The sequence below is a fragment of the Rana temporaria genome, chromosome 13, assembly GCF_905171775.1.
Source record: "Rana temporaria chromosome 13, aRanTem1.1, whole genome shotgun sequence".
Classification (NCBI taxonomy): domain Eukaryota; kingdom Metazoa; phylum Chordata; class Amphibia; order Anura; family Ranidae; genus Rana; species Rana temporaria.
Genome location: NC_053501.1, coordinates 21,391,816 through 21,680,173, shown reverse-complemented (window position 1 = coordinate 21,680,173; position 288,358 = coordinate 21,391,816).

The following is a 288,358-nucleotide window of genomic DNA, read 5'->3' as shown; positions in this document are numbered from 1 at the left end:
CGGACTCCTGTGATGATCATGTGAGTAACTGACTGCGACTCACATTTTGCAAGCTGTGATGGCCGCACGGCGCCCCTGTTGCCCATGGCGCCCTGTGCAGCCGCACAGCCCGCACACCCCAAAGGCCGGCCCTGATTGCAGATATCATAACAATGGTGGATCCTGATATGACATTTTTTTTCTTAGTTTTTCAGGCAAACCCTGCTCTCTAAAAAAACTAATGGGCCTGAAAAGGTCTTCAAGATATCAGCAGTAGGCATAGCAGAAAGACAAGGTTGCCGGAAGGTTGATTTATAAGACTTAGTCAATATAACTGTAGCGCCCCCTTACTTTCAGTATGGGCACTACGCTAAAGTTAGTAGGGAATGGGAGAGTTACTTTGCTCCCATTCACAATTGTATTTAAATTGTGACTTCTGTCATTCCAGAAAGGTCCACCGGGTCAGTCTGTGCTCCAGGGATGCGATAGCATCCCTGGCCAGCAGTTGGCACCAGTGGGGTTCTGGCAGAGTGAGTTATATATATTATGACTATTAAAGGGCCCATAGGTCCCCAGGGCCCCGGATGGCAACCCCCCTTTTTTTATAATTTTTTTTTTATTCTTTTTTTATTTTTTTTTATTCTTTTTATATATATATCTTTTTATTATTATTATTGAAGGGCTCAGAGGTCCCCAGGGCCCCATGTGGCAAACCCCCACCTTTTTTTTTAAAGGGCCCAGAGGTCCCCTTTTTTTTTATATAAATGTTTTTTATTTTTTTATATATATATATTTTTTATTAAAGGGCCCAGAGGTTTCTTTTTTTTTTTTTTTTTTTTTTATTAAAGGGCCCAGAGGTCCCGGATGGAAACCCCCTTTTTTTTTGTAATTTCTTTTTATAAAAAAATAATAATAATTTGTGTATATATATATATATATATATATATATATATATATATATATATATATATATATATATATATATATATATATATATATTTTTTTTATTATATTTTTTTTTATTATTATTAAAGGCCCCAGAGGTCCCCAGGGCCCCAGATGGCAACCCCCCTTTTTAAAAAAATATATATATATTTTTTTTTTATTTTTTATTAAAGAGGGCCCAGAGGTCCCCAGGGCCCTGGATGGATACCCCCTTTTATTATATTTGTCTTTATTTCTTCTTTTTTTTGTAAAGGGCCCCCCCGCCTCTCAATTCGCGGCAGCCCCCCCCCCCCCCGCTTCTCAATTTCAGGGGGGGGGGCCCTGCCTGTATACATACAGTACACCGAGCGTTTTCAAAACTTTGGAATTTACAGGGTTTTCAGGTATGTTTTATGTTATTTTGTGGCTTACAGAGCTGTAATACAAATGAATCTTTTATTATACCAAGTGGCTAGTGCCTTTTTTGCATTTACCTTATGTTTGTACAAGGTCTAACAAATATTCACATATACAAGAAAACTCCACTGATCACACTCTGGTAGCTCGCTGCAGCTGTACCTAGTCATTTAAATGACTACGGTGGAATAGAATTCTTGTGGGATGCAATAAATTAGCATTTTGTGTCAAACCAGCATTGGAATTTGGAATCCTTTCTATTCCTCAGTGATTTTAGAAAAATATAAATCCTTAACCCGGAGAGAAACATTGATAAGTCAGTTCCAGAAAGAGAATAAAATGTTGTGTTGAGTTTTTTTTTGGTTGAACTAGGAAAGCTGGCATTGGAATGTATATTTCCTCGTTGTAATGCTCACAGTGATTGTAAAGTTTAAGGTTTTTATTTTTAAATAACAGACATGTTGTACTTACCTGCTCTGTGCAATGGTATTCCACAAAGAACCCCTGATCCTCTTCTTCTCGGTGCTCCCCCATAGTAAGCTGCTTCACCATATGCATAACTACCCATGCAATCCATACATACAAAGAAACCAAAAATATAAGTTCAGAAATGAAGTTATGTGTAATAAAATGAAATGACTCAGGAAAAAAGTATTGAACACACAAATAATGGCAAAAAGGGCATGAAAAGCCAAGACACCAGCTGAAATCTATCAGTAATTACAACGCAATCCTGCCCCTTGTCAATGCAAATTACAATCAGCTGGTTCAGTCTCGACTGATGGCCTATAAAAAGGTGTCTCATTACCAAGGTGTCACACAAGAAACATTTTATGATAGGTAAAAGCAAAGAGCTCTCTCAAGACCTTCACAATCTTATTGTTGCAAAACATACTGATGGCATTGGTTGCAGAAGGGTCTAAACTTCTGAATTTTCCAGTGAGCACTGTTGGGGTCATAATACAGAAGTGGAAAGAACATAATTTCACCATAAACCGGCCATGACCAGCTGCTCCTCGCAAAATTTCTGACAGGGGAGTGAAAAGAATTACCAGAAAAGTTATCCAAAAGCCAAGGACCACTTGTGGAGAGCTTCAGAAACACCTGCATGTAGGCAGGAACACTGGAGGGTGAGCTGAGCAGAAGCCGGGGAGAATGGTCAAGTAACAGGCAGGGTTGGCAACGATCAGACAACGTGGTACAGAGGAGCAGGCAGATTCGGGGTCAAGGCAAGCCGTGGTCGGGTGCAGGCGTAAAGCAGGAGAGGTCCAAGTCACAAACCAGGTGGTCAGAAAGTCCAGATTCAGGCAGATGCAGGATAAACAGGAAGCTGCAGATCAGACAGCTCCGGTCTGCAGTAATCCAAGGGTTCAAATAGTCTGCCCGGCACCAAGCGGTGCACGCACAGGCACACCATCGCGCACTGGCGCACGCCCGCAGTCCGGGACATGAACCAGCGTGCATCAGAGCACACACGTCAGCGCACGCGAGCGCGCACCAAGGCGACCACGAGAATGTCTGTCAAGGTGAGTTCTCTGACACAAACATTACTGCGGATCCATGACAATTATGATATAGTTAATAAAAATAATTATTTATGTTGTTGCTGTTGTTATTATTATTATTAGTAGTAGTAGCAGTAGTAGTAGTAGTAGTATTTATAGAATTACTATTGTTGTTTTTATTATTAATATTATTATATAATTCATAATAACTTTTTTTTTTTATCAGATGAAAATTGCTATGGTAATGCACAAATATGGCTCCTCCCCACCTTGCTCCCTACTTGCACCCTAAACAAATAGTAACCATGACAACACACACTCCCCCTCTTTAGAGAGGGGAAAACAAAGCAGCAGAGGCTCAGTTACATATGCATGCGAAATAATCTTCGGCGAGTCTTCTGGATATTTAAATATAATATTCTCTGTTTTCAGCCTGTTCATTCTGCTGGATTATTTTTATTACACACACAAAGTGTTGAAACAAGACAGGAAGGAAACGAGCACATCAGCGACATTAATGAAAAATTCACTCGGAGTGTAAGTGCCAAACTCCGTGAGTGTTACATGCTGAGATAATGAGGAGATAAAACATTATGATAAGGAATGTTTTCATCTAATACACAGAACAAGTCACTTGTCAGGAGCGCAGATTGCTATCGTGAATGTTCTCTCTCTGCTGAACTATTGCATAATAACTTTCTAGTAGCAATGCAAAATAGCACCGAATAATATCACAATCTGACTACCACTGTCATTAGCGTTATATACAAAGGCAGAGGAGTTGGTAAAAGCTGGTATTTAAGTTTCAAATCAACATATTCAGATTTAAAGGGAATCCAAGGCCATAAAAAGGCAAAGCCGCCGCATGAAGAGTCATGTAGAAAGCACGCAAAGGCATACGCATGTAAATGAAAGGGAAACCAGAGTGTGTTTTCTGCAAGTACACATTTTACGTTATTGTTGTAACGCCTCTGTAAAAGTCATATTCAATGAGATGTATTTTGTTTTTACGCGCCGTTCCATTTTTTTGATCATTGCGCATCATATGCGCATTTGTGACTACTCCCTCTAGTGGTCAAAATGATATCATGGATTGTGATACGCATTCTGGTTTAGGGCTAAACTACATGAGTGATTATAAATTGGCAGTAACCACTTAAGCCCCGGACCATATTGCTGCCTAAAGACCCAAGGGGTTTTTACAGTTCGGGACTGCGTCGCTTTAACCGACAATTGCGCGGTCGTGCGACGTGGCTCCCAAACAAAATTGGCGTCCTTTTTTCCCCACAAATAGAGCTTTCTTTTGGTGGTATTTGATCACCTCTGCGGTTTTAATTTTTTGCGCTATAAACAAAAATAGAGCGACAATTTTGAAAAAAATTCAATATTTTTTACTTTTTGCTGTAATAAATATCCCCCAAAAACATATATAATTTTTTTTTTCCTCAGTTTAGGCCGATACGTATTCTTCTACCTATTTTTGGTAAAAAAAAACGCAATAATCGTTTATCGGTTGGTTTGCGCAAAATTTATAGCGTTTACAAAATAGGGGATAGTTTTTTTGCATTTTTATTTTTTTTTTTTTTTTTTTACTACTAATGGCGGCGATCAGCGATTTTTTTTGTGACTGCGACATTATGGCGGACACTTCGGACAATTTTGACACATTTTTGGGACCATTGGCATTTTCACAGCAAAAAATGCATTTAAATTGCATTCTTTATTGTGAAAATGACAGTTGCAGTTTGCGAGTTAAACACAGGGGGCGCTGTAACATTTAGGGATCACTGTGTGTGTGTGTTTACTAGTGTAGGAGGGTGTGGCTGTAGGATTGACAACATCGATCGAGTCTCCCCTATAAAAGGGATCACTCGATCGATGCGCCGCCACAGTGAAGCACGGGGAAGCCGTAAAAACAAATAGCCGCGCCGTCGTCCCGGATCGCTCCCCGAGCGGACCCGACCTCCGCATGTACCGGGGGGGGTCCCGATCGGACCCCCCACCCACGTCTAGCAGAGGACGTACAGGTACGTACATGTGCCTGGAACTGGTTAAAGGAGTTGTAAAGGAAACATTTTTTTTACAGGGTATAGAGACATAATAGTTAAAGTGGTTGTAAGCCCCACTTTTTGACTTTTACCTACAGGTAAGCCTATAATAAGGCTTACCTGTAGGTATAAAGAATATCTCCTAAACCTGTACGGTTTAGGAGATATTCCCCTCGCAATGCGCCGCTGATTCTCCTCGCAATGCGCCGCTGATTGCAGCCGCGCATGCGCAGGGGGGATCCTCGGCTAAAGGGCCGGCCGCCTCCGCGAATAGGGCTTTGCGTAGAATGACGTTCACGTCGTAAGCATTGGCTTGTTGCGGGTTAATTTCGAGCATGCGCACTGGGATACCCCCACGGACGGCGCATGCGCCATACAGAAAAAACGTCATTTACGTTGGGTCAAGTAAAATTAACATAAAACACGCCCACATCTTTAACATTTGAATTCCGCGCCCTTACGCCGGCAGATTTACGCTACGCCGCCGTAACTTTAGAGGCAAGTGCTTTGTGAATACAGCACTTGCCTCTCAAAGTTGCTGCGGCGTAGTGTTAATACGATACGCTACGCCGGACTAAAATTACGATCCGCTACGTAGATCTGGCCCTTTGTTTGCAACATTTTTGCATATTATAAACAATTGCAATTTTTTTAATTAAATATTTTTCCACTTTTTTATGTTTTTTGTTGCATTTCAGTGCTTCTTATCTCCAATTCAGAAAATAGGAAGTTGGTTCAGTGGAGTAAATCAAAACCATGACTACAAAATATTCACATACACATGGAATGTCCCTGAAAAAGGATTACTGGGATCTGCACATTCAATATCAACCTGAAAACAATTCTCCATAATATACCTAAAATAGAACCCACTTCCTGCGACCCCCCCGAACAATGTGACTCTGGAACTTGTATGCACAGTGATATCTCATAGTTAAGTGTAGACGCATTTTTGGATTCTCCAAAAGAACTTTTTTTTGTGTGCCAAACTCTCTTGCCCAGAAATTGTTCACGAATAAAAGCATAATGTCAGGCATATTGCTACCACCCATTGGCAGAAATCATCGAACACAATCTTTCATTTCATCCAGCAAGAGTCGTTAACCCATTGGGAACCAGCTGCTCCTTGATCGAGCTAGAAAATATTATACATTTTTTCTTCAATTTTAAGGGTTTTTCCACTTGAAAATATTTACGTTTTCTGAAGATCCTGGAGATTTATAGCCAGATTCAGAAAGAGTTAAGCCGGCGTATCAGTAGATACGCCCGTCGTAACTCCGAGTCAAGCCGTCGTACATTTAAGTGTATTCTCAAATTGAGATACACTTAAACCTAGCTAAGATACGATGGCCTGCGCCGTCGTATCTTAGCTTTCTATTTAGGCCGGCCGCTAGGGGCGTGAATGCTGATTTACGCCTAGAATGTGTACATCAGCGAGATATGCCTATTCACGAACGTACACTTGCCCGTCGCAGTAAAGATACGCCGTTTACGTAAGGCGTTTTCAGGCCTAAAGTTATTCCACCAAACAGATGGCGCAGCCAATGTTACGTATGGACGTCGGAACCGCGTCGAATTTTGAAAATTTTGCGGAAGTCGTCCGTGAATGGGGCTGGACGTAATTTACGTTCACGTCGAAACCAATAAGTCTTTGCGGCGTAATTTGGAGCATGCGCACTGGAATATGTCCACGGATGGCGCATGCGCCTTTCCCAAAAAAAAAACGTCAATCACGTCGGGTCACGATTCATTAGCATAAAACACACCCACCTCTTCACAATTTGGCACGCTTAGGCCGGCACATTTACGTTATGCCGCCGTAACTTAGGATGCAAGTGCTTTGTGAATACAGCACTTGCCTCTCTAACTTACGGCGGCATAGCGTATATGCAATACGCTACGCCTGCCTAACGTTAGGCTCTCCTACCTAAATCTAGCTATAAAAGGACAACCGTTCAACTAATACAGTTTTGGGCCAACACCCTGCCCCAGCACCTTTTTCAGGTCTCATACTTACCTATTAACATTTTACCAGTTAGTTGTGCAGCCAGGTCAGCACCACACAATGTGGTTGGTTTACTAAAGGCAAATAGACACTGTGCAAGAGCAGTTGATCCAGAGCTTAGTTAAAGTGGAACTAAACCCATCAATTTGACCTTTTCAAAAAATAGTCAGGTACATTCCCAGCATGCCGTGAATGCTAACGGTCATATTGGTTGTGCTCTCAACCAAATGGTCAAACCATTACAGTTGTATCTGCGATAACGTTTTGTAACCTTCCCCTAAACCATAATGTAGAACAATCTTTGTTTTAAAGTCATTTGAGAGTTGTTTTGAGACCCCCATGTTGCCACTCTTCAGAGGAGAGTCAAAAAGAAAAACAACTTGCAATTGGCCACCTTAAACACTTAACCCCCGGACCATATTGCTGGTCAAAGACCAGAGAACTTTTTGCGATTCGGCACTGTCGCTTTAACTGACAATTGCGCGGTCATGCGAGGTGGCTCCCAAACAAAATTGGCGTCCTTTTTTCCCCACAAATAGAGCTTTATTTTGGTAGTATTTGATCACCATGCGGTTTTTAGTTTTTGCGCTATAAACAAAAATAGAGCGACAATTTTGAAAAAAATGAATATTTTTTACCTTTTGCTATAATAAATATCCCCCAAAAATATATATAACAAAAAAAAATCCTCAGTTTAGGCCGATACATATTCTTCTACATATTTTTAGTAAAAAAAAATCGCAATAAGCGTTTATTGATTGGTTTGCGCAAAAGTTATAGCGTTTACAAAATAGGGGATAGTTTTATGGCATTTTTATTAATATTTTTTTTTACTAGTAATGGCGGCGATCAGCGATTTTTTTCGGCACTGCGACATTATGGCGGACACTTCAGACACCTTTGACACATTTTTGGGACCATTGCCATTTTTATAGCGATCAGTGCTATAAAAATGCATTGGATTACTATAAAAATGCCACTGGCAGTGAATAGGTTAACACTAGGGGGCGGGGAAGGGGTTAAGTAGGTTCCCTGGGTGTGTTCTAACTGTAGGAGGGGATGGACTGACATGGGGAAATTACTGATCTTCTGTTCATACATTGTATGAACAGAAGATCAGCATTTCTCTCCCTGACAGGACCGGGAGCTGTGTGTTTACACTCACAGCTCCCGGTCCTTGCTCTGTAACGAGCGATCACGTGTGCCTGGCGGTGATCGCGCCCGCCGGGCATGCGCACGGGAGTCGGGGGCGAGCGGGCCCCTGACAGTGACTCGAGCTGGGCATCGCCGCTTAGTGAAGGATTGGCTCGGCTGCTCTTGGCTACTCTAGTCCTGCAAAGGGAACTGCGTTCCCTCTTGTGAAAAAAGTGCAGGGACTCCGTTCCCACGCGTTCCTGCAGGACTTGAGTCCTGCTCTTACTTCTGGATAGACCCTCACACAGCCTGGCAGCCAGATGCCCCCGGGATAGGCCCAATCTCCGGCCTAGCAGCCGGGGGGCACGACACACGTCCACCCAGACAGCTGTTCAGTTGGCACAGATCACCTGACTCCACCCGAATATATAGGTGCTCCAAGCAGGCCAAGGGTTTCAAGAAAACCAGTGCCCATTGGCTGAGATACCCCATATACCCATAACCTGACCTTGGGTTTGGATTGGCCATAGTAAGTGTATGTATGAATGGGAGTTAGGGACCTTAGATTGTAAGCTCCTTGAGGGCAGGGACAGATATGAATGTACAATATATATCTAAAGCACTGCATATATTGACAGCGCTATATACAGTAAGTACCCGTAATAAATAAATACAATAACAAACCTTTACTTTTTGATTTCAGCTCCACCTTAAAATATGTTTCTTTGTCGATACCACTGGCATGGCTAGTTTACAAACTGCTTAGCTTAGGAGTTCCTCTTTAAAGCAGCCTTCCATTTTGTTCCATGACTAAACGATCTGTCCCTCAGCATCTAAGGCGAATCCTTCCACTAAGTAGATTTCATTTTCCTGCAATCTCTCAGCCTTCTGCCAGCAGGGAGATATGGAACTGGCCGGGGCCCAGCTCATTTCAGCATGTGAAGATTATATCACTGATATTTTTATTTGATTACCATTCCCCATTCACACTGCCGCAGACTCTTCATAAAACCAAATACTCTTGTTAATGAAAAAAAAATTAAAGCACTTCAGTGCATAATAAAAGATGGGAAAAAATCCAATATTTAGCTGACCTTTCTGGTCTGTTCATTGATCTCTCGGACCTGGTTTCATGGAGAATCCGAGCGATGCAAATAGCAGCTCCTGGGTTTACCGCTACTGCAAAGAAAAGATCATTTCATTTAGCAGCCTGACAAAAAGATGGGCTCAAAACATTGGCATTTTTTGCCTTTGAGTAGCTGAATAGACTGAATGATAAAAATAAGTCAAGATTGGCTTTGGAAAAAAAAAAATGGTGAAAAATAAATAAATGGAGTATATATACACTATATAACCAAAAGTATTGGGACGTCTGCCTTCACACACACATGAACTTTAATAGCATCCTAGTCTTAGTCCGTAAGGTTCAATATTGGGTTGGCCCTCCTTTCCATCTCTAACAACTTCAGCTCTTCTGGGAAGGCTGTCCACAAGGTTTAGGAGTGTGTCTATGGGAATGTTTGACCATTCTTACAGAAGTGCATTTGTGAGGTCAGGCACTGATGTTGGATATGAAGGCCTGGCTCACAGTCTCCATTCTTATTCATCCTATCGGGTTCAGGTCAGGACTCTGCAGGACAGTCAAGTTCCTTCACCAAAAACTCCCTCATCCATGTCTTTATGGACCTTGCTTTGTGTACTAGTGCGCAGTCATGTTGGAACAGGAAGGGACCATCCCCAAACGGTTCCAAAGTTGGGAGCATGAAATTGTCCAAAATGTCTTGGTTTGCTGACGCCTTAAGAGTTCCCTTCACTGGAACTAAGGGGGCCAAGCCCAACCCCTGAAAACAACCCCACACCATAACCCCCTCTCCACCAAATGATTTGGACCAGTGCAAAAAGGCATATGGTTGAACTAGATGGACTTGTGTCTTTTTTCAACCTGACTAACTATGTAACTATGTAACCAAGCAAAGTCCATAAAGACATGGATGAGGGGCAGAGGAAGAACGGTCAAACATTCCCATAGACACATTCCTAAACCTTGTGGACAGCCTTCCCAGAAGAGTTCATTATACGTATCTGTCTGAGACTCAGCCCATCATTTGCATGACTCACGCCCACTTCCACATATGCCGGCTTACGCCTAGGAAACCCAGCGCAGATTTGGCAGCACTGGCTTTGTGAATCCAGTGCTTGCCTCTCTGTGCTCCATCGGCGTAGCGTAAAGAAGATACGCTACGGCGGCATAAATATGCGCCGCTGTTTGTGAATCCGGGCCTTAGTCTGCAGTTTTTTAGTTTATTGACCCAACTATTCTCATGCTGCACTCTCCTGTCGGTACCAATTTGAGCACTGATTATCCTGAAATGACCCTCTCCCCACATTGGGGCTATAGTATAAGTTAAGTTAGGATGTTTAAGATGTGGCTGTGTTTGATGGCATGGCACAGTGACTGCGTTTGATGGCATGGCACAGTGGTAACAATTGATGGCACAGTGGCTGTGTTTGATGGCTTGGCACAGTGGTGACAATTGATGGCACAGTGGCTGTGTTTGATGGCATAGCGCAGTGGCCGCGTTTGATGGCATGGCACAGTGGTGACAATTGATGGCACAGTGGCTGCATTTGATGGTCCCAGTGGCTGCATTTGATGGGCACAGTGGCTGCATTTGATGGGCATAGTGGCTGCATTTGATGGGCACAGTGAGGTGGCAATTGTTTTTTTTTTTTTCGTTTGCGCCCTCCCAAAATTTTTGAGCACCAGCCGCCACTGGACACCAACCTCTGCCCTACTGACACATCCACTGCTATACTGACACCATTTTCTGCTTTACTGGCACTGTCCACTTCCCTACTGACACCGTCCACATTTAAGTACATTTAGAAATGTTTGTTCATATTTATTTATAAGAGTGTGTGTGTGTCTATATATATATATATATATATATATAGACACACACGCATGAGTGTTTGACCCTGATGCAGTAGTCTGTGCACACCTATGATTGCAGCAGTAATAGCTTCCACATTCCAAGCTATGATATTCTGTCCCTCTGTGTTATGATCAGCTCAGAAGTGTGAGATGAGTGTAAGAAGGGCACCCTCTTGTGTAACCTGACCCAGACTTCTCTCCGTGCCTGCTAGTATGCATTGCAGCAAATGTCTGAATGTTCTTGGGCTTTGTCTTACATTGCTATTTTACACTACAAAATATGAAAAAAAAAAGAGAGGGGTAGGGTAAGCAAAAGGGAGGAGAGAGAAAGACAACACCTGGGAAGGTGCAAATCAGGGTCAAACCAATGCGTAATTGTAATTTTTACTCTTAAATGTCACCCTAATGGGCACATTTTACAAACTCTGCAATGAAGTCTCTGAAGTTGCCGCACAACTTTTATAATGGTTGTGGCATGCACTGAAGTAGTTCCAATGGTTGAAGCTACGGCAAAAAATTTAAGAGCTTTATAGTGGTGCACATAATACCAAACTGTGAGGCTCGTAGTGGCAAAAGGAGGAAATAACCCGGCATTGGTGTAATGAAAAAGGCCCCATGTTGGTGCTGTCACTGGATGGAAAAAAATGGTGTTAGTGGTGTCGCTTAAAGGAAAAAAATGCCTCTTCGTCAGCAGTGCTACTGGAACAAAAAAATTGACCCCTGTGTCAATGCCAATGCCAGTTGCTGCTGTGTCAGTGGTGTCAGCCCAAAGAGGACTGCCATAGCACCTATGTCGGGGGGATAATAGAGAGGAGCTGAGGCTGGGGGGCTCTGTGGGTTTCATTTAACTAAGGGGGTCTGTATAGCTCTAAGAGAGAGAGGGAGGATGAAGGGCTCTGAAGGAGGTAGGGTGGCTAAGGGTTCTTAAGAAGCTTTAAGGGGGATCTCTGGGATTGAGTTGCCACCACCCTCCATGTACCAACAGTTCAGCAGTACGGAAGGCTGACATTGTTGATCTCCTTCTAAAAATGCTTTATGACTGGCCTCTCTACTAGTCTAATATCTTGCAATCTGAGCTACTGACATAGAACAAGTGCACACATGTCTGTGTCTTTGGTCTAGCTTCACTTGCTGTATACTTAATATGGAGACTGGCCCAGAATGTATTGAAGCCTGAGAACCTTTCAGAAGAAGGTCTGCAATGGTATTCCCAGTATTTCTTCTAGGCGTTCTATTTAATGCAAGTTGTGTTAAGGTAAGCAGATGCTGAAAGGTGAGATAAGGCAAATTCTAGCTTTTCTTGGAAATATGATTTAGATGGAGTCTGTCAGTCCGGCCACATTCATACCTCCAGGCTGAAAGAGAAGGCAGACGGTAGACCTGTAATTTTGCATTCCATCGGCCTAAAGAGAAGTCCGAAGAATTAGAGCACTGATGTCTCTGAGTTATTGACCCTTTCACTGCAGAAAAAAATTAGATAATATTGTTTTCTTGTCAAGTCAGAGATATGGGAACAGGCATTGCTGATTTGATTTTGAAGATTCACAGTCCAGAGGCATCAACCTTATCCTTGCTTCATTAATTGGATCCTAAGACTTGATAAAGTGCCATTATACCATATTGATTCATAACCAACTTTATAAAGTGCATTTAAATCCTAGTAGGAACAAGAAATTGCGCAACCCATCGGAAGGCACCGGTCAGCAAAGAATTGGCCCTCACAGTGACAACCTAGCAACCGAACACTGTCCGGATGCACCGGCAAGAGACGAAACGCCGACTCAATATCGGTCTTCACCAAACTGGGAAGTGACCCCTTCCCAAACTTCTGAACCCACCGCACCGCCTCATCGAAAGAAGCATACGAAACAGTGCAGAGGGCCGGATAAATCGCGTCCTTCACCGGGAAATGTGTCATACAGTTTCGCTGCTCCGTCGAAATAAAATAACCAGTTTGCGCAGCTCTGACAAAATCTTAATTACGTACGGTGACCTGAAGAAGGAGGCCGCGCCTCTGAAACATGTTTTCATAGCAACCCTGGGAGATCACATGGTCACACTGCTCCATTCTTCCCTGTCTTCCATTGAGGCTTGCACTGAGGTCACCCGGTGCTGGCTGGCCAATGCTGGGATCTTTTCAGTTCCAACACAGCCCGGACCACCATCGCATTGATTACAGTCCACTTGCTGTTCACCTCTTTCCTGAACACCATCCTGGACCACAAGCAACTCAAGAGCTCAGACATCTATAAACCCTTGTCTTCTCAATTCACCAAAACTTCACATCATGGGCCTGCCTCTCCATGGAACAAGGAACTTCTTTCCCTAGAAACAAGAGACCGCATACTAGCGGGCTATAACACTACCTGTGCCTTCATCTCTAATGAGTTCTGGCGAGAACAGCAATTGGACTGTAACCAGTTGAGAGTGAACTACACTGATAAAGAGTTAAGAATGATCTGGACCACATCATGACCTGATTAGAGTATTGGCAGGGCCGGATTTGCTCTCCCTGCCGCCCCAAGGCCAGGTTCCACAATGCACCCCCTCCCCGCCAACCGAACCCCCACCTTCAAATTAACGGAGAATGTGCGGCACGGTTAGTTCAAATATGTTTTGTTTGTTTTTTTACTTTTTTATCACTTTTTCTATTTTTATTTATTTGTAGCTTGTCGCTTACTTTTTAAATTTTTGTATCATTTTCTTATTATTTTTCTTATTCTTTACTTTTTTATTTTATTAATTTTATTATTATTTCTTATTATTTATTTATTTTTTATCAAATTTTTTTCACTTAACTTTTTTGCTATCACACAGGAGAAAACAATTTCCTGTGTGATAGCAATTGAAGGTAACATGTTCTCTTTATTGACCCTGTCACCTCCAAAACAGGAGTCCTAGCACTGTGCTAGAACTCCTGTCACAGCTGAGATGGGAAGAGCTCAGCTCTCCCCTCACTGTGTACGTCGGCAGCAGGGACAGGAGACAGACTCGGTGGCCGGGGGGAGGACAGAGTCCCGAAGACAGAGCCAGCAGAGAGAGATATGTGGGGGGGAGAGGGGAGGACGGACGGATCACATATTTTACAAGTGATTTTGGCAACATCGCCGCAATCACTTGTTAACGAGCGAGCGAATTCCCCCATAACTTACCGCCCTTAACTGTATGTTCTGGGCGTCCGGGGACTCCATGCCACTGCCGCCCCTTGGAGCCCTGCCGCCCCAAGGCCTGGCCTCAGTGGCCTTGTGGGAAATCCGGGCCTGAGTATTGGAAGAATCTTGTATAATTGAATTTATAGAAAAATTGTGATACTGTATGTTTTAAATATATTGCAAATCTTTAAATGTGTTGTGTGAATGGAAGGAATGGAATGGAAGTAATATGTGTAATCTTGCCTTTGGGGATAAAATCCCTTCCAACTATCTATAAGGTGTTGAGTAAGAATATTTGCACAAGGATTGGAAAATGTATCTTGTGTTCAAAAGGAAAAGGGGATAGATAAAAACTTCAAGAAAAACAGAAATGGAAGGCGTGCACACCTAGTGCATTACAAGAGATAATTTAATAATAATTTTTTTTTATTTTTTTTATAAAAAAAATTTAGTATAAAAGTGTGTACTCACAAAATGCAACTGGCAAAAGGCCATAAACACAGTGCATGGACATGCACAGAACACGGGGTGTAGCTAACGCGTTTCGGGGGCACACCCTTTTCCTCAGAGCTTGGCTTATTAATAGATTGTTTGTTTTTATTTAATTGTGGGTCAATAGATATAGATTAATCACAAAACAACAGAGAGCATGTGAGGTATGTTTGTATCGGGTTGAGCAACTCCTAGAAAAGATATATATATATCTACATATCTATGTATATAAACCTGTGTAATTGATACATATATATTAGGGTTGTCCAGATACCGATACCAGTATCGGTATCGGGACCGATACCGAGTATTTGCGGGAGTACTCGTACTCGCGCAAATACCCCCGATACCTAAATAGAATACTTCCCCCCCCTTTCCCCCCCGCCGCTGCCGACGCATCGCGCCGCCGCATCGAGGGACATGGCTAGAGGGACATTGCTGCATATGTGAGGGACATGGCTAGAGGGACATGGCTGCATATGTGAGGGACATGGCTGCATATGTGAGGGACATGGCTAGAGGGACATGGCTGCATATGTGAGGGACATGGCTAGAGGGACATTGCTGCATATGTGAGGGACATGGCTAGAGGGACATTGCTGCATATGTGAGGGACATGGCTAGAGGGACATGGCTGCATATGTGAGGGACATGGCTAGAGGGACATGGCTGCATATGTGAGGGACATGGCTAGAGGGACATGGCTGCATATGTGAGGGACATGGCTAGAGGGACATGGCTGCATATGTGAGGGACATGGCTAGAGGGACATGGCTGCATATGTGAGGGGCATGGCTGCATATGTGAGGGACATGGCTAGAGGGACATGGCTGCATATGTGAGGGACATGGCTAGAGGGACATGGCTGCATATGTGAGGGACATGGCTAGAGGGACATGGCTGCATATGTGGGGGACATGGCTGCATATGGGGGGGACATGGCTGCATTTGGGGACACATTTAAAAAAAGTATCGGTATTCGGTATCGGCGACTACTTGAAAAAAAGTATCGGTACTTGTACTCGGTCCTAAAAAAGTGGTATCGGGACAACCCTAATATATATATATATATATATATATATATACCGTATTTATCGGCATATAACGCGCACTTTTTTCCCCTTAAAATCAGGGGAAAATCGTGGGTGCGCGTTATACGCCGATCAAAGACAAAGACCGAGCCAAGCCGAGTGTACTGCGCACTCGGCTAGGCTCGGCCACGCTCGACTCCGCCCGCAGCCACGCGAGTGGAGCCGAGAGAAGCCGAACACACCGGAAATCCGGCTCTGCACAGCTCGACCGAGGCGCAAAACTCAAACTGCAACCCCCGGCAGACGGACGCGACGGACACCGACAAGGCTGGACGGACCGGCAGACGGATGCGACGGAAACCGACAAGGCTGGACGGACTGGCAGACGGACACGGCGGACAATGACAAGGCTGGACGGACCGGCAGACGGACGCGACGGACACCGACAAGGCTGGACGGACCCCGCGCAAGGCCGCAGACGGACGCCGGACAAGGCCGCCGATGGACGCCGGGCAAGACAGCAGACGGACATCGACAAGGCTGGACGGACCCTGCGTAAGGCCACAGATGGACGCCAGATAAGGCTGCCGATGGACGCCGACAGCAGACGGACACCGACAAGGCTGAGCATCCAAAATGTACGTTTTTTCCTAAACTTCCCTTCTAAGCTTGGGGTGCGCGTTATACGCCGGCGCGCGGTATACCCCGATAAATACGGTATACATATGTATGTATATATACCTGTGTAATTTATATATATTTATATATATACATATCTATGTATATTTACCTGTGTAATTGTGGTCCCCAGGCCTAGTGACAGAACCCCTTCTATGTATATATACCTGTGTAATTATATTATGTATACAGCCCTGCCTTCTTTGTAATTGATATGGTAGTTGAACTTACTTCCCTTTTAATTGTATAGAGAGCTTTTTCTCGATTTTTAATGGATGTGATGTTTTGGTTGACATCGTCGAAGATCCCTACCTTTTTTTCTGTGTGTATTCATACATATATATCCGTTTACTGGGAATACAGTAAAGCTGTCTGTAGGAAAATTCATCTTTAAGTCTCAACCCCAGGGAAATAGCTAAACACAGAGATTAAATACACATATAAGAACTGTTTAATCTACCAACACATTTGTATTCATGTGTATCCATTCCTGAGAGTTGCACAGCTCTGCCACAGAACAAAGCCTTATAGATCTGCAGTTCAGTAACGTTTACAGATCTTCTCCCTTACCCAGCCTATGACTGGACAGTGAAAGGAGAAGTAGCAGACTAATAAGCTCATATCTGTATCACTATATCACTCAGCTCTTACTTCCTATCAACCTACCCCTTGGTAGCACATGAGTACTGCAGCGCACTTGATTGGCTCCTCATGCTGCTTCTCCTACATGCTATTATTATGGCATATTCTGGTACTTACATTGCTTACTAAAAAAAGTAGTTTAAGTGGAACTTCAGTAATTTTTTCAACTTTTCATCTATTAAATCTTCTGCACTTGTTGTTTTAACTTTGGATAGTGAAACTTTTTTTTTCTGCCAGTAAACACCTTATACAGCTAGGGTTGTCACCCATCTGGGATTCACCCGGACAGTCCGGGTTTTGAATTACCGTATTTATTGGGGTACAGCGTGCTCCCGCGTATAGCGCGCACCCCTAAAGTTGCCCCGAAACTCCTGTGGAAAAAAGATTTTTGTACTTACAGTTTTGGTGTCTTGCGCGGCGTCCATCGGCGGCCTCGTCGGGTTCGGCGTCCGTCTGCGGATTCGGGTGTCCTCTTCGTCGGGTCTGGCGTCCTTCTGCGGCGTCCTCCCCACTCGTTTCCCGCTTTCCAGCGCCGAGTTTGAATACTGCGCTGACATATACCGAGCACAGTACACTCGTGTATAGTTGGGCAGGCTCGGCTACTCTCGTGCTCACGTCCTGTACGTCCAGGACGTGAGCGCGAGAGGAGCCGAGACTGCCCGACTATACACGAGTGTACTGCGCTCGGTATATGCCGGCGCAGTATTCAAACTCGGCGCGGGAAAGCGGGTATCGGCGTATATCGCGCACCCACGATTTTGCCCAAACCACTTGAAACCCGGAAACAATATTCATATGCCGAGTGCATAGGTGTGCACACGGGCCCCACCCCTATACAGTAGAGGAGAGATAGCTTGATCTGCTCCTCCTCCTCCCACCACTACCCCTCTGTCTGCTCACCCACACACCAATCCCAGGTGTTCTGTGCCTCAGGAAAGGGATGTGTGGGCTGGAAATTTGAAGCTCAGAAACCGACAGATACATTGTGGGTAACAGGGGTCTATGACTGAGCCTCCATCCTCGGGTGAGAGAGCTCACCATCCAATGTCTGTGACTAAAGTCTTACCCCTCCCTTCTCTTTTCTGCCTCTAAGTGAGTGAGTATGTGTAGCACTACCCCCATGGGAGCTGCTGGTCCAGATTTTGGGTTTTGCACGTTACCTCTAAGTTCGTTGTCAGGGGAAAAAAGTCTATAGAAATTGCAATGTCCACACAAGATGTAAAACCTTCAACTGTTAGGTTTTGTCTTTGCTGCATAAAACTTGTGAAGAAAGTGGAGAGTATAGAGAGAAGGGGAAGGTTCAGGTAAACGCTTCCCTCACTTGGATGGACAGCTTGGGATCCCCTTTAGAACCATAGGCCCCAGCCAGCATAGCTGGGCCTACTCAATAGAGATGCAGCCTCGGACTTACAAAGAAACGGCACTTAGTTTTGTTTCTTCCCCCGCGTATGCGCAGTGAAGAATTTTGGCGGAATACAAGTGAAATATCACGTAAACGGCGCACGTTTAGGAAATATTTCCACTACCTATAGGTAAGCCTTATACTAGGCTTACCTATAGGTAGAAGTAGTCCATCAGGGTTTACAACCACTTTAAAGCCTCGTACACACGATAGGTTAACCAGAGGACAACGGTCTGAAGGACAGTTGTCATAGGTTAACCGATGAAGCTGACTGATGGTCCGTCACGCCTACACACCATCGGTTAAATAACCGATCGTGTCAGAACGCGGTGACATAAAACACAACGACGTGCTGGAAAAAATTAAGTTCAATGCTTCCAAGCATGCGTCGACTTGATTCTGAGCACGCGTGTTTTTTTAACCGATGGTCGTGCCTACTAACGATCGGTTTTGACCTATCGGTTAGGAATCCATCGGTTAATTTTAAAGCAAGTTGGCTTTTTTTTAACCTATGGTTAAATAACCTATGGGGCCACACACGATCGGTTTTGACCGATGAAAACATTCCTTCAGACCGTTGTCCTCTGGTCAACCTATCGTGTGCATTCACACCTGAGCGTTTCAAAGTAGCGCATTTTTACCAAATTTTTACTGCGATTTAACAGCGATTTTGCAGCATTTTTTACCGCGACTTTGCCACGTTTTGCCTCGATTTAGTTCAGGTCACCAATGTAAAAGCCAGAAAAACGCCTGTAATCTGCCTAAAGAAGCGTGCGTTCTTTTTTGAGCTTAGGGTGTTTTTCAGGCGTTTTGCTTCAGGTGACAAAACGCTCAGAAATGAATGAGATTTTGCTTGTTGGGCATATTTCAGGTGTTTTTTATGGCGTTTTACAAGTGTTTTATGAGCTGAAAACGCTCGGGTATGAATGCAGCCTTTTAAAAAATTATAAAATATTTGCAAAAATAAAACAAAAATATAAAAAATATATAGGGCCAGATCCACGTAGCGGATCGTAATTTTATTCCGGCGTAGCGTATCGTAGTAATGCTACGCCGCCGCAACTTTGAGAGGCAAGTGCTGTATTCACAAAGCACTTGCCTCTAAAGTTACGGCGGCGTAGCGTAAATCTTCCAGCGTATGGGCGCGGAATTCAAATGTTAAAGGTGTGGGCGTGTTTTATGTTAATTTTACTTGACCCAACGTAAATTAAGTTTTTTCTGAACGGAGCATGAGCCATCCGTGGGGGTATCCCAGTGCGCATGCTCGAAATTAACCCGCAACAAGCCAATGCTTACGACGTGAACGTCATTCTACGCAAAGCCCTATTCGCGAACGACTTACGCAAACGACGTAAAACTTTTAAAATTCGGCACGGGAACGACGTCCATACTTAACATTGGCTACACCTCATATAGCAGGGGTAACTATACGCCGGAAAAAAGCCTTACGGAAACGACGTAAAAAAATGCGCCAGCTGTACGTACGTTCGTGGATCGCCGTATCTAGCTAATTTGCATACTCGACGCGGAAATCGACGGAAATCGACGGAAATCGACGGAAACGCCACCTAGCGGCCAGCGGAAATATGCACCTTAGATCCAACGGCGTACGCCAGTCGGATCAAGCCCAGCTTCAGGCGTATCTTGTTTTGTGGATACAAAACAAAGATACGCCGGAGCAAACTAGAAGTTACGCGGCGTATCAATAGATACGCCAGCATAAACATTTTGTGGATCTGGCCCATATTTTTTAAATATTATATAAAATATAATATGAGTTTGTTAATTCTTCCTAAGTATGGAGACTTTTGGAACACCGTGTACTTTTTTTTTTATAGACGCGTCCGAATCACATCTTCAAGAGAGCCATCAACAACAGCATGTGTATGTAACCCAAACAAGCTATGAATGAATAATTTAACAATCATCACAATGAAATAAAGAAAAGTAGAAAAAAGAAATCAGCGATGATTCATTTTGCTTCTGCACTTCAGATAAAAGCACTATGTATGGATCTGTAGGCATACGGCGCGTGACCGAATTTTAATAAGAGTCACCAACCTTGACATGAGACCGGAATGAGTTCGCTCTCTATTGATTTCTGTACCATTTGCCTCTCTTGCGTAAATGGTAGGTGGGGGGGAAGGGGGGGGGCTGCTAGCGAGCTACCGCCGCTGCATAAAACAAAGAAATTATAATATTAATCAAAATCAGATAAATCAGAGAAATAGAGCTGAGACTTGCCCTGGTGCCTAACTAATTATTACCAACAACTTTGGCCCGTTCACCTCTGCACCAAGCTCAAACGTACCCCCATGCGCTTCATCCAAGATCTCCGGCAATACCTAAGGGAGGGTCTTTAATTAATCCTCAGTTACTCCTATAATTGCGCTATCCTAAGGGAAGGAGCGACTAGTCAGGAATATTATTTTAAACATACACTGTAAACAACACTCGTTCTCCAAGGAGAGCCAGGTTCATACCACCTTTTTAACCCCTACCGCGCCGCACACCGCGCTATTCATTGCAGCCGAGCCTTTAGCAGCAGCGTGAGTCTTTTCATCTGCTCCTATTTAGTCTATGTGCTAAAATAAGCAGAGGGAGTTTTTCGACGCGCACACACACACCCACCCAGGAAAATAATTGCTAACAGGCCTCTTGCACGCTGCAAAACGTGCTAAACAGTTACATATCGGAAAGGCTAATAAAATAGAACGAGCGCAGTGGCTTAATTATACCAGGGACGGCAGTCTTTAGAAGTTTAATAAGCCGCGCACATGTTGTCAGCATCGGCTTTTTTATCTTTCCCCCAACTTATTTAACCCCTTTAGGACTGATATGAGTGAGTGAAAAGAAAATGCATGAGTCCTATGTACTGTATATACATATAGCCGGATTCTCGAAGACTTACGACGGCGTATCATTAGATACGCCGTCGTAAGTCCGAATCCGCGCTGTCGTATCTTTAAGCGTATTCTCAGTCTGAGATACGCTTCTCTGTTGCTAAGATACGACCGGCGTAAGTCTCCTACGCTGTCGTATCTTAGCTGCATATTTACGCTGGCCGCTAGGGGCGTGTACGTTGATTTATGCCTATAATATGCAAATTACCTAGATACGCCGATTCACGAACGTACTTGCGCCCGATATGCTGTTTACGTAAGGCGTTTTTCCGGCATTAAAGATAAATCACCAAAAAGATGCCACAGCCCATGCAAGGTATAGACGACGGAACAGCCGTTGTATTTTACGTTGTTTGCATAAGCGTACGTGAATGGGGCTGGGCGTAGGTGACGTTCACGTCGAAAGCATTTAGTATTTCCGACGTGATTCTGAGCATGCGCGCGCAATTTTTTAGGTGTAGCTCCAGCCAAAATTTTTTTTCAATTTTCAAGCTTTTTGGATAACATAGGGAAGCGTTATCACCCCTGTAATATCTATAAACAGGTGATAAGCGCTTCTAATAGGTGATCGTGACCATAACAGAGGATAATTCCAATAATACGTGTACACATATAATCAATAACTGCAATGTGATAAGTGAAAAATTATCAACTGGGAAACAAACAAACCCAGAATTAACACAAGGATGTGGACATGAAATGATATAAATAAATGAATAAATAAATCTCTGTGTGTTCAAAAGTGTCCAGAGATGGTAAAGTGCAAGTGCTGAAGCTTCAAGAAATATATTAAAATAAATAGAAATAAATAAATTAAATAAATGAATAAATAAAGGAGATCCAAAATGATAGACAGTCTCTATGCCAGGTGAGTCTGAAAAGGTGAACTTCTGAAACTCTATTTTCTTCCCTCAGCCAATTAGTGGACTATCCTGATAAGTAATGTAGTACCCTTACCTGCAGGGTGCTATATATAAGCATATAGTAAGGACTCCACAATGGATAATCTTGCGTCCCCGACTGTGGATCACTCCTACTGCTCCGGCTGTTAAATAGCTCCAGGCTCCATGGTCCTCAGTATGGGTGGAATGGGGACAGAGAGGGAAGAAAAAATGCCTCCGATAGTGTAGTGTATTAAAGCTTGCGCGCATTTATTGTAGCAAAAAATATTGAAATCAAGTAAAGCAAACAGAGCAAGGATGGGCGCATGCAATGTTATGTTTTTAAAATTCCCGGGGACGCGGCGTTCTATATACCGCCTGACGTCCAGTGGCCTCCGGCTTGTGCGGATGTAAATCTCGGTCTGACTCCCTACGGCGTTACGTCACGCACCTCGTGACCTCGTGAAGTCACGAGGTGCGTGACGTAACGCCGTAGGGAGTCAGACCGAGATTTACATCCGCACAAGCCGGAGGCCACTGGACGTCAGGCGGTATATAGAACGCCGCGTCCCCGGGAATTTTAAAAACATAACATTGCATGCGCCCATCCTTGCTCTGTTTGCTTTACTTGATTTCAATATTTTTTGCTACAATAAATGCGCGCAAGCTTTAATACACTACACTATCGGAGGCATTTTTTCTTCCCTCTCTGTCCCCATTCCACCCATACTGAGGACCATGGAGCCTGGAGCTATTTAACAGCCGGAGCAGTAGGAGTGATCCACAGTCGGGGACGCAAGATTATCCATTGTGGAGTCCTTACTATATGCTTATATATAGCACCCTGCAGGTAAGGGTACTACATTACTTATCAGGATAGTCCACTAATTGGCTGAGGGAAGAAAATAGAGTTTCAGAAGTTCACCTTTTCAGACTCACCTGGCATAGAGACTGTCTATCATTTTGGATCTCCTTTATTTATTCATTTATTTAATTTATTTATTTCTATTTATTTTAATATATTTCTTGAAGCTTCAGCACTTGCACTTTACCATCTCTGGACACTTTTGAACACACAGAGATTTATTTATTCATTTATTTATATCATTTCATGTCCACATCCTTGTGTTAATTCTGGGTTTGTTTGTTTCCCAGTTGATAATTTTTCACTTATCACATTGCAGTTATTGATTATATGTGTACACGTATTATTGGAATTATCCTCTGTTATGGTCACGATCACCTATTAGAAGCGCTTATCACCTGTTTATAGATATTTGATTTTTGTGTTATGTGAACACTCCTAGATATAGCTGCATCAGATATATATGTATGATCACTGCTTTATTATCATCACTGTATACTCACAGTAGCGCATTGAATTTTTTCACTTTTTCATCACCCCTGTAATGTTTGTTTTGCTGTCTGTGCCCCTGTTCAGAAGATTTCCCTTCACTTCCTGTCCCAATGACAATTGGATTTAGAACATTTTGGGTTGTTGTAGAAACAAGCTTTGGTGATAAAGCATCAGTGGAGACACCTTTTTCCCATTAAAACTCTCAAGCCATGTACACACGGCCGGTTTTTCCCTCTGAAAAAAAACGTTGGTTTTCCCGACGGGATTCTTGCCAAGCTTGTCTTACGTACAGACTGTCATACAAAATCCCACCGGTCCAAAGCGCGATGACGTACAACACATACGACGGCACTATAAAGGGGAAATTCCATTACAATGGCGCCACCCTTTGGGCTGCTTTTGCTGATCTCGTGTTATAGTGGGTTAGTAAAAGTTTGATGAGAGACGATTCACGCTTAATAATAATTTGTAGCGTGAGGAATGTGCTATCTCTATTACGAACGCTAGTTTTACCAGAAGGAGCGTTCCCATCTCATACTTGATTCTGAGCATGTACGTTTTTTACCCTCGGAAAAGCATACACAGGACCGTTCTTCTCGCCAGGAAAAAGTCAGACGGGAATACCGACGGGAAAATAGAGAGCAGGTTCTCTATTTGTTTCAGCAGTTTTCCTGTTGGGAAAACTGCCATGAAGCATACACAAGACCGGTTTTACTGGCCAAACGCTCTCATGGCAGCTTTCCTGCCGGGAAAACCGGTCGTGTGTACGAGGCTTTACCGGAGTGAATTTCCCTTCCCAGGGGTAGATTTCCTCTAACTTCCTGTTGTCTCCCTCCGTTTGTAAGTAGGAGTCGTTTGTAAGTCAGATGTTTGTAACTAGGGGACCACCTGTATATATATATATTTTTATCAACTTTAAAGAAAATCAAAGCTAAAATATTTATGTTTTACTCCTAAACACAATGCATGAGAAAATGTATAATAAAAAACATTATACTCCTTACATGGCAGCTTTTCTCCCCAATTTTGATTTTGATTTTGTGTGTACTGGCCATAAAATAATACAATTTCTCATCTAATCGATTTCTAATCAGCAATGGAGGTACACGAGGACCAATTCACAGCAAGAGCACAATATTATTTTTCTGTCACTCAGCCTGCTGGCTATCTAAGGATAAGTAACTTAAAACACTTTCAACATTTTAATAAAAACTGAAATCTCAGCAAACGTTTGTAAATATAACTTTAAGTTACCCCAAGGCATTCCTATGTCATGTAGTTCTACTCTTATCCACAGAAAGGTCGGCACTGGAAGATACAGTCCCTGGAATTCACAAAGGCAGATTTTGCAAAAGTATCTCGAATGCTAGTGGTGAAGAATGTGCCAAATGTGTGTATCTGTCTAAAACTTGAATTTGAATTTAGAAGTACTTTTGCAAAATCTGTCTGAGACAACTTTTCATCTCTTTACTCCAAAAAAAAGTTGGTCTCAATTAGCTCAACTTTTTCCATTTGGCGCATTTAATGCGACTCAATGTAAAAGTGGCATATTTTAGAACTATCTGAATTTGGTGCACTAGTTGCTTTCAGAACCAAAAGTGTTGCAAATGTTACTTGAATTTGACGCAATAGGGATCAACACCAGAAAAGCTGAGCAACAGCTTTTTTTGCATTCCCCCTGGTATATTGTTACAAATAAATGAGATTACTTGGATATTTATGGAAGAGCCCTGGGGCCATCCTAACCTTTATTAAACACAATTGTAAAGTTTCAAAATTAGAATTCTGAGTTTCAAAGTAAGAATTTTGAGATTCAAAGTTAGAATTCTGATTTTGAAAGACAGAAATCTGACTTTGAAGATCAGAATTGTGTTAAAAAAATGTCAGGATGTCCCGGGGCTTTTACATAATTTTGATTTTCAGCTGGCCCATTCTTGTAATCGCTGAATTCTGACCTTAATATTCTGAATTGTGTTTAAAAAATTTAGAATAGCCCCAGGGGCTCTTCCATACAAAATCAGAATTCTGAGTTTCAGAATCAGAATTCAGTTTTAAAGTCATAATTCTTAGGCGGCGTACACACGGTCGAACATGTCCGCTGAAACTGGTCCGCGGACCATTTTCCGCGGACATGTCCGACCGTGTGTAGGGCCTAGCGGACAGGTTTCCTGGCCTAGGGGACAGGTTTCCAGCGTACAAAAGTTTCTTAGCATGCTTAGAAACTTGTCCGCTGGAAACCTGTCCGTCGGACATGTCCGCTGGTTAGTACGTCTAACCAGCGGACCGAAATCCCGCGCATGCGTCGAATTGATTCGACGAATGCGTGGAAGCATTGAACTTCCTGGTTTGAGAACGTCGGTGTCTTCTACGTCACCGCGTTCTCTGTCCGCGGGGATTTTGATCTGATGGTGTGTACACACATCAGACCAAAAGCTCCCAGGAGACATGTCCGATGAAAACGGTCCGGTCTCCTCGTGTGTACAGGGCCTAAGATTAAAAGTCAGAATTCTGTTATTCAAAGTCAGAAGTATGAGCCATCCTAACATTTATTAAACACAATTCTGAGGTTCAAAATCAGAATTCTGAGTTTCAAAGTCAGAATTCTGAGGTTCAGGACTGGTTTACATATATGCTAATTGGATGCAGGCTTCTCCACATCCAATTTGCACGACAGGAGTCTCAATGGAGCTGGTTCACACAGCTCTAGGTTGGCCACAGTCCGCATTTGGAAAGGGTCATGTGTGTCTTCTGGTCCGATTCAGGTTTAAATTCAGGCAAAAATTTGGACCTGATTCACACATGCAATGGTGAATAGGGACCCACCGGACCCCCTGCTTTAAACCACGGCTGCAGCATGTGTGAACGGAGCCTGAAAGTCAGAATTCAGAGTTTCAATTGCGCAGAGAAGGTACGTTTATAGATTTTTTTTTTTTTTTATTTACCTTTACGATCTCTTTAAGACTATCCAGAAATTCTTAGAATTAATCCCTTCTCATTGCAACATTTTAAAAGATAGGACATATAGGGCCAGATTCACGAAAGAGATACGACAGCGTATCTCCTGATACGCCGTCGTATCTCTGTGTTAGGGCCGTCCTAACTATGCGACTGATTCATAGAATCAGTTACGCATAGCTAGCCCTAAGATCCGACAGGTGTAATTGAATTACACTGTCGGATCTTAAGGATGCAATTCTAGGCCGGCCGCTAGGTGGCGAGGCCATTGTGGCCGGCGTAGAATATGCAAATGAATACTTACGGCGATCCCGAACGTCCGAACGGCCCGTCGATCTAACTGTACGTCGTTTCCGTCGAGTTACGCCACGTAAAATTAGGGCTGAGCCCTAGTTGTCCTAAGCCATGTTAAGTATGGCCGTCGTTCCCGCATCGAAATTTAAAAATCAACGTCGTTTGCGTAAGACGTCCGTGAATGGCGCTGGACGCCATTTACATTAACGTCTAAGCAAATGACGTCGGTGCGACGTCATTTAGTGCAATGCACGTCGGGTAATTTACCCGACGGAGCATGCGCAGTCCGCTCGGCATGGGAACGAGCCTAATTTAAATGGTGCCCGCCCCATTTGAATTGGGCGGGCTTGCGCCGAGCGCATTTACGATACACCGCCGCAAGTTTACAGGTAAGTGTTCTGAGAATCAGGCACTTACGCTGTAAACCTGCGGCGGTGTAACGTAAATCAGGAGCAACGTAATTATATGTGAATCTGGCCCATAGTATATATATTTATTTTTAAGTATGCTGTGTCAATGGGAACAAATAACATATAGTGGGGTTTGAACTGTAAAAGTAGAAATACCCTTTAACACTAAAGTCCATGAACTTCATTTTCTGTTGACACGCTACCTATCTCTGTAAAGTGTTTGGAGGAGTTGTGTTCCATCTGGTGTTCCCGTTGTTGACTAAGTCACCAAGTCTGCCACTCAGGGTCCGTCCGCTCCATGTATTAGCAGGCATTATGCATAATGGAAAAGGCAAATACAGAACCGCAATATTATGTTTAAGCACACAAAAGCAAAAGTGATTTTAAAGTGGGAAGAGTCGCGTCAATCTCTCGCCGGGGCAGCTCTGAATGGTATTTTAAGAACTCATCACCTATCTGCTATCTGGATCAAAGTAGTCGCTTCATTTTATTTGTCCTGCAAAACAGATAAACGCCTTCCTTCAATCTATTTAACATGTAGGAATTTCTACTGGAGCTTATACACACACACAAAAAAAACACTCCCTATAGCTATCGAGGTAAAAATAAGATACTTATAAAATGCCAGGGTTTCATTTTCCGTCAAATATGTCTATCTAAATGCAGATTCCTTTTTCTGGAGATATTCTGTAATATGTACACCCGGTATGAATACAATATGCAGAGTCAAGGTTTTTTTTTTCTTAAGTTCCTGAACAGCACGGGACAATTGTATTAATTTTACCATAAGACCATTTTTTTTTTTTTTACTTTTCTTTATTGTAACTTTGAGACCCGTAAAGGACCATTAATATAAATGACATTGGTTATAAAAACTTGTTTATGTAGAATAGAATTTTAATATCATTCTTGGCTGAATAGAAGAAGTATTGGGACATTTTTTTGGAGAGTTTAATATAAAGGTAGGATAGTGAGTATGGAAATACAAGTCAATGGAAGTAGAATGAAAGGGCACAGGAAAGGGTTAAAATGCAAAGTATTTATTCTTTATCTGTTGCTAATAAAAGCCAAGCTTCAGCCAAAATTACTATAATTTTTTTAAGTTTAGCATACAGTGGGGTAGAGTTAGAATGATTGCCAGCTTTTTGTCCCAATACTCCCAATACTTCTTCTATTCAGCCAAGAATGATATTAAAATACTATTCTACATAAACAAGTTTTTATAACCGATGTCATTTATATTAATGGTCCTTTACTGTTCTCAAAGTTACAATAAAGAAAAGTAAAAAAAAAACAAAAAAAAAACGGTGTGTTAGGTAGATTCAGTAAGTTAGGCCGACTTATCAGTAGATAAGCCGACCTAACTCAGAATCTACGCCGACCTATGTTTAAGCGTATGCTCAAACAGAGATACGCTTAAACATATCTAAGATACGACGTCCAATCTTAGGTTGCAATATTTTGGATGGCCGCTAGGTGGCGCTTCCATTGCGGTCGGTGTAGAATATGTGAATGAGTTGATACGCCGATTCACGAACGTACGCCCCGGCCGCCGCAGTCCATTTACGCCGTTTCCGTAAGGCATTAGCAGGCCTAAAGTTATTCCACCTATTAGGTGGAATAACAATGTTAAAGTATGGCTGCCGTTCCCGCCGCGAGATTCAAATTTTTTACGTCGCTTGCGTAAGTCGTCTGCGAATCAGGATTTATGTCGTTTACGTCCACGTCAAAATCAATAGGCCCGTGCGGCGTACGTAGCCGCAATGCACACTGGGAAATGTAGGCGCCCGGCGCATGCGCAGTTAAAAAAAAAAGGAAAAAACGTGAGGTCAAGCCTCCTTACCATCAAACACGCCCCCCTCCAACACATTTGAATTCAGCGCCCTTACGCCCGCCCGCTTTAGGCTACGCCGCCATATATTAGAAGGCAAGTATATTGAGAATCATTACTAGCCTAGCTAATTTACAGCGGCGTAGCCTAAACAGGCTAAGCTACGCCGCCGTAACTTTAATCCAATGTACCTGAATCTACCTATGTGTGTCCAGGTTTGGAAGATTTCCCATAATTTCCTGTCGAAGTGCCAGGCAGAACAGAAAACAGAAAGTGAAGGCCAAAAAGTTCAATTTTGGTCTTATTTGAAGAGAGCACCTTTTTAGACATGTTTGCTGTGTCCCCCACATGGCTTCTCACAAACTGCAAACAGGACTTCTTATGGCTTTCTTTCAACAATGGCTTTCTTCTTTCCACTCTTCCATAAAGGCCAGATTTGTGGAGAGCACGATTAATAGTTGTCCTGTGGACAGATTCTCCCACCTGAGTTGTGCATCTCTGCAGCTCCTCCAGAGTTACCATGGGCCTCTTTGCTGCTTCTCTGATTAATGCTCTCCTTGCCCGGCCTGTCAGTTTAGGTGTACGGCCATATCTTGGTAGGTTTGCAGTTGTGCCATACTCTTTCCATTTTCGAATGATGGATTAAACAGTGCTCCGTGAGATGTTCAAAGCTTGGGATATTTGTTTATAACCTAACCCTGCTTTAAACTTCTCCAGAACTTTATCCCTGACCTGTCTGGTGTGTTCCTTGGCCTTCATGATTTTGTTTGTTCGCCGAGGTTCTTTAACAAACCTTTGAGGGCTTCACAGAACAGCTGTATTTACACTAAGATTACATTACACACAGGTGGACTCAATTACTAATTTGTGAACTTCTGAAGGCAATTGGTTCCACTAGATTTTAGTTAAGGGTACCAGAGAAAAGCGGGCTAAATACAAATGCACGCCACACTTTTCACATATTTATTTGTAAAACATTTAGAAAACCATTCATCATTTTCCTTCCACTTCACAATTATGTGCCACTTTGTGTTGGTCTATCACATAAAAGCCCAATAAAATACATTTATGTTTTTGGTTGTAACGTGACAAAATGTGTACAATTTTAAGGGGTATGAATACTTTTTCAAGGCACTGTACATGGTAAAGCTTATATATGTATAATTTTGTATAGTGTTTCCATAATATTTTATAATTCACATAATATTTTAGTGATTAGGTTTTCATATTCTGTAATGATTTCATCAATCGTTCATGCTAAAACAACATGCTGTGTTTGAATTGAGCCAGAGCTCTTCTTTAAGACCTGAAACTCTGGAGACTGCATATTAAAATATATATAAAAAAAAACACAAAAAAAAAACTTAAAGGCAGTTTAACATGTTTATCTTTGTTAAGGTTTGGTAACTGCCGGTAATTATATACTCCGATCCGGCACTTTCGTTGATTTTTCACATACAATCTCCGTCAATAAAACAGAGGCTGGTGGTATTTTTCAGCGCACGTAGGGGGCTAGTTATCAGGTTGCAGAGAAAGCCGCTGGCAGAGAGAGTCTTATAATTGGCATAAAATTTCACTAATGGTATTCTCGTCATTGTTCACACACAATTGGCGTCACAGCAAGAGCCTGCGCCTGAATGTCTTCTAATATATGCAAATGAATGTTAAGCAAAAGGGTGGGGCCATGGCAGATTGGAAGAGCCTCTCAGAGCTGAAACAGAGTCAGCTATCCTGTCCGGGCAAAAGCTCACCGGCAGCAATATGTTAACACACACCTCTTCCTAAAGTAGATCTAAAACCAATCATTTTAGGTTCAGGTAACATTTTCATTACATTTCAAAGTTGATAGCAATATTTTGAAATCTGCAGCTTTCATTAAGTAGTACCTGCGGATCCTGGCATGGGGGTGCACTTACAGTTATGGAGTGACTACTCTTTTCTTATTGCGCTCCTGCGTTGTCAGCCATCCACACACGCCCCCGGTGGAGGCTTAAAGCATCACACGCATTTTACAGGCGTGATATGCCAACGTCACTATCAAGAAGCTGGTCCAGAAAAATAATGTGCAGCAAATACTGCAGTGATGTCCATGTAGACCGAATATGGCTGAAAAAATCTGCAGGAGGTCAAAGTGATGCAAAAAAAGGATGTAAAAAAAAATTTTTTTTGTAACTGTAATCTTTTTCGTGATTTGGAGCCTAGAAGTTATTTTTCATTGTAAACCTTGATATAATAACAGTAAAAGATAAACAGTAAAAGATGATTGGACAAAGGCAGGGTGCCTTTGGCTAATCATGGCTCAGGGGGCTGAGCTGAGTCCACGCCCCACACTATGTTAGGTTGCCTACATAGCGGCCGTACATAGTCCCCCCTTTTCCAGACTGCTTATATAGCAGCCGTACATAGTCCCCCCCCTTTTCGAGGCTGCTTACATAGTGGCCATACATTCGGATAAGGGTCTGGTATGGATTTTGGGGGGACCCCCACGCTATTTATTTTTTAATTTTGTCTGGGGGTTCCCCTCAAAATCCAAAAGTCTGGTATGGATTTTGGGGGGACCCCCACGCCATTTCTTTTTTAATTTTGGCTGGGGGTTCCCCTCAAAATCCATACCAGACCTGAAGGGCCTGGAATGAATTTTGGGGGGACCCCCATGCCATTTAACAAAAAAAAAAATTGGCGCAGGGTATCCCTTAATATACATACCAGACCTGAAGGGCCTGGTATAGATTTTGGGGGGACCCCAAACAATTTTTTTCACATTTGGGTGTGGGGTTTCCCTTAATATTCATACCAGACCCAAAGAGCCTGGTAATGAACTGGGGGGAGGGAACCCATGCTGTTTTTTTTTATGTTTTTTATCTATATTGCTGGGATCCAACAATACATTAAAGCCACAAACAGTTCTAAATGACATTTTTTCCTTTAGAAATTTTATTTTTCTGTGGTACTGTTATAAACATGGGAAGCATACATGTCCCCTGGGGCAGGACCCGGGTCCCCAAACACTTTTTAGGACAATACCTTGCATTTAAGCCTTTAAAATTAGCACTTTTTTTTTTGCCTGTTCGCAAGTTCTCTATGAACCAAATGGGAATGTTTGGCTCATCCATAACTACTCATAAGATTAAGGTCCTGTTCGCCCCAGTGTGCTTTTGCAGCACTAAATGCACCCTCCCTGCATTGGAAAACGCACCACTGTTGCTTTTCTGGGGACAACCCAAAGTTTTGAAGTTTTCTTTTAACGCATTTCAACGGAACAAAGAAGTGGCCACACACTGGAACCCCAAAATAGCTTGATGAATCTTTATTGTCACGAGTGGTCAGACAAACACTGGAACAACAATTGATGACGGATTTCACAAGCGATAGCTTGCTTGTTCACAAACACAACAGATTTAAACAAAATTTGTTACTATTCATTACTATTAGATTCGGAGATTGGGATATATCCGAATCTTTGAATAACCCAAAAGTTTGTCAGACCGAATCGAATTGTACGTGTCTAATTGATGTACTCTCACTGGCCACTTTATTAGTTACACCTTGCTAGTATCGGGTTGGACTCACTTTCGCCTTCAGAACTTCCTTCATTCTTCATAGAATAGATACTACAAGGTGTTGGAAACATTCTCAGAGATTTTGGTCCATAGTGACATGATAGCATCACGCAGTTGCTGCAGATTTGTTGGCTACACATCCATGATGTGAATTGTCCGTTCCACCACATCCCAAAAATGCTCTATTGGATGAGATGTGGTGACTGTGGAGACCATTGGAGTACAGTGATCCCATTGTCATGTTCAAGAAACCAGTGGTGAGATGATTGGAGCTTTGTGACATGGTGCATTATCCTGCTGGAAGGAACCATCAGAAGATAGGGACACTGTAGTCATAAAGGGATGGACGTGGTGTTGTGGCAAAATTGGCTGTATGCAGGGCACACCGCCATTTTGCCCTGTGCTAATCGCACACACTTCGTCCTAGTGAAATAATCCATCTTTAAACTACATAATCACACTCACCATTCATTCCCTGCCATTCATTCAGTAACAGACCATCACACCAGCTTGTTTTCATCTCGACATCCTCACCAGCCTGCCGCCGACCATCCAGGCGTCCTTTTATTACCAAATAAGGCTTCACAGACCACATCTGATTGGAGGAGATCACAGCATGTGACCTCCTCCATGGGAAGTAATGTCACAGCAGGTGGGCTCAACGCAGCAAATGTCCATATATGGATTTGGCAGCAAAAGATAAACCCTTCCGACAGGGATTCAATACAGTAATAATTCAATAACAATACAGTAATATAACAATAACAATACAGCAATAATACAATAACAATAGGATACAGTTCCTGATGAGGGGAGCCTATCTGTAGGTGTATGCGCACATCACAAAACAGTGTTGATCAGGTACTGAGAGATGACAGGAGCACACACCAGCTAAACTGACAATGTGCTTGCAGAGTGGACGCACCCAGAACGCGAATATCTGTGCACACAGGGGCCCTTTCGCCGGCCGACACCCCCACTCCACAAACACCCTTCTCCAAATCAGGATGTATCTCAACCAATCTGTCTGCCCCAGTCAGCTTTCTAGAGCGGGCTGAGGGAGAACCAACAATGGGTGACACTATGACAATACATATTAAATACATCTTTAAATTTCCACAACAATGGTCAGCAACAATAAATGCTCAATCGGTACTAAGGGCCCAAAGTGTGCCAAGAAAATATCCCCCACACCATTACACCACCACCACCAGCCTGAACCGTTGATACAAGACAGGATGGATCCATGCTTTCATGTTGTTTACGCCAAAATTCTGACCCTACCATCTAAATGCCGCAGCTGAAATCAAGACTTGTCAGACCAGGCGACATATTTCCGATCTTATATTATCCCGTTTTGGTGATCCTGTGCAAATTGTAGCCTCAGTTTCCTGTTCTTAGCTGACAGGAGTGGCACCCGGTGTGGCCTTCTGCTGCTGTAGCCCATTTGCTTAAAGGTTGGATGTGTTGTGTGTTCAGAGATGGTATTCTGTATACCTTGGTTGTAACAAGTGCTTATTTGAGTTACTGTTAGGCCTCGTACACACGATAGGTTAACCAGAGGACAACGGTCTGAAGGACCGTTTTCATCGGTCAAAACCGATCATGTGTGGGCCCCATAGGTTATTTAACCATAGGTTAAAAAAAAGCCAACTTGCTTTAAAATTAACCTATGGATTTCTAACGGATAGGTCAAAACCGATCGTTAGTATGCAAAATCATTGGTTAAAAATCCACACATGCTCAGAATCAAGTCGACGCATGCTTGGAAGCATTGAACTTCGTTTTTTTCAGCACGTCGTTGTGTTTTACGTCACCGCGTTCTGACACGATCGGTTATTTAACTGATGGTGTGTAGGCGTGACGGACCATCAGTCAGCTTCATCGGTTAACCGATGACAATGGTCCTTCAGATCATTGTCCTCTGGTTAACCTACCGTGTGTACAGGGGTTTACCGTTCTATCATCTCAAACCACTCTGGCCATTCTCCTCTGACATCAACAAGGCATTTTCCTCCACACAACTGCAGCTCACTGGATATTTTCTCTTTTTCGGACTGTTCTCTGTAAACCCGAGAGTTGGTTGTGTGTAAAAATCCCAGTAGATCAGCAGTTATTGAAAAACTCAGACCAGCCCGTCTGACTGACACCAACAACCATGCCACGTTTAAAGTCACTTAAATTCCCTTTCTTCCCCATCCTGATGCTCAGTTTGAACTTCAGCAAGTCGTCTTCACCATGTCTAGATGCCTAAATGCATTGAGTTGCTGCCATGTGATTGGCTGATCAGCAATTTGTGTTAGCAAGCAATTGAACAGGTGCACCTAATAAAGTAGCCGGCGAGTGTATATTGTTCCTCTGCAACATGAGTCTTCAAACTACGGCCCTCCAGTTGTTCAGGAACTACAATTCCCATCATGCCCAGTCATGTCTGTGAATGTCAGAGGTTTACAATGCCTCATGGGATGTGTAATTCCGCAACAACTGGAGGGCCGTAGTTTGAGGTTCCCTGCTCTACAATCACTAGGTAACTCTGTACAGTATTCTCAAGATCTCAGGCTAATAGGACATGCTGATATTTGTAGTTCTTCCACAACGTGAGCCTGTAGATCATGCGATTCGGAGCTAGCTGCTGCAAGACGGAATGGATACATACTCACATACCCGGCCTTCATTATTAACTGAAGTCATCACAGCATGAAAAACAATGTGCAAATTAATTCTATTGCACTTTTTTTCCGGAGTGTAATGGTGAGAAAAAGGTGTCAGAGGAATCACCTGCGATTCTGCAGACAGGTTGCACACGGCTCAAAACGCCAAACACCAAATGCCAGCTAGCCGATCCCACATAACATGACGGATGAATAAGTTATACGTTTAGAAGCAGGTTTTACTTTTTTTTTCCTGTGGCATGACATGATTGGGATGAGCAGAATGATTTTTTCAAAACTGATTTTTATTGATTAATCATAGATTTCACAAACAAAAAAAAGCCTGATGCCGCGTACACACAACCGTTTTTCAGGTTCTAAAAAAAATTACGGGTTTTTTTATGTCATTAAAAACGACCGTGTGTGGGCTCCTCGTTTTTTATGATGTAAAAAAATGGGCATTAAAAATTTCGAACATGCTCTAATTTTTCACGTCGTTTTTAACGTTGTCGTTTTTTACGTCGTAACAAAATGGTCGTGTGTGGGCCTTAACGATGTGAAAAAAAACGAGCATGCTCAGAAGCAAGTTATGAGACGGGAGCGCTCGTTCTGGAAAAACTAGCGTTCGTAATGGAGTAAGCACATTCATCACGCTGTAACAGACTGAAAAGCGAGAATCGTCTTTTCCTAAACCGCGCATGATCAGAAGCAAGTTATGAGACGGGGAAATTAGCAAAAGCAGCCCAAAGGGTGGCGCCATCCGCATTGAACTTCCCCTTTATAGTGCCGTCGTACGTGTTGTACGTCACCGCGCTTTGCTAGAGCATTTTTTTCCCCACGATTGTGTGTAGGCAAGGCCGTTTTAATGATCAAGATGAAAAAAACTTCGTTTTTTTAGAGCCTGAAAAACTTCATTTTTTAGAACCCGAAAAATTATCGTGTGTATGCGGCATTAGTTTCGTTTATCAAGGTGATTATGTGAGATTTGTTAAGTTTTGTTAATTTGATTTGGTGTTCTTTTTATTTTTGAGGTTTTTTTCCTTTTTTTTGTGAACATATTCTTGATCATTATTTATGTACTGTCCCTTTTAAAAATGTTTTTTTTTATTTATTGTTGGCTGGCCATGTATTTCTTTGTGTGGATCAATAAATACAATGGCCCAGATTCACGTAGGGCGGCGTAACTATGTGTGGGCGTAGCGTATCTTATTTACGCTACGCCGCCGCAACTTAGAGAGGCAAGTGCTGTATTCACAAAGCACATGCGTCCTAAGTTACGGCGGCGTATCGTAAATGGGCCGGCGTAAGCGCGTATTTCAAAGTAGGCAGGTCGTGGGCGTGTTGTATTTAAATTAAGCTTGACCCCATGTAGGTGCATGGCCGAACGAACGGCGCATGCTCACGCATACTCAGTATCACGTCGAATTTTTAAAGTAAATTACGCCCGCTCAATGATTAGTCGCCGTGAATATAATCTACGCCCCAGCCCCATTCACGGACGACTTACGCAAACAACGTAAAATACGACGCTGTTCGTACGTTTCCGACGTCCATACCTAACATGACTTACCCCTGCTTTATGAGGGGTAACTTTACACCGGTCCGACGCCTTACGTAAACGACGTATCTTGATACGCCGGGCGCACGTACGTTCGTGAATCAGCGTATCTAGCTCATTTGCATATTCAACGCGGAAATATACGGAAGCGCCCCTAGCGGCCAGCGTAAAAATGCACCCTAAGATACGACGGCGTAAGAGACTTACGCCGCTCGTATCTAGGCAACAGTGAGGCGTATCTGATTCTATGAATCAGGCGCAGAGATGCGACACCTTACACTCAGAGTTCTGACGGCGTATCTGGAGATCGTAACTCCTGCATAGTTATCAAAGGCATAGGCAAAGAATAGTTAAAGTTCAGGCAGAGGTTTGGCATCAGGAGATCAAGCAGATGTAGCAGAATCAGAGTAAGGACAAGCCGGGGGCAGGTTTGGAGATAATCAGGATGGTCAGAAAAGCTGGGTCACCAAGGTCAAGTATAGGCACAGGATACAGGGGAAGACTGAAGATCAGACAGCAAAGGCCCTAGTGAAATTGTCATCCTTATATATGCCATTTGGAGCCAATGTTAAAGGGGCGCGTGTACGTGCATGCATGCGCATAGGCGTTTGCATTGCACAAATCCTAGTGCGCATGTGCTGGCCAGCATTTCCCTGACACCAGACATTAGGCCCGTGTGTACAGCAGCTGGTCCGTCAGAAGCCAGTCAATGGCTGAGAGCGCTGACCGGCATGTCACAAAGGTCGCACTTGCGACCGGGCCTTGGTGTTCCACCACCACGGGGGGAGCCCCAAGACGGCAGGAAGGGGGCCCACTGCAAAAAATGTGAAAGGGTCCTATAGTATGACCAAAATAAAGGACCCCACGCGATGAGAGTAAAGGGCCCTGGGTTCAGTGGGAAGGACCCCGGGCTCAGTGGGAGGGGCCTGGGACTGATGGAAAGGGCCCAGGGATCAGTGTGTCAGCGACGTCCTTCATGGTTTCATGTACGGGGCTCTGAATGCTCTAGTTATGCCTCTGTATGGAGGTTGCCATTCATAATCGTTGTGAAAATATGAATACCGTAAAATTACCATTACCATAAAATAGTAAATGTACTAACTGACTTATCTGTACTACATCATCAAAGCTGCACCCCTATTCCTTTTATACATTTGAATGTTTCCTTAAACAACGTAGCTTGTTAATTATTTAAGGCAATTATCAGTGCGCCCTTGATGATTAGATGAAAATAAATAATTTTCAATTATCCTGCTATCGCAAAAAAAAAAAAAAAAACATTGGGGAAATGTGCAGATTATTTTCTGTTATGTAAATTATAAAATATATGTGCTAAATGGCCACCGTGTACAAAACATACATTATTAGAAGAATCTTTCAATATTCCAGTAAAAAGGGAATCATTTACTGATGGGCCACAGGAAAAAAAAAAACGTTATTAAACGTTATAGATAGGAGTATAGCTTATTGGTCACTTTTTAATTTGCCTGATTTGTAATAATTCTCAGATCTTCGATATCCAAACAATGATTTTATTGAATGTTATAATTCTCTAAAGTAATAAAACATCTTTGTACATATTTTAAGCTGAACTGTAGACAGATATAAATAACATAAAGATTTTTTACCTTTGATGCCGCCGCGTACACACGACCGTTTTTCATGACGAGAAAAATGCAATTTTTTAAATTGGCCGTGAAAAACGGTCGTGTGTAGGCTCCAGAGCATTTTTCGCAAACAAGAAAAATGGGCATTAAAAATGTAGCACCTGCTCTATTTTTTCTTGACGTTTTTCACGTCGTCGTTTTTCTCGGCGAGAAAAACGGTCGTGTGTAGGCTTTAATGACGGGGGAAAAATGCGCATGCTCAGAAGCAAGTTATGAGAAGGGAAATTTGCATAATCAGCCCAAAGGGTGGCGCCATTCGAATGGAACTTCCCCTTTATAGTGCCGTTGTACGTGTTGTACGTCAGCGCGCTTTGCTCAAGCTTTTTTTTTTTCACGATCGTGTGTATGCAAGGCAGGCTTGAGAGGAATCACATCGATAAAAACATAGGCCCGGATTCAGAAAGACTTACGACGGGCGTATCAGTAGATACGCCGTCGTAAATCTGAATACGCGCCGTCGCAACTTTAAGCGTATGCTCAAACTGAGATACGCTTAAATGTTGCTAAGATACGACCGGCGTAAGTCTCCTACGCCGTCGTATCTTAACTGCATATTTACGCTGGCCGCTAGGGGCGTGTACGCTGATTTACGCCTAGAATATGTAAATCAGCTAGATACGCCTATTCACGAACGTACGCCCGGCCGTCGCAGTACAGATACGCCGTTTACGTAAGGCTTTTTCCGGCGTAAAGTTACCCCTGCTATATGAGGCGCAGCCAATGTTAAGTATGGACGTCGGGCCAACGTCGAATTTTCCGTCGATTACGTCGTCTGCGTAAGTCGTTCACGAATAGGGATGGGCATAATTTACGTTCACGTCGAAAGCATTGGCTTTTTGCGGGTTAATTTGGAGCATGCGCACTGGGATACTTTCATGGACGGCGCATGCGCCGTTCGTAAAAAGCGTTATTTAAGTGGGGTCACGATGATTTTGCATAAAACACGCCCTCATCTTACAAATTTGAATTAGGCGGGCTTACGCTGGCCAACTTACGGAGCAAGTGCTTTGTGAATAATGCACTTGCCTGTCAAAGTTGCGGAGGCGTAGCGTAAATAGGATACGCTACACCCGCACAGAGTTACACGCTCCCTACTGGAATCTGGCCCATAGTTTTTTCCATGACATGAATAACGGTCGTGTGTACGCGGCATAAGTGTCATTTAACTCATATCTTAAAAAACTCTCAATAAATGGTGTATTATATGCTGTTCATACTCACTCAGTCACTATGAGATTGTTTTTTTTATTCTCCAAAAAAAACTGTTTTTCTCTGTCTCCCCCCTTCTGTCCTTGTCCCCACTCCACAGCCGTGTTGGCAGCTCTGCACATGCTCAGTTTTTAGTGAGTTTCTATGCTGAACATTTTCTTCCATATCACATCTGAGCAGCCCAGGTGACTAGACTCACACATGTTGGAGTATACACAGTGCTAAATGACAGCCCACACCCTCCTCCGCCTCCACTAACCAGCAAAACACAATGGGGGTGGGATATTACATGTAGATTTATGTAGGCTTCACCTCCCTCCTAGTCGAAGACATAGGCTGGAAGGGTGTGACACAGCCTGTGTTTGGCAGAAATCCTTTTACACCATGTTATTGCCAAAAATAATAAAGATTTGATTTAAAATATATACAGTATTTGTGTGACAATTTAAAACAGTTTACTGATATGCATTATTTATTTTTACTCTGTATTGCAAAAGGCTGTTTTTTTTTTAACATGTGGACTGGAAGCTCTTCCTGCTTATGTTCCCCTACAGACAGGCTGGGAAAGATCTGGGAAATGTTACAGCTGTATATTGATTAGAAAAAAAAAAGGTCCTTAGACTTTTTTTTATTAAATTAATTACATTGCCATCATCCATATGCAGAGGAGGATGTCGGCTGTGAAGCCAACACCTTTCTTAACAACCAATGACAGGGAGGGGTAGCAGCAGCGAATGTGCCGATCTGCTACTCTGCAGATGGGGACAGGCACTCTGTCTGTCTCTGTACTCCAATTTAGAGTAGTTATTAATCATTTTTTAGTTTGGTGCATCAATAGCGCCACTCTGTAAAAGTGGAACTATTAAGAACTACCTGAATCTGCCCCAAGTGTTGGGTAAGTGGATGGTAGAGATTTCTGAATTTGGCGAGGCCAATTTAAAAGGCCATAGTGCCAAAAAACTGCCTTCTTTATTGAATTTCCCCCACAGTTTTTTGAGAAAACGAAATAGTGGTTGTAAAGCCTTAAAGTGGATGTAAACCTAAAATTTGAGCTGGGCACATATATCTGCAGTATTTTGTTATCTCTCTTCAATGAGCAAAGTCCCGTAGCTCTCTCCTGAACTGTTCCTCTGTTATCAGCCTGATAACTCCTGATAAATTCTCAGACTTTTTAGAAAAAAGCAGCCTGAATCTTCTGTCTGGGGAGGTTGCTAAAATAAATTAGCAGGGAGCAGGTCCTATTGTAAAACACCTCTGAGAAGTCTCTGCCTATGATGAGAGGGAGTGTGTGTCTTTCCTCCAATGGGCAATGTTAGCTATCTTGGCTGTATGCCCAGACATCACACTCTGTGTTAAACAGGAAAAGAAGATTTCCTAACACGATCTGAACTTTCTAAACAGAATATAAATGCGCAGACAGCATGTATACATATAAAACCTATGTAGGGAGATTTGGTGCATCCCTGTGTATCATCTGAGGCTGTTGATCACTTCACTGGGTGTATGGAGGGTTTACATCCACTTTAAAGTTTTTCATCATCATGCATTCCATGCATGAAGGTGAACAACCTTCTGTGCTGTAGCTCCCCCCCAGACCCCTCCTTTTTCATATCTGAGAACGATCTGATCCAGCGAGGTGCACGAGCACAGCAGCTCCAGCCGCTGTTGCTCTCCTCATTGGACAGATTGATAGCAGGAGCCATTGGCTCCTGCTGCTGTCAATCAAATCCTGTGATACAGGAATGGGGGGTGGGGCCAAGTCCCGCTGTCTGTGTCAGTGGACTCAGGAGCGAGTCCGCATGTGTGCCCCATGGTAAGCGGCTTTCCATGGGGTCACCCAATGAAGAGGAGGAGCTTGCAGCGCAGTGGGGGACCCCAGAAAAGGATAATCAGGGCTGCTCTGTGCAAAACCACTGCACAGAGCAGGTTAGTATGATATGTTTGTTATTTTTGTACAAAAAAAATCAAAGGTGTACAAACACTTTAAGGATACATTTACATAAATTTAAAGCTTCAGGAGATAAGGGAAGATATTTTAAATAAAAGTGACACAGTGGGGACATTGGGGGGGGGGGGGTTCTACTTTTGCACAGGTATTTTATTTTATGGCAGATCCCCTTTACACTGTACCAAGCCCCTGGTGACTTCCCTTATTGTCCGTAGAACCTGCCTTGTTAGGAAATAGCCCTGGGGCTTCTTTAATCCCTCCAAGACGGCCAATTAGCACGCAGCCTTTTGTCAAGCATGTGGCATTTTCACATTTGCGGTCACCTGGGCCTGTTGGACATCTGTACGTAATAGATGTCTGCCGAGTATTTTCCCACAGTAGAGAGGACCCAAATAGACCGGTCACAACTGAAATCTTTGGTTCAGGCTGCTTGATTCCTTTAAATTGATTGTGCCATGTCCCTGATCTGTTTGAAGTCCTGGGAAAGGGAAGAGTCTATTGCTTTGTCCTCTGGCCTCACATAGTCATTTCAGATGGGCTTACTTACGCAGAATTGTTAGGTAGCCTTAACCTTTAAAGACCTGTATTATCTGGCCAAGGAGAGCAATTAAGATGATGAACTAAATAAGTTATAATTAGGATAGCATTTAGATACTCAGGAAATAAAGGGCAAGCCGTCTGGCGCGGGTCTTCTCCATGTGAAGAAAAGCTCTACGAGGCCCATGCATATTCATAGAGGAGAAGAGAACAAAAGGGAGGTTATGACTCAAGATAAGTGGATAATGAAATATCCAGCAAGGCGTCCCATCTACTGCGGTAATACCATTCTCTGAGTCCCAGCTTGCTGATCTGCTATTATTGAAAGTTTATGTAAATGCTAACAAAAAAAACGTCTCTTATTTGCTCCTTTTTTGGTCTGTTAAAAAGGAAGTATGGCCAAAGCTTTTGAGTCTTTTGGGTCACAAGACTTCACTTACTTGTGCTCTCCTATGACCCAGAGTCAGCGAATAGCGTTGTATTGCCCGCTATCATATGATGTCTTAGAGCAGCTTTAGGCTCTAGAAGGGTCCTGACAATATTGTTGAGATCCACCCAGCTGCCTAAATAACAGCTGACCCCAGCTCTCAGTGCACAGCTGCGACTGCCCCTTCTCCTGCCTGCTGCTCCAGTGAGCACTGGAGGGGCAAAGCGGAGAGCTGGAACTGACAGTCACTGTTCTCTGCTCCGAGCTGTGTGATCAGTGGTCATGTTCTGGGGATTAAAGCTGATGGTGGACAGCAGCATCATCAAAGTGAGGTGAGTATGTACAGTATGTTTGTTTGTTCACAAACCCATTCTTCTTTATCCGGTACCATTAAAAGTGTTTTGTTCAAAAAGTACAAAAAACACCTGTTAATCCTGCCAGAAATTCGGTGACTTGAAAACATTCTATGCTTTCCATTAGGGATGAGCCGAACACCAAGCCCCCCCCCCCCCCCCCCCCCCCCCCCCCCCGTTCGGTTCGCACCAGAACCTTTGAACAGACCGAACGTTCGCGCGAACATTTAGAACCCCATTGACGTCTATGGGACTCGAATGTTCGAATTCAAAAGTGCTCATTTTAAAGCCTAATATGCAAGTTATTGTCGTAAAACGTCTTTGAGAACCCGGGTCTTGCCCCAGGGAACATGTATCAATGGAAAAAAAGTTTTAAAAACTGAAGTTTTTTTCAGGACTCCTGAAAAAACGACCGTTTTTAAAACTTTTTTTCCATTGATACATGTTCCCTGGGGCAAGACTCGGGTTCTCAAAGACGTTTTCACAGGCATACTATAGACACCCAACAGGTACAATATTTAAAGGAATTTTTCATATTTTTTTTGTTAATTTAAGCATCATTAAAATCACTGCTCCTGCATCAGTTCCTTTAACCACTTCCCGCCCGGCCTATGGCCGATTTACGTCCGGGAAGTGGTTATGAAATCCTGACAGGACATTCTAGAACGTCCTGCAGGATTTCATGCCGCGCGCGCCCGTGGGGGCGCGCATCGCGGCGATCGGTGATGCGGGGTGTCAGTCTGACACCCTGCATCTCCGATCTCGGTAAAGAGCCTCCGGCGGAGACTCTTTACCACGTGATCAGCCGTGTCCAACCACGGCTGATCACGATGTAAACAGGAAGAGCCGTCGATGGCTCTTCCTCACTCGCGTCTGACAGACGCGAGTAGAGGATAGCCGATCGGCGGCTCTCCTGACAGGGGGGGTTAGCGCTGATTGTTTATCAGCGCAGCCCCCCCTCGGATCGCCACACAAATGGGCACTGACTGGCAACCTGGCAAAAATCAGTGCTGCCACCCCAGTGTCCATCAGCGCCACCCCAGTGTCCATCAGCGCCACCCCAGTGTCCATCAGTGCCACCCCAGTGTCCATCAGTGCCACCCCACAGTGCCCATCCATGCCCAGTGCCCACCTATCAGTGCCCATCTGTGCCACCCATAAGTATCCATCAGTGCCGCCCATGAGTGCCCATCTGTGCCGCCTATGAGTGCCCAGTGCCGCCCATGAGTGCCCATCAGTGCCGCCTATGTGTGCCCATCAGTGCCGCCTATGTGTGCCCATCAGTGCCGCCTATGTGTGCCCATCAGTGCCGCCTATGTGTGCCCATCAGTGTCGCATACCAGCGCCGCCAATCAGTGCCACCTCATCTGTGCCCGTCAGTACTACCTCATCGATGTCCATCAGTGCCATCTCATCGGTGCCCATTAGTGCCGCCATATCAGTGCCCGTAATTGAAAGAGAAAACGTATTTACAAAAAAATTAACAGAAAAAAATAAAAACGTAATTTTTTTTCCAAATTTTCAGCCTTTTTTTAGTTGTTGCGCAAAAAAAAAAAATCGCAGAGGTGATCGAATACCACCAAAAGAAAGCTCTATTTGTGGGGAAAAAAGGACGCCAATTTTGTTTGGGTACAGTGTAGCATGACCGCGCAATTGCCATTCAAAATGCGACAGTGCTGAAAGCTGAAAATTGGCTTGGGCGGGAAGCTGCGTAAGTACCTGGTATGGAAGTGGTTAAATATTGTACCTGCTGGGTGTCTATAGTATGCCTGTGATAACGTCTTTAAATAGCACAATCACCTCCCTGCCAGTAAATTAGGAAGAACTGATCTAGCTAAACTATACAGTGTATAAATATATGTACAACACCTGGGATGTATATATATCCTCTACACACTGTAACATTAACTGACTAGCCTGCCTGCCTGCTCTATCTACCTGCAAATAATGACACTCTCTCTGTCTCTCTCTGTTCTCTGTTAACTGCCGCAACACACTACACAAGGCCGCCCTGCAGGTGGCCTTCTATAGTGTGGGGCGTGTACTAAACCCCCTGAGCCATAATTGGCCAAAGTCACCCTAGCTTTGGCCAATTATGGCTCTCCGTTTTTTGCGCGCTGTGATTGGCCAAGCATGCGGTTAATAGTGCATGCTTGGCCAATCATCAGCCAGCGATGCTGCAGTGAATTATGGTCTGTGAAACTTAACTCGAATTTGGCGCGAACGACCCGTTTTGTTTGTATTTCGACGAACGATCGAACATACGTCTCGATCGAACAACATCTGTGCTGTATTTTAACCCCTTCCCACCCAGCTCCAGCATCCCTTTAACTAGGGGGGGGGGGTGAAGGTCTGCCTGATCAGATGACCACTGTTACCAGTCGAGAGGTGGTTCAGTTATCCTGACTGGGAGTCATATGATGTCCTGTCAGGATGCGCTGATCACACAGCCACGGGGCCACACAGCAGCGTGATCCACAGGACGCGCCCGGTGACTGATCCAAGTACCAGCTCGCTGCTGGTACCATGTGATCGCTGTGACGTATCACAGCAGGTCACATATAGACATGTGCAGAAGGAAAATTGTTTTGTTTCATTTCAATTTGTTATTTACATAAATATGTTTAGTTAAATTTGTTTCATTCAAAAACAATTGTCTTTGCCAGCTCACTCACTGTGCTGGGAGAAAATGGTGGGTGCACACCCAGCACAGAAATCTTTATCACCCACCACCCATGGATGTATAGCTGCGGCTAGTGAGCATTACATCTCACCTTCTATGCTGCTGCACATGTGGGTTTTGTGGGTGGCAAGAGGCAGGGCTGCTGTTAGAAATCATGTGGCCCCATACAGCCTATCCGACAGGACCACTCTCCAAAAAAATATTAGAATATTTTCAATAAAAAAGTACTAAAATCATTCTTAGGGGGAATTAAATCCTGGGCAGGGAAAGGGATCAGTGAGGCATGGGGGCATTCAATTACAGGAACTGATCCCATCTGTGTCACTCCCTGCAGCAGCTAAAAGCAGATTTTAGCTGCTGCAGGGAGAGACACCCAGGGGATTAGTTCCTCGAATTGCCCCCTCCTGCTTTTCCGAGCACCCCCTCTACTGCCCTTATGCCATTTCCCTGTTGCCCGGGCCCCTCCTGGTGGCCTGGGCCTTGTACAGGAGGACTGGTGCTACCCCCTTTTAAGTGGCCCTGGTAGGAGGTTAAGCAGTTACTTTGATCCTAGTTGGCCTCTGTGGACAGTAGAGATGAGCTGGGGTTCTGTCCAAACTCATGTCCAGACAAAACAAAGTAGGAAGCTGCCAACTCTGGCCCAATCAACTGCGGACTGGGCAATTCTCATCCTGCAGCTGCAGGTAGAAAGGGGTAGGGATACTGATGACATCATAGACCTAATATGACCACATAGCTATAGTAGGTCAGTGATCGACCAAACCCAAGCTCACCCTAAAATCACAGCATTGAGATAACAAATAATCAAAAAAAGTATAAACAGTGTTTTGTTTTTAAATGGCAAATGTTTATGATGTACAGTGCTTTAAAGAACTAAATGTCATTCTGTTAGGGTTTCTATTTATTTTAATATATTTACTCTACTTTTTATTATCTTGATCTAAAATACTTTTTATACTAGCCACATTCAGTAATAATATTAAAGTATAATAAAAAAAAAAAATACACTGAACTTTGCTAAGTGTAACAGCGCTGATCTGACATTAGAATTAATGATAAATTAACAGTAAAGTGCGATTTTTATTTCCGGTAATACAATCACATAAGTTTAAACACAATTGCTACATCTCAATTGCTTCTTTCCTTAATTCTTCTGCGCACATATTTCATCATTTTGCCCGTAATGGACTTTTAGGAGTCTCTAGAGAAGACTTAAAGCCTTGATAAAATCTGCTTAGTTTAGAGAAGAATGCATTGCATATATATATTCGTTCTCTGCTCAGATTCAAGTTGGAAACCGGGTGAAGACGCAGTGACAGCTAGTCATAATTTAAAGTCCAACTCTGGGCTACTTTTTTTTAGAGAAAAAGCAGCTCTGGCTGTAGAACTCGACCTGAATCAAACCAGAGCTGTCCGCCCACAATGGTTCTTCTTCACATAAGATGTTCCTCTGAAGACCTCCTGCTCTCTAGCTCCCTTATCACCTCCTCCCATGCTCACCTCCAGGACTTTTCTCGAGCCTCTCCAATCCTATGGAACACCTTACCCCAACCTTTCCGATTATCTCCTACTCTATTAGCTTTTAGACGATCCCTGAAAACCCTCCACTTTAAAGAAGCCTATCCTACCCACACCTACCAACTGTATCACTCCCAGGATACACATTTAACCCCTTCCTCGCCCCCTAGTGTTAACCCCTTCCCCGCCAGTCACATTTATACAGTAATCAATGCATTTTTATAGCACTGTTCGCTTTATTAATGTGAATGGTCCCAAAAATGTGTCAAAAGTGTCCGATGTGTCCACCGCAATATCGCAGTCCTGACAAAATTCGCAGATCGCCGTATTACTAGTTAAAAAAAAATAATAAAAAAAATGTCAGAATACGTATCGGCCTAAACTGAGAAAAAAAATAGTTTTTTTTTTAAAAAAATGGGATATTTATTATAGCAAAAAGTTAAACATATTGTGTTTTTTTTTTTCAAAATTGTCCGCTGGGATCATTTGGTCTGATGGCTGTACACACCATCAGACCAAATTTCCCGCGGACAGACGACGCGGTGACGACGCGGTTACGACGCGGTGACGTGGCGGCGACGATGACGCAGCGACGTGCGCGAACCCGGAAGTTCAATGCTTCCACGCATGCGTCGAATCACTTCGATGTCATGCGCGGGTTCTCGGGCCAGCGGACTTGTCCGATGAGTCATACTGACCATAGACATGTCCGGTGGACATGGTTCCAGCGGACATGTTTCTTAGCATGCTAAGAAACATTTGTCCGCTGGAAACCTGTCCGGTCGGCCCTACACACGACCGAACATGTCCACGGAAACTGGTCCGCCGGACCAGTTTCAGCAGACATGTTCGGTCGTGTGTACGAGGCCTTAATGAATAAACATTTAAAAAGATATAAGCTGTTGTATTAGGCGCTCCTTAATACCCACCCCAGGGTTTATTGCTCTTTTCAGAGAGATCAGAAAGGTCGCAACCTAGGATCAGAATAAGGTCCACCTACTTTAAACCTTCATTGTGGATCAGCTGCTTTGAAGGAAATCGCATTCCACTGTATATCCCTGAGAGCCATGCATGTCTTCTATTGGTCCAGCACTATCCACAGACAGTGGCGTAGCGCGGGGGTGCCAGGGGAGCCACCGCCCCAGGCGCAAAATTTAGAGGGGCGCTGTCACAAGTGTGGAGAGGAGGGAGCACCAACAACAGATGTAACATAGGAACATATGCATAATGTCACCACTCCAGGCTTTACCAGTCATTATCAAGCACACTCTCCTCTTCCCTAGAGCCACCGCTGTCTTAGGCCGAGTACTCACGAGCAAACATGTCCGATGAAACCGGTCCGCGGACCGTTTTCATCGGACATGTCTGCCCGGGGACTGCCCGGGGACTTCTGTTCGATGGCTATACACACCATCAAACAGAAGTCCGCGCGTAAACAATACGCGGGGCGTGTCCGCGGTGTCGCCGCGACGATGACGCGGTGTCGCCGCGACAATGACGCGGCGATGTGGGCGGCCTGCCTTTAAAATGCTTCCACGCATGCGTCAAAGTCATTCGACGCATGCGAGGGATGGCGGGCGGCAGGACATGTACGGTAGGTCTGTACAGACGACCGTACATGTCCAGGCGGACAGGTTTCCAGCGGACTGTTTTAAAGCAAGTCCAGGAAACAGTTGTCCACTGGAAACCTGTCCGATCCGCACGAAAATGGTCCGCTCGGGCCAACACACGGCCAAACATGTCTGCTGAAACTGGTCTGCGGACCAGTTTCAGCAGACATGTTTGGTCGTGAGTACGGGGCCTTACACAGTGGATCATGTGACCAGATTGGAGCTAGCTGAAAATACGTAAGTCCATGGGTCAGGGAGGTGCAAACTACTTGCCTCGCCCCAGGCACGGACAACCCACGCTACGCCACTGCACACAGATATCAGATAATTCGATAATAAAAGTAAGCAAATCTTCATCGTATTCACTAAGCTCTGGGTAAAAGTCCCTTGAACAGTGAACAGCCTATTTTCCCTTGATTAAATCAACCACAGGGTGTATTGATGCAGAGAGCGGCGTTCTGCATCATCCATGATCACCTAATACCAGAAGAAGACGTAAGCAGACCCAACACATTGAGTAACCAGCCAGAAGACATTAAGAAATGAAGTAGAAAAAGAACCATAATGTACTACTGCTGGCTATGGTCTCAAGGGGGTCCTTTGTGAAGGTGGGGATGCATGGAGCCTGGAGTTGGGTTTTAAAATATTTTGTAGGGTTACCTCACTTTGCACATTGCCCCTTGCCATAATAAACAAGGCTGGATTCGTAAGATGCACAACTGTTGTCCTGACAACACAAAAAATATTGGGTTGGTTAACGCGGCAGCCCTGAATGGAGTTTTTAAACTGGTGATTAAATTAATTGATGACAGAATGAGAACAGGGACCTAATAATACACATGTATCATGCTTCGAATGTTGTTACCTATTTGTACAAAAGTCACCACTACAATCAAGTCCCACGGGAAGTTCTTCTGGTTGCTTTAAGAAAGCTCATATATAACGCCTCGCCTGTATGTCTGCTTGTTTGTAGTTAACACGTCTAGCACAAAGATGCTTAATGTTGTTGTTGAAAAATTATTGGCATTAGTGTGGTGACCTCTCAGGTTTGATGTAAAGATCTTTTAATAAGCAATAGATTTTGATGTTGCTAATTGGAAAGTGAAAAACCTGTTTGCTTTTGTAGGCACAATTCGATCAGTCACACAGTAGCATCCTTCAAGGATTAATAATGCTGCATGCAACAACGGAACTTCATTAAATAATAAGTTGCGTGCGGTGGTCACGGTTAGCGTGAAATCAATCGGCTTGCTTGTTATATATTAATTGGTTCCAATGTTACACTAAATATGGCATAAAATGGACCATTTGGTCTCTTCATTACCACACTTGGTGTGTTCTGTTTTCAGAGGTGGCTGGAGAAAAAACCCTAAACAGATGGGGCCAGATCCACATACATTTAGTTAGGCGCAGCGTATCAGAGATACACTACGCCGCCGTACCTTACCTGGCGTATATTCGAATCCTCAGCGAGTTCGCGCCATAAGTTACGGTGGCGTAGTGTATTCTGGCGGCGGATTTCAAATTGGGCGGGTTGGGGGGCGGGTTTCATTTAAATGAAGCGCGTCCCCGTGCCGAATGAACTGCGCATGCGTCGTCGCGAAATTTCCCGCCGTGCATTGCGCTAAATGACGTAACTTAGACGTGAGTTATGTCCATCCCTATTCACCGACGACTTACGCAAAAAAAAAAATTCAAATTTTGACGCGGGAACGACGGCCATACTTAACATGGCAATTCTATCTATACGCCGAAAAATACCAGCTTTAACTATACGCCGGAAAAAGCCGACTACAGACGACGTTAGAAAATGCGACGGCCGCGCGTACCTTCATGGATCGTCGTAAATCGCTAATTTGCATACCCAACGCGGAAAACGACGCAAACTCCACCCAGCGGGCGCCGAAGTATTGCACCTACGATCCGAAGGCGTACGAAGCCGTACGCCTGTCGGATCGAACACAGAAGCCGTCGTATCTTGGTTTGAGGATTCAAACTAAAGATACGACGCAGGAAATTTGAAAGTACGCCGGCGTATCAGTAGTGGACCCTCACTGTGGATCTGACCCACGATTTTTATGGAATACCGATAGAGTGGAACTAAGGTAGTTGCAGGAGGTGCAACAGCTCTGGTCCATAATGTCGGGTCATGACTGCTACCTTCACTTACCTTTTTGATGTTATATTCTCATAAATGAGCAAATACTAATGTTCTGTGCTGGCAATCCACCCCGTCCCCATCTTTGCCAGCAAGTGCGGCCCCATTATTTTTATATAACAAGGAGGGGAGAAGAGACACGAGGAGGGAGAAGGATTATTTGTTGTGTGAATGATTTGTTTTTGAGGGTCAAATAGTCAAGGGTTACAAAGTTTTATTTTTAATTTTTGAGTATAGCAAAAAATTCTCACATCCCCTTGGAGCACCTTACCAAATAGTACCTAATGTTGCTGTGACCGAATACATAAGGGATACATAACCCAGAAGGAAAAAGGATAATGGTGATCGTCTAATGGACCTGACTTAGATATTTGGGTAACCTAGAATCTATTCTGTTGAAGAGTAATCTTGGCGGTTTAGCGGTAAGAATAGCGCCTAAATACCACCTGAAAAACTCCTGCCCTGCAGTCTCAGTGTAAAAAGCCTGAGGGCTTTCACACTGAGGCGGTGCGCTAGCAGGACCGCTTCAAAAGTCCCGCTAGCCGCATCTTTGGAGCGGTGAAGGAGTGGTTAGGGGTTAGGGTTTTCCATTGAAGAATATGGCTAGGACTCAGGAATTGGAATAGGGACCTCCCCTGAGGTCAAAGGTCTGAAGGCGGGTTCCCAGAGGTCAAATGTCACAGGGCATGGCTGACCCACCCCCACCAAAGTGTACTGCCTACCCCAACTAAGTCGGGAAATGAACAAGTTGGGGAATGAACAAGTCGGGGTAAGCGCTCCTCCACCGCTCCTTCCCATTGAAAACAATTGGACACCGCGGCTATACTGGCGGCAATGCGCCTCTGCAGAGGCGCATTGCGGGCGGTTTTAACCCTTTTTCGTCTGCTAGCGGGGGTTAAAACCACACCGCTAGTGGCTAGATACCGCTGCAATCCCGCGGCAATTCCGACAGCATAGAGCTGCTAAAAATTGCACCGCTACACCTCCCACCCCAGTGTAAAAAGGGGCCTGATTTTCCCTAATTTTTTGTGTTATCCTAGAACATATGTGTCATTGTCTGCTATTATTTTGGACCTCAAGCTGCAATGTTTTTTTCTGTCATATCTTTTTTTTAGCTTTATTTGCTATTTGAGCATCACTCTCTAGCTTGATTGTCAGAGGTACCCTGAAGACAATTGGCTGAGCCCACACAGTGGGACTGATTTACTAGAAAAGTTGTGGCACACTCCCAAAGGAGCTGCTGTAATTCGATTGGTTCATCCCCCAATTTTAGTGCAGAGGCAGCCAGGCACACTTCATTTTCTCTCTCTCTGGCTCTATTAAACAGACTAGGGAGTGCCTTTTCTGCTTTTTTTTGTGCAGATTAAACTTAAATGCAGTGGTGGGGGCATGGGATACCCCAGGAACACTGAATAATTTTAGGACACCTCTTCTACTAATTACTCTGTGCCACAACAGAGTGGGATAATTAGCTAAAACGAAGTTCTCCTAAGGGACACTGCTGACTGAACAGTTACAAGAGCCCTCTGCAGAATAGAGAACCAGCACATGATATCCACTGGGCACTCTTCTGTGAGGCAGAAACAAAGCTCAGAATACCACAGAACAGCTGGTAGTCCTCCTCCAACTCCACCGGGCACTCTTCAGCAAGCTTTCTAGACCAAAAACTAGAACCTTTGAAGTAGGCTTCCTAGCTATACCAGAGCTGGGACCTTGATGAACAGACCCAGGACCAACTTAACTCCAGCTATTTATGAGCTCTCCAGCAACTGACTGGACGCGCCTCCTCAGGGATTGTCTAGATCCCTATTAATGATCAGACTACCCTTCTGTCTTTTCTCTCACTTCTAGATTACAATGGGGCCTGTGAAACCCTGAGCAAACTAAAGTAATCGACCACTGCTCTACTGGCTACAGAGTCAAGATAAATTTGCCTGACACCCTACACCCTAACTAGGAGGGGATTACGAAGTAAAGAATGTTCACTTAGCTTAGTGAATAAAGTGAAGCTATGTTAACTGAAAATTAATTTTGCTAAGTAAACCTTAGTAAATCAACCTCATAGTGACCCTGGGCCAGATTCTGAAAGAATTACGTTGCTCCACGGCAGCGTAACGTATGCGATTTACGTTACACCGCCGCAGGTTTACAGCGTAAGTGCCTGGTTCACAAAGCTCTTACCTGTAAACTTGCGGCGGTGTAACATAAATCCACTCGGCGCAAGCCCGCCTAATTCAAATGGGGCGGGCACCATTTAAATTAAACGTGTTCCCGCGCCGAACGTACTGCGCATGCTCCGTCGGGAAAATTACCCGACGTGCATTGCGCTAAATGACGTCGCACGTAAATGGCGTCCAGCGCCATTCACGGACGACTTACGCAAATGACGTGGTTTTTTAAATTTCGACGCAGGAACGATGGCCATACTTAACATGGCTTAGAACAACTAGGGCTCAGCCCTAATTTTACGCGGCGTAACTCGACGGAAACAACGTAAAGTTAGATCGACGGGCAGCGCGGACGTTCGGGAATCGCCGTAACTAGTCATTTGCATATTCTACGCCGACCGCAATGGCCTCGCCACCTAGCGGCCGGCCTAGAATTGCATCCTTAAGATCCGACAGTGTAAGTCAATTACACCTGTCGGATCTTAGGGCTAGCTATGCGTAACTGATTCTATGAATCAGTCGCATTGTTAGAACGGGCCGTCGTATCTCTTTTGTGAATCTGGCCCCCTATTCCTAACAGTGCATAATGGCATCAAACAACAGAGCCCCATAGTTTTTAGAGGCATATAACCAACTACACAGTGTTGTTATTTAAAAAAGAAGTATGGCCAAACATTTTTGGCCATTTCTTCTAGTGGGTCACAGGAGTGCACTTCCTTGTGACTCTGAAAGGATCCTGATCATATTTTTAGGATCCATCTAGATGCCTGATCATCAGCTGGCTCAGCCTATAAGTGTGCTGTTGAGAGCCTGAGCCATCCGCTCCCACTTCCACCCCCTCCTCAGCCCGGAGGGGGAGAGCTGAGAGTGGTGACTGACAGTATAATCGTGACATGTAAGCGCTCAGATCACGGACATAGAGCCGGCGAGGGACAGCCACAGCATCAGAGGGAGAGAGGGTAGTTGCCAGGGAGACTGCTGTCAGAATTCAGGTGACCTCTAATCTCTGACACCCAAGCTGAAGAATCAAACTACCGTATTTATTGGCATATAACACGCACAGGCGTATAACACGCACCTTCATTTTAAGAGGGAAGTTTCTGGAAAAAAAATTCAATTTTAAATAAAGAACTTTGAAGCAAAATAAGGGTCAATTCCCATTAATCCAGCCTGATCAATGCCCACCTGCAGCCTCAAAATTGCCCATCAATGCAGCTTGATCAATGCCCATCTGCAGCTTCACAATTGCCCATTAATGCAGCTTGATCAATGCCCATCCGCAGCCTCACAATTGCCCACCAATGCAGTTTGATTAACATTGGCTCCCCATTGCCATGAATGCAGCCTGATCAATGTCCATCTCAGGGAGGGGGCGGGATGAGCGCCATTAGATTATATACAGCGAGAATCTCCTGTTTACCCAGTGGCCTCTTTAAGACAAAGTCCCACCTCTTGGACCGGCTTCTATGATAGACAGAACATTGGTCCAATGCCGGCCCAGGAGACGGGACTTCCTATTACAGAGGTCGCTGAGAAAACAGGAGATTCTCGCTGTATATAATCTAAAGGTGCTCGTCCCACCTCCTCCCCGTTCTCTACGAGGCAGCCCAAATTGCAGTATCTGCGTATAACACGCACACACTATTTTCAACTTATTTGCAAGGTAAAAAATTGAGTGTTTTACACCAATAAATAAGGTAAGTAAGTTAGTAAGTTGTAAGTATTTAGTAAGTAGTAAGAAGAGTTAAACAGAGGAAGAATATAAATTCTTCATAACTCATAAAAATATGAACACAAGTTACTCACTAGGGGGGAGAACCCCTGGGGGATTCCAGGATGGAGAAAGATCTGGAGATCCTAGTAGAAGACAGACTGAGCAATAGCATGCAATGCCAAGCTGTAGCAAGCAAAGGCAGCAGAATATTAGCATGCATTAAAAAGGGAATTTACTCCAGAGATAAAACGATAATCCTGTAACTTTATAAAACTCTGGTTCGGCAACATCCGCAGTATTCCGTCTAGTTCTGGTCATCGATCCTCAGAAAGCATGTGCTGGAGCTGGAGTTAGTCCAGAGAAGGGCAACTTAATTAATATGGGGACTGGAGGACCTCAATTACGAGGAATGACTACCTGGAGAAGAGACGCTTGAGAGGAGATATGATAGTGATATACAAATACCTCAGTGGTGATCCCAGCGTAAGTATGAAACGTTTTAGTCGGAGGGGTGTTATATCGCGTACACACGATCGGAAATTCCGACACGAAAATCGTGGATTTTTTCTGACCGAATTTTGGCTCAAACTTGTGTTGTATACACACGGTCACACAATTCCGACCGTCAAGAACGCGGTGACATACAAGAGGTATTACGAGCCGAGATCAATGAAGTTCAATAGGCAGTTCGGCTCTTCTGCTTGATTCTGAGCATGTATGTTTTTTGGCGCATCGGAATTGCATACAGATGAGCGGATTTCCCGATGGGAACTTTTTCCCGTCGGAAAAATAGAGAACCTGCTCTCAATCTTTTGTTTGCGGAAATTCCGACAGCAAAAGTCCGATGAAACCTACACACGGTCGGAATTTCTGACTTTTCTTGTCGGAATTTCCGATCGTGTGGCATAAGAAGGCACAGGGTTACACAATGAGACTGGAAGAGATGCTCTTTAACCTTAATCTGCATAGAAGATTTTTCACTGTCAGGGCGGTAAGGATGTGGAAGTCTCCTCCATAATCTGTGGTGTCAGCAGCAGGGCTCAAGTCCTGCGGGAACGCGTGGAAACGGAGTTCCTGCACTTTTTTCACAGCAGGAACTCAGTTCCCTTTGCAGGACTAGAGCAGCCAAGAGCAGCCGAGCCGCCTGAGCCAATCCTTCACTAACCGGCGATGCCCAGCTCGAGTCACTGTCAGGGGCAGGCGAACCTTAGTAATCCTTTGTTACTGGCCGCTTCCTGTATATGGATTTATCTTCCTCAATGCTGCAATGTCTCCTGGGAGCTTTTGTCATTGTTCCCAGGAGACATTGCGGAGGTCTGCCGTGAGTTATCGCGGGATTTAGAAAGAACTTGCTTCTTTTTTCGGAAAAAAAACATGCGGTTTAGTAATTATGCATATGAGCGTATCATTTTTTTTTTTTTGTGGGGGAGTGGATCTTGGGTGGGAGTTCCCACACTTTTCCCCCCAGGACTTGACCCCTGGTCAGCAGGAAGTATTGATCATTATAAAAGACTCTTGGACGTGCATCTTAGCGAACACAATATACAGGGATATGGGAAATGATTATCTACACACACACACACCAACACAGGTTGAACTGGATGGACTGTTGTCTTTATTCAACCTTACCTAACTATAAATAAACGTACACAATTATAATAACTGAAAGACTAAATATCTGGTTTCTTATACAAATCTAGTCTTGACTGTTTCGTCTTAAAACATTATTGTGTCTTCTAATTGGAAGTAGTTCTCTCTAACTGCTGCTATGTTTACCTTTAAAGACTTCAACTTGTCTTTGTTGTGAAGCCTATTGATGGACCATTCCGGTTCCACCCTAAATACTCGAGAATAGCCATTATTTTAAAGACCCACATTATGCAGCAAAGTTCTACAAATTTCCCATCCTAGACATCAAGGTCGCAGTCTGACCAGACGCCCCAAATCAGTCAGATTATCGAAGAATCCAACAAAGGCTTTTTTTTCCAAGCAGCTTGTTTGAACTCTGGCCTCTCGGAAGGTCAAAGTTCTGGTTCAAGTTTCTTCAAAGTTGTCTGTCTCCGGGGAAACACTGTAGACACGCATAATGAATATGTATTTTGTCTGCTCAGCCTCTTCAACTTGTCTTTATTGTTTGGAGAAGCACAAATGTACCATTACATGATCACTTGTGTGATTCTAGTAAACATATTATTCTTTGGTGTTTTTATTTCCTTAAGAATTTTTTTTTCACACTTTTTTTTTTAATTGCTTATAGTTAATCACAATGGTGATTAAAAAATTATTTATTTTTAACTTCTTCCCATATAAATATTCTCCTTTTTATCATTACCAAAATTAATATACAGATCTACCCTAATTGTAAACTCAATATAATGTATTTTCAATTAAATGTGTGTTTTGTTTACTTTAGTTGCAATGGCAGAGCTGAACCTGACCTGCTTCCCACCTATGCAGAATGGTAATGAGCATTTGCCGTATGTTACCACAACAGGAATAACCGCACAGCATGCATTGCAGTGTATTACAGCAATGGTGTTTGTTGTGGTTGTTATTTAAAATAAATGAGCTGCCTCAACACAATGACATTAACACACTGGAATCAATCGATAAAAAAACGATGAGGCCTGAAAAGATTTTTATGCATGCACACCTTGTTTCAACCACCTGTCCTGGTACATAATGCTAATTGCACAGAGTAGGAGCCCAGGTTCACACTGGGTACGATTTGAGATGCGATTTCACATGTCAAACCGCATCTCAAATCGGCGGCATTTGCCGGCAATTGTCGGCAATAGCACTGTCCTAATCGGTGCGACGCCGCATCTGCGGCGCTGCACCGATTTCAAAAAGTAGTTCCTGTACTATTTTTTGCGATTTCGGGCCGCGATTTACATTAAACCCTGCACAGATGTCTCTTAAATCGCGGCCGAAATCGCGGCAAAATCGCAGCCGCGAAATCGCGGTAAAATCGCGCTTAAACCGCGATTTTGAATTCGCAGCAGTGTGAACCTAGCCGGGAGGCCAACTTTAAAGGCTTGCATTGCATCATGGGAACTGGGATTTCCTATTTCAAACCTGCATTGCTGTTACGTGTTAAGGAAAAATGACCTTACATGGAAATCTTGGGTCAGATCCTCAAAAGGGATACGCCGGCGTAACTGCTGTTACGCCGTCGTATCCCTGTTTCTAACTATGGAACTGATCCACAGAATCAGTTTTCCATAGTTAGGCAGAAGATCCGACATGTGTAAGGGACTTACACTGCCGGATCTTAGGATGCAGTACCGCATCCGCCGCTGGGGGCATTTTGTGCCGAAATGCCGCCTCGGGTATGCAAATTAGCACTTACGAAGATCCACGAAGCTTTTCAGCTTCGTTTTTTCTCCGTAAGTTTTAGTTTGCAAACGCAAAATTAGGGCTGCTTTTACAAAGTGTAAACTGTTTACACCTTGTAAAAACAGACCCTTCTGTCCAGCGACGCGATTTTTTTTTTTTTTTTAATTTTTTTTTCCCCCGCCGTATCTTTTTTTTTTTCCCGACGCAACTTTATTGACCCGTCGCGATCCACAAAGCTTGGCGTAACGTAATTTCGCGCTATGCACGTCAGGAAAATTACGTCACGAGCATGCGCAGTATGGCCGGCGCGGGAGCGCGCCTAATTTAAATGGGAATCGCCCCCATGAAAAGAGGAACGCCTTGCGCCGGCGGAATTTAAGTTACACAGCCAAAAATTTCTAGGTAAGTGCTTTGTGGATCGGGCACTTAGGTAGAAATTTTAAGGCAGTGTAACTTAAATGGGAAAATTTACGTTACGCCGGCTCTTTGTGGATTACCCCCATTTATCTTTCTAACAGTGCTGTACATGAACTTTATTATTGTTTTCCTTTTTTTAATCATTATTTTATCATACTGAACTGAACCCTACTGACAGTATTGTACATTAACTTTATTTTGATGGGTTTCTCTTACAGAAGAGGTTATTGTTTTTTCAAGTTTTTTTTTTCTTAATTAATAATTTTTATCAACAATAATTTTATTATAGGGAACTGGTCCTATGTGCAGTATGAACATTTTAAAAACATTTTTATCATGCAAGTGCCATTTTATGTAGTGATTACTAATTGTTTTGAAAAATATAGACATGAATGTTATTGTTTTTTCAAGTGTTTTTTTTTTATTTAAATTAATACTTTTTATCAACAATAATTTTGTCCTAAGGTACTGGATACCTATTTGCAATTTGAAAGTTTTATTTCATCATGCAAGTGCCATTTTATGTAGTGCTCACTTATTGTTGTTATTACAAAGATAGAAAACAAGGGAGTCACAGACAGATAGAAAAAAAAAAGCTATCTTATACTTACCTACCCTGTTCAAAACTAAATAAATTTATGGTGCATTTTTATAATATATATTTTCTATGTGTGCAGTCTAAATGCTTCCATTAAATTTGTAGATGTATATAATGTCAGACAAAATCATTTAGAAGGGAAATCAAAGGAAAAGGTAAGTGAGCCAAAAATGCACTAGCTTAACCACTTAAGGACCGGGCCAATATGATGCCTAAAGACCCAAGGTGTTTTTACAGTTCGGGACTGCGTCGCTTTAACAGACAATTGCACGGTCGTGCGACGTGGCTCCCAAACAAAATTGGCGTCCTTTTTTCCCCACAAATAGAGCTTTCTTTTGGTGGTATTTGATCACCTCTGCGGTTTTTATTTTTTGCGCTATAAACAAAAATAGAGCGACAATTTTGAAAAAAATGCAATATTTTTTACTTTTTGCTATAATAAATATCCCCCAAAAACATATATAATTTATTTTTTTCCTCAGTTTAGGCTGATACGTATTCTTCTACCTATTTTTGGTAAAAAAAATCGCAATAAGCGTTTATCGATTGGTTTGCGCAAAATTTATAGCGTTTACAAAATAGGGGATAGTTGTATTGCATTTTTATTAATTTTTTTTTTTTACTACTAATGGCGACGATCAGCGATTTTTTTCGTGACTGCGACATTATGGCGGACACTTCGGACAATTTTGACACATTTTTGGGACCATTGTCATTTTCACAGCAAAAAATGCATTTAAATTGCATTCTTTATTGTGAAAATGACAGTTGCAGTTTGGGAGTTAACCACAGGTGGCGCTGTAGGATTTAGTGTACACTTAGTGTGTGTTTACAACTTTAGGGGGGTGTGGCTGTAGGAATGACGTCATCGATCGAGTCTCCACTATAAAGGGGATCACTCGATCGATGCAGCGCCATAGTGAAGCACGGGGAAGCTGTGTTTACATACGGCTCTCCCCGTTCTTCAGCTCCGGGGAGCGATCGCGGCGGAGCGGCTATAAACAAATAGCCGCGCCGTCGTCCCGGATCGCTCCCCGAGGGAACCCGACCGCCGCGTGTAGCGGGGGGGGGGGGGTCCCGATCGGACCCCCGACCCACGTCTAGGCAGGCACGTACAGGTACGTTGATGTGCCTGTCCGTGCCATTCTGCCGACGTATATCTACATGCGGCGGTCGGGAAGTGGTTAAAGGAACCTATTTAGAAAATAAAAAACAAACCTTTACAACCCATTTAAGAATTGTTATCAACAATAATTTAATCATAATGAACTGACCCTACTGGTCCTATTTGCAATGTGAATTTTTTTTTATCAAGCAAGTGCTGCTCACTTATTGTTGTGACAGTTAAGCCTCGTACACACGATCGGTCCATCCAATGATATATAATAAAATTCCATAATTATAGGTAAGACCGATGTTCGGCTTATTCCCCTCATCCCTGTTGAACTCCTCGGGGGTATCTTCTCCACTTTGTATCTTCATAGAAAGGGTCAACCCTTGAAATATTTACAACCTTGATTACAAAAAAAAAAAAAAAATAACTCCATTACGTTACCAGTTCTCAGAACTCAGACCGGAAGGCATACAAAGTTCCTTCAAATTTCCAATCCACTTTACTAGGGCCTAATAGCAAAAGTGCATTCTGAGCACCTTTAAATAGGATCTGCAGGCTTGGTGGGTACAAGTGGAAGTCTATTACGAGAAACATAACTCCCTACAGTAAACCTTACACTGTACGTGTTTTTATGTTTTTAAAGTTTAAAAGAATTGACCTCCGGAAGCAGACGCGCTTCTGAGATGAGGCAGGACTGAAGTCAGGGAGAAAAGGTTGGATAAAAGGCTTTTGTGATACGAATCTCTGTCTCTACTGCCCTTAGCAGAAAGGCTTAAATATCTCCTCCGTGGACAAACAGATCAATACAAGCTTTTTAACATCTACAATGAGAGCTCATTAATGCTCTCTCCGTGTCCTCTCTGTGCTTTGGTGACCTGGTGGGAGCTCGGGAAAGTGAACTACAGCAAGATAATTATCAGAGGAAAAACTACTTCATAGCCTCTCCTCCTGGCATGTCAATTGTTTTTCTAATTATTCCGGACAGAAGTAAGTGAAAGAGCAAACTAATTGAAAAGGCATTATGATTTATTTGGCAGGGAGAAAATCGGCCCCTTTAGGTGAGGTTAGGTGCCGTCATTAGGTGTGCTTGGCCTTTTAAATGGCAGAAAGAGCAAGGAAGGGCTGCCAGGTTTGATTGTGATAATTTATGAATGGGTCAGCTTTTTGGCCTATAGAGAGATGGAGAGCAGAGGTACATGGGAAATGACTGCCTCGCAAACTAGCCCTATCACATGAGTCTAAAGCATTGGCAATAATATAATAATAATAATATTAAAATATCTGCAATTAAATAAGATTTCCACCCACTACTGTTTCATTTAGATTTTTATTATTATTAGGATGATTATTATTATTATTCATAAAATATTATCTATTGCAATAATAGTGGTGATAAGGAATACAAAAAAAAAATGGTTTATTTATTACATAGTGCTGTCAATTTACACATATATTGTATATCCACATCAGTCCCTGCCCTCAAGGAGCTTACAATCTAAAGTCCCTAACTCACATTCATACATACACATACTAGAGAAAATTTAGACAGGAGCCAATAAACCTACCAGCATGTCTTTGGAGTGTGGGAGGAAACTGGAGTACCTGGAGGAAACCCACACAGGCAGAGCATGCAAACTCCAGGCAGGTAGTGTAGTGTCGTGGTTGGGATTTGAACTGACGACCCTAGACGTTGCTAGCCACTTAGCCACTGTGCTCCCTGCAGCACATTTCCCTGAAATGTAATAATAACATAATAGTTACATAGGGCCATATTCTTAAACAAGTTACGTAGGCGTATCAGCAGATACGCCTACGTAAGTCCGTTTCCTATGTTTAAGTGTATTCTCAAACTGAGATACACTTAAACATGCCTAAGATACGACGGCTTGCGCCGTTGTATCTTAGGCTGCAATATTTACGCTGACCGCTAGGTGGCGGTCAGCGTAGAATATGCAAATGACTAGTCACGCCGATTCTCTAACGTACGCTTGCCTGCCGTAGTGTTTTAACGTCGTTTCCGTAAGCGATACGTGGCGTAAAGATAAAGATGCCCCCTAGGTGGCGTACTCAATGTTAAGTATGGCCGTCGATCCCGCATCGAAATTTCAAAATTTAACATCGTTTGCGTAAGTCGTCCGTGAATGGCGCTGGACGCCATTTACGTTACAGTCAAAACAAATGACGTCCGTGAGACGTCATTTAGCGCAATGCACGTCGGGTAATTTACCCGACGGAGCATGCGCATTACGATCGGCGCGGGAGCGCGCCTAATTTAAATGATCCACGCCCCCTGCCAGGATCATTTGAATTAGGATGGCTTGCGCGGGTGGACTTTACACGACGCCGCCGCAAGTTTACAGGTAAGTGGTTTGTGAATCAGGCACTTGCCACTTAAACTTGCGGCGGAGTAACGTAAAGTACATACGTTCCGCCGCCTTAGATGTATAAGAATATGGCCCATAGTCGGTAAGGTTAAGAGAACTACTTCCAATTAGAAGACACAATATTGTTTTAAGAAGAAACAGTCAAGACTAGACTTGCGACAAACCAAATATTCAGTCTTTTAGTTATTATAATTGTGTAAGTTTATTTATAGTTACATAGTTGGTAGGGTTGAATAAAGAGTCCATCCAGTTCAACCTGTGTAGGTGTGTGTGCATGTAGAAAATTATTTCCCATATCCCTGTATAATGTGTTCACTAAGATGCACGTCCAAGTGTCTTTTAAAATGATCAATACTTCCTGTTGACGCCACCGATTATAGAAGAGAGTTCCATGGCCTTACCGCCCTGACAGTGAAAAAAAGACCTACACAGCATAAGGTTAAACCACATCTCCTTCAATCTCATTGTGTGGCCCTGTGTCCTCTTATGCCCTGTACACGCGATCGGTTTGTCTGATGAAAACGGTCCGATGGACCGTTTTCATCGGACGAACCGATCGTGTGTGGGCCCCATCGTTTTTTTTCCCATCAGTGAAAAAAAATAGAACCTGTTTTAAAATGTTCTGATGGCTACAGTATGTAGCACGTGTAGCACTACCCCCGGATTTGGGATCTACTCTCTTTAACTAATTCGCCCCTTTTGTCCTGCGGCTCCGTTGGGTGCCAGTGCACTAGAAGTAGTAGGACTGTCTGGCTCTCCTGTAGGGTGTATCAGGATAAGTTCTATGTTCTCTGTGGTCTTCACACTAGGGTTTTTGAAGCAATCCGGAAGCCCATATTCCCATTCACATAGGGCGTATGTGTGTGGGTTGGTATTATCTACCTTCGTATCTGTCACCCAGAACTTCTTATCTATGGATCAAGTTTTCAGGACTTGGAGTAGTTTCTCTTCGGTCCAAGCTTCCCCTTTGATCTCTATCACTAGGCTCCAAGGGGACATTTTCATCAATGCACCACCTGGACGCGGCAGCTGCATCCATGGCTGATCTTGGCAAGGGTGAGGTGTAGTATAAGGGGACATTTTTATTGTTGAAAAGTAGAATCCCGGACGAGCCCTCATGTAATCACTTCTTCGCATATTTCACAGTAAAATATATCTCTGCTTAAGTATCCAGTTGTTGTGGCATACTGTTTTTCTCCCTCCAAGTGCAGTCAGTGGATCCTGGGGTTACAATACAGGTATTTTGTATTGTCTTACATTGTATTGAATTGCATTGCATCACAGCTGAGCCAAGTTAGTGGGGTTTATTGGTAGAGTGGAGGCCCAAATTAAACCAGCAGCTCCTTCGGGGGTCAGTGCTACAGTTAAAAAAACACTAGAAAAAAACGATCGGTCAAAAATCCACGCATGCTCAGAATCAAGTCGACGCATGCTCGGAAGCATTGAACTTCATTTTTGAGCCAACATTCCATCGAAAAAGAAAAGTTTTTCTTGTCGGAATTTCCGTTCGTGTGTGCGCGGCAAAACATTTCTTACAGGGTCGTACAACTGCTTGTTTCTAACATTTTGTTTTCTGACTTCACATTTCACTCTACTGATGATGCAACTGATATCTACTATATATTTATATTCATTATTGCTTTCATCCCATTATTTCTCAGTTCTGCCTCACAATATCAATTTTCCTGGAAGATCAGAGCCTCTAAATTCCTAGACAGCGGGCAAACTTCTTCTTACTCGGCTTATTACTCCTATTCGGCATATAACTTCTTGTAATATAATCACAATGCTCAAGAAAGATATAAAAATGGAGAGTGGTAATCTATAAAGTATAGCCAATGTGGACCACTGTTTCCTAAACAAAAAGCCATCCTTCATACCCTGAATATCTGAGATTTTCATCACATGCAGACGCTCAGATCAGTGAAGCAGAAAATTGTTTCTAATGAACAAAGGCAACAACAAGGATCCTGAATACCAAATGTTAACTTCTTTCAGAGGAGTATAATTTTTTATGCAAATGCTGGGAAATATATGAGGCTGAAATATGCAACTCATTGTTAGTAGTGGAGAAGTGGGGAAGACCTGATCATGGTAATTTAGTGGAAGAGGAGGACATTATTTATTACATTGTAGCATGATGGAAGAGTATTGTTAGTCCATATATGGCTTGAATTGGTGCCATGTTAATCAAAAACCAAGCCGCGAACACCATAGCATATCTTTGGTGATTTAGTCATTTTAACTTAATTTTGCAAAGCTTGCCCCAACGTTTTTTTAATGTGATCTGTATTTACTGTAGCAAAGTGCTGGGCCTAATGGTGACCTCCAGAGTTAGGGAGAGCTGACATCCTTCAATGTAGAGTGGGTTACAAGGCATGGTGGGTGTAATGCAAGATGAAATGGTGGGTGCCAGACACTTTTTGAATGCAAAGAGATTTATTGTCTCTTGAACAGAACTATGGGAGAGAGGGTTAGGGCCAGGACACCCTAGATGCAACGATAATTGGCAGACTCCGAGACCTCTATAGGCAGACAGCTATACAGGTGAAGGCCTCCAGCTGGACACCACTTCTATATAGGTGGCAACAATCTTGTAGCAGTTACTAACTGTAGTTGTATTCAACTATTGGCAACATGAACAGTTCTCCTTACCCCACAGTCACCCACTGTGGGTCTTTGCTCAACAAACTCCCAGTCTTTCACTAGACTTCGGATCCACTAGCCACTGGATCCCCTGAGGTCTTTCACTTTTAGCACTCAGTATCTTCCTCAAGCGTCACCCCTGCTTCCCTGCTGGGTCCCAGGCTTGGCACGCATAGATGCACTTCAAGCTTCACCCCCACTGACATGCTAGGTCTCTGGCTTGGCACTCACTGATGCTCCACAAGTGTCACCTCTGCTGTCCCACTGGGTCCCTAAATGGCACTTGCTGAAGTTTTCCCACTTCTTCACCATCCCCGGCTGGTGAGAAGTCTACTCTGGTACTGGCTTCAGCTTACTCAAAGTAGTCTCCGGTTACAAGGTGGAAGGTCCCTTAGTTGCGACATCTTCCCTTTTACCTCCAAACCACAACTGGTTCCCTGGCCGGCGGAACCCGTTACTTCTGGTTGAACTACAAGCCTGCAGTCCCAACCCTTACGCTTCTTCTCCTGCTTCTGGATAGGCCCTCAGGCAGCCTAGCAGCCAGATGTCCCCAGGATAGGCCTCAGGCTTACGGCCTAGCAGCCTGGGGCAGCACAACACACCTGATCAACTGACTTCACCCAAATAATTAGGCTCTCCCAGCAGCCCAAGGGACTTAAAGAAACCCCTGCCAATTGCCCGAGACACCCCATTCATTCATAATCTGTCCTTGCTTTGCCCTTGTCTTATCTAATGTCACCAGCTACAATGTCACCTAGCGGCCACCTAGCGACGAAAGAGAGAAGTGCAATTCCAAAATTAGAAGGAAATCAATTGATCTCCTAACAATTGACCAAGGCAACTATTGCCGGGCAACTAAATTTGATAGCAGCCCTGCCTAAACATCAGGGTGCTACATTACTGTACGTCTTTTGGAATTCCATGTTTTTAAAATGCAGACACAAGGTAATATTTGTGCCAGGTTGTAAAGATCTGGCTATTGCTGCACTTGTCTGATAAATTGCGCATTGACAGAATGTGTAAATCAGGCCATACACGGTCGATTTCGAACAAATTTTATTTTCGAAATCAGAACGTTTTTATTTTTTTGTGATCCGATGATGCCACCATTGATTTTCGAAATTCGGCCGCCAAAACCTTCATGTTGCTGGGAATCTTCGTTTCTCTCCGGGAATATTCTTTTCTTGCACATGCGTATTTTTTTTTCTATTACATTTCTCGTACGATTCTCCCATCATTGATCCGAAAATCGTTTGTTTTTCAAAAAATTTCCAGCATGTCGGATTTCTCAAATTTGTTTGCCGCACGAAAATCGGCTGTTGCTGCAGCCCACTAACGGTGCAAAATTCGTACAAAATTTCTTTGATACGATTTTCGTACGAAAATTCTTTCGAAATTCGAACCGTGTATGGCCGGCTTACGAGAGTTTGAGTTGCGTAATTTCTCTCCTTTGCTAAATATAAAAAGTTTTTGGCACTGCAACACTGCCACTTTGAAGCCTGCACACCTGACCATCGTTAAGCATCTGTAGGGCTTGTGTCAATGGGCTTTTGTTTACTTCAGAACTGCTTCTCTCCCCACACAAGTCTATATGAATGCAAAAGCAGCTGAAGCAGGTCACATGTAAGCCAGAAGGAGGTCAACTACACCAGCAATAAATACTGATTGGTGAGCTTTAAAAACTGATGTCAAAAGCATGCTGCATTTGTCCACTGAAGCTTGTTGGCGTGGTACTAAAGGCACACACGGTCGGACATCCAACAAAATTTCCCTTGGATTTTTGTCCTAATTGATTTGTCCGATCACACCCATAGCATACACACGCTCGGACTTTTTCGGCAACCAACACGAACGTAGTGACGTTTCAACGTACTGCCGAGCATTTAAAAGAGGAAGTTCAATTCTCCGACATCACCCGTTGCGTTCCTTCAGCTACTCTAGAGTTAGTTGACGTTTCGTGTGAGTGCTTTCTAGATTTCGAAACTTGCCGCGTCACGAATGTGCTTTTTCAAATACGAACGCTAGTTTTACTAGACAGAAGGCTTCCGGCTGCTCTTTACTTCTGAGCATGCGCATTTTTACTTTGTCCAAAAGTCCGATTGTTTTCTGTACACACGGAAAGTTGGTCCGTTCGCAGACCCAACTTTTTGTCCGATGAAAGCCAAAAAAGTTGGTCCGATGCAACGTACACACGGTCGGACAAATGCGAAAAGTTCCGGATTTTGAAGTTAGTTGGGCAAAAGTCTGACCGTGTGTATGGGGCTTTAAAAGGACCTACTCAGCAGGTTTTGCAAGTCAGTATCTAGCTACAGGGCTGCTGTTAGAAATCGCAGGACCCTGTTAAGCCTCGCTGACCCGCTCTCCATCCTGATGTGATCCCGTACCCTGCTGCAGCTGGCAAGAGGGAGAGTAAAAGAAGATGTCAGTGCTACCGGAGGAGCACACGGGCGGGCCCAGGCAGCATGGGGAAGAAGATTATTTACAGGAGAGATGATCGGTGTGGTGGGGGGTAGTTACTAAGTGAGATTCCCTGTAGTTTGGATACAGAAAAGGAATGGGGCATGATTCCCTTCTCGGTGCTTCATTTTCAGCCTTCCTTTTTTCCTTTCACAACTAATTGCTGTGAAAATACTGGACATCTTTGGGGGGAAAAAGAAGTATAGTTTTTTGTCTTGTTTTCTCAACGCTCTACCATTGATGATCTGTTATTAGTTGTCTGGCAATATATATTTTTTAATTATTTTATTTTAATGACAAAAAACTGTTCCATCCCCCTTTAAGCAAAGTATTCAAGTCGGAGGTTTCCGTAACACTGGGTAATGAAGTCGAACATGAAATGAAATAACAAAATTAAAACACAGGAATGAGAAGGAGGATCAGGAACATTCTGCATGTGAATATTAATTTCCCGGTGACTATGAGAACTGGGGAAATTTCCATAATCCTTCACTGTTCATGGAAACAAGGCATTGAGCTTCTTTCTAGAGGCACTGTCCTGTAACTGAATGGCTTAACATTTGCATTCAGGAATATGAGAAACACACAATGCACAAAATCCACGGTGTGGCAGAAGCTTGTAAACTCTTCCAAAAAAATGTAACTCTTAAAAAAATAAAAAAAATAAAGAATGACCTGTATGTATGTCATGTGATATAAGATCATATGACATATGTACAGGACAGTATCAAAATAAAAAAAATGTAGCAGGGTCTTGCATACCGTTTTTGATCACAGAACAAACATACGATACAGCAGAGGGCAGGTCAGATCTCTACATAGAGACCACTCTTTTGACGCTAGGGTCATCCTTTACCTCATGCTGGTGGGGGACAGGCTTTCCTACTGTAGCCAGGGCCGGCTATTATGCTTACAATTTAAAGACACTTTTTTGTGTTGTTAAAGTGGGGTTGGCTCCCTCTAGTGATTGCTGGACTCTATGTGTGAATTTCCTTTCTTCCTGTGTGAGGATGTAGAGCAAAGAATCATGGGACGTGTAGTTTAGAATGCTGAAGGGACTCTGCCAGCAGGACTGATCTGAACTACAAGGAACAGAATCCTGAGTGAACAGAACAGACTGCTGGGAAAGGAGATAAAAGGGGCTGGCACGGCCTAGATCAGCCTCTCTGGATGCCGTTTTGACTCTCCCGGCAGGAGGTCTGTGTGACAGGGAGTTGTTGGCGATTTGTGGCCTACACAGTGGGGAACTGACCAGCTATACCAAGAGGGTTCTCTGCAGTCAGCATAGCTTTTTCAGTGCAGTTAACCTGGAGGGTGTTCCAGCTCATCCAGAGGCGCCTGCAATGCAGATTCCAGCAAGCTGCAGAGTGGCGCGGCGGCTGCCATTATCCAGAGCAAAGACACAGAGAGAGAGAGAGTTCCGGCTGGAGTCTTTTCATCATCTGCACCGCTTTCTAATGCATCTGAGAACTGGAGTGGTGAGCGGGTATAGCCCATGTTATAGTTAAGGACACTACTGTCAAAAATCTTCCCACACAGTTTAGCTGGTGGTACTTGTAGTCCCACAGAAGATATTCTATAACAGACACAGCAAGCAGATGCCTATGCTCAGTACACAATACTGATTTCAGTAGCCACATCAGATGACATCTTTAGGAGTATAAAAGAAGGAAGTTGTATTACTACCAGGATAAATTACAACTTTGCTAACTTTGCTACACCTTTCCATTTTAGATTACTTTTTTTACAACATAAATAGGCTAGCTGAAGATATCTGGATTTCAAGGAATACCCTTTCTAATTTTTTTCCCTCATCTGCTTTTGTTGCATTGAACTGCTAAAGGGAGCCATCCTATTGAATATAATATTGTTTATACTGTTTTCCATATAGTGTAGTATTTGCTGGCCTGTGAGTTGAGGAGTCAGGAGGGAGAGATTTGACACATAAGATATAGTGCCAGGTGTCTACTCTCCCCTGTTAACCTGTTAACATAGGTCTCTGTGATTGAGTTAATGTATTTGTGTTCATTCACAATTAAGAGAACTTTATTTCAATATATTGTGTTTACATGTTAAGTTTATAAAAGGCGATTATATATATATATATATATATATCTTGTGTTTTGATAATACAGTAAACATATTTGAACTGTTTCTTTAATACTGGGTGAGTCTCCCACAGCTGGTGACATGATGGAAACCAGGGTGTCAGAAGTAAGGGAGGATTTGCAGAGTCAAGGTAATCAGTGGGGTACAGAGGCTAGTAGCAGGCCCTACAGGGGTACCGCTACACTACTGAAGCTGTGGCTCCTTTGTAAGAAAAAGGAACTGAAGTATGTTGAACACCCTGGCCCGGATTCAGAAAGAGATACGACAGCGTATCTCCTGATACGCCGTCGTATCTCTGAGTGCGCTCGGTCGTATCTATGCGCCTGATTCAGAGAATCAGTTACGCATAGATATCCCTAAGATCCGACAGGTGTAAGTGTCTTACACCGTCGTATCTTAGGCTGCAATTTCAGGCTGGCCGCTAGGTGGCGCTTCCGTATTTTTATGTGAGGAATATGCAAATTAGTATTTACGCCGATTCAGAAACGAACGACCGCCCGTCGTTTGCGTTCGGCTTTTTCCGGCGTATGGTTACCACTGCTATATCAGGCGTAGCTAATGTTAAGTATGGCTGTATCGTTCCCGTGCCGAGTTTTGAAATTTTACGTTGTTTGCGTAAGTCATTCGCGAATAGGGCTGGACGTAATTTACGTTCACGTCGAAAGCAATGACGTTTTGTGGCAGATTTTCGAGCATGCGCACTGGGATTTTTTCACGAACGGCGCATGCGCCGTTCCAAATTTTTCTTAAATACGCGGGGTCAAAGCAAATTTAAATAAAACACGCCCCCAACATCCCCATTTGAATTAGGCGGGCTTACGCCGGCCCACATACGTTACGCCGCCGTAACTTAGGGCGCAAGTTCTTTCTGAAAAAGGATACTTTACGCCGGCCGGACAGATACGCTCAGGTATCTGAATCCGGCCCCCTGTGTTTTGATGCAAGTGGAATGTATTTAGCTGATTTAAAAAGAATGGGCCAGATTCACATACATTTAGATAGGCGCAGCGTATCAGAGATACGCTACGCCGATGTAACTTACTTTTTCATTCTTTGAATCCACAAAGAATTTGCGCCGTAAGTTACGGCGGCGTAGTGTATCTCTCGGCGTGTAATTAAAATCGGCGGGTAGGGGGCGTGATTCATTTAAATGAAGCACGTCCCCGCGCCGATTGAACTGTGCATGCTCCGTCTCGAAATTTCCTGCCGTGCTTTGCGCAAAATGACGTCGCAACAATGTCATTTTTTGGACTTACGCAAAAAAAAATAATTCAAATGTCGACGCGGGAACGACGGCCATACTTAACATGGCAAGTCTATCTATACGCCGCAAAATAGCAGCTTTAACTATACGCCAGAAAAAGCCGACTCGAGACGACGTAAGAGAATGAGACGGCCGCGCGTACGTTCGTGGATCGTCGGAAAAACCTCATTTGCATACCCGACGCAGAAAACTACGCAATGATGCAATGATGCTTAAAGTGAAACAATAAAAATTAAAAAATTCCCTTTAATATAGTGCCTGGTGGGTCCCTTTAGTCTGCCTGTAAAGTGGCACATCTGTATCGTGTATAGAACCCGCTGCAGCAAAACTGAAATTTATAAAGAAAAATAAGGACATTTAAATTTCTGGCAATATAATACATTTGGGTATGCATTTTAAGGGAAACCCCACGCCGAAATGTAAAAAAAAAAAACAGTGTGGGATCCCCCCAAAATCCATACCAGACTGTTACCCGAGCACGAAGTCCGGAAGGTCGGGAAAGGGGGGATGAGCGAGCACCGCCCTCCTGAACCATACCAGCCCACATGGGGGGTACTTTGGGGAGGGGGAGCACTCCCCCCATGTGAATGAGTATGGGGCCATTACCCATTCACCAAAAAAGTGTCAAAAATAAATAAAAATACACACAGTTTTTGACAATTCCTTTATTAAAATAAATAAATAAATGTCCTCTGATGTAGATCCATCATCAATCACGACACCCACACTACTGTCGGACCTGGAAAAAAAACAATCCGCCCGCAAGAAAGGCTAACCGCCTACTGCAGGCTCCGCCCTTTAACAGTTTTTATAAAGGTAAGGGGCGGAGTCATCTGGCAAGGTCACCTGGTGGCACCACCCCCTTGCGATGTCACTGTGATGTCACCAACCCAGCATGTATCGGTATGGCAAGGGGATGGTAGTCAAATGGCGGGTGTCACAATACAGTACACCTTGCATAGTCAGCTAAGCAACATATGTAGGATTTTAATGATATTACTTTGTAATAAAAAAGGCTGGTGGTTCTCAAAACCTTGAAAGAGTCTCAGGTTGGCTCCAATTAATGTAGATGAGATCCGTGATATGCCATACCAGGAAGTGCATGTCTTCCAAGAAGATTGCTATATGGTACACATCTGCAATCTTAGCCGTCCTAAACCCAATCCCAATTGAAGTTGTTCACCACCAAACCGCAATACCAAACAGCCACTCAGTTTGCCCCCCAATGCCACATATCAGACCTCCTGTAAGACACCTCCACACCAACATAGCACCAACAGGGTTTTTCAATCAACTTCTGTAGTACCAGCCTGCCCATAGATGGATCGAAATCCGTCCTGTCCCTGCTGAACCGGTCAAATATTGATCCATCTATGGCCAGCTTTACACTTTAAGTTTGCATGGGCCCTCAGGCTATAAATAATACAGTACATTTCAAACCACTTTAGGAAGCCAATGAAATGCAATGTGCTAGCACTGAATGTTTGGTGGTACATTAGAGTAGCTGGGCTGTTAGTCCTCACTTGAGCGTGTCTACGTTATTGAAACAGACGAGATCAATATAAGATCTGTTTCCTTACTGATACAGCCTAATTATCCAGATAAGTGATCTTCGCAGATAATTTAAAGAGTTTCAGCTAATATATTTTTTTCTTATTTAATTTAGGAGAATAAATGAAAAAGGTCTAATTGAAGAGGTTGCTATTTTCCCAGATAGTATTTTTTTTAAATGTGTTGTACACCTTTACTGTGCTATTAGATATTGAAAGCTTCTACTAATTAAAAACCAAAAATGTGGCAATTGTACAAAAAAAAATATCACATGGATAATCAATCAACCAATCAATCAATCAATCAATCAATCAGTTTTAGGCATAGAAAATAAAAGCCATTGTCATTACATTAAAAAATACACTATATTACCAAAGTATTGGGACGCCTGCTTTTACACGGACATGAATTAAAAAAAAAAGAGGTTTGAAATCTGCTAGAAATTTGGCCACATTCCTGGTAGATTGAGAGAAAAGAAACTGAGGAATGTACAAACAACAAGATGTAACTGTAAAGTATTAATTATTATTAAAAGTCTTTTAAAGACCTTTGATAATAATAAATACTTTACATTTACATCTTGTTCGTACATTCCTCAGAGCCCAAAAAGTCCCAATTGTTAGGGGAGTTCCTTTTCTCTCATGAACTTTAATGGCATCCCAGTCTTAGTCCGTAGGGTTCAATATTGAGTTGGCCCACCCTATGCAGCTATAACAGCTTCACCTCTTCTGGGAAGGCTGCCCACAAGGTTTAGGATTGTCTATGGGAATGTTTGACCATTCTTCCAGAAGTGCATTTGTGAGATCAGGCACTGATGTTGGACAGGAAGGCCTGGCTTGCAGTCTCCGCTCTTATTCATGCCCCTTTCAACAGCCCTCCTAGCTAACTTCTACACCGTCCTCCCTGACTGACATTCTCTCCACAGTCCTCCCAGACTGATCACTTACCAGCCCACCCAACTGACTTCTCAGGAGATCTCCCGGACATGCTGACCTGCTATTGTTGTCCTCTCACTTGCTCCCGTGCCTCCAGGAAGGGGTTCCTCCGTGTGTTGTGGGGGATCCTTCCAGCACCGGAACCCCAGGCCAGAGGTCACCCCCCAGACTAAGAGGCACCCTCAAGAGCCATCAACAGCCTCCTCAGCACTCCATATTTACCTTCCACCCCTGCTGACCTGACACATGCTTATTTATAAGGTGCCTTCCAGCCTCGTTTTGCTGGGGATTGGTTGAGGACCTCCAAACTATGCCAAGCAGCCTCTCCTCTCCTCTCCTATACCCACTACATCTGGAAACTTCTCCAAGAAACAGGGGGAGACACCAGAGAAACTGCTTGCTGAGTCATCCAGCCTCCCTGAGTCTTTCAGCCCTGACCCAGATTCAACCTAGGCCTGTCTCTCAGCCAGACCAATTTTTCTACACTAACAGAACTTATCTAGCACACTAGTTAGAGGGTACTTCATATGTATGGAAAATTTGCTTTTGTTTGCTTTTATTAATGCTGAAGTGATCATGAGATCATCCTGGACTCAAATATTTGATCTGTTTTTTTTTTGTTTGTTTTTTTGATGCAATGCTATGTGTGAAGAATAATAATTGTTGTGTGTTTTATAAAAGTGGCACAAACATGCTGAAAAGGTTTTTTATTCATACATAAATAAATAAATCATTTGAGTTGAATATTGACTCATGATCAATTGGGAATCATTCAGCATAAATAAAGAAAAAGGTGCCACAAGTTACCCTCAACAGTCATTCAGATATCACATTGATGTGGTCAGGTAGTCATCTGGACCATAGATTCGAATTGGTTGTTGTAGGTTTCAGCAGATTTTGTGTTTCAGTGCTGAATAAACCCAAATGCATTAATTACTCACAATAATATCATTTTTGTTGTTGTAATAGAGATAAAATATGGGTGCTGAAAATAGCGAGGGAGTTGGCTTGGTGTCATCCTGGCTCTGTCCCTAACTCAAGATCTGGATGAAGCTTCTGAGCTTACAGATGGCAGAGGTGAGAATTATCAACCAACTCTGATGGAACAAGGGAAGGCCTAACAGCCAAATTGTATGAATCCCTTGACAGCGCCTGATGTCTCTCTTGGCAGCCCAAAATGTGTTCCTTTTGTATTTAGTAGAGTGGATTTTATATTTACTTGGGTTTAAAGTGAACCTGGGCTTTGCCCCTGCAGAGTACAATTTCACATACTCGCCCTTCAACTTAGAGCTTACACAGGACTAAAGACTCTCCCTCCCATCCCTATAACACTGCACTGGGTCCCTAAGTAGCCAATTACCAAAGAGCAGCTCATATGAGAGGAAGGGAAATAGGTCACATGTTTTCCCATGTCCAGAAGTACCAGTGGCTGATCAGGGTGAAGCTGGAGTGAAAGGTAGGTGAGTATGTGCCTGGGGAAAGGGAGAGTGAGTATGTGTCTGGGATTATAAAAATAATTGTTATTGCTTTATTTGTTTAGAATATTGTGGGGAAAGGGTTCGACCTTCAATATGGTTGTTATTGTTTTGTCACCTTTGGAAGAGTTCCATAGGTGGAAACCCTTTGGATGCCCATGTGTTGCCTGCATACTGCAATGATTGTCCATCTGTTGCCTACATATTGTAACAATTATCCTTTTTTGCCCACGTAGTGTAAAATATTGCCCATTTGTTGCCCACATGTTTTAACAATTGGCCATCTGATGCCCATGTATCGTAACGATTGCTCATCTGTTTCTTTTCCCACATATTGTAACGATTGCCCATTAGTTGGCCACAACTTGTAACAATTACCTTTACCTTAACAATTGCAACCAACAAATGGCCCTCCACCTCTGATCGATGTTGGCGCTGCCTTCAAGATAAAGGCTCTCTTTTCCACATTTACTGGGCCTGCCCCCTTATTGCCCCGTTCTGGCAATCTACGCAACAACTTCTTACCCGTCTCTTTGAGACGTCAATTCCCCTGACCCCTAAACTGTTACTGCTAGGTATCTCTCAGCCTAAACTTGCTAAGCCTTACAAAAAACTGCTCCGGCATATTTTGACGGCAGCTAGGTGCCTTATAGCCCTTAATTGGAAAAAGTCCACGCCCCTGTCTCAGGAAGCACTATACGCCGGGGTTAAAGACGTGGAGCTGATGGAGAGGATGACTGCCAGGATACGCGACAGCTTAGACGCCCATAATGAAGTCTGGGAGGAGTGGCATCGGCGGGAGGACACGCCGGGAGTGGACGCGGGAGCGAACACGGTAACCTAAACCCTATTTTTTTTTCTCTTTTTGCCCTATACTATCTTTCTTTCCCTCTCTTTCTTCATTTCCTCCTCTCCTTTTCCCTTATATTATTGCTATGTGCTCATAGGCGATATTAAATTGTAGAATGCAGCAGGTTACGCTATGTTTACTGACATAGTCACCAAGGGAGCCAATCTTTTTAGTTTAACCCCATTGGCTAAAGGTTCCTCCTGTCCTGCGGTTACTGCAGACGGGACATGCGTTTTTATCCCTGGCTACATGTCTGTATTGATCCCTTTATTTGTGTTTTGTACTGTCTGTGTTTTACTACAAATTGTGAACTACCTTATATAAATAAAAAACTGTTATTTGAAAAAAAAAAAATTAAAGCAGCAGTTACTATAATATTCTACTTTATTGTGTTCTTTTATTTTCTATTTTATTTTCTTCTGTTTATCTGTTTTACTCTATTCTTTTATTTTATATCCTGTTATATTCTTTTCTATTCTTTCCTTTATTTTCTATTTTATTTTATTGTCTTCTGCAATTTGAACTTGATTTAAAAATTATACGAGTTTAAATTACGTCCGAAATTTTTGTTTTGTTATTTCTGATTCGGTAAAATTCATTTCTATTGTAATTCGGAAACTTCACATACGAATTTCTGAATAACGAAAAATGTGTCCGAATTTTGATTCAGAACGAAACAAACCACACGTGTCTGATCTTTCCACTGACTATCACGCAAATGAGTTGTAGATATAGCCATTTTTAGCAGGGGTTCCCTGAGATTGGAAGCTTATTTCAAGGGTTTCTCTGTGTTAAAAAGGTTGAGAAATGCTGATACAGAGAGAAATATTCTCCTTAGACAGTCCTCCCAGGGGTGAAGGCCGTGGGATTAGGAGGGGGTTTATCAATCTAGTGCACATTTTATTTAGCAGTACCAAGCCTTGATGAAGGGGGGCCCTTTGAACACCTGAAACAGATTGGCTTTTTATGAATAAATGTGAATCTGGACTTTGTATGTCCTTTTGGATCTTGCCTTCTTGCACTCAGTCCCTGCTCAAGAGATAAAAACCTAGGGCCAGATTCTGAAAGGACTTATGACGGTGCAGCGCCATGTACGCCGTCGTAAGTCTCTATGCGCCTGATTCTTAGAATCAGTTACGCATAGATATCCATTAGATCTGACAGGCGTAAGTCTCTTACGCCGTCGGATCTTAACTGCATTTTTTTTTTGACCACTAGGTGGCGCTTCCGTCAAATTCCGCGTCGAGTATGCAAATTAGCTAGATACGCGAATTCCCAAAACGTACGCGCGGCCGACGCAGTAAAGTTACGACGTTTACGTTAGGCTTTTCCCGGCGTATAGTTGCCCCTGCTATATGAGGCATAAGTGCGGCGTACCAATGTTAAGTATGGCCGTCGTTCCCGCGTCGAAATTTGAAAAAGTTACGTCGTTTGCGTAAGTCGTCCGTGAATGGGGCTGGACGTCATTCACGTTCACGTCGAAACCAATGACGTCCTTGTGGCGTACTTTGGAGCAATGCACACTGGGAAATTTCACGGATGGCGCATGCGCCGTTCCGCAAAAACGTCAATCACGTCGGGTCACAGTAGTTTTACATAAAACACGCCCCCCTGATCCAAATTTGAAATTAGGCGGGCTTAAGCCGGCCGATTTAGGCTACGCCGCCGCAACTTACGGAGCAAGTGCTTTGAGAATACAGCACTTGCCCGTCTAAGTTGCGGAGGCATAACGTAAATCGGATACGTTACGCCGCCGCAGAAATACGCCGCTGACTGAGAATCTGGCCCCTAATTTTTGTTGGGGAGGGGGGGTTAGCACTTCCCTACTCTATCCAAAAGAAAAAAAAAATGGCCTTACATTCCCAACCTTACTATTTTTTTTTCATATTACATTTTTTTAGATCATTAAATTTAACCAGAGAAAACCTTATTATTTGTAGTATTATACCCTTGTTATCTTGGGTTCATTCCCCCCTAACAGCTACATACGGTAAAACAGAACACTATTTTTGTCAAACACAATTGCACTTGTACCATACACTAGCTGTGTTAAAATATGTTGCATAATTAAACATTGATACAGTTAGGCTTCTGGCACCGAGCTTCATGTAAAAACGGCAGAATTGGCCACAGCCAACGTAAAAAAATAAAAATAAAAAGGGGGACGTTTTTCAAATTTTGAATAAATCCACACACTCTATCCTGAGAGTATAATGGGACTTGGCATCCAGGCACAGAAAATACAGAGAGAAGGCAGTAAATAGTGATTTAGCACACTGAGTGGTGTGCTGAGCATGCAGTAATCAGCTTGTGAGTACAGTTCCCTGCTCGGAGATGATAAAGAATTCTTCCTTTACAAAATAAGCTCACTTACGGCTTCTGTAGGTGTAATGGAACTCAGCGGGGTACCGTACCGAAGCCTGGGTACTTACAGCACAAACAAAGTCAAGCAATTGATTTGAAAGTATTTTAGCGACTGACAGTTGTATTATTCTCCCTGTCTGTACAACGTAGCCTAAATGTTCTAAATCAGAACTTTGGCAACCTTTGCAGTTTTTTCGGAAACAAAAAAAAGTCCCACCACTGGCTACAATTAAAGAATGCCGCTAAGCACTGTTTTGGCCTGACCGTATGACATATCCAGGAAAACAACTAACCCTAATTAAAAAAAAAAGGATAAAAAAATAATAGTTGAAATATTTTAATAATGTTGTTTAGCTACTTGGCGCCCACGCTCAGGGCCGCCATCAGGGGGGTACAGGCAGTACACCTGTAAGGGGCCCGGATGGCAACCCCCCTAAAAAATATATATATTTTTTAATATATTTTTATTTTATTTTTTATTAAAGGGCCCAGAGGTATATATATATATATATATATATTTTTTTTATTATTATTATTATTATTATTATTATTATTATTATTAAAGGGCCCAGAGGTCCCCAGGGCCCTGTATGGCAACCCCCCCCCCCTTTTTTAATTTGTTTATAAATGTTAACTTTTTTTATATTTTTTTTTATTTATTTTTTATTAAAGGGCCCAGAGGTTTCTTTTTTTTTCTTTTTCCTTTTTATTAACCACTTAAGCCCCGGACCAATATGCTGGCTAAAGACCCAAGGGGTTTTTACAGTTCGGGACTGCGTCCCTTTAACAGACAATTGCGCTGTCGTGCGACATGGCTCCCAAACAAAATTGGCGTCCTTTTTTCCCCACAAATAGAGCTTTCTTTTGGTGGTATTTGATCACCTCTGCGTTTTTTATTTTTTGCGCTATAAACAAAAATATTTTTTACTTTTTGCTGTAATAAATATCCCCCAAAAACATATATAAAATTTTTTTTTTTCCTCAGTTTAGGCCGATACGTATTCTTCTACCTATTTTTGGTACAAAAATTCGCAATAATCGTTTATCGGTTGGTTTGCGCAAAATTTATAGCGTTTACAAAATAGGGGGATAGTTTTTTTGCATTTTTATTTTTTTTATTTTTTTTACTAGTAATGGCGGCGATCAGCGATTTTTTTCGTGACTGCGACATTATGGCGGACACTTCGGACAATTTTGACACATTTTTGGGACCATTGTCATTTTCACAGCAAAAAATGCATTTAAATTGCATTGTTTATTGTCAAAATGACAGTTGCAGTTTGGGAGTTAAACACAGGGGGCGCTATAACATTTAGGGATCACTGTGTATGTGTTTACTAGTGTAGGGGGGTGTGGCTGTAGGACTGACATCATCGATCGAGTCTCCCCAATAAAAGGGATCACTCGATCGATGCGCCGCCACAGTGAAGCACGGGGAAGCCGTGTTTACACACGGCTCTCCCCGTTCTTCAGCTCCGGGGAGCGATCGCGACGGAGCGGCTATAAACAAATAGCCGCACCGTCGTCCCGGATCGCATGTACCGGGGGGGGTCCGATCGGACCCCCCACCCACGTCTAGGCAGGCCAGTACAGCTACGTTGATGTGCCTGTCCGTGCCATTCTGCCGACGTAAATGTACATGAGGAGGTCGGGAAGTGGTTAAAGGGCCCAGAGGTCCCGGATGGCAACCCCCCTTTTTTTGTAATTACTTTTTATTTTTTTTTTTTTTAATTTTTACATATATATATTTATTTTTTATTAAAGGACCCAGAGGTCCCCAGGGCCCCGGGTGGCAACCCACCTTTTTTTATATATATTTTTCTTTATTTCTTCTTTTTTTTGTGTAAAGGCCCCCCGTTTCTCAATTTGCAGCAGCCCCCCGCTTCTCAAGTTCAGGCGGCAGCACCCCCCCCCCCCGGTTCTCTGCTCCAGGGGGCCCATGCCTGAAGCTGTGTAAGGGGCCCCATAATTCCTGATGGCGGCCCTGCCCACGCTATAGCTGAAGGATGGCTACAGCACGGGCTTTCTTTGCCGGGAGGGCGTACATGGACTTCCTCCCGTTTCCGTGCACCCCCTGGGGCACGTGGGTGGTGTGCGCTGTGATTGCCGAGTCCTTGGAACTCGGCTGATCACAGATTGGGGTAAAGAGCCAATCACAGCTGGCCCTTTACCACTTGATCAGCTGTTAACGCAAAGAAAAGAAGAAAGTAATTCACCGGCGTCTGTTAGAGAGACATCAGGTCCCGTTACTGACCATCAGTGCTGCTAATCAATGCCCACCAGTTTCGCCTATCAGTGCCTATCAGTGCTGCCAATCAGTGCCCATCAGTGCCTCATCATCAGTGTCACTTATTAGTAATGCCTATGAGTGCCACCTACCAGTGCCTATCAGTGCTGCCTATCAGTGCCTATCAATGCCACCTATCAGTGCCACCTCTCCGTAACACATATCATTGCCCATCAGTGGCATCTATCAGTGCCACCCATCAGTGCAGCCTCATCAGTGCCACCTCATCAGTGCCCACTAGTGCCACCCATCATTGTCCATCAATGTAGCCTATCAGTGCTCATCAGTGCAGCCTATCAGTGCCCGTCAGTGCCACCCATCAGTGCAACCTCATCAGTGCCACCTCATCAGTGAACACTAGTGCCGCCTCATCATTGTCCATCAGTGCAGCCTACCAGTGCCCATCATTCACACTTTATCAGTGCCCATCAGTGAAGGAGAAAAATTACCTGTTTGCAAAATTCTATAGCAAAATATGAAAAACTTTTTGTTTGTTTTTTCAAATTTTTGGGACTTTTTTTGTTTGTTTAGCAAAAAATAAAAAACCCAATGGGGATTAAATACCACCAAAATAAAGCTCTATTTGTGTGAAAAAAAATGATAAAAATTTAATATGGGTAAAATGTTGCTTGAGCACGCAATTGACCTGGGCTGGAAGGGGGTAAGCGTGCCCAGTAAGCAAGTGGTTAAGGGGAATATGTAAAAGAAATAACAACACACAGGAACCAATCAGACAAAAGCTATAGAGAAGACTTAAGCTGATTGGTGAATGAATGTGATGGTACTGGTCATTTTAATTTGTTATTGATTTTGATTTCTTATAAAATGATAACTAGCTCACAAACCTCTAAAATGTTGGACAAAATACAGAACTTAGTTTCTTTCTCAGTCAATTTACCCAAACTAAGGCCCAGATTCTGAAAGGGCTTACGACGGCGCAACGCCATGTGCGCCATTGTAAGTCCTAATCTGGGACGTCATATCTATGCGACTGATTCTTAGAATCAGTTACGCATAGATAACCATTATATCCGACAGGCGTAAGGCTCTTACGCTGTCGGATCTTAAATGCAATTTTTTTTTCGCCACTAGGTGTCGCCTCCGTCGTTTTCCCGATCGAGTATGCAAATTAGCAAAATATGCAAATTCCCAAACGTACGCGCGGTCGACGCACTGAAGATACAACGTTTACGTTAGATTTGTGATGCGTAAAGTTGCCCCTGCTATATGAGGGGCAACCAATGTTAAGTATGGCCGTCGTTCCCATGTCGAAATTTAAAAATGTACGTTGTTTGCGTAAGTCGTCCATGAATGGGGCTGGACGCCATTTACGTTCACGTCGAAACCAATGACGTCCTTGCGACGTCATTTAGCGCAATGCACGTCGGGAAATTTTAGGGACGGCGCATGCGCAGTACGTTCGGCGCGGGAACACGCCTAATTTAAATGATCCACGCCCCCTACTCGGATCATTTGAATTAGGCGGGCTTGCGCTGGGGGATTTACGCTACGCCGCCGCAACTTTACAGGCAAGTGCTTTGTGAATCAAGCACTTGCCCATAAAACTTGCGGCAGGGTAACTTAAATGATATACGTTACGCCGCCGCATAGAATCTACGAGAATCTGCCCCTATTCCCTATGCCCCAGGTTGGTAGATCCATGGGTACTGAAAAAGCCAGACAAATCACCCACAAATCGCTATCTCTCAACTTCTTCTCTTATTAAAACTCCTACCATTTCAGCACCATGGTCCTGACCTCCATGCATTAGGAAGTTCATTTATTTCCTGCCATTTTCAGTTAGAGGGAAGCTAATGGGGAGTATTCACTTCCTGGAAAGCCCAGTATGCACCACAAAAAAAAAATGCAAAAAAGCAGCCCATCTTTTATTTTTATTTTTTAAAACAAAATTTCAATTTTATTTTAATTTTCTTACAAATCAAAAATATATAACCTGTAAATGTGTAGTGATATCATGCATACATATGAATAAAAATATAGGTACGCCGGCGTATCTACTGATACGCCGGCGTACTTTCAAATTTCTTTAGTTTGAATCCTCAAACCAAGATACGACGGCATCTGGGTAAGATCCGACAGGCGTACGGCTTCGTACGCCTTTGGATCTTAGATGCAATACTTCGGCGCCCGCTGGGTGGAGTTTGCGTCGTTTTCCACGTCGGGTATGCAAATCAGCGATTTACGACGATCCACGAACGTACGCGTGGCCGTCGCATTTTCTAACGTCGTCTGTAGTCGGCTTTTTCCGGCGTATAGTTAAAGCTGCTATTTTGCGGCGTATAGATAGACTTGCCATGTTAAGTACGGCCGTCGTTCCCGCGTTGAAATTTGATTTTTTTTTTTTTTTAGCGTAAGTCGTCCGTGAATAGGGATGGACGTAACTCACGTCTAAGTTAAAAAAATGACGTCCTAGCGACGTCATTTAGCGCAATGCACGGCGGGAAATTTCGGAACGACGCATGTGCAGTTCATTCAGTGCTGGGACGCGCTTCATTTAAATGAATCACGCCCCCTACCCACCGATTTGAATTCCGCCGCCAGAAATACACTACGCCGCCGTAACTTAAGGCGCAAATTCTTTGAGGATTCGAAGATCCGCCAGGTAAGGTACGGCGGCGTAGCGTATCTCTGATATGCTGCGCCCATCTAATTATCTGTGGATCTGGCCCATACTGTATGACCTTGAACATCACGCTACCCACAACCTATGAATCCAAATACTATTTAAATGTGATTCTAATTAAAATCAGCATATGACTATAACCTTAAAGTGTACAAGTATAATGTACATACACAAATGAAAAAAAATTCACAATAACAGTGAAAATCGAATAAAGTGCCCAAGTATTGCATAAATAGTCTTTTCTATCCATCAATGATCTGTGATCTTCCTTAGCAATCTCATATAACAGCAACGTCCTTTCAACTAACACCTTTCCAATGTGATCAGAGCAACTCCTCAGGCTGGATTGACCCCTAAATCAATAGACGGTCAGAAGAGCTTTGTGTGGTAAAATCTCCACTATTGATCTTCTCCCTTACTCAAACACAACTATGAAATTGAGGCAACCTTGGACTTCCGTGGTACGATATAGACTTACAATGCTCAAATGGCTTTTATAAAATTACAAATTTATTGAAAAAATCCATTAACTACTTGCCGACCAGCTGCCCCCATTGTACCGTGGCAGGTCGGCTCGTTCCCGCGAATCGTTGTAATTGTACGTCGGCTTGGGAACGTTAGTTTTTGGCTGCGTACTGGACAGCAGGGGAGCCAATCAGCAGGTGTGGTGGACTCGATGTCCGCCGACCACCCGCAATCGTTCCCCGCAGTGACAGAACGGGGATCTGTCTGTGTAAACAAGGCAAAGCTCAGTAGACGGATCTGTGTGTTTCCCCAGTCAGCCCATCCCCCATACAGTTAGAACACAACTGCAGGGAACACAGTTAACACCTTGATTGCCCCTGATGTTACCTCCTTCCCTTCCAGTGTCATTAGTACAATAACAGTACATATTTCTAGCAGTAATAATGTGACTGGTTCCCAAAAAAGTGTCAAAAATGTCAGTTTGGTGTCCGATCTGTCTGTCGCCATTACTAGTAAAAAACAAATATGCAGTAAATCAATATTCTATTTTGTAGAGGCTATGGGGCAGATCCACAGAGCGAGTATGCCGGCGTATCTACTGATACGCTGGCGTACTTTCAAATTACTTGCGTCGTATCTTTGTTTTGAATCCTCAAACCAAGATACAACGGCATCTGGGTTAGATCCGACAGGTGTACGTCTCCGTACGCCTTCGGATCTAAGATGCAATACTTTGGCGTCCGCTGGTGGCGTTCATGTCGTTTTCCGCGTCGGGTATGCAAATTAGCTATTTCCGACGATCCACGATTGTACGAGCGTCTGGCGCATTTTTTTACGGCGTCTCTAGTCTGCTTTTTTCGGCGTATAGTTAAAGCTGGTATTTTGTCGCGTATAGTTAGACCTGCCATGTTAAGTATGGCCGCCGTTCCCGCGTTTACTTTGAATTTATTTTTTGCGTAAGTCATCCGTGAATCGGGATGGACGTAAATCACGTCGTTGCGACGTCATTTAGCGCAATGCACAGCGGGAAATTTAGAAACGGAGCATGCGCAGTTCATTCGGTGCGGGGACGCGCTTCATTTAAATGAAACACGCCCCCTAATCACTGATTTGAATTCCGCCGCCAGAGATACACTGCGCCGCCGTAACTTACGGCGCAAATTCTTTGGGGATTCGAACCGGCCAAAAGTAAGTTACAGCGGCGTAGCGTATCTCACATACGCTGCGCCCATCTATTTCTATGTGGATCTGCCCCTATAACTTTTATGCAAACCAATCAATATACGCTTATTTCAAAAAAAATTTACCAACAATTTGTAGAAGAATATTTATCGGCCTAAACTGAGGAAGAAAATTTTTTTTTATATATATTTTTTGGGGGGATATTTGTTATAGGAAAAAGTAAAAAATATATATATATATTTTTTAATTGTTGCTCTTTTTTTGTTTATAGCGCAACAAATTAAAACCGCAGCGGTGATCAAATTATGGGGGAAAAAAAGACATCAATTTTGTTTGGGTACAGCGTCATACGACCACGCAATTGTCAGTTAAACAACGCATCGTAAAAAAATGGCCTGGTCATTAAGGGGGAAAATCTTCCGGTATTTTAAAGTGGTTAAAAGATACCCAAAAGGGGCAAACATATGACATACAGGAGTATCCCATGAAAGGGAAAAACCTTAAACAAATAGATTCCTCTGATGTGAACTAGAAGGAAATAGATGTTATCGACCCACAATGGGGGATTGGGTCTTTTTCCAGTTACAGACTCTACATGTTTCGTGGAGACCCGCTTCTTCAGGAGTATAATTCAGAGAAACATTTATTCTAAAAAGAAACATACACATTCAAAATCTTCATATAACAAGACATGATAATATGGTGGTAGTTACCTGGTGGTCCGCTCGACATCCTGCAGTTCCACCATATTATCATGTTATATGAAGATTTTTTTTGCGTATGTTTCTTTTTAGAATAAACATTTCTCTGAATTATACTCCTGAAGAATCGGATCTCCGCGAAACATGTATAAAAAGCCATTTGAGCATTGTAAGTCCATACCGTACCATGAAAGTCCAAGGTTGTCTCAATTTCTTTTTTTACTTTCAATAGATTTTTATTGAAATTTCATGTCAGGTTACAACATATCATTAAGCAATATGGGCATCATATGCCCCAAGGGATCAAATATAACATCTTGAGGAGATAAAGAAAATTTGCCAAGAAAAGGAATATTAATCAGACATTACATCAATTATCCAGCAGATTTTAGGTAACATTACCCTGAATAAGGGGAAACGGATCCAGATGGGACCCAGAGCCCACTCCCCCAGCACCCCAATTGGGATCCTACTGTGCCCGAGTGTGGGCCCCCAATCCCCCCAGACCCCCCCCCCAGACTCGCATCACTCTCACCAATGTGGAATAGACAGAGAAGAACCTGAGGGTAACGCTAGGAATACCCCCCCCCCAAAAAGGTAAATAAAGATAGAAAAAATAATAAATATATTTAAGGGACATCTATCGATAACGGAGAGTCATAACCCCACATTGAATGCGTAATCTAGCTGATAATAGAATGATAACCCATAGGGATAGAAACAGAGATAGAGGAAGAAGGAAAGGAGAAGAAGAGGTAAAGGGAATGGGGATAAGGTAAGTTGTCTCAATTTCATAGTTGTTTTTGTAGAATTGATAGGACGAAGGTACATCACTTTAACTCAGTAGCGTAATATATACTCTCCTTTAGGCCGGATTCACACTTGTGCGGTGCGAATTTCAGCTCTCTTTTCTCTGCAGAGAGATAAGAGAACTGTTCAGCAGATCAGCTCCGTTTTAGCTGCGAATTTGGAGACCTGGGAGAGGGGAGGGGGAGGGGGGATGTGTATTGAACTGAATGAGAGAAATCCTGAAGAGAAATGAACACATCTGCGAATCAGATGCGTGCCCATAGAAGATAATGGGCCTGAATTCGCACCTGAGCTGCACCGCAATGCCTAGAAAACGCACACGTTTTTTCGGCAATGCGCAGTGCGAATGCATCGCACATATGTGAACCAGCCTCATTGAAATCAATGTATTTTATAATGTTATGCGAATTGGATGCGTTTTAAGCCGCAACCAATTTGCATAGGTGTGAACCCGACTTTACCCAAATGATGTTTTACATTCTTCAATTGGTGGGTGTAGACTAACAACGACATCTCATACTGTATTGGCTCATAAAACAACAACTACCATAGTGTAATATTGTAAAAATATTTTTTTTTAAACAGTAAACTTCAAATAAAAAACTTGCAAGCATGTGTCCTGTAACTATCACAAGATTACACTCTCAAGACATTATCACCGTTCTATGGATTCATTGGCAAGAGACTCTACCTCCCAATTACTATGAATTTCTCTGTACTGGTGTAATGACGTCATCTGCTTGGCCACTCAATGGGTTTCGTCCAATTCCATACCTCAAAAGTGGGTCAGCCAGCACAAGCCAGCCATGTCTATACATTTGTATTTTAACAGCCATATACATGTTCAACAACAATTAATGATTATATTGTATCCTAATCTCCTAGACCTTGTTATCTTTAGACACTGGTCAGAATCATTCCCTCCCCACAGTTTCAGCCTGCAACTCTTGCAAACCTGCAACAGTGTTAAGCACATGTTGCAAATGTAATAATCCACTAAAATGTATACATTTTCTATATAGACTATACTTTTTACTGTATTTATTATTTATAAGTCTATGTCAATTTTAGGATTAAGCCTCGTACACACGATAGGTTAACCAGAGGACAACGGTCTGAAGGACCGGTGTCCTAGGTTAACCGATGAAACTGACTGATGATCAGTCATGCCTACACACCATAGGTTAAATAACCGATCGTGTCAGAACGAGGTGACGTAAAACACAACAACGTGCTGAAAAAAAGTTCAATGTTTCCGATGGTTGTGCCTACTAACGATCGGTTTTGATCTATCGGTTACTAATCCATAGGTTAATTTTAAAGCAAGTTGTCTTTTTTTTAACCTATGGTTAAATAACCTATGGGGCCCACACACCATCGGTTTTGACTGATGAAAACGGTCCTTCAGACCGTTGTCCTCTGGTTAACCTATCGTGTGTACGAGGCCTAAGAGATGACCTGAGCTGGAGGCTTTCCCACCCCACAGCTGCCCTTATACAAAGGGGCAGGTATGCTCACAATATTATTGACCTAATATAGTCACATGGCCATACTAGGTCAATGACATTGATCTGATGTGGCTGAGTGGCAATATTAGTGTAGCACTCCCCCTGAAGAGCCACTGGAAATATTGGTCCTATTTCTCCTCTCAAAGCACACACAGCATTTCCTGCATTGTTCTACTGAGCGAGATGTAGACTCACACCACCATGGGACATTTGGATTCTATCTCATCAACTTCCTCCTGACTCTCTCCAGTGAGCTTCTTCAGACCCCAATTGATCCTTGGTTTTAATCTTGAGAATAGGCCCCCCATCTAGGCTTTGTTGAGACCTTGGTGTCTTCCTCACAGATTCTTCCAGAAATCTGCCCGGCAACAAAGCCCCAGTAGGACTGTACCGAGGAACTCTGCTGCTTATGCCTCAGACTATTTATGAGCTCTCCCACCACATTCTGGGCACACTTCCCCCAGAGATTGGCAGAAATCTAATTAATATTCAGGCTGCATGTTCTTCCTCCCACTATACTTCTAGAATCATCTAGAAGAGAGGGGGAAACAACAGAACAGCAGCCTGTCAAACACTGAAAAGCCCCAAATAATCAACCCCTGCTCCACTGATTATATCGGAACTAAACTAAATGTACCTAGCAGCCTATTGTACACTAGTAGCATGCTACATTATGTCAATAATATGGACCTAATATGGTCACATGGCATGAGCATCCCCACCCCGTTGTGTATGTCAGCCGCTTGGATGGGAATTTCCTGTTCACAGCTCATTGTCCCAACAATGACAGCTAACTTCCAAGGTTTGGAGGAACTTGCGTTCAGACTGAACCCAAGGTCGTCACTAATTAGGAGGACCATCGGGCTCTGATGCATTCATTTTAAAAATCAAATTTAATTATTTGATATTTCCCAGCACAAATTTGACCCCCTACAGTGTTTCTTCACTCAGTCTAGTCCCCAAAACTGTAAAAGAAACAAATTTCTAATATTCCAATGCTATAAATATGTGTTTCATATAAGTGGTAAAACATGAATAAGCATAATACATGTACAGTAGTAAATACAATTTCTGATATGCTACCTCTAGATCTTATAAATTAAGTGTACCAGGACTGGCATGAGTTAGTAAGTTCTCCTTTATCTCTCTCTCCAGTGTTGCACCTCGGAGTATAACGGCTCTTCCTACCTGCTAACAGTAACAGTAAGGGAATTCGTCAAACTGTGACACAGAGAGTGATTCACCACCCAGGGCTATCTGATCAGCATCTGGCATTTTGGTGCTGCCTGCTCAATAGCATGGATCCTTTTTACACTTAGACTTCCAGATCTCACGCCTGTTAATTTGATGACACTCTTAATTGTAAAATGGCTCCCTGGTGGGGTCTGTTTTTTTCTCTCTGTAAAAGTCACATTTTGCTATGGCATTTACTTTTTCCTCTGTGTCTGAAACATAGGCTGTCACTTGGTTGATTTGGTTTATTAACTGGTTTGCACACACATGTGGCAGTTGTTTACTTTTCAGAAACTGTCTGGTTCCAGTGGCTGCCTCTGCAGATTTCCAGATTAGATAAAAATCCAGGTCATATTAAAAAACATGGGAGTTGCCTATAAGACATACTGATGGGCTTTCTTGTACCCCTCTTTTTCTTCACAACCTGTCCCTTTGTTATCTGATTTATAGATTTGAATAAGTAAATATATTATTGGAGGTCCAACTCCAAGAGTAACAATAACAATAGAAGAACTGTCCTTTTGGTTTAGCTCAGCGGAAACACAGGATCTCTGTCTTCCCTACTAACAGAACAGCGATCTGCCTTGTTTACATAGGCAGACTGCCGTTCTGCCTCTGTCGGGAACGACCTACCTGTAAGTGATTCTGCCCAGAGGAGCTGCCGAGCCGCAGTACATGTACGCAGAGCGGTGGGCAAGCGGTTAATAAATAAACTCATACTGGATTGGCATATTCAGTGTGGCGCTCTCATTCCAGCAATACCTTTCCCGGGAACTCTTTAAAGCGGGAGTTCCCCCGGAAAAAAAATGTTAACATTAGATTGAGGCTCATTTTGTCAAGGGGAATCGGGTGGTTTTTTTTAAATCGAAGCAGTACTTACCGTTTTAGAGATCGATCTTCTCCGCTGCTTCCGGGGATGGTCTTCGGGACTGGGCGTTCCTATTTGATTGACAGGCTTCCGACGGTCGCATACATCGCGTCACGAGTAGCCGAAAGAAGCCGAATGTCGGTGCAGCTCTATACGGCGCCTGCGCACCGACATTCGGCTACTTTCGGAAAATCGTGACGCGATGTATGCGACCGTCGGAAGCCTGTCGGAAGCCTTTCAATCAAATAGGAACGCCCAGTCCCGCAGCCCATACCCGGAAGCGGCGGAGAAAATCGATCTCTAAAACGGTAAGTACTGCTTCGATTTAAAAAAAAAAACACCCGATTCCCCTTGACAAAATGAGCCTTAATCTAATGTTAAAAATTAAGTTTTTGGGTGAACCTCCACTTTAAGGGACTGCTGTTGACAGGACACCTCCAAAAAGTTCAAATATTGGACTGTCTTTGTCTACCCAAGGGGTCCAGGGCTCCAATAATTTATGGTACACCTATTTCATCACCCTTGTTTGGGCACTGCAGGTGGAATCCAGGGGAAATCCATGACCAGTGTAGTCAGGATATCCCTATTACCATATCCCTTTTTCCTTCCCCACCCCAGTCACATAACCATAATAATAACGAGACCACACCTGAGTTTGGATTATAACTGGCCATAGCAGCCTTTTTATTATGACCAAAAATAATTAATTAATTAAATAATTAAATAATTTCCAAATAAACATTTTTAACTGCAACTTTTTTAACACACACAGCCTGTTGGTCTTAGACAGCACCCCGGACTTAAAACATTACCACCACTACCCTACGGGACCATTTTACCATACCAGGCCTCCAGCTGTATCACAGCTCGGAGACAACCCCTTTTTCCCGCAGTGCGACCATACCCGTATTCCAGCGGACACCGTTCCACTGGAATACCCCAGAGGGGCCCATACCACAGATGAACCCCCCCACACTTCCATCAGATTTGTTATCTTCCACCATCATAGACCAAGGACATCGCTGTTCCACTGCTGTTATGACGACCTGCATCCAGAAATCCTGAAAGAAAAGAAACAAAAAACAAACCACACAACAGTACAAACATAGGGAGGGTGGGTGGGAAAACTGCCACCTTCCGTTCTGTCTTCCTGCCGACTGTGCCACAAGACCCCTCCTCCCCTTCTTATACTGCCCCTCCCCCTCACTAACTTTTACCAGTCTGCCTCTCCTTTCAACCATCTCCCCCAAAACTTAACCCTGTGCAGATGGTCATGCCCCAGCCTCCGTTACTTGCTTCTTCTGTTCTCTCCACTCCGGGCCTCACTGGAAAGGTACCGTATTTTCCGGTGTATAAGACGACTTTTTGGATGCAAAAAAATGCATCCAAAGTCGGGGGTTGTCTTATACGCCGGTGACAGTCTCCGTGCTGCGAGCGTCCATGATTTAAAAGCCGCTCCTTCTTCTCAGCGTGTCCTGTGATAGGCTGAACACAAATCTTCCCAGCAGCGCCTCTGTTCTGTGTTCCTCCTATCACAGATGCCTTCTCATCCGCGGACGAGAGGACGTCCGTGATAGGCGGAACACAGAACAGAGGCGCTGCTGGGAAAATTTGTGTTCCGCCTATCACAGGACACGCTGAGAAGAAGGCGCGGCTTTCAAATCATGGACGCTCGCAGCACGGAGACTGTCACCGGCCTGGAACCAAATCAGCAAAACGTGAGTGATGGCAGTGTTGGCACAGTGGGGGAAAGTGATGGCACAGTGGGGGGAAAGTGATGGCACAGTGGGGGCAAGTGATGGCACAGTGGGGGCAAGTGATGGCATAATGGGGGCAAGTGATGGCACAGTGGAGGCAAGTGATGGCACAGTGGGAGCAAGTGATGGCATAATGGGGGCAAGTGATGGCACAGTGGAGGCAAGTGATGGCACAGTGGGGGCATGTAATGTAATAGCACAGTGAGGCATGTAATGTAATGGCACAGTGAGATTTGAAAAAAGCCTGTTTCTGTCAGCGGTTCCAGCTACCCCTCAGCTTCCAGAAAGACTAATAGGAAGGGGGTAGTCTTATATGGCGAGTATATCCCAAAACCAACATTTTTCGTCTTATACGCTGCCAAATACGGTAAGTATAAATTATCCCACTACAGATTTTTTTTCCATCTTTTAAGCTGGCCATACACTAGTAAAATGTCATTAGAAAATGATTGTTTTAAGATCATTAGTTTGTTTTTCTAATCATCAGTAAGGTCAAATTGAAGTTTATTTCCGACCACAGTGTTGAGAAAATTCAAAGGAGCAAGATGGAGATTTTTTCTCGAAGAAAAACATTTCAAAAAGCCAATGTGGTTTTCATTTGAGAAAGTGCATTAGCTCCAAAATCGAATGTTAAAAGCAAATAAAAATTGTAAAAGTTTTGGAATTAAAATGTTCATAATTTCATATCAATTTTCGCACAAACGTTTGTTTGTAAATGTACTAGTGTATGGCCAGATTTATACTTATTTTCTTAAAGGGGAACCTAAAAGACCTGCAGCTTTATTTTAGCTGCAGGACCCACTTTAGGTTACACTTTAACCAGTACAAGATGAGTTCTGAATGGTTGTCAAAAATGTTTGCACATTGAAGCCTTTTTTTTTGGCTTTACTAAATAACATTACTGATTCTCTGTGATTTTTTTTTTCTTTTTTTACACTAAATGATAGCATTGTGTTTATAATGATATAGATCTTTTTTTTTTTTTTTTTTAAAGTACCTGGCTTGACACGTGTATGTATATTATATAATCTTGCACTGTTATCTGTGGCTATGCAATGCCTTGCAACTGTTACTGGAGGAAAATGTTTGGGTCTAACTGCTTCTTGGCTTAACCACAAAGACCACAGTAAGTCTAAGGAGGGTGAAGTATCCTTTGAAGAGAATAACCATTTGCTGAGGGGAGTGAAGACAGGATATTCACATTTGTTTTTAGCTCCCCTGTGAACCAAGTTTCCCTATCGGCCCGTACGATCGGCCTGGCTGTTACACTAAGTAGGACAAACTGCTGCAAGAGCCTCAACTATTGCACAACCTGGGGAAACAGGAAACGCTTGTGTTCTCAGAAGAGACCTGTGAACAAGGCTGGTGTAGCCACTACTGAGAATAGATATCATCTTATCAGCGTCTTACTGAAAACATGAGCTCAGCAATTTCTGCACGGCGCAGATGGCGAACAACTAAATGGACATCACGGCCTGTAAGCCTTATTCAGCGGGGAAGCCATTTTGTTGCTTGTGATTTCAAGGCCTGTCTCGTGTCATATAGGCCTAGCAACCATGATTGTCTTTTTCATTATTTCATTATTTTATTTTTGGTTGAACTCCATGGACATATGTCTTCTTTTCAACCAAGCTACATGGAACCGTGTGGAAAGAATGTTTTTAACCACTGAGGCCACGTACACACGATCAGTCCATCCGATGAGAACTGTCCATAGGTTAACCGATGAAGCTGACTGATGGTCTGATGCGCCTACACACCATCGGTTAATTAACCGATAGTGTCAAAACGCGGTGACGTAAAACACAACGACGTGCTGAAAAACAAAGTTCAATGCTTCCAAGCATGCGTCGACTTGATTCTGAGCATGCGCAGGTTTTTTAACCGATGCTTTTGCATACTAACCATCGGTTTTGACCTATCGGTTAGGCGTCCATCGGTTAAATTTTAAAGCAAGTTCTAAAATGTTTGACCGAAGGATAACTGACCGATGGGGCCCACACACGATCGGTTTGGACCGATGAAAAGGTCCTTCCGTCCGTTTTCATCGGTTTTGACCGACCGTGTGTACGCGGCCTTAAATATTTAACCTTTCACACAGGTGTTAAAATCAGCATTTCGATTTTAGCTAGAAAATTACTTAACCCCCCAGCGCCGACTGTACGCAAATTTGCATTTTCGGCTTAAAGTGGTCATACCGGGGGGGGGGGGGGTGCCTACCATTTTTTAGAGATGATGGTTGGCTCTTTAGGCCTTGTACTCACGACCGGATCTGTGCGCTGGAAACTGTCTGCCCGACAGTTTCCGGCGTACAAGGCTGATTTGTGTTTGGTTCCGCTGGCGTGTACACACCAGCGGACCAAATTACCGTCGTACCGGAACGCGTGCACGTAAACTACGTACGACGTCACTATAAAGGGGAAGACCAAACTTAATGGCGCCGCCCTCTGTTCCTCTTTTGCTAGTTACGGGTTTGCTCGTGTTAGTGAAGGTTTGGTTAGAGCTGATTCGCGCTTCTCGGTCTCCAGGCTTTGACAGCGTGTATTCACGGGTTCAGTGCGTGTGCTTGCGGTAACGTAGTTGTCATTCGGCTATAGGCTAGCAGGTTGTTTCTGCTTTAGCAGTTGCATCCTGTGCGCTCGTATCTGTTTGTCACGCGTTTGTCGCAGGTAGTGCTGGATTTGCGAGTGCTTTCTGTTTCAGTGTGTTCTTGACTGACCAGCCGGCCGGTTTGAAGCCATGATGGAGCAGCAGCGTCAATTTTCGCGAGTTGGTGCTGTTTATGGGATGGCTGCTGGATATGTTCATTTGTCCAGTACTTTGGCCAGAAACAGGGGGCGGAGGCGTTTCTGGACCAAGAATTGGTTGCGCCAGCGTGACCAGTTCTCACATATGCCTCTGCTTAGGGAACTCCAGGAGAATAATCCTAATGACTTTAGGAATTTTCTCCGCATGACGGACCCCGTATTCAACAGTCTGCTGGAACTTCTGTCCCCCTATATCACGAGGCAGGACACTGTGATGCGCCAAGCCATCACGGCCGAGCAGAGGCTTATTGCCACGTTGCGGTACCTGGCGACTGGGAGGAGCCTGCAGGACCTCAAGTTCTCGACAGGCATCTCTCCGCAGGCGCTTGGGGTCATCATACCGGACACGTGTGCTGCCATCATCAAAGTTATGCATGAGGAGTATATTAAGGTACGTTTCCTGGCTGTAATAATGTGGCCAACTAACTTTATTTTTATTTTCCCAGATATGCTGTGTGTTTAACTAACGTTACCTTTTCTCCCTATGCATGTTGATATCAGCTTTTACATGTTTTTTTCTTGACCTACCTGCATATTTGTCCCTTACCCAATATTAACCTGTCCAGCATGCTATCCTAGGGACAAACCCACCTTGCCATTTTTTAAAACAGGACTTTTTGTTTTTTGTGTCCCCCCCCCCTTCAAACTTTTATTGTCCCCATCAGAGGGCTGTGGAGTCTCTTAATGAAGTGGCCCTATATATTTCATTTCCCAAATTCTCCATGCACATTTTTCTAATGCAATTTAATACTGTGAACTGTCACAAGGATGCTTGTAGGATGTTTTTGTTACAAAGTACTAAATCTCTTTTTTTGTTTGTCCCCACAGCTACCCTCCACACCACAGGAATGGCAGTCTGTGGCTTCCCAATTTGCCCAGCGGTGGGATTTTCCAAACTGCGGTGGAGCAATAGATGGGAAACACGTCCGCATTGTGCCCCCACCCCGCTCGGGGTCCTACTATTATAATTACAAGGGTTATCATAGTATTGTGTTGATGGCGGTGGTGTCGGCACAGTATGAGTTTCTATATGTGGACGTGGGGAAGAACGGCCGGATGTCTGATGGGGGAGTGTTCGCACGGACTGATTTCTATGATCGTCTCCAAGCTGGTGGTCTGGCATTGCCACCAGATGAAGATAATGTGGAAGGACTTCCGTTTGTGTTCCTAGCGGACGAGGCTTTCGGGCTTGGTCCTCACCTCATGCGGCCTTTTCCCCAGAGGACCCTCACCTCAGAGAGGAGTGTGTTTAATTTTCGGTTGGCCAGGGCTCGGAGGGTAGTCGAGAATGCCTTTGGGATACTCACCAACCGGTTCCGCCTGTTCAGGACATCGATACATCTGGCGGAATATAAATTGGACACCGTTGTATTTGCCTGCTGCATTTTGCACAACTTTTTACGCAGGCACTCCCAGACGTACCTACCCGACATCGGTTCTGAGGCAAGACTACCCTCAGATCCCCTTCCCGGGCTGGACACTGGTCGCGCTGGCTTGGCCCCCCAATCAGCTCGTGAGGTACGCGACAAATATGTTGAGTACTTCATGGGTCGGGGGGCCATTGCTATGCCAGATCATATTTCTTTCTAATTCGGCCCCCAAAGAAAGGAATATTCTCAAAAATAATAAATAATTAGACCATTGGACTTTATACAGTTGTTTGTCATTAATGCTTTTTCTCTTTTTCTCTGTCTTCCTGGTTCTCTAACTAACTTCTTCAATTGTAATGCATAATTGATTTCTCCACTTTTAGTAACTAACCACATTTTGCACAGTATTCACTCATCTACAAACAGGGTATTGAGTCTAGAAATAAGAAGCAACTCCATTTGTAAATTTTGAGGTCAAGTATTTTAATTTTTGCTTGTTCATGACCCCAAAAATTATTTTATATTTTTTTCATTACTCCCTGCTTTTGTACTTAGGAGTCTACAAAATTTTTTTTTTTTTTTTTTTTTTTTTCAGGTAATTCAACCAAAAATATTATGCAGATTATACATTTATTAACAAGTTCACATTTTTTTTTATCAAATATAGTTAGATTTATTGTTTACATATATATATATATATATAGACTATTTTTGGTGGGGTGTTTACCGCCTTAATTTTTTTTTTTGGGCATATTTTTTATGCACAAAAAACAATAATTTTTTAACCATTTTTTTTGTTTTTGGTGTGTTTTTCAAAAAGTAAATTTTTAGGTGAGATTTTGGAGTCAAATCTCTACTTCACTAAATTCAGTGATTAGAGAGATTTATAATTCTATATATATATATTTTAAATTTTTTGGCGTTGTTTATTCTTTATGGTCTAAACTTTATAGTATCCCAAAATGTTCAACATGGTCAAAAAGTAACAAAATCCAATTCCAAAAATATAAAAACTCACAACAGCAGTCAGTCATGGTGTGCTTTCACACTGGAACACGCCAAAATTGGAAGATACACACATTCAGTGCAAACTCGCCAAATGTCATTGGTTCAACAGACAAATGGCCACATGTGCTATCTGACATCATGGGTGATCAATGTCTGTGTTCTGTGGGAGCAACCCCTTCCTCTCAACTACTTGAGGATGGAGGAGGGGGTTGGACCCACAAAGCACAGACATTAGATATTCTGTGATGGCAGATAGCACATGTTGGCACACTGTGTGTGTATCTTCAAATTTTGGCGTATTCATTATTAAAACTGTAAAAATTTTTGTGGGGGCGGGGGATGGGCGGGGGGTGTTTCAGTCTTTGACACGGCCCATCATGTCAATAATGTTTTTAAAATTAGATTCGATGACCATCATTCTTTGCCGCATATTGTCCATTTCCGTGCAGCATTCCAAAAGGACATTTGTTAAATTCTCTTCCATGACAACCATCCTTTCACGCATATTGTGCATTTCAGTGCTGCACTCCATTACCTGCTGAATAATTATAGCAGCACTTGCACGTGAAAATATTGGCACACCATCCTCCTCCCCTAAAAAAAAAAAAAAAAATGGCATTTACAACATTATTTTTCGATGAGGCCTATCTACATATGTTTTTTTGAATCAAGCTAGGGTGACACTGACCTGATGGGCTTCTCCTTTCCACCTCTTCGACATCTTCTATCACTCCTCCTTCTTCCACCACCTCCCCATCATCTTCTATCACTCCTCCTTCTTCCACCACTTCCCCATCATCTTGGACTCCTCCTTCATCCATCAATCCACCTTCTTTCAATTCGCCAAATTGTTCTTCCGCCACTTGCCCTTCATCTGCTATAACTTCTAAGTCCAAAATTACTTCTTCCTCCTCTCTTCCTTCCTCCTTTCTTCCTTCCTCCTCTCCTTCCACATCCTCTTCTCCTTCCACATCCTCTTCTCCTTCCACATCCTCTTCTCCTTCCACATCCTCTTCTCCTTCCACATCCTCTTCTCCTTCCACATCCTCCTCCACATGTTGAGATGGCAGATTTTGGCCTTGTCTGGCCCTCTCTGCCTCCTCCAAATGCTGGCGACTTCTTTCCCCTGAAATAAACCAAAAAAAATGTAGACTCATCAGCACACAGATATTGGAGAGCATAAATCGCACACATTGCTTAGAAGATGCTTTCATTTAGTTACTTTTATCTTTCACCAAACCTACATTTTGCAATTACTTCTATATGGCAAGCTCTGATCCTGCCCCTTTTTAGCAAAGTGACACACATGGATGTCCCCCCTAAACTGTATTTCTGGGAGACCCTACCAAAACCCATTTTTGATTTGGGGAGACACAGGTGCTCTGCATTGCAGATGTGAAAACATCTGCTTTATTACCACTGTTTTTAGAATGAATCCTGTTTGCCTTTCCCATTCTCATAATTTTATTTTCTAGAACTAGCTTTTACACAATGTTTACAAACAAAGTTTTTGGCCAGTGAGCCATGTCCAGGTGTGTTGTTCCTGGAATAACCGAGCCTTTCTGAGAAACTATGTGATGTTACGTTGTTTACTAAGAACACTATTTGTAAATATGTTGGTATTTAGGTCATAAAAAATAAATGACAACATGTCTTTAAAATTACAAGCAGGCCAAGGAGGCAGATGGTGAAATATACATGGCAACACATTATTGCAGACAATCACCCCCCCCCCCCCCCAACCCCAATATATATTTACTTACTTTTACGCAGAATTTTAAGTATTTTCTTCATCTGATGTGGCTCCCTCAATTTTAAGTCTGACCATCGTTTCCTCAGCTGTTCCTTGGACCTGGTGATCCCAAACAGCCTCTGCATTCTCCTCGCCACCTTGTCCATAATATGTGCCTTTCGGCGGTTAGGGGTCTTGTATGGCCCTAATTCACCATCATAGTCCTTCTTTCGCATGATGTAAACTAACTCCACCATTTCCTGGAACCGCATATTAGTGGCTTTATATCTTCTTTGCCTTGATCGGGACGTCCCTGCCTCTGTCCCTTCACTTGTGGCATGAGAGCATCGTGCCCGCTCGTGTGACATCGCCATCTTTCCTTTCCCACAGAGATTATGGGCGTGGAAAAGATGAATTCTTACGCCATGGGCGGAGAAGAGGGCGGCGTTTAATACATACGCGGAGTGTAGAGAATGCAAACAACGTGTTTACGTCGGTTACGCGGAGAATCTTCGAGCGCATACAGAACATACACAGTTAACGCCATATTTCCTAAACTCATTGATTAGGGGCCTCGCAAAGGTGACGAGGGCGGGGTTTAATAAATACGCGGAGTGTTTAAAAGGTGCACGCCGTGATTACGCATCTTACGCAGTAATTAGGCGAGCGTGAGAAACGAGGAGCGAGAGACAGGAAGGTAAGGAAATTAAAAATGTGATCAGCAGAGGCCTTGAAAATGTAGACACATGGGATGGGGGTTTGGGCTGTTGGTTGCACCCTTTTTAAGCTATTCTGTCTATGGGGTACCACAATGTTATTTTGGTATCCAAATGCTTTTGGACACCTCACAAAATAGAGATGTGAACAATGCTGTACCTCATTGACAAGTTTTTGAATGGTGTATTCAGATCAGGCAAAGTATTGTTCAAGTGTTGGTTGTACAGAGGTCATTAGGAAGTGTCTTTTATGTCATCCATTGTCAGGGGCATGAGATTTACACATGAAAGAGTGCCTAGATGAATACTGTCATTTGTAAGCATTGTTTAGTTTTCTATATTAAAAATATTTACTGCAATGTTAACAATGGCTCTGCATCTAGCAAATCAATGTTTGGTACAAGCAATGCGGCCGAGCTGCCAATCATTGTTTAAACAAGAGAGACTGTGTTTGTAATTAGATATAGGTAATAAATTTGAAGACACATATTAGATCAAGGTCAACGCTGATCCTTTTGAATATTTATTTTTCTGTGGTTTATGTTTTTGGAATCTAGACTCAAAAAGAAATATAATTTTTCAAAAAATTCAATGGACCTCCTACAAACCAAGGAAGCTATAGAGGCCTTACTCCAAAAATATCAGGAGACGCCCATCCTGTGGAATTCCAAACACGCATTATATTGCAATAAAGAGGTACGAGCGGCAGCACTAGAAGAGCTAGCAAACTATATGCAAACTTGGGTGCCAGGATGCACTGCCAACATGGTGAAGGATAAACTTGCCAACCTCAGAAGCACATACAGGAGAGCATACAAAGCTAATAAAAGCAAAAAATCAGGAGCAGCAGCAAGACAAGCAAAGGAACCCAAACTGTGGTATTATAAACAGATGGCTTTTTTGCGGGACGAAATGGAAGGCAGGAAAACGATGTCGAGTCTTTCTTCCAACCTTTCCTCCATGCTACCTTCCAGCGGACCTTCCCCAGATGACCACAGCCCTGCAGAGTCGGAGGAAGAGGGCCTGGCTGACAGAGATGCAGATCTGCCACCCTTCGATGAGGAGGTATAGTAGTTTCCTCTATATTTCTTGCGTAAATAATTCTTGGTGGATTAATGATTAGATATTGTAAAAAAAAAGCCAAGCTGGGAAAAAGCAAAAAAAAAGGTGTTCAGACAAATAGGTGTCAGAGATGACAACTGCAGGGGTCAGAAGTAGAGTGTATTCAAGTAATAATGAACAGAAAATACTAAACGAAAAACATGAAAATGAGTGTGGTTTTATTTAGCGAAATTGTAAAAAATGTCCTTTTTTTTCCACACAGGAAGAAGAGATCAGCCAGGAGGTGGCAGATCCTCAGGTGTCTGTCAGCCAGGAGGAGGCCGGGGGCAGTGGCAGCCAGGAGGAGGCCGGGGTCAGTGGCAGCCAGGAGGAGGCCGGGGTCAGTGGCAGCCAGGAGGAGGCTGGGCCCAGTGGCCTGCAGCAGGTCCCCCCGGCCAGGAGAACCACCACCAGCCAGTCTTCTCCCCCCCAGGTGAGGCCATCAGGCCGAAGGAGGCAGTTGAGGCCTGTGGAGGAGGCAAGCCTCCGCATGATACAGGAGGCAAGCGCCATCATGAGGGCCCCCCTCAACCCCACAGAGGCCTTCAGTGCCTCATTGGCCCATGATTTAAATGAAGGGGAGGAGGACCAGAGAAGACTGGCAAAGGCCCTGATGAACCAGGTCCTTTGGTGGATGCAGAGGGGCCTGCTGACCCCAGAGACTGGGCTATGTGACCCGGCCCGGCTTGCGGAACACCATCCTCCTGCTGCCACATCGACCCCACCTGCAAGACCCCGTGTTAGATCCGCTGGAAGGCTGCCTGGAGGGAAGGCTGGAAAGAGGAGGAAACGTTGATTTTCTGCCTTCCATTTCCTTCCACATAAAGGACATCTTGTTTGTACTACCACAGTTTGGGTTCCTTTGTTTGTGTGCTGCTGCTTCATATTTTTGTGTTTGGCTCCTGAGGCTTGGAAGTTTATCCTTCACCATGTTGGAAATGCAAGTTTGCATATAGTTTGCTATCTATTCTAGTGCTGCCGTTCTTTTTATTTTTTGTGATGACATTTGCCTGAATAAAAGGCTTTTTGCTTTCATTTGAAAACATGTCTATTGTTTGTTATACTGTGGGGATTATTAGGCAGCAAACCTTTAATAAATATACAATGGGTAATTTACAAAGGACACACTCCTTGGGGGGGGGACATTTGGTGTGCCAACATGGTTTAATATTCTCTAATGAAACACAAAAAAAAAAAAAAAAAAAAATAAAATAAAAAAAACATGTAAAAAAAAACTATTTTAAATGGTGACATAACTAGAAACAACAAAAAAAAAAAGAAAATATGCACATTCCTTTACAAAAATGACTACTATAAATTATGGAGGACCACCAACCAAAACACACGTCTGGCATAGAAAACATTATTAAAGGATTACATCACAAGCAAGAAATGTGACATTTCAGTATGGGACAACTCTATTGAAATTGCATCAGCAAGAGAACGGGGTTATTCTAGCAAGAGAAGAATTAATAAAACGAGGCAAGAAAATGTGGTTTAGTGCGCCTTTTTAAGACATTGTTCTCTTGCTAGAATAAAAGGTTTGTAATGACGAATGTGCCATATCCCAAACAAACGCGAGTTTTACCTGAACGAGCGCTCCCGTCTCCTCATTTGGACTGAGCATGCGCGGGGTTTTTGTACGCTGCTTTTGTGTACAGACGACCGAACATGTCTGACGGACACGATTCCAGCAGACTGTTTTAAAGCAAGACCAGGAAACAGTTGTTCGTTGGAAAACGGTCTGGCCGACGATTGTTTGCTGGAATCCTGTACGTTGCTGCCTACACACGAACGAACATGTCCGCTGAAACTGGTCCGCGGACCAGTTTCAGCAGACATGTTTGGTCGTGAGTACGGGGCCTTAGTGATAACAACCGATGCGGCTAAAAGCCCCCCTCCCATCGCCTTCCGCCGCTCTTCCCAGGACTTACGCCCCACAGGGGGACTCGATCCACAATCCGGTGTATCCGCCGTCTAGGCTGAGACCCGAATAAAGCTGGAAACAGCTTAATTTGAGTCTCCTATGTAAAAACACGGAAGCGACGTCGCAACGTCACTTCCAGTTTACACGGCTGCCAATGACACCTACTTTAACCACTTACGGACCGCCCGCCGCAGTTTTACATCAGCTGTTTGAAGAGGAATACCATTGTTATGGTAGCAGCTAGCTACCATAAACCCAGCATCCTCTTCTTCAGCGGGCTGTCCGGATACGCAAGAGAGGGGCCCCCCTCCCGCCGCTCTCCGGTGCCCTCCATAGCTTACCAGAGCCATTGGCAGTGTCGCAGGCGACCCGGTCCTCTCTGTTACTGTGTATGGAGATGATTGGCTGATTGGCTTCTTGTGTTACTTCCCCCTTTCCCACTCCAAGCTCTGCTGCAAGGCTGGCAAGTCAAACAGGTGTTTCCATTGGGACATTTCTCCTCTGTTGCTGGCCAGTACAAACGCAGAGGGCGCATCTCCCCAGAGGGGGCCACAGACAGCAATAAATACCTAACAGGGGAACTTTTTTACACTCCTTCAAAAAAGTTTTGCCTTCAAATATAATTCAAGCTGTCACATTTCCTATTTTGACTTCTTATTATAAAGATTTCTGTGTCGCAGGTGCATTTTTCACCAATCTAATTCTACAGATGGCTGTGGCTGGCCCTGAGTTAAAACATAATGTTATTCTATGCAATGTGTGACTATGGTAATGAGGTACAAAAACCACTTAACGACTTTCTCGGTTGCATCATGCCTTAGGCATGATCGTCACACTTGCTACTTTTGCTTTTTGGTGCAAAATTGCAAATATATTTTTATCTGTGTTTTTGTGCTTCTATGCCATTGCTATACTGTCTAAGGTAAAGGTGACCTGTAATTTAAACAGAGCCAGATTTGTATTACGGGAGAATGGGGCCCAAAAGAACATGGCAGCTCCCCCCTCATCCCCATCCCATTGATTGATGTTATTAAGGATTGTAATAGGCAAAGAGAAGCCGCTCCATTTGCATTGCTGTATTGGCACAGCCTGGCCCATCAGACACCAGCTGCCTACATGTACATTCTTCCTTGTAAAGTGACAGGTAAAACCTTGCCCAATGTTGTGCTTGCTAATGCCTGGGACCAGGCTGAGGTCATGCAAAGATTCATACATTAAGGCATTCCCCAATTTAGAAATAAGCCACATCTGTGCAATAAATGTGCAGAGTTGTTCCTTAAGATGTTTTTTCCCAAGTCAATACACACTTTTTGTCAGGGTAGTGGATTTTTTGACAGGAAAGTGCAATTTGGGCAGACCTAGCTAGTGGCTAGGCCTATTTGTTTTCATTCTGGGCTGGGAGTGGCTCAGGGAGATTTGGGTCACTGACAGGTGGCATCACGATTACCTCCTTCTTCCTTCTAGAAGGTCCTGGAAGGAGAGGGGGGAGTAGAGGTGAAGCTGCTTGAGGTATCTGGGGAGCCTTGACCAATCCCCAACTTGGATTGGCAGGGGGAAGGCCTCTTAAAATACCTGTGGTCAGCCCTGCTGGGAGGGGGAATTTGTTGGGTTGAAGAGCTGGAGTGAGAGAGTATGGAGGCTGTCAGGCCCACGAGGAGTTCACAGTTTGGAGGGGGGTGACCCTGGGCTGCGGCTTGGGTGCATCCAGGAGGAGCGAAGAGATCCTGGAATAAGAGGCACATGAAAGAGCAGGAGAGAGGACAGCGGGAGAGAACACTCTTAGAGTCTCCAGGAGGAGAACTGGTCGCAGCCGGTAGGGCTGGTGAGTGAGCACAGTCGGGAGGACTGGGGAGGCAAACCTGAGAGAACTAGGATATTGCAGTTTAAAAGATGGGTACAGAACCAGTTGAGAGGGGACTGTGGAGAAGGGCAGTGCAAAGGGGTCTTTGCATTGCAGCCAGGCTGACTGGCAGGGCCTGAAGAGAGCTATCTGGGAGTGGTAGCTGAGCAGAGGACAACTAGCACCTGGACTATTCTGCACCACAGGGGCACAAGGTCCCTGCCGCAAAAGGCAATTCATTGAGGCCTGGCTGGAGCAGTGTCAGGCCTACCCACATGGTGCTAGTTAGTCTGGAGGAGTGACAGTCTGCAGCAGGGGAAGTGCTGGTGGAGAAACAGTCTTCAGCAAGTGAAGTGCTGGAGGAGGAACAGTGTGCAACAAGTGAAGTGCTGGAGAGAAGATTGAGGTGTATGTACAGGGAGTGTACATAGTAGTCCCAATTGATGGATCTACAATTCACAATTGTTTGTTCTAACATCCTGGGTACCCCATAATTCTCTAATACCCATCCGAGTTTAATCCGCTCAATAAAACAAAACAAAACAAGCTATGGACTGGTGTGTGTTATTGAGTGACTGTAAGATGGGTAGGGTGGTGGGTGAACCACATTTTTCAACAACCCCTACATGGGCATGGCTACATATGTGTTGTATTCCGCGGGACATGCAGAGCCATTGGCCACTTCACTAGTCCAACCTACCTCTGCTACCTCATTCCCAAGGGATCTGGTACCATGCCAAATGACAAGTTGCTGTAGCTGTTCTTCCTTTTGGTTGCAACTACCTCCTCTTTATTGTCTTACGAATAAACCCTTTGTACTGGTGCTACACATACCCCGTAGTGCTATTAAAGACCCAGGTTCCTAGGAACAGGCCAAGACCCAACATGTACCCCTTTGAATCACTTCAGACCAGGCCTAATGCAGTTAAAACAACTTTACTGAGAATTCAGCAGAACATGTATCAGATGCATAATGTTCTCAACCTAGTTACACCTAACTGAGTGTGCCCCAGGTTACCTGAATAGAAGAAATAATAACAGGAATAACGGGAATAGGCCATTCTTGGAAAGTTCATGTCCTTGGGGTGTCCCAATATATCGGCGTCTAGTGCTGGTCCCAGCAAACTCTTGTAAAGGTCCTTTCTTCTCTTTGGTCCTGGCTCACCTGGGATCTGGACCTTATCCCCTTTATACAAAATGGAAGGGAGGCTATACACCATCAAAAAGCCACAAACACACACAGGGAAGACTGTAAAATGGTAACTCCTTCCCCCTACTTGAGCTGCCAACCTAACTAAACTAACTAAACTGGCCATTTGCACTATCCTTGGTTGATTGCAGGAGGACTATAAATGTAATAGCTGGGCACCCTGACCTTTCCTATCTGAAAATATGTTTCCTAGCAGTTATAGTGGCCTTAATACTCTAAAATGGCAATCTAGGCTGTAGAACTCAAACAGCCAAATTTAAACCTTTAAATAGACATTCTAGCTTATGCAATAGTGTTTTTGAAAAAAATATTTATTTTCTTTCTTTGCTGTGATCTCATGACCACAAAGCTTCCTGTACGTCCCCCTTCCTTTGCAGACAGTAGGCAGGGACTAGTGGTGCCTTGAGTCCATAGGAGGAAGTAAGGCTAGGCATTGCCATATGTACAGGGCTGCGGTACAATAATTTAGGCAGCGATCAGCAAATGTTGTTGGCACACCAAGAGAGATGGGATGGATAGCAAAGAATAGGCATTATCAACAGGTGAATTCAGAGGTATGAAAAGAGGATGAGAAATAAGGATGTAGCAAGATACACTTATTTACTAAGCTCTGGAGCAATTGCACTTCGCAAAGGACAATTTGTTTGCCTTTAGTAAATCAACCATCAACCCCACTGTGTTCAATAAAATGTCCATCTAAGGGTTTGTTTAAATTAGAGACATTACCCGCTAAAACCACTGATTGTGGAAGGGAGTTCCACTGTCGCCGTGGAAACCCGCGCATGCTCGAAATGACTTTGACGCATGCGTGGTAGCTTCCTAGGCATAGGTAGGGTGCAGCAAGATGGCGGCGACGGCATCGAATGTGACGAGGTCATGCTCGACGCACGCAATGACGTCACCGCGTTCTTGCCTTTCAAGAAAACCTCAGTTCTTTTGAAAGGAGAGTCTGTACACTCGGGCGGCAAGAGATTCTTGCCGTGTGTACGAGGCTTGAGTTTTGTTGCTCTTCTCTTGACTCCAAGTCCAGCATATGCCTTCTAAGGACTGGAGACCAGAACTGGACGACATACTCAAGGTGAGGCCAAACCAGAGTTTTGTAAAGTGGTAGAATTATAGTTTCACCCCTTGTGTAACTTATCTACCCTTCACGTCTTTCGAACCATTCTATTGCCCAGTAGGGTCACCAGTCATAATGATGACTAAAAGGAATGTATGGGAAGCAGGATAGGTAGGTAAGGTCTCTAAAGTGTCAACATTTGCATATCACAGCTCACTTAAATCTATGTCAGGTGGGGTGCTGCAGAAAACATCTAAAGGTATATGCAGGCTTGGATTTACTTTATGGACCCCTCTCCACCTCATAGTGGGTGAAGTCTTACCTGCATTCTTACTGCTATTTTCTTCTCTGTGCATCCATGCCTTATGCCTGGCATGCCTCCTAGGGTTGGGCCCTATGCCTAAAGCCCATGTGTATCACAGTTCTTATCTATTTATGAGTTCATAGTTGTATTCCAAATGGAGCTTACAGCCATCCATAGAAATAAACTGGTATGCGTGTAGGCACAGGTGGAGGTCCTGGCCAAGACTATTTTAAGTAAAGGTTGTGTGGTCCTACAGCCACTTGGTCTATGGAGATATGGATGGAGGCCCAGCCTTTGGCCAATATAGGGACTCCACAGGTGGTCGGTAAAGACCCCTCCTTCCCCTTGGACAATATGTATGTCTGTTTTAAGGAGTTTGGTCATGTCTGCCTTGTAGTTTGTCCAAGTACAGGGTTCATTTAGGACACTTGGCCTATTCAGTACCTTGTTTCCCTACATTTTGCTACTGCTGCAAATTAGCAGTTATTTGCGAGGGTACACGTACATAACAAACTTACCCAGACTGCCAGCAATAGTTTAAGCTCATTCCATCCAGTGAAACAAGCCTAACCCACTTTATAAATAGGCTAATTTACCTCTCAAATATGACTGGAGACATGGTAATTTTTTTCATTTCTGCAGTGTCAAAATGCTAATAATTAACGCAGAAGGGCCTCCATGTCTGCCGCGCATTTATATATTTTGACAAGAAGATATAAATCTCCCCAGAGAAGAATAATAAAAAAAAAATTGATGTAAAAAAATTCTTATTTAAAATTGATACCGTTAAATATTAAGGAAGTCGCTCAATTGTTGCTGTTTGAGCAAAGCTGTGTCTCTTGGCACTTGGGGAGACGGCGTCCTCAGTCGGTGAGTGGCTGCCTTATTGAGTTCTTTCACTTTTTTTTTTTTTGTTTAAGTCAAGAGTAATGATATCTAGCAGGGGAAAACATCAATTAATAATTTTCTGGATCTCCCGAGGCAATCGAAAACACTGAAACTGTAATTTGCTGAGGGCGATATAAGTGGAGGGCCAATTCCTAGTGATAAATAAACAGGGGGCACCCTGCTTTATGAGCGGCTAATGGGCCATAGCCACTAAATCATTAATGCCCCCCCTTTTTTTTGTTAATTTATGTAAAAGAGGCAATGAGCAAACTGCGTACTAATTTAAAGATTTTCTATTCTTCTAATCCCTGACTTAATTGTCTGTCAGGAAATATATTCCTCAAATGTGACTTTTTTGCTGTGCTTAGCAACTGTGAAAAAAAATGGAATTTATTGTATTCAGTACTGTGACAAAGGAAAAGATACTAAGATTTTATCAACTATTTAAAGGGGACTTGTGGATGAAATGGCAACTGGTGCCTGCAAACGGACTTAAAGTGGAGCTCTGCCGATTTTTTTTTTAAGTCAGCAGCTGCAGTATTTGTATTTAAAATATGGACACTTACCTGTCCAGGGCGCCCGCAATTTTGGCACCCAACGCCAATCTCTCCTTCGGCTCTCGGGAGGAGGCACTGCCATCTTCTGTAAGAAAATCAGGAAGTGAAGCCTTGTGTTCCCACTGGTCCCTGCTGTCTTCTGGAACCTGTGTGTCTCCCAGAAGACAGCGGGGGGATGGGAAGTGGCATAGATACCCGCGGGTGGCTCATGTATCTATGCCCGGAAGTGGGAGCAAAATACCAGTATTACACAGGTATCTGCTCCCCCCTCCCCCTTGAAAGGTGTCAATGTGACACTGGAGGGGAAGAGGGTTCTGAAAAGCGGAAGTTCCATTTTTGGGTGGAATTCTGCTTTAATTCTTATTTAAAGTGCCCTAATAGCCTTAAAATTCAAGGTGTTAATAAAGGAAAATAAAACATGACCCTTCATGGTTGCTATGTAGTCCACTTCTTCTGGTTATCCTTGTCTCCCTATTGCCAAAGAACTGTCAATTGGGGATATTTACTAAGACTGGAACACTCAGAGTCTGGTGCAATTGTGCATGGTAGCCAATCAGTTTCTAACTTTAGCTTGTTGAATTAAGCTTTGGCACTAAAACCTGGAAGCTGGTTGGCTTCTGTGCAGAGCTGCACAATATTATGCACTTTCCAGTTTTAGTAAATCTCCCCATTGGTGTCTTCATTGGTCAACCCGTGAGGCAAGTGAAACAGGAAAGGATGGGTTAGAAAGCAACCATTAAAGCTTTTCAGCTTTTCCATAGTCATAAAAGAAGTAAGGGCATCTTGTCCCACCACCCGTGGAACCTCTATATCCACCAAAGGCCAGACCCCATTTGCTAGGGCACCTGTCCTCCATCTCCAAAGGCCAAGTAGCTGTGTGTGGCTGCTCAGTCATGCCTAAGACCAATGCTGTATTCTGGCCTAGGCCAACAAATCCCAGGCCTAGGGCAGCACTTTGCAGGGGGGCAGCACGGAAAGAGTCCCCACTGACTTGCGCTACACTGTTAGTGTAACGCAAGCTGCTTCTAATTTTGACTGTCATATCATCCTGCACCACAAACCTTCCTCGCTGTGCTATATGTTTTCTGCTGCACCACTGGCATGGTTATATCTTCTTAGTCCTCTCCATAAACTTATCCGAAATTTGTGCTTAAATTAGAAATATAGGCAACACTTTTTTTTTTCATTTTGGATATAGTAAGGGAGGGTTATAGCCCCTGTCAGTTTATTTTTTACCATCCTTGTCCCATTGCAGAGATTTTCCTTCACTTCATGCCCCATAGCCAAACAGGAAGTGAGAGGAAATCTATGCAAATTAAGGGAATCCAATGCCCCCCCACTCAAAAATTTCAGGGCGGGTCTTAAACAGAAAGGGGTGTGGTCTTGACAGGAAGGGATGGGTCATATTTATGAAAAGGAGAGGGGTTCTGGTAGTCCAGCAGGGGAGAACTGGGCAGGGCTGATAACACTTTTTGTGATTTTAGTGCTGCACAGGCAGAGTGCACAGAAGGCTAGAAGGTACCTGGATTTCTGGCAAGATCAACTGATATATTTACGTGCTTGCTGTAAATTTAAGGAAACAGAACTTTGGAAATGTGCATATATTGCAGAGTTGTACTGAATATGTTTTCTTTTCTTTCTTCCTGACATACAATATCGCATGACAAAGCAACGCAATCACTTTAACGCCACTACTCTTCTACATACACTATATAACCAAAAGTATTGGAACGCCTGATTTTATATGAACTTTAATGGCATCCCAGTCTTAGCCTGTAGGTAATATAGTGTTAATCCCTCTTTTAATCCATATGCTGCTGTAATAAAGAGATACAGCCAGTAGTTTATTTTTGGAGCACATTACATTCTCTCCTTCCTTCCTTTTGACAGTGTTGGTACTTGGTAATTGATCCTTAGGCATCAGATACATGCACATGGGGGGAAGAGAACCTTCATCCCTAATGACACTGTATTGGGCTTATCTTGTAACGTACACAGGGCTACTAGCCCCACCTTCTGTTCATTCTTCTGTCAACCCATGTGGTGCCAGAATTAAAGTTATACCCAGTAATTTATATTTGGAGCACATGACCTTCTCTCCTTCAGTCCTTTTGACAGAACTGGAACTTGGCAATTGACCCTTAGTCATCAGGTCCATCACATGGGGTGGAAGAGAACCTTTGTCCCTGTTGAAGCCCTGATTGGGGATATCTTAAAACTCACACAGGGTTCCCCGCAGCATATGGAGTAGCTAGAGAGTAAAGAGAAGGTAAGTATAAAACGTTGCGGGGGCTGGCTATGAAGTGAACCTGTTGTGTTGCCCTGCATGGACAAAGCACACGCACAAGAGTTAAATTAATGTTCTGAAATTTGTAATAATTGTTGTTCCTCTTTTTTCCAAGAAGATACGATTTCTAATCATGTCTGACTGCTCCCTGGGAAATTGTTATCTGTGGGAAAGGCTCAGGGCATGTTCTTCTATCTGTATAGATATATGGAATCTCTGTTTACTCCTTTAGTTACAAGCAGAAGTATATGCATTTTTAGCTTTTGCCAGTTGGGGATTGTCTCCATATCTCTGTCTTGTCTGTGTGGCCAGTAGCCAGTAGATAGCACTTCTGATCATTTGTAGAATATTTTTCAGATGCGAGAACTAGGAACAAGTGATTTTGGTGAAATTAATTTTGCAGTCAAATGACCAATTTCACCAAAGAAATTCAGAATTTAATTTATTAAAATGCTTAAAGTATATGTAAAGCCAAAACTTGTATTCGTTTTTGGGTGGAGCAGGGAAGGTTATAACCCCTGTTAGGTTTGTATTACTGTTTGTGTAGGTAGATTCATCCTCTCTGTTTTTACCAGTGACTAAAAGTGATGTGACTGTCAAACGTTTATAGTTCAACTTCCTACCAAAGCAAGGGGTGTGAGGGTAAATATTCCATTGGGTGGCCCAAAGTAACAATGCTTTTTTAAAGGCACCCCTCCCTTTCAGAAGTTATCCTCACCTTACCAGTGCTTCCTCACCATTCTTTTCATGATGAAGCCGGCATTGATACCTAGTGCTCCTGGGTATGGGGAAGCGTGTGCCCTCCTCCCATGTGACAGTTCTCGGGTCTTGCAGCCAATTGCTAGGTCCCATCACTGTCATATGACCTGGAGAGTGACATCACTGCTCCACTTAAATGTTATAAGAAAGTTTCTGTCATTGATATGCAATAGTCTGGCAGCTTACCTGTTTCCATCTGTCCATTAGAGGCCTGACTCTGTTCTGGTTACCTTCTTATTTCCTCTCCTTCCTGTATGGCCCCACCCAGGCTATCCCAGGAAGTCTATATTAACTGTTGCACTACAGGCCTGCAGTGCTGTTCAACAGTGTTGTTTGCTTAAGTTCCTGTCTGCAGTGTGCTACAATTACCTTCCTGTGTACCGTTTTTGGCTCGTCCCTGACTTCTCCTGTTTGCCTGTGCCCTTGACCTTTTGCCTGTCCCTCGGTTACCCTAGTCTGCCTGTTACCCTGACCTTGACTTACCCATCACTACCATTGTCCTGCTTGCTGCTTCCCCTCTCTCTCTGTGGTGCGTGACCTAGGGGATCCCAGGGGTCGCGACCTGGATCCAGCTGCGGCGAAGGCCATCCTCACCACTAGAGGCTCTGGTGAACACAAAGCTGGGTCTTAGACGCCGCGCCCCAGGCGATCTTGGGTTCACGCTTCCTCTCTGATAGCAGCAGTCGGCTGTAGGGTTCACTACCCAGTGGTGCATCCCTGACCCCAATGGGGTGCACTTGTCACCTGGCCTCAGGTGACCTGACAGTTTGTTTGTTTTTTTAATCATTAGTGGGGTCAAATCGATGTTTGTTTTTGACCACAATGACTAAAAAATCCGTTTTTTTTCTCAACACAAGACATTTCTAACAGTGTATGTGGTTTTTATTCAGTAAAGTCCATTAATTCCAAAATCAAATGTTAAAAAGCCAACAACATTTTTCAAATGACATTTAAATGTTCTGAGAATTTTCGTATAAATTTTCTTAAGACTTTTACAGAGAATTTTCATTTAAAATTCTACCCATCTATAGCCATCTTTAGCCCCTGACACCTTAGATTTAATTGTTGGTTGCAGCAAAGATAGGAGCCGAGAGGGTGTGCTGTTAGTGAATATAACTGGGGAGGGAGGGCTTTACAAAGACAATCATTTGTCCTACATGGGCAAGGTGACAGTGGGGTTGATTACTAAAACTGGAGAGTGCAAAATCTGGTGCTGCTCTGCATAGAAACCAATCGACTTCCAGTTTTTTTGTGTAGCGGTACCCCCGTAGGGGCTACTGAAAGTTGTAGTCCGTCTGTCACCCCTTCCAGCCCGGTATTCACTTACCAGTCACTTTTGAGACAATGAACAGTCCATGTGGTTGTTTTTGTATTTTTATTGAGGGATTTGGACTTGGATAGGGATAGGAATACATGGGATGCCCAGAAGAATTATAGAACAGTCAATTTGGGACAGAACTATATACACTCCCTGTACACAACACTTCTTCAAACTTCTCCTGCACAACACTTGCTTGCAGACTATCACTCTCTCCCTCTCCTGCACAACACTTGACTCCAGGCACAGCTAGCAATGGTTAGGCCCAACACTGACTCAGTCAGGCCTCAGAGATTGCCATTTGCAAGCAGGTGTCACAGGTTCCTTTTAGTGCAGCAAAAATAGCAAAGAAAGTCTTTAGTGCTAGCTGTCCTATGGTGGATCCCAGCAATCCCTCTTCAGGCCCTGCCAGCCCTCCTGGCTGCAGCTGCTTGACTCCTCTGCCCATGGCATCACAGTCTCTCCTGCTGGCTCTACATCCATTTTAGACTGCACACTCCCAGTCCGCTCCGGCATGCTTCCCCAGCTCTCCTGACTGTGCCTGCCACTCACCGACACCAGGTGGATCCCTCCTGGGGACTTCCCCGGCAGTACTCTCCACTGTCCTCTAATGCTCCTGGTCAGGACACCCCAGTGGTTTGTATGAGGGTCCCTTCCACTCCAGAGTTTCAAGCTCAAGGTCACCCACACCCCCCCACCCCAGACTGGGGAGCTAGTACTACATCTCCCAGTTCTTCCACCTGACAACTCCTCCACAGCTGGGCTGACCCTAGGTATATCAAGGAGACCTGCCCCCTGCCAATCCTAGCTGGGAATTGGTCAGGGCTCCCTAAGACACCCCAGACAGCTCCACTTTTCTTCCCCTCCTTATTTTTAGAATCCTCTAGAAGCAGAAGAAAGGTAACCAAAATATGATGCTATCTGTGAGTCGCCAGCCTACTCTGAGCCACTTCCAGCCCACACAGATCAAAACAAACAGGCCTATCCCTGATTAAATTTACCTGCACTTACAAATATTCTACTTCTAGCACCTACCTAAAGTAGAGGGAGTAGAGGGTGCTACATTTGTCACAGGTTAATTGAATGAGAACAGGCATGTTTGTTATTTTTATAAAAAGAAATTGAAGGTTTACAACAACTTTAAAGCAGGATTCCACCCGTGATTTTTTTTTTAAAAGTCAGCAGCTACTAACACTGTAGCTGCTGACTTTTAATAAGGACACTTACCTGTCCTAGTCGCCCGCGATGTCGGTCCGCCGACGGCGATCGCTCGGGCCTGGCGACTCCATCCTTACTAAGGGAAACAGGCCTTACTGCTTCACTGCCCGTTTCCTACTGCGCATGCGCGACTCGCACACAGTTCCCATAAGGCAGCGCGGCTCATTCACCAGAACACACCGCAACGGAGGACGAGGCAGAAGATCCACCGCGGTGGAAGAAGAGGCAGAAGAGCTACTTCCGCATAGCAACCACCCTTTCAGGTGAGTACAATTTTTTTTACATTTATTTTAAGATTTTTGGGGAGAAAAAAAAACGGGTGGAACTCCACTTTAAGTAAATCAACCCAAGTGTTTCTTTAAATACAATTTACACTTACATGCACACATCCATAAATACATCCTTATCCAAATAGATTTGGAGATGGGAGTGTGCAGAGTATTAAATGTTATCACTATGAGCCTTTTTTGCCAGAATGTGTCCATTATAAAAAGAATAGGGCCTTTTTATTCAATATAAAGTGGGTGGGTTTCCTGGGGGTCTTTAAAGTTATTAACAAGGAATTGGGTTGAAAAGCCATATATATCCATATTTTTTGGTTCAACTGGCTTTATCTATCTATCTATCTATCTATCTATCTATCTATCTATCTATCTATCTATCTATCTATCTATCTATCTATCTATCTATCTATCTATCTATCTATCTATCTAATAATGATTGGGGAAAAATACATGTTTTGACAACTATTTAGATGGCTTTCTAATACATTCTAAAGAACAATGGCCAGTTTCTACAATATCTTAATCTTAAAGCGGTGGTTCACCCTCCTTAACATCATTATACCATTGCATTCGGCATCGTAGCGCGAGCTACGGTATGCCGGTCTTAAATTTTTAATCCCCGTACTCACTGTGCTATCGATCATTGAAGTTTCCGACTCCCGCGGGGAATGGGCGTGCCTATGGAGAGGGAGGATGATTGACGGCCGGCTCTGGCACGTCACGCTCCCCGAAGACAGCCGGAGTAGGTCTCGGCTCTTCACGGTGCCTGCGCACAGGCTATGCGCAGGCGCCGTGAAGAGCCAAGACTATTTCGGCTATTTCCGGAGGAGCGTGACGTGCCAGGGCCGGCCGTCAATCACCTTCTCTCACCATAGGAACGCCCATTCCCCGGAATCTTCAATGATCCATAGCACAGTGAGTACGGGGATAAAAAATGTAAGACCGGCATACTGTAGCTCGCGCTACGATGCCGAATGTAATGGTATAATAAAAAAAAATTTTTTTTGGTTTTTAATAGGGTGAACCCCCGCTTTAAGTCACATTCATTTAAATACAAGGAAGAGGGGATAGGGCAGTTGGTTAAATATATATATATATAAAAAAGAAAAATATATGAACATCAGGCTTGATCATATACAAAGAAAAGGTAATTCTACCATATTTCCGTAACATATGTACAGTTGCCCAGATGTAGCAGAGCGCCGGTCTTGTCCCCTTGATCACATGAAGACTAAAATTCCCTACTGACATCTAGATCAGCTGATGATATTTAAATAAACCTTGCATCATAAAACCTTGGTTTCCATGCCAACTTAACTGTAATGTCATACATTACCTTACTGAATTTGATCTCACTTGCTTAATAAGAAGAATTCAAGGTATGGATATTTTTACCAGCATGGACCAATGTAACTAGGCATTTACTATACCTGTGGGATCTCTCCAGAAGCAGGAAATCACTATAGTTGGCACCACTACTCCAATGATCTCCACTAGCTTCCGGGTCCCATGCCAAGTAGCTAGTCTGCTGCATTCTGAACCCAGGAGGTCAGCCGCTGGGCACAGGCACCATTCAGCATTTTATCAATTAATGCAAAACATTCTCTGATTGGACTAGGTGGAGTGTGTGACATTGTTGCCCCTTTTCTTCACATCGTCCAATCAGAGAATGGTTTGCATTCATTGTGTTAATGCACAGTTTTCTCTGAATGGTACTTGTTCTGGGCAGGCAAGCTCCTGTGTTCAGAATGCAGCAGGGTAGCCATTCGGCACAGGACTCGGGAGCTAGTGGAGATCACAGGAGTAGTGGTGCCTAACACAATTATTTCCAGCTTCCATAGGCATGGTGAATGCATACATTGGTCAAAGCTGGACCAATGTAACTATGTAAAAATATCCATACCTAATAATCTTCTTTAACCACTTGCCGCCCACTCCCAGGGTCAAATGACTCTGTCAGTGTGAGGCTCTCATTCTGGATGGACGTCATATGACGGCGCATCCGTACTGCCACTCCCGTGCGCCCACGACCTCTGTAAAAAGCCGCAGATGCGGCTCTTTAACCTTGTGATCGGCTGTGTCCAAACAAAGTCGTTAATTGGCTCTCATTGAGGAGAGACGATCAGAGGCATCTCTTCACAGGGGACAGCAAGACAGGTAATTAGGGCACTGATTACAATAAAGAGCCACCAGTGCCAGCAATCAGTGCCTGCCAGTGCCAGCAATCAGTTCACACCAGTGCCAGCAATCAGTGCCCACCAGTTCCAGCAATCAGTGCCCACCAGTGCCAGCAATCAATGCACACCAGCTTGTCAGAGGTGACTCATATAGATAGAAGAGGAATGAAGCAGCAGAGAGAAATTACACTTAGTGCTCTTATTTAAAACAAGTACACACTATAGAGGGATATGCTTTGTTGATATTTCATGTCTGAGGTTTATAACCACTTTAAGGCTACATTCACATGAGTGTTTGCATACAAATAGTTTACTCCGTTTAAAGGCAACTGGCACAGAGCAACACTATGCTATGACAGCATACAAAGTGGCCAGCTATGAGTAAGCATCTATCCATGATGTGAAACATGTCAGGCCCCGTACACACGGTCGGTTTGGTCCGATGAGAATGAACCAAAGTTAATTTTCATCGGACCTAACCGACCGTGTGTATAGCCCATCGGTCTGGTTTCCTTCGGTCCAAAATTTCTAAACATGCTTCAAAACCAAACCGATGGACCGCTGCCCCATCGGACCAAACTGATGGTTAGTACAGAAAAGCATTGGTTCAAAACCCGCGCATGCTCAGAATCAAGTCGACGCATGCTTGGAAGCATTGAACTTAGTTTTTTTCAGCACGTCATGTGTTTTACGTCACCGCGTTCTGACCCGATCGGATTTTGAACTGATGGTGTGTACACACATCAGACCATCAGGCCACTTCAGCGGTGAACCGATGAAAACGGTCCGTTGGACCATTCTCATCGGTTTTGTCCGACCGTGTGTACGGGGCCTTAGCCTTATGGTCCCCTGTGTCCACTCCTTACCATTGATTGCAGTGTTGCATGAATTTTTGGACATTATACTGTTTTGGATTTTATCCTTTATTGATTTTGTTTCAATAAATCGCCTACCAGAGTGCGGCAGACCAGGATCATTTCTTATTTCCTAAGTGGCCAATTACATGTGACCAGTTTGTGCGCCGCCACAGCAGAAATGCCAACTCTGGCTGCATCCAAAGGCAGCGTTTGCATGTATCCGTTCAAATGTGTTGCAGTGCCGTGTGTGGTAGTCTAAATCAGCCCTTGAATTTTTTTCTTTTTTTGCAATAAAAAATGGCATCGGTTTACAAAAAGAAATGTTGCTGCTTCTTCTGCTTACCTACAGTAAATCTTCATGTGCTCGATAGATCAGGATTTAATCCCGCTCGACAGTTTTGGACCTGTGACAAGCTTCGGGCTCTGGAATCCGAAAGTCCCATTAAAATTTGTATCAGTTTCACATTTGGGTCCAATTAGTTATTTGGACTGAAATGAAACATGTTTTTTTTTTTTTTTTCATTTTGTTTACTGGAAACACTGTCCTATGGTTTCATGTCCACGTAGGTCTTCGAGAAGTCATAAAGCTAGGGTTAGCTGGCAAAAAAAAACACTGTTTTAATGACAGTGGATGACTATGAGATGCCACAAACACACATGGAAATTGTCTGCCAAAAGCAAATGTGTTTGTATTAAATCTAACAAAAGAAATATGTGTAAGAGTGGCGTGATTTCACATACTTGTATGTTTATTCTTTCCTGGATGTAGCCTGTCAATTGGCTTAAGTGTTGTTGCTGCATTTCGGCCAATTTATAATAAACATGTTTGAGTTAACCTGTCATCTCACCAGAGGCACTAATCACTAACATTTCATAAATGCTTAACATGTTACTGTAATTTCATAAGTCATTTTTAATATATTTAAATCTGTACCTTTCATGAAAGCCTACGCTAAGTAAAAAAAAAAAAAGAAATCAGCAGAGGGGGCATGACTTACTTTGAATGCAATGGGTTTGATTTTAAAAGGCAAATAGACTGTGCATACGCGTGCGCACAGGGTATCCCAGGTGTGCCTGGGCACACCCTAATCATCCTGTGCTGCGCAGATTTCCCCTGCTGCTTGGTTGCAGAGAAAGGAACTGGGGACTCTCAGTCCCTTTCTCTGTCTCAAATGTGACATATCAGGGGTCTGTTAGGACCCCTAATATTTCATTAAAGCCTCCCATAGGGGCTCCGAAAATATTGTAAAAAATAAATAAATATTATACAAATTTGCATAATTACATAGGGCCGGATTCAGCAAGGATTTACGCCGGCGTATCTATAGATACGCCGCGTAAATTCAAAGCTGCGCCGGCGTATCTTCTTTCTGTATTCAGAAAGCAAGATACGCCGACATTAGCCTAAGATCCGACTGGCGTAAGTCTCTTACACCGTCGTATCTTAGGGTGCATATTTACGCTGGCTGCTAGGTGGCGCTTCCGTTGTTTTCGGCATAGAATATGCAAATGACCTAGATACGCCGATTCACAAATTTACGTACGCCCGGCGCTATTTTTTTACGTCGTTTACGTTAGGCTTTTTCAGCGTAAGGTTGCTCCTGCTATTATGAGGCGTACGCAATGTTAAGTATGAACGTCGTTCCCGCATCAAATTTTGAATTGTTTACGTCGTTTGCGTAAGTCGTTGGCGAATAGGGCTGGACGTAATTTACGGTCACGTCGAAAGCAATGACGATTTGCGGTGGAATTTCGAGCATGCGCACTGGGATTCTTTCACGAACGGTGCATGCGCCGTTCGTAAAAAAACGTAAAATATGCGGGGTCACCATTAATTTAAATAAAACACGCCCACATCATCCCCATTTAAATTAGGTGGGCTTACGCCGGCCCACATACGTTACGCCGCCGTAACTTAGGGCGCAAGTTCTTTTTGAATACGGAACTTGCGCCCTAATTTACGGCGGCGTAACGTATCGGAGATACGTTACGCCCGCACATCATTACGCTGGGCTACCTGAATCCGGCCCATAGTTGCATAGTAGGTGAGGTTTAAAAAAGACCATCCATCAAGTCCAACCTATGTGTGTTTAATAAAAAAATTTAATTATAAAAAAATAATTAATACAAAATATAAAAAATAAACTACTAACGACAATCTCTGCCCTACTGACACGTCTATTGCCCTAATGCTAATATATATACGTCCTTTTTTCCCCACAAATAGAGATTAATTTTGGTGGTATTAGATCACCTCTGTGGATTTTATTTTTTGCGCTATAAACAAAAAAAGAGCGTAAATTTTTTAAAAAAATCAATATTTTTTACTTTTTGCTATAATAAATATCCCCCAAAAATATACAAAACAACAAATTTATGTTTCAGTTTAGGCCAATATGTATTCTTCTACATATTTTTGGTAAAAAAATCGCATTAAGCGTATATTGATAGGTTTGCGCAAAAGTTATAGCACCTACAAAATAGGGAATAGATTTATGGCATTTTTATTATTATTATTTTTTTATTAGTAATGGCGGTGATCTGTGATTTTTATCGTGATTGCGACATTATGGTGGACACATCGGACACTTTTGACACATTTTTGGGATCATTCACATTTATACAGCGAACAGTGCTTTAAATATGCACTGATTACTGTATAAATCTGACTGGCAGGGAAGGGGTTAACACTAGGGGGCGATCAAGGGGTTAAATGTGTGTCCTGCTAGGTGATTCTTACTGTGGGGGGAGGGGACTGACTGGGGGAGGTGACCGATGGTTGTCCCTATGTACAAGGGACACAGCATCGGTCTCTCTCCCTGACAGGACGTGGATCTCTGTGTTTACACACTGAGATCCACGTCCCTGGCTCTGTGACTGCTGATCGTGGGTGCCTGGCGGAAATCGCAGCCGCCAGGCACGCACATTGGCACCTGAGTGACTCGACAGGCGCGTGCCCCCCAGCAGCGGGAGGCCCGAGGCTGTATATTGACGGCCTCCCGGCATTTTAGAGCCACCTTGGCGGATGTGAAGTGGTTAAGGTGGTTTACTGTATTAGTCTAAGTTACTATATGGAATCCTTTCTGCACCTATACAAGGTGATCATGTCCTTCCACTTCTCAATGGTCCATAAATTCAGTTCAGTTAATCTTTCCTCTTAGATGACATCCTGCATTGATGCCCCTTACTATTAAGCTGTCCATCGCACCCTTTCTAGTTCCCCAGAATCTTTTTGGTGAGTTTTTGCCAAAAACTGAATTTCATATACAAGATGTTTTTTTTTTAAACTGTAAAACCGTGTCTCTCAGTGTTGAGTCTCTGCCTCATTCAATACAAGAGACGTGCATTTCATCAACAGAAAGGTAATTCATAATAAACATATTGCACAAGGGGTGTGACCTGTCTCAACCTGGAACTATACACCAACAAACCTCCATCCCTGCATATATATGTATAAAAAACCAAAAAGGGGGGTAGGATTGCGACTTTAAATGAGGCCTGTGGGTGTGTATAAAAAAGGGGTATATCACATGAAAAGGACCCGAGTGTCACAACCCCCTAGGGGCGGTTCATGGTAGTGGTATAAAGAGAGAATAATTAGGCAATATAATAAAGCATTTATGATGTAAAAATACAGTCATAAAAATTCAACATAAGTTGATATAATCGTAATACATTTAATAATAAAGAATTTAATCACTAGAACATGATTTGTGACAGACAGTGAAATTCATGACAACAAAAGAATACGTTTCAAACATATATGATATATACAGAATTCACATGATTAGTACAGACAAGGAATATGATTGATTAGGGTTATTAGAAAAAGCATGACTTAGCATTGCTGAGTGGATACTCTACGCATTTCATGGTCTTTCACCATTCGTCAGGAGTTGGATGCATACATTGTACTATAAAATAATATACAATGGAATCATTTTAGTTATTTTTTTTCTTTAACGTTTTATTTTCAAAGTAAAAAAAGTAAAAGAGAGGAAACATTTTACAAACATATCAGGGTGTGGTCAATGACAGTGTTCCTCTGTAATCCCTCTTGATAGGCTGCACAGTACAGGTATCGGTCAGGGCAGAAGACGACAATCCAAAGCTGAATGGAGAAAGCTCCCAGTACGCAGCAGTGTCCCATGTTCAGCTCCCAGTGTCAGTGATGCCCCCATCTTGCTCTGCCCCCAGCCTCAGGAGTCATCCACGTGTGGCCCACATGGCTGCAGCATTTTCTCCATTAGGTTGAGGTGTACCTGGGCTTTGCTTTCATTCTCCGCAACAGCAAAGTCGTTGAGCAGGTCAAAGTGGCCCATGTAGGAGCAGTCCCTTTGCTGGTTAACCAGCCATTCCCACTTAGTGGTGTCTGCATGGCCCGTACCGATATACTTGGCCTGGAGATGCTCCAGCTGACTGTAAATGGTGAATCTGTCCATCATGGTGTCTCAAACACCTGGCAAGAAACAATTACAACAGGCGGTGTCACTCCTTCAGGTCTGCAGCCTAAGCAGAAGGGATATGGCCAGAAACACGGGCACACCACGTCTGTCACTCTACCCGCGGCTGTTGGTTCTGACTCAAGATCAGAGATGTGGGGGTAGGTGACCCCCAACACTGGCCTAGCGGGAGCTACGATGGTAAACAGGGATCGTTGTTTGTTGTAGATGTTGCAACCGACTGCAACACACAATCCCAGAAATGTCCTGGACACTGCAACCACGAGAAGACGCAGGCCTGTACGATCTCACAATGGAATAATTGTAATGGTTATCTAGGTATTAGACCTTAAGAATGAAAAATAAGGATGGTTGCTTTGTTATTTACAAAGTCACCCGTAGATGGAAAAAAGCACCAGGGGTGGAGTTATACGGGGGTCTGGCACAGGCAGTCTCACCCGGGACTGTGGCGGGGATTGCCAGATTAAATCCAGAGAGGACACAGCCATAGGAGCGGGTCGACAGTCATTAGGTGTGTGTATGTATGATGCATGCTGGATACAGGGTTAGCATTTGATGAAATCTGTGTGAGACATGGGGGAAAAATATATTAGAGGAAAGAAAGGAAAAGACGGTGCAGGGAAGGGAGGGGGAGAAAAGAGAAAATGGAAGAATGAAGATGTGTGTGCGAAAAAGAATATGTGTTAAATAATTAAGTGAATGTGATAAATGGATGAAGTGCCTATATAAGTAAACATATTGGTTTTCACTTAAATTACAACACCATTTGAAGATCAATTTAAAATATTGAATACAAAAACGGACAGATGGAAAAGGAAAAAGTAAAGTAAAATTAAAGTAAAAAAAAAAAAAAAAGGCCAAAGCTGTGGAAAGACATATAAATGAACAAGTCCAGTGGTTGCATGTGGCATTGATTATCACATTGATTAAAAGCAAGATTCATCCCTCTATCCCACCTCCCTCCCACAAGCCACTAACCACAACTATTTTTTAGGGCCTTCCATTGCCCTACTTATTTTCGATTCACGTTCTTGAACTCTTGTGGTTCAGACGGTTTGCGTTCTGGGTAGCCAAAAGGAGGAAAATAAAGAAAGAAAAAGGTCCTGCTAAATGCACAACGTTGACAGTTGACACAGTGAGGGCATTCTCTGATTGTAATCAAAATCCGGAGGAATCGTTACCCATTTGATAGACGGTTAAATAGTAGGACAACGGTCAAGTTAACCTGGAAAACACAACTGAATTTAAACTGGCAGATATGAAAAGTGGAACAAGAATTTTGGCTTTTAAAGTGATTGTGTCACAGAACACTGACTTATTTTTCTTAAAGATAAAAAAATATATAATTTTCCCACTTACATGAAAGGTTTTATTTCAATGTTGTTTAGGGAATCATAAAAAAAAGAAATATATATACATATATATATATATATATATATATATATATATATATATATATATATATATATATATACATATATATATATATATATATATATATATATATATATATATATACCGTGTGTATATATATATATATATATATATATATATATATATATATATATATATATATATATATATATATATAAATGCAATATAAAATATTATAAAAATATTATATAAAAGAATAATAAAAAGTATATTAATAATGACACTGGATTATTTAATGAATGAGTACATTTAATTCTGTCCCAGACTGCTTTTTATAAGTCTCCCTTAACATGGTAAGGAGCAGGAATAAGCAAACCAATCAGGGTGGATCAATAACTGACTTGGATTGGGTTTTTTAATAAATGATGGATGCTCGCATAATAACATAAAAGATCAATCATACTAAATAAAAGCCTAATTAAATTAAATAAAATCAATCAAAAAACGAAATCAATTGATTACAAAATATGAGGCTTTCATATACCGTACTTATATTTTTAACACTGAAAAATCTGGTTGGTTCACTCCACCACCAAACAGATTAAAGGGATACCAGTGCACAAAAATCCTACAATGTACCTTTTCATCTGAACCTTATCCCCCCAAAAAAATACAAAAAAATCACTAATGATCCATGTATTGAATGCAGCAAGATCCTGCATAACAGCAACTGGAACTCCCATTCCCCACCACCACCACCACTCGGTCAATGTTTTTGCCAAAGTTGGTGACATTAGGAAAATTACAGAACTGACCACATTTTCACATTTTAAATATGAGTCCCTCTGTAGATCTTGATATCCCTTGGAAGAGTTTAAAACAACAAAACTCTAAAACAATGTAAAAAACATAAACACTACAACACGTTGATGGCAGTGAGACGAGTGGGAGTCCCAATCAACATACTTTTTACTACTATGACCTGACACCCCCCCTCAACAACCACATACCCATCTTTCCTTCCCCAACCATGAGCTCCCTCTAATCTACTTCATCTGGATCTTCAAGAATCTTAATAAAGTAAATAATACCCTGTAAACGGCAGAAGTATTTCACCACCACAAATAGATCTTGTCTGTATTTCCAATATTGAGGTATAGCGCACATTATTATTATTATTATTATTATACAAGATTTATATAGTGCCAACAGTTTGTGCATCTCATTGCAATATAAAGGGAGACAATGCAGCAACAATACAAGGGTTTAGGAGGGCCCTGTTACTGGGAGCTTACAATCTAACAGGGAGGGGCTGGTGGAACAAAAGGTAGTAACTGTTAGGCCGCGTACAGACGGTCGGTCAAAACCGATGAAAACGGACTGAAGGACCTTTTCATCTGACCAAACCGACTGTGTGTGGGCCCCATCGGTCAGTTATCCTTCAGTCAAAAAATGTAGAACTTGCTTTAAAATTTAACCGATGGACGCCTAACCGATAGGTCAAAACCGATGGTTAGTATGCAAAAGCATCGATTAAAAATCCACGCATGCTCAGAATCAAGTCGACGCATGCTTGGAAGCATTGAACTTCGTTTTTTCAGCAAGTCGTTGTGTTTTACGTCACCGCGTTCTGACCCGATCGGTTATTTAACCTATGGTGTGTAGGCACATCAGACCATCAGTCAGCTTCATCGGATGGACCGACTGTTTGTATGCGGTCTGAGGGATGAACTGGTGGGAGAAATAAAATATTTGGTTGTTAGCTGAGGGCAGGATAGTTTTCCTGGAAAATATGATTTTTCAGGGATCACCTAAACGTGGACAGAGTAGGAGATAGCTGGAAAGATTGGGGTAGGGAGTTCTAGAGGATGGGAGATACTCTGGAGAAGTCCTGAAGACAAGCATGGGAGAAAGAGACAAAGGATCTAGAGAGTAGGAGGTCATGGGAGGAGAAGAAAAGATGGTTTGGGTGATATCTGGAGACAAGATTGGTGATGTAGCTTGGGGCAGAGTTATAATGGCTTTGTATGTTATTGTTAATATTTTAAATTATATTTGTTGGCCAATGGAAAGCCAGTGGAGGGATTGGCAGCGAAGGGTGACGGACACTGAAGGTATGCCTAGGAGGAGGGCATTACAATAGTCAAGGCAAGCGATAATAAGGGAGTGAATAAGTGAATTTGTGTTTTCAACTGTAAAAAAGGGGCATATTTTGGAGATGTTACAGAGGTGAAATTTACAAGATTTGAATAGTAATTGGATTTGGGACTGAAAGGACAGGTCAGAGTCTAGGATTATACCTACTACCCTGGCATGAGGGGAGGGACTGATAGTTGTATTAAAGATCTTGATGGAGAAGTCAAGGGGGTGGGAAGACAGGAGGAAATATGATGACCTCAGTTTTAGAAAGCTTTAATTTGAGACAGTGGTGTGACATCTATGCAGGTCAGTTAGTAGGTGAGCAGTACAAACCAGCGCAGTATCCTGGCCTAGGCCAACAAGGCCCAGGTCTAGGGCAACACGGCAACACGAGTCCCCGCCGGCTTGTGCTACACTGTTAGTGTAGTGCCAGTCTTATGGGCCGGACTGGGCTGAGAGGCAAATTAGTCCATCGCCCCCATAAAGCAGCCGCACTGCTTCCGGTATGTGGGCGGCCGGCATTCCTGTGTGTGGGGAGGGGGGGCACTGCTTCTAATTTTGACTGTCCTATCATCCTGGACCACAAACCTTCCTCACTGTGCTATGTTTTCTGCTGCACCATTGGCATGGTTAAATCTTCTTAGTCCTCTCCAAACAATTATCAGAAATTTTTGCCTAAAGTAGAACTATAGGCAACACTCTTTTTTTCATTTTGAATAGAGTAAGAGAGGGTTATAGCCCCTGTCAGTTTATTTTTTACCATCCTTGTCCCATTGCAGAGATTTCCCTTCACTTCCTGCCCCATAGCCAAACAGAAAGTGAGAGGAAATCTATGCAAATTAAGGGAATCCATTGCCCCCCCAGGCCCTCAGAACTAGTGTCCCCACTCGAAAAGTGGGGCGGGTCTAAGGCTTAGGGTGGGTCTTATACAAAAAGGGGCGTGTCCTTGACAGTAAGGGGTGGGTCATATTTAAATTAGGGGGTGCACAAGTTTAGTCAGGCCTAGGGCAGCACAAAACCTAAATACACTACTGGTACAAACAAAGATTTGTGTGTCATCGGAATAGAGATGGTACTGGAAGCCGTGTAAGTTTATCAAGTGACCAAGGGAGAAGGTGTAGATGGAGAAGAGGAGGGGTCCAAGGATAGAACCTTAGGGGAACCCTACAGAAAGAGGAAGATTGAGCACTGTGATAGGTAGGAGGAGAATCTGGAGAAAGCAGAGACTTGAAGGCCAAGAGAATGGAGTTTTGTAAGGAGGAGGGGATGATAAACAGTATCAAAAGACGCAGAGAGGTCTAGTAGTATGAGTATGGAGTAGGAGTATGGAGTATGGAGAATGGAGTAGCGGACAGGTGATGAGGTGGTCTTCTGAGAATACTTAAAACCTCTTCTGGAGGACAGAGTATTAATGGGAGTGACAAAGTAAGCTTGTTTTTCAGTATGGAGGGAGGAATTGCGCGCGCCCCAGAGCCTTTAGAAAAAAATCACGTACAGGTACGTGATTTTGGACTTAAGGGCCACCCTGCCATAGTATGGGGCGTTCCTTAAGCAGTTAAACTGAAAGTTTAGCTGGGCTATCAATATGAGAATCAAACCAAACACTAATTATCATTTTTTTTTAAAAAGGGGGTTGCTAAATATTTGTATTTAAAGCCAGTAATCTTCATTCTAATTTTACTATGACCAAATAAATTTTTTGACATATTTGCTGCTTCGAAAAAAGCTACGAGTAATTGGGTTTTTAATCTTAAAAATATAACCATCGACATAAAAATTGCTAGTTAAGACTACTTAATTCCATTGCATTGTCCTATAAGTCGTTCCCATTATTCTCAAGTTGCTAAATTACGCTGCCGCGCACTTTCTAATGTGAAATGCGAAACAGTCGATACTCTTATTCTGGAGCTGCAGACAAATTAAGTGATTTCATGGCTCGGATTAATCAGATAATTATTATTCTGTTTATGAGAGAATAATTGAATTTCAGGGTTAAAGGGAAAAAAAATTAGATCCCTCGAAACATTGTGAAGAGAATTTCTAGGTCACATACTGTTTTCGTGCTATTAAGAGCGACACCTTCTGCGTTATCATGACGCCGGTTTCTGTGAAATAAAACAATCAATCCTCTTAACTACTGTACAAATTAATAGGCACAGTCCGCACAAAGGTGTTGGTGTATTGTCTACTTAGCTAAGTTTGTTGGAATGGGATAATACCTTTATCTTTTAAAAATAAATAAATGATTATGCTTATACCTGATTTAGTGGCATTATATCTATAGATAAATTAGTAGGCACCTTGAAAGAGCACTAATTTGTACATTATTATGTTATTATTTAAATCTTTACTATATTTCAACTGTTCAAGTTCTACCAGTATTTGGTAGATCAACCAAAATCAGACTTTGCACCCAAAAGCACGATCCACTTATTACATCTGCGCCCCCCCCCCCCCATGGCAAAATTATACATCTTAGGCCTCGTACACACGACCGAGTTTCTCAGCAAAAACCAGCAAGAAACTTGTGTGTACATTTTTCGACGAGGAAACTGTCGAGGATCCCGTCGAGCTAAAAAGAGAGCATGTCTTCGTTTTCCTCGACGGGAATGGAGAAAATTGGCACATCAAGTTCCTCGACAGCCTAACAAGGAACTCGACGAGCAAAACGATGTGTTTCGCCCGTCAAGATCCTCAGTCGTGTGTACGAGGCCTTACCCTTTAAAAGAAAACCTATGGAAAAAAGTTCAAGAATTGATTTGCCCCAAATCCAGCTTGCCCATTGGAGAGGCTGACATCACAACTCTAGCGGTGAATTCCTGGGAACAGCAAATATTCCAAATCTCCCAATGTGGTGCTCCAGCATTGTGATAGAGCCTCTTCCCATTGTGATAGAGCCTCTTCTGCACGCTCTGCACATCTACCCCGAGCGTGACTCGGGGGTTACCGTTCTTAGCATAAAAAATCCACCCCGAGTCACGCTCGGGTTTACCGCTAAGGGGGTTAAATCTGGCGGCAAAAAGGCCGGCGGGAATCCCGATGGGAAAATAGAGAGCAGGTTCTCTAATTTCCCGTCGGGATTCCCGTCTGTTTTCCTGACTGCTAGGAAGCATACACACGTCCGGTTTTCCCGGCCAAAAGCTCTCTTGGCAGTTTTTCTGGCAGGAAAACCGGTCGTGTGTACGGGACTATAGACTTTCATTACCTGCGAGTTTGGTGTGCTGAGAGTAGAGTGGGCTCTATAGAGCAGAGTGGGCTGCCATCCACCCACTCCACTCATTGTGGCCCACGATCGGTTACCAAGTAGCTTAAGTGGCCCTTGCACTTTAAAAGGTTGGGCACCCCTGCTCTATACTATGAAATCCAGTAATACACGGTCTCAACCTGCTCTGCACATGCTCAGTTGCTTTCAATTTTTAGGCACTCTGCTGAATCTGTAGAAGCCGATCTGCTGACAGCCTAAAAATGTACTGCTGTTCAGGGGCTCTGGGCTTCAGCAAAATGGCAGCCTCCATAAGAAAAAACAGTAACAATTTACATCACAAACTAATTTAGCAGCATAATTAATAGTGTGGAATGCTCCTTTTTAAAGAACATTGGGCTAGATTCACGTAGAATGGCTTAACTTTGTGCGGGCATAACGTATCCTATTTACGTTACGCCTCCGCAACTTTTACAGGCAAGTGCCGTATTCTCAAAAATTCACAGACGACTTACGCAAACGACGTAACTTTTTAAAATTTCGATGCGGGAACGACGGCCATACTTAACATTGGTACGCCGCACTTACGCCACCATATAGCAGGGGTAACTATACGCCGGGAAAAGCCTAACGTAAACGGCGTAACTGTACTGCGTCGGTCGGGCGTACGTTCGTGAATTCGCGTATCTAGCTGATTTACATATTTAGACGCGTAAATCAGCGTACACCCCCCTAGCGGCCAGCGTAAATATGCAGTTACGATCCGACGGCGTAACAGACTTATGCCTGTCGGATCTAATAGATATCTATGCGTAACTGATTCTAAGAATCAGGCGCATAGAGATACGACCGGCCAGACGCAGAGATACGACGGCGTATCTGGAGATACGCCGTTGTATCTCCTCTAAGAATTTGGCCCATTGTTTTTATCAAGTTGTTACAGGTAAAGTTCCACTCTAAGGTCAGTTAGTAATCTGTTCTCTCCTTCATAAACTATCTTTATTCTGTTGACCTACAGCACTGTGCACAGCAAAAGTGAGTGGCTTAAAGTGCTACGACTCCCATTTCTCTATCTGAGAACTAACGCTCAGAGCTTCTAGGATATCACAAACCATTTATGGTATTAATGATAGTTCTATGTAGAGATGCATGCATCTTTTTTTTTTTTAGTAAATACAAAGCTGGAATAAATGGTATTTACTTATATCTGCCTGGAGTTGAGCTGTAAGTGAAACATTGCTGCGTCATAATAATAGCATCCAAATGAGGGCAATTCTCCGGCAAACACGGTTATGGTATCCTCGCCAGGTACAAAACCCTACTGATGCAGCAAACAGCCTTCATTATACTGTGTTCTCATTAAGGAAAGTATAGGTTCACTACCACTCACTGTCTCAAGTCATTTCAGAGAACAATGCTTAATAGGAGCTGAGTCTTCCCAGCCCTGAGCGGGAACATTAATTTAGAGCGGGATGTAAATCCCATTCACGTTTAAATAAACAGGATGGAAATGTAACACTTAGCGACAGTTGGACGTTCTCTAGGCATAAAAAGAGTCACTGTGATTTCTTGTGGATATTTCAACCTCTCGGAACAGCGGGACAGTGTATAATGTTAGGGGAAGAAATGGCATAGAGGAGGTCAAGGAGATGCAACAAACGCTCTACAGCAAGATTTTCACCAACATATATTCAAATTTTTCCTATCTTCATTCTCAACCGATCTGAGTTGTGTCCTCCTTAGCACATACACTATATTACCAGAAGTATTGGGACACCTGCCTTTATACGCACATGAACTTTAACCTCCCTGACGGTATGATTATGTCAGATTTTTGATGTTCAAAGCGGTACAATTGTTTTGCATGGTAATTTGGTGTTTTATATTGTAGTCTTGTAATTCTTAGGAATAACTCACTTAAATCTGTCCAAACAAGAGTCTAGTGGACATCCCGGGTATAATAAAGTTTGAAACACAAAATCATGAATTATAATATTATAAAAAACTATAAATAATTATAACAAATAATAATAATAATAACAATTATTCAATAATGTAATCAAATCAAAAACACAAAAATTTGCTCAGTTGTAGATTTTTTTTTAAATAATATAAAAAAAAACTAACTGTCACATGACATTAAAAAAATATATCGTTAATCGGTATCGGTGAGTACTTGAAAAAGTGGTATCAGGACAACCCTAATAGAAACCAATTAGCTTCAGGTTTTTGGCTGAATTTAGAAGCTGCTTGGCTACTATGTACAGCTGCACCATCTTTTGCATCCTCCAGTCTTAGTAAATCGACCTCTATGCATGTATGACATATCTATACCTTGAATTTCTCTTTGAGAAATTAATTGAAGTTCAGATCTTCATGAGTCTGATGGAAACATCAGTATATGTTTTTCCTGAGCCCCCCAACTGAACCTCAGGTCTTCAATGGATTTAATCAGAAAAGCAACCGAATAAGAAGAGAGTCACTTAACCTCAGAATAGTATCTGCTTTATTTTGTTGGCTTTAAAGTGGAGGTTCACCCAAAAACTAAATTTTTAACATTAGATTGAGGCTCGTTTTGTGAAGGGGAATCGAGTGTTTTTTTTAAATCGAAGCAGTACTTACCATTTTAGAGATAGATCTTCCCTGCAACTTCCGGGTATGGGCTGCGGGACTGGGCGTTCCTATTTGATTGACAGGCTTCCGACAGGCTTCCGACGGTCGCATTTCCGAAAGCAGCCGAACGTCGGTGCGCAGGCGCCGTATAGAGCCGCACCGACGTTCGGCTACTCGTGACGTGATGTATGCGACCGTCGGAAGCCTGTCAATCAAATAAGAACGCCCAGTCCCGAAGACCATACCCGGAAGCGGCGGAGAAGATGCATCTCTAAAACGGTAAGTACTGCTTCGATTTAAAAAAAAACACCCGATTCCCCTTCACAAAACGAGCCTCAATCTAATGTTAAAAATTGTTTTTCGGGTGAACTCCCGCTTTAACTTCCATTTACCAACAATCCTGGGTCTGAAGGGATACATTCTTGGGACACTACATGAGTCGAGCTGCCACAGATCTCCTCCACAACAAGGTCCAGCCACCACAGGAGATAATCAAATGACTTTTTTGTTATCAACAAAACCATGCCAATAACGACTACCACTGTATTCCTTTGTGAGTGAGCTCAATGTGCACATAGAAGGAAACACTTTTCCTAAAGTCAAAAGTAAAACTTAAAAAAATTTAAAAAATTTAATGAAGACAAGAATGGTTTAAAAGACCTTTCCTAACCTTCATGAGACATTCAACTATTGAAAAACAACAAAAAACGTAATTTATTGACTACCATGCATTTTCCCCCAAATAAAAAAAAAATCCAAAACAGCCCAAAATGTATGCAAAGCTGGTCAGGTAAACATGCATTAAAAATCCACAAGGCTTGCTGGGACAAAAACATTTTGATATCCAAAGCAAAGCGATGGGAAGTTATTGGCCTCAAATGTTTTCAGGATTAAATTCTATTGCAAAGAGGGTCATTCAAAGCTTCCTCAAGTCTAAGGCCCCATACACACGAGAGGATTTATCCGCAGATACGGTCCAGCGGACCGTATCCGCGGATAAATCCTCTCGAGGATTTCAGAAGATTTCTATGCGATGGCGTGTACACACCATCGCATTGAAATCCGCGCTGAAATCCTCTGGCGATGACGTGTCGCGCCGTCGCCGCTATTATGACGCGGCGACGGCGCGACGCTGTCATATAAGGAATTCCACGCATGCGTCAAATCATTACGACGCGTGCGGGGAATCCCTTTGGACGGATGGATCCGGTAAGTCTGTACAGACGAGCGGATCCATCCGTTGGAATGGATTCCAGCAGATGGATTTGTTGTGCATGTCAGCAAATATTCGATCTGCTGGAATCCATCCCAGGGGAGATTTATCTGCGGAAACAGATCCGCTGGCGTGTACACACCATAGGATCTATCCGCAGAAACCCATTTGCTGGGATTTATCTGCGGATGGATTCTATCGTGTGTATGGGGCCTAAGAGCTTATGTACAAGCATCTGTTGAACATAAGTAAACAGCTGTGTATGTGAAGTGACTGGCAGGTTGTGATAATAAGCTGCTGTCTCAGGTTTGGATAAATGGTAACTTCCATTACTCAACAAATGAAGACTTTTAGAAAAACTTTAGAAAGGGGATGCCACTTTAAATCTGCTCCATCCTTCCTCTCAGCAGTCATAATTACCGTATTTACCAGTGTATAATGCGACCGGGCGTATAAGACGACAATTTTTAATTTTTTTAACGATTTTTTGCCTGTACTCATCGTTTAAGACGACCCCCCTATCCGAGGCTTCCGACGCTTTATATTTCTTCCTTTTGGAGCCATATTCTTCTTTATTCTGGCTGGAGCTGGAGCCAAGCATGGCGAGCGATGTATTCTATTAATGAATACAGGGCCAGATTCACAGAACAGATATGACGGCGTTTCTCCCGATACACCGTCGTATCTGTTGTTCTATCTATGCGGCTGATTCATAGAATCAGTTCCGCATAGATAGCCCTAAGATCCGACAGGTGTAATTGACTTACACCGTCGGATCTTAGGATGCAGTACCTCGGCCGCCGCGTCGGGTATGCAAATTAGCATTTACGGCGATCCACAAAGGTTTTTCCCGTCGTTACGTCGGCGCAAGTCTTAGTTTCCCGTCGCAAAGTTAGGGGTACTTTAACATGGTGTAAAATTACTCCACCATGTTAAAGTATGCCCGTCGTTCCCGCGTCGCTTTTGAATTTTTTTTTTTCCGGCGTAAGTACGTTACGCACGTCGCGATTCACAAACACGTCGCACGGCCGTAATTTCGCGCAACGCACGTTGGGAAAATTGCGAACGAAGCATGCGCAGTACGTCCGGCGCGGGAACACGCCTAATTTAAATGGTACCCGCCCCATTTAAATTGGGCGGGCTTGCGCCGGATGTGTTTACGATACACCGTCACAAGTTTGCAGGTAAGTGCTTTGTGGATCGGGCACTAACACTGAAAACTTGCGGCGGTGTAACGTAAACGGGTTACGTTACACGGCCGCAATTCTATGTGAATCTGGCCCACAAAGCCTGCTTGGATTGGCAGAGGCTGTAACATCATCAGCCCACGCCTCTCTGACTCTCAAAGCCAATCCGAGCAGCCTACTGTATGTAGCCTGCTCGGATTGGCAGAGGTTGTTACTCCAATCTGAGCAGGCCTTGAGGCTTCACTGCCCTTTTCCTACTGTGCATGCGCGAGTCACGCGGCACTTTGTGAATGGCCCCATCGTCTTCTGGGGGACACACAGCTCCGTGGAATAGGTAGAGACAAATTAGGTAGACTGCATAGCAACAGGGGTTTCTGGTAAGTAAAACATTTTTTTTTCAATTTTTTTTTATTTATTTCAAAGAAAATGTTAATGTATAAATGTTTTTTAGGGCGCTTTAAAGCGGAGTTCCGGCCACAATTTCACTTTTTAAATATAAATACCCCTGTAATACACAAGCTTAATGTATTCTAGTAAAGTTAGTCTGTAAACTAAGGTCCGTTTTGTTAGGTTGTTACAGCATTTAGACACTTTATAAAATAGAAATTGACTGGGGCCATCTTAAGTGTGGGCATCATCTCGCACATGCTCAGTGCTGCACAAGCAGTGTAAAAGGTTTCAGATCAGGTTTCAGCACCTGTACTGTCCAAGTCACATGATTCTTCGAGACTGGGGAGTGCACAGACTACTGGAAAGTTACACCCACTACATTCCCAGGAGTCTGTGCGGTGTAGGTTAGGAAGCTTAAGCACCTAGGTGCAGGAAGAGGGAAGATTAACTATTCTGCCTAGCAGCAACACTTTGAAGGCATCTAAAAAAATATTTTTTTTTCTTAAAGGACTAATGACAATTTTTTAAAACTACTGATGTAATGTTATATTTATGGGTGGAACTCCACTTTAAGATGTCCCTAGAAGAAGTCATAGAAGACAACCATTGTACAAGTGTTGCAATGCCTCATTCCCAGCTACAAATTGCAAACTAAGACATTAAGGTTAATTCATTTATTTAGAACCACCTAAAAGATTCTTAGAAAAAAAAATGGAGTGAGCAAGATCCAAGATCATCCTAAACCGTGTTCATGGTCAAACACGAAAAAGGGAGCATGACCACATTTTTGTTCAAAAGAAAATCTTTTATTAGAAATGTTTGAGATCTTACTTGTGCCATGGGATGGAGCCAGATCCCACCATTGACTCCCAAAGCTTTCAGTGGTATCACATTTGTTTTCAGTGGACTTCCACCTTTAAGTGGAAAGCAATAAAGCTGGAAGAAGTTTTGGACAGCCACACTCCAAAAAGGTTTTTGCCTTTTATTCAAAAAATGAAATCAAAAATACATGCCACAGCAGAACGAACAGAAGAGCTGACGCGTTTCACACTAACAAACAGTGCTTAGTCATAGCTATGGTCATAGCAGGCTTCTCAACTGGAGGAGAGGTGTTTGTTTGACCCACCTAGAGCGGTGATATTCCCTTCCCTTAAGTGGAAAGCCATTGTTTTTTTTAATTCTGGGTTGAGTAAGGAAGGTTTAGAACCTTTGTCAGATTAGTGTTGCTGCCTATATGTGTGTTAATGTAGATTACTCTCTCTGTTTGTCCTGGTGACCAGAAATTAATGGAAAATCCCAAATTTTACAGTTGTCACTGAAACAGGAAAAAGTGTGAATAGGGACACCTATTCTGGTGGAAACTGTCTAATGGGGAATTTTCATCAATTTTTTTAGTTTTTTTCTCACTCTTCCATTAGTGTCTCTGGCGCAGGAAATGAAGAGAAACTTCCCCAATGAGAAGCAAACAGCAAAAAATAAAAATGCGGTTTAAAGGGTTTGTAAAGGAATTTTTTTTTTATCTTAATAGCTTCCTTTACCTTTATGCAGTGCTGTTTTCATGTCTTCATTGTTCGTTTTTGCTCTCAAGTTGCTGTAATTCTTCTCTGATCTCCACACTTCCTGGTTGTCTGTTTCCTGATAACCACAGTACTGGGAGCTTTCTCTCTGTGGTCACTAATCAAGGAGGTGTGATTACTGTGGGCCAGATCCTCAAAGAAGTTACGCTGGCGTATCTATTGATACGCCGCGTAACTTCTAGTTTGCTCCGGCGTATCTTTGTTTTGTATCCACAAAACAAGATACGATTGAAGCTGTGCTAAATCCGACTGGCGTACGTCTTAGTACGCCATCGGATCTAAGGTGCATTTTTACGCTGGCCGCTAGGTAGCGTTTCCTTCGATTTCCACGTTGAGTATGCAAATTAGCTAGATACGGCGATCCACGAACGTACGTCCGGCCGGCGCATTTTTTTACGTCGTTTCCGTAAGGCTTTTTTCGGCGTATAGTTACCCCTGCTATAATGAGGCGTATCCTATGTTAAGTATGGACGTCGTTCCTGCGTCGAATTTGGAATTTTTTACGTCGTTTGCATAAGTCGTTCGCGAATAGGGCTTTGCGTAGAATGACGTTCACGTCGTAAGCATTGGCTTGTTGCGGGTTAATTTCGAGCATGCGCACTGGGATACCCCCACGGACTGCGCATGCGCCGTTCAAAAAATAATTAATTTACGTTGGGTCAAGATGTATTACCATAAAACACGCCCCCATCACGCCCCCATCACATCCATTTGAATAGCGCCCCCTTACGCCGCCAAAGTTACACTACGCCGCTGTAACTTACGGCGTAAATTCTTTCAGGATAAGGAAAATACACTGTAAGTTATGGCGGCGTAGTGTATCAGAGATACGCTACACCTGCCACAACAATGCGCCACGCTACGTGGATCTGGCCCTGTGTGTCTAAAACCCCTCAGCACCAATCAGTTTCGTTTTCCAAACCATCACAGCCCTGTATTGGCTCTGTACAGAAGCAGGAAACAACATGCAAAAACGAAACTAGAAACTAGAGGTACATTATATGATTGATTTGTATCTATTTTTAATCATTTTTAAAAGGAATCAGTTAACTATTATGTCTCTATACCCTGTAAACAGTCATTTCAGCAAAAAATAAAATGTTTTTATTTACAAATCCTTTAAGCTTTCCCATTCCCAATATATTAAAAATGTAAAAAAAAAAAATGTTCTGGCTATGGCTACACTTTAACAGAATCTGAAAACAAATGTAATCAGAATACTACACATTTTTCCCATTTTGTATGATGTGATTTTCTTTTTACACTGCTGTCTGAAGTTTCTGTATCACAGAACCTGGAAAATGTTATTCATGATCAGTATAATTGATGTAAATACAATTTACAAGCTGAACGATAGCTGCAGTAAGAATTCTATTTGGCTCCAGAGCGTAGTTTTTCCAGGACCTTGAAGAACCTGATTAAGCAAAGACAAATAAATAATATAAAAAATGATACAGTGAGACTTGTGTGTCATTTACTCAAAAACATTTTTAAGAGATGTTTTAAGAATTCATCTGGCTGTGAGTTTTTGTTGCATTTAGATTATTTTATTCTGAATGGAGCTCCATTTTTTGGAAACGATACAAAATTTGTTTATTTTTTTGTTTCATCTGCAAATATATAATTTTTTGTTTGTATTTTTTTTTTTTTTTAGGCTAAATGTTTTCTTCCCTCCAACATACTAATAGGTAGGTTTGTAAACCTTATTTTTTTTTATTGTTAGAAAGCAATTTTTAATATTTTTAAATCTGTAGCTTTCACAAACTGTGCTTCTGCGTTGTCACCCTGTGATGTGGCCTTCTTATAGAGACTACAAATTGATATTCTAAACAGCATACAAAGGCATGGTCCACTGTTGTCACCCTCTGGAAACCAACCCTAAGACCCCTTTCACACGGAGGAGTTTTTTAGGCGGTACAGCGCTAAAAATAGCGCTGCTATACCGCCTGAAAAACTCATTTACTGCCTACTCAATGTGAAAGCCCGAGGGAGAGAAAAAAATCTCCTGTCAGCAGCATCTTTGGAGCGGTGAGAGGAGCGGCATGTATACCGCTCCTTCACCGCTCCTTCCCGTTTAAAACAATGGGAAACCGCGGCAATACCGCCCACAATGCGCCTCTGCAGGGGCGCATTGCGGGCGGTATTAACTCTTTATCAGCCGCTAGCGGGGGTTAATACCGCACCGCTAGCGGACGATTCCCGCGGCAATCCCGGCAATATAGCGCCGCTGTTTTTAGCGGCGCTATACTTCCACCGCAGCTCCCGCTCCAATGTGAAAGGGGCCTAAGAAATGACATGCAGCGATCTCTAAAGCACATGTAGACAAGAAGTGAAAAGAGCCTGCATGAGATCAACGAGGCGCACCAAAGTCTTTTAACCCTAGAGGTCATTGAAGCCTAGATGACCAGGCCAAATTTAGCACTGACCACATGTGTTGGAGCAATATCGCTAAACCCATTTTCCTACATAGCTAATTTTTATATATATTTTTGTGAAAATATAAGGCTTTTTTTTTATTTAAGGCTTTAACTTTTATTTTAGGTCACGCAGGTGCACTTGCTTAAAGTGGTTGTAAACACTTTGGGCCAGATCCACAAACGAATTACGCCGGCGTATCTATTGATACGCCGCGTAATTTCAAAGTTCCCCCGTCGTATCTTTGTTTTGTATACACAAAACAAGATACGACTGAATGAGGGATCGATCCGACAGGCGTACGTCTTAGTACGCCGTCGGATCGTAGGTGCATATTTACGCTGGCCGCTAGGTGGCGTTTCCGTCGAATTCCGCGTCGAGTATGCAAATTAGCTAGATATGGCGATCCACAAACGTATGTCCGGCCGGCGCATTTTTTTACGTCGTTTCCGTAAGGATTTTTTCGGCGTATAGTTACCCCTGCTATATGAGGCGTATCCTATGTTAAGTATGGCCGTCGTTCCCGCGTTGAATTTTGAAAATGTTACGTCGTTTGCGTAAGTCGTTTGCGAATAGGGCTTTGCGTAGAATGACGTCACCGTCGTAAGCATTGGCTTGTTCCGGTTTAATTTCGAGCATGCGTACTGGGATACCCCCACGGACGGCGCATGCGCCATTAAAAAAAACGTCATTTACGTTGGGTCACGTAGTATTAACATAAAACACGCCCCATCACATCGATTTGAATTGCGCGCCCTTACGCCGCCTAAGTTACACAACGCCGCCGTAACTTACGGTGGAAATTCTTTCAGGATACCAAAAAAAAACTGTAAGTTACGGCGGCGTAGCGTATCATAGATACGCTACGCCGGACGGAAGAATGCGCCGATCTACCTGGATCTGCCCCTTAGAGACCACTTTTACCTACATGTAAGCCTAGATTAAGGCTTACCTGTAGGTGCAAAAAATATCCCCTAAACCTCCACAGTTTAGGAGATATTTGCAAAAAAACAGGCACCGATGTCTTCGGCGCATGCCTTTAGAAACGGCGAGAGGTCATGTCTGAGGACATCAAGTGCACGGCACCCACAGATTGGCTTCTGCTGTGAAGAATCACAGCCGAAGAGGCCTGTTGGTGGCACCCCCTGCAGATGGAAATGCAGAATCATGTATATATACTGTATATATATATATATATATATATATATATATATATATATATATATATATATATATATATATATATTTCTTACTTATAGGATAGAATAATTGTATATTGACTTGACAATTAAAGGAATGGGGAAAGGGGTGGGTTAACATTCCCCCCTCTTTGTTTTTCTTTTTTGTTGGGGTGGGTGTGTAGGTTTCTGTGATGTTATGAATATTTGGCCACTGGGGGGACTTTGTTCTGAGCTCTTTTGGGTTTAAGACTCTTATACACGTGACAGCTTTTGTGAGTGGAACCTTTTTATGAATTTAAATTTATTTACAATAAACTGTTCTACACCAATTGGTCACCTGGTGGCTCTCTCTCTCTCCCATTCCGCTTCTGTTACATTTTAATTGATAAAATTTTGATTTAGGGCTAATTCACACCAACACAGTTGGTCTGTGTTGGACAACGTCACTGGAAGAAGATACAAAAAGCCTTTCCTTTTGTAGAGCATATTCACATCAACACAGATGCCCACTTGGTAGTCTTAAACCAGAGAGAGCTCAGAACATGTTTTGGAGGCAAGCCAAGCCTCATTGACAGAAGATGTCAGAGGATGTTGGGGAGAGAGCTGTCAAAGCCAGGAGAAGGCCTGTCAACCCTCGGAGAGGAACAGCCAATAGGAACACGTTTTAGAGGCAAGCCAAGCCTTATTGGCTGAGGAAGTAGGTGTGGCTTGCCTCCAAAAGGTGTTCCTTTTGGTTGTTCCTCTCTGAGGGTTGACAGGTTTTTGGCTTTGACAGCTTGCTCCCGAGAGTCCTCCGACATCTTCCTAAAAACTAGAGCTGCCACAGTGGCGCAGACTGACAGCCCGGCCACGTGTGGGACTTTGTTCTGAGTTCTTTCGGGTTTAAGACTCTTATACATGTGACACCTTTTGTGAGTGGAGCCTTTTTATGAATTGTAATTTGTTTACAATAAACTGTTCTACACCAAGTGGTCACCTGGCGCCTCTCTCTCCCTTCCCTCTACTGTTACATTTTGATTAATTTAATTTTGATTTAGGGCTGAGTCACACCAGCACAGTTGGTCTACATTGGACAGCGTCACTGGAAGAAGATGCAAAAAGCCTTTCCTTTTGTAGAGCATGTTCACATAAATACAGACTACCACTGATGACCACTTTGTAGTCTTAAACCAGAGAGAGCTCAGGACCTGTTTTGGAGGCAAGCCAAGCCTCATTGGCTGAAGAAGGAGGCATGGCTTTCCTTCAAAACCTATTGGTTGTTCCTCTCTGAGAGCTGACAGGTCTACTCCCGGCTCTGACAGCTCACTCCCCAGTGTCCTCTGACATCTTTCTAACAACTGACAGCCCGGCCACAGGTGGGACTTTGTTCTGAACTCTCTCCGGTTAAAGACTCCTATACATTTGACACCTTTTGTGAGTGGAACCTTTTTATGAAATTTTATTTTTTTTACAATAAACTGCTACACCAAGTGGTCGACTGGTGCCTCTCTCTCCCTCCCCTCTTCTGTTACATTTTGATTAATTTACTTGGGATTTAGGGCCGATTCACACCAGCGCAATTGGTCTGCGTTGGGCAGAGCCAGAAGACAAGTCAAAATGCCTTTCCTTTTGAAGAGCATGTTCACATCTACACTCCGGGGCTGATTTACTAAAGGCAAATAGGCTGTTCACTTTGCACCAGCCAGGGTAAAAATTTGCAATTGCCCATTTCAAATTTTTGGTTTAAAAATGTTGAGTCCCTGATCAAAGAAAAGCGATTAAGATTATTCAACCTTCTTCTGAAGATAGATGAAAAATAACAGATCTATCAGCAGCATCAACAGGTAAAAAACGAAGTAAGGGAAAGGCAGGTAGGGGGCTAAAAAAAACAAAAACTGTAATGTTAGCGACAAACTGCATTGTACATGTCATGTTTGATTTCCATAGTCCCATTTTAATGAAAGCCACCGATTTAAAAAATATTGAAAATAACTTTTCAAATAACATCAACATGTTAAAGCTTATATGAGATTTCAGTAATTGGGTTTATTGTACATCTACCTTAATGATACAACCTGAACATTTGATATGAAATAAATTCTACAAGCCAAGTTCGTATTATGCCCACAGCAAACAAAAGACGTTTTTTTTTTTTTTTTTTTCATGATTGCCAGAAAATCTACAGCAAGGAAAAGAATACCTCTTGTCCACGTTATCCTGGAACGACCACTTCTCTAGCGAAGGTGGAACAATGTTGCACTCCGGGGTGTTCATTGTTGTTCATCTAATCGCACTCCTGAGGTATGTTATGTGAGAACAATGCTTTGCACTACAACAACCTTTGCTGAGTGATTATAACACAGCAATGATCACCCGGAGTGTCTCATTGTCATTACATAAAATGGAGTCTTGTTGTTAAAAAGTTTCAAGGAAAAATGTCAAAATCTTTTGCGTGTGAGTTAGTTCTTTTTTTTTCACCCTTTCAGTTGCTTTGTCGTTGCTGTGACATTTACATTAGGTTCTGTAAGCACTACTGGACAGATAACTCTTATAATTTTTTATTTTTTACGTAAAAAAAAAAAGTGATGGCAGAAGATGACCAAGTCCATAGAGTCTACTCTTATTTTTTTTTCTATCTTTTTTTTGTCTGAGAATAGACTGATGTTTATCTCAAGGACATGGCAAAGAATAGCATTACCTAAAAAACATTTATTACCGGTAATTAAAAAATATGTAACTAACAAAGTACTAACAAAGGTCAAGGATGAAGATAGCCCATGAACAATCTGGCCCCCGCTCAACAACAGATCCAAAACGGGTATATACCGTCTTCCCCAAAGCTCTATGTTAAGTAGTGTATGAGGCTTTTGTGTGTCTCTTGCTATTTTGTCATTTAGAATGATAGATTTCCCCAATCAGAATTCTACATAGCCTGAAGCATAGTCATCTATTAAATTGAAGTCCCTGACCACCAAGTCCTTTGTCTCAAGGTGCTCCTCAGATATACAAAGAGGTTGACCACACTCCAATTGGCAGGAAACCCAACAAAGTTTGATATAAATTCAAAGTAAAAAGCATCACAGCTCAAACAGGCACTAGTTGGGAACTAGATCCGCTAATGAAGTTCATCTGTGTTTGTTAGTTTTAAATGAATGACTGTCAGGTGTGCTCTAGTTATAATTTAGGCCGGGTTCACACTGGTACGACACGATAGCCATACGACTGTGGATCTGACTTTGCCCTGTGACTTGAAGTCCGAAATACGTCCGACTTCAATGAACGGGATCCAACTTTGATCCCCGACAATCCAGTCACAGCCGGAGCTGCCTTAATAAAGTACTTTAAAAACCTGTGTACTGGTTGAGGGCATGTGGTCATGTTGAGGGCATGTGGCCATGTTGAGGGCATGTGGCCATGTTGAGGGCATGTGGCCTGGTATGGTCCAGGAAGGGGCTGCATGCTCAGATAAGGGTCTGGTATGGATTTTGGAGGGACACCACACAGTTTTTTGGTGTGGGGGGTTCACCTTAAAATCCATGCCAGACCAAAGGGTCTGGTATGTTCATGGAGGGGGAACTCATGCCGTTTTTTTTTATTTTATTTAGTGTGGAGTTTCCCCTAAAGATTCATACCAGACACAAAGTGCCTGGATTGTCGGGGATCAAAGTCAGATCCCCATTCGTTGAAGTCCGACCATCGGAAATAGCTAGGCGTGTATTATCGCGCTAGCTGGACTGTCACGTGACGCGGGTCACATGACTCGCAAAGCACGTCATGTGACGAGGGCGGATACTTATTCGCAAATTTTAATTAAGGGAAATATAGACCAAATCGCCATTACACACCTGGACACCTTGGAAAACGGACAGACCATCTGTAAAAGGGAACAGCGGATCGAAATATTTATTTTCTTCCTAAGTTCACATCGAATGTAAGTTAAATCATTTTGAGTACTATATTCACTGAACGATGTATAAAGTTTATGTACTGTATTTTAAACATGTCAGTGATTTTTGAGGTATCTTCAATCGATTATAGTCAACGCATGATGACTACATGATGACCGTTGTGATGGCAACTGGGCAGTGTTGACGGCGCGGCTTGCCGTCAACACTGCGCATGCGCGGATAGCGCGGTGAATGCTGGGACATCAGCATTCACTGCATCCCGGAAGTAAATACTGGAGGGCTTCAGAGTGCCCACAATTAAGATGGCAATGTCCATCTTACATTTTTATAAAATATCCTTTTCGGGGAAATGAACATCCTGGCGGCTGCAAGAATGGGACTGGTAAGTAAACGATTTACTATCTGAACAGTAGCAGATTAATCTTAAAAAAAAAAAAAAACGTTTTCCCGCGGAACCCCCGCTTTAAAGTAATGCAGTGCCGTATCGCAAAAAAGTGACCTGGTCATTAAAATGGGTAAATCTTCTGGAGGACACGTGGCTAAAAATGTACTATCTGAAGGCCAGCAGACAGAAGTTGCAATAATAATTTTACTATGTCTCGGCTCTTGCAGAATTCTTGATAAAAAAAAAAGCAGACTCTTGACACTTAAGAGCACGATGAAATACTATTAAGGTCTTTTGTTGCCTTCACAATGCGTCAATCTGTCCCCGGCAGCGGCGAGACAATCTGGTCACCACACCTATGAGGCACAGCCCTCTGGACAGAAGGTTAAACCATAATTAGGACCCATAGAGAGACATGAAAAGATTGGACTGTGGGAAAATTTATCAGCACCTAGTGATCTCCCTGTCCTCATATGTTTCTAATTAAATGGAGTGTGAAAACGACAGGGTTTTACTTTTCCAGTGCTTTCCTATTTTGAAACAATCAAGGTGTCAAGTAAAACGCACTGTCCTCTGATCTGGAAAATATACAAAATTAGACATTGGATCTAAATTTGCAATCAGTAGAGTAAAATAGTTCAAGTGATATCGTTTCTTTAGCATTTTCAGTAGCATATTTAATCGCTTGCTGAATATGAAGCTTTTTTTTTTACCTTTTATCCACTTCAATACCGACACCTTCACCCCCTTTCTGCCCAGGCCAATTTTCAGCTTTCAGCGCTGTCACACTTCGACTGACAATTGAGCAAATTTTTTTCCCACAAATAGAGCTTTTTTTTGTTGGTATTTGATCACCACTGGGTTTTTTATTTTTTGCTTAACAAATAAGTCCGAAAATGTTCTAAAATTATGTAAATAGATACGTTTCTCCTTCACTGACAAGCACTGATGAGGTGGCACTGATTTGTACTGAGGAGGAGGCAATAATATGCAGCACTGATAGGCAGCACCCCCTTTCCTGCCCAGTCCAATTTTCAGCTTTCAGCGCTGTTACATTCTGAATGACAATTGCGCGGTCATGCAACACTGTACCTAAACAAAATATTTATTGTTTTTTTCCCTACACATAGAGCTTTCTTTTGGTGGCATTTGATCACCACTGGGGTTTTTATTTTTTGGGCTCCAAATAATAAAAAAAAGGAAACTTTGAAAAAAAAATTGTTTTTCTTTGTTTCTGTTACAAAGCTTTGTAAATAAGTATATTTTCTCCTTCACCGATGAGCACTGATGGGGTGCACTGATCGGCACTGATGAGGTGGCACTAATAGGCACTGATGATGAGGCACTGATGGGCACTGATAGGTGGCACTGATAAGCAGCACTGATAGGCAGTACTGATATGGCGCACTAATGGCACTGATAGGTAGCACTGATGGGCACTCATAGGTAGCACTGATGTCCACTCTTAGGCGTCACTGATGGGCACTCATAGGTGGCACTGATGGGCACTCATATGTGATACTGATAGGTGACACTGGTGACCACTTTTAGGTGGCACTGATGGGTGGCACTGATAGATGGCACTGATAGGCAGCACTGATCAGGAGGCACTGACAGGCAATCACTGATGGGCACTAATTGGCATCCCTGGTGGGCTCACTTGGTGGTCTGTTGTGGGCATTCCTGGTGGTCTCCAGCGGGCATCCTCGATGGGTCTGCACTGATAATCAATGCACTGATTGTCAGCGCAGACCCCTACATCAGGAAAGCAGCCGATCGTCTCTCCTCTATTCGTGTCTGTCAGTGTGAGTGGAGGAAAAGTCAATAAACGGTTCTTCCTGTTTAACCTGTGATCAGCTGTGATTGGACAGCTGATCACATGCTAAAGAGCCTACGTCAGAGAGAGCCTATGTCAGAGAGAGCCTTCATCAGACTGACACACTACAGCACTAAACGCTTCACGCCCTCATGGGCGCGGGCTAGCCGCTTATCTAGCTAGACTTCATATGACACCCAGTCAGGATAATACAACCATTTTGCTATATGGCGGGCTGGAAGTGGTTAATACTTGCCTATGTTCCAGTTCACTGCTGACCCAGGTTTCCTGTTTCAGGGTGTCTCTTGCAGAATCCTCTGGAGCCAACCTAGAGTTGTGTATCCCCACACTGAGTACATCAATAAAAAAACACAGCCCCATGGCCTTGGAAGGCAAGGCACTCCCCTGCTTCCGCTTCTTCTTCCTCCCTTCTCCCAACTAAAAGCCTGGCTGGAGACTGCATTTTTCACTGCCCAGGTTTCCTGTTTCTAGGTGGCTCCTTTCTCTTGCAGTGTCCTATGGAGTCATGCTTTCAGGGACTACAATAGTTCACTGAAGAATATATTTTTTATTGTACTTAATTGTGCCTTTATTTACTAAAGACAAATAGACTGCACTTTTGCAGGTACGCTATGTGAGAGTAGAGAGCTGGTGACTATCAGTCAGCAGCTCTCTGCTCTGCCTCCCCCTCTGCGCTCGCTGGAGCACTGTACTGTGGAGGTGGCGGGAGCGGACAGCTCAGGCTCTCAGGGGCTCTCTCAGTCGGCGTCGGTCCAGGGCAGATCACGACTTCATTGTGGTGATCTTTCCTAAGCCTGGACCAGCTCTTTGAAGTCTGCTGACAGCAGGCTTCAGCCCTCTGTCTGCTGAAATGGGTCACAGGAGTACAGAATGAACTGCACTCCTGTGACCCACAGGAGAAGTACAGCCAAACAAGTGTTGGCTGTACTTTTCCTTTAAATCATTTATTGATGATGTAGCATCCTGGGGTTTAGTCAGGGATGCTCCTCACAAATTGACTTGCCAGGAGTAGTTATCTTGGTTGATTGATAGAGATCTATTGATTTCTCCCTAAGTTTGGCCTTGTTGCACTTTTCTCTTCTACCACTAGGTGACCGGGTACTTGGTGGTACTAGATATGAGAAGGGTAACCCAAGGTCAGGTTATGGGTGTATGGGGTATCTCAGCCAATGGGCAGGGGTTTTCTTCAATCCCTTGGCCTGCTGGGAGAACCTAAATATTCAGGTGAGGTCAGGTGATCTCTGTTCTGTGCCACCTGGACGGCTGTCTGGGTAAACGTGTGTCGCATGCCCCAGGCTACTAGGCTGTAGATTTGGCCTATTCCGGTGGCTGCCAGGCTGTGTGAGGACCTATCTATAAGTAAGAGGGCAGATCAGGGTTGGGACTGTAGCTTGCAGTCCAACCAAAAGTGATTGTTCTGTCGGCCGTAGAACCTGTCAGTGGTCGGAGGTAGAAGGGAAGCTGTCGCCACAAAGGGACCAACCACCTTTACCAGGGACCACAGTGAGTAACTGAAGCAAGTACCGGAACCATATTGTCACTGAACGGGCACGGTGGAGAATTGGGAAACTTCAGGCGGTGATCAAGTCAGGGACCCAAACCATGGAGGAGACGCTTGCAGAGCAGCCTTGTGAGTCAAGCCAGGGACCCAGCCGGTTAGTAGGGGTGAAGCTTAAGAAGTATCTGGAGTGCCAAGCCAGGGACCCAGGAGAGAAGGGTGGGTGATGCTTGAGGGAGATACCACCGCAAATCTTGGAGAAGCTCAAAGGGATTCAGAGTCAGTGAATCAGTGGGGCCAAGTGAGAGATCAGGAGCTCAATGTTGAAGAAATATAAGAGGCAGTTGTAGTGAAGCTAAAAGGACTGTTACGTTTGAGTTAGGAACTGTTAAAGACTGTTACCGTAGAAGACAGCATTCCTGCAAGTGCAGATGTGGCTTCTTGCTGGGGCCTTTCCCTGTATGGCTGTCCTCTTATTGAAGTCTCTGGGTCTGTCAAGGCATTGCTCGTTTATCAAATCAAAATGTATTTCGGGTCGGGTCACCAGCTCCCCCCGGTCGTGGGTCGATGAGCCCCGCACTTACCCCCAGGCAACGCTTTCCTCCGGGCAGTGGCTTCAACCCCTGCATCTCCTCCGGTGGCCTATACATCTTCTCCCTCTTCCTGTCCCCTCGTTGTGGTCCAATAGGATCGCTTGTTGTTTTGGCAAATCAAGAAACGGGTCTCATGACCTGGTTGGCGGGGAGTAGGGTGACCACATTTCCAAACTGCCATTCATGGACAACCCATCCTCCCTCACCTTCCCCAAAAAAAGATGAGGGGGGGACGGGGGGAAATGTAGTCTCGGGGTTGATGGGGAATTTGGCAGCAGGTTATTTGTCAGGTGAATGTGCCACTTGCCACCAGATGCAGTGCCGCTTGCCACCCATAGCCTGCCGCCATATGCAGTGCCGCTGTCACTCCCTCTGCATGAGCCCTGTGCATTACAGGAAAGGAGTGGAGTCGCTATCTGAGAGTGACGATCACACCAGTTCCCTGCTGCTTGCTGCTGGCTGCCGGAGAAGAAGGTGCCGAGGTGGGTGGGGACTGTCATGGTCTTACCTCTCTGCAGGCTTCTTTCATCTGACATGTGCTGGCGGCCATATTGGTTCCTGGGCTTCTTATAACTTACCACACCCTGCGGAGGAGCTGGATGCCTTGCATATATATAGGAGGTCTGTTGCTTCATTTCCCTGCTTGGTCCTCTTGTATACACATGCTCCTGAGATTGTGCTGCTGCTTTTGGTTACCGACCCGGCTTCCACGGACTATCCTTCTGGCTCCCGATCCCTGGCTTTGTTCGGACTACCCTTCTGGCTCCTGATACCTGGCTTTGTTCGGACTACCCTTCTGGCTCCTGATCCCTGGCTCCGGTGGAAGACTCTGCTTACTGTTTGATCATCCGTTTGGACTTTAACCTTGCTGTTTGGTTTTTAATAAAGCCTTCCTATTTCATGTATCTGTTGTTGTACGTCTGATTCATGCTTCCGTGACAGGGACAGCAGTGCTGCACTAGGCGCAGGCCTCGCTCCCGGCCTCACTGTCCGAGAGTAAATTGTCACTGGTTGCCAAACGTCAGGCAGCGCCGGCCCTAGCAACCAGTTCCAGAAATGTAGTTACTAGTTAGTAGGGGGTGGCTGTGTCTTCTATTTCATTCCGGGACACTGTATTGTCCCGGAATGAAGGTGCCCGGGACAGACATCTCAATCCGGGACACGTGGGCACCCTAGCGGGGAGGAGATTCAGTGTGCAAATAGCGAATATTGTATTGTCACACAATAATATATGAGTGCTTTGGATTACAAGCATGACTCCAAAAGGAATTATGCTCGCAATCCAAGGTTTTACTGTATTACCTTTCATCATGTAATTCTGGGTAGCATTAGTGGTTCACTGAATGATTCTATTTGTTGCCTGTCTGTGCACTCAGCAATTTTTTTTCCTCCCATAACAAATACACAGCTGGAATCAATAGAGACACTGGAAAGTTCTAACAAGCAAACTGCCAGTCCCTGATGGTCTTTTTGATTGTGAATGTGTGGTCAGGACTCAGGACAAGCTGCTCTTCCATGCTGTCAAGTGATCAGTGTCTAGTAATAAATGGCAATCAGGGCAGCCCTGAGCAGCACGGGTACGTTTCACAATATAATACTGATCCTTTGTTCCCATCTCCGGGAAGAAAAACCAAGCTACAGACGCTAAAGTGGTGTGAGAATATTTTGTGCTTCTTTGACCTCCGGAAGATTTTTTTTGCGATACGGCACTGCGTTACTTTAACTGACAATTGCGTGGACATGCAATGCTGTACACAAATAAAATGTATAAATAAATATAATAAAATGAATAATGAGTCAGAATGAGCGACGCTATTAAATAATAATAATAATAATTATTAATAATAATTTTAATAACATCATCGTCATCATAATCATCACATCATAATCTTCATAATAAATGAAAAATATAAAAAGCATACAAATAAGCCTTGTTTTTTAACCACTTGACCTCTGGAAGATTTACCCCCGTTCATGACCAGGCCACTTTTTGCGACTGCGTTACTTTAACTGGCAATTGAACGGTAATGCAATGTTGTATCCAAATTAAATTCATACAAAATTCTTTTGGTGGTATTTGATCACCACTGCATTTTTTTTTTTTTTGTTAAATTATAATATGGTCTACAAACTGTGGGATATATTTATGGATTTTTTATTTATTTATTTTTGTACGCTAGTAATGGCGGCGATCAATGACTTATAGCGGGACTGCGATATTTATTTATTTTTTTGTTATATTATAATATGGTCTACAAACTGTGGGATATATTTATGGAATTTTTAATCATTTATTTTTGTACGCTAGTAATGGCGGCGATCAACGACTTATAGCGGGACTGCGATATTGCGGTGGACAATCGGACACTAACTGGCACTTTATGGAAACCAATGACACTAATACAGGGATCAGTGCTAAAAATATGCACTGTCACTGTACTAATGACACTGGCTGGAAAGGAGTTAAACATCTAGGGCAATCAAAGGGTTACCTGTGTGCCTAGCCAGTGTTTATGTGTACTGTATGTGCTGCTTTTACTAGAGGAAGCGATGGATTATAGGCCCTGCTTTGCAGGAACTAGGGTTGTCCTGATACCAATACTAGTATCGATATCGGGACCGATACTGAGCATTTGCGCGAGTACTTGTACTCGCGCAAATGCTCCCAATGCTTTGCCCGATACTTTTTTTTCAGAGAGAGAGCGGGCGGAGAGGGGGCGGAGAGGGGTGGAGCAGTGCAGTACTCAAAGAGAAAGCCAAGACCTCCCTCTGCCGCCGTCTAGTTGATAAGCGCGGGGAACAATACAGCTTTCATTTGAATAGCTGTGTGTTCCCCCGCCGCGCCTCGTCATATATTTAGCCGCTCGCCCTTGTCCGGGCACTTTGATAGACAAATCACCTGTCCCAGGATTGGATGGGTGATCTGTCTATTAAAGTGCCCGGACAAGGGGCTATATATGACGAGGCGCGGCGGGGGAACAAACACGTATTCAAATGAAAGCTGTAATGTTTCCCGCGCTGATCAACTAGGCGACGGCGGTGGGGGGGGGCTCTGGGACATGGCTGCATTTGTGGGGGACATGGCTGCATTTGTGGGGACATGGCTGCATTTGTAGGGGACATGGCTGCATTTTTAGGGACATGGCTGCATTTGGGGACATGGCTGCATTTGGGGACACGGCTGCATTTGGGGACACATTTAAAAAAAAGTATCGGTATTCGGTATCGGCGAGTACATGAAAAAAAGTATCGGTACTTGTACTCGGTCCTAAAAAAGTGGTATCGGGACAACCCTAGCAGGAACACAGAATTCATCCCTTCCCTCCTGTCAGAAAGGGGATCTGACTTGCTTACATAGGCAGATCCCAGTTCTGTGTTGTTTACTGGAGATCGGCAGGTGCTGAAGGACATAGAGTGCCCGACACCCGCAGAAGTGGCCGCGTGCCCCCTGCAGGCAGAAATGCACAATCACGTATATATATATGTGATCCTGCATACAGCTGCTGCCCTGTAGCAGTAAAACTGCTATAAGGCGGACAGCAAGTAGTTAATGTGGACCTATCAGTAGCTTTCTACAAGTTTTCCCTTCTAAATTCCTGAGATGTCACAGCAACTTATAATTTTTTCAGATGTCTGTACCTTTTATCAATAATAAGTCATTCTGGGCTTCAGACCAGTGATTTTGTCTAGGTTGAGATCAGTCAGCTGCAGGCAGGACCACACATTTCCTCAGTCTCCCCTCCTATAGCAATCAGACTGCAACATTAAAACTTTGTAGCCAGTGAAGCTCAGTGAACACAGTAGGACAGCACAGGCACCTGGATTTGCAAGATTGGGTCATCTCAAGGTAGAAGGTTCAGTCATGAATGTAGAAGCTAAGCCTGGATGATGCCTGAATAAGGATGGCTCTATCCTCCTGGAGATGAAAAACAGATAAAAGCAGTCCCTGTCAGCAGTTCATAGTGCTGTTAAAGCCAAACTAAAGGTCCACTGTTGCATACTGTGAGCAGAAAAGCTTTTTCGTGGAGAAGAGACATGCAACATCTCTTGTGCAATAAAATATACTTAAAGCGGAGCTCCACCCTATAGTGGAACTTCCGCTCATCTGAACCCTCCCCCCCTATAGTGGAACTTCCGCTCATCTGAACCCTCCCCATCGGTTTTGACCGATCGGTTAGGCGTCCATCGGTAAAATTTTAAAGCAAGTTCTATTTTTTTTGACCGAAGGATAACTGACCGATGGCGCCCACACACGGTCGGTTTGGACCGATGAAACAGACCTTCAGTCCGTTTTCATCAGTTTGGACTGATCGTGTGTACAGAGCCTAAGGCCTCGTACACACGACCGAGTTTCTCGGCAAAAACCAGCAAGAAGCTTGCTGTTTTTTTTTTTTCCCGTGGAAATCGGTCGTGTGTATACTTTTCGACGAGTAAACCGCCGATGATCTCGTCGGGCCAAAAAGAAAGCATGTCTTCTTTTTCCTCGACGGGAATGGGAAAATTTGGCTCGCTGAGATCCTCGGTGGCTTCACAAGGGACTCGACGAGCAAAACGATGTGTTTCGCCCGTCCAGTTCCTCGGACGTGTGTACAGAGCCTAAAGGACAACACACCGTGATAAGCATTCAGACTGACATCAGACAAACCCGTCTAGGTAAGTGATCAACCACCAGAACAAAATCTTTATCCACAAACCAAAAGAATTCAGGAAACATTAAATCCATAGACATCTTTGCATGCAAGTATATAAGTAATTATTTTTTGTTTTCCAGAATTCTTTGCAATTTGATGACTTTCCAGATAAAAAAAAAAAATCATAATCAGCAAAACAGAATTAAGACTAAACATACATCAACCACAAAAAAAAAAATCTTTATTTTTGTATAGGAAAAAAAAACTCGTAAAGGGGAGGGCATGTACCAATGACTTGCTCATTATGTGGAGGGGGGGGGGGGGTACACATAAAATTGGGCACTAATTCATTGGAGTGTGGATGATATTCAAAGATATCTATGCAGCACCCTGCACTTTTTACTGGCCTGGCATCTTGAAGCACATTTCTGTTAATACAGACGGTGCCAATGGTTTTCTCTCGCTGAGCAAACAGTCAAGTGTTCTTAATAAGAATTGTAGTTTCTCAACATCTGTCGGGGAAAAAGGGAACGACCTAAGAACAATTTAGAGCGAGATTGGTTTTGTTAAATGCATTTAAATTCGAAGATTAGTGATTGTTCTTTCTTTTTCAATTAGCATTTGCTTGGGGAAAGGAGCCAGTCCCGCCTGCGTGTGTCACTGGTGAAAGCAGATAAGGATTCGGTTGATAGAGATCATTGGGTCTCCACGGTTCTGACAAGCGATGGAATAAGAAAGGGTTAAGTTCCCTTGACTCTGCAAGGACAAATGGGCAGATTCACGTACGGCGGCTTAAAGATGTGCGGGCGTAGCGTATGTAATTTACGTTACGCCGCCGCAAGTTAGAGAGGTAAGTGCTGTATTCACGAAGCACTTGCGTCCTAAGTTACGGCGGCGTAGCGTAAATGTGCCGGCGTAAGCGCGCCAAATTCAAATTGTGAAGAGGTGGGCGTGTTTTATGTAAATAAAGCATGATCCCACGTAAATGACATTTTAAACGAACGGCGCATGCGCCATCCGTGGACGTATCCCAGTGCACATGCTCCAAATCACGTCGCAAATAGTCAATGCTTTCGACGTGAACGTAACCTACGCCCAGCCCTATTCTGAATCGACTTACGCAAACGACACAAATGGAGTGAAATTTGGTGGCGGTTCCGACGTCCATACTTAACATTGGCTGCGCCATCTTTTTGATGGTTTATCTTTACGCCTGAAAACGCCTTACGTAAACGGCGTATCTTTACTGCGACGGGCGAGCGTACGTTCGTGAATAGGCGTATCTCTTACGCCCCTAGCAGCCAGCGTAAATAGACAGCTAAGATACGACGCTCGTATCTTAGCAACATTTAAGCGTATCTCAGTTTGAGCATACGCTTAAATGTAGGACGGCGCGGATTCAGAGTTACGACGGTGTATCTACTGATACGCCGGCGTAACTATACCTGAATCTGGCTAAGAACCTTTACTGGGGGGTTCCATAGACATTGGGTTTGATTTATTAAAGCCAAATAAGCAGTTTGCTTTGCAAGGGAAATTTCACCTTTCTTAGTTAAAGCGGACCTTCCGTCATTTTCTCATCTTTCCATCTATTAAATCTTCTTTAACTTTGGATAGTAAAACATTATTTTTTTCTGCCAGTAAATACCTTATACAGCCCACTTCCTGTTCTTTTGTCTGGTCTTTAGCCTAGGCTTATGACATCATGCACAGCTCTCACTCTACTTAGAGTTTTCCAGGAAGGGGTGGGAGTCATAAGAGGACCAATAAGAGCTGCTGAGCTGGAAGTGTGTGTCTGTGTAAATCCAGGAAGCTAACAGGCAGCAGCAGCAGCTGCCCACAGTTAAAATGGATGCAGCCAGACTCAGTGGAGGGGGATTTCTGCAGCATATTTGGCAAGTACAGAATAACAGTATACTGTAGCTGATGAAGATGATGCCTGACACGTTTCAGACTCTTAAGTCCTTCTTCATAGTCTAAATATCATCTAAAGATTACATGTTCTACAATATAAACATATTCAAATGTTAGTACAATCTCATTATTGAACAACCCTTTCTTGGGATTGGATACCCATACATGTAACAAACATGGCATAGGAGATTATACTCACATGCATCAGCCGATAGCCACTGGATACAGAGGGGAGACTGGCAAGTTTGCAATTGGCCTGCACTGTTGCTACTTCAAGGTGGAATGAGGACCAGTTTCAGCATACATGTTTGGTCGTGTGTACGGGGCCTTAGGGTGCATATTTACGCTGGTCGTTAGGTGGCGCTTCCGTTGAGTTTGGAGTAGAATATGCAAATGACTAGATACGCCGATTCACAAACGTACGTGCGCCCGTCGCAGTAAAGATACACCGTTTCCGTAAGAGGTACGCCAGCGGAAAGATAAAGCTGCCCCCTAGGTGGCCTAGCCAATGTTAAGTATGGCCGTCGTTCCCGCGTCGAAATTCGAAAATTTTACATCGTTTGCGCCAGTCGTCCGTGAATGGGGCTGGGCGTAATTTACGTTCACGTCAAAACCAATACGTCCTTGCGGCGTACTTTGAAGCAATGCACACTGGGATATGTACATGGACGGCGCATGCGCCGTTCGTAAAAAACGTCAATCACGTCGGATCACCAATCATTTACATAAAACACGCCCCCCTCATCCTCATTTGAATTAGGCGCACTTACGCTGGCCCCATTTACGCTACGCCGCCGTAACTTAGGAAGCAAGTGCTTTGTGAATACAGCACTTGCCTCTCTGACTTAAGGCGGCGTAGCATAAATACGATACGCTACGCCGCCTGAAAGATGCGCCCATCTACCTGAATCCAGCTATATGTTTCCAGTGGATTGCCCCTTTAAGAAATATGATTTTGTAACAGTGATTAAACTGCTTCTTTATTTTCAGTAAATGAAATCTGATGTTTTTTTTGTTCGCATTTTTTTCTCCCATGCCAACATGCCACTTGCACATATAATCAGTTTTTACTGTCTCTTGATCTGTACCTTAGAGCAAGGCTTTCTTACTACTCAGCTTTTCCTAACTTTCAGATATTTTTTTTTCTCCTGAGCTGCAGGGTGGTCCCTCATAAAAAGATTTTTATTTTTTTCATGTGCGGATTTCCTGACAGTTTTCTGACATTATTTATGCACTAAGAATCTCACAAATGAATTAGAAAAAAACATCTCTCAAAGCAAACGAAGCCTCCTGCCTGGCTGCAAAAGAATCTTCAGGTGTTTGCAGTCACTTAGCTGATCGGGGCTCATGCCGCACGCAAAGAGACGTCTTGGGGTCTCGCAGCGACTGCCTGCGGAGCGCGCCTGTCGGATTTTTTAATGTGTAACGAGGTGCACCAACACTTTCTAAAGTTTTTTTTTTTAAGGTTTTTGAATGTCAAAACAAAATTTGATGAGAAATTTTAGGCGACAAATAAAATCAACAAGCTCTATAGATTTTCTAAACGTGCAATACTTCCTATTTAGGTCAATGACATCACAGGGGTTGATGGCATTCACCCCAAATTCTTACAGCATCAAAAACAAGATCTCCATTGGAGGGGGGCTTCCTGGGTTTGGGCCCACTGCACACTTTGTAATGGTCGGGTGAACTGGCAAGTAGTCATTTGGTAAATGTCGAGGTTTACTAGGTCGGTGATTCTCAACCCTGTCCTCAAGTATCTCCAACAGGCCATGATTTGGGAATTTCTCTTAGATAAAATAGCTGTCCAAAATACCAAGCCATTGACACCTGTGCAAGATAAAGGAAAACCTGCAAACATGGCTCGTTGGGGATACTTGAGGACAGGGTTGAGAACCAATCCACTAGGTCAGGGTTCTCCAAACTTTTCAAACAAAGGGCCAGTTTATTGTCTTTCAGACTTTAGAAGGGCCAGATTGTGGCCAGCGGGGGCATAAAATGTCCTGAGCCCAGCACCAGTGAGAATAAATATGGCCTCGGGGTTGGTGGTCAGTAGGAGGAGGAGTAGTAGGAGGAATAGTATCCCATCATTGGTATCAGTGGAAGAAATAGTGCCTCCTTGTTGGTGTCGGTGGAAGGAATAGAACCTCATATCAGTGAGAGGATTAGTGCCAGAGGGCCGGATAAAGACTAGCAAAGGGCCACATCTGGCCCTCGGGCCGCAGTTTGGAGACCCCTGCACTAGGTGAACTAATCTGCATAGATTATTTTTTTTGGCCCAACGTATTGATTGGTTTGGTCTAACCTATGTTCACAGCAAGCCAGCTGAATTCGATGCTCATTTTTATTCGACTTTCTAGTATATGTAGTACAACCCCCAAAGGAGCCGCTGGGCTTCGAGATTATTTTTCCCCACACAACACCCACAGCCAGGCAAAAGGGATTTTCCATACATTCTCTGATGGCTCGAGAAACAGTCTAGGGGTTTTGGATTTTAGTTTTGCTTTTGGGATGAAAAACTAGGGGTACATGAAGTCTGCAGCTAGGCCTATCTGAGTCTATGGCCAAGTGATGTCCTGGAGATTTCCTCCTCTCTCTCTCTTCTTGCTCTTTCTCTTCTGCCCGGGGGGGGGGGGGGGGACAAGACATGGCACAGGGGTTACCTCCAGATGTCTAAACCCTGGACTTTGCTCCCAGACTGCCAGACTTCTGAGTATTTATGGGTTGTTTCCCCACCCTCTGGGCCCATCTCCCCAGGGATTGGTGTAAACTCCATAACTATTCAGGCTGCAACCTCTGTCCCCCCTAGGGTTGCCACCTTTTCTTAAAGCCAAACCCGAACCCTTTAGCAGCCTGGGGCACCTTTGAGTGCCCCAAGCAGAGTAGTAATGCGGTGTGCATAGTGCCCAAATTGCTCTTGCTGAAATCAGCTCCCTGGCCCCCCAGTAATGCCAAACTTGCCCCCATACAGCCGCCTGCAACTCCAGGACAGCAACAGATTTGTGTGTGACTATCTTGGTTACTTGGGGAGCCACAGCCCGGTCTGAATAATGTGTCCGGTTTCAGTCCACCTGAAACCTGGACACATGGTTCAAAACCTGGACTGTCCGGGTTCCAGAAGACAGGGGGAGGTAGCAGAGCCACAGCCTGTCAAGCACTGCCCAATCTCTTAAAACAATGAATACATGCTCCACTGCCTATAGGGAGCCAAACTAAATGTATCTACACCAGGGATCCTCAAACTACGGTCCTCCAGCTGTTGCGGAACTACACATCCCATGAGGCATTGTAAAACTCTGACAACTATATAGATCAGACCAAAATGAGGGACAAATGAAGAGGAAAGAGAGACAGAGTGACTTTATTTCAAATGCGGGACAGTCCCTCGAAATCAGGGACACTGGGATCTATGCCTACACTAGCAACTATATGGGGTGCTACATACTGTATATAATTGGCTGCAGCTGTATTAAAAAAAAAAAAAAAACACCAAACCAATGCTTTTCACTTTTCACTGTCAAATACTCTAAATGCCTTACAATATATTCACACCTCACATGTAACAAATTCACCTCATACTTGATTACTAACCCATATTTCTTATATACAAGGTCCATAGAACTAGAAAGAGACTGGAAGTCACTGTAGCCATTGACTGTTACTGTATTGGATAATGACAAGTCCTTCTCGGAAGGGGTTAAGAATGTAATGTATATGAAAATCTTGTGTACCGCTCTCCGTACTATTTGTATAACACTGTATTTGCTTGGAAAACGAAAGGTCTTTCTGAAATGTAATCCATTCAATATGCACAGATTATCCCAAGACACCTATTTGCTTATATAAATTGGATTTTTTTTTCTTGCGCCTTGAAAGAATTGACCAAGCGTATTGTCCACTGCCAAGTCACTCCTGAATACAAATAAAGAATTTAGAGCCTTGTCTTCACTCTGTCTGGCAGCCTCGCCGCCTGTCCGTCTCTGTTGTCAAGCATTGGTTGCTAAATGTCATTTGCTTATAATGTGGTACGGCAGAAATGCGGATGCTCGTTGCTTTATGACATCATGCTTAGATCACTGTTTCTCTACTGTAATGCTGCGTACACACGATCGGAAATTCCGACAAGAAAACCGTGGATTTTTTCTGACGGAATGTTGGCTTAAACTTGTCTTACGCTGGCCGCTATCTACCAGACGATTAAATCCCCCCCCCCCCAATGGCAGTTCCCTAAGTTCTCCTAACCTCCCTGGCGGTATGATTATGTCTGGAATTTTGTACCAAAAGCGGTACAATTGTTTTGCATGGAAATTTGGCATTTTATACTGTAGGCCTGTAATTCTTAGGAATAACTCACTTAAATCTGTCCAAACAAGAGTCTAGTAGACATCCTGGGTATGATAAAGTTTGAAACACAAAATCATAAATTATAATATAATAAATAATTATAAATAATTATAACAAATAATAATGTCATTATAATAAAAATTATTCAATAATGTAATCAAATCAAAAACACAAAAATTTGCTCAGTTGCAGAATTGTCGCTTTCATTACTTTTATTGTTTGATGACAAATTTCCCCACAAATCGCTATCGCTCAATTCTGCAAGTGATTCTAATTTATTATCGCTGTTTTCTAGCTGGTCTAAAAGCACTTTTGATGTAAAGGGACACTTTTTGGTTGCTATGGATAATCTCCAGTTTCCAGGCAGAAAGAACAGTTGTTATTATATAAAAGTGCATGCAGAACACTGGACAGACCACCAGGGACAAAGGGGGTGTGTATTTATTTCATATAGTACTGTAATCTGTAAGATACAGTATACTGTATGTGTATTGTGTTTTTCACTTTTTGAATTTGGCGCCGAACTCCGTCCCTGTGCGTCGTAACGTCGCAGGGAACAGAGCTCGGCGGCAATGTGAATCGAGCCAGGAGACACAGCGGAGGAGCCCGCACACACAGCAGGGACACATCGCAGGATCCAGGGACAAGGTAAGTCACTTCCCCCTGTATCCTGCAATGAAATCCAGAGTCTGGCGCAGGGATACCGCGGTTGGTGTAAAAAATTCACCCCGAGCCAGACTTGGGAATACAGCTAAGGAGGTTAAAGGGGTTGTAAAGGTAAACGTTTTTTTCACCTTAATGCATTCTATGCATTAAGGTGAAAAAACATCCAACGATACCAGCCCCCCGTTATACTTACCTGACCACTCGAAAGTCACGCGCTCGCCCCCGACATCCTCTTCGCTGTTGATTGGCTACAGTGAATGGATTGAAAGCAGCGCAGCCATTGGCTGGCGCTGCTATCAATCACATCCAATGACTCGGTGTGCCGGGGGGCGGAGCCGAGCGATACAGTCGGCGGCTATCTTGTGCCCGCAATAACTCAACACCATGCAAGCTCGCTCACATGAAGGTGTTGAGTTCTTGCAGGGGGGAGCCGAGACAGCCGCCGAGGGACCCCAGAAGACCAGGTTCGGGGCCACTCTGTGCAAAACGAGCTGCACAGTGGAGGTAAGTATAACATGTTTGCTATTTAAAAAAAAATATTATCTTTACTGATCCTTTAACCCTTGCTGCACTAGAAGATTGTGGCAGCAAGGTGGGGGGTGAGGATAGATGGAGGAAATGTTCAAGGAATCCAAGAGCCAGAACAGAAGCGCAAGAAACACAGCACATGTAAGTAATGTCCCTTGTGCTGCTTTTTGAGCTTTTTATTTTGACATGCACTTAGGCTTTAACTCTCCAGCTTCTACCAAAACGTAATTATCAGTGTTGGGTGGACTAACCCTTTAACTTTATTCCATGCAAGAATAATTATCGTAGCAATCCAATTAAGGCATTTCATAAATTATCTTTCTGCTTCTTGGCCAAACTGGTTTCCTTTAACCACTTCCTTACTGGGCACGTATACCCCTTCCTGACCAGGTGAAATTTCAGCTTCTGGCACTGCGTCGCTTTAACTGACAATTGCGCGGTCGTGCGATGTGGCTCCCAAACAAAATTGGCGTCCTTTTTTCCCCACAAATAGAGCTTTCTTTTGGTGGTATTTGATCACCTCTGCGGTTTTTATTTTTTGCGCCATAAACAAAAAAAGAGCAACAATTATAAAAAAAAGTCAATATTTTTTACTTGTTACTATAATAAATATCCCATTTTTTTTTTTTTTTTTTTTTAATTTTTCTCAGTTTAGGCCGATACGAATTCTTCTACATATTTTTGGTAAAAAAAAAAAAAATCGCAATAAGCGACTGGTTTGCGCAAAAGTTATAGCGCTTACAAAATAGGGGACAGAATTATTATTCATTTTTATTATACATTTTTTTTACTAGTAATGGCGGCGATCTGCGATTTTTTATTGGGACTGCGACGTTATGGCGGACACATCGGACACTTTTGACACATTTTTGGCGCCATTCACATTTATACTGCGATCAGTGCTATAAAAATGCACCGATTACTGTATAAATGTGACTGGCAGTGAAGGGGTTAACACTAGGGGGGCATGGAAGGGGTTAAATGTATTCCCTGGGTGTGTTCTAACTGTGGGGGGAGGGGGGTGACTGGGGGAGGTGACCGATGCTGTGTCCCTATGTACAAGAGACACAGATCGGTCTCCTCTCTCCCTGACAGGACGTGGAGCTCTGTGTTTACACACAGAGCTCCACGTCTTGTCCCTGTAGCCGCCGATCGCGAGTGCCTGGCGGACATCGCGGCCACCAGGCACGCGCATCGGCATCTCAGGAATGCGGCGGGCACGCGCGCGCCGCCGGCGGCGCTCGCGCGCCCTCTGGTGGCCTGGAAGAGCGGAGGACGCATATATGCGTCCTGTTAGAGATTAAGAACCACCCTGCGGCCGCACATATTCGTACGGCCGTCGAAAAGTGGTTAAGATGTGGGCCTTTAAAGTGGAAGTCCATGCAAAATCTAAAATCCCTGCATCTATAGATACCAGATATCTAACACTAACCCCTCTGTCCCTGTAAAGAAAAAATGAGTATACATACCTTTTTGGAAACCGATCTGACCAGCTCCGAACGGATCCCATGCTCAGCTGTCTGCCGCGGCCTCACTGTAGAGGCGGGGGCAGAGGAGACGGAGGTCAACGGAAGCCCTATAGTAACTCAATGGGTGACGTCACTTCCCATTCATTTCACAGCCGTTGTCATCCGTATCGCCGCTGAAGATCGGGTCAGAGCTACGGTGACCACGTGTCCCGGATTGCCCTGGACAGTCCCGCATTTTGCAGTTATGTCCCGGGCACATTCATTCCAGGACAATACAGTGTCCCAGAATGAAACTGACACAGCCACTCCCCCGGGCCAATCTGATGCCCCCAAAAAAGGCCGCCACATCACCGCTTTACTCACTGACAGTATTTGTCCTAGCCGGGAATGCCTGGAGGAGCACAATCCCGCCCCCTGCTTGTGATTGGAGAAATCATAAATCCTGCCTCTTGTGTCCAATCCCTGTGCTGTGATTCATTAAAGCACAAGCTGTTTTTTAGGAAGGGAGGGTGTCCCTGGTTTGTAGTTTGGAAATGTGGTCACCCTAATCAGAGCGGGCCAGATCAGCTTCCAAAAAGGTATGTATACTCATCTTTTCTTTACAGGGATAGAGAGGTTAGTGTTAGATCCCTGGGGCCAGATTCACGTACGAGCGCGTAACTTTGTGCGGGCGTAGCGTATCCAATTTACGCTACGCCTCCGCAACTTAGACGGGCAAGTGCAGTATTCACAAAGCACTTGCTCCGTAAGTTGCGGCGACGTAGCATAAATGGGCCGGTGTAAGCCCGCCTAATTCAAAATAGGCTGGTAGGGGGCGTGTTGTATGTAAATGAATCGTGACCCCACGTAAATGACGCGCCTAACGAACGGCGAATGCGCGCGCATGCTCAGTATCACTTCGAATTTACTCCATAAGATACGCCAGGCCCAATGCCTGTGACGTGAATGTAACCTACGCACAGCCCCATTCACGTACGACTTACGTAAACAACGTAAAAAGATACGCTTGCCGACGTCCATACTTTGCATTACCTACGCCTCATATAGCAGGAGTAACTTTACGCCAGACGTAAGCCTTACGTAAACGGGGTAGCGGCCGCAAGTACGTTCATGAATCGGCGTATCTAGCTCATTTACATATTCGACGTGTAAATCTGTGGAAGCGCCCCTAGCGGCCAGCGTAAATATGCACCCTAGATACGACAGCGTACTAAGACTTACGTCGGCCGGCTGAAGCCATATTTCAGGCGTATCTTGTTCCCAGAATACCGCGCAGAGATACGACGGCGCAACTTTTAAATTACGCGGCGTATCAATAGATACGCCAGTGTAACTCGATCTTGAATCTGGCCCAAAGTGTCTATAGATGCAGGGCTTTTTGGGCCAGATTCACAGAAGAGATACGATAGCGTTTCTCTGAAACGCCGTTGTATCTCTCAGAGTATCTATGCGACTGATTCATAGAATCAGTTACGCATAAATAGCCCTTAGATCCGACAGGTGTAATTGTTTTACACCGTCGGATCTTAGGATGCAATACTTCGGCCGCCGCTGGGTGGAGTTTGCGTCGTATTCCAGCGTCGGGTATGCAAATGAGGATTTACGGCGATCTACGACGGTTTTCGCGTTCGTTACGTCGTCGCTAGTAATTTTTTCCCGTTGCAAAGTTAAGGCTGCTTTAACATGGCTTAACTTTAGTCGAGCCAAAGTATGGCCGTCTTTCCCGGGTCGAATTTCGAATTTTTTTTTTTTGTGTAAGACGTCCGGGAATACGAATGTACGTTACGCACGTCGCCGTTCAAAAAAATGACGTCACTTCGCGCAAAGCACGGTGGGAATTTCAAAATGGAGCATGCGCAGTACGTCCGGCGCGGGAGCGCGCCTAATTTAAATGGTACACGCCCCATTTGAATTAGGCGGGCTTGCGCCGGACGCCGCCGCCGTAAGTTTTCACGCAAGTGCTTGGTGAATCAGGCACTTGCGATGAAAACTTGTGGCGGTGTAACGTATCTACGATACATTACGCCGTCGCAATTATATATGAATCTGGCCCTTAGATTTTGCATGGGCTTCCGCTTTAAGGTCTAATCCTAAAAGTTTCTAAAATAATCCTGTTTCATAAAGCTGTGTACATACAGCTTTTTTACCAAACATGTTCCAACTTTAGACCATATTGCAACAGAATTTACACTCAGCTTGTTGCACAATCCTTGGCAGAGAACAGACTATGGATTCCCTCTGCAGGAAACCTAGCTAAATATGACCCTACCTGGTTCCCCTCATTTCTGACACCCCAGAGGCACGTTTGGTAGAGAACAAAGTAAATCAATGGAATCAATGCAAGGAATCGGATAATATTCACATATTGTCTCGCTTCTCTTCCTGGACAATGCATCTGGCGCCCAGCTGGAGACGAAAGTGACAGCCTTATGTCTCCACCCACACCAAACGCCCACAGAGTATCGAAAACTTCAAGCTGGAAAAATATACATATATAATTATCCCTATATGGGGCTGAAGACAAATAGACAAGAGAGATGGATAGTGGAAATCATCTGATGGCAGAACAGGTACGAGGGAAGAAAAAAAAAAGGAAAGAAAAATCTTTTGTTATTTTATTTTTTTAACATATAAAAAGCAAGAGTTGTTTTGTCCCAGTAAACATTATTTTTCCAGTGAAAGAAAAAAGAAATAGATAACAGAAAGATAATTAACCACTTCATTACTGGGCACTTAAACCCCATTCGTGCCCAGACCAATTTTCAGCTTTCAGCGCTGACGCATTTTGAATGACAATTGCGCGATCATACAACCCTGTACCCAAATTATATTTTTATCATTTTTTTCCCACAAAGAGAGCTTTCTTTTGGTGGTATTTGATCATCTCTGCGATTTTTATTTTTTGCACTATAAACATAAAAAGACAGAATATTTTGAAAAAAAACACAATGGGCCAGATTCACATACAATTAGATTGGCGCAACGTATCAGAGATACGCTACGCCGCTGTAACTTACTTTGAATCTACAAAGAATTCACGCCGTAAGTTACGGCGGCGTAGTGTATCTCTCGGCGCTTAACTCAAATCGGCGAGTAGGGGGCGTGTTTCATTTAAATGAAGCTTGTCCCCACGCCGAATGAACTGCGCATGCTCCGTTTCGAAATTTCCCGCCGTGCATTGCGCGAAATGACGTCGCAACAGCGTAATTTTTTTAACTTAGACGTGACTTACGTCCATTCCGATTCACGGACTTATGCAAAAAAAAAAAATTCAAATTTCGACGCGGGAACGACGGCCATACTTAACATGGCAAGTCTATCTATAAGCCGCAAAATACCAGCTTTAACTATACGCCGGAAAAAGCCGACTGGAGACGACGTAAGAGAATGCGACGGCCGCGCCCACGTTCGTGGATCGTCGGAAAAAGCTAATTAGCATACCCGACGCGGAAAACGACGCGAACTCCACCCAGCGGGCGCCGAAGTATTGCACCTACGATCTGAAGGCGTACGAAGCCGTACGCCTGTCGGATCGAACCCAGATGCCGTTGTATCTTGCTTTGAGGATTCAAACTAAAGATACGACGCAGGAAATTTGAAAGTACGCCGGTGTATCAGTAGATACACCGGCGTACTCTCTCTGTGGATCTGGCCCAATATTTTTTACTTTTTGTTATAATAATATCCCAATTTTTTTTTAAAAAAAATAAAAATTTCCCTCGGTTTAGGCCGATACGTATTCTTCTACATATTTTTGTTAAAAAAAATCGCAATAAGCGTATATGGATTGGTTTGCGCAAAAGTTATAGCGCCTACAAAATAGGGGATAGATTTATGATTTTTTCTTTTTTTTTTACTAGTAATGGCGGCGATCTGCGATTTTTTTGTCAGGCCTGTGATATTGCGGCGGCCGTATCGGACACTTTTTACACAATTTTGGGACCATTCACATTCATACAGCGATCAGTGCTATAAATATGCACTAATTACTGTATATATGTGACTGGCAGTGAAGGGGTTAACACTAGGGGGTGAGGAAGGGGTTAAATGTGTATCCTGGGTGTGTTCTAACTGTGTGGGGGGAGGGGGTGACTGGGGGAGGTGACCGATGCTGTGTCCCTATGTACAAGGGACACAGCATCGGTCTCCTCTCCCTGACAGAACGTGGAGCTCTGTGTTTACACACATGCTGTACCCGCATCTGCGGCGCTGCACCGATTTCAAAAAGTAGTTCCTGTACATCCTGTACAATCCTGCCGCGATTTACATTTACATTTACGCGGCCGAAATCAGGACTGCCAGCGGGAATGAAATCGTGCGAGTTCAGCTGAACTTGCACGGCTTCACTCCCGCCGCCCAGTGTGAACCTGGGCTTTCAGTCCGTTACATCGTGATGAATGTGCTATCTCCATTACGAATGCTAGTTTTACCAGACCAATCACTCCCGTCTCGTACTTGATTTAGAGCATGCATCGTTTTTGGTGCGTCGGAAAAGCATACAGACGAATGGATTTTCCGATAGGATTTTTTTCCGTCGGAAAATTTGAGAACCTGCTCTTCAAAGTCTGATGGAGCCTACACACGGTCGGAATTTACGATGAAAAGCTCACATCAGACTTTTGCTGTCGGAATTTCCGATCGTGTGTACGCGGCATAAGGGGTTGATTTACTAAAGGTGAATAGACTGTGCAGTTGCACTCGGCAGGTGCTCCAGATATTAGCAAATGAGGGGAAGCTCTGATGACTTCCATCATCCAATTATATGCAAGCAAAAATGCTTTTTTTGTTTTCTTTGCACATGATTGGATAGTCTTTGCAAAGTGAAGCTTCACCTCATTTACTAGGCTCTGGAGCAGCTGCACTTGCCAAGTGCACAGTCTACGTCAGAGAAATTTTCCCCAGTGGGGTTTTTAGGCAGCTCAAAATGATGAATTAGAATGCAATGTGTAAAAAAGGTTTATTAGGGGTAGGCACATACAAAATAGGGGAGGGGGGATGGGGAGTATCTTTAAGATATGAGTTGCGGTATTACAAAAGCATTTCAAATTCCATAACTTTTTACAGCACTCAACAGGTTAATAAACAGCTTGGTAATTGTAAACAGAGCATATATAAATATGACCTAACGCGTTTCGACCCTAAAGGTCTTCTTCAGAGGTTTTTGTTGTGACTGAAAAGAAATTTACAAATAATTATTTATTAGTGTTACGTATTTATTTAGACTGCCCCCCAAACACCCTGGCCCCGTCTATATATGGGCACTTGTAGAAAAAAAAGGGGGGGGGGAGAGAAAAATAAATATAAAAATACATATAAAAATAGTATAAAAAAAAAATTGAAAAAATTTGAATCAATTTTTACCAACATTGTTGCGACGACGAAGCTTGACTTGGACTGTTCCATACTCTTCTACTTGGTAAAAATTGATTAAAAATGTTTAAATTTTTTCTTTTTTTATACTATTTCTATATGTATTTTTATATTTATTTTTCTCCCCCCCCCTTTTTTCTACAAGTGCCCAAATATAGATGGGGCCAGGGTGGTTGGGGGGCAATCGAAATAAATACTTAACACTAATAAATGATTCTTTGTTAATTTCTTTTCAGTCACAACAAAAACCTCTGAAGAAGACCTTTAGGGTCGAAACGCGTTAGGACATATTTATATATGCTCTGTTTACAATTACCAAGCTGTATATTAACCTGTTGTGTGCTGTAAAAAGTTATGGAATTTTAAATGCTTTTGTAATACCGCAACTCATATCTTAACGATACTCCCCATCCCCCCTCCCCTATTTTGTATGTGCCTACCCCTAATAAACCTTTTTTTACACATTGCATTCTAATTCATCATTTTGAGCTGCCTAAAAACCCCACTGGGGAAAATTTCTCTGACGTCACTTTCGGGCTGAGCAGCAATTTCTCTCTACACTACGGCCCAGATCCACAAAGCAGTTATGTCGGCGTATCTATTGATACGCCGCGTTACTTCTAGGATGCTCCGGCGTATCTTTGTTTTGTATCCACAAAACAAGATACGCCTGAAGCTGGGCTAGACCCAACTGGCGTACGTCTTAGTACGCCGTCGGATCTTAGGTGCATATTTACGCTGGCCGCTAGGCGGCGCTTTCGTCGATTCCCGCATCGAGTATGCAAATTAGCTAGATACGCCAATCCACAAACGTATGTCCGCCCGGCGCTTTTTTTTACGTCGTTTACGTAAAGGCTTTTTTCGGCGTAACGTTACCCCTGCTCTATGAGGCGTACGCAATGTTAAGTATGGACGTCGGGCCAGCGTCAAATTTTCCGTTGTGTACGTCGTTTGCGTAAAACGTTCGCGAATAGGGCTTCGCGTAGAATTACGTTCACGTCGAAAGCATTGGCATGCTGCGGGTTAATTTAGAGCAAAAAAAAAACGTCAATTACGTCAGGTCAAGTAAAATTAACATTAAAAATGCCCACATCTTTATCATTTGAATTCCGCGCCCTTACGCCGGCAGATTTACGATACGCCGCCGTAACTTTAGAGGCAAGTGCTTTGTGAATACAGCACTTGCCTCTCAAAGTAGCGGCGGCGTAGCGTAACTATGATACGCTACGCCTGTTTAAAAATACGCCGCTCTACGTGGATCTGGCCCTACGTGTTTTGTCCCTTTTAGTGCACAGTCTACTTGCCTTTAGCAAATCAACCCCTTATTGTCACACAACCAGCATTAAAAACAGCCTTGGTGGAGCCATTGCACCACTGCTGTCGCCGTAGTCTCTCGCTTCTATTTGCCGTGTCTGTTTCTTTCTTTTTTTTTTTTTTTTGCATTAACTCAACATTTTTGCCCGGTGAGCTCTACTAAAGCCGGAGAACCGTTCTGCTGGGCTGGATTTCACAGCATCAAGGCTTAGTCACAGCAGAGACGCATCGAGCTCCAACTATCAACCTGCTTTCCTGCAAAGGACTCGTGTAGCCGGCCCATCTTTCATGAGTTTCCTTCCCTTGACAGAAATCAGCAGGGTTAGAATAAACTGCATAAGATATCAGCTCCTCAGGAAGGAACATGAAAAAGACCTTCTATCACTTAATGAAAAATAGCTTCTTTTTTGGACAGAACTTCATAGGCTGCAATCAAGCCGTGGCACCCCCTTCTTGACGTGCAATAGAGTCAAATCAAGTCGGCATCTATTAATAATATTTCCCCTAGTCCTTTCATTTCTCTGCATGTCCTACCACTGTCAGGCCCTGTGATGGAGCCGAGCCTTTATCTCGTCCGAGTCTGCACTGTCAGGGTGATAAACAATTCTAACAAGAATCAGAATAAAGATCTTCCCAGTAGACTCAAATAGATAGAGGCCTTTCTCATTTTCTCGACGGAGAAAAAAATTTAATCTAGCGGCTGTGCTTTTCAAGCGTCACATTCAAAGAGATGCAAATTTGTCAGTGCTGAGACCCCGTCTGACTCTCAGCTCTGTGTGAATGTCAAAGGGGGACTCGAAGCCTTTGACATCTATGCTTTTTTGGGCTATCTGTTAAAAATGAGCTTTGTACTTAGCTTTTCAACACTTTTCATAAGTTTTCGTATGAAATGAAATTGTGCCGTGGGGAAGGTAAAATGGGGGGGGGGGGGGGATAGCTCAGGTAATTTCGCATAAGTGTGGTCGTTTATAATTAACCCCGTTTTTGCCAGGCCAAAAAAAAAATCCAGGTCAGGTTGGACATAGCGTGGCTGCAAACAAAAAAAAAAACGCGGTTGGCAATTTTGTCTCTGTCTTTGCGGAAAGGCCTCAACCTGGCTGCTGGAGTTGATGTAAAATATTTAATCTGAGTCTCAGAATAATAAGAAGATAATTACTGTCAGATAAAAACTTTCACCCAGCAACTAGTTAAATTATATTAAATCGATGGAAGTTGTTTGTTTATTTTTTTTTAAGAACTTTTTTTAAGAAAACCCTAATGGCTTTGATTTATTAATTAATTAAAGCCTAAATTTGTCCTTCCTTTTTTTTTTACTTTAAGGCTCCATGCACACTGAAGCTGATAAAAGCTATAAAAAAAACGCCAGTAGCTTTGCAGGGAGCCTTTCAATGTTTTTTAGCGTTTTTGCAATAGCTTTAATCAGCATTTTTCAGTGTAGCTTTTTTTTTTTTTTTACTTATTTTTTTCAATGGATTAAAAACCGCAAAAAAACGCTGGCACCGGCGTTTTTGAGCGTTTTTCTGCGTTTTTCAGCGTTTTGCGTTCTTGAGCGCTTTTTTTAGGCCTTTTCTTGCGGAAAGGCCTCAACCTGGCTGCTGGAGTTGATGTAAAATATTTCATCTGAGTCTCAGAATAATAAAAAGATAATTACTGTCAGATAAAAACTTTCACCCAGCAACTAGTTAAATTATATTAAATCGATGGAAGTTGTTTGTTTATTTATTTTTTAAGAACTTTTTTTAAGAAAACCCTAATGGCTTTGATTTATTAATTAATTAAAGCCTAAATTTGTCCTTCCTTTTTTTTTTACTTTAAGGCTCCATGCACACTGAAGCTGATAAAAGCTATAAAAAAAACGCCAGTAACTTTGCAGGGAGCCTTTCAATGTTTTTTAGCGTTTTTGTAATAGCTTTAATCAGCGTTTTTCAGTGTAGCTTTTTTTTCAATTGATTAAAAAACGCAAAAAAACGCTGGCACGGGCGTTTTTGAGCGTTTTTAATCGTTTTTGAGCGTTTTTCTGCATTTTTCAGCGTTATGCGTTCTTGAGCGTTTTTTCTTTACAAAAAACGGCACTTTGAATTCAAATTTCGGGCGTTCAGAAAAAAGCCAATAAACTCCAAAGCTCATTAACACTAAAAAACGCCCAGGTGTGCATGGGCACATAGGCTAACATAGAGTTCAGTTTATGGGCTTTAAAAAAAAAAAAGACAAAATGCCAATAAACTGCAGTTTATCAGCTTCAGTGTACATGGAGCCTCAAGCCTTGTACACATGATAGGTTAACCAGAGGACAACGGTCTGAAGGACCGTTGTCATAGGTTAACCTATGAAGCTGAATGATGGTCCGTCGTGCCTACACACCATCAGTTAAAAAAACTATTGTGTCAGAACGCGGTGACGTAAAACACAACGACATGCTGAAAAAAACAAAGTTCAATGCTTCCAAGCATGCGTCGACTTGATTCTGAGCATGCCTGGATTTTTAACCGATGGTTGGGCGTACTAACGATCGGTTTTGACCTATCGGTTACCAATCCATCGGTTACATTTTAAAACAAGTTGTCTTTTTTTTAACCGAAGGTTAAATAACCTATGGGGCCCACACACGATCGGTTTTGACCGATGAAAACGGTCCTTCAGACCGTTGTCCTCTGGTTAACCTATCGTGTGTACGAGGCCTAACATTATTTGCTGTATATTTTTCATTTTCTCATGACTATATAACCATGATTCTTTTCTTTTATTGTTTAACTTTGCTCAATTTTTCTGACCCCCCCCTACCCAAACGTTGCTTGTTGCCATGGGTACGCATTTTACAGGGACTGCAAGTAAGCACACTAACCTGGTGGTTATTGCAACTAGGGTAAGGTTTGAGTTTGCCATTACCATAGGTTGCTCGTGTATTCTCAGGTTTTGCAATATCTCAACATTTTGGATGAAAACTTCTGCCTTTTAGGTTTTCCGCCAGAAATAAGTAGCTACCCAAAATGCAGGGCATAGATTTTGCCCCTGGTCAAGACGAGCCAATTACCTGGAGTAATGAATAACCCGGCCCTCTGAAAGAAGCCATATTGTCAGAGTGTGTTGTTGTTGAGGAGTTGAAAATTCTGTATAGGGAGATATACTGGGGTTGATTTACTTAAAGGGACACTAAAGGATTTTTTTTTTTAGCTAAATAGCTTCCTTTACCTTACTGCAGTCCTGGTTTCATGTCCTCATTGTTCGTTTTTGCTCTGATGTTGCTGTAATCCTTCTCTGTTCTGAACAGTCTGGGCCAGATCCACGTACCTCCACGCATTTTTCCGTACAGCGTAGTGTATCTCACTGCTGGTACACTACGTCGCCGTAACTTTCAGCGTATTTTCCGTATCCTGAAAGAATTTGCGCCGTAAGTTACGGCGGCGTAGTGTAACTGTGTCGGCGTAAGGGCGCGCAATTCAAATAGATAAGATGTGGGCGTGTTTTATGTTAATACGTCTTGACCCCACGTAAATGACTTTTTTTCTGAACGGCGCATGCGCCGTCCATGGGGGTATCCCAGTGCGCATGCTCCAAATTAACCCGCAACAAGCCAATGCTTTCGACGTAAACATAATTCTACGCAAAGCCCTAGTCGCGAACGTTTTACGCAAAGGACGTACACAACGAAAAATTTGACGCTGGCCCGACGTCCATACTTAACATTGGCTACGCCTCATATAGCAGGGGTAGCGTTACGCCGAAAAAAGCCTTACGGAAACAACGTAAAAAAATGCGCCGGCCGGACGTACGTTTGTGGATTCGCGTATTTAGCTAATTTGCATACTCGACGCAGAAATCAACGGAAGCGGCACCCAGCGGCCAGCGTAAATATGCACCTTAGATCCGACGGCGTACTAGGACGTACACCAGTCGGATCTAGCCCAGCTTCAGGCGTATCTTGTTTTGTGGATACAAAACAAAGATACGCCGGAGCAACCTAGCAGTTAAAGCGTATCAATAGATACGCCAGCGTAACTGCTTCGTGGATCTGGCCCTCTGTTTCTTGATGAAAAAAGTCATGGGAGCTTTCTCTCTGTGGTCACTAATCAAGGAGGTGTGATTACTGTGTGTCTAAAACCCCTCAACACCAATCAGTTTCGTTTTCCAAACCATCACTGCCCTGTATTGGATCTTTGTCTCTGTTCATCACAGATGCATGAAACAGCATGCAAAAACTAAACTGAAACTGTAGGTACATTACATGATTGATTTTTATCTATTTTTAATCATTTTTAAAAGGAATCAGTTAACTATTATGTCTCTATACCCTGTAAACAGTCATTTCAGCAAAAAAAAATGTTTTCCTTTACAACTCCTTTAAAGCAAATAGACTGTGCTGTGCACTTTGCAATGTGCAGTTGCTCCAAAGCTTAGTAAATGTGCAGAAGCTCTGCTGACTTCCATCATTCAATCATGTGCAAGCAAAAAAGCTTTTTGTTTTTTTTCCTTGCATGTGATTGGGTATTCTTTGCAAAGTGAAGCTTTACCTCATTTTCTAAGCTCCGGAGCAACTGCACTTGCAGAGTGCAACTGCACAGTCTATTTGCCTTCACTGTGCCATAGTGTGGTTTTAATTATGGTTTTAGTCCCCCATGGCAGCATTTGGCTTCCATGTCTTTTGTTTGACAAAAGCTTGCTTAATAGATCTACAAATTAGCAGAATTGAATAACAAGATTAACCCCCCTATAAACGTCATTGGGGTTCCCTGCAAAGTTTAGAACTTTGAAAAGCATGTGCTAAACTGTTCAATCTGTCCAGATTCGCTAATCCTTTTTTTTTTTTTTTTTAATCTTCATAGTGCAGGTCATAGCAGCCTCAGGAGAAAAGCCATGCATACAAAAGCATTTTAATGAGACTTGGTTTATGTTCAGCATGCAAACTAAAATAAGGAAATCGGATGCATTTTTAAAAGTATATACCTGACCTTGTGATTCTGAGATGATAGAGCAGAATCTCACTTAAAATGGTGCAAGCAGGCAGCCTTTTCTCTTTGACTGTGTAGTTTCATGTGTTTCATATAAAATATAGAAATATTAAATATCTTCTACTGTCAAAATTTAAGATTAAGCCTTGAGATGCATACAGTGACACATTCTGTGTGCAGTGCTAAGTAGCTCAATCTTATATTCAAACACTGTACAGCAACAGTCTGTTCCTCACCTTTTTGTCTGTAATCTGGTGATCTTGGAACACACCTCCTGAAGATGCTGAATTACACCTGCTAATGAAGATAGAGCACTCCTGCTGGAGATGAATGTACAGTACATGTTGGTGGTCTGGAACACACCTGCTGCAGATGACGGAATGTACATGCTGGTGATCCTGAAACACACCTGCTGGAGATGACGGAATGTATATGCTGGTGATCCTGGAACACAACTGCTGGAGATTACAAGAACTCGACGAGGAAAACGATGTGTTTCGCCCGCCGAGTTCCTCAGTCGTGTGTACGAGGCCTCAGGGTTATCTTGCTTCAAGTCAGCTTGTTATGGGTTGTAATGGCTACATAATGAGATTGACTTCTGGAAATTCACAGTCTTGAAGGTCTAGAGGGTTATTTTTGTTGGTTTGGCTAGTATTGGGGGGGGAATGAGTCACTATATTCAGATTGACCCCTAATCTCTCAACGTTTGTTAAATTGCATAAGGGTATCGGTTGCGGCAGTAGTAAGGAATTCCATTCTCCGGATGTCAGCCAGAATTTGTAAAAGTTTGAGTTTAGTAGGCGGGTGAGTAGACAGCCAGCCGAGAGGAATGGCTCTCCGAGCATTCGGTTGGAGGAGAACCACTTGACGTTCAGGAGAAAGATCAAGACTCATCTCTTTTGATACCAAAGGAGACAGGAACAACAAGCGCCCAGAGGCGATTAAGTTTGCATGTGCTGCGCTATATAAGTTTTCATTCATTCATTCAGAGAAGTATATCGGAGATCAGACGCTTAGCTGGTTTGGAGACACCGTAGAAGGGAAGACCTAATAAGTAATGAATAGGATCTAATGGAAAAGACATATTAAAGAGGGAGTAAAGTCTTCCTCTTTAATTGTACCTACAGGCAAGTCTATAATAAGGCTTACATGTAGGTACTGTAAATATCTCCTAAACTTGCAACGTATGGGAGATATTTACTATATTCACTGCCACAGACATCATCAGCGTATATGCACTGAAGTAATGGCCCACTCATGCCGTTTCTTCAGGGCCTGTGCCGTGACCGGCGGCACCAGTACATAAAGCAAGGTCTATAAAGACTTATTTGAGAAAGTTTGAAGTGGATGAACTTGACTGGCCTGCACAAAGTCCTGACCTCAACCCGATAGAACACCTTTGGGATGTCAGTGTCTGACCTCAACATCAGTGTCTGACCTCACAAATGTGCTTCTTGAAGAATAGTCAAACATTCCCATAGACACACTCCTAAACCTTACGGACAGCCTTCGCAGAAGAGTGGAAGCTGTTAGGCCTCATGCACACTGGACGTTTTTGGATGTTTTTATAGCAGCTGTTTTTGGCTTCAGATGTTTCAGTTTTTTTTTCTACAGTCAATAAACTCCCCATCATGTTATTCTGTGTCCATGCATACACAGGCTGTTATCAACTGTTTTTGGCTGGAGCTTTTTTGACTGTAAAAAAAACTAAAACGAGTGGGTTCTGAGAGGTATTTTTCAGCTGTTTTTATCTGTAAATACGTTCTAAGGTCAAAGGACATCTGATAAACGCAGATAAGTGCTCAAAAGCGCGGCTCACCAGCGTTTAATGTTTTTTATCCATTGAAAAAAAATTATATATGTATAAAGCTTTTTTATAAAAGCTAAAAAACTCTAACGCACAAATAACGCTATTGCAAAAACTGTTGAAAAATGTAAATGAAAAATGTTGAAAAACTCACTACAAAGCTACTGGCATTTTTATAATGTCATTTTAACATCCAGTGTGCATGAGGCCTTATAGCTGCAAAGGGTGGGCCAACTCAATATTGAACCCTAGGGACTAATAGGTGGATTCAGAAAGACTTAGGCTGGCGTATCAGTAGATACGCCAGCCTAAGTCTGAATCTGCGCCGATGCAAATTTAAGCGTATTCTGGTAACCAGATACGCTTAAATTAGGCTAAGATACGAGCGGCGTAAGTGTCTTACACTGTCGTATCTTAAAGTGTAATTTTTAAGCTGGCCGCTAGGTGGCGCTTCCATTGCGGTCGGCGTAGAATATGTAAATCACTAGATACGCCGATTCACGAACGTTTGCCCGGCCGACGCAGTACAGATACGCCGTTTACGTAAGGCATTTTCAGGCGTATATTTATTCTATCAAATAGCTGGACTAGTAATGTTAAGTATGGCCGTCGTTCCCACGTCGAAATTTGAAATTTTTACGTCGTTTGCGTAAGTCGTCCGTGAATAGGGCTGGACGTAATTTACATCCACGTCGAAACCAATACGTCCATGCGGCGTACTTAGCCGCAATGCACACTGGGATATGTACATGGACGGCGCATGCGCCGTTCCTATAAAACGACAATCACGTCAGGTAAACTCATATTAACAAAAAACACGCCCCCTCAGCCTATTTTGAATTAGGCGCGCTTACGCCCGTCGCATTTACGCTACGCCGCCGTAACTTAGCAGGCAAGTACTTTGTGAATCATGTACTTGCCTCGCTAACTTACGGCGGCGTAGTGTAAACACGATACACTACGCCGCCGCAAAGTTAAGGCGGTCTTTCTGAATCCACCTATAAGACTGGGATGCCATTAAATTTCATGTGCGTGCAAAGCCAGGTGTCCCAATACTTTTGGTAATACAGTGTATGTTGGTGCCATATAAATAAAAGGTATTCATAAAAATAAAAAAAAACAATCATATAGCACTATGCAAGACAAACTATAGTACCAAACTACTGACAACAAAATATTATAAGCTAGTAAGGAAGCCTCTGGCCGGCTCTGACACCAATGGAAAACATGTTACTACAAGTACTGAAAGGGACAAATGTGAAGACATGAAAATGTGAATAAAGTGATAATGGGTAACCCTGCGGGATGCTCGCCACCAGGGAACAAAGCAAAATGAAGGAAAACATAAATAAATAAACAACATCACACATTACCAACGAAAACATAACAATATAAGGACAAATACTGTAAAAGAAAAAAAAAATAGAGAAATGCATAAAGATAACTGTAAAATAAACCAGACACAGTTAGTTAAACAGGATGCAAAAGGGAAAAAAATGAATAAAAAATAAATAAACACATTTTAAAAATGCACTATGCGCTGTAAGTTATCCTTGAACTGTTTTAATCTAGAAATCTGAGGACAAGAAAACTATAAAAATAAAGCATATGAAAGAATCATAACAAAAATGTAAAAAAAAAAAATTTAGGACAATATTTATTTTGCAATAAATAGATATACAAGGTAAGATAACAGATTGTGAGAGAGAAAGAAAGATACGTAGGTAGATAGATAGATAGATAGATAGATAGATAGATAGACAGACAGACAGACAGACAGACAGACAGACAGACAGACAGACAGATAGATAGATAGAGGCTTTGATAATAAACTAAATAAACTATTTAGGGTGACGATTAGGGAGTCAAATGTGAAAAACCAGTAATGGACATTTTCTAGGCTATACCAAAGCCCAAAAAGGTTTTTAAAAACTCCATTAGTAGACATTTTTATCATGCTTAAAGGGCAACATTAAAATTTTAAATGCCCTAAAATAAAATGTCTGGGGGATGCCTTTAACCTGCCGGTATATTGTTTACAACCTACTACAACAAAACATTTACAAAGGGAAGAAAATGCACTTTAAATTGCCAGTAAATGACAGCCACCTACCTCTGATTGTAAACAAAGCCCTTCATCTATAGAAGACCCTTATCCTAGGTGAGGATCTGATATAGATGGTAATAGAGGACCCAACACAAAAAGAAAATAGAGTGGTTTTCCCTCAAAATATACATACCAGACCTTATCCTTGATGAGGGTCTGTTATAAATGTCAAGGGGGACCCCAAGAAAAAAAAAAAAAAATGTAAATCTGCTATGGATTTTAAGGGGGAAACTCCACAAAAAAATGCGTGAGCCCCCCCCCCCCCCACCACCACACAAAAATCCACACCAGACCCTTATCTAAGCATGCAGCCTGGCAGGTCAGGAAAGCAGATAAACAAGCATTCACCCTCCTCCTGAACCACACCAGGTCATATGCCCATGACATGGGGGCTACCAAAGCACATTGTCCCCTTATTGATAAGAACAAGGGCCTTTTCCCTGCAACCCTTTGGAAAAGGTTCCTGTACTGCTTTGGTCTGACTTGGGTGCAATTTCAGCCCAAAAGAAAACGGTGTGCCATACCAGACCATTTTGGTATGGATCTTGAGTGGAAACGCCACGCCAAAATAAAAAAATTGTGTACAGATCTTTATGCGAGCATGCAGCCCGGGAGGCCAGGAAAGGGGGGGACGAGCAAGTGCCCCCCCTCACATGCCCTCAACATGGGGGGTGGGAGATTTGGGGCAGGGGGCCAGGGTTGTGGGGAAAGGGCCCTTGTCCCCATCAACATGACATGCCAGGCTGCACGCTCAGATAAGTGTCTAGTATGGATTTGGGGGGACCCAGTGCTTTTTTTTATTTTGGCATGGGGTTTCACTCAAATATCCAAACCAAACCCTCAGGGTCAGGTATGGATTTGGGGGGACCCCACACAGTTTTTTTTTGGAAACATTTGGCAAGATGATTTATCCTTACCAGAACCAAAGGAATTGTTTTGATTGGTCAAAGTACAAGTCACACTCATCTCAAAGTCGGATCAAAATCGGATCCCGTTCAATAAAGTCGCATTGAAGTTGGACCGAAGTTGCAGGGCAATGTCAGATCGACAATTGTGCAACTTTAATGTTGCACCAGTGTGAGTCAAACCTTACTAAAGAATCCCCATGTAGCTTTAGCTTAATTGTTTGCTGCCCCCAAATCTCAGCTGGTGGTGTTAAACTTTGTCTAAAACCAAAAAACTTTCTTCAAATTTTGAATAAAGCAGGGAAGGGGTGGTAACCCTGTAAAGTTTGAGTTGACATATTAATTCCCACTAGGGAGATTTAGCCTTTTTTTTATCCTGGTGAACATTCTCCCAGGCACTAAAAGCAAGAGAAAATGTAATATTTAAAGTTTAGAGAGATTCCCTGTCGCTTCCTGTTGTGTCTAGGGGACTGGAATTGAAGGGAAACCGATGACAAAAAATAATAATAACAGGGTTGTAACTAGGTATGAGCTTCGTATTCGAGTCAAACTCATGTTCGACTCGAACATCGTATGTTCGATCGTTCATCGAAATATGAACAAAACGGGTCGTTCGCGCCAAATTCGAGTTACACAGACCATAATTCACTGCGGCATCACTAGCTGATGATTGGCCAAGCATGCACTATGACCCGCATGCTTGGCCAATCACAGCGCGCAAAAAACGGAGAGCCATAATTGGCCAAAGCCAGGGTGGCTTTGGCCAATTATGGCTCAGGGGGTTTAGTACACGCCCCACACTATAAAAGGCAACCTGCAGGGCGGCCTTGTGTAGTGTGTTGCGGCAGTTAACAGAGAACAGAGAGAGACAGAGAGAGAGTAATTTTTTGCAGGTAGATAGAGCAGGCAGGCAGGCTAGTCAGTTAATGTTACAGTGTGTAGAGGATATATATACATCCCAGGTGTTGTACATATATTTATACACTGTATAGTTTAGCTAGATCAGTTCTTCCTAATTTACTGGCAGTCAGGTGATTGTGCTATTTAAAGACGTTATCACAGGCATACTATAGACACCCAGCAGGTACAATATTTAAAGGAATTTTTCATTTTTTTTGTAAGCAGCATTAAAATCACTGCTCCTGATGCAGGAGCAGTGATTTTAATGATGCTTAAATAAAAAAAAAATAAGAAAAAGTGAAAAATTCCTTTAAATATTGTACCTGCTGGGTGTCTATAGTATGCCTGTGAAAACGTCTTTGAGAACCCGGGTCTTGCCCGAGGGAACATGTATTAATTGAAAAAAAGTTTTAAAAACGGTTGTTTTTTCAGGAGTCCTGAAAAAAACGACCGTTTTTAAAACTTTTTTTCCATTGATACATGTTCCCTGGGGCAAGACCCGGGTTCTCAAAGACGTTTTACGACAATAAAATTAGCACTTTTGAATTCGAACGTTCGAATCCAATAGACGTCAATGAGGTTCTAAATGTTCGCGCAAACGTTCGGTCCGTTCGAAGGTTCTGGTGCGAACCGAACGGCTTTTCCTTAGTTGTAACCCTTCCCAAAACTAAAAACAAAAGTTTTGGTCTTAGACACGATTATATCCAATAGAGACATAGCAAAATTAAAAAAAAAATATTATTTAGAAATGTTGGGAACAAAGCATTTTCTTCCATCGCCTGAGTATTCTCTTTATAACATAAGACTATTTAGAAGACAAAGCAATTCTGGCAATGAAGGGGTCACCGTTCTGGCGATCCTACCCAACTGTACAGCCGGCATTAAATGCACATCTTAGCCAGTGTTGCGCAGATTGCCATGGACTTATTTACAAAGACTAATGGAAAGCTGGGACCCTTTGAAGGGCAAGCTGTTTTCTATGCAAGAAATGTATAAAAACCGGTACAATATAAATAGCAACAGATGGAAAGTGACACAAGGTGGACCTCTGGCCTGACAGCGATTCCTTGCAGCGGAGTGGAGGTAGCAGCAACAAGGAGAAGATAGCCCTGCAGTATGTAAGGGATCAGGAGGACAGAAAAAATAAGATGCCAGTTCTCAGGAAGATAAGATGATTCTTAGTTAAACCACCTGAGACACCATCAGAGACTTGAGAAGCCAAGATTAACCCTTTGAGAGTTTTAAAGCCATCTCTGATATCAGCGATTCCAGACAACATGGAACGTTTTGTCATATATGTGTAAAATAAAACTTACATAGAGTTACATAGTTAGTTACATAGTAAATAAAAAGCTTGAAAACTTTAAAGTGGTTCTAAAGGCAGGCCTTAAAGAGGTTGTATAGACATTTTTTTTTACTTTTACCTACAGGTAAGCGGTGCATACTAGCTCATTATGCCTTTTGCCTTACAGGTGTAGGGAAAAAAGAAAGTGTCAGTGGGTATACAACTGCTTTAATGCATTCTATGCATTAAGGTAAAAACCTTCTAGATGCATCTCCCTCCCATCCCCCCTTATACTTACCTGAGCCCCATCTTGATCCATGAGTGCATGAGATCAGCGTCTCTCTCTCCTCATTGGCTCACACAGCAGTGGGAGCCATAGGTTCTTGCTGCTAACAATCACAGCCAGTGAGCCAAAAAGGAGAGAGTGGGGGCTGGCCAAGCCATGCTCTTTGTGTGATGGGACAAGAGCGTAGCTCGGGAGCAAGCCTGCTCAAGAGCTCCCATAGAGAGAGGCTTGCTATTGAGAGCGCCAAGAAGAGGTGGATCAGGGCTGCTTTGCGCAAAACTATTGTACTGTATAACATGTTTGTTTTTTTAAAATGACAACCTTTCCAATAACCTTAAATGAGAGCACCATATACCCACAGTTGATGGAAGGTAAAAAATTCATATGAAAAAAATCCTTCCTGACCCCCCAAATGCAATCAGATATTCCCTGGATAAACAATCTCTGGTGTTGTTACCTATACATGTTAATATCCAGTTATTTTTTTGTGCATTTAGGAATGAATACTACTCTTTTTAAAACAACCCATTATGGGCGTCCGCTGAAATTTTTTCAGAGGGGGGCGCTTCGGCAGCGGTGATACACGGTCGCATTTTACCCTTTCTTAAAACGCTAACGGGGGTTAAAAGCGTCCCGCTAGTGGCCGAATGGCTAAAACGATGGTAAAGCGCCGATTCTTGAGATAATTCTGCTTCACTCCATGCTCATATAAATATAGCCTAGAGAATGTACAGACCCCCCTTCAGCACAGACCCCCCCCATTCTGCACAGACCCCTACATTCAGCACAGATGGACCCCCCTTCAGCACAGCCCCCCCCCTATTCCGCACAGGCCCCTCCATTCAGCACAGACCTCCCTTCAGCACAGACAGACCCCCCTCCCCCCATCACATTCAGTACCTCAGATCAGCCAAAATCTACCTATTATTAATCATCATTAGCCCACTCCTACTCATACTATTGTGATTCATAGGCACGGCAGGGGGGCTTTTTCTCCATCTCTTCTTATAATTTTTTTTACCTCTGCTTATCCTATTCCCCCAAAAACAAAAACAAAAAAAAAAACCCCCCCCCCCCCCAGACAACCGCTCTCTCCCCGGTCCCACCAGCTCCAAGTCTCATTAGTTTATAAACTTCCATCTATTAAGGTTTTCACTTCCTCTGAGTATTTAAATTGATTCCATTCCGCCCACGTCTCCAAATAGACCCCCCGTTTCTGCTGAGATGTCCAGACCAAGTCCTCCATCTTATTCAGGTCTTCTACTCTTTTAAGCCACATCCCTACTGATGGAGGCTGAGTCTGCTTCCACCTTATTGGAATACAGGCTCTTGCTGCATTTAAAAGATGACAGATTACCAACTTCCTATACCCTCTAGCCTGAATATCTGATTTCTTTTGAAATGACAGTCAGTACACTCCGGCGGCAAGAGTTTCTTGCCAAGAATCTCGTCAGGGAAAACAACGGGTTTTTCCTGACGAGATTCTCGGACGTGTGTACGAGGCCTGAGAGTCCAAAACCAGGTCTTACTCACAATATCCTAGGACAGCTGTCTGCCAGCTTCCACATGACACTCTTCAGTGAGGGAGACAAAGATCTTTCTCCAGACCAGACTCCAAGTTGATGCCCTCCAATTAAAAAATAAAATCCTTTTAGCATATCTTCTCTAGGCCCTCAGCCCAGCACCTGCTAATGCCCAAACTTCAACTCTTGTCAGACATTGGCTGTCTCCCAGGGGCAGCAGCCCCAAGAGAACTGTAACCCTCCCTGGAAAGAAAAAATGTCCCTCTGCCTAGGCCTCCCACACATGTATCACCTTCCCGGCCACCTCCTGGGCACATCATTCCCAGGAATTTGCTGGGATCTGATAAATATTCATAAATTAGTAGCTGACCCTACTTTCCTATATTCTCAAGAAGCAGATAGCAGCAATGAACCCCTGACCTTTAGTGTAGTTTAGTCTAACTTTTGGCAGGATGCTACAAATACAGAAAAACCTTGATTTGCGAACATAATTCATTCCAGAAGCATGCTTGTAATCCAAAGCGCTTGTATATCAAAGCAAATTTCACCCATTAGAAATAATGGAAACTCAAATATTTGTTCCACAACCATTTATTCATAAGTCCTTCAGTTTATAGTCCATATAAAAAGATTATAGCAATGTTATAGGTTGTGTAACCATAAAATGTCCATCCACAAATGGAAACCTCTCCAAGGGGATTAGAAGAAAAATCCAGCAGGAGCTACAGAGTATAAAAGAGAAGAGAGGAGTCTCTTAGGGCCCTATCACACATGCAGACAGTATGTCCGTATTTCATTCATCTGTTTTTGGATGAAATACGGACATACCTACTGTATGGGATAGCGGGTGTCAGCGGATGAATATCTGCTGACACCCTATATCACCGGTCCCCTCTATGGTTCGATTTTGCAGACGGAGGAAAATCCTATTCTTCCATCCGTCTGCGGATCGGATCGGGTAAACACAGACAGACGGTCTGTGTTCATCCAATCCCCCCATAGGGGAGTTCAGAGATCTGACAGGGTGGTCCCTGCACAGTGTGTGGGGACCACCCTGTCATCTGCCGGCTCAGGATCAACGGAGTGATCCCCGCTGAGCAAGCGGATGAGACATGTACGGATCCTCACGGGATCCATACATGTGAAAGGGGCCTAAGTGTAGCAATATGTTGCTAAATGTTGTACCTTCATTAAATGTAACCATATTGCTACACTTAGAGGCTCCTCTCTTCTTTTTTATACTCAATTGTGACATGACGCTACTCGTATATCAAGACATCGCTTGTATATCAAGTCAAAATTTATTTAAAAATTTAGCTTGTCTTGCAAAACGCTCTCAAACCAAGTTACTCTCAAACCAAGGTTTTACTATATATGAAAAATGTCATATCATTTTCTGATTCAAAATATATATATATATACCTGTTTCCCCAAAAATAAGACCTACCCTGAAAATAAGACCTAGCGTTATTTTCCAGGAGGGCTGCAATATAAGCCCTACCCCGAAAATAAGCCCTAGTTAAAAATGCTTGTAAAATCCTATAATCCACTCTATTACAGTACTTTATAATGTACAATGTGTGTGTTTCTGTAATATAATTGCGGGGAAGAGAGCTCCGGCGGGAAACAGAAGTGCAGGGCGGCGCTATAACAAAAGTATTTGGCACAATTATATTACAGAAACACACACATTGTACATTATATACTACTGTAATAGAGTGGATTATAGGATTTTACAAGCATTTTAACTCAGTTCACACTGGGGATTCCTGACAGGCAGGGAGGGAGAGGGGGAGAGATGACAGCACATTACATGGTAAGACCTACCCCGAAAATAAGCCCTACTGTGTCTTTTGTTGGCATAATTAATATAAGACCCGGGCTTATTTTCGGGGAAACACGGTATATATATATATATATATATATATATATATATATATATATATATATATATAGTTTGTACTGTTTAAATTCAAGTCTGAATGTATAGAACTCTAGCAAATTCAATGAAAAAAGAAAAACAAGCCACCAATTCCAAACAACCACCAAAGTTTCTGCAGTACTTTTTTGTTGTACTGGTATTTAAAGTGCAAGAAACCATTTTAACGTTTGACTATTAGTGCCATTGTAATTGCAGATGGAAATGGGGAGCCCAAACAAAGCCAACACGTGACTTCATCCCCTGATGAGGTCACGTGATGTGACGACACACGTCGGGATTGGAGCACTGGGTACAGACACAGCCTGACGCCAGGAGACGAGCTCAGCACTCGTGCATGTGTACATTTTAGTTTATCTACTTATGTGAGTTTTTTACTTTAGCCCTGGTTCACACTGGGTACGATTTGGAACGATTTGAGATGCGATTTGACATGTCAAATCGCATCTCAAATCGGCGGCAATTGTCGGCAATGGCACTGTCCTAATCAGTGCGACGCCGCATCTGCGATTTCAAAAAGTAGTGCCTGTACTACTTTTTGCGATTTCGGGCCGCGATTTACATTAAATTGCGGCCGAAATCGCGGCAAATCGCGGCAAAATCGCGGCCGCGAAATCGCGGTAAAATCGCGCATTTTACCATGATTTTGAATTCGCAGCAGTGTGAACCTAGGCTTACTATTAAATCATTTTTATTTTACGGAGTTACGCTATTGGTTCCCTTCTTTCTCAATGTCATTCCCATCTTCTGAGTATTGATCAGTTGTTACCGAGGGTCAAAAGCGTATATTATTCCACATCAGGCTGACATACTGAGGGGGATACGAGTTCGGTGCTCGTGGATTGACGCCCGCTTTTATTTATTTCAAGTGAGTGCATAATCTTGAGACCTACTTCTATCCATCATTGGAGTTCCCTCACAGTGTCACGCTATATGCACTTTCTGTGTTTGTGTCTTTTCATGATACATATCGGCCACTGTGCATTTTTATAGCACTGATCGCTGTAAAAATGACAATCGTCCAATGTGTCCGCCATAATGTCTCAGTAGCAGATCACCACCATTACTAGTAAAAAAATAATAATAATAAAAATGCCATAAAACTATTCCCTATTTTGTAGACGCTATAACTTTTGCGCAAACCAATCAATATACGCTTATTGCGATTTTTTTTACCAAAAATATGTAGAAGAATACATATCAGCCTAAACTGAGAAAAAATTTGCTTTAAAAAAAACAAAAAAACACTGGGGATATTTATTATAGCAAAAAGTACAAAACATTGCTTTTTTTTCAAAATTGTCACTCTATTTTTGTTTAAAAGCGGAAAAAATAAAAACCACAGAGGTGATCAAATACCACCAAAAGAAAGCTCTATTTGTGGGGAAAAAGGACGTCAATTTTGTTTGTGAGCCACGTCGCACGTCTGCACAATTGTCAGTTAAAGTGACCCAGTGCCGAATTACAAAAAGTGGCCCGGTCATTGGCCAGCCAAATGGTCTGGGGCTAAAGTGGTTAATGAAGGTACAACATTTAACAACTCACGTGGTTGATGAATAAAACAGACACATCTAAGTATGCAGAGATCCGGGGGAAAATTGTCCACATAGACCGTCCTCCCCACCGCCGGCTCTCACCGCTGTTATGCCGCGTACACACGATCGGAATTTACGATGAAAAAAGTCAGATGGACTTTTTTCATCGGCAATTCCGATCGTGTGTGGGCCCCATCTGACTTTTTTCCATCTGTGTTTAGAAATAGAACATGTTTTATTTTTTTTCGATGGAAAAAAAAACGATAGGAAATTCCTGGACATGGAAATTAATCTAAGCTAATAAAGTGGACTTTTAATGGTACAAGTAATCAATGTAAAAATCTATAAATATTTATTTGTAAATAAATACATATGGAAAAATCTATATACACAAACTTGTAAGACAGTATAGTGTCAGCATATAACCCCAGTAGGTATTGGAATAGTATTTCAAAAAGTCTTATAATGATACAAGTATACTCATAACGTGAGGACACATAGACATCAAAGGGTACATATAGAGAGTTTGTATTGTTAAAACTGGGTTCAATATGCGAGGTAGTAAATCTTGCTTTTAGTCGTCATGTTTCGTGTAAAAACGCTTCATCAGGAGCAAAGAAGTAGGCCAGTTGAATTTCGAAAGGAAAACACCAACCTGATTCCCACCAATAAGGCTGTGTATGTAAAAAAAAACTTTAACCCAACCAGCCCATTGGGCATTAGGTAAGTATTCATTATATATAGTAGTAGAGAAATGGGCTGTGACACAAACTGCTGGTAAACAGTGACAAGTAAAACTCAGACAGAGAAAAAAAAAACAAATGGGACAGTGGGAAAAATGTCAATTTTGTTTGTCAATGGAAAGATTTCCCCCCTTACAGGGATAGTCAGAATGCCATATCTACACACAGCTAAAAAAGACCATTGGTGTCTCGCAGCTGGCTCTGCCAAGTGGCATTGACCCTGAAACTTTGCAGGTACTATCAAATGGGTGGTCATTTAGCCCCAGCTCAAGGAACACTCAGAATCAAGTTGACGCATGCTCAGAAGCATTGAACTTCATATTTCTCGGCTCGTCGTGGTGTTTTACGTCACCGCGTTTTGGACGGTCGGAATTTGGTCTGACAGTGTGTATGCAAGACAGCTTGAATGGAATTCCGACAAAAAATTCCATCGGATTTTAGGCCATCGGAAATTCCGATCATGTGTACGGGGCGTTAGTCTGCAATCGTGAACTGGGAAGACTACCCTGCAGTAGACGGTACTTGTATATCAAGACATCGCTTGTATATCAAGTCAAAATGTATTAAAAAACAATTGCAAAACGCTCTCAAACCAAGTTACGCTCAATCCAAGGTTTTACTGTAATTTTGGGCCAGATTCACAAAGGAGATACGACGGAGTATCTCAGATACTCCGTCGTATCTCAGATACTCCGTCGTATCTCTCAGAGTATCCATGCGACTGATTCATAGAATCAGTTACGCATAGATATCCCTAAGATCCGAGAGGTGTAATTGTTTTACACTGTCGGATCTTAGGATGCAGTACCGCGGCCGCCGCTGGGGGGAGTTTGCGTCGTAATCCAGCGTCGGGTATGCAAATTAGGAGTTACGGCGATCCACGACTGATTTTCGCGTTCGCTACGTCGCCGCTAGTCTAGTTTCCCGTCGCAAAGTTAGTCGTCGTTTTTGGTGCCTTAACTTTACACAGCAATCGTATTGCTGTATAAAGTATGGCCGTCGTTCCCGCGTCGAAATTTAAAAATTCACGTCATTTGCGTAAGCCGTCCGGGAATACGGAATTACGCTACGCGCGTTGCCGTTCGAAAAAATGACGTTACTTCGTGCGAAGCACGGCGGGAGTTACGAAACGGAGCATGTGCAGTAGGTCCGGCACGGGAGCACGCCTAATTTAAATGGCACACGCCCATTTAAATTACGCGGGCTTACGCCGGAGGCCGCCGGCGTAGTTTTCATCGCAAGTGCTTTGTGAATCAGGCACTTGCAATGAAAACTTGCGGCGGTGTAACGTATCTACGATACGTTACGCCGCCGCACTTCTACCTGAATCTGGCCCTAAAATAGCACCATCGCAGCCACAAAAGACAGGGGGAAAAAAACTCTAGCCTCGAAGATCAAATGACATTTCGTCAAGTTTTTTTCCTTTAACATAAAAAAATACTTTATTAATAAACAGCGGAATAAGAAATTGTATTTTAACCTCATTTACAATTTACTGAGAAAGCCAATAATGAAAATTGTCGTAAATCCCTATCCCATTTCTAATATTTGTGTTATGACAGCACGTGTACTCTGGGTTTATGTCGACTGTAAATAATTTAGAAAATCGTGTCAGGTATAGTGCATTCCAAGGTTTACTTGCAAATTTTAATCAGGGTAACATGGAAGCAATATGCAGCCTAGATTAAAATATATTCTTTCACCTTGTATGCAGTCCAGGTTGACTTAGTATATTCTGATGTCTCTGGAAGAAATGGTACATCTTGCATGACAGCGGAAGGCTGAAGACAGGCTTTAGGTACTGTATAAAGAAACATTTATTTAAAAAAAAAAAAGAAAAAAAAAAAACCTAAATCAAGCATAAAGATCCTCCCAGCAGACCCTTGAGATGGAAGTCTTTCTCATTTTCTCCATGGCAAAATTTAATCTACAGGCTTGCCTTTTCAAGCGTCGTATTCAAAGAAATGCAAATCTGTCAGTCGCGAGACCCCATCTGACTCTTAACACTGTGTGAATGTCAAAGGCTTAAAGGTCGTGGTTGCTCTACCTCCATCCATCCTCGCCAAATTAAAATAAAAATGAAAACACGGAAACACCTCTACCTGTTTGTTCCAAGACGCCTGTGTATTTTTTTTTTTTTTTTCATCTGCTGATCTGCATGCCGGGAAACAATCTGTTCCTACAAATGGGAAGTACATGAGAAAATGATGTTAGGATTGGCAAAAAAAAAAAACAAGACGAACGCCTTCATTAGAAAACCGGAGGAGCGAAAGGCGCAAAAACCTCATTTGGACTCACTTCCGCCGATGCACATTTTTTTGTTTGATTTCATTTTTTATGCTTAAATAAAAGAGTCTGCGTCGAACGCGTCCGCATTCGGTGTGCCGTGACGGTCATAATCATAACAAAGTGTCTCCGTTATTGGGAATCGGCAGTTGATATGTCAAGGTGTTTGTCGCTGCCAACGAGGAATTTTTACATATATAATTTTTTTTATTTTATTTTTTTTATTTGTGACTATTTTTACAATGCACTTTGGCTTTTAAGGTCTTGTCGGATTTTTATGACGCGGATGTAAAAAAAAAATTCTTTAATGTAAAGCAAGGCCATTTGGCAAAATTCATGGCGGCTTAATAGGTAACCGTTTCAGGCCGTTACGTTCATGAGCGGGTTCACATTTGAGAGGTGCTGGAGATTTTTTTTTTTTTACGACTGCAGGTATTAAAGCAAGCACGGGTTTAAATGCTGTTTTCGACTGGCTTCCTTTAAACTTAAATTATTATCAAAATATTTTCAGTGCTACATGCAAATAAATATGACACGTCTTTGAAATTTATTTTAAGGGCATGCTGCTTCATTTAATATAGTACACAAGGGGCAAAAAGAATGTCTCATGTACAGCGGCCCCTAGAAGCCAATCACAAATGAGATCGTAAAATGGACACAGCATCACATATTTGCCATGTGAAATTATACACCATATTGTCAAAAGTATTGGGACGCCTGCCTTTACACTGGGGAGAATTGTTGCTACACTGGTGAGAGACAATTGATCACCAAGCGCACTGGATCTGATCTGTTAAATATCAGGAGTGTTGAATGGAACTACCAATGCATTACCCCTTACTGCCCACAGTTATTGCAAACCTAAACTGCCCCTTACCTAGCAGCCCATCAGCCATCCCTTGTGTACAGTCTTAAAGGGACAGATATATGTGCACCACCTACAGAAGAGCCCCAACAAAAGCTAACCAACACTGACAGCTAGGCACCAAGGGCCAGATCCACAAAAGGGATACGATGGCGTATCTACTGATACGCCGTCGTATCCCTGTTTCTATCTTTGGAACTGATCCACAGAATCAGTTTCCAATAGATAGGGAGAAGATCCGACATGTGTAAGGGACTTACACTGTCGGATCTTAGGATGCAGTACCTCGGCCGCCGCTGGGGGCATTTCTCGTCGAAATGCCGCTTCGGGTATGCAAATTAGCACTTACGGAGATCCACTAAGCTTTTACGCTTCGTTTTTTGCTCCGTAAGTATTAGCTTGCAAACGCAAAATTAGGGCTGCTTTTACAAGGCCTAAACTGTTTAGGCCTTGTAAAAGTAGACCCTTCTATCCCGCGTCACCGTCTTTTTTTTTTCAAATTTTTTTTTTCCCGCCGCAACTCGTATTTTTTTTTTTACGCCCGTCGCGATTCTCAAAACCCGGCGCAACGTAAAACCGCGCTAAGCACGTCGGGAAAATGACGTCGTGAGCATGCGCAGTACGTCCGGTGCGGGAGCGCACCTAATTTAAATGGGACTCGCCCCATTTGAATAGGAACGCCTTGCGCCGGCCGGATTTAAGTTACACAGCCGAAAATTTCTAGGTAAGTGCTTTGTGGATCGGGCACTTAGGTAGAAATTTTGCGGCAGTGTAACTTAAATGGGAATATTTAAGTTACGGCGGCTGGCTGTGGATCTGGCTCCAAGTACTTTAGCCACAACCAGGGGTACCCATTTGTCAGTAACGCATACACTCACCCGTCATTGGGGCTGTATGCACAGACTACACTCAGGGACACTTTTTTGGGTTACTGTTGCTGGGATTTACTGTGAAGTTTATATATTGCTATTCGTGTTTCACGGTTGATTTTAATCTTACTTATACTGTGTGTGCTAGTGTAATGCGGCTTAGCCTTATTGCAGAGCAAGTTAATGGCTTTAGGTGAGGCTAATCTGCCTGCCAGTTAATCTAATATATCCTATTGTCCTGTTTATTTGGTCTATACATTGCATTTTCTTAACCTGAAATAATACTCACGTCCTTGGTGGCTGCATTCATATATATTTTTTCAGCTTCTATTGCTATATTTTCTCCTATTTTTAGTTAGTTACAAATGTTTAATTTAATGTATTTAATCCTGCAAACACACTTCCAATTCTTGGATGGTTACATCACTCCTCCACTGTATCTATGGAGGAAGCCATGGTTGTCAATCCAAGCTGTTCTCCTGATATGGGATACAAAGATGTCTTCACCTTCATTACAAGGGGAGCAGGACAAGGGATTGTTTACAGAAGGTAGCCAAGAAGGAAGATCTTCTCTGCAGCTCATAGCAAGTGAGACGCTGCATTTCTGGTAAGATCAACAGTTATTTTGCCTGCTTGCTGAAAATGTTCTTAGCTTAAAAAAAAAAAAAAAAAAGAAAGTAAGTCAACCAACACATCTAGGGTCTGTAAGCTGCAACAGATTGCATTTTTGTTCTTGGGTTTAGTTATCCTTTAATCCTTGGAGCTTGTAACCTAATGCACTTAGAATAGTGCACCAAGAATAGGATGCATTTTTATCTTGACTTAAGTTCTCCATTTCATTTCACCTACATCTTTGCATATGAATGGAAGCTGGAGTTGGGAATCGCCAATCTGTTTTACCTGGAAACATGATTCATTTCAAAGACCTACTTGGTTCATATTTTCCTCTGTGGAGTGTATAATATTCCAAAACTGAACTCCACACATTAACCTCTGCTGTATTTGCTCCCCATATTAAAGCGGAGTTACGGCCACAATTTCACTTTTTAAATATAAATACCCCTGTAATACACAAGCTTAATGTATTCTAGTAAAGTTAGTCTGTAAACTAAGGTCCCTTTTGTTAGGTTGTTACAGCATTTAGACACTTTATAAAATAGAAATTGACTGGGGCCATCTTAAGTGTGGGCATCATGAAGCCAGACTGTATGACTTCCTGGATTTCAGCCTTGCACATGCTCAGTGCTGCACAAGCAGTGTCAGATCAGGTTTCAGCACCTGTGCTGTCCAAGTCACATGATTCTTTGAGACTGGGGAGTGCACAGACTCCTGGAAAGTTACACCCACTACATTCCCAGGAGTCTGTGCGGTGTAGGTTAGGAAGCATTAAGCACCTAGGTGCAGGAAGTGGGAAGATTAACTATTCTGCCTAGCAACAACACTTTGAAGGCATCTAAAAAAAAATGTTTTTTTCATAAAGGACTAATGCCATTTTTTTTAAAACTACTGATGTAATGTTATATTTATGGGTGGAACTCCACTTTAAAAGAAAACAAAGCTACAAATTGTGATTATGTGACCCATTGGGTCCAGAGTCTTCTATGCTCTTCCCTGCAAAGGAGGAGGGTCCTTCTCTGCGTGTCCACATCACTGCTTGGTTGACATGGACCCTTGCAGTACAATGCCCTGTTAGCCAAGATTTCCCTCCATTGGGAGTATTGTCCCCTGTCAATAAAGTGATTTGTCTATAGGGTATTAAAGGGAGGGATTTTAATAAGTGGTTGTTGGTCGGAAACAGGGCTTTAAAAAGACACAGGATGGAGGGGATGGGATCCATACAGTGCCTTGCAAAAGTATTCACCCCCCTTGGATTTTTACCTATTTTATGTGATGGATCAGAACACAATAGTCTAAGTTGGTGAAGTAAAATTAGAAAAATATATACATAAAAAGATTGTTGTTATGAAGCCCAAAAAAGCTCTGGGGCAATCAATTACCTTCAGAAGTCACATAATTAGTGAAATGTCCACCTGTGTGCAACCTAAGTGTCACATGATCTGTCATTACATATACACACTTTTTTTTTGTTGAAAGGCCCCAGAGGCTGCAACACCTAAGCAAGAGGCACCACTAACCAAACAGTGCCATGAAGACCGAGGAACTCTCCAAACAAGTAAGGGGCAATGTTGTTGAGAAGTACAAGTCAGGGTTAGGATATAAAAAAATATCCAAATCTTTGTTGATCCCTAGGAGCACAATCAAATCTATCATAACCAAATAGAAAGAAGATGGAAAGAAGACGGAACAACAGAAAGCCTACCAAGAGACGGCCGCACAGCAAAACTCACAGACCGGGCAAGGAGGGCATTAATCGGAGACCAAGCATAGAGACCTAAGGTAACACCGGAGGAGCTGCAGAGTTCCACAGCAGAGACTGGAGTATCTGTACATAGGACGACTATAAGCCGTACGCTCCATAGAGTTGGGCTTTATGGCATAGTGACCAGAAGAAAGCCATTACTTTCAGCAACAAACAAAATGGCCCATTTTGCGTTTGTGAAAAGGCATGTGGGAGACTCCCATAATGTACGGTGGAAGGTGCTCTGGTTTGATGAGACAAAAATGTAACTTTTTGGCCATCAAAGAAAACGATATGTCTGGCGCAAACCCAACACATCACATCACCCAAAGAACATCATCCCCACTGTGAAACATGGTGGTGGCAGCATCATGCCGTGGGGATGTTTTTCAGCAGTCGGGACTGGAAAACTGGTCAGAGTTCAGGGAAAGATGGATGGTGCTAAATACAGGGATATTCTTGAGCAAAACCTGTACCACTCTGTGTGTGATTTGAGGCTAGGACGGAGGTTCACCTTCCAGCAGGACAATGACCCCAAACACACTGCTAAAGCAACACTTGAGTGGTTTAAGGGGAAACATGTAAATGTGTTGGAATGGCCTAGTCAAAACCCAGACCTCAATCCAATAGAAGATCTGTGGTCAGACTAAGGCCCCATACACACGAGAGGATTTATCCGCAGATACGGTCCAGCGGACCGTTTCCACGGATAAATCCTCTCAAAGATTTCCGCAGATTTCGATGCGATGGAGTGTACACACCATCGCATTGAAATCCGCGTGGAAATCCTCTGCCGATGACGTGTCGCGCCGTCGCCGCGATTATGACGCGGCGACGGGCGCGACGCTGTCATATAAGGAATTCCACGCATGCGTCAAATCATTACGACGCGTGCGGGGAATCCCTTTGGACGAATGGATCCGGTAAGTCTGTACAGACGAGCGGATCCATTCGTTGGAATGGATTCCAGCAGATGGATTTGTTGTGCATCACAGCAAATATCCGATCTGCTGGAATCCATCCCAGAGGAGATTTCTCCGCGGAAACAGATCCGCTGGCGTGTACACACCATAGGATCTATCCGCAGAAACCCATTTGCTGGGATTTATCTGCGGATGGATTCTATCGTGTGTACGGGGCCTTAAAGTGCAAACCATTCAACTTGCTTGAAGGAGCTGGAGCAGTTTTGCAAGGAGGAATGGGCAAAACCCCAGTGGTAAGATGTGACAGCTCATAGAGACTCATCCAAAGCGACTTGGAGCTGTGATAGACGCAAAAGGTGGCTCTACAAAGTATTGACTTCAGGGGGGAGAATGGTTATGCACATTGACTTTTTCTGTAATTTTGTCCTATTTGTTGTTTGCTTCACAATAAAAAAAAAACATCTTCAAAGTTGTGGGCGTGTTCTGTAAATTAAATGATGCAAATCCTCAAACAATCCATGTTATTTCCAGGTTGTGAGGCAAAAAAACATGAAAACCGCCAAGGGGGGTGAATAATTTTGCAAGGCACTGTAGATAAGAAAGAAGGTGAGTTCAAGAATCTCCTTAGGAATTATGGCAAAAAGATTATTTAAGCCAGTTTTGTGAGTACCACAGCACCCCTCCTGTAACATCTGACACTGTAACGAAACATCTCACACTCCGTTTGAGTGCTTTCATCATGTACCGCTTCCTCCAAGTCTAAATATAGATATCAGATATTCCATACCACTGACAACCACAAACAAAGCAATACTCATTTGGTTGCTCACCATAAACTGTGTATTCGAACAAGAATACGGACTTATATACAGTTGAAGAGGATGTCCCCCCCTCCTGCTCATATTACTCTAACAATACACCTGTAACCAAAAACATAAATATTACTGTCCCATTTTAAGTAATCCGAGCCACAATTTCTCAGTCACCCTGTGCCCCTAAAGGACACTGAGTAACTTAGACATAGGAGGTGCATGGGGAGCTGAAACGATGGTTTCTCAACCTCTCCATGGGATTCTGGGTTCCACGGGCCCTCCCGTCACATTGACCGTATTTTTGGGTAAAATCTATGGATGCAAATTACTGTTTGCTAATAGTCAATAAACTGTGTCTCTGTGTGCAGTGGGAACTGTAGCACAAGTAAGCCAAGTTAGGCTTGGAGGGAATCTATATGCTGCTTCTATAAGTGCTGGGTTGGCTGGTCCTGAACGGGTTCTTGACTGGCCTCCTATTCCTTCTGAGAAAACAATGGTGCACCCAATACCTGGAGACTTTTAGGAATTAAATATAGTTTTGGCTGGGAAAGAATAGTAGCTTTGTGTAAGAGGGTAGGTTCCCCTGGGTGTGCATGCCTAGCAATGTAGGCCCCTATGTCTCATGGGTATTCAGCAAGACCCACTGTGGATTAGACCTGGAACCAATGGAGACTAAAAGGCCTCTTGTAAGTATGTCAACAAGTGTTTCTAGCCTTGGCGTGAGGATCAGGATAAATGGGGATCCTGAAAAAGAGGTGAACTCAAGACATAATTATTGGAGTTTCAGACATGGCATCACTGAAAATAAACTCTGGACCTGCTTCTTATTGGCTGTCCAGTGGTGGCATTCTCTCAAGCTCTAATTGATGGCACAGTGTAATAATCACATGAAAATGGAACTGGTCGAGGCAGGCACAGACTCTAGTGCTGGATCACCAGTCATCACTCCCAGATACAGTGCCAGCAAAGGACACAGATAGTGGAGTTAGGTTATTAAAAAAAGACCCACACTCAAAACAAGTACATCAGCTTTCAGAAGCCAGAAATGACCGTACCGCAGCAAGGGACGTGCAGTGTAAAGTAGGCAGCACAAACCAAGATCCAAAAGCCTCAGAAACGCCATTCATGACCTCTAATCTCACTCCAGGTTTTAGGTGCTATTTTTTTTTCCTACTGCTTTCACATCACAGAGGATTATATCTTGCTTCCTTACAGCTACTTAGCAAATCTATCTTTAATGCGGTAATAAATGTTTTCTAGGAATGAAATGGAGGTGTTAGCTGGTAACAGCATAAACGTCAATCCTGTGAGCATGTTTGAAGACTTCTGTGTGCTCTAAGCCCCAATCACCATCTGCTATTACCCAGAACGTGAAGGGAAATAGCACCTATTTATAGAGAGGGTTTGTATTCTTGTTCTGTTCCCGATAAGTGTTCTAACATTGCAAATAAAAGTATTTTTTTTTGTATAATTTGTTTAATAATGGGCTAATTTAAAGGATAATTCTTGGCTATTTTATTTATGTATTATTTATTTTTTCAATAATCCTCCAAAGGTTTTAAAAAAAAATTGAATCCGTGGCTTCAATACTCATCTTCAAATCAGACCTGTCCCTAGTAGTACCTGTTCTTCGCTACAAGATGTCCTCAGTCTTCTGGGATGAATGAACTCCAGTGCCAATCAGCCTAAAAGAATGAGGTCAGACTGAGATTGCAAGGCGTTTTTGGCTCTGCACCATAGAAGGGCGTCACCCCAGAGCCCTGCATTGATACAGAGAGCTATGCCAATGTCATCACAAACATAGAGGGCCAGATTCACGTCCAATCGCATATCTTTGTGTGGGCGTAACATATCTGATTTACATTACGCCTCCGCAACTTAGACGGGCAAGTACTGTATTCTCAAAGCACTTGCTCCGTAAGTTGCGGCGGCGTATCGTAAATCGGCCGGAGTAAGCCCGCCTAATTCAAATTTGGAACAGGGGGGCGTGTTTTATGTAAATGTTGTGTGACCCGACGTGATTGACATTTTTCCCGAACGTTTTTCCATGGAATTTCCCAGTGTGCATTGCTCCAAAGTACGCCGCAAGGACATCATTGGTTTCGACATGAACGTAAATGACGTCCAGCCCCATTCATGGACGACTTACGCAAACGACGTAACTTTTTCAAATTTCGACGCGGGAACGACGGCCATACTTAACATTGTTACGCCGCACTTACGCCACCATATAGCAGGGGTAACTATACGCCGGGAAAAGCCTAATGTAAACGGTGTAACTTTACTGCGTCGGCCAGGTGTACGTTCGGGAATTCGCGTATCTAGCTAATTTACATATTTCGACGTGTAAATCAGCGTACACGCCCCTAGCGGCCAGCGTAAAAATGCAGTTACGATCCGACGGCGTAAGAGACTTACGCCTGTCGGATCTAACAGATATCTATGCGTAACTGATTCTAAGAATCAGGCACATAGATACGACGGCACAACGCAGAGATACGATGGCGTATCTGGAGATACGCCGTCGTATCTCGGTTGTGAATCTGTGCCAGAATGTGTAGCGCGTAAACCAAATATATATCACCCCAATGAATGAATGATGCGTATATCAATAAAAGTGATAACAATATAAACAATCATAAAATAAAAGTGACAATAAAAACAATCATAAATATGAGAAACACTAAATAGTGTATATAACGTCTATAGAGAAAAATGATGACCAAAAAAGTTCAAGGTGTGAAAAAATAGTGATAATGGGCCAGATCCACAAAAACCTGACGTAACTTAAAAAATCCAATTTAAGTTACACTGGCTTAAAGTTTCTACCTAAGTGCCTGATCCACAAAGCACTTATCTAGAAATTTCAGGCTGTGTAACTAAAATTCCGCCGGCGCAAGGCGTTCCTATTCAAATGGGGCGAGTCCCATTTAAATGAGGCGCGCTCCCGCGCCGGCCGTACTGCGCATGCGCGTCGGCCGTACTGCGCATGCGCGAAGTTACGTTACGCCGAGTTTTGAGGATCGCGACGGCTTAAAGTTGCGTCGGGGAAAAAAAAAATGACAGCGGCATGCATTCCTGAGGGAGAACTCCATGCCAATTTTCAAAGAAAAAACCGGCATGGGTTCCCCCCCCAGGAGCATACCAGGTCCTTAGGTCTGGCATGGGTTGTAAGGAGACCCCCCCACGCCGAAAAATTGACGTAGGGGGTCCCCCTACAATCCATACCAGACCCGTATCCAAAGCACGGTACCCGGCCGGCCAGGAAGGGAGTGGGGACGAGCGAGCGCCCCCCCCCCTCCTGAGCCGTGCCAGGCCGCGTGCCCTCAACATGGGGGGGTTGGGTGCTCTGGGGCAGGGGGGCGCACTGCGGGCCCCCCCATCCCAGAGCACCCTGTCCCCATGTTGATGAGGACAGGACCTCTTCCCGACAACCCTTGCCATTGGTTGTCGGGGTCTGCGGGCGGAGGCTTATCGGAATCTGGGAGTCCCCTTTAATAAGGGGGCCCCCAGATACCGGCCCCCCACCCTAAGTGAATGGATATGGGGTACATCGTACCCCTATCCATTCACCTTTAGGCAAAAAGTAAAATGTAGTAAACACACAACACAAGGCTTTTTAAAATAATTTAATATTCTGCTCCGGATGCCCCCCCTGTCTTCGTTATTAGCTCAATTACCAGGGGGGGGCTTCTTCTTCCACTCTCCGGGGGTCTTCTCCGCTCTCCGGGGGGGCTTCTCCGGACTCCGGGGGGCTTCTTCCATCTTCTCCCCTCTTCCGCTCTTGACTCGGCGAACCCCGGTTCTTCTGCAGCTCTCCGGTGCCTTCTTCTTCAGCGCTGGCTGCCTGCTATGTTTGTGTGTTAGCTCGATTTCAAACAGGCAGCCGGCGCGGTCTTCTGTGGCGTCAGGGTCTTCTGGTCTTCTCCCCTCTTCCGATGTTGCCTCGTCGCCTGTTGTCGCTGTAATGATGGAAGCGCGCCTTGCATCACATTTATATAGGCATCACCGTCCCATCATGCTCCGGTAGGTACCCACGTGGTGGGTGCCTACCCACGTGCACCCACCACGTGGGTACCTACCGGAGCATGATGGGACGGTGATGCCTATATAAATGTGATGCAAGGCGCGCTTCCATCATTACAGCGACAACAGGCGACGAGACAACATCGGAAGAACAGAAGACCAGAAGATCCTGACGCCACAGAAGACCGCGCCGGCTGCCTGTTAGAAATTGAGCTAACACACAAACATAGCAGGCAGCCAGCGCTGAAGAAGAAGGCACCGGAGAGCTGCAGAAGAACCGGGGTTCGCCGAGTCAAGAGCGGAAGAGGGGAGAAGATGGAAGAAGCCCCCCGGAGTCCGGAGAAGCCCCCCCGGAGTCCGGAGAAGCCCCCCCGGAGAGCGGAAGACCCCCGGAGAGCGGAGAAGACCCCCGGAGAGTGGAAGAAGAAGCCCCCCCTGGTAATTGAGCTAATAACGAAGACAGGGGGGGCGTCCGGAGCAGAATAATAAAATATTTTAAAAAGCCTTGTGTTGTGTGTTTATTAACTTTTACTTTTTGCCTCCAGGTGAATGGATAGGGGTACGATGTACCCCATATCCATTCACTTAGGGTGGGGGGCCGGTATCTGGGGGCCCCCTTATTAAAGGGGACTCCCAGATTCCGATAAGCCTCCGCCCGCAGACCCCGACAACCAATGGCAAGGGTTGTCGGGAAGAGGTCCTGTCCTCATCAACATGGGGACAGGGTGCTCTGGGGTGGGGGGGGCCCGCAGTGCGCCCCCCTGCCCCAGAGCACCCAACCCCCCCATGTTGAGGGCACGCGGCCTGGCACGGCTCAGGAGGGGGGGGGGCGCTCGCTCGTCCCCACTCCCTTCCTGGCCGGCCGGGTACCGTGCTTTGGATACGGGTCTGGTATGGATTGTAGGGGGACCCCCTACGTCGATTTTTCGGCGTAGGGGGGGTCCCCTTACAACCCATACCAGACCTAAGGGCCTGGTATGCTCCTGGGGGGGAACCCATGCCGGTTTTGTTTTTTACAAATTGCCGTGGAGTTCTCCCTCGGGAAAGCATACCAAATGCCGTCGCTGCAATGGGCCTTTACAAGGTGTGACTAACTTTACACTTTGTAAAACGAGCCCTAATTTTACACTTGCAAAATAACACTTACGGCGCAAAAAAGAAGCTAGAAAGCTTTGTGGATCGCCTTAAGTGCTAATTTGCATTCTAGCAACGGCATTTCGACTCGAAATGCCCCCAGCGGCGGATGCGGTACTGCATCCTAAAATTAGGCAGTGTAAATCAATTACACATGCCGGATCTTCTGTGTAACTTTGGAAAAAGCCTTTTGAGGATCGTTTCCAAAGTTACACACAGACTGAACAGCACTTAAGTCGGAGTATCTCTTTTGAGGATCTGGCCCAATAATCCCAATATTCTGAAATGGAGTGCAATAAAGAAATCCACCACCGACCATTGAAGAGGGAGCTTGCCAGAAATGATGAACCCTAGTGAACATATGTCCAGAGGGTCAACAGAGCAGGATATAAATCAATACAGAAAATGGATCCTCAGATGCGACTCACATATCACTCCAAAGGGGACCAAGGAAATTATTCAATCTTCAATGCAGGAAGTATAGAGTTGCAATGTTTCCTCTTGCCTTTGCAGAGAAGAACCAACAGCGCCAAGTACCATGATAATCTTGCAGCGGAGTGAATTGGTTTAGATCATAGGTCTCCAAACTGTCTAACCAAAGCGCCAGTTTATTGGGCCAGTTTGTGGCCAGTGAGAGTAGAAAATGTCCCAGTGTCAGTGGGAGTAAACAATTTTCCAGGCATGGTGATCAGTGGGAGGAATAGTGTCCCATCATTGGTGTCAGTGGGAGGAATAGTGTCCCATCATTGGTGTCAGTGGGAGGAATAGCGCTCTAATCATTTATATGAGTTAAAGGTAAGTCAGCGGTAAGAATAGAGTGCCATTTTTGGTGTCATTTGGAAGAATAGTGCCCCATCTTTGGTGTCATTTGGAAGAATGCTGCCCATCATTGGTGTTAGTTGGTGAAGTAGTACCCCATTATTAGTGTCCCTGGAAGGAATAGTGCCTCATATCAGTGGAAGGAATAGTGCCCCAAAGGCAGAATAAATGCCAGCAAAGGGCCGCATCCAGTCAGTGGGCCACAGTTTGGAGACCACTGGCAGGATTACACAATACTGCAGAAAGTGGATGGTGTGAGAATACTTTTCACTGTGAATGAATTTACACAGAAATGCTGTAGCTCACAGCAGAAAAAAGCAGCTAGGCACTTTTCCTGTGTGCAGTTTTCCAAAGAACCCTAGACAAGTGTCTCTCAACTCCAGTCTTCAAGGCGCCCCAGCAGGTCATGTTTTCAGAATTTCTCTAGGATAAAACTGGCTAGGCTATGGTAATTATTAGGGCAGTGAAACTGATCAAATCACCTGTGCTAAATAATGGAAAGCCTAAAAGCTTGACCTGTTGGGGCGCCTTAAGGACTGGAGTTGAGAAACACTGCCCTAGACTAATTAATAAGCCTCTATAATTACTAGTTATCATTAAATTTATTGATTCATTATAGTGAGCACTTAAAAATAACGTTTGTAAAAACATTTTTGCTTCTAATATTAGACATTGCATATTCATATTTTGCATTCTCTGTTTGCACCAGCAAGTAGAGCTTTAGGCTCTTTCTCTTGACTTCGTAACTATCACTTTGTCTTTATGATGTAAAATGTCTTATTCCTTATTGGAGTCCAAAGTTTCAATCAAGCAAAACAAAACTTAAGGAAAACTGGTGTAATGTATCTTTAGCTAACCCACGGTGCTCTGGGGATCCTTTGTTAAGCATCAAATGATTATTTGTTAAACAAAGATTTTAGATATTAACCACTTGTTCACCGGGTCTATTTTGGCACTTCTCTCCTTCATGTAAAAAATCACAATTTTTTTGCTAGAAAATTAATCAGAAACCCCAAAAATTATATATATTTTTTAGCAGACACCCTAGGGAATAAAATGGCGGTCATTGCATTGCTTTTTTTCTTGCACTGTATTTGTGCAATAATTTTTCAAACGCCTTTTTTTGGGGAAAAAAAAACGGTTTCAGAATTAAAAAATAACAAAACAGTAAAGTTAGCCCAATGTATAATGTGAAAGATGATGTTACGCCAAGTAAATAGATACCTAACATGTCATGCTTTAAAATTGCGCACACTCATGGAATGGCGCCAAACTTTGGTACTTAAAAATCTCCATAGGCGATGCTTTAAAAAAATTTACAGGTTACTATTTTCGAGTTACAGAGGAGGTCTAGTGCTAGAATTGTTGCACACGCGTAACGCATGCGGCAATACCTCACATGTGGGGTTTGAACGGCGTTTACATATGTGGGCAGGACTTACATGCATGTTCGCTTCTGAGCGCAAGCTACCGGGGATAGGGGCGTTTTAAAAAATTTAATAAAATTTTTATTTTTTTTACTTAATTTTTTTTTTTTTTACACTTTTTTTTTTTGATCACTTTTATTCCTATTACAAGGAATGTAAACATCCCTTGTAATAGGAATCTTTGTGACAGGTCCTCTTTATGGAGAGATGTGGGGTCAATAAGACCCCACATCTCTCCCTCCAGGCTTACAAGTATGAGATTGTGAAAAAAATAATTCACTGATCTCATGCCGACAGCCGCGACAGCCGCGATTGCGGCTTTGTTTTCTTTCGGGTACCTGGGCGTGATGTCATAACATCGCGCCCGGGCCTACGACGGTCATAGAGATGACTGGTGACCATTTGGTCACCAGTCATCTCTATGCTTCCCAGCCAGCGCCGGCCGATTCATTCCCCCGGGCCCCCGATGGCACGGGAGAGCTTGGAGAAGCACCAGGTGGTGGCGGGAGGGGGGGGGGACGTCCCCTCCCGTTGCCTATAAGAACGATCAAGCGGTGGAACTGCAGCTTTGATCATTCTTATCGTGCAGAGAATCGCCGGCTGAAGACAGTGATATCTGAATGATGCCTGTAGCTGCATGCATCATTCAGATATCACCGCACAAAGTAGAGGACGTCATATGACGTCCTCGGGGGACAAGTGGTTAAAATTTAACAACAGGGAAATTTGTCAGTGTAACACCGCCAAGCACTCACTAAACATTAAGTCCCGTTTCACACTGGAGGCATTTTTCAGGCGCTTTAGCGATAAAAATAGCGCCTGTAAAGCGTCTAAAAAAAGCTTCATCTGCAATCCCAGTGTGAAAGCCTGAGTGCTTTTACACTGGGGTCGCTGCACTGGCAGGGCGTCAAAAAAGTCCTGTAAGCAGCTTCTTTTCAGCGCTTTAGTAACGGTGAATACACCGCTCCTAAAGCGCCCCTGCCCATTGAAATCAATGGGCAGCGACGTCAAAGTGCCTGCAAAGCACCACGGCCACGGCTATTTGCGGGCGCTTTTAACCCTTTATTTGGCCGCTAGCGGGGGTTAAAAGCGCCACAAAAATGATGGTGCGTTTTACTGCTGACGCCTGGGCGCTGTCAGTGTGAAAGGGCTATTAAAGCTGTTTACACCAATCTTTCAAATCCATGGCAATGGAGTGAGATGTATTAAAGTGGTTGTAAAGTCTAAACTTTATAATGCATTCCTTGCATTATGGAACACCTTTGGGATGAATTAGAGCAAAGACTGCGCGTCAGACCTTCTCGTCCACATCAGTGCCTGACTTTACAAATGTGCTTCTGGACGAATGGTCAAACATTCCCTTAGACACACTCCTAAACATTGTGGACAGCCTTCCTAGAAGAGTTGAAGCTGTTATAGCTGCAAAGGGTGGGCCAACTCAATATTGAACCCTATGGACTAGGACTGGGATGACATTAAAGTTTGTGTGCATGTAAAGGCAGGCGTCCCAATACTTTTGGTCAGGCCCGTCGCTACAGGACAGGCAAAACAAACAATTGCCTGGGGCCCCGAGCTGGCCTGGGGCCCCCAACTTCCCCTTCCCAGGCTGTATTGTGGCCAAGCTCCTCTTCCTTCCTCCTGGAGTCCTGTCAGGCCGGCCGGGTACCGCGCGTGGTACAGGAGATTTAGTTTCCTGAGTGCTCACTTCCTTTCAGTCCGGCCGGGAACACAGGAAACTGAATCTCCTGTAGTGCGCGGTCCCCGGCCCAGCCTGGGCACTATCTGATTGGGGACTGGGAACCCATAATTATAGAACACCGGACTGACAGGAGGAAGAGGAGCTTGGCCATGCTACAGCGGAAGCCTACAGGGAAGAAGGGGAGGTGAGAATAGAAAAACATAGGGACTAGGGAGGGGGGGGGGGAGAAAGAACATGGGTGTAAAACATTTGTGTAGTGCTAACGTAGGCTTTGCATGCGGGGGGGGGGGTGCTTGGGGGCCCCCATTTTGCATGGGGCCCCCAAATTCCTTCAAATGGCACTGCTTTTGGTAATATAATGTACATTGGCTGATGCCATTTTGCCCAAAATTGCTAGATCTGGGTGACTGTCATCACTTATTTATGGATAGCCCAACTGATTGAAAGCTTTTCTGAGTTCCTCCAAAAATAGGTAACTGCAGCTAAGACAATGAGATTAACTAATATTTAAAAAATAAAAATAAAATCTGTCTCCAACATGTGGTAGCAATTGTGGCTTTTCACATATTTCTATTGAGTAGTACTGTAGCTAAAGAGGGCCCTTTCTCATTTTATAAGCAGGCGAAGCCTACAACCTCAAGCCAACTCCTTTCATTACACCAACATTGTCCATGCAGTTGAGTGACGTCTGACTGCCACTTGCCGTCTCCCATCAAACCCTCTCCCTATTTCAAAGTGCCTTACCATCTCCCTGTTGAATATTTGAAAGACATTAGCGAAAAGGCTGATCTGCCTTCTTTCAGCGCTGTTGCCCAATTTTTTTTTTTTTTTTTCCTGTTTCTTTCAGCTTGATTAAGCAACAATAACCTGCCCGTTAAATTGACTTTATTATATTTCTGCTTTGAGAATTTCTTGTGCAGCGACGGATATAAATTGCGTAATTCTCTATTCAATTAAACTCAGTGGCATTGTCTATAAAACGTCACCCGCTTGACATCTGTACGTAAAAGGGCCCTCGGATGCCAAAGACCTAAAGGGAAAAAAAAAAGATACAATGGTTAAAACTAACAAGTAATTTATGACCCTTCTCTCGGAAAACGAACAGAGAAGACTACAATATTTTTAGCCTCCTTAAGTTTCATTATTATTTTATGAGACAATTCTTATTGCACAAAAAAAGGTTAGTGTCAGGGGACCGTACTAGTTGAAAGAGTAACGGCTTCGACTTAGTTGCACAAAAATACTTTTCTTTTTTTTTTTTGTCATCCGTTGCATATATGAAAGAAAGAAGCTTGTCATTCCAACTTCACAAAAACAGCGGAAGATGAAATGTACAGCTCCGCTGGGACAGCCATTTTTTCTGTTATTACAGGAGAAAATTAGAACCATAAAAATGTCCAATTTAGGGGAAAAAAGCCGCTACTTTAGTGTCATTTGCATAAAAGCTCTTACATACAAATTGTTATAAAGACAAATGGATAGAGCACTCTTAAAGGAAATTGGTTATATCTTAGGTGCTTTGCTTGGAACAACACAAAGGGTTCTTCAAAGTAAAATCCATTCCCAGGTAAATAATCGGAGGAGAGATTTTTCACCTATTTGGTTGGACGTGGACGTTTTTCATAAATACCTTATCGAAAACTGTATATTTTGTTTTAAACTTTAACGTCTATACCATTCTCCCATCTGAAACAAAGCCCTCTCTGCTGTATGCACTACTCAATGTCATCATTAACAAGGCAGAGCTGACAGTAAGCCAAGTGGACTCATTTTTCAAATGGTCTCTCTATGCATCAAATCTAGAGCAGTATTTGGATCCATAAATGTCTCTGGAATTGTCAGAAGATTTTCATTTCTTCACCAGTGACTAATCCCTTATTGTGCTTCTACATGCTCTTCCTGCCCGTGATATATTTGGCCATGCCTTCTTTATTTTGTCAGTTATATATAATAAGTATAATTAATGCCCAAATCCAGGCTGAAATATTTTTAGTTTTAAATGTCTCCTAGGTGTTTAATTTTTTTTTTTTGCAAAGAAGTAGAGCCAAAGTTCTCTTGGCCCTACTTCTCCTGGGGATCACAGGAGAGCACTTCGCTCTGCGCCCCTGTGACCCGTATTCAGCCGACAGTGGGCTGAAGCCCGCTGGTGGCTGACGTCACTAAACTTGTCCAGACTGGACGGATCTGTCAGGAAAGGTTCCATCCGCTGGTAATATCTATTATTTGGCATGCAGTACTGAGGTCCACCAGCAGGTGTCTCCTGGCAGTTTTGAACTTTCAGGGGAACTTCTCCCTGCTGGTGTTATGTCATCCTTGGGCCGCAGTACTTGCGTCCACCAGCGGATGGATCCTGGCAGTGTGGAGCAGACAGCACCTTTTGCGCTCAGGTCAGGTGTGACTTGAGGCCAATTACAGGTATTCCTATAAATACCCGGCAAGTGCAAGCATACCTTGCCCTGGTATCGTCCTTGTGCCCTGATCTGTACCTGCTGCCTGATTATCTGAACCTGTTCCTGAAATCTGCTACCTGAGTTCCTGATCCTGTCTCCCTGTCCTGACCATCCATCCTCTCCCTGTCCTGTGTTCCTTAACATAGTCAGCGTTGATGGGGGAATCCCTCCCACTGCGCTATAGTATTCGGAGAGTGAGAGGTTTCACCCAAATACAACGATCACTGCCGGCAGTTATAACCACCAGCAGTGATCGCGCAAAGGAAAACCTGACAAGCCAGTTGTACTAAAGTTCATCAATAGATTGACTTCAAGTGATACTAAAAATCAATTTTTTTTAAATAAAAATAGCAAACATGTTATATACACCTGCCCTGTTTAATGATTTTGCACAGAGTGACCCCGATCCTCCTCTTCTCTGGTCCCTCTTCAGCGCTCCTGGACCCTCCCTGCTGTTGTGTGCCCCCATAGCAAGTAGCTTGCTATGGGGGCACCTGAGCTGAGCCACAGCTCCCTGTGTCTATGAGCTGCGTCCCGACCCTCTCTCTCTCCTCAGTGGCTCACTGAGCTTGATTAACAGTAGCGGGAGCCAATAGCGCTTTGCTGCTGTCTCAGCCAATGAGGTGGGAGAGTCCCAGACAGCCGAGTCTTTTGTGTAACATTGCTGGAACGAGATGGGGCTCACGTAAGTATTAGGGGGGCTGCACCCTAAAGGTTGTTTATCTTAATGCATAGAATGCATTAAGATAAAAAACCTTCTGCCATTACAACCACTTTCAGTACAACCAGCCTGCCCATAGATGGATGGAAATTCAGCAGTAAATAGCTAGCTTTACAGTGCCTTGCAAAAGTATTCACCCCCTTGGATTTTTACCTATTTTGTTACATTACTTTAGTTCAATGTTTTTTTATTTTATCTGAATTATATGTGATGGATCAGAACACAATAGTCTAAGTTGGTGAAGTACAATTAGAAAAATACAGTGTACCCAAAAACACATTTGACGGTGTAAATAAGATAGCAAACTCAAAAAACGTATGACAAGGTAATATATATAAGTGAGAACAATACACAGAAAATTTAAGTCCAGTGAGTGTGCCTGCCGTCAGAGCGTGTAGGATCAAGTGCTTCCTGTCCCTACGCGTGTCGTCACACCACGTGACTTCATCAGGGGATCACATGTATTTTAACGATACATCCAAGGTGTTTTAGGCTGTCTGTGCTATAGCCTTGAGGTGAGCATTTTGAGCCACTAGAGGTGTGTGCACCGAAGTTTGTCCTCCCAACACTGGAGTTTGGCTTTCTACTTAATCACCGTTCACAAAGATTTCATTGTTCATTTGCATGTCATATCTTTATCTGGAGTTTGACTCACTGGACTTAAATTTTCTGTTTATTGTTCTCACTTATATATATTACCTTGTCATAAGTTTTTTGAGTTTGCTATCTTATTTACACCGTCATATGTTTTTTTGGGTACACTTTATACATTTATTTTGTCCACAGTGGGCATTGCCCCTAGTGACCACTTCGCCCACCTGGTGGACCCCTCCTTTTCACCCCTTAGCCACACAGCGCAGTCACTATCACCTATTTACATTTATACTCATTTCCCGCGAGGACAGACGTCAGGTGACTGCAGCAGTGCCCCCTAGAGATTTTTAGCACCGATAGCGCGAGAGCCTTTCTATTTCACAATTAGAAAAATATATACATAAATCTATTTTTCAGAAATAAAAAAATGATAATTGGCATGTGCGTTTGTATTCACCCCCTTTGTTATGAAGCCCATAAAAAGCTCTGGTGTAACCAATTACCTTCAGAAGTCACATATAATTAGTGAAAGGATGTCCACCTGTGTGCAATCTAAGTGTCACATGATCTGTCATTACATATACACACCTTTTTGAAAGGCCCCAGAAGCTGTAACACCTAAGCAAGAGGCACCACTAACCAAACACTGCCTTGAAGACCAAGGAACTCTCCAAACAAGTAAGGGACAATGTTGTTGAGAAGTACAAGTCAGGGTTAGGTTATAAAAAAAATATCCAAATGTTTGATGACTCCTCGGAGCACCATCAAGTCTATCATAACCAAATGGAAAGAAGATGGCACAACAGCCAACCTGCCAAGAGACGGCCGCACACCAAAACTCATGGACCGGGCAAGGAGGGCATTAATCAGAGAGGCAGTACAGAGACCCAAGGTAACCCTGGAGGAGCTGCAGAGTTCCACAGCAGAGACTGGAGTATCTGTACATAGGACGACAATAAGCCGTACGCTCCATAAAGTTAGGCTTTATGGCAGAGCGGCCAGAAGAAAGACATTACTTTCAGCAAAAAACAAACTGCCACGTTTTGAGTTTGTGAAAAGGCATGTGGGAGACTCCCAGAATGTATGGAGGAAGGTGCTCTGGTCTAATGAGACTAACATTTTACTTTTTAGCCATCAAAGAAAACGCTATGTCTTGCGCAAACCCAACACATCACATCACCTAAAGAACACCATCCCAGCAGTCGGGACTGGGAAACTGGTCAGAGTTGAGGGAAAGATGGATGGTGCTAAATACAGGGATATTCTTGAGCAAAACCTGTACCACTCTGTGTGTGATTTGAGGCTAGGACGGAGCTTCACCTTCCAGCAGGACAATGACCCCAAACACACTGCTAAAGCAACACTTGAGTGGTTTAAGGGGAAACATGTAAATGTGTTGGAATGGCCTAGTCAAAGCCCAGACCTCAATCCAATAGAAAATATGTGGTCAGACTTAAAGATTGCTGTTCACAAGCGCAAACCATCCAACTTGAAGGAGCTGAAGCAGTTTTGCAAGGAGGAATGGGCAAAAATCCCAGTGGTAAGATGTGGCAAGCTCATAGAGACTTATCCAAAACTACTTGGAGCTGTGATAGCCGCAAAAGGTGGCTCTACAAAGTATTGACTTTAGGGGGGTGAATATTTATGCACATTGACTTTTTCTGTTATTTTGTCCTATTTGTTGTTTGCTTCACAATTAAAAAAAAATCTTCAAAGTTGTGGGCATGTTCTGTAAATTAAATGATGCAAATCCTCAAGAAATCCATGTTAATTCCAGGTTGTGGAGCAACAAAACACGAAAAATGCCAAGGGGGGTAAATACTTTTGCAAGGCACTATGTAGCACTGTACTTAGGTATGTTAACCTCTATTGTCATTATTTAACTTTTATTTTACAAATACTAGTCTAAATGTTAAAGCAATCATTTTAATTACACATTCCCTTGTGTGATGGTCGTTCATAAATAATAACCAGTGTACACTGCTCTACAGTCACGCGTGAACGTTCCCAATATAAGTATATACATTATCGCCCTCCTAACCTTGGCTCATTAATATGGATCCTTGAAGGGAAATAGAGGTAAGGTATTTGGGGTCATTAACAGGTACGGTTGTTGCCTTAGTGATATTCATGCTTGGCTAATTGACTCATTAAGTGTTAATTAGAAACATCTTAAAGTATGATCCGTTGATTAATCAAGGGTAGTGACCTTGATGACTTTTTAGAGATGTGCATGAAAGGTGCACAGTTGGTGAAGAAGGCTACCTGGACTTATGCACACCTTCATCTGCATAGCCAATTAAGGTAACTTTGCCTCCAAACACCAAACTGCGATATAAGTAGACGTTGAACACAATGTAACAAACTTTTCACCTTTGAAGACTCTTCTAGGTAATAATAATAGGATGAAGATGCTTTCATTGGTGCAATGAAAGGGAAAGCGGATAACATTGCTGACTTTGGGTCAGCTCAGCCCCCGACGGCAGTTGCTACCATCTGTTCTATTTTTAATATATTATTTTCCTTTCTTTACTCCCGACTATAGCCAATACTTTTGTTTAGTTCTAGATACAGCAGAGTAGAGACGCATAAAACCCCTTTTTTTTTGTTTCATTGCTGTCTGCACCCCTGCTTAGAAGATGTACTTTCCTTTCCCCTGACACATAAGGGTTGGTTTACCAAAACTGGAGAATGCAATATCTGGTGCAGCTCTGCATAGAAACCAATCAATTTCCAGTTATTTTTTTTTGCCAAAGCTGAATTGAACAAGCTGAATTTAGAAGCTGATTGACCACCATGCACATCTGCACTAGATTTTACACAATCATTGGGGCTCCCCATGATTAAGCTCTGGGGGGCAGAGCCAAACGCGGTGGGTGTGGCCTGGCGGGGTCCAGGCTGAGACTGCCACTCAGCACTACGCAGTGGGTCTGTCTTGATGTGTGACTTTCGGGACACTTTGGATGTTTGCTACAATTGTTTGCAGCATAGATGAGGTCCTTTTACATCCGGTACTCACAGCGATGGGCACAGGATCGTGTTCGGATTTCTGTATGATGGTGTGTACAGCCATCATACAGAAATCTCCGGGCAGACATGTACGCTGAAAACTGGGGCATAGAGCTTGTGTGTCCAATTGTAAAGCTAGTCTCTGGAGAATATAGTGTAATTAGGAAAGAAACTCAGTCCAATGAGTCCATGGAAAGGAGTCACAATAAAAATTAGGGAGTTATAAAGGTGGCAGTGGCAGCCATCCTAAGAGTGTGTCCAACTCTGAAAGACATGAAAAGAAACAGGGGGAGGCGCCAACTCAATGTATATTATTGAAGTAGCGCTCAGAGCTCACAGCTCCACGTAGCCTTGATGGTACAGTCCTGACTTCCGATCCTCTAGATCCTCCACTGATGTCATTTGAGCATCCAACGCTGGTCAGCGTGCGTTCGTGAAGTTCCTGAAGCTGCAGAGTGCCGCGGTTCCTCACCATCCATTGCTAGCAACCAGGACCCAGCCGGTGGAGCCTGTAGGATGTCATTATATCTCGGGCTGACTATTTTACCATGAGCACCATTCTTAACCTTATGCTATTAGACCTATGTCAATAAAACACTCAGTTGACACCCCCCCCCTTTTTCCTTTTCAAAGATTAAAAGCTGTAATTGAAGCAAAAGGTGGTTCAAGAAAGGGGGGTGATTTTTTTTCCAACTCAGTGATTCTGTTTTTGATATTTTTTTTATTTTTTTTGACATGTTGTTGTTATATCTTTCACTTGGATGTTATAAGTTGCACTAGTAAATACAGCTGGATAAAACAAAAATTGTGTCTATTAGTGTCTAAACTCTAAGTTACATTAGCCATGGCATTGTGAGATAAAGCCACACTACATATAACAAGTTAATGACAATCCAATGGATACACAGTCCACTGTGCGTGAATAAAGAGTGAGTCTCTATTTGAGTGTCATCCTGAGACAAAGGTCTCTGATGAAATGAGTGATGACCGTCACCAACACCTCCACAAGTGAGTCCTGCTCCCTTAGAAATCAACACTCATCAGATCAAGGTAAGTATGAAGCATGAACAATAGATAACACTCTGGAGACTCTCCATGGGTAGATCCTTCTCTCTCCGGGTGTCTACATTTCATGCTATGACACTCACCCAAAAAATAAAGCACAATTTATAGCGTAATCCCATTCATATAAATTTATGGAGACAGACCATACCCCCATTTAAAACACACTTACAAGCATGGAAATACGATAAACTTTCAAACACATCAACTAGTCAAAATACCCATGGAAGGCAGCATCTGCATCTCGCCCTGCACTGAAGTCATTGGGCGGCGGTACCCGCGTTACCCCTGGCAGCAGTACTGACATCACTATTGGTCGCCGTATGGTCCCACACTAACGCGTCTCATCTTCACGATTTTGACTGAGGGTGTCATTTTTTAGTGGTTGCTCACTAATTAAGCCCTGCTTAAAGTTTATGAACTACTTGTATTTTAATTTTAGCTAAAAATTATATATTCATTTGTGTACTTCTAGCCCATGAGCGTTCGGTAGAGGTGTCTATGTACTATAACCACCAGTTTTGAGAAAAACTGTGTCTGTCTTCATTTCAGGCTGCAAAGCAACACAATTTGATTCTAAAGGAGGGTGATACTTTTCTATTCCCACTGTAAATGTAAAAATATCCCTTGCAGTGGGGCTATGGCCACAATACAATAGTACGTTGTATGCTTTGTCTGGAGAAGATGAAAAACAGTTTTACTTATCTGAGCCTTCACTCCCCTGGCAGATGGTGCTCCCTCACACTGGGTGGACTGGGCCTTGACATCAACACATCCTATGGTCCCTGCATTGGTCTGGATGACATCAGGACAATAGACTACTAGAACGCGGGGGGGTGGATGCTGTGGGAGATCAGTCTAGCAGCAGAGAGGAGAGGAGGATCAGGCAAGTAAATCTCCTATGGTCCCTGTATTGGTCTTGATGATGACGTCAGGACTCTAGGGGAGCAGATGCTGTGGGGATCAGTCTAGCAGTGGGGAGGAGAGGAGGATCAGGCAAGTAAGTCTCCTATGGTCCCTGTATTGGTCTTGATGACATCAGGACAATAGTCTACTAGAGTGTGGTGGAGTAGATGCTGTGGGGATCAGTCTAGCAGTGGGGAGGAGAGGAGGATCAGGCAAGTAAGTCTCCTATGGTCTCTGTATTGGTCTTGATGACATCAGGACAATAGTCTACTAGAGTGTGGTGGAGTAGATGCTGTGGGAATCAGTCTAGCAACAGGGAGGAGAGGAGGATCAGGAAAGTAAATCTCCTATGGTCCCTGTATTGGTCATGATGATGTCAGGACTCTAGTCTACTAGAGGGTGGGAGAGTAGATGCTGTCGGGATCAGTCTAGCAGCGGAGAGGAGAGGAGGATCAGGCAAGTAAATCTCCTATGGTCCCTGTATTGGTCTTGATGATGACGTCAGGACAATAGTCTACTAGAGTATGGAGGAGTAGATGCTATGGGGATCAGTCTAGCAGCAGGGAGGAGAAGAGGATCAGGCAAATAAATCTCCTATGGCCTCTGCATTGGTCTTGATGACGTTAGGACTCTAGTCTACTAGAGTGGGGGGGGGGGGAAGTATATGCTGTGGGTATCAGTCTACAGCGGGAAGCAGGATCAGGCAAGTAAATCTTCTTTATTGTTACCCTAGACCTAAACTAGCAAATAACCCTTGCAATGTAAGCACAGCCCAACCACAAGGGATCATTTTTTAGTTGCCTGGAGTTGGGCTTTAAGATACATTGCTTCAAGCCAACAAATGTACGGTATAGCACCAAATGTTTGATGTCATAGAAATGTATTTTTCAATGACAACACTAAGATACCCACTTCCCTTTTCACAGTCAGGAGATTTTGTTTGCGGGACAAGGGATGGCTAATGAAGGCTTCACAGTTCAGTGATCAGCTTCTCGTGCTGCAGTCATCCCTTTACCACTGAACGTCTTATGGAGAGAACAGAAGACAGTGAATGAAAAGTCCGTACCTGGGGAAATTGGAATGACAATGTGCATGTCGGCAAAACAGACACACAGTGAAAAGGGTTATGAGCTATGAATCTAATCTGAATGTATAGTTCAATTATGCACCCTTTACATATGGACACCTTATATTTCCAATTTAGATAAAGATAAATGAAGGGAGAACCTATATCTTTCATAAGTAAGCCTGCATAGTTATAATTAAAACTACGGTATATATTTAGATTTTTGCATGACTTTGAAAGTCTCTGAATATGAATTCAAATAGATGTAAACCATAAATGAATGGCATTTAATTTGCTAAAGCACTGTGTATGATATCTAGTTGTCATTTTATTTAAAAAAAAATCAATCAAATCCTTGTTTTCACCTATTTTCATTCTTTGTGGTATCTCAGTGCTACTGATCCCCTGGAACTTTTTTGGCGGCACTTTCCATTGACAATCCAGCATTGGTTGCATGGTATTTTAACAGGACCAGTGTTCATTTTTTGACAAAAACATTATTTTAGTAGACTAAAATATGACTAACACAATTTGGATGACTAAAATATGAATAAAATTACATTTTAGTCAAAAGACTATGACTAAAACGAAATCCAAATTTGATGTAAAAATGAACACTGCAGTACCACATAAGAATAAGTAGGGGGCATCTAACTAAGCTGCTAAAAGAAAAATCATTAAGAAAAAGGCTTTTCTTATTCTTTTTTTTTTTATATTTAATGTTGGTAATAGATTCAGGTAATATGTGCAATGGCATTACAGACAATACAATTTACATTTTTTTTTTATATTTGCACTTCTGTTTGTCAAAAAGCAATATTTTTGTCTGTTTATGAAACTTGGTTTTATTATTATTATTATACAGGATTTATATAGTGCCAACAGTTTGCGCAGCGCTTTACAACATGAGGGCAGACAGTACAATTACAATACATTTCAATACAGAAGGAATCAGAGGGCTCTGCTCATTAATGCTTACATAGGAGCTTTTATTTATAAAGACTTATGTATCACAACGGCTAAATCTGTGTCTGTAGCGCATGTTCAAACCTTAGTGTTACTAAGCCCACAACAGTAAAATCAGTCTGTATATGAAGTAAAGCATGCTTGTTATACTGACTGTGGAACCTAAAGGGTTAATCCTCTGCATTGTGTAAAAGGGCTGTTTAATCCTACCTTCTCTGATCCTCCTCTTCTTCCACTGTCCTCGATCCATCTGCTGATAGAACAGAGCCTTAGGGACAAGTTGCACATGCTCAGTTTAGTGTTTATTGCTAGAGAGTTTTTTTTTCTAGGGAGGGTGTGTGATGGAGTGAAATAAAATGTCTATGTTATCTTTCTCTTTTAACCACTCAAATATTGCTTTCCTTTCTTTTATTATTTTATTTATTTTCTTTCTTGTTGCGATGTGTATGTATATATATGTATACATGTATGTGTATATATATAGATATATATATATATATATATATATATATATATATGTATTTCAGTATTCACGTGAGAAACATTAGTATTATTTTCCTTGAATGAAAGTTGTAACAGAGTTAGTCATCCCAGAGTGAAAATGAAAAACAGATGTCTTTTAACTACTACTCGTAACCAACTCCTACCCCTCCCATCGAGCAAAGGGAAGATGGCACTGAGCTGTGGAATGCGGCCAAGAATAGACGTCACAAGAGAACACCATAAGTGGATGAACCAATCAGATGCCCCCATATGTGATGACCTTTGCTTATGTCACTTTGGCTATAAAAGCTGTAACCTTAAAGGGGAGGTTCACCCTAAAAAACACTTTCTCTAATTACACTGGCCCCCCACATTACAATACGATTATGCCTGTTATGTTTTTTTTGATGCTGTACATACCTTCGTACAGCTAATTCACCCGTGGCTTCGGGGTTGCGAGTCCCGCGGGAGTGGGCGTTCCTCACATGCTGGTGATTGACGTTTTGACAAAAAAACAGCTCGCCCGTCGCGTAAGCCGCATCACGATTGGCGAAAGGAGCCAAACGGCGATGCACAGGCGCAGTATAGCGCCGACTCGCCTTTCGGCTCCTTTCGCCAGTCGTGACGCAGCTTACGCGACGGGGGGGAAGCTGTTTTTTTGTCAAAACGTCAATCACCAGCATGTCAAAACAGTCCATCAGACCATTCTCATCGGATGGACCGATTGTGTGTACGCGGCCTTAGAGGAATAAAAGTGACACAATTTTTTTTTTTTTAAAGAACAGTGTAAAAATGAAAAATAATTTTTAAACACGCCCGTCCCGCCGAGTGCAGGAGCGAACGCATACATGAGTAGCACCTGCATATGAAAACGGTGTTCAAACCACACATGTGAGGTATCGCCGCAATTGTTAGATCAGATCTGTGGGAGCTGATGGGAGATAAGCTGTCACTGATAAACACAAGGGAGCATAAGGCCTGATCCAAAGGTGGTGGAACTGAGTTTCACCAAGTTCCAGATGAAAAAAAAGCCTTGAGTGTAACTATGCAATAGAAACCATACCTGGAGTCCAGCTTTAATACACGTCTTGGCTTTGAACAGAGCAATAGGAAAATGTTGGGGCTATAGAACTGAATAATGATAACTTATGTTGCTTTGGCTGCATATATGATATACTGTTTAGCTGAATTAAAACAGGCCCGGCAAAGGAAATGTGAAGCTCAAGATCAGATTGCTCCTGTGCATCTCATTGGGTTTATTTGGGGTTTGCAGAATTTTTTTTTTGTGCATAGGAATTTCTTTGAAACATTAACTCAGTCGAAGATTCTCTGCTAAGATTCCTGAATACCCTGATATGTAAATGACCCTCATGAAATGTATCACCATGGTTTCCTATGATTGGTGACGCATCTGTATTCCACGAAGCGCCACTCCTAATACAAGCACTATTATGTTAAGCATAGCCCTCACAAAATGCTGAATATTTGAAACGGCCTCTTAGTCCACGCATGCCAAAGCATATGTATATACATGCAAAAAGCAGCAGAAGTGTACGAGCAGGTCTATATATCTTGTCATAATCAGCGTCCTCTTTCAAAAGGAGAAAACGCAGGGCATATAGATAAGCGAATAATACAACAGCCTCATATTCACATTCAAATTTTCCTTTTCCATTTAAATTTGACTGCATCTTCCTTCCTCACCTCCACACCAATCCTTCATATGTATATTATATACAATCCCCCCAAATGCGGCTGTTTAGAAGCTGATCAAAGCGCGACTGTCATTTTTTTTTCTTTTGGTTATAGATGGTTTCTTATTAAAGTTTTTTTTTTTTTTTTTTCGCAGCAAAAAAAAAAAAATATTCTCTTTGTAAATACAAAAAAAACAAAAAACACTGATGAAGATGAAGAATCGTTTTATGAAACGCCATCTGTTCATCCAATTAAACACCTCGTATATGTAAATTTCATAATTTCAGAAAATCTGTAGATAAGTAATAGGATGGAGCGAACGCTGACACTTAAGGCAATGGACTGAGAGTGAGGAGGATTGGGCCGGTCTGAGAAAAAAACGCAAGGTGCAACCTCGAGAATACACTAAGCTTGTTTATGCGTTGGAGCTGTGAAAGATGACAGATCATTTGCATGATGGTTTATATTGCATTGTTATTTTTTTTTTTTTTATCCTGTATAGTCACAAGGATAGTGTACATAATTATAATTCTGATTCTGTGAATATTTTCACCTTGAAATCGGTGTAAAAGGCCCTGAAGTCAAGGAGTGTGACATGCGAAGCATAACAGGCCACACCGTGTTATCAGCCTTACACATTGTTAAATATTAATTAATAATCCTAAAGAGAAACTATAGCATTTTAAAGGTCAACTGCTTACATACTGCTTACATTACCCCAGGTAAGAGTGTTTGGTCCAACTAGTTGTGCTCCCTTTCTTCCCTCTCTAGTTATCTACATCTAACTAGTATCTGACTACCATTTATGTTTTATTATAGGTATCCTTAGCTCCTAATTGCTCCTGATGAGTGGAAAAGTCCACGAAACGCGTCGAGCCTACCCCATAGATGATATGTCACCGTAATCATGGATACAACCATGGGCATGTGAATGTTCGAATCATGTACCCTTATATATTACTTTTTATTGGTTTTATCATTTTTGGATATACTGCTGATCACAGTACCTATTATGCTACATTGTCTATTATGCTACCATCTTATTTTTTCATGATCAATCAGTCATGTCACTACTACTTATCTTACACACATTATTGACCTACTATGTATACCAAATTGCTGGTTACATTGTTCATTATGTGTTACATTGCCCATCATGCTATATTTATTATTCATTCATGACTGACTCCTCATGTTTTTTATTTTAACCTTATTTTTAATACTATTACTGCTTACTGTTGATCACAGTCACTACTATGTGTTACATTGTTTATGATATCATCATTGGAATTTTGCAGGACCGATCAGCCATTTCCTCATCATGCACTTTAAAGCGGGAGTTCACCCAATTAAGTATTTTTTTTTTTTTCCCCTTAGATGTATGCTCGTTTTGTCTAGGGGATCCGGCTAGTTGTTTTAAAATATGATCCGTACTTACCGTTTTCGAGATGCATCTTCTCCGTCGCTTCCGGGTATGGGCTGCGGGACTGGGCATTCCTTCTTGATTGACAGTCTTCCGAGAGGCTTCCGACGGTCGCATCCATCGCGTCACTCGTAGCCGAAAGAAGCCGAACGTCGGTGCGGCTCTATACTGCGCCTGCGCACCGACGTTCGGCTTCTTTCTGAAAATCGTGACGCGATGGATGCGACCGTCGGAAGACTGTCAATCAAAATAGGAACGCCCAGTCCCGAAGACCCATACCCGGAAGCGGCGGAGAAGATGCATCTCGTAAACGGTAAGTACGGATCATATTTTAAAACAACTAGCCGATTCCCCTAGACAAAACGAGCATCCATCTAGGGGGAAATAGTGTCATGTGCGGGTGAACATCCGCTTTAACATACTTATTGATCTACTATGTATTATGACCAAGCAAATGTGCTGGTTACATTGTTTATCACATGTTATTTTGTTTATCATGTTATTATTGGAAATTTACTATGACTGATCGATCATGTCTCCATTATGCATTTTAACACATTATATACTATTTTTTATCCTATGTGCAATATATCCTTATATGCCAATAATAAACAGTCTATTTTATTATATCTACTGATTCGTTCTGCCCTAATGCTTTGTTTCATTTAAAGTCCCAACCTTCCCTTAGTCCCCATTATTCCCTTTTTTCCATATTACCGGGGATGGAGGCTTGTGTGCCGGACGGCCACAGTCTCATTTAAAGTCTCACCTTTTTTGATTTCTGGGTTTAGTAACCCTAAAATCTATGATTCTCAACAGTGTAATGGTAACTGCCTATTATAGCTATTCTCAATTTATGGCACCACTCTGGTAGTGTCATTCTTGGGTGTTCAAAAGTTCATGACACTCAGCGGTCAAATAAAAATACTTATTGAATCAAGGTGTAAATAAATTCAACACGTTTCAGAAGAAATGCCACCTACTTCCTCAGGAAATAAAAATTAGCCACTACATAGGTATATATAGCGTTACTCCCCCCGGAACTGCTTAGCAGATTGCACAGTGTCCTTTCCCCATGTCAGGGAAATGGCCGAAAAAGGACTGGCAATTCCACCCAAGACAATCATGGCTGCTATGGTGCACAGTGTGACTAATGTGGGCTGTACTTCCTCCGTGTAACCTGAACAGATCACATGACTTACTTCCTAGTCTATTTAAGCCTGCTGCTGGAGCTGGATTATCTTCAACTTCTCCTTGATCCCGCATTCCTGTGTTTCCTGACTAGGGATGAGCCGAACACCCCCCAGTTCAGCTCGGAGCAGAACATGCGAACAGGCAAAAAAACACGCGAACACCTTGATTATGTCTATGGGACACAAACATGAAAAATCAAAAGTGCTCATTTTAAAAGTTCGTATGCAAGTTAATGTCCTAAAAAGTGTTTGGGGACCTAGGTCCTGCCCAGGGGACATGTATCAATGCAAAAAAAAAGTTTTAAAAACTAACGTTTTTTCGGGAGCAGTGATTTTTATAATGCCTAAAGTGAAACAATAAAAGTTAAATATTCCTTTAAATGTTGTACCTGGGGGGGGGGGGTGTGTATAGTATAAAACAATAGAAAGTATTCAGCGCTGGGAAAAAAACTATTTAACAAAAAATAGAAAATGCAAGCCAGCACTCAGGATTAATTCATATAAAAAGTCCCAAAATAGAAGTACAATAAAACAGTGCAGCGCAAAAAAGATTAACTAAAAAACAAATAACTAAGAAGTCCATAAGGTGCCACACATGACGTCACCCGCGATCGCCGCTGTTTGTATCGCTACACTGCTTTTACTGCACGCCTGTCAGCTGGCACTCGTCTCAGAGTGCCTCAACATGTGAGTGGCTTTTTAATGTGTTTGATATTAATAAATTGTTGCTACTGAGAGCATTAGATCCCTTTCTTTTTGTTTTATATGGTGGATTATTGCTGCTGAATTTTGGTCACTTGTGATTCACACGGAGCTGCCTTGATTTGTCATACCAGGATCCTTTGGTTGATAATTATGCCAGTGACCTTTTAAGGTCGAATACCAGATTTATCGCGGTATAACGCGCTCCCGCGTATACCGCGCACCCCTAAAGTTGCCCCTGATATTCCTGTAAAAAAAATGTTATATGATTTCATTACTTACAGTTTTGGTGTCTTCCCAGCGTCCATCGTCCGGTCCGGCGTCCGTCTGCGGCCTCGATGGTGTCCTCCCGGGTTCTCCAGCGCGCGCCTCAAGTCGAGTCCCCGCTTCCTGCGCTCAGTTCGAACACCTCCGCCGACATATACCGAGTGCAGTACACTCGGGTACATTCGGCAAGGCTCGGCGTCGCTCGCGCTCACGCTCTGTGACGTTTATGCGTGAGCATGAGCGAAGCCGAGCCTGGCCAAATGTACCCGAGTGTACTGCACTCGGTATATGTCGGCGCAGGATTTCAAACTGAGCGCGGGATGCGGCTATCGGCGTATATCGCGCACCCACGATTTCCCCCTTATTTTAAGGGGAAAATAGTGCGCGATATACGCCGATAAATACGGTATATGAGGTGAGAGGCCATCCTAGGCACGGTGGAGGATATCTACTGTATCTGGTTACTTATATTTATCTGCACTGCGTGATGGAAAGTTGATTGGATTTTCTTTTTCACCTACACTTATGGACTTATTTGTTTTTTAGTTAATCTTTTTTGCGCTGCACTGTTTTATTGTACTTCTATTTTGGGTGTGTATAGTAAGCCTGTAAAGTAGCGCATGTTTCCCGTGCTTAGAACTGTCCCTGCACAAAATGTCATCTCTAAATGAAAAAAAGTAATTTTAAAAATACTTGCGGCAATTCATGAATTGTTGGGTCCCGGCAATGCAGATCAAAGTCATTGAAAAAAACGTCCCAGTCAATTACCAGTCACTTTGGGTCTGGTATGAATATTACCAGACCCAAAGCCCTATGATGCGTAAGAGGGGGTGGGGTCACCCGTCCACGTCATTGGGTAACGCCTGGCCGCCGGTGTCTTTTCGGAACCCTCCCCCCTCCGGTGTCATATTTGGCAGTGGCACCTTTCAGGGGGGAGGAGGGTGCAGATACCTTTCTAAGACAGGTATTTACACCCACTTCCTGGGCATAGATTGCGTGGGAGTCACACATGCGCAGTAGGGAACCGGGCAGTGAAGCCGCAATGCTTAACTTCCTGATTCCCTCACCGAGGATGGAGGCAGAGGCAGCCGAGAGACGGGCGCGCTGGACAGGTAAGTGTTCATTTTTTAAAAGTCAGCAGCTGCTGTATTCCTCACTATGCTGTCATACTACATACAGAAACCCCATCATGTGTATAATCAGAAGAAATTACTTTCATCTCTCTGCAACTAATATTTTAGTTTTTTGAGAGAAAATACAGAATTCTCTCATCTTTAACATAAATCAATCGGTTAGAAACAGTTCAGGGGCCTTCTGGGTGTATGAGCCTTCTCTCCTGCTGGGCTTGTAGACTGAACAACTAGAACTTTCCTTTGAGGCTCAGTGATGTCATAGTTAATTTACCCTACCTATGCCTAGAAGGATGGGGGGATTATATTGGCTCCTAGGTGTCAATTCCAGTCTACAGACCTGCTATTTCCTTTAAAATTTTAAGTGAACATCTGTCTACTATTGAATACTTACTCAAGAAAATGCTGTATCTTTAATACCACAGAAATTAAAAAAGTATTTCTACAATCACACTACTTTTACGGGTTACTACCTAGGTCAGCTACTGGTAACAATTCCCTACTTTTACATTTATGTTACACCATCAACCTGTAAATGGGGATCTGTCAATGTAAACAGACAGATCCCCATTCTGACAGGGGAGGAGAGAGAGATCTGCTGTTCATAGTGATTAATGACGTTTCTCACGAACTGCGCATGTGCCGGCCGTGAACGTATGGCAGTGCGCATGCTCCTAATCACGTCGCAAATAGTCAATGCTTTCGACGTGAACGTAATTTACGCAAAGCCCTATTCGCTAACGACTTACGCAAACGACTTACAATTTTTAAAAATTTGACGCGGGGAACGACGTCCATAGTTAACATTGGCTATGCCTCATATAGAAGGAGTAACGTTACGCCGGAAAAAGCCTTACGCAATCGACGTAAAAAAAATCCGCCGGGCGCACGTACGTTTCGGAATCGGCGTATCCAGCTCATTTGCATATTCTACACTGAAATCGACGGCAGCGCCACCTAGCGGCCAGCGTAAATATGCACCCTAAGATACGACGGCGTAAGAGACTTACGCCAGTCGTATCTTAGCCTAATTTCGGCGTATCTTGCTTTCTGAATACAGAAAGAAGATACGCCGGCGCAGATTTGAATTTACGCGGCGTATCAATAGATACGCCGGCGTAAATTCTTTCTGAATCTAGCCCTATATCTATTTTTTTAGCAGAGACCCTAGGGGGAAAAAAGGCAGACAATTTTTGTCATACGGTATTTGTGCAGCAATTTTTCAAACACAATGGTTTTGGGAAAAAAATACACTTTAAATGCAAGAAAACACAAAAGATAATATACATTTTCTTTTGGTAAAACTATAAAAGATGATGTTACATTGAGTAAATAGATACCAAACATGTCACACTTTAAACTTGCGCACACTCATGCAATGGCTCCAAACTGCATTACTTAATTATCTCCATAGGCGACGCTTTAACCGTTTTTTACAGGTTACATATTTAGAGTTACAGAGGAGGTCAAGTGCAAGAATCGTTGCTCTCACTGTAATGATCACAGCGATATCTCACAAGGGTGTTTTACGTCACCGCGTTCTGACACGATCGTTTTTTTTAACTGATGGTGTGTAGGCACGACTGACCATCAGTCAGCTTCATCGGTTAACCGATGAAAACGGTCAATCCGACCGTTTTAATCGGATGGACCGATCGTGTGTACAGGGCTTTACTGTATTTTTTGCAATATGTTTCCATTTTATATTTAGTGCATTTTTTCATAATAATGAATAATGTTAATGCAACATAAAAACAAAATGGATCTGAATCAATTTGGATTATTCGTTATGTTGTTGCGTTATTTCGGCTGCTTCAAACATTAACTAAAGGCTCAAACCAACGCATCATGTCATCGAAATAAAACAAATACCGTATTTATCGGGGTATAGCACGCTCCCGCGTATAGCACGCACCCCTAAAGTTGCCCCGATTTCCTGTGAAAAAAAGTTTTTTTGTACTTACAGTTTTGGTGTCTTGGGCGTCGTCCATCGGCGGCCTCGTCGGGTCCGGCGTCCGTCTGCGGCTTCGGGTGTCCTCTTCCTCGGGTCCGGCGTCCTTCTGCGGCGTTTCCCGCGCTGAGTTTGAATATGCGCCGACATATACAGAGCGCAGTACACTCGTGTATCGTCGGGCAGGCTCGGCAACTCTCGCGCTGACGTCCTGTACGTCCAGGACGTCAGCGCGAGAGGACCCGAGACTGCCCGACAATACACGAGTGTACTGCGCTCGGTATATGTCGGCGCAGTATTCAAACTCGGCGCGGGAAAGCGGGTATTGGCGTATACCGCGCACCGACGATTTTGCCCTGATTTTCAGGGCAAAAAAGTGCGCAGTATACGCCGATAAATACGGTAAATACAAATTAATTCATTTTTTTATCATTTTTTTTTTATTCATTACTATTGTGATTTGGAGATTTGGGTACATTCAAATCTCTGCATAACAAAATTATAGTCCGAATTTACATTTGTAACAAAATGCAAATGTCTAGGTGTGATACAAAATGATCAGAAATAACAATTACTGATGACATATACAATTGATCATCAAAAAAATCTGAGATTAGTCTAACTTGTTTCAACAATTATTGTTGGGATTTTTTTTATTTACAATTGATCATTTAACATACAGAGCAATTACACATTAAATAGAAGTTCAAATTGAAAACAATGGCAAAGAACAATTATCATCCAATTGTAAAAGTTGCATAAAACAATTACAAAAATTGTTCCTATTGTTGTCTCATCAGAGAGAATCAATTGAATATTCATTGCATATTTGTTGAACCTTCTGAGATCTTTTACCCAAATGCTCCTGTGATAGATCAGTCTAAAGCTGTTCCCCTGTGTTACAATCTGATCCTTTTAGACCTTGTACACACGGCCAGACATGTCCGATGAAAACCTGTCCGCTCGGCCAGGAATCCGATCCGCTAGGCCCTACACACTGTCGGACATGTCCGCGAACCAGTTTCAGCAGACATGTTCGGTTGTGTGTACGAGGCCTTATGCCGCATACAGACGGTCGTTTTTTGTGATGAAAAAAAACGATGTTTTAAAAAACGTCATTTAAAATTATAGTGTGTGGGCAAAACGTCGTTTTATGTCTTCAAAAAAACGACAAAAAAAAATTCGAACATGCTTGAATTTTTTGTGTCGTTTTTCAAAACGTCGTTTTTTACTTCACAGAAATTGACCGTGTGTAGCAAAAACGACGTTTAAAACAACGTTTTTACACCCGCGCATGCCCAGAAGCTAGTTATGAAGCGAGCTTCAATGGAAAAAAGTGGTGAAACGTAACCTCGCTTTGCTAGAGCATTGTGAAAAAATGATGGTGTGTAGGCAACTTCGTCTTTGAAAATTGAAGTTTCAAAAACGTCGTTTTATTTCATGATTTAAAACGTCGTTTTTTTTCATCACAAAAAACGACCGTCTGTACGCGGCATTACAGTGCCTTGTCATACCCCTTGACATTTTCCACATTTTGTCATCAACCAAAATTTTTTATTTATTTTATTGGGATTTTATGTGATAGACCAACACAAAGTGGCACATATTTGTGAAGAGCAGGTAAAATGATAAATGGTTTTAATTTTTTTTTTTTTAAATACGTATGTGAAAAGTGTGGCAAGCATTTGTATTCAGCCCCCCTTACTCTGATACCCCTAACTAAAATCTAGTGGAACCAATGGCCTTCAGGAATCGCATAATTAGTAAATAGAGTCCACCTGTGTGTAATTTAATCTCAGTATAATTACAGCTGTTCTGTGAAGCCCTCAGAGGTTTGTTAGAGAACCTTAGTGAACTAACAGCATCATGAAGGCCAAGGAACACACCAAGCAGGTCAGGGATAAAGTTGTAAAGACATTTAAATCAGGGTTAGGTTATAAAAAAAAATCCCAAGCTTTGAACATCTCACCGAGCATCATCATCCGAAAATGGAAAGAGTATGGCACAACTGCAAACCTATCAAGACATGGCCGTCCACCTAAACTGACAGGCCGGGCAAGGAGAGCATTCATCAGAGAAGCAGCCAAGATGTCCATGGAAACTGTCATACTACCACACCTCAATCATGTGCATTGCACATGGTTGTGATGCAGCTTCATAGAACTACATTAGTTGCGTTCAGGCGGCAGCGCCCACACATTTGAATTATGTCCTGAATGGATACAAGGTGAAGGGATGGCTTGGTTAGGCCCTCAAATGTATTTATTATTTATCTATTTCAGGTATTTATATAGTGCCAACATTTTCCAGAGCGCTATATTATACATTCACATCAATCCCTGTCCTCAAGGAGTTTACAATCCAAGATCCCTATCTCACATGCCCATACTAGGGCCAATTTAGACAGGAGCCAATTGGCCTACATGTATGTCTTTGAAGTGTAAGAGGAAACCGAGGACTGGAGGAAACAGGGGCATCATCAGGGGTGGGCTGGGGAGGCTGGAGCCCCAAATGGGTAGCCGAAAAGCCCCAAGTCTCGGGCATGCCATAGTTAATTACGAGCCCCGAGCGAGCACAGTGTTGCCGAGTGTGGCCGAAAGTATGGCCGAGAGACACAGCAAGTCCTGCCTTCCGGAACCTGCAGTGCCTATGATGGATGTCCCACTGGTCCAATCCGGGACTGCGGGACGTGTGACGTCCATCATAGGCGCTGCAAGCTCAGAAGGCGGGAATTACAATGCCGCCCGGCGCGCCATGATGTCACATCCATCCCCGCTCGGTTCAGCGGCTCTTCTCTCCTCCTTGGCTCCTCCTGAGCCTGGCTGCATCTCATGACAGGGTCAGGCACATTGGGCACGCCAGTGCCGCACCTCACATCCCAGCTCCCTGCTCCGTTCAGCGGCTTGGCTGTCCTCGGCTGTCCTCCTCGGCTCCTGAGCCTCCTCGAGTCCTGGCTGCATCTCTACCACGGCTGAGGTAGGTCAGTTATTGTGTATGTAGGACAGGTCAGTGTATGCAGGTCAGGTCAGGTCAGTGTAGGACAGGTCAGGTCAGTGTATGCAGGTCAGGTCAGTGTATGCAGGTCAGGTCAGGTCAGTGTATGCAGGTCAGGTCAATGTATGCAGGTCAGGTCAGGTCAGTGTATGCAGGTCAGGTCAGTGTATGCAGGTCAGGTCAGTGTATGTAGGTCAGGTCAGTGTATGTAGGTCAGGTCAGTGTATGTAGGTCAGGTCAGTGTATGCAGGTCAGGTCAGTGTATGCAGGTCAGGTCAGTGTATGCAGGTCAGGTCAGTGTATGTAGGTCAGGTCAGTGTATGCAGGTCAGTGTATGTAGGTCAGGTCAAAGTATGCAGGTCAGGTCAGTGTATGCAGGTCAGGTCAGGTCAGTGTATGTAGGTCAGGTCAGTGTGTGTAGGACAGGTCAGTGTATGTAGGACAGGTCAGTGTATGTAGGACAGGTCAGTGTATGTAGGTCAGGTCAGTGTATGCAGGTCAGGTCAGGTCAGTGTATGTAGGTCAGGTCAGTGTATGTAGGACAGGTCAGGTCAGTGTGTGTAGGACAGGTCAGTGTATGTAGGACAGGTCAGGTCAGTGTATGTAGGACAGGTCAGTGTATGTAGGACAGGTCAGTGTATGTAGGTCAAATCAGTGTATGCAGGACAGGTCACTGAGGTCAGTGTATGCAGGACAGGTCAGTGTATGTAGGTTATGTCAGTGTGTGTGTATACACACACACGTAGGTCAGGATATGTGTGTCAAGCAGGTCACCCCGCGCCACTCCACCGACCGCGCCTGAACGCCCCCCCCCCCCCCGGTGTCGGCTTGGCTTCGGGCTGAAGCCCCTGTTTTTTTGGCACCTAGCAACGCCCCTGGGAGGAAACCGACGCAAGCACAAGGAGAACTAACAAACTCCATGCAAGTAACACAGGACCCCAATGCTGCAAGGCAGAAGTGCTAACCACTAAGCCACTGTGCTGCCCAAGTTGCTAAAAGAGGATTGGAAACAAACCAATTGCAACGTGCATGGCTGACTTAAGCTTTTCAAAGAGGGGAAAACAATTGCCTGTTGTTTAAATAAAAATGTAAATGTGATTTTAATCCAAGCGTCAAGGCCTTTTTAATTGCTATAAAAAGCGTCCGTGTTAACAGTGTTTAAGGTATTTAAATTGCCTCGTTCAAAAAAATTAATTTTTCCATCAAAGATTGCACCAAAAAAATAATGATATCTATTCAGTGGCTGCAATTTAGTAATATTTTTTTCCATTATTTTCACTGTCAGTGAGATAAAAGCAGAATGGTCTCACACTGTGCTGATTTCAGTATTGGCTGTATATAGAATTTTTTTAGCTATCACTTTTAATCGTCTTGATGAGTTGAAACCTCCTCTCAATTAACACCCCAAATGACACTGAGACTTCTTAATGGAAGATATAAGTGAGAGGAGGGAGAGAGAGAGAAAAAAAAAATAAAGCTGCAAAATTGATAGATCAGACCACCGCCAGGACTGAAACATCCGCTGAATTTCCAGGGCTTCATTTGATGACACGTTGTCATTTGCACAAATGTGCTTAACTCAGATGGATAATATGTTTTTTCTTATCTCTGAAGGTGTCTTTAAAGAGACTCTGTTACTGGAGGGAAGGGGCGCAAACTGCTGCAGGTATGATGTGCAGGATCCTAGCGATACCTACACTTACCTGCAGAACACCCCCAAACTTTCTGTAGTGCATCGTAAAAAACGATTAGAGCACTCACAACCAGCAACACAATCTGGAGGTATCTTTTTTTAAGGTTTTATTGGAATATAAAACTTGGATGGGGATGAGGGGAACATTGGATACCCCAAAACTGAAGAAATAGATATCTTGAGGATTCTTTAACGATCTTTTTAAACTCTGATAAAGGAATATCCCACACAATCTCTATGCTGACCTTGACTAGTACTCTTTCTAGAGACAGTGCTACACAAAGTCAATGACCTTCCAGCACTGGGATCATTTACTCACACAGCCACAGCATTATTTGTTGCCTTCTGCCAATATCCCCCGGGCTCTTCTCAGTGTGGGAGATGCAGACTCACAACACCATAGGACAATTGGACTCTTTCCCATCAATTTCCTCCTGGCTCTCTCCATTGAACTCCTCCGGACCCAGCTTGATTCTAGGATTTAAAGCTTGTGAATAGGCCTCCCAGCTAAATCTAGCTGGGACCTTGATGTCCTCATGATGACTCCTTCTAGTGTCCTGCCCCAGGGGAAGAGCCTCCAGCAGGACTGGACCCAGGTGATCTCCCACCCCCTTCTTTCTCAGGCCTTAGAATATTTTTAGGATGAGGGGAGCATTGAATACCCCAAAGCTGAGAAACAACTTGATGACTCTTTAACAATTTTTTTGAACTGTAATAAAGGAATAGCCCACAAAATCTCTATGCTGACACTGACTAGTGCTCCTTCTAGAGACAAAAGCTACACACAGTCACAACTTTCCAACACTCTTGTCATTTACTCACACAGCCACCTTAGGCCTTAGGATGTTTATAGGCTCCCCCCGCCACCTACTGGGCATGTCTCCCCTGGGATTAGCTGGAGGAAGTAGTCAGAGCAGCAGCCTGTGAGACACTGAGCAGTCCCAAACAATCAACACCTGATCCACTGATTACAGAGGAGCTAACAACCTCAACAACTCTAGGAGTGTGCTACACCTTTAACACAAGCAAACCATGTTAACACTGCCATAGACTGCCTTTTGAAACTGTTCCAAGCAGAAAGCCACAGGTCTGGCATTTGGTATCTGCTTATCTGAGTCCATTTAAGCACAACAAAAAAATCCAAAGCCATGATGTAGAGAGGATCTGTTTGGCCCCTGCAACACGTTTTTTTTCTCCGCTGTGAATTTTATCATTTAAAACATTGGAATCTTGGGGGTTTGCTTGGCGCTCCCATCGGACTGTGTACACGTGAATTCTCAAACCTTTCTGCCATGGCTGAAACTTAATGGCCAATGTCAGGCAAGCTAAAGTAAAGATATATAGTAAAGTATATTTATTGTAAAGTATATATATATATATGAAGATACAAGTGAACTACAACCATGTAACCAAAATTCCTAACTAGAAACCTAAAATAGGAAGCCTAATAAACTAACTATATACAATATGTATACAGGTGGGGAACACGGATGAACAGGGAAAGCTGGAGATGAGGGCAACAGATGGGAAGGGTGAACCAGGACTGGGGACAGGTATAAGGAGAACAGAAAACAGGCAGCAGGGTTCAGGGTGCAGATCTAGGCTCAGCATAGCAAGCAGTATCTGGCAGCAAAGCAAAATACTGAAATGAGGTGCAATAGTAAAGGAGGGACTAAATATCCTCCCAGCAGCCAGCATCAGGTGGAAATTGATTATTTAAAGGTGTTGTAAAGGTTCATTTTTTATTTTCTAAATATGTTCCTTTAAGCTAGTGCATTGTTAGTTCACTTACCTTTTCCTTCAATTTCCCTTCGAAAGGTTTGAGAACATTTCCCTTCTGTTTGTTTGAGAATTCCAGACAAAGAAAAAAACATTTAGAAGCGAAATCGAAGGAAAAGGTGAGTGAACCAACAATGCACTAGCTTAAAGGAACCTATTTAGAAAATAAAAAAATAACCTTTACAACCCCTTTAAATCTGCTGGCTGCTGGGAGACACCTGCTGGTGGACACCAGAACTATTACCTGCCCCTCTGGGAGCACAGTGCCACCAGCAGGTGATCCAGTTCGTGAGAGGCAAGCTCCGATGCTACCAAGAAGAGTCCCTTCCCATGATGAGTTTTTGTTAATTAATGTATGTTGATATCTTCAAAAAGAATTGGCTTTAATTTTTATCAATTTTCAAATACAGCTCAGCTTGAAAGAACAGAGTTTCTCCTGCATCATCACAGAAATTAATATTAACACTTGGTTAAACCTGGTAAAAATTGTATTTATACATTAAAATGACTCTTGCTATCCAAGAACTTTGGAAAAGAAGATCCCTGCAAAAGAGTAATATGTACCTCTACAGTAGGTGGAGATTTATAACTGTATTATTTTGCAAAGCTATGGTCTCTAATAGAATTTTAAGCACCCAGTTGTTCTGGGTGTGTTCAGTATGCTGGGATTCTATCTGAGGGACCCTATGGGACTGATTTACTAAAGGTTTTTTACTTTGCAAAGGATTTTGCAAGGGAATGTGCCCCGGAGTGTAGTGAAAATGGTGCAAAAAATACTGAATCACGTGCAAGGAAAATAAAAAGGACAGCATTTTTGCCTGCACATGATTGGAGGATGGAAGTCAACAGAGCTTGACCTCATTCCCCAAGCTCTGGGGCTAATTCCTTGGCCAAGTGCAACTTCCATTGCAAAGTGGGCAGCCTAATTGTCTTTGGTAAATCAACTCCTATGCCACTACAGCAGTGGTCATCAACCCTGTCCTCAGGGCCCACTAACAGGCCACGTTTTATGTATTACCTTAGGGAGATGCAGACTAGAATACTGCAATCACTGAGCAGCAAATGATATCACCTGTGATGTATTTCAGTTATCTTGCAAACCTGGCCTGTTAGTGGGCCCTGAGGACAGGGTTGATCACCACTGCACTACAGGACACAGTAGTGATGTAGCAGTCCAGGGATGGAACCAGAGAGCACAGTGGAGCCTAGATATCCTGTTTAAATGCCCATTTATGCATTGACATACCTCCTTAGACCTAGTCTATTCAGACAATATAGTCACCTGCTGACTTGGCAGCATCCACAGGCAGTTTAATGCTACAATAAGACAGCTGCATCCAACACAAGTTTACTTTAGCTACTGTAGATGCAGTAAAGAGCATTTTTTTCCAGTTTGTTGAAATGTGAAAAGACAATGACTTTCCTAAGCCCTGTCTCTGCGAAGAACTAACACTGAACGAGGGAACATGGAAGAAACAGGGAGGGTCTAGCTAGGACTAAACTAACTAGCACTAAACAGGAGAGAAGGACAGGGGGAGGAAAAAAAATCACATAATAAACATGTTTTAGTGGTCCAAATCCAACACTAGGTATTAGCATACTACAGAACAATAGTAACATGATACAGTTCAACACAACCCAAAAATAATACAAATAGGTGGTACAGAACATTAGGCATGCTGAAGACTTCTCTCTCCCTCCTGGTTTTAGCCTCCATATTTCTACAGTGTAGATTCCAGAGAAGGATCTTAGGCCCAGATTCACGTAGACGCGCCTATCTTTAGGCGGGCGTAGCGTATCTCAGATACACTACGCCGCCGTAACTTAGTGAGGCAGGTCCCGTATTCACAAAGAAATTGCGCCCTAAGTTACGGCGGCGTAGTATAACTGTGCCGACGTAAGCCCGCGCAATTCAAAGTAGGCTGGTGTGGGCGTGTTGTATGCTAATGCATCGTGACCCAACGTAATTGACGCTTTTAACGAACGGCGCATGCGTCGTCTGTGAACATATCCCAGTGCGCATGCTCAAATTTACGCCGCAAATAGTCAATGCTTTCGAAGTGAACGTAACTTACGTCCAGCCCCATTCACAGACGACTTACGCAAACAACGTAAAATACGACGCTGTTTGTACGTTTCCGACGTCCATACCTAACATGACTTACCCCTGCTTTATGAGGGGTAACTTTACGCCGGCGTATGTCTTACGTAAACGACGTATCTTGATACGCCGGGCGCACGTACGTTTGTGAATCGGCGTATCTAGCTAATTAGCATATTCAACGCGGAAATACACGGAAGCGCCACCTAGCGGCCAGCGTAAATATGCACCCTGAGATACGACGGCGTAGGAGACTTACGCCGCTCGTATCTAGGCAACTGTGAGGCGTATCTGATTCTATGAACCAGGCGCTGAGTTGCGATGGCCCACACTCAGAGTTACGAAGGCGTATCTGGAGATACGCCGTCGTAACTCCTTTGTGAATCCGGGCCAATGTCTAAAACCCTAGTTTGCTTACACCAGCATTTGCCCCCATCACATGCCCCCTTCCTTGCTTGCTTACATCACTATTTTTCCCTTCATGCAAATTTATAAAACTACTTCTCCTGGTGAGGTCACATGTTGGCAAATGAAAATCCAAGCATTAAAACCATTTTTTACACTTCTACTTTCTTTTAATAAGTCATCGAGCAGCTGTAATAACAACTTAAGTGGCGCAATTCGAATGGGAAGGAGAGAAAGGTTTCCTACTCTTGATTGAGTTAAAAAGAAAATAATGAAGGTTTCAGAAGTCAAACAATCTGCTGGCGACATGACACTTTCCAGGTGAACCTAGATTAGCAAACTTGATGTTATGATTGTAAAATAATTTCATTCTTTCAAGACGTTAATAAATCAAAAGGTGAGAAGGGCCGCAGAAAGGCAGCAAATTGCTGAAATATTTTTCCAAGTCGTTGGCACAACTGCGGAAGGCTAAATGCATGTACTCGGCGTGTGTCCATTACGTTTTCATTGTTACGTTAAGTGCTCTCGAGGTTCTGGACGTATACTTTTCTAAACATTCTCAAATTAATCAAGACGTTTTATTCGGCCAGTCAATCAAATCAGAACTTAATCAAATAGCATTGTGTGGCAAGGCTGCCAATCATGAAAAAAAAAAACACTGCATAGAAGATTAAACATGCCGTCCATGGGTTAGTGGCATGGAAATAAACATTAATATTACACTTGAAGGCAATTAGCTGGAGATTGCTCTTCAGCAGAATAATTTTTTTAAGTAGCCACCGTGATAATATTATAAGCTTGAAATTTTCAAGTCATGAGCCTCAGTAGTAGTGAGACTTAAAGTGAAAAAAAAAAATAAAAAAATATATTATAACTGCATAACTTACATTGACTATGTGGCTATGTAAGGACTTGCGTAGATTATGAGCGCTAATTCTGAAACCAATCAGATCAAGATATGGCTGCACAATGGACCTGCTTTGACTGTGACACAAACAGGACTATGTCCAGAGAGAAGCAAGAAAACTCAATATTCAAAATGGCCATCCACCGTCCAAACTATACAATTATTTACATTGGCCCGGATTCACATACATCGGCGCATATTTATGCCGCCGTAGCGTATCTCATATACGCTACGCCGACGTAGTGCAGAGAGGCAAGCACTGGATTCACAAAGCCAGTGCTGCCAAATCTGCGCTGGGTTTCCTAGGCGTAAGTCGTCGTAAGTGGAAGTGGGCGTGAGCCATGCAAATGAGGCGTGACCCCATGCAAATGATGGGCCGAGCGCCATAAAGATACGAATAACGAACGGCGCATGCGCCGTCCCGTGGACACATCCCACTGTGCATGCTCAGAATCACGTCGGAACTACTCCCTAAGATACGACGGATCACTGCCTACGACGTGAACGTAAAATACGCCTAGTCATATTCACGTACAACGTAAACTACATAAGATACGACAGCTTGTGTTGCCTGCATGGTCCATACCTTTGCATGGGTTGCGCCTCCTATATGGGGAATAACTTTACGCTGGACGTACGACTTACGCAAACCGCGTATATTATGCGCCGGGCGCAAGTACGTTTGTGAATCGTCGTATCTCCCTCATTTCCATATTTGAATAGGAAATCAATGGGAGCACCACATGCGTCCAGCGTAACTATGCGCCCACGATACGCCGGCGTAGGCAAGTTACGTCGGTCGGAGGAAGCCTATTTTTAGGCGTATCTTGGTTTCTGATTCGACGCATAGATATGACGGCGCACATTTGTACTTACGATGGCGTTTCTGGAGATACATCGGCGTAAGTGCTTTGTGAATCCAGGCCTATATATATATATATATATATATATATATATATACACAGCATCTCACAAAAGTGAGTACACCCCTCACATTTTTGTAAATATTTTATTCTATCTTTTCATGTGACAACACTGAAGAAATTACATTTTGCTACAATGTAAAGTAGTGAGTGTACAGCTTGTATAACAGTGTAAATTTGCGGTTCCCTCAAATTAACTCAACACAGAGCCATTAATGTCTAAACCACTGGCAACAAAAGTGAGTACACCTCTAAGTGAAAATGTTCAAATTGGGTCCAAAGTGTCAATATTTTGTGTGGCCACCATTATTTTCCAGCACTGACTTAACCCTCTTGGGCATGGAGTTCACCAGAGCTTCACAGGTTGCCACTGGAATCCTCTTCCCCTCCTCCATGACGACATCACGGAGCTGGTGAATGTTATAGACCTTGCGCTCCACCACCTTCCATTTGAGGATGCCCCACAGATGCTCAATAGCTTCTTTAGCAAGGTAGTGGTCATCTTGGAGGTGTATTTGGGGTCGTTATCAATACTGCCCTGCGGCCCAGTCTCCGAATGGAAAGGGGAACATGCTCTGCTTCAGTATGTCACAGTACATGTTGGCATTTATGGTTCCCTCAATGAACTGTAGCTCACCAGTACTAGCAGTACTCATGCAGCCCCAGACCATGACACTCCCACTACCTTGCTTGACTGTAGGAAAGACACACGTGCACACACATCTGCAGAAGTGCTCGCGGCCGTTCTCAGCGTCCTTGGTTGGTGCCTGTGCACAGGCATGCGTCAGGGGACAGCAGCTGTACTCTGCAGATGTCTTCCCCTGACAGGCCTCTTACTTCAAAAGGTGCCTTGACTCGGCACTGGAGGAAATCCACATATAATACCCGGGTGGGTTGTAGAACAGCCGTCTCGCTCATGCTATGATGGCGTGCGTTCCATCGCCTGGAAGCCGAAAGTGTCCGGAGGTAAACACGTGACCGGGATGTGCCTCGACGTATGTTTCGTCCTATGATGTCGTCAGTACACTGAAGGGAAGGCTTCCTATTGGATACGTAACCAACAAATTGCCCCTGCCCACAACTATAACTGTCCTTCACAGCAAGGAGCACATGGAAGGGCAACACATACAAAACAAACCCCTGGTTCAACTCACCAGCCAGTCTGCTACCAACTGAATTACCCTATCTAACAATTTGCCTTAAAAACAGAGGTTTAGTTAGCACATATTTGCAAATACATGCATAAGCTGCAGAGACACTCCAAGGCACCCCAATATTTCTGCAGTCCTTACTCTTGTAAATTTATGAAAGCCTCCACAGTGGAAGCACATGCGTTCTAATGGAGGGATAGAGGCCAGGTGAGGAAGATCTGTGTGTCACAAATTGCACAGTTGTGTCTAAATATATCACAGTTACTAAGGACTGATTTCTGATTTTTTATTTTACTACAACACTTGATTTACATTGTTTTTATTGTTGCGCTACATTAATTTACATACATGTATTTCCAGAAAATGTTGTAGAATCACCTGTACAGTGTTTGAGCAAGCAACAATTTATTGATTTAATCTAATTCATTTTTTTTGAAAAATACAAAACAGTTATAACATATTCAAAGAGAAAATGCATTACATCCATTTCCCTAAGGAGCCTAAAATTATGTATAAGATACAATAGACTGAACGACATTATGCAATTATTTTCTAACATACACTATATTACTATAAAAGTATTGGTATGGCTGCCTTTACACTTTAATGACCTCCCAGTCTTAGCCCATAGGGTTCAATAATAAGTTGGCCCACCCTTTGTAGCTATAACAGCTTCAACTCTTCTGGGAAGGCTGTCCACAAGGTTTAGGAATGTTTGGCCATTTTTCTTTTGTGAAGTCAGGCCTGTTGGACGAGAAGGCCTGGCTTGCTGTCTCCGTTCTAATTCATTCCAAAGGTGTTCTATCGGGTTGAGGGCAGGACTATGTGCAGGCCAGTCAAGTACTCCACCCCAAACTCACTCATCTATGTCTTTATGGACCTTGTGCACAGGAAGGGGCCATATCCAAACTGTTCCCACAAAGTTTGGAGCATGAAATTGTCCAAAATGTCTTGGTATGCTTATACCTTAATGTGTCATTAAAGGAAAAAAAATGTTTTTCTTTAACCACTTCCCGACGGCCATACGACTATATGCGGCCGCAGGGTGGTTCTACTTCTCTGGGGCGCCGTGTTTTTACGGCCGCCCCTTTCCACGTTCCCCGCGCGTACTGCCGAGCGCACAGCGGGGAACTTCTGTGCTGGCCGTGTTCCTTGGACACAGCCAATCACAGATCGCCGTGAACGGCCAATCGGAGTGGCCGTTTGCTAGGCGATCTGTGCGGCCAATGAGAGATGATCTCATATGTTTACATATGAGATCATTTCTCATTGCCGGCTCTCACAGACAGCGGTGCTGTCAGGGAGAGAGGAGACCGATCTGTGTCTCTTGTACATAGAGACACAGATCGGTCACCTCCCCCAGTCACCCCCCTTCCCCCACAGTTAGAACACTATATAGGGAATACATTTAACCCCTTCCTCACCCCCTAGTGTTAACCCCTTCCCTGCCAGTCACATTTATACAGTAATTAGTGCATATTTATAGCACTGATTGCAGTATAAATGTGAATGGTGCCAAAAATGTGTCAAAAGTGTCCGATGTGTCCGCCATAATGTCGCAGTGGCAATAAAAATCGCAGATCGCCGCCATTACTAGTAAAAAAAAATAATAAAAAATAATAATTCTGTCCCTTATTTTGTAGGCGCTATAACTTTTGCGCAAACCAGTCGCTTATTGCGATTTTTTTTTTTACTAAAAATATGTAGAATACGTATCGGCCTAGACTGAGGATAAAAAAAAATAAAATAAAAAATTGAGCTATTTATTATAGCAACAAGTTAAAAATATTATTTTTTTCAAAATTGTCGCTCTATTTTTGTTTATAGCTCAAAAAATAAAAACCGCAGAGGTGATCAAATACCACCAAAAGAAAGCTCTATTTGTGGGAAAAAAAGGACGTCAATTTTGTTTGGGAGCCACGTCGCACGAGCGCGCAATTGTCAATTAAAGCGACGCAGTGCCGAATTGCAAAAAGTCCTCTGGGCAGGAAGGGGGTTTAAGTGCCCAGTAAGGAAGTGGTTAAAATAACAAACATGTTATACTGCCTTCCACTGTGCAGTTCGTTTTGCACAGAGTGGCCCGATCCACGTCTTCTGGGGTCCCTCGGCGGCTGTCTCTGGTCATCCCTGCAAGAACTCATCACATTCATGCGAGAGAGCTCGCGTGGTGATGAGTCATTGCGGGCACGTTCCCGTGATACAGCGAGCGGACATAGCCGCTCGCTGTATCACTCGGCCCCACCCCTCGGCGCGTCACTGGATGTGATTGACAGCAGCGCCAGCCAATGGCTGCGCTGCTCTCAATCCATCCTCTCTAGCCAATCAGCGGCCAGGCTGAGCGGCAAAGAGGATCTCGGGACCAAGCGTGGGACTTTCGAGGGGTCAGGTAAGTAAAACAGGGGCTTGGGGGGGGGGGGGGGCAACATCAGATGTTTTTTCACCTTAATGCATAGATTGCATTAAGGTGACTTTTTTTTTTTTCCTTTACAACTCCTTTAAGTGTTCCCTTCACTGGAACTAAGGGGCCAAGCCCAACCTCTGAAAAACAACCCCACATTATAATCCCTCATTCACCAAATGATTTGGACCAGTGCACAAAGCAAGGTCCATAAAGAAATGGATGAACAAGTTTTGGGTGGAGGAACTTAACTTGCCTGTACAGAGTCCTGACCTCAACTCGATAGAACACCTTTAGGATGAATTAGAGCGGAGATTTTGAGCCAGGTCTTCTCGTCCAACATCAGTGCCTGACCTCACAAATGCACTTCTGGAAGAATGGTCAATCATTCCCATAGACACACTCCTAAACATTTTTTGCGATTTTTTTTTACCAAAAATATGTACAAGAATACGTATCGGCCTAAACTGAGAAAAAAAAAGTTTTTTTATATCTTTTTTTGGGTGGTATTTATTATAGCAAAAAGTAAAAAATATAGATTTTTTTTCAAAATTGTCGCTCTATTTTTGTTTATAGCGCAAAAAATAAAAACTGCAGAGGTGATCAAATACCACCAAAAGAAAGTTCTATTTGTGGGAAAAAAAGGACGCCAATTTTGTTTGGGAGCCACATCGCACGACCGCGCAATTTTCATTTAAAACGACGCAGTGCCGAAACGCAAAAACTGGCCAGGTCCTTTACCTGCATAATGGTCCAGGTCTTAAGTGGTTAAAGTTCATGTGCGTGGAAAGGCAGGCATCCCAATACTTTTGGTAACATTGGGGGTTATTTACAAAAGGCAAATCCACTTTGCACTACAAGTGCAAACTACAAGTGCAAAGTGCACTTGAAATTGCACTGAAAGTGCACTTGGAAGTGCAGTTGCTGTAGATCCGAGGGGGACATAAAAAACAGCATTTTAGCTTGCACATGATTGGATGATAAAATCAGCAGAGCTTCCCCTCATTTCAGATCTACCCCTCAGATTTACAGCGACTGCACTTCCAAGTGCAGTTTCAGTGCAATTTCAAGTGCATTTCACATTTACCGTATTTGCCGGCGTATAAGGTGACCCCCTAATTTTTCAGCTAAAATGTTTCGGGATATACTCGCCTTATAAAATGACCCCCTTCCCCCCCTCACTGTGCCATTGCCTCACATCACTGTTTCATTGCCTCACCTCACTGTGCCATTGCCTCACTGTGCCATTGCCTCACGGTGCCATTGCCTCACCTCACTGTGCCATTGCCTCACCGTGCCATTGCCTCACGGTGCCATTGCCTCACCTCACTGTGCCATTGCCTCACCGTGCCATTGCCTTACCGTGCCATTGCCTCACCTCACTTCGCCAATCTTCATTCCTTTATGCCTGGCAGAGTGATTCAGACTGCAGGCGTCCATTTTTTAAAAGCCGCGCCTCCTCCTCGTGCTGTTCCGTGATAGGCGGAACACTCATTTTTCCAGCAGAGCCAGTGTTCAGTGTTCCGCCTATCACGGACGTCCTCTTGTCCAAGGCCGAGGACGCGGCTTTTAAAAAATGGACGCCCGCAGTCTGCATCCGGCATATAAGACGACCCCCGATTTTTGAGCCATATTTTTAGGTATAAAAGTTTGCCTTATACGCCGGCAAATACGGTACAGTGTATTTTACAGTTACAATTACAGTTGCACTTGTAGTGTAACGTGGATTTGCCTTTAGTAAATAACCCCGAATGTTTCTGCTTGGGATACATTATTTACCTGCAATGACAAAGAAGAAAAGTTACTATGGAGGAAGATCTACTCTACCAAGATATTACATTTTAATGACCTACGTAAGTTAATAAAAAGTTATGCCCACTTTTGCATCACTTTTGGTACAGCCCCCGTATCTACAGTATATACATTTTGTTATAGCTGCTAACTTGATAACACTGAATCAATAATCTGATAGTCAGTATTTGTGAAACCCCCCCCCCCCCAAAAAAAAAAAAAAAAAACACACTTTGACTCTTCCCCACTCTATAGAAAAAAATGGCAGAAAATAGAGTGTAAAGCAGAAAAGGCTAAATGTTGTGTTTATAAGACCAGTAGAGGGAGTATTTGCAAGATTGTAGATTAATTACAACAACAAAATATGAAAATGAAATGTTACGTAAAAAATATATATATATATATATGTTAAGTTAAAGCTGAACTCCAGGCACAAAAAAATTCCATTTAAATTTAGTTTCAATAGCCACAAAGGATATAAACACACTTTGTGTGCACATATTGGGCCAGATTCACGTAGAATCGTGCAAAACTGCGGCGGCGTAACGTATGACATTTACGTTACGCCGCCGCAAGTTTTACAGGCAAGTGCTTTATTCTCAAAGAACTTGCCTGTAAAGTTGCGGCGGCGTAGAGTAAATCCCCCGGCGCAAGCCCGCGTAATTCAAATGAGACGGGTAGGGGGCGTAGAGCATTTAAATTAGGCGCGTTCCCGCGCCGAACGTACTAAAAATTTCCCGACGTGCATTGCGCAAGGACGTCAATGGTTTCGACGTGAACGTAAATGGCGTCCAGCCCCATTCACGGACGAGTTACGCAAACGACGTAAAATTTTCAAATTGTGACGCGGGAACGACGGTCATACTTAACATTGGATACGCCACCTAGGGGGCATGTTTATCTTTACGCCGCGTATCTCTTACGGAAACGGCGTAAATTTACTGCGACGGGCAAGCGTACGTTCGTGAATCGGCGTAACAACTCATTTGCATATTCTACGCCGACCTCAATGGAAGCGCCACCTAGCGGCCAGCGTAAATATTGCACCCTAAGATACGACGGCGCAGGCCGTCGTATCTTAGGCATGTTTAAGTGTATCTCAGTTTGAGAATACATTTAAGCATACGACGGGTTTAGATTCGGAGTTACGTCGGCGTATCTACTGATACGCCGGCGTAACTCTTTGTGAATCTGGCCCATTGAGTTTGTGAATGAAAGCATTATCTTGTAATGGTAGCAGTGACATCATCACTGTGCCAATCATAACCTGTTCAGAGGCCAGAGCTGTGGGAGGGACCCAACAAGCTCCACCCACTACAGAAAACTACAGAAGGAGAGAAATCAACAGTGACCGGTCTTTATTACAGGAAGCACATAGGAACACTGGGATTACTGCACATATCTGGAAGAAATGCACAAAGCATACAAAAGTCAGGTAAGAATACACATACATGTAGCATGTAAAGCAGTATTCAGCTTTAACCTCCCTGGCGGTATGATTCTGTCTGGAATTACGTACCAAAAGCGGTACATTTATTTTGCAAGGAAATTGGCGTTTTATACTGTAGGCCTGTAATTTTTAGAAATAACTCACTTAAATCTGACCAAGCAAGAGTCTTGTAGGCATCCCGGGTATGATTTTTTTTTTAAAACAAAATTATAAATTATAATATAATAAATAATTATAAATAATTATAACAAATAATAATATAATTATAATAAAAATTATTCAATAATGTAATCAACTCAAAATCACTGAAATTTGCAATTGCAGAATTGTCGCTGTCATTACTTTTATTTTTTTATGACGAATTTCCCCGCAAATCGCTATCGCACAATTCTGCAAGTGATTATAATTTATTATCGCTGTTTTCTAGCTGATCTAAAACCATTTTTGACATAAAGGGACACTTTTGGACAATCTACAGTTTTTAGGCAGAAATGACATTTTTTATTATATAAAAGTACATGTAGGACACTGGGCAGACCACTAGGGACAAGGGGGGTGTGTATTTTTTACATACAGTACTGTAATCTATAAGATTACAGTATACTGTATGTAATGTGTTTGTTTACTTTTTTGAATTTGGCGCCGTTCTCCGTCCCCGTGCGTCGTAACGTCGCAGGGAACGGAGATCGGCGTCACACGGGGACTGTGAATCGAGCGAGGAGGTCCCGCTCGCTCACACAGCGGGTGGCATCGCTGGATCCAGGGACAAGGTGAGTAAACCAAGCCTGTGGATCCAGCGAAAGGTAAGCCCGTCCAGCCCGAGCGTGACTCGGGTTTGCCGATCCTAACATGTAAAACCAACCCCGAGTCGCGCTCGGGTTTACCGTCAGGGGGGTTAAATAGTACAGTAACAAGTTGATATGTGTGAACTGAAAATGGCATACAGTGAATCCTAGAGAAAACAGGGTTTTGAGGAAGGACTGCACGGTACGACTAGGGATGAGCCGAACACCCCCGGTTCGGTTCGCACCAGAACATGCGAACAAGCAAAACACCATTAAAGTCTATGGGACACGAACATTAAAAATAAAACGTGCTCATTTTAAAGACTTGTATGCAAGTTTATAAAACGTGTTTGTATCAATGCAAAAAAGGAAAAAGTAATTTAAAATGAATTGTCAGGTTTCGACAATACAGAAAAAAGTCATTGAAAAAAACAGCATGGGTTCTCCCCCAGCCCATTACCAGGCCCTTTGGGTCTGGTATGAGTTTTAAGGGGAAACCCAAACCAAAATTTAAAAAAAAAAAATGCGTGGGGGTTTCCAAAATTCCATACCAGGCACTTCAGGTCTGATATGGATTTTGAGGGGGAACCCTACACCATTAAAAAAAAAAAGTAGTGCAGGTTTCCCCTTAATATTCACACCAGACATGCAGGGCCTGGTATGGAATTTGGGGGACCCCCACGCATTTTTTTTTTTAATTTTGGTTCAGGGTTTCCCTTAATATTCATACCAGACCCAAAGGACCTGGTAATGGACTGAAGGGAAACCCAATGCCGTTTTTTACAATGACTTCTTTCTGTATTGCCGGGACCCGACAATTCATTACAGCCGTGAGTCATTTTAAGTGACTTTTTTTTCCTTTAGAAATGTCTTTTTGCTGCAGGGACAGTTCTAAACACGGGAAAGATGCGCCACTTTACAGGCATACTATAGACACCCCCCAGGTACAAAATATAAAGGAATACTTCACTTTTATTGTTTCATTTTGAGCATTATTAAAATCACTGCTCCGATGTTCGAGTCGAACTTACATTCGTCTCGAACATCAGGCTCATCCCTAGGCACGAGTTCAAGAATTGGGCCTAGAAAAGTGTTAAGGAACAAGACATACCTTACATAAAGAAGGCAGTCAGCTGGGAAGCCTCAAGGATGGCTTCTAGGGCTTGGACTTTGGACAGACCTTCTATTGATTTCTGTGGATCTGAGAAGTTAAACCACTCAGCCCTTTTATTTGATTATGGTTGGAGTGGACAGGATATTTATCATGGCCAATTAATCGTAGGGGAGTCTTCGGAGCATTAAAACATCAGTGGGGTAGTTTTGGTAAAGGGGCACTGTTGTTTGTATGGTGCTATCTGGTGTTTACTGGTTATCTAGTTCCTTAGGGACTTGGGGCCAGATTCACAAAAGAGATACGACGGCGTATCTCCTGATCCACCCGTCGTAACTATGCGGCTGATTCATAGAATCAGTTCCGCATAGATAGCCCTAAGATCCGACAGGTGTAATTGACTTACACCGTTGGATCTTAGGATGCAATTCTAGGTGGCGATTCCATTGCGGTCGGCGTAGAATATGCAAATAACTAGTTATGGCGATTCACGAATGTACGCTTTACCCGTCGCTCTAAATTTACGTTGTTTCTGTCGAGATACGCCGCGTAAAACTAAGGCTGCCCTCTAGGTGGTGTAACCCATGTTAAGTATGGCTGTCGTTCCCGCGTTGAAATTTTAAAATTCACGTCGTTTGCGTAAGTCGTCCGTGAATGGCGCTGGACGCCATTTACGTTAACGTCGAAACCAATGACGTCCTTGCGACGTCATTTAGCGCAATGCACGTCGGGTAATTTGACGGACAGAGCATGCGCAGCACGTTCGGCGCGGGAACGCGCCTAATTTAAATGGTGCCCGCCCCATTTGAATTAGGCGGGCTTGCGCCGAGCGGAATTACGTTACACCGCCGCAAGTTTACAGGTAAGAGCTTTGTGAATCAGGCACTTACGCTGTAAACCTGCGGCGGTGTAACGTAAATGGGATACGTTACGCCGCCGCCGGCATAACGTAATTGTACCTGAATCTGGCCCTTGATTCCCAAGGGACTTGTACACGTGCACCTGCACATGTGTACTAGAGTGTCTTAGTTGTGGCATCAAGGCATGCCAAAAATGTACACTGAGCTTTGCCTATCTGTTTGCCATTCCTTCACTTTAGTTTTGCTTTAGGTTTCATTTGAACTCAAATGACTTGTTGGAAGAAAAGTACATGAGGCCCCAAGAATACCATATTTATTTATTGTGCAATTATAGTATATAAATATCACAAATTAAATTTGTTGGTGCTAATAACATATTAGCATCAAATCTAAGGTAAATGTCAGGAAGGTAATGTCAGACTCCTTTACAATATTGTATGATTAATAAACATTAAAAAATATTGTATGATATTGTTTTAGGTTTTAATTGCATAATTCCATGACCTACCAGTTATTTTTATTGTAAAGGTTGTTCTGTTATTATTTAATGAGCTTCAGCTAATTCAATGTGCAGAGTAGGACACAGCACATATTAACCCGACAACACGGAACCAGAAAAAGGCTATAGGTTAGTCTTCAGTAGGATTGAACTTTTTGCTAAGTACCATTTAATCTACATAAGAAGAAATGAGAAAATCTAGCTGTTAGTAGGTCAGGAGGATAATTCAAATTTTTAGTGCTTAAATAAAATAGGCTTTTTATCTTAAAATGTTGGGGTAAAAGAAAATCCTAACATCTACATGGCCAATTTCTCCTACCTTTCCTTTGTTCCTGCAGTGGAGTGGAGTGGTCTGGCAGTCTCTTTGGCTTTTGTCGCTGATGAGAGCATTCTCTGTTCCCTATGCCACTGTTCAGGGCCGTCTTTAAGGCAGGGCAAAAGGGGAAGCTGCCCTGGGCCCTGTCATTGTTGTGGGGCCCAAAGCAGCTGCATCATACTTGCCAACTATCCCAGTTTAAATTCCCTTATCCCTTGAAGTTTTAGTCCTATGCTATGTGCTGATATCTCAGTGTAAAGTGCTGCTACTGATGCTGCTCAGCTCTGCCCTATTGTTGTGTACAGATGACTCACCTGCAGACCCTGTGTTGACATGTAAATAATCGTCATTTATATGCAAATAGCGGGAGCATTCATATGTAAATAGGGGTGGCCATATTTATATCATGTCCCTCTGCAGTGAGGAGATGATGTGCTGTAACCTCTAGCAACCAATTAGTAAGCAGTATTACAGTACAGTAATCTCTAGCAACCAATCAACAAGCAGAAATCATGTGCTGTAACCTCTAGCAACTAATCAGTGAGCCGTAATGTGTGCTGTAACCTCTAGCAACCAGTCTGTAAGTGGTAATGATATGCTGTAACCTCTGGCAACCAATCGCAATCACTGCCTAATCTGATACAGTAAACCGATTTTAAGTCTAGCTGATATTTATTGTATGTCTCAGAGCACGTGTAAAGCGATATTGCATGGCGTGGGTGGGGGTAAGAAACAGTTTGTCCAGGGTCAAATCAATATTAAAGACGCCCTGCCACTGTTGTGTCATGTAGTGATGCAGGGGGATCAGAAAATGTGTGCAGTGGGGGAGACATGAATGGAAAAATCACAGAGGTAAATATAAGAACTCTTCTACTTCAGGGACCTTACTTTGGGATTTTTATTTTTTATTTTATTTAAACCCTGACAGGGTTTCTTGTGCCAGCTTCTGTGGTCTCCAGTACGTATCCTGCTCCAGTAACCCAGTGCACTCCTGCCAGCATCCATCTCCTCATTGGGACTCATTGGGACCCAGTCCCAGTCATTGGGATCCAGAAAAAAAAGTTTTCAGATAAACTTGAAAGCCCACCCCCTGTTTACAATAAAAATTAAAAAGGGTACTGCTCAGCAGATGCTAAAATATAAAAACAGCTTTCACTGATACGTTCACCTTCTCTTTGGTGCAGTCTGTTTCTCTCGCACTCTGCTCCATGCAATGCTGTATTCTGGCCTAGGCCAACAAGGCCTAGGCCTAGGGCAGCACTTTGCAGGGGGGCAGCACGGAAAGAGTCCCCGCCGGCTTGTGCTACACTGTTAGTGTAGTGCCAGTCTTATGGGGCGGACTGGGCTGAGAAGCAAATTAGTCTAGCACCCCCATAAAGAGGAGCACACTGCTTCCGGTATGCGGGTGGCTGGCATTCCGCAACCATGGGGGGCGGCGCTGCTTCTAATATTGACTGTCCTATCATCCTTGACCATTGGCATGGTTATATCTTGTTAGTCCTCTCCATCAAATTATCAGAAATTTGTGCTTAAAGTAGAACTATAGGCAACACTTTTTTTTTCCATTTTGGATAGAGTAAGGGAGGGTTATGGCCCAGTTTATTTTTTACCATCCCTGTCCCATTGCTGAGATTTCCCTTCACTTCCTGTCCCATAGCCAAACAGGAAGTGAGAGGAAAGCTATGCAAATTAAGGGAATTCATTGCCCCCCAGGCCCTCAGCCCCTTCTCAAAAATTTCAGGGCGGTTCTTAAACAGCAAGGGGTGTGGTCCTGACAGGAAGGGGTGGGTCATATTTAAATTAGGGGGTGCACAAGTTTAGTCAGGCCTAGGGCAGCACAAAACCTAAATACACTACTGGCTCCATGGTCCTCTTCCAAAGTTCATCCATTCCACTTCCTTTGAGCCTGGGCCATCATGGGCACATCCCCAAATGCAGAGATAAGAACAGAAGCTGAGACGCTTATCACTTCTTTTGCCCCAATGATTTCATTAAGGTTTTCTTAGATTAAATAGTCCAGTTACAGTCTTAGCTCAGGTCATGTCTCACTCCATCTCAACAGGCAATTTACTCCATGATGAAGGACTCGCTGATGCCTTTCCAAATGTTAATGTAGTTCTTAGTATATATTTAATTCCGATGGCCGCTAGTTCTTCAGGAGAGAGATCATTCAGCAAATTGGTACTGATTAGGAATTATCTGAGAACCTTGATGACCCATGAAAGACTAAGTGCTATATGACTACTGGATAAAGAGAGCAGTGTTCTAAAGGAGATACAATATCAGGAGCTTATTAAAGATCTTTCCGATGCCAAGTGTAAAAAATCATTTTGTAGAAACAAAAAATTTTTTTTTGTAGATACTGTGGTGTGATGCATGAAGCTGGGGTGCAGCGCATTGTGGCGGCAATAATGCACACATTCCAAGTGCGATGAAAGAACTTGTATTGAAATAATGCAAACACAGTTCACAATAAACCCGGTGGGAAGACAATCCCACCAGGAACACTCACAGGTCCAATAGCGTGGCGAGAGCAGGTTTTAGCCAAACAGACAGCTCCTGTTGAGAGGGGCAGAATGTGGCCTGGCTGTCTTATGCCCAAGCAGGAAGATGTCCAAAAAAGTTGTGAGCCCTACGATTTCCCTTCTCGTCAAGAACATGTCCCTGCCGCTAGACCTGTCCCTGCCAGGCAGGGTATCTGTCCATACTCTATGCACCAAGCATGGGAGTCAGGGCAATAAATAGGCTCTGCCTGACCCAAGATGGCTGCTAGAGTCACATGGGTTAGCAGCATCTAATCAGAAAACTTCTCCAATGACCCAGAAAACCATAGAGAAATCATGTTATCCTTGAGCTCCTCTCCAACTGCAATGCCGATGCGAAAGAGCACCACCTGCAGTGGAGAAAGTAGACCGCACCTGTCTACATGCATATAGCTGTAAGTCAGTAAAAGTTATTTTACTTACAGTAGCTTAGATAAACTTAAAACATTTGAATTGACAGGTTCAGAGTTTAATTTTGTTCTGTATATTTATATATTTGTATATTCGTATATTCAAATAGCTTCACCAGGAGCAAACTTCTCCAACACGCTCCCACCACCACTTTCTCACAGACCCTCAATCAAGGTAGTCAGTCCAGCAAAGTATCCCACCTGTAAGAGCTATTAATAATGTGGGAAGATCCAGTAGCCTGGATTATGAATATGTATGTAGCGCTACTCCTGTAGGAACCTCGAGATTACTGTCCAGGTCTTCCCAACTTCAGCCTTAGTCCCCCAGTCTCATTGCGGTTGCGCGCCCACGGGCGACTTGATCATCAGTGCCCTGATTACTGTGCAGCCGCAACTGTGACCACCTGTGATGCCAAACTGTACACATCAGTAACACCAGACTGTGCCCATCAGTGAGGCCAATCTGTGCCCATCAGTGAGGCCAATCACTGCTGCTTTTCAGTGCCCATCAGTGCCTGTCCATTAGTGCCGCCCATCAGTGCCACCCATCCATGCCCCCTATCAGTGCCCCTTATCAGTGCCCATCAGTGCTGCCTATCAGTGCCCATCAGTGCTGCCTATTAGTGCCTCCTCACCAGTGCCAGCTTCACACCTACTATCCAGGAACTTCTCAAGTCTCATGGATACAGAGGCTACTGACCTCCTAGATCTACTCACTAGGTCCCAAACCTAGAACTGCCAGGCTGGAGGTGTTTGTGTGGGAGGAGTGAAGTTGGTTCCTGATTAGGAGCACCAGGGGTGAACTTCTGCTGCAAGAGTACAAGATTGGACTTTGTAGGATGTCTGGTGGCTCGTCCAGTAAGTTAAGTGCTGTTACTGCTTATAGTCAAGAAGATATAGGCCCAGATTCACCGAGAGCGGAGGCATATTACGCCGCTGCTCCTTGAAGTTTATTGGCCAGAATAAACTGTATTAACTGTCCAAAAGTGACCAGCGCCCATCTGTTCATGGACTCAATACAAATGATGAATCCAACCCTGAGGCGAAATGTCAGCCCACCTAACCTCTGTGGATTCCTAATGGGTTCTAGGGTGTAGAGGGTGCTACACTAAAAAAAAAAACAAAAAAAAAACAAGGGGGCACTTTTTCTTCCACTGATACCAATGATGAGATACAATTACTCCTACTAATAGGGACACTACTTCTTATCCTACTGATTGCAAACTATGAGGCCATATTTATTCTCACCAATGCTGGGCCCGGGGCTTTTTCTGCCCCCACTGGCCACAATCCAGCCCTCCTAAAGGCTGAAGAACAATAAACTGGCCCTTTGTTTGAAAAGTTTGGAGACCCCTGTTTTAAAATTTAAGACCTCAAGAGGGGTGCCTTGAGAGTTTGCATACTTTTAAGGGGTGCCACAACACAACAAGCTTGAGAAACGCTGTCGTAGTTATCCTTGAAACCTTTAAAGTTCTGACACTCTTTAAAACTGAAGAAGGGGCTTAGTAGCTACGAAACGTCTTCAACAATGCAGCACAAGTGTAGTTGAATGTGATCAACTACTACTAGATATACAGTACCTTGACCTGAATAAATAACCATCATAGTCATATAGTTCTGCTTTATATATTTATTTGTAACAGAAATCTTTTTTATCCCTCAAGCTTAAAATGAACCATACTTATCGGCGTATAACGCGCGCCGCCGTATAACGTGCACCCCAATTTTAAGAGGGAATTTTCTAAAAATAAGATAAGCAGCAATGTACAGCAAGCAACTCAGAGAGCAGCTCATATGTTCAAGGAGATACACAGTACCTTAGGGCTTCTAGCTGTCAGCACTCGATGGTGGAAGGGTGGGAGCTGGAACTCTCAGACGCAGGCAGCACTGACCGGGACTGTAGTGTGGCTTGGGGTTTCTATACATAATGTTCAGCAGTCTGTGGTGAAGGGGAGGGTGAGGAAACCCTTAAACGTCCCCCTCCTTCCCCTCCTATGGCATACCTCGGAGAGGAAGGAGGGGGACGAGCGCCCGCCGTAAATCACCGAGCCGTCATCTCCACTCGGCTCTCACTCAGCTGTCACGTCACACACGCACAGTCCCGCCTCCGCCATCAGCATTGGACCATCTCCTGTGACAGACAGAACACTGGTCCAATGCTAGTGGCGGAGGCGGGACTGTGTGGGTGTGACGTGACAGCCGAGTGAGAGCCGAGAGGAGATGACGGCTCGGTGATTTCCGGCGGGCGCTCGTCCCCCTCCTTCCCCTCCGAGGTATGCTAACGGTGTATAGCGCGCACCCGTGATTACGCCGATAAATACGGTATTTAAAACATCAATTTGAAAGCATCAATTCTAAGAAAAATTGACACAAACCGATTCCAGTTATTACGAACTTCAGAAGTTAACCATGTTTCAAAACCCGTCTATACTACAGAATTCCACAATTTCCTTGCAGATTGGTCGAAGACCCCCGAAATCCCGCTGAGAATTTTTACACAAAGTCAGACTTGATAAGCACCGCTAATGAACTTGGACAGGCTGGAAAATATTCATAAAATGCTTTTAAATATTGATATGATGTCATGGCGTGTCTGAAAAATCTGAAATGTTCATCTCCAAAGCAAGGCATGTTGTGTCTAATTTATGAAATAGAAACTGATTATTGCTATTTCAGAATACAGCGGAATATGCATCGGTGTGAGTAATAAAATAATTATCGGATGGAGGGAAAGCTTGTAAATGGGCAAATGCAAATGAGTTTCCTGACTATTAAATGATAATCTTCACTTTTTGCTCATAATTGATGCTAGGAGTATTCATATTTAAAAACAAATATCTTTTTATTTCCTCTCAACCATTGTAAACGCTGTATAAAAAGCCTTGACTATATGACAGCTTCTGCTCTGCCGGAACAATGGGCAAAAAAAAAGGATTCTTGTCTAGATAACATTATTTCTCCCTGTTTGCAACAAAGGACAGTTTGCATTCAGTAATTATAAATTTTATATCAATGAGCTCGTTCCTGGGTTTGCATATCTAATTTTGGGAGAATAAAATGGATTTGATCAGTTATAAGAGAATTAGGTCTGATACCTTAGCTGTGAATAAACCAGTGTTAACCTAAGCAAATCCTTTGCAGAACAATAAAATGATGCCAGGGCTGATTTGGAAAATTATTTTGTTTTGTATAAAAACTTTTTTTTTTCTTCAACAGATAACAGACAGGACAGAAACATATTCAGAAACTGTTGATTACATTTTTTTTTGTGATTTTACAGAAACGTAAAGAAAGAGTCCATGCATAAAGTGATATTATTAGTTATAGATGAAGCCTGGTGGGTTGAGTCAGCCCCTGTTGTTTTATATGCAGGCAGCAGTGAGATGTTCCTGCCGTATTTCTGACTCTGATTCTGTTCATCTGGAAGTTTGGCGTGTTCCTGGCCACCTTTGTGTGTTCCAGCTCCTCCTGATACATTTTCCATTATACAAAACAAGCGCTTAAAGAGGATTTCCGCCTGAAAAAAATAAAATAAAAGTCAGCAGCTACAAATACTGTAGCTGTTGACTTAGGCCCCATACACACGGGAGGATTTATCCGCGGATACGGTCCAGCGGACCGTTTCCACGGATAAATCCTCTCGAGGATTTCCGCGGATTTCTATGCGATGGCGTGTACACACCATCGCATTGAAATCCGCGCCGAAATCCTCTGGCGATGACGTGTCGCGCCGTCGCCGCGATTATGACGCGGCGACGTGCGCGACGCTGTCATATAAGGAATTCCACGCATGCGTCGAATCATTACGACGCATGCGGGGGATCCCTTCGGACGGATGGATCCGGTGAGTCTATACAGACCAGCGGATCCATCCGTTGGGATGGACTCCAGCAGATGGATTTGTTTGGCATGTCAGCAAATATTCGATCTGCTGGAATCCATCCCAGGGGAGATATATCCGCGGAAACAGATCCGCTGGAGTGTACACACCAAAGGATCTATCCGCTGAAACCCATTTGCTGGGATTTTTCAGCGGATGGATTCTATCGTGTGTATGGGGCCTAAGGGCTCGTTCACACGGGTGGCCCGTTCAGGTCCGCCTGCCAGTTTTTTAGGCGGACCTTAACGGGCTCTCCGTGCTCTTCTATGGAGCCGCGGATGTCAGCGGTGACATGCCCGCTGACATCCGACCCGCTCCGATCCGACAAAGTGTGACGGAGAAAAAAACTACTTTTCCATCCGTCTGGCGGATCGGATCGGGTGAACACGGACAGACGGTCCGTGTTCATCCGATCCCCCCATAGGGGAGAGTGGAGAAAAGACAGGGCGGTCCCTGCACAGTGTGCGGGGCCGAGTCATACACTTGGCAGCTATGGCCGCCGAGTGTATCACACGGGAACGCGCCCAGCAAGGTAACCCCCTCGGGGGAGAGCTTCCCAGAGGGGGTTAGCTCTTGCGTGGGAGGAGCTGCGAGAGCCGCCGTGGGACCCCAGAAGACAAGGATCGGGGACACTCTGTGCAAATCGAACTGCACAGTGACCTGTTTTTTTTTTCTTTTAAATAACCAAACCTTTAGTGTCCCTTGAACTCTTTCAAAGGAACTGTTGGTCCCTTACTTAATAATTGTTACTCTTTTTCCTCCTTGCTCTTATCACATCTTGTAATCTCTTTCTATGAACTTCCTGTAGATGTTGGCATGCTTCAGCAGAGACTTTGCAGCAGTGACTATGGCAGAATGCACCAGCGCACTGAGCATTGGAACAGCTGCTTGTAGTCAATTTAGAAGCGTGCGGGAAAGGGTGATAACACAGTAGCCAGAGTAAAAGTTGTCATACTAGGAAAGTGCCAGTGAATATTTGTTGCTGGTGTGATTTAGCAAGAAGAAGAAGAACAAATAAAGAAAGGATTTAGGTTGTTGACATTAGAACACGTGCAGCAACATGTTTGGTTTCAGTATTTGGGTTTAGATACAGTATATTTTAATGAATGCTTTGTGAGATAAGAGTAATGTTTAAATTCTATCTCCTACCCACCCATCCATCTTACCCACCATCATCCATCCATTCACCCATCCACCTGTCTATCTTTCTAACTGTAAGGGTGTGGGCAGGTGCAGTCTGTAGTTCCCACTGAAGGTGGTGCTTGATTGAAGCAGCATTACAGAAAAGGAAGGAAGTTGTAAAGGAACCTGGTTCCTCTATGACGTCCTGTGGTCATCAGGGGAGCAGCTGTCCGATTGGACGCTGGTACCCCACATGACCTCAGCAACTATCTTGGGTCAGGACAGTGTCTATGTAAAGCGGAGTTCCAGCCTTTTTATGTTTATTAAAAGTCAGCAGTTACAAAAATTGTAGCTGCTGATTTTTAATAAACAGACACTTACCTGCTCCACGGTCCAGCAATGCGGCCGCCCGGAGTGTCTCTCCTCTCTACCGGCACCTCCATTCACCTGGCCATGACAGCTTAAAGCCACCTTTTTCAGCCAGGGTGCCCAGGCACCATGGGGTGCCTTGAGGTTTCTTCAGGGGTGCATTGGCAAAATGCCTAAAAATTGCCCAAAAATTGTATACAAGCCAGCAGATAGATCAAGCTTGCCTTTTAGAAACACAACGCCACAGGTTTTTATTGTGCACCATTACAACCTTCCAGCCACTGGCATCCTAACAACCATCAGTGTTGATAAGAAGGGTGTTATCGCCTACACAGCATCCATGTTTGACCCTCCCCTGCCCCTCTCCATTAACACTGGGGTCACACATTAGCAGAGTGATGGAGAGAAACTGAGGGGAGAAGAGAAACACTGGAATACTAGTCGGTACTAGTGTGTAAAAGTGTATTTGATTTGAAAAAATAAATCACCTCTAATGTTGGCTGCCGCATTATGTAAACATATTAGAATAGTTGTTTACATTTTAGAATGGGGTGCCTTGAGAATGTCCATAATTTCAAAGGGTGCTTTGGGAATGTCCATATTTAAAAATGTTCATATATGTGTTTGTTGTTACTTTGTCATTCTATAGGGACTGTTTTCCCTTTTTTACTCCGAGCTCTTAAATTTTAAAAAAAGTATACTTTTAATACATTCTCTTAAACCCTGTACACACGATCGGTTTGTCCGAAGAAAACAGACCGATGGACTGTTTTCATCGGACAAACCAATCGTGTGTGGGCCCCATCGGTTTGTTCCCCATCGGTTTGTTTTCCACAGCGTTTTGGCACGGTCAGATTTTTGACTGATGGTGTGTAGGCAAGACTGATGAAAATCAGCTTCATTGGATATCCGACAAAAATATCCATCGGATTAGATTCCATCAGAAATCTGATCGTGTGTACGAGGCTTTACTCTTTTTCTGCCTCCAAAGTCCATGAGGGGTTATTTTTTGGTATGCACTCTGTGCAACCTAGCTACTATTGTTAAATATTTGGATGTTGGCAGAATCACACTACACCCACCTTCAGCCTTTCCATAATTTTAAAGGGTGCTTTAAAAATGTCTAGAATTTTAAAGGGTGCCTTGTGAATGTGTCACATACCTGGAGGGTGAGCCTGACGTGTGGAGGAAGGCCTCTCGTACGGCTCTGACTCGAGGCCCGCTGATGGTGAGACAGCTGGCGCTGGAGCACGGCGGGGTAAGAGTGCCTAGGATCAGTCCTGAAGTCTGTGCAGGTAGTAGCCAGGAACTCACAGGCAGGAAGCCGGACTTGGCTGGTAGAAGGCAGGTGATATGGCAGAAAGGCTGGCAGACTTGACAGATGGTCGGCTGGGATGCACAGCAGGAAGCAGGGTCAGACAAGCCGGGTAGGCAACAGACAGGCGGATCAGGTATAACAGCAGGCAGGAACGTAGTCAGGTCACAGGCAGGCTTTTGGCAACAAACAGGCAGATCAGGTACAGAACAGCAGGCAGGAGCGTAGTAGGGTCACAGGCAGGTTTTGGCAACAGACAGGCAGATCAGGTACAGAACAGCAGGCAGGAGCATAGTCAGGGAGAAGCCGGGAATTTATCAGGAGTCACACAGGTATGAAAAGTTCAGGTAAACACTGTAGACCAAGTAGCAACAAGTCAGTGTTACAGCTCTGTTTAAATAGGCCTACTGGCCCCAGTTCCTGTGACAGGCGCGCGCACATGTGCACACGCATGCGCATCTGCAGAAGTGCCCGCGAACGTTCTGAGCTTCCTTGGTTGGCGCCTGCGCACAGGTGTGTGCCGGGGGGACAGCAGCTGTACTCTGCAGACGTCTTCCCTGACAGAATGTCTAGAATTTTAAAGGGTGCCTTGAAATTGTCCATAAATTTAAAGGGTGCCTTGAGAATGTCCATAATTTTAAAGGGTGCCTTGAGAATGTACAACATTTTAAATAGTGCCTTGAGAATGTCCATCATTTTAAAGGGTGCCTTGAGATTGTCCATAATTTTAAAGGGTGCCTTTAGAATGTCTATAATTTTAAAGGGTGCCTTGAGAATGTCTAGAATTTTAAAGGGTGCCTTGAGAATGTCTAGAATTTTAAAGGGTGCCTTAAGAATGTCCAAAATTTTAAAGGGTGCCTTGAGAATGTCCATAATTTTAAAGGGTGCCTTGAGATTGTCCATAATTTTAAAGGGTGCCTTTAGAATGTCTATAATTTTAAAGGGTGCCTTGAGAATGTCTTGAATTTTAAAGGGTGCCTTGAGAATGTCTAGAATTTTAAAGGGTGCCTTGAGAATGTCCAAAATTTTAAAGGGTGCCTTGAGAATGTCTATAATTTTAAAGGGTGCCTTGAGAATGTACAACATTTTAAATAGTGCCTTGAGAATGTCCATCATTTTAAAGGGTGCCTTGAGATTGTCCATAATTTTAAAGGGTGCCTTTAGAATGTCTATAATTTTAAAAGGTGCTTTGAGAATGTCTATAATTTTAAAGGGTGCCTTGAGAATGTCTAGAATTTTAAAGGGTGCCTTGAGAATGTCCAAAATATTAAAGGGTGCCTTGAGAATGTCCAACATTTTAAAGGGTGCCATGAGAATGTACACAATTTTAAAGGATACCTTGAGAATGTCCAGAATTTTAAGGTGTGCCTTGAGAATGTCTAGAATTTTAAAGGGTGCCTTCAGATTATCCATCATTTTAAAGGGTGTCTTGACTGAAAAAAGCTTGAGAAACACTGAGGCCCCGTACACACGTCCGAGGAACTCGACGGGCAAAACACATCGTTTTGCTCGTCGAGTTCCTTGTAAAGCCGCCGAGGATCTCGGCGAGCCAAGTTTCCCCGTTGACTAACGAGGAAATAGAGAACATGTTCTCTATTTGGCCCGACGAGATCCTCGTCGGTTTCCTCGGCCGAAAGTGTACACACGGCCGGGTTTCTCGGCAGAATACAGCTCCGATCGAGTTTCTGGCTGAATTCTGCCGAGAAACTCGGTCGTGTGTACGGGGCCTGACTTGAAGGATCTGCTCATGACAGCTTCATGCCAGATACCACAGCATACCTTCAGAGGTATTAAAGGGTCTATGCCTTGATGGGTAAGGGCTGTATTTGCGGCAAAAGGGGGCCTACTAAATATTAGGTGGATGGTCATAAAGTTATGGCTGAACGATGTATATTGATGAACACAGAGCTGCATTTTATATCTGAATGGAGTTCAGCTTTGAGAATGCATAATATTAATGATAACATATTTAAAAGGCAGGAATAATGGCAGGGTGATTAAAATAAGGCGACCTTCCTTTTATTAATTCTCTTACTGCTTCCTGCATCCCCCTTAGTAATACCACTTTGCACTCAGTGCCAGGCATTGCAGAACCCATATTGAGTGAGAAGCCGGAAAACTTGCCTGGCACCGACAGCTGTCTCCATGGTATTCTCCTCCGGCGGGTCTGTTGGCAACGCTGTAGTTGCCACTTGGTCTGTTGTGTGGTTACACTCTTGACGTGACGGGCTGTCACCGCCGCCTTCCCTCGTGCTGTTTGTCATCTCCCACTGGTTTACCTCTGATTCACAGGAATTTGCATGTTTGAAAATTACTGGACAAAATCCTGCTCATCCCCTAATGAGATCCTTCCCAGCGGGGGGCTAAGAAGGACCCTCGCATGTGCAAATGTTGACTCGCTTTGGCGGAAGATAAATTTGTGTAGCTGCTTACCCTTAAATATTAGAGATTATACGAGGAAAAAATAATAATTTTGACACGTGTTGACCCCATTTGGGAGCTCGAGTTCTTCCAATAAAGCCTGCATTTTAACAAGCTGCTTCATTTGCGCTAATAACGATTACGGTACGGGAGGGCTGAAGCGCTTTCTTTAGGCTAGGAAGAGGTTAATTGCCCTTATCTTGCCCTTGAAGAGGTTAATTGACCTAATTTTACTGCTGATTTTACAGTTTGATCTTCTTAAGCAGCGTGTTTATACAGCAGCAAATGATCATTGATCAATGATTGTTGGCTGATTCCCCACCGTACGCCCCTTATGAACGCTCGTCGCATTTATAAAGCATTTATGAACCATTTTTACTCAAAATTCAGCTATCAAAGCCACTAAAAATTAGTTTTTGGAACGTTTGCACAATTTCATAATGCATAATAGGGAACATATTTGAATTTATGAAGGAGAAAGTTCAAAAATGTTTCTCATTTCTTATCTGAGCAAACAACATTTTAATTGTTTGGGTTCTTTCAAGCTTAGTCTGGTGCCCTCTGAAGAGCAATTTGGATTACTTTTCTGAGGGCATTTGACAGGGGATGAGGAGGCATTATTTGGTTCAACCCTATACTGCTGCACTTACGTGCAATGCTGGGAGGCCCCAATTGAACTCAATGGGCGAGTTTGACAGGTGGGGGGCGCCGGTCAAATTATGCACCCCAAGGCTGGCCATAGATGATTCATTATCTTTTAACTGCTTGACCTCCAGAAGGTTTACTCCCCCCCCCCCCCCCCTTTATGACCGGGCCATTTTTTGCGATCCCGCACTGGGTGTTTTTAACTGACAATTGCACATTCATGCGACCCTGTTCCCAAATTTGTCCTTTTTTCAAATAGAACTTTCTTTGGGTGGTATTTGATCGCCTCTGTGGTTTTTATTTTTTGCTATAAACAAAAAAAACCTGACAATTGTGAAAAAAAATATATATATATTTCTTTTTAATTTTTGCTATAAAACATATCAAAATAAATAAAAAAAAATCGAATTTCTTCATCAATTTAGGCCAATATGTATTCTGCTACATGTTTTTGGTAAAAACAAAAACCCAATAAGTGTATATTAATTGGTCAGCGCATAAGGTATAATGTCTACAAACTATGGGATATTTTCATTGATTTATTTGTTACTAGCAATGATGGTGATCAGCGACTTATAGCAGGACTGCAATTTAGGACACCTTTCATACTGAGAAGTTCTTCAGGCGGTTTAGAGCTAAAAATAGCGTCTAAATACCGCCTGAAAAACTCCCGCCCTGCAGTCTCAGTGTGAAAGCCCATGGGCTTTCACACTGAGGCGATGCGCTGGCGGGACCGCTCCAAAAGTCCTGCCAGCAGCATCTTTGGAGCGGTGAGAGGAGCGGTGTGTTTACCGCCTCTCCACCGCTCCTTTCCATTGAAAACAAAAATAAGCCGGATGGAGGATCTGATCCTCTCAAGCCAGCAGAGACAAGAAGCCTACACCAAAACCTGGCAAATCTGGAACGTATTCAAATTTTCTGACGAAGGACAGAGTCTTAGAGGATCTGGGTGACTTCAGCCCGGGCGCCACTTCCGCCCCTCTGGGGCGCTTTGATAAGTCCATGCTTGTGCGAAACCCCCCCCCCCCTCTCCTCTCTTCTTCTACCCCTCTGATACCCCACCCCCCTCTTTCTACTACTATCTGCTATATCTCATTATTCTGAAACAGGAAAACAGGTGGAGGGACTGGAACGTTTGGACCCAGCTACACAGACTTTTGTTACAAATGGGAGTCAGTGCAACCTTTGATACGAATTGATGGAAAAGGCCCCGTTGGGCTAGGTGCTGGGGTGTGTAAGAACTCCTGGTGACTCACCCGTCTGGGCCCCCGCGACCTACTATGAGGGGAGCGAGCCCAGCGGGAGGTCAGCTGAGTCGTTCACCATGTATTGAACCATATGTGCAATGTAAATGTTTCTTAGCCCATGCCAATGTTGATGCGTTGACTGTAATGTTAAGGTCCGGCCGGACCGGTTTCTCCTTTATAAATAAAAAATATAATAAAAAAAAAAGAAAACAATGGGATACCGCGGCTATACCGCCGGCAATGCACCTCTGCAGAGGCGCATTGCCGGCGGTATTTACCCTTTTTTGGCCACTAGTGGGGGTTAAAATCGCACCGCTAGCGGCCGAATAACGCCTCAATTTACACACAGCTCTCCCCGTTCTTTAGCTCCGGGGACCGATCGCGGGACTTCAGCGGCGATCGGGTCCGCGGGTCCCGCGGTCACGGAGCTTCGGAACGGGCCGCGGGCGCGCGCCCACGACCCACGGCTGGGCACTTAAAGAGGACATACCTGTACATGCTTGTGCCCAGCCATGCCATTCTGCCGACGTATATGTGCAGGAGGCGGTCCTTAAGTGGTTAAGGGAACCTATTTAGAAAATAAAAAATGAACCTTTACAACACCTTTAAATGCCCCCATCCCTCCATGCTCACGTGCAGAAGCAAGCGCATACGTAAGTCGCACATGTATATATAAATGGTGTCCGCACCACACATGTGAGGTATTGCCACAGAGTGAGAACAATGATTCTAGCTTTAGACCTCCTCCGTAACCCTAAACAGGTAACCTGTTAAAGCCTTTAAAATGTTGCCTACGGATATTTTTAAATACTGTAGTTTGGCGCCATTCCACAAGCGTGCGCAATTTTAAAGCATGACATGTTAGGTATCTATTTACTCAGCGTAATATCATCTTTCACATTTTACAAAAAAAAATGGGTTATATAATTTTTCCAAAAAAAATGTAATGAAAAACTGCTGCGCAAACACCATGTGACATAAAGAAATTGCAACGATCGCCATTTTATTCCATAGGTTAAAAAAATGTATTATGTGTGGGTTTCCAAGTAATTTTCTGGCAAAAAATATACTGATTTAAACTTGTAAACAAAAAAGTTCCAGAAAAGACCCGCTCAGCAAGTGACTAGGGATACAAGTACCTCTTATTTTTCGTTCCCCCCAAAAATGTCAAATGTAAATAAACACACACACCAACCATGAATAAAAAGTATTTTAATTGCATATATAAAAAAAAATGCAAACAATGTAAATCCATCATCAGTTACATCACCCAGCAATCACAATGACCCGCCGTCCATCAATATTTCCTTACTATGCCCCCCCCCCCTCCCCCACACACACTCCCGTCACTAAATGACAGATCCCAGCTGCTAGAATGTAAACAAACACCTGGGATCATGGGTGACGCCATTAAATATGTTTGTCCAGCAGCAACCAATGAGATTGCAGCTTCTATTATTCTAACGTAGGATGTTAGAAACCTTACATGGCTACTGAACAATTGAGGGTTTATTATTTTTTATTTTATTTTTTATTTTTTAGCAGAGCCTTCTCAAGGGTGACCAATAAGAAGACACACTCATGCCCTTACACTAGCAGCATTTAAAAAAAAAAAAAAAAAAATATATATATATATATATATATATATATATTTATATATATATATATATTTTTTTATATCAGCTTTAATCTGAGCTTTATATACACCTGATTCAGCATTCTTTCCACAGTGATTCCTCGCAATCTACATCCTCCTTTCACGTGAATTTGTACCGTGAAACAATTTCAAGGCCATTTAGAAAATAAGGACCTTAACATCCATAGGGATTTAAGGAACAAAAAAAGCCAAATGAATGATAAATACAACCTACAGACATTCCACAGGCTTCCCTTCAATGAGTTTAAAGCTGAAATCCAAGCAGATATATAAAAAAACAAATCATTGTAGAGCATATTTGTTAAAAAAAATACAATTAATACTAATAAGAATAAGAATAACAACATTAATATTAGTAAATAATTAAAAAGATAATAATAATAATAATAATAATAATAATAATAATAATAATAATAATAATAATTTAATAATAATAGTAATTATTATTATTATTTTCAATATCATTTATTGCAAGCTGTAAAAATATCTGAATTAGACTTGCTATGGGGGGAGTGAGAAGCAGCACAAATAGCCAATTGAATGTGCTGCAGTGCTCATGTGCTAACAAGTAACATGCTGATAGACACAGAGAGCTAGACATGTGCGGTTCGTTTCGTTCCGAATTAATATTCGGACAAATTTTTCATTATTCAGAGATTCAGATATATCCGAATACCCAAATTACAGTATAAATGAAGTTTACCGAATGCTCTGAATAACGAAATTAACCACTTAACTTAACGTCCGCCTCCTGCATATATACGTCAGCAGAATGGCACAGCTGGGCAGATGTACGTACAGGTACGTCCTGTACATCTACCCAGCCATGGGTCGCGACCCGGTCCGAAGCTCCGGGACCCGATCGCCGATGGGGTCCCGCGATCGGTCCCCGGAGCTGAAGAACGTGTCATCCCCTTGTGGATTGTCCACTGGCCACATCACCTGCCACTGGCCACGTCACCTGCCATGTCACCTGGCCACGTCACCTGCCACAAGTTGTGAATTGTCCACTTGCCATGTCACCTGGCCACGTCACCTGCCACGTCACCTGGCCACATCACCTGCCACATCACCTGGCCACGTCACCTGCCACAAGTTGTGGATTGTCCACTGGCCATGTCACCTGCCACGTCAACTGGCCACGTCACCTGCCACAAGTTGTGGATTGTCCACTTGCCACGTCACCTGCCACAAGTGGATTATGCACTTGCCAAATCACCTGGCCACGTCACCTGCCACAAGTTGTGGATTGTCCACTGGCCACGTCACCTGCCACATCAACTGGCCACGTCACCTGCCACAAGTTGTGGATTGTCCACTTGCCAAATCACCTGGCCATGTCACCTGCCACAAGTTGTGGATTGTCCACTTGCCACGTCACCTGCCACAAGATGCGGATTGTCCAATTGCCACGTCACCTGGCCACGTCACCTGCCACATCACCTGTTCACATCACCTGGCACGTCACCTGCCACAAGTTGTGGATTGTCCACTTGCCACATCACCAGGCCATGTCACCTGGCCACATCACCTGCCACGTCACCTGGCCATGTCACCTGCCACAAGTTGTGGATTGTCCACTTGCCACATGACTTGGCCACGTCACCTGCCACGTTACCTGGCCATGTCACCTGCCACAAGTTGTAGATTGTCCACTTGCCACATGACTTGGCCACGTCACCTGCCACGTTACCTGGCCATGTCACCTGCCATAAGTTGTGGATTGTCCAATGGCCACGTGACCTGGCCACGTCATCTGCCACATCACCTGGCCACGTCACCTACCACAAGTTGTGGATTGTACACTTGCCACGTCACCTGACCATGTTACCTGCCACAAGTTGTGGATTGTCCACTGGCCACATCACCTGGCCACGTCACCTGCCACATCACCTGGCCACGTCACCTGCCACAAGTTGTGGATTGTCCACAATGCAATGCAAGCAATTACATTTTTTTATGTTTTTTTTATGGTTTTTCATCATTTGCCATCATTTTTGAGATTTCTAATGTAAAAAAAATAGGTCACCTTTAAAAACGCCTATAAACTAAATCACGGCAAAACGCCGGTACCGCGTTTTGCCGCGTTTATCGGCGTTTTGCCGCGATTTGCATCTAAGAGCCCATTCACACCTAGGCGTTTTGTCGCCTGTAGCGCGACGCTCACAAACGCCAGAGGGACCAAAATACATGAAAGTCTATGGGGATGGTTCACATCTGAACGCTGATGCGCCTGACGCCCATCGCCTGTAGCCAAAAAAAGTTCCGGACCCTTTTTTGTCGCGCGTATCGGGCGGTTTGGGCATATTTGAGCGTTTCCATTACCCATAGAAAGTAATGGAAACGCTCGATTCAAGCGACTTGCGTGACAACGGGCGTTTGCTACGGGCGTTTCGTCGCTTTAATCAATAGAACTTGTCGCCCATGCAGAAGATTAAAAAAAATCTACCAACATAGCAACAAGTGATGAAAAGATGATAGTTTTTCCTATTGGCTAAAATAAAAAACGTCAAAGTACAAAAACGTCGGACAACGCTGTATGCAAACGGGCAAATAAGCATGAATACGCGCGACAAAACGCCGGAAAAAAACGCCGAAAAAAACGCCGAACGACCGACGCTCAGGTGTGAATGCAGCCTAAGGCTTCATTTCCACTGGCGTTTTTACAGCCACTTTTGTTAGCCTTTTCTACAGCTTAAAAACGCCTGTCCATGTTTATTTTGTAAAAAAAAAAAAAAAAATGTTGTGAGCTGGAGCTCAAAAACGCAGCAGTAGCGTTTTTGAGCGTTTTTGTGCGTTTTTGAGCGTTTTTACAGCTCTATTGCTGGAGCCACAGAACGCCCTGGTCCTGCTTTTTTTTTTTTACAGCTCAAAAACGCCTATGCCATTTGCAGCTCAAAAACGCCTATGTGGGCATGATGCCATAGAATAACACGGACAGGCGTTTTTAACTAGTAGCCGACCAGCCACCGTCATTATACGGCGGCAGGTCGGCTCTCCTGGGCGAGAGCCCGTAGCTATACGTCCTATCGTATAGCCGCCACTAGGGGGCGCGTGCGCGCCGCCGGAGGCGCGCGCGCGCGCTCCCCGCTCGCCCCCGACTCCCGTGCGTGTGCCCGGCGGGCGCGATCGCCGCCGGGCACACGCGATCGCTCGGTACAGAGCGGGGAACGGGAGCTGTGTGTGTAAACACACAGCTCTCGTTCCTGTCAGCAGGGGAAATGCTGATTTTCTGTTCATACAATGTATGAACAGAAAATCAGTGTTTCCCCTAGTGAGGCCCCCCCCCCCCCCCCCACAGTAAGAACACACCCAGGCATACTTAACCCCTTCCCCGCCCCCTAGTGTTAACCCCTTCACTGCCAGTGGCATTTTTATAGTAATCTAATGCATTTTTATAGCACTGATCGCTATAAAAATGCCAATGGTCCCAAAAATGTGTCAAAAATGTCCGAAGTGTCCGCCATAATGTCGCAATACCGAAAAAAAAATCGCTGATCGCCGCCATTACTAGTAAAAAAAATATTAATAAAAATGCCATAAAAATACCCCCTATTTTGTAAACGCTATAACTTTTGCGCAAACCAATCAATAAACGCTTATTGCGATTTTTTTTACGAAAAATATGTAGAAGAATACGTATCGGCCTAAACTGAGGAAAAAAAATGTTTTTTTATATATTTTTGGGGGATATTTATTACAGCAAAAAGTAAAAAATATTCATTTTTTTCAAAATTGTCGCTCTATTTTTGTTTATAGCGCAAAAAATAAAAAACGCAGAGGTGATCAAATACCACCAAAAGAAAGCTCTATTTGTGGGAAAAAAAGGACGCCAATTTTGTTTGGGAGCCACGTCGCACGACCGCGCAATTGTCTGTTAAAGCGACGCAGTCCCGAATCGCAAAAAGTACTCTGGTCTTTAGGCAGCAATATGTTCCGGGGGGTAAGTGGTTAAGCTGTAAAAAACGCTCAGAAAAGTGGCTGTAAAAACGTCAGTGGAAATGAAGCCTGAAACGCGAAAACTTTTGCGTCTGAACCCAAAATTTTGCTTCTGAAAAAACGGACATAAACCCAACTGCTTTAAAACGCAAAAAAACGTGAATGTGTGCATGGACACATAGGATAACATTAAATGTGTTCAGGGGCAGTTGAAAAAAATGCCCAAATGCCTCTGAACTCGAGTTTACCAGCGTCTCCTGTGCATGGGGCCTAAGTGCTACATAACTGCACCAGAGAAAAATCAGGTCTTCTATCTTAGAAGGCAGAGCTGTGCTATGTGACAGGGCTGTGTAAATCTTGGGACTGGATGGACAGAAATACAATTTTTTTTTGGCAGGTAAAGCAGCCCCTATATATGTATCTCATCTGTTTGTTTAGCGATTTGCCAGTTTTAAATAAAAAATGCAATGCAAGCTCATCCAGTAACGAAAGAGATAAGCAGCAATAAAATGTTTTGGTTTCGGTCACGTGAATCCAGGTTTAAATTTTCCACCACTGAAAACAAATACATGAGATAGAATTTTCTAAGGAAGCGCATTTTTTATTTTATTTTTTTCTTCTCCCACTTATCCTAATATAAACATTCACGGAGGTGACGGTGATTACAGCCATGCGCTGCGCGGCGTTGGAAGCGACGGGGTTAAATTGCTAATAGAGGTTTCATGAGGTCTGCCGGAGCCCACTCTCCAACACTTACATCTGTTCAACAATTATTACAGCATTTTAGTCATAAAAAATTCAACACCCTGAGTGTCTTGCTAGCAAAACCTGAAAATTTATGCAGTGAATAGAATATCTAATTTCTCGGAGGAAATGCTAGGGAAAAAAAAAAAAAAAAGAAAAAAATTACAGATTTAAGTTAAATTTGTGAGGGCCGTTACGCAAACATCTGACTCTCTCCCCCCCCAGGTTCCAAAAAAAATCTCGAGTCGAAGTCTATGAAAAGGAAAGAATGAAAACAGGTTGCAAAATCAAAAATGATACCTTCGAATAATCATTAAATAGGCATTAAAAGGGTGTTTTTTATTTTATTTTTATTTTTTTGCATGCTCATGAATTAAAAAGCCTTTTCAGAAAAGTTCCTTTTTAGAAGCGCAGAGTTTGACACATCTATAAAAGCAAACATCGTGCTACTAAAGCGTCAGAATATTCCGTGAAAACTTTTTTTTTTTACATGCACAAGAATTTAAAGTGGACCTGAACTCAAAAAGTGAGGATTTGCTAATTTATGGGGTTTGTAATCGTAATAATAAAACAACCCATTCAGTTTAAAATAGAAATGAAAATGTAAACCATTTTTTTATAGATATAAAAAAAAAAAAAACATTAGAAATACCTTTCTCCCCCCTTTTTTTTATAGATGATCACATTCGCTCAGCTGCATAAGAGCTGGGGGTGGAGAAGCAGCAGCAGCACACTGAGCTTCCCAGTGAATGGCTGTGCAACAGGGGCGTGTCAGGACAAGTCTGATCATTGGAGGAGAGCATACTGAGCTTCCCAGTAAAGGGCTGTGCAAAGGGGGCGTGTCAGGACAAGTCTGATCATTGGATGAGAGCACACTGAGCTTTCCAGGGAATGGCTGTGCAAAGGGGGCGTGTCAGGGCAAGTCTGATCATTGGAGGAGAGTACACTGAGCTTTCCAGTGAAGGGCTGTGCAACAGGGGCGTGTCAGGACAAGTCTGATCATTGGAGGAGAACATACTGAGCTTTCCAGTGAAGGGCTGTGCAACGGGGGCGTGTCAGGACAAGTCTGATCATTGGAGGAGAGCATAATGAGATTCCCAGTGAAGGGCTGTGCAACAGGGGCGTGTCAGGACAAGTCTGATCATTGGAGGAGATCACACTGAGATTTCCAGTGAATGGCTGTGCAAAGGGGGCGTGTCAGGACAAGTCTGATCTTTGGAGGAGAGCATACTGAGCTTCCCAGTGAATGTCTGTGCAAAGGGGGCGTGTCAGGACAAGTCTGATCATTGGAGGAGATCACACTGAGATTCCCAGTGAATGGCTGTGCAAAGGGGGCGTGTCAGGACAAGTCTGATCATTGGATGAAAGCACACTGAGCTTTCCAGTGAAGGGCTGTGCAACGGGGGCATGTCAGGACAAGTCTGATCATTGGAGGAGAGCATACTGAGCTTCCCAGTGAAGGGCTGTGCAACGGGGGCGTGTCAGGACAAGTCTGATCATTGGAGGAGAGCATACTGAGATTCCCAGTAAAGGGCTGTGCAACAGGGGCGTGTCAGGACAAGTCTGATCATTTTGCCACGCGTTTTGGAAATACGTTGCAAGCCTGCTGTGATCACAGGTCGCAGTGCCATTAAAGAGGTTGTAAAGGCGCAAGGCTTTTTACTTTTATGCATTCTAAGCATGAAGCTAAAAAATATTCTGTGTGTAGCAGCCCTCCCAATACCTACCTGAGCCCCATGTAGATCCAGCAATGTGTACGAGAGCAGCGACTCTCCCATGCCTTTTCCTCCTCATTGGCTGAGACAGCAACTGGAGCCATTGGCTTCCAGGGATGGACTGGGACAAAAATGTGGCCCTGGACTTCATCCAGACCGGCCCAGGGCACAACACATCAGGGTACAGTGCACATCAGGGCACGGTACAGAGCTCAGCACATCAGGGCACGGGGCACATCAGGGCACAGGGCACATCAGGGCACATAGCACATCAGGGCACATGGCACATCAGGGCACATGGCACATCAGGGCGCATAGCACATCAGGGCACAGGGCACATCAGGGCACAGGGCACATCAGGGACTGGGGCACATCAGGGCACATAGCACATCAGGGCACATAGCACATCAGGGAACATAGCACATCAGGGCACATCAGGACACAGGGCACATCAGGACAGGGGGCACAGGGCACATCAGGACACGGGGCACAGGGCACATCAGGACACGGGGCACAAATAGCACATCAGGACACATAGCACATTAGGGCACATTATGGTGCAGATTGTTTACCAGCCAGCATGCAGAGTAGCGCAGGAAGTGTGTGCAATATGTTCTCTCTCCTGTCACGGCACTCACTCGGCTCCCCGGCGGCCCCTTCTCTCTTCTCGTCAATCCCAGATAATGTCACAAGCAAATGGGGATGGATGAGAAGAGAGGAGGGGCTGCCGGGGAGCAGCGTTAGTGCCGTGACAGGAGAGAGAACATATTACATACGCTTCCTGCGCTACTCTGCATGCTCGCTAAATCTCAATCTACCCGTCAGGCGCCAGCTGTCGGCGATTGATGGGTAGATCGCCGCGGACCTCCGACCGGCCCACTGAGCCATCAGCCCACCGGGAATCTCCCGGTAGTCCTGATGGCCAGTCCATCCCTGTTGGCTCCCACCACTGTCAATCACAGCCAGTGAGCCAATGAGGAGAGAACAGGACTGAGCCATTCACTGTGTGTGAATGGACATACAGAGAAGTGGCTCGGGATTGAGGCTGCTCAAGTGCCCCCATAGCAAGCTGCGTGCGATGGGTGCACTCAGAAGAGGAGGATCCAGGCTGCTCTGTGCAAAACCACTGCACAGAGTAAGTATAACATGTATGTGATTTAAAAATATATATATTTTCTTTAATATCACTTTAATTGTTAATGGCACCCCAATCGCAGTTAGCAGATGCGAGTTTTGCCGCATGACAAAACACGCTACAAATGAGCAAAAACGCACATGGGAAAACTGCAACCAAGAAGGCTCTGGAGCTACTATAATTCACAAGTACCGTATTTATTGGGGTATAGCGCGCTCCCGCGTATAGCACGCACCATTAAAGTTGGCCAGAAATTCCTGTGGAAAAAAGGATTTTGTACTTACAGTTTTGGTGTCTTGCGCGGCGTCCATCGGCGGCCTTGTCGGGTCCGGCGTCCGTCTGCGGCTTCGGGTGTCCTCTTCGTCGGGTCCGGCGTCCTTCTGCAGGCGTCCTCCTCGCTCGTTTCCTGCTTTCCCGCGCCGAGTTTGAATACTGCGCCGGCATATACAGAGCGCAGTACACTCGGGCAGGCTCGGCTACTGTTGCGCTCACGTCCTGTACGTCCAGGACGTGAGTGCGGGAGGAGCCGAGACTGCCCGACTATACACGAGTGTACTGCGCTCGGTATATGCCGGCGCAGTATTCAAACTTGGCGCGGGAAAGCGGGTATCGGCATATATCACGCACCCACGATTTTGCCCAGGGCAAAAAAGTGCGCGGTATACGCCGATAAATACGGTACTTAAAAAAAATTGCATTTAACATTGGATTTTGGAAAGAATGGACTTTCACGAATGAAAACTACATTTGAGAAAAAAAATGTCCAATTCGCTTCTTCCAATTCTCTCATCACTGCAGTCAAAAACAAATGTGGATCTAACCCCATTAACGATAAGATAATCAAACATTCCTAAAAAGAAAATTCTCCAACTAAATTCTACTATCGTATAGTCAGCTTTAAACGTTTGTTTTTCTAATCCTTAGTGGGGTCAGATAGGCATTTGTTTTCATCCGCAGTGATGAGAAAATTCGAAGAAGAAGGAATGTGGAAGAACAATGAATGTGGTTTTCATTCAGGAAAGTCGATTCACTATAAAATAAAATGTTAAAAGCAAATTAAATTTGGAAGTACTTTTGAATGTCATCGAATGTACTAAGGATTTTCATACGAATATTCTTACGAACATTTGTTGGGAAATTTAATAGTGTATGGCCAACTTAAAGTTTATGTGAACCTCTACCTGTTAAAACAACCTATTCCGTTTAAAATAGAAATGCAAGGTAAACCCATGTGTGCGTGTTTGTATATATATATATATATATATATATATATATATATATACACTCTCAGGCAACTTTATTAGGTACACCTGTTCAATTGCTTGGTAACACAAATTGCTAATCAGCCAATCCCATGGCAGCAACTCAATGCATTTAGGCATCTAGACTGGGTGAAGACAACTTGCTGATGGTCAAACTGAGCATCAGAATAGGCAAGAAAGGGGATTTAAGTGATTTTGAATGTGGCATGGTTGTTGGTGCCAGACAGTGCTGGTCTGAGTATTTGAAAAACTGCTGATCAACTGGGATTTTCACACACAACCATCTCTCGGGTTTACAGATAGAGATGGGCCGAAGACCCTCCTTTTCGGTTCACAGCAGAACTCCCAGAAAAAGTTCGGACCCGAATGGCGAACGCCAATTGAAGTCTAAGGGAGCCAAACAGAAAAAAATCAAAGGTTCCCATTCTGAAGGCTTATATGCAAGTAATAGGCCCAGGGGCGGACGGACCATTCGGGCCCTCGGGCACTGCCCGAGGGCCCCATGCCACTAGGGGGCCCCATCAGGGTTGCCAGCCTCAGCCTTTTTTTTACATCTGTCCCTAAAATGTCCCTTACCGACATCCTTTTGGTCTGAAAATCCCAAGATTATAGCTGCTCCGCCTCTCGAGTACCTTTTCAGTGTGTGTATGTGTATGTATACTGTGTGTGTATACTGTGTATGTATACTGTATGTGTGTGTATACTGTGTGGCCCCATAATCTATTGCCTGGGGGCCCCATAATCTTCTATTGCCCGGGGGCCCCATAATCTCCTATTGCCCGGGGGCCCCATAATCTCCTATTGCCCGGGGGCCCCATAATCTCCTATTGCCCGGGGGCCACATGAGTTGTCAGTCCGCCCCTGAATAGGCCATAAAAGGGGTATGGGGGTCTAGGTACTGCCCTGGGGGACACGTATCAATGCAAAAATGTTTTTTTAAAACAATCGCTTTTTCAAGAGCAGTGATTTTAATTATGAATAAAGTGCAACAAAAAAAATGAAAAATTATTTAAATATAGTGCCTGGGGGGGTCCCCTTAGTCTGCCTTTAAGGTGGCACATCTGTAGCATGCATAGAACATGCTGCAGCAACAATTTTATTTCCAAAGAAAAGAAAATTAGTCAAATCACATTTAAATTGACTCGTGGTTGCAATGGGCTTATCTGAATCTGGAAGCTCCGAATGCCTTCTCCACCATCTGACAGTACTTATATAGGTAAGGGCGGGGCCACCTGGCGACATCCCCTAATGGCACCACCCCCTTGTGACATCATAGACCGGTGCATGCTGGATCAGTGACGTCACCAGGGGGCCCCGCCCTTACCTCTTTAAGAACTGTCAAACGGTGGAGGAGACATTCGGCAGTTGGCAGTCAATGAAGGAGGAGCTTTTTTTTGTTGCTCTTTTTCAGGTGTGGCGGGCTGCATGATTGACAATGGATTTACATCAGAGGACACTGTTTTTTTATTTTTTACTTTTTAATAAAGGAATAGTCAAAAACTGTCTGACACTTTTATGGTGAATGGATAGGGGTACATAATACCCCATACTCATTCACATGGGGGGGGGCGGGATCTGGGGGCCACTTTGTTAAAGGGGGCTTCCAGACTTGGATAAGGCCCCTGGCTGCATACCCCCACAACCACAGCCCAGGGTTGAGGGGAAGACACCCTTTTCCCCATCAACATTGGAACAAGATGCTTTGGGGTGGGGCAGAGCCAAAATTGAACAATAGAAGATTAGTAAAATGTGCCTAGTCTGATGAATCTCGATTTCTTTTTTTTTTTTTTTTTAAGTGTATTTTTTGTGCGTGTACTCGAGAGAGGAGCTGGACTGCAGGAGTTGGGAGTAGGCAGGCCTCCCCCAGAGGCAATCTGCCACCTTTCTCCATGCCCCGGGTGGCAATGGCGGGTGTGTGAGGGGGTCCTCCCACACAGCCCGCCCTACCTGCTCCGCTTTGAAGCCCAACGGGGCAGAGGGACTCCCTATAAGGGAGTGAGAGGATTAGCCCACTCAACCAGCCCCATTAGTCCTTCGCCTCTCTTTAGAGACCGCGTGGTCAATGTGCGTGTGTTAACCCAATTTAGAGTGCGTGTGTAGGTGTGGTGGTTTTTGTGGGAGGGGGGTGGGCGTACTAAGCACAGGCTTACCTTGCATAGCACACCCACCGGGAGCCGGGCTGAGACCACCAAACTCAATTCACATGAAGCCGAGACCGGGATCCGAACCTCTAGCTGCAGAGGTGAATGGCTTGTCAGCGCAGTGCCAATCGCGTTGAGCCACCGCAGCTCCCTCGATGAATCTCGATTTCAGTTGCGACATTCAGATAGTGGGGTCAGAATTTGGCATAAACAATATGAAAGTATGGATCCATCCTGTCTTGTATCAATGGTTTAGACTGTTAGTGGTGATGTAGTGGTGGGGGATATTTTCTTGGCACACTTTGGGCCCCCTTAGTACCAAATGAGCATTGTTTAAATGCCACGGCCTATCTGAGTATTGTTGCGGACCATATCCATCCCTTTATGACTACAGTGTTCCCATCTTCTGATGGCTCCTTCCAGCAAGATAATGCACCATGTCACAAAGCTCCAATCATCTCACCACTGGACAATGAGGTCCCTGTACTCCAATGGCCTCCACAGTAACTGCATGATGCTGTTGTGTCACTATGGACCAAAATCTCTGAGGAATGTTTCCAACACCTTGTTGAATCTATGCCAAGAAGAATGAAGGTAGTTCTGAAGGCAAAAGCGGGTCTAACCGGGTACCAGCAAGGTGTATCTAATAAAGTGAACAGTGAGTGTATATATACACACAGTGGGCCAGATCCACGTACCTCAGCGCATCTTTTAAGCCGGCGTAGCGTATCTCTGATACACTACGCCGCCGTAACTTACAGCGTATTTTCTGTATCCTGAAAGAATTTGCGCCGTAAGTTACGGCGGCAGAGTGTAACTTTGTCGGCGTAAGGGCGCGCAACTCAAATGGATGAGATGGGGGCGTGTTTTATGTTAATACGTCTTGACCCGACGTAAATGACGTTTTTTTTTTTAACGGCGCATGCGCCGTCCGTGGGGGTATCCCAGTGCGCATGCTCCAAATGAACCCGCAACGAGCCAATGCTTTCGACGTGAACGTAATTCTACGCAAAGCCCTATTCGCGAATGACTTACGCAAACAACGTAACATTTTCAAAAAAATGAGTACACCTCATATAGCAGGGGTAACTATACGCCAAAAAAAGCCTTACGGAAACTAAGTAAAAAAATGCGCCGGCCGGAAGTACGTTTGTGGATTCGCGTATCTAGCTAATTTGCATACTCGACTCGGAAATCGACGGAAGCGTCACCTAGCGGCCAGCGTAAATATGCACCTTAGATCCGACGGCATACTAAGACATACGCCAGTCGGATCTAGCCCAGCTTCAGGCGTATCTTGTTTTGTGGATACAAAACAAAGATACGCCGGAGCAACCTAGCAGTTACGCGGCGTATCAATAGATACGCCAGCGTAACTGCTTTGTGGATCTGGCCCAGTAGATATAAACCATTATAAATACCTCCTTTGTTTTTATAAGTGATCACATGACCTCTGTTCTCAACTGCATAAGGGGCTTAGAGAGCTGAGGGTGGAGAATGTGTGTGGGGGGTGTTATCTGGAGGCAAATTAAGTGCAATACACTAATCTTTCCAGTGATTAGCTGTTCAGGGGAGGAAGTGCCAGCACAAGTCTTGCCCATTGGAAGACAGGCAGGCTGTGCCCCCAGCACAGCCAGAAAACTGACCACACTGGGATTAACATGCCGTCATGCCTTGTGTGGTCAGTTTGAAATAAGAAAACAGGGAGACTGGCAGGATCACCAGGTATTGCATGCAAAGGAAGCAATGCAAAGAGAACAGGATTCTCTTTAACACAAGTTCATGGTACAGCAGACACATCAGAAACGTGAAATGTTGGGGTAACATATACTTTAAGATTCTAATTAGGTCATTGACTTAAAACCTCTAAAATTCAGGTAAATAATAGTAATTAATTGGGAAATTATATTTTAAAGATATTTGGTCAGCCAGGGAGATGTCTATATCCCGGTGTACCTATAGACATACAATCACTTTACAGTCAGATTGTTATTACCTATCCTGGGCGATGATCAGCTTATATCAGCCTTACGATTCCCAACTTGGTTTAACACAATCTGTGTGGATGAGCGTCTTTTATTAAAAAAAATAATAATAATAATGCTAATTTTCCCCTTAACCTTCAAAAAATAAACTTTGTCATATTCACTCAGTGCCATTTTTTCTATTATTATAGATTTGTTTTTCTTTTATTTAAATAAAAATCTGCAAAGTAAATTACTGAATAATTTCTGTCTTTCTGATTCACCGGGCTCAACGCACACACTTCGAAGTAGCTAATTTATTTTAAATGACATCACCTTTCAAAAACACTTTCATCTCAAATTTATATTGATGCTAATATGATCACTAAGTAGAACTTTTTATTTTTAATGGAAATCTGTTTGCTTTGCTGACATCTTCAGCTCAATCTCTCTTGCTCCTCTCCATGGCAATCATTTTATCTGAATTGCATGCAGTAAAATTTTACTTAAATCCTAAATTATTTTCTTTAAAAAGTTTACCGTTATAAGGGTCAGGGACAAGTTAAAGTGGTATTGCACCCAAAATTAAAAAAAATTGAATAAATGAATATATTGCAGCTTACCAATCCTTAAATTTTAGGCTTTTTTCTTTTTTTTCACCCAGTCATCCAGCCAGCAATACACCTTCAATATTAAAGTGGTTGTAAACCTCAATTAAAAAAAAAAAAAAAAATAACAAACATGCCCAGACTTACCCAAACCCTTGTTTTCCGGGGTTCCCCAGAACGGGTGCCCCCACGGAAAGCTGCTTTCTCTGGGGGCACCCGTGCGGGCTTGCTCGTGAGGCCTGCTGCTGCATCAATTAACAAAGACAGCGGGACTCGTGTCCCCCTGTGTGTGTGATTTTTTTTAAAAAAATGCAGTAATTGCCCCATTATAGAGCACCACTGGGCGCTCACGTGACCAGCCAGCTCTTTCCTCTCCACGTCTGACAGCTGCAGCAAGTGGAGCTGAAATTCCCACACTGACGTCACTCGGGAGAGGAGGAGGCGCGAGCTGGCCAGTCACGTGAGCGCCGAGCGGGGCTCTGAAATGAGTTATATACTGCATTTTATATAAATCACACACACAGGGGCACACAGGATTAGAAGACAGTCTTGATAGTATAAAGATATAGATGTTATTTCAGTAGCAGGAGGGCGGGCACTGTCACTAGCTGATAGGCAGGGAGGGAGGGGGGAGAGTAGGGATGAGCTTTATGTTCAGGTCGAACATGAGTTCGACTCCAACATTGGCTGTTCGGCGAACAGCGAACAATTTTGGGTGTTCGCGGCAAATTCGAAAAGCTGCGGAACACCCTTTAAAAGTCTATGGGAGAAATCTAAAGTGCTAATTTTAGAGGTTAATATGCAAGTTATTGTTATAAAAAGTGTTTGGGGACCTGGGTCCTGCCCCAGGGGACATGTATCAATGCATAAAAAGTTTTAAAAACAGCTGTTTTTTTGGGAGCAGTGATTTTAATAATGCTTAAGGTTAAACAATATAGTATGCCTGTAAAGTAGCGCATGTTTTCTGTGTTAAGAACTGTCCCTGCACAAAATGTAATTTCTAAAGGAAAAAAGTAATTTAACCACTGCACCATGCTTAAAGTGAAACAGTAAAAGTGAAATATTCCTTTAAATTTCGTACCTGGGGGGTGTGTATAGTATGCCTGTAAAATAGCACATGTTTCCCGTGTTTAGAACTGTCCCTGCACAAAATGTAATTTCTAAAGGAAAAAAAGTCAGTTAAAACTATTTGCGGCTATTCATAAATTGTCGGGTCCCAGAAATACAGATCAAAGTCATTGAAAAAAAATGGCAGCCCCCCCCCCCAGTCCATTACCAGGCCCTTCAGGTCTGGTATGGATATTAAGGGGAAAGTCACAGGGCGGGTCACTTGCCAGAGAAAGCCGGGGCTTACCCTATGATGTGGACGGGTGACCCCGCCCCCTCTTACGCATCATGGGGGCTTCGTGTGGAGTGGAGACTGGAGCATCGCTGGATATTGGATCACCGCGGGACAGAGGAGTACAACGCTGGACTGACTGGATTACATCGCTGGAATGTTTTTATTTATTTTTTAATAAAGGACTTATCCCATTTTTTTACAAAACCCCCCCATCAACATGGGGACATCCTCCCCATGTTAAGGGCATGTGGCCTGGTACGGTTCAGGTACCAGACCCTTATCCTAGCACGCAACCTGGCAGGCCGCAGGAAAAGAGGGGGGACGAGAGAGCGCCCCCTCTTTTCCTGCAGCCTGCCAGGTTGCGTGCTAGGATAAGGGTCTAGTATGGATTTTTGGGGGAACCCATGCCATTTTTTTTATATTTGGTTTGGGGTTCCCCTTAAAATCCATAGCAGACATTTTACAATTCGGCACTGCGTCGCTTTAACTGACAATTATGCGGTCGTGCAAATTGGCGTCCTTTTTTTTCACAAATAGAGCTTTCTTTTGGTGCTATTTGATCACCTCTGCGGTTTTTATTTTTTGCGCTATAAACAAAAATAGAGCCGGCACGCGCGTCGGCACCAGGGACGAGCAGCCCCTAGTGGCTGAAATGCGAAATCACGTTATATTACGTGATTTCGCGCAGCCGAGCTGACCTGCCTCTGTAAAACTGCGGCCGCTGGACGGTTAGTGGTTAAATTACTTTTTCCTTTAGAAATGACATTTTGTGCAGGGACAGTTCTTAACACGTGCGCAAATTTACAGGCATACTATATTGTTTCACTTTAAGCATTATTAAAATCACAGCTCCCCCAAAAAACAGCCGTTTTTAAAACTTTTTATGTATTGATACATGTCCCCTGGGGCAGGACCCGGGTCCACAAACACTTTTTATGACAATAACTTGCAAATTAACCTTTAAAATTATCACTTTTGTTTTTTTTATGTTCGTCTCCCATAGACTTTAATGGCGTTCGCGTGTTCAAACACATTTTTTGCCTGTTCGTATTTTCTGGTGCGAACCAAACCGTCGGGGCGGGGGGGGCTTGTTCGGCTCATCCCTAGGGGAGAGGGGACAAGGTAGAACAGGAGACACAGCGGATGATGGAAGCACATAAACTAACCATGATGTCAGGGCTCAGCAGCCATGATGACCTGTGGTCAGTTTATAGAGGGGAGGGAAAGACCAGGCAGGATCAGACAGGTATTTCAGGTAATACGGTGGGCCAAATGACACAACACAAGCACTGTGCTGAATGCATTAAAGCAAAGTTCCAGCTGAAATATGACTTTTAAGATAGAAACACCCCTAGAATACTCATGTGTCGTACAATGTAACATAGGTATGTTGTAAACTATGCCCAGTTTTCTAATTGTGCAGTATTGTTTTCTTACTTTGTGAAGTTCCTGCACAGCACAGTGTCCTTCCTCAATTCCGTGCATTCTGGTTACTCAGCATGCACCTAGAGGTCTCGCGCATGTGCAGTCAGTGTGGTGCAATCTTTTTATGGATTTTTTAAAAAGAAAACACTGTACCCATATGAAATTTCCATTTTTTTCCACACACATACACATAGAGCTTTATTTTGGTGGTATTTAATCACCACTGGGTTTATACATTTTTGCGTTATAAAAAAAAAAACATTTTGGTCTTACAGTTTGATTGAGAACACAAGGAAATGTGACAGTTAACATTCCTTGCATGCCAGAAATATAACAGTTTTTTTTTAAACAGCTAAATTGATGAATATAGTTCCACTTTAAATGCAAATGGAGATACCAAAATGTTTCAGGGGTATGCAATTGCCTCCTTCATCAGGGCCTCAAATACAGTAAAGAGCTCCCTTCATCAGCAGTTCAAATACAATTTCAGTACTTTTTTTACTTATTATAGCCCTAATGAAGGCAGCAATATACCCCTGAAACATGTTGGAATTTCCAAAAGAACGTTTGCATCAAAAGTATGCCTAAAGGTAAAACTTCAGATTTGAAAAGTGTGGAGAGAGTTTACAATACCTGTGTCAGGTCACCTGTGGCCAGGTGACAAATGCACCCCGATGGAGACAGGGGTGCACCGCAAGGTAGTGAACCCAATAGCAGACTGCTGCGGATGGACAGGAAACGTGAATCCAAGATTCCCCAGGGCTCGGAGTCTAAGGTCCAGCAGGTGTTTACCAGAGCCTCTAGTGGTAAGGATGGCCTTGGCTGCAACTGAACCCAGGTTGCAGCCCCTGGGGTCCCCCAGGTCATGCTCCGTAGGGAGAGAGGGGAAGCAGCCACTGAGGACACAAGGGATAGTGATGGGTAAGCCTAGGTTGGGGCAACAGGCAGATAAGGGTAACCAGGGGACAGGCCAAAGGTCAGGGTCACAGGCAAACAGGAGTAGTCAAAGACGAGCCAAAATCGGTACACAGAAAGGTAAACGTAGCACATGGCAGACAGGAACACAAGCTAATAAACAAAGTTGAACAGCAAAGCAGACTTGCAGTGCAACAGTTAATATAGACTTCCTGGGGTGGAGCCATACAGGGAGGAGATGATAAAAGGCAGCCAGAAAGAGAGTCAGGCCTCTAATGGACACATGGAGGAGAAGGTAAGCTGCCAGACATTATTGCATGTCCATGACAACCTGTCAGGTTTTTATTACTGTCTGTGTCCCCTTTAGGGAGATCCACCCTCTCTGTGTGTCTAACATTATCACGAAAAGTGAAAGAAAATCCAAAATTTTCTTTTTTCACCAGTGAAAATATTCCAACGAAGACACTAGTTCTGGTGATATCCACTTTGTAGGGATTTCCTTTCATTTCCTAGGGTGTCTATGGGACATGAAGTGGAGAGAAGTCTCCCCTATAACAGATACAACCTTGTAGTGCTCCCCTATCTTTAACTTGAAGATATTATATTCTCAGTCCCTAATGACTTATTTTTCAACCCTTTCCTCTGGGTCGTGGGGAAGGAGAAGAGCAGATACACGCCCTCCTCCCCTTCTTGTTGTGACCCGGAAAGCAAGATCTCTGATGTCACTTCTGGGTCAGCCTCTCCATGTCCCTGGCTAGCTTAGCTGGGAAGGAATGTATTACAATGTGATCTGCATTGGAATACATTCAGTGGAGACCAGAGTAGCCATGCAGGGTCTTTTTAGACCCTGCATGTGTCATTAAAGAGAACCTGGCACCTAAAAATCATCACATAGGGGACTTTTTGTCCCCTATGTAAAGGAAAAAAAAGTTAAGTAAAAAAATTTTTTTTTTTTGCAAAGTTAAACCCAAGCACATAATCCCCACCCCTGAAAAAAAACATTTAGCCCCCCCACCCCCACATTTCCACATGTACAAACTTAAACGCATGCGTTGGGGGAGCCTACTTGGGAAAACACCAATTAGTTTAGTGCTGGGGAACACTTTTTGATAGATAAAAATAGATAGATGAGACCAAAATGAGGGACAAATGAGGAGGAAAGAGGGACAGAGGGACTTTGCTCCAAATCAGGGTCAGTCCCTCGAAATCAGGGACAGTTGGGAGCTATGATTGAGGGTAGATTTCACCAAGGGGAACATTTCTTGACAAGGGGCATAGGGAACTATATGGTCAGATCCCCCATCTCTTATTATGATAGGACATCATTTACAAATACGTTTTTGTATAAGAGAAAGCACATACCCTAGGGACAAGGGGAAGCCATGAGGCCAATGTCCTGGAGAAGACACGCTAAGGACTTCGGTATGAAGCACCATAGCAACCTGTAAAGCCAGGATTCGATTTTTTTTTTTGCTATGTATGTGTTTGGGGCTAAGGGCTGTGGTAGTCGATGGGGAGGAGGCACTCACATGGAGACCAAAATGTGGTATCGGTTCTTGTATTTGGATAAGTGGTTAACAAGGTAAATTGCAGTCACATTTGTAGGCACTAGAACACCATTAACACTAAGCAGATATTCAGGTAATGCAAAAGTACAGTCATTAATGGCACAGTTTGAGCTTTCAGTCATTCAATGAGGCACAGATTTGTAACAGCATTTTACTCAGCAATGACACAGTAATGCACGGGTATCTTACACAATATCAATAGTAAGGCACTATTCCAGGCAAGGCAAGCCCTACTTTACCAAGGATGCCTTCTGCTGGAGGTATGTCCCTACACTAGGGATGTGCTTTATGTTCGGGTCGAACATGAGTTTGACTCGAACATTGGCTGTTCGCCCGTTTGCCGAATAGCGAACAATTTGGGGTGTCCGTGGGACAGCCTTTAAAAGTCTATGGGAGAAATCAAAAGTGCTAATTATAAAGGTTAATATGCAAGTTATTGTCATACAAAGTGACTTGGGGACCCGGGTCCTGTCTCAGAGGACATGTATCAATGCAAAAAAAGTTTTAAAAACTGCTGTTTTTTTTGGGAGCAGTAATTTTAATAATGCTTAATGTGAAACAATAGAAGTGAAATATTCCTTTAAATTCCGTACCTGGGGGGGGGGGGGAATGCTGTCAGGTTTTGTGCTCGGATAAGGGTCTGGTATGGATTTTGAGGGGGACCCCTACACCATTTTTTTTTTATTTGGCGCAGGGTTCTCCTTAATATCTATACCAGACCTGAAGGGCCTGATATGGAATTTGGGGGGACCTCCACGCCTTTTTTTTGTTCGGGGGTTCCCCTTAATATTCATACCAGACCCAAAGGGCATGTGCATTTCGTTTCGTTCCGAATCGAAATTCGGACAGATTTTTCATTATTCGGACATTCGGATGCATACGAAGTCCCGAATTGCAATATTATGAATTTACCAAATCCGACCGAACGTTTTCGATTCCGAATCGAAAACCCGCAGACGAAATTCGATCGGAATTCGAAAAAAAAAAAAAAAAAATCTTTTCGAATCTAATTCGAAAACAAATTCTATTCGAAAAGAGACTATTTGTTTTCGAATCCGGTCTAAATATTTTCGAATTCGACCGGACTTTTCGAAATTCGGTTGAACGAATTCCGAAAACGAATTTAACACATGTACCGAATCGAACTTAACGAAATTAATTAAATAACGAATTAAAACGAAACAAATTTTTCCCTTTTGCACATGCCTACCCATGTCGTTTTTTTTCCAATGACTTTTATCTGTATTGCCGGGACCCGACAATTAATGACTTTTTTTCCTTTAGAAATGTAATTTTGTGCAGGGACTTTTCTAAGCATGGGAAACATGCGCTACTTTACAGGCATAATATAGACACCCCCCCCCAAACACTTTTTATAACAACAACTTGCATATTAACCTTTAAAACTAGCACTTTTGATTTTTCATGTTCATGTCCCATAGACTTTAATGGTGTTTGTGTGTTCAAACACATTTTTTGCCTGTTCGCATGTTCTGGTGCTAACTGGGGGGTGTTCGGCTCATCCTTACCCTACACTGTCCCTCCTTGTACAGGAACCTCTCCCTGCACTAAGACTCACTCTAACAAGCGGGCATGAGCAGCAAGCAGGTGAATCGCAGGCAGATGAAGAACAGGCACCAGTGGGTAACAGACACACGGAATCCAGGAAGAAGGACACTGTGGTGTCACATGCCCACACTGGAGATGGCCACTCTGTGCAGAAACTTTACAAAGTAAGAAAAATATGTTGCACAGATAGAAAACTGGGCATAGTTTACATCATACCTTTGTTACATTGCACAAGGCATGAGTATTCTAGGAGTATTTTTATCTTAAAAGTCATATTTCAGACAGAACTACGCTTTAATGCATTTTATGCATTAAGGTAAAAAGAAAACGCTCCAATACTTATTACAATACTTCCCCACTCCCTGTCTCTTAACACCTACCTAAATCCTCTATCAATACAGCTCTGTGCCCATCTGCAACCCCACTCTCCTCTCTTCTCACTGGACATGCCATTGCCTCCTGCTGCTGCTGCCAATCAAATGTTGTGAGGAGGGAGTGGCAGGCAGAGCCGAGATGTTCTCTGTTTGTCTGTGGATGCGCACACCCTGGCTCGGGAGCACTCCTTCACACGAGACCCCATAGCACACAACAAGGGAGAAGTGGACAGCACAGGTGGGGGACTGCAGAAGAGGAGATTCAGGGCCGCTCTGTGCAATACTATGCATGTTTTGTTTTTGTTTTATGAAAAAAATATCTTTTACAAGCACTTCAAGGCTTCATGTACACTGCTGTATGGTGTGGACAATCCGCGCTACCCCCAACAAAACAAAGTGCACATGTGCAAGAAATAAAGAAATAATAAATAAATAAAAAGCTGATGAATGATTTGATCAAATATGTGAAGGTGCTGCACCTGACTTAAAAAAAAGCCTAAATATTGGGCTTGTGAAATATGTAAGAAAAAATAAAGGTAAGTGCGCAACCAAATTAAACAATACAAATTGTGGTGCAAATGTCCTTATTCCAATAACGGAATAAACGTGATAACAATTTAAATAGAATGTCCTTGTAGTATCACACCGATGCAAAGGATTTGTCCTGTATCTATCAGCAAGGTGGATGCAGGTAACTTCTATTAGTAAGGTGGGTGTAGGCAACTTCAACACAATTCCACAAACAAGTGTAGTAAATGGCCGCTTACCAGATCCGTCAGATCCCCAAGGGGATCTAAAGGGCTCTGCACAGAGATGTCCTCGGCTGGCTCCAAGTAATCCCTCACGGTCCGCTCCTCTGCTGGAAATCCGGAGGCAGTACTTCTACCTTCTCAAAGCGTGGGATCAGCCTCAGGAGATGGGATGGGAACGTATGGATGGAGAGGAAAAAAAGTGCTTCATAGTGCAATACTTTGGTAAAAACTTTAACTTTATTCCGCTCAATGGAAAAAAAGGACTGACATCTAAAAAGGCTTCATGGATACAAAGTGTCAACTAAAGCACAAAAATCAAACCAGCTTCGGCTCAGGCCGATCAACTGGGGGCGTGGTGACGTCAGCGGCTAGTGCTCCACCCAACGCTGCGTTTCTCCCTATTGGGCATCGACTGGGAAAGGATGCCCAATAGGGAGAAATCGCAGCGTCGGGTGGAGCACTAGCCCCTGACACAATCGATGCCAATCAGTGCCCACAAATGGGCACTGACTGGCAACATGGGCACTGGCTAAAATGATGCCCAGCAATGCCATCAGTGCCACCCCTCAGTGTCCATCAGTGCCACCCAGTGTCCATCAGTGCCACCTCTTAGTGCCCATCTATGCCCAGTGCCCACCTATCAGTGCCCATCTGTGCCACCCATAAGTACCCATCAGTGCCACCCATAAGTGACACCCATGAGTGCCCATCAGTGCCGCCAAAGAGAGCCCAGTGCCCCCTATGAGTGCCCATCAGTGCCGCCTATGAGTGCCCATCAGTGCCGCCTATGAGTGCCCATCAGTGCTGCCTATGAATGCCCATCAGTGCAGCATACCAGTGCCGCCTATCGGTGCCCATCAGTGCCACCTCATCGGTGCCCATCAGTGCCGCCATATCAGTGCCCATAATTGAAGAAGAAAACTTACTTATTTACAAAAAAATAACATAAAAAAATAAATACTTAATTTTTTTCAAAAATGTCGGTCTTTTTTTAGTTTTTGCGCAAAAAATAAAAATCGCAGAGGTGATCAAATAGCACCAAAAGAAAGCTCTATTTGTGGGAACAAAATGATACAAATTTCATTTGGGTACAGTGTAGCATGACCGCGCAATTGTCATTCAAATTGCGACAGTGCTGAAAGCTGAAAATTGGCTTAGGCAGGAAGGTGCGTAAGTGCCCGGTATGGAAGTGGTTAAAAGCAAAATGGAAGGATGAGGTAAGTGAAGGAGGACTGCACTAAGGTAAAGGAAGCTATTTAGGGAAAAAAATTGTACCTTTACAACCCCTTTAAGCCTAAGGCCTAGTACACACGAGAGGATTTATCCGCGGAAACGGTCCGGAGATCAAAATCCGCACGGAATTCCCTCCGCGGTGACGTGTCGCGCCGTCGCCGCTATGATGACGCGGCGACGTGCGCGACGCTGTAATATAAGGACTTCCACGCATGCGTCGAATCATTACGGCGCATGCTAGGGATGGATTCGGACGGATTGATCCGGTGAGTCTGTACAGACCAGCGGATCAATCCGCTGGACTGGATTCCAGCGGATCGATTTCTTAGCATGCTAAGAAATTTTGATCCGCTGGAAATCCATCGCCCGGAAAAATATCCGCGGATAAATATCCGCTGGATCGTACACACCAGCGGATCTATCAGCTGAAACCGGTCCGCGGATAAATTTCAGCGGATCGATCCTCTCGTGTGTACGGGGCCTAAGTGATCAAGTCTGCTCACACTGTTACCTGTCAGCACATGTGCATGTGGCAGAGCCTGATTGGCTCCTAGCAGCAGCGTGGCTCGGGAGCGAGCACGTAGGGGTGCCCGCAGGGAAAGTGGCTCTCTGCGGGGGCACCCACCGCAAAGGACGGGCATGGAACGCCGGAGGGGGAACCCAAAAGAAGAGGATCGGGGCTGCTCTTTGCAAAAGCATTGCACAGGGCAGGTAAGTATAGGTATGTTTGTTATTTTAATTGTAAACGGGGGTTTAATATCGCTCACATTTCTTCATATTTAAAGGAATACACAACTGCATTAAATTGTATTTATTATATCCGCATAGAGTTCAGTTTGAATTATTTCCTAAACAAATCCCACAGAAGAGATTGGATATAATATTATGATAAGGTCACACATTTTTATTTATTTTTTCCTCTAAAAATCAATGGTTGTGTCTCCTCCAAATTAAGGTGAGAATACACAGCCCTGACTTGACGATTGTTTAATCTCATTTGGGGACACTTTGAACAATGACACCATCACATAATGAGATAGTTAAAATTCTTTGGTCAGTTTCTAGCTGATGGCTTTTACTGCGGGAGAGAATGAATAATTTGGTTCAAGCAAGAACGTTTTCGAAGCTTTTATTCCTGATTTGTTAGGCACGAGCAACATAAATTCTGAAAGCAATCTGTTAATGACTTAACGGTGGAATCCGATTTTCTGTCCCTCTGTCACACAACATTTGAGAGCAACAGAGAACACGTTTATAGGGGGGGGAATAAAGACGGAATGCATTTGTACAGTACAAGAACTGTAATACACATGTCGTTAAATCTATATTTTTTAAGAGACAGTAAACAGAAAAGTCATTTATAGGCCTATTATTATCTGCCTCCAGCCCACCAATGTTTATATACTCAGCCACCATTTTATTGGAGAAATGTCCTCATTAAGGCAAATGGACAATTGGCGAATCATTAGTCTGCAGCTGAATACGTACAGTAAGGAGGAACTCCGACTCCACCTAAACTCCCCTTCGCAGAAGCCCTCTTGGGGTACTTTTTTAACCAAAACTAGGCAGAAATAAAATAAATAATGATTAACCACTTGAGCTCCAAAAGGATTTTACACCATCATGTTTTGCTTTTCAGCACTGTGCTACACTTGCTACGCAAATAAAGTTTTTAGAAATGTTTTCACACTAATAGAAATTTATTTTGGTGGTAGTTGATCACCACTGGGTTTTGTATTATATAAACGAAAAAAATAAGCAATTTTTTTTTTTAATATATATATATATAGGCCTGGATTCACAAAGCACTTACGCCGACGTATCTCGAGATACGCCACGTAAGTGTAAATGTGCGCCGTCGTATCTATGCGCCGTGCCCACAAAACTAGATACGCCTGAAAATAGGCTTCATTCGTCCGACGTAACTTTCCGACACCGGCGTATTGTGGGCGCATATTTACGCTGACCGCAAGTGGCGCTCCCATTGAGTTTCTATGTGCATATGCAAATTAGGGAGATACGCCGATTCACAAACGTAGTTGCGCCCGGCGCATAATATACACGGTTTGCATAAGTCGTACGTCCGGCGTAGAGTTATTCCCCATATAGGAGGCGCAAGTCATGCAAAGGTATGGACCAGGGAACACAGCCGTCGTATTTTACGTCGTTTACATAGTACGTGAATAGGGCTAGGCGTAGGTTATGTTCACGTCGTAGGCAGTGATTCGACGTATCTTAGGCAGTTGTTTCAACGTGATTCTGAGCATGCGCACTGGGATGCGTCCACGGCATGCGCCGTACGTTATTCGTATCTTTATGACGCTCAGTCCATCATTTACATGGGGTCACGCCTCATTAGCATGGCTCACCCCCACTTCCACCTACGCTGGCTTACGCCGAGGAAACCCAGCGTAGATTTGGGGGCGAGTGCTTTGTGAATCCAGTGCTTGCCTCTGTGCGCTGCACCGGCGTAGCGTAAAAGAGATACGCTACGCCGGCATAACTATGCGCCGATGTATGTGAATCCGGGCCATATTTTCTACTTTTTGTTAGAAAACATATCCAATAAATTCTAATTTCTTCATAAATGTAAATACAATACCATCGCTGGCAATAGAAAAATGATTTTTTTTTTAAAACGGCATGCCCCCCCCAGTCCATACTAGGCCCTTTGGGTCTGGTATAGATTTTTAGGGAAACCCCACGCCAAATAAAAAAAAAAAACCCCCCAAAATCCATACCATAGCCTTATCCAAGCATGGTAGGCGAGGAAAGGGGGGAGACGAGCGAGCGCCCCCTTCCTAAACCATACCAGGCCACATGCCCTTAACATGGGGAGGTGTCACCTGGTGGTACCGCCCCCTTGTGACATCATTGACTCAGCATTCACCAGTCAGTGACGTCACAAAGGGGTGGTGCCACCAGGTGAGGTAGATAGGTGACTCTGCACTTATATGAGAACTGCCAAACGTCAAGCCAGGCATTCAGCAGTTTGCCTTACTGGACAGCGGAGCAATTTTCTTTTTCAGTTCCAGGAATGTACATTGGGGGACACTGTTTTTTTATTTTTTAATAAAAGAATCATCAAAAACTTTCTCTGGGTTTTTATTACTTTTTGACACTTTTTTGGTGAATGGGTGAAGTACTATGTACCCCATACTCATTCACATGGGGGGAGGGGGCTCCTATGTTGAAAGGGGCTTCCAGATTCTGATAAGCCCCCACCCGCAGACCCCAAAACCACCGACCAGGATTGTGGGCATGAGGCCCTTGTCCCCCCTGCCCCAAAGCACTCACCCCTCTATGTTGAGGGCATGTGGCCTGGTATGGTTGAGGAGGGAAGGGGCGCTCGTTCGTCCCCGCCTTCCTGACCTGCCAGGCTGCTTGCCCGGATAAGGGCCTGGTATGGATTTTGGGGGGACCCCACGCCATTTAAAAAAAAAAATGAAATAGACTGGAGCCAGCATTTGTGAGTTATTTTAAATGTGATTTGACTAATTTTTTTGACCTCCAAACACTAGATTTAAAGGAATTTCTTGTTTTTATCGTTGCACTTTTAGCATCATTAAAATCATTGCGCCAGAAAAAAAACTATTTAAAAAAGAAAGAAATTGCATTGATACATGTCCCCCCAGGGCAGTACATGGAACCCCCATAACCTTTTTATGGCAATAACTTAGATATAAGCCTATAAAATGGGCACTTTTTTTTCCTGTTCGGCTCCCATATAGCTGGATTCAGGTAGGGCGGCCTAATTTTGACCCGGCGTAGCGTATCGTCGCTATGCCGCCGTAAGTCAGAGAGGCAAGTGCTGTATTCACAAAGCACTTGCCTCCTAAGTTACGGCGGCTTAGCGTAAATGGGCCGGCCTAAGCGCGCCTAATTCAAATGAGGAACAGGGGGCGTGTTTTATGTAAATGATTCGTGACCCGACGTGATTGACGTTTTTAACGAACTTTTAACGAACTTTTTGTTCGACTAACTTTACGACGGAAAAAGCCTTACGTAAACGACGTAAAAAAATGCGCCGGGCGCACGTACGTTTCTGAATCGGCGTATCTAGCACATTTGCATATTCTACGCCGAAATCAACGGAAGCGCCACCTAGCGGCCAGCGTAAATATGCACCCTAAGATACGACGGCGTAGGAGACTTACGCCGCTCGTATCTTAGCCTAATTTAAGCGTATCTGGTTTCCAGAATACGCTTAAATTTACGACGGCGTAGATTCAGAGTTACGACGGCGTATCTACAGATACGCCGGCGTAAACGTCTCTGAATCTAGCTAATAGACTTCAATGGGGTTTGTGTTCAGGTTAGAACTTTTCCCCTGTTCAGTAGAGGGATTGTACAGCCCATCTCTACTGGCCAGATCAGCAGGTGAAAAGAAATGCCTAAAAAAGAAAACGAATGCAGTGATCACATCTAACAATTGATAAGCAGCAATTTCATACATACAGTATGTTACATGTTTGTTTTTTTGGGGTTGAAATACATTTACAGTGATATATTGATACTACAGAGATCAATTAAAACAATAATCAATTAAAATAATAACAACAGCTTCTGAATCAATATCAAAATTACCAGGTGAAATATACATTCTCGGGCGCAATGCAATCATGACATGTGTGGATATGTCAAATCTGATTAAAGAGTTTGTTCTGTCGAAGAGAAATGGCCTTAATAAAAAGCAATAAAGTCGGGGTAATCTCAGGGACATAATGACACAGTTTAATACTGTCATGTGAAATTCAGATAGGGAATTATTTTCCAACTATTGGTTTTCAAACAGCGCACGGAAATAGAGGAAAATATGAAAACCTGACAGCACACGCATGTATTGCCTTGACACGTATGACGACAATTAAGAGGCTCTGCAGGAAGGGCAAACATTATTAATATTCTTAGGCAAAGATTTATTTTTTTGAAGCACAACACAGGTAAAAAAAAAAAATGTACGCGGACAAACAGCGCCAAGTATCAAGCGCCACATTGCATGGTTAACAAGCGGATTCTGTTTAAGAAACTGATTATCATGTACAGGTGGAGGCCTGACATATGCCTAATTTATCTAGCAAGTTTTTCCTCCAGGTAGTGATAGCTGAATAGATTAAAATAGCTCTAGTATTTTTTCTGTCTCTTGTTTGTTCCAAAAATGTAGGGTCAGAGGAGCCGTGGAAAGGTTCTCTGTCTATTTCTAGAAAATCGGAATAACCACATGCAGAGGAAAGGACACCTGTGCTAAAATAAAAAAAGTAGAAAAATGTTAAAACGTCTTATTACTGATTGCAAAAAAAAAAAAGATTTTATAGTAGGGATAAGTGAAACTGCCTGGATTCAGTTCACAAATATTTTTGCAAATTTTGCTTGATAGTCCAACTTGGCAAACTTTGCGGTAAGCCGCACTGAATTCTATGGGAGGTGAATCTTGTTATTCAATTCTGGCCAGGGCAAATAAGCAAGCTATTGTCAGCTATAGGAACCAGGATCGTGCATATCTAGCTGCATGTGGTCAGCATGGGCCAGATCCACAAAGAACTTACGGCGGCGTATCTACGCTGCGTAAGTTATACGAAACGCCGTCGTATCTTTGTTTTGTATCCACAAAACAAGATACGCCTGAATGTGGGCTAGATCCGACTGACGTACGTCTTAGTACGCCGTCGGATCTTAAGTGCATATTTACGCTGGCCGCTAGGTGGCGCTTTCCTTTGACTTCCGCGTAGAGTATGCAAATTAGCTAGATACGCCGATTCTCAAACGTACGTCCGCCCGGTGCAATTTTTTTACGTCGTTTACGTAAGCCTTTTTTCGGCGTAACGTTACCCCTGGCTCTATGAGGCGTATGCAATGTTAGGTATGGACGTCGGGACAGCGTCAAATTTTCCGTTGTTTACGTCGTTTGCGTAAATCGTTCGCGAATAGGGCTTTGCGGAAGTTCCATTCACGCTGAAAGCATTGACTATTTGCAACGTGATTTCGCGCATGCGCACTGGGATGCGCCCACGGAGGGCGCATGCGCCGTTTGTAAAAAGCGTCAATTACGTGGGGTCATACTAGATTAACATACAACACGCCCACTCCAAGCCTACTTTGAATTACGCGGGCTTACGCTGGCAGATTTACGTTACGCCTGCCCGCATATGGGAGCAAGTTCTTTGTGGATACCCTAGGAGCCACTCTGATTTTCGGCGGCATAGCGCATATGAGATGCGCTACGCCCACCTAAATATACGCCCGTTTTTGTGGATCTAGCCCCATGTGTTTTTAGTTCCAAGTTAGTGAAGTTAGGACCCTTCACTTCTGAGAAACGCACAGTATCGTGCGGAGTCCCTCAAGGATCGCCTCTGTCGCCGGTGTTATTCAACATCTATCTTCATCCTCTTTTTGAAATCATCAGCAGCCAAAAAATGCTTTATCACTCATATGCAGATGACACGCAACTGTATTTCCGCATTTGCAATAGAAAGGATCATCACCTCAATCTAAAGACATGCCTCTCTTTGAGAGAGAACTGGATGACAAAGAGTTACCTTAAACTCAACGGAGCGAAAACAGAACTTCTCCTGTTTCACGCCAAGCGGAGGAATCAACATGCAACACTGTGGATACCCCCGCCCATTCTGGGCAAATTCATCTCCCCTAGCGCCAAAGTCAAAAGTCTCGGGGTCATCTTCGACTCCGACATGACAATGGACGCACAAATAGGGTCGGTAGTCAGCGGTTCTCACCATCTGCTGCGCCTACTACGTAGAATGACTCCTTTTATTCCGAAAGAAG